General features: G+C 34.8%; 9 protein-coding genes and 2 long non-coding RNA genes across 65 annotated transcripts; 7 read left to right on the forward strand and 4 right to left on the reverse strand.

The window, feature by feature from the left end:
• Positions 1-25,826: 25,826 nt before the first annotated feature.
• On the forward strand, positions 25,827-34,318 carry LOC127874610 (uncharacterized). Its single transcript, XM_052419060.1, has 8 exons — positions 25,827-25,935; positions 26,398-26,556; positions 27,663-27,790; positions 28,054-28,153; positions 31,600-31,700; positions 32,404-32,564; positions 33,316-33,456; positions 33,813-34,318. The coding sequence occupies exons 1-8, from the start codon at positions 25,858-25,860 to the stop codon at positions 33,923-33,925; spliced, it is 981 nt and encodes a 326-aa protein (XP_052275020.1). The 5' UTR covers positions 25,827-25,857; the 3' UTR covers positions 33,926-34,318.
• Positions 34,319-49,651: 15,333 nt separating this feature from the next.
• Positions 49,652-61,926, reverse strand: LOC127874609 (uncharacterized). Of its 3 annotated transcripts, XM_052419059.1 has the most exons (11): positions 61,826-61,926; positions 61,155-61,318; positions 59,084-59,178; positions 57,821-57,934; positions 57,306-57,464; positions 55,177-55,304; positions 54,758-54,857; positions 53,310-53,410; positions 52,495-52,655; positions 52,163-52,303; positions 49,652-51,656 (listed from the first exon to the last, which is right to left on the reverse strand). In XM_052419059.1, exons 3-11 carry the CDS (start codon positions 59,168-59,170, stop codon positions 51,544-51,546), a joined length of 1,104 nt encoding a protein of 367 aa, XP_052275019.1. In that variant the 5' UTR covers positions 59,171-59,178; positions 61,155-61,318; positions 61,826-61,926; the 3' UTR covers positions 49,652-51,543. The 3 variants fall into 3 exon arrangements, with proteins under 3 accessions (XP_052275019.1, XP_052275017.1, XP_052275018.1); XM_052419057.1 differs by lacking the exons at positions 61,155-61,318; positions 61,826-61,926 and adding an exon at positions 59,533-59,680; XM_052419058.1 differs by lacking the exons at positions 61,155-61,318; positions 61,826-61,926 and adding an exon at positions 59,529-59,672.
• On the forward strand, positions 59,761-81,337 carry LOC127874611 (vesicle transport through interaction with t-SNAREs homolog 1B-like). 2 transcript variants are annotated; one of them, XM_052419062.1, is made up of 9 exons: positions 59,761-59,848; positions 63,304-63,440; positions 68,113-68,171; positions 68,556-68,666; positions 69,440-69,499; positions 70,380-70,553; positions 71,187-71,230; positions 76,693-76,754; positions 80,027-81,337. In XM_052419062.1, exons 2-8 carry the CDS (start codon positions 63,344-63,346, stop codon positions 76,736-76,738), a joined length of 591 nt encoding a protein of 196 aa, XP_052275022.1. In that variant the 5' UTR covers positions 59,761-59,848; positions 63,304-63,343; the 3' UTR covers positions 76,739-76,754; positions 80,027-81,337. The 2 variants fall into 2 exon arrangements, with proteins under 2 accessions (XP_052275022.1, XP_052275021.1); XM_052419061.1 differs by lacking the exon at positions 71,187-71,230.
• A 745-nt stretch (positions 81,338-82,082) lies between these two features.
• On the reverse strand, positions 82,083-110,537 carry LOC127874603 (zinc finger FYVE domain-containing protein 1-like). 50 transcript variants are annotated; one of them, XM_052419049.1, is made up of 15 exons: positions 109,758-110,537; positions 108,919-109,426; positions 107,631-107,836; positions 106,866-106,963; positions 104,158-104,272; positions 103,161-103,258; positions 101,495-101,609; positions 92,815-92,985; positions 91,438-91,606; positions 90,860-90,967; positions 85,221-90,332; positions 85,005-85,031; positions 84,762-84,788; positions 84,573-84,599; positions 82,083-84,464 (listed from the first exon to the last, which is right to left on the reverse strand). In XM_052419049.1, the coding sequence occupies exons 1-11, from the start codon at positions 110,445-110,447 to the stop codon at positions 90,100-90,102; spliced, it is 2,511 nt and encodes an 836-aa protein (XP_052275009.1). In that variant the 5' UTR covers positions 110,448-110,537; the 3' UTR covers positions 82,083-84,464; positions 84,573-84,599; positions 84,762-84,788; positions 85,005-85,031; positions 85,221-90,099. The 50 variants fall into 50 exon arrangements, with proteins under 50 accessions (XP_052275009.1, XP_052275011.1, XP_052275008.1 ...); XM_052419051.1 differs by lacking the exon at positions 84,762-84,788 and adding an exon at positions 84,816-84,842; XM_052419048.1 differs by lacking the exon at positions 85,005-85,031 and adding an exon at positions 85,113-85,139.
• An 81-nt stretch (positions 110,538-110,618) lies between these two features.
• LOC127874608 (RNA polymerase-associated protein RTF1 homolog) lies at positions 110,619-140,441 on the forward strand. The gene is made up of 17 exons (XM_052419056.1): positions 110,619-110,814; positions 114,684-114,794; positions 115,396-115,522; positions 116,513-116,684; positions 117,861-118,084; positions 120,259-120,475; positions 122,002-122,091; positions 122,758-122,848; positions 123,072-123,154; positions 127,594-127,789; positions 129,194-129,271; positions 130,665-130,786; positions 133,353-133,488; positions 135,187-135,303; positions 136,648-136,686; positions 137,986-138,085; positions 139,802-140,441. The coding sequence occupies exons 1-17, from the start codon at positions 110,737-110,739 to the stop codon at positions 139,906-139,908; spliced, it is 2,088 nt and encodes a 695-aa protein (XP_052275016.1). The 5' UTR covers positions 110,619-110,736; the 3' UTR covers positions 139,909-140,441.
• Positions 140,442-148,734: 8,293 nt separating this feature from the next.
• On the forward strand, positions 148,735-158,577 carry LOC127874613 (barrier-to-autointegration factor-like). Its single transcript, XM_052419064.1, has 3 exons — positions 148,735-148,875; positions 155,249-155,409; positions 156,454-158,577. Exons 2-3 carry the CDS (start codon positions 155,284-155,286, stop codon positions 156,598-156,600), a joined length of 273 nt encoding a protein of 90 aa, XP_052275024.1. The 5' UTR covers positions 148,735-148,875; positions 155,249-155,283; the 3' UTR covers positions 156,601-158,577.
• Positions 158,578-178,454: 19,877 nt separating this feature from the next.
• On the forward strand, positions 178,455-186,389 carry LOC127874615 (uncharacterized). Of its 3 annotated transcripts, XR_008047017.1 has the most exons (8): positions 178,455-178,575; positions 179,208-179,297; positions 179,430-179,549; positions 179,990-180,687; positions 183,386-183,507; positions 183,609-183,858; positions 184,097-184,251; positions 185,551-186,389. XR_008047017.1 is itself a non-coding variant. In XM_052419067.1 (4 exons), the coding sequence occupies exons 1-4, from the start codon at positions 178,755-178,757 to the stop codon at positions 180,319-180,321; spliced, it is 579 nt and encodes a 192-aa protein (XP_052275027.1). In that variant the 5' UTR covers positions 178,656-178,754; the 3' UTR covers positions 180,322-180,827. The 3 variants fall into 3 exon arrangements, 1 of the variants encoding a protein (XP_052275027.1); XR_008047016.1 differs by lacking the exon at positions 183,386-183,507; XM_052419067.1 differs by lacking the exons at positions 178,455-178,575; positions 183,386-183,507; positions 183,609-183,858; positions 184,097-184,251; positions 185,551-186,389 and adding an exon at positions 178,656-178,791 and having other exon boundaries at positions 179,990-180,827.
• Positions 186,390-237,954: 51,565 nt separating this feature from the next.
• Positions 237,955-244,314, reverse strand: LOC127874617 (uncharacterized). The gene is made up of 2 exons (XR_008047018.1): positions 243,769-244,314; positions 237,955-239,037 (listed from the first exon to the last, which is right to left on the reverse strand). It is a non-coding gene; the product is annotated as an uncharacterized LOC127874617 (long non-coding RNA).
• A 2,887-nt stretch (positions 244,315-247,201) lies between these two features.
• On the forward strand, positions 247,202-255,311 carry LOC127874479 (uncharacterized). The gene is made up of 3 exons (XR_008046939.1): positions 247,202-247,230; positions 254,311-254,391; positions 254,918-255,311. It is a non-coding gene; the product is annotated as an uncharacterized LOC127874479 (long non-coding RNA).
• Positions 255,312-268,381: 13,070 nt separating this feature from the next.
• LOC127871158 (rRNA-processing protein FCF1 homolog) lies at positions 268,382-272,859 on the forward strand. Its single transcript, XM_052413888.1, has 4 exons — positions 268,382-268,446; positions 268,829-268,916; positions 271,934-272,028; positions 272,811-272,859. The coding sequence occupies exons 1-4, from the start codon at positions 268,400-268,402 to the stop codon at positions 272,857-272,859; spliced, it is 279 nt and encodes a 92-aa protein (XP_052269848.1). The 5' UTR covers positions 268,382-268,399.
• Positions 272,860-273,239: 380 nt separating this feature from the next.
• On the reverse strand, positions 273,240-276,012 carry LOC127873636 (uncharacterized). The gene is made up of 5 exons (XM_052417524.1): positions 275,975-276,012; positions 275,459-275,548; positions 275,077-275,326; positions 274,669-274,823; positions 273,240-274,222 (listed from the first exon to the last, which is right to left on the reverse strand). The coding sequence occupies exons 1-5, from the start codon at positions 276,009-276,011 to the stop codon at positions 273,891-273,893; spliced, it is 864 nt and encodes a 287-aa protein (XP_052273484.1). The 5' UTR covers position 276,012; the 3' UTR covers positions 273,240-273,890.
• Between the last annotated feature and the right edge of the window lie 12,346 nt (positions 276,013-288,358).

The following is a 288,358-nucleotide window of genomic DNA, read 5'->3' on the forward strand; positions in this document are numbered from 1 at the left end:
GATCCCTCCGTTCACAAGTTATTGAACGGAAACGAACTAGTCTACCGACAGACAGACAGACCGCCCATACCGACAGACCGACCGACAGACCGACATCCAGCAAAGCAATATATCCCCTCTTCTTGGAAGGGGGCATGATAAACATGATTTAAATATATTGTGTATATATGAATTACCCAGGCAGACACTGGAAATTCTCAATAACAAAAGAAATGTGAAATAAAAATAATTCATTGAAGGCGTTTGATTAACGCGTATCGAGGTAATGTAGCATAAGATGTGCACTGAACTTTAAACAACTCATGTTGCCAATCTAATCGGCGCAGTTTTGAGTCGGGAGCAACTTGAAAGCACTTGCAGAACGCAAAAATCCACTTCAGGCAAACCACGAACTAAATGGATTATGATTGATTTACGCTTGACCTTCCCGGGCAAGGGCCGGCGTATAATTGTCGATTAAAAACACAGGTTAATCAAGGACGACACGTTTATAGAGTTTTTGTTTTAACTAAGTCTCTTATAAACGAATATCAAGTTAAAGCGGAAATTGTCGACCCTGATAAGCCTGTCCGGAATAAAACAATCCTGATTTTTGACGACACTTTAAGCACATGCATTTAGCCCGTGCCTTATCCAAGAATAATAAAACGTTTGCAGTTATAAATGGAGCCTTGCTCTGGAACCTCAGATAATATTTGTATCATGGCAATGGAGCAAAAATAAACAGAAACGAAATGTGTGGTATTGTCGCAGACTCGGACCTGGTCAATAAGCACAGCTATATCTTGAATAATAGGATCTGAGAAAATGCATCTGGCATATCCGCACATGCTGATCAGGATCGAAACGAGGTCTCTACTTATCAAAATCAGTAAAAACGAAAAGTTTTATCACAAACTTCTAAGACTAATCTGGGACAACACCTTACGCTTATGCATTTAGCCCAGTTATTGCAGAACGCAGCTTATATTTATGGAATAGGGACAGGCCATACACTGTGCATTACAAGTACAGCCACTGACACGTATGTACTACCTGGCCAATGAGCTCCTGGAAGAGCGAGATGAACGCGAACATTCCCGAGGCCGTGGCTCCCCCAACCGGGATACAGTAACACGGCTCCTGGTACTTGGCGCTGTTGTAGTACAGTTAATATAAAATTCATGACAGAACATTGATATACTGTGTGTGTATTCAAGAAACTAATCCACTGCAACTGTTTCGTTCACACACGTGTAACTTTCGTACCACTGTAACCGGCGGTCAGACTCACCCAGCCATTAACATATCAATCTCACGTTTGGACAACCATTCTAATTAGATGGTAACGTCACTGTGTTTTTAATACGTCAATAAGACCGGTGTGCACAACAACGTTGGAAAAAATGTTATTCTACGACTCTAAGGCCTAGGACAAAGCACGAGTACGGACCTGATATAACCTGCCATGCTGCACACTCTCTGTTTGAACGCCCCGTACGAGCACGGAGGTGACAGATACAATTCACTTCCTGCCATCCGAGACAGAAGGGTGTTGCCTTTAGCACCGAGTTCTTCTTTCTATGTCACATAAAACAAGATGCGTACTTGATTTTTGCAATAATGTTCACTAGTAGTAAAATATGGCAGTGAATAACTGAAAAAAATGCATAGAGCTTGTACGTTTAAATCAGTTTGGAACATTCATTGAAATATGACAATGAAATGAACAGCTACAAGACGTTTCATTTTAAAGTCTAAGACAAACTAAGTCTTAGTCTAAAAAAACTGTGTTATAACATGAGTCATTTTATGCGCTGATAATATTTTTGAAAAACTTAATTGAAAAAAAAAGAATGTTCTGATTCAGTCAACGATATTTATCATGAAAGATGCATTTGAACGGAATATATATAAGCACCATACTTAAAAATATAAGACGTTCCTAAAAAAGTTAATATCGACTTCGCACCTCTTATGTGACCTTTCCGGTAAAAAGTTCCTCGAACTTCGCGCAAAAAAACAACTCATACATTTATAAATTCTATGGTGTTTATCTCGTAAAATCGTCCATATTGAGTACAAGTATCAGAAACACTTAAAACCCACTGAAAACTATAGACTGAAGCAAAGTAGACCTCATTATTATAAAAGTATTGAATGTTGAATGAAAACTATAATAACCATAATAATACTATTATTTTCCTTCATACCTACCTGCGTTCAGCCAGCATGGTTCGCGAATGGTACACAATAGATATTTTATTTCTGGTATTATTGGCAACTGATGCTGTATACGGTGAAACGCTAACGCTCGATAAAATTTTACCTAAGGCAACGGCGAAAGGTTTTATGATCCAAATTTAAAGCATTGTTTTATTTTATTGATAAGAATGTCAGTTTCCCGTGTAATCTATTATTATATTAGATATAAATAAACAAAATATTGAGAAAGAATATTTATAAACATGAAAATATAGTAGTCTGTATTTATAGCCTTGTCCGCTATGCAATTATTTTCTTCAAAGGGTGTTATTCATACTAACTTACCTTTGAAACTCCGTCCACAACAACGTGGGGCGTCAAGCCCAGCTGGCGGCACGTGAGAGCGACTGCCCGGCAGTGACCCGACTGCGGACCGCCCCCAGTCACCACGTGACGAGCTCCTTGCCTCAGAGCCTCGGCGAACAGAATCTGTAGCATGCGGACCTATGTGGAATATGATTTTCTCGATATATTTCGACCAATCAGAGAAGTGTGTATAAATTGAGTGTCGATAACCATATTGAAGTATGCAAAGATATAAGCCTAAAATCACGGTGCCTACACCACGTCACTTTTTCGGACCTGTGTTGGGAGAATAAAGCGCGACCCAGTTTACATTTTTAAGGATGTCTTTTTCAATATTTCATCATTTTTGATGAAATACAGTGGACAGCCCGCTCATTCGTAAGCGTTTTCTATATGTATCATGATCTTTTAAAACAAATAAGTATTTTTTCAGTAAAGTGCAACCGCGCGTTTGAACGGTGAGAAAAATGCTGGATCAGTGTGGGGACTTCCTATTACAAACGCGTGGTGTCACTTTACTGAAAAAAATACTTATTTGTTTAAAAAGATCGTGATACCTATAGAAAACTCTCAAAAATGAGCGGGCTCTCCACTTTATCCCATTAAAAATGGTGAAATATTCAAAAAGACAGCATTAAAAAGGTTAACTGGGTCGCGCTTTATTCTCCCAACACAGATCTTAAAAAGTCACGTGGTATAGGCACCGTGGACATGAATAGGTAATGCCAGTAATAACGTGTTAACGAGGAACGAAACTGTATAACATTTGTTGACAAACTTAATTATGTTTTCATTAGAATCTCTAGGTGCTTAAGTTTACAGAATCTTTAATAGGGGTCGCGAAAAAAGTCTATATATGGTCGAATGTGTTCCAGAGTACGTAAGGACAGATGACAAATTGTCCAAAAAAAGCTAAGGTAGTGTCGTAATTGCACCCCAAAACAACACATTTGTGAAAAACGGGTAAGCAGATATTCAACAACGTTGAAGTTCGCTATCATAAAAGAATGACCGTATAAATGAAGGTGCACACATTTTTAATAACGTTGGTTCAATCAGGCATACCTTGTTGCCAGATAGTTCTGTTCCAGTCAGATCATCGCGTTTGATGAACACTTGGAAGCCTTCCGGTACTCCGGGCAGGCTCCAGCGATGTATCGGGGTGTTCAGGGTAGTCAACTACATGGTGATATACCAAGGGCAAAGAGACATTTGGAAATTCGTCTTCACATAATGAGACCTTCAAAACATTTTGTTGTATCTTGAAGTTGATGAGTTTTTGTATTTATCTAGAACCATTTATTGTGGTTAAAAAAGTAAAATAAAAAGCATGGGTCACCAGTGTTGTTAATTTTGTATTCTCACTTGAACAACACGCCTATTTCAGCAAAAAAATAAAATAAAATAATAAGGTAATAACATAAAAAAGTGAGTAAATTAAAAAGAAATTTGTTTAAAACAACCTCTGTTTCTCTCAAAATATATCATACCGATTCAATTTGACTGTAAATTCATTTTAAAAACAACATCAATCAAATGATAAATGTTATTTATTATTTTTTTACAACAACAAAAACAACCGAATTTTACGTATGAAAATTAATAAAATGCACACAAGTCATTTTCATTTGTACATGCCTTCCCATATCTTGATTTTCCGAATTCAACCAAATTTTTTATGAGTTATAACTTCGTAACAATATACAAAAAAACAACATAGGTCACCGAGGTCGTTTGTTCACAACTGCTGTGTTACTGCATGAATTAAAATACAATTTAACAAAAACATCATGTCAAAACACATACCAGTACATGTATTGCTATATACCAATAAAAAAGTAGATTTAAATGTAAATGAAATCACACATTATGTGTAGCACGATCGGTAAAAGTAGGTTAATAGAGTGTCGAACTGAAAACAAGATGTTAAATTTAATTCTTGACATGGCTTGAACAATATATTGCGGTATGCCAATGGAAAATTAGATTAAAATGTAAATGAAAACACAAATTATGTGTAGCAGAATCAGTAAAATTAGGATTATACAACCACCACCCCCTACCCCGAAAATAAGAAAAAAGATTTATATAATACATTTAAAGCGGCATATCAACGTTATTTAATTTTAATTCTTGAAAAGACTTGACCAATTCACGGCATTCCATTGATATGCATAAATATATTGATAAGAAGTAACATATTATTAAAATTGCAATGAATACATGTATGAACATATGTATACAAAACATTTCTATGTTCACAGTTCGTGAACGATAAAAACATAACCCAATACAAGTATTGCATTTTTATGAAAACTTTTATATGTTACAAAAATGTTTGCATGTGAAAAGAGATATTCGCCATGGCGCCAATGGCGCTTAATTTTTAAAAGTGGCTCCAATTTTTGGCGAATTTAAAAATCCGGTAAAATCCTATCCGAAAATGTACTGCGAATCGAAAGCACGCGACCGAGCATTAGCGGCCAGCGTCTGTCAGTTGTAAATATTGATTAACGACGATGTAAGCGACCTACAGTGCAGAGTGCAAATTGCATTCACTGAAGCGTGTAAGTATTACAAACGGTGTTTTTACTGCTATTGTCAAGTTTCAGGGGGGTTATTATCGGATTAAAGGCTCCTTATGATATTGAGCGATAAATTAAGTAACACGGGGACAAACTGTAACGACGATCAATTATTATAATGATAGTTAGGGTCGCTATTTCTTTAATCAAAACCCTAGGGCTGGCAAAAGCATTTAATTTCTCCACAAAAACAAATAAAAACTTGTTCCCACAGGTATTTGTGAGCATTTCTGTTTAATAGTTTCATTATTATAATGTTCTGGGAAGGATATAATTTGATTAAATTTAAGATACCAACAATTTCTGAAATAAAAAGTATATCATTCACTCGATGTACTATGTTTCAGAAATTCGGACATTTAAAGATTGGGACATTTATGTGTTGGTTTGTTGTTGATAGTTTGTAAAAATATGTTTTATGTTATTTCAGGCAACTAGAATGGATGGTGGTAATTATGTTGGCCATTTTGTCAGGAAATAGGCGTGAAAAAAATCATTTAATTGAACCTGGAAATCATCCACCACTTAAAGAAAACGTTTTAACAACAGAAGCTGATGTATATCATGTCCAAATGACCAAATATAACTGTGTAACAATTTGACGTGAGATGCTTTATTTTCTGATGTTTTATATTTCTTTTTACCTTTCAAATGATGTACATTGGTGTGATTCTATGTTTAAATAATTAATTTTGAAACATTTATGCAGCATACTGTTAAATACATTGATGTTAACATTAATATGTTATTTTTGTTATCTGCGTTGTACTGTATATCAAGTTGAAAAAAAAGTTATTTATATGCAAATAAAGCTTATTAGGACTTATGAAGGTATGACTTATAAAGGAACATATTGTTTTTTATGTGATAACATACTTTTTAAAGTTATAATATTGCCAATGACTTTATTGTAGTAAGTTTTTTTTTAAATGATTGTTCTTATTAATAAGATTGGAAGAACCGACAGTTTTCACGCCGCGAAAAAGTGGCGACAACTTTTTTTTTGACATTGGTATTGCTTTTTTTAATCTATATTGACTCACATTTTCTAAAGCAATAAGTACATTTGAAGGACGTGCGTGGAAGTTTACATTCTATTTATTTTACATAGAATATGTTTGATAGTTTGTTAGTGCACTAGAACCATCTTTTGCTGATATACAAATGAAATATAAAATCGTGGGTGACTGGTTTGACTGGTGTTGTAATTTTGTATATAATTTAATGGTGTTTCCAATTCCATAATACGGGCCTTATCCAGTTTCCGTATGCTATACGTGGTTGCATGTCGCGTCTTAAGAAGTTCAACGTGTCACAAAAATACAAAGAAACATTAGACAATATAAATGTTCCTTTAAATAAATTGCTAACAAAACATAAACGAAATGTTTTTTTCTTATCAAATTGGTCCGAGAGAAAATGTATGCACCTGCGACAAGATGCAACCCCACCCGCACATGGTCCAGACGTCGTGGATAAATTATTTTAGTTCATCAGGTATTCTATGTAGTATATGTTCTCAAACAACATTTCATGGAAGTTGATATCTTAAGCCGTTGTCTGAGAAATTAAAATTATATGTGTTCAAATTTATTTTTTCAAACATAACATTAAATGTATATGAAAATTTTGTTTATAATTTATATGTAATCAAATATATGGTTATGACATGCTTCAAACAAATAATGATTTAATACCAATTTGCTTAATTCTACGGAAAGCTATCCGTTTTAAACAAGTATTGATTGCAACACAAAGATTTTCAATGGTGAGGGTGAATCGACTTTTTTCCGTAACTTGACTCATGCTCCCCTTTAAAATCACACGATAAAAAGGTATGTGTGGTCTTAAGGATGATGGTTGATTCGTTTTGTGTAGTTTATGAGCAATACGTTGAGTGTCAATTGTCATTGCCTCATAATACTTTATTTCTTGATATTTTCCCTAATTTGGCATACATCTTGTTTAAACGACTATCCGAAAAAGCACACACATATTGCGCAACCATTGTTAGAGTAAACACAAATTGCGTGAAACTAAACTTCCACATACGTCCATAAAAGATCTGATTAATTAAAATACATCCCAAAAGTTTGGTGAAATTATACAAACATAGTTTTAATTCAAATCTCAAACTAAAGGCATTGAGACGTGCGGTGGCATAAAACCATGCAAGAATCGGGTTACGAATAACACTGTTAGATTCAACGTTCCTATGAATTATTGAAATGTATAGATACATGTGCACACGTTTATGTTCGTGAACCTACAAAAAATAGGTTGGCACACTTTTCTCTCTACTTCCTAAAGATCAAGAAGAACGTACGCAAATACTTTACATTAAAATTAAAACAAAAAGGTAAAATAATCAGGATGAAGAATCAACGGGTTTTTAGGTATTTACACACGGGCGGGATAGAATGTAAACAAACCGTTAAGAACTTTATTTTGCCAAATATCTCAAGTTATTGAAATACATTTGCAAACATCTTTAGTGCATAAAAGACAGTTTTTCTTGCAGTTTGTACCGATATCTTAACGTATAAGAATAAATACACCTGAAATCGGTGACAAAATTTAACGTTGCGTGAAGCATAACCGTGTAAATAAATGCAGCACAAATGGAATTGTTGAACAAGAACACAGGCTTATTAAAGAAGGTAATTCTGATATATCTCAGATTTCCATAAGCAGCATAAAACTCTGTATTTTATGCACTAGTTGAAATTCTCAAGATTGTTTTAAGTTATTTGAAAAAAGCACCACTTACCGCTGTGTTTATATCTATTAACGTTTAATTGTGAAACCCACAAAGTCACGTGATCCTGCACCCTGATAATTGTAACACGATCAGGTAAATCACTGCTTCTGACTGAGGTATTCAATAGTTAAGCAAACTGCTAAAGTGAAGTTAATTTTAATGAGAATTAGTTTAGACAAATCTTCTCGCATGCATCATGATTCTTCTTATGATCCCTACTTTATAGCGATTAAAGACTGTAACGTTTATTAGCAGAAGAGCAACTGAAATGTAGTGCTTCTTTTTACTCTGAACGGGGTTAAATTCTAAATTAAACAGAAAACATCGTATACAAGTAAATTAATACCAAGCCCCACACGATCAACATATAAAAATTGCTAAATGCCTATATTTTATAACTAAACGTGCAATTACCTTTATTATGTGCGACGGTATGCTGTTCAAGTGCTGTGCCCACGTAGGCACTTGGTACTCGTACATTTGAAAATACCCGTTATCCATGTTATATGCTGAAATGTGAAATAAATGCGCCTTATATATCGCTTTATTCCGTCTTCAGATAATCTTATTTGGATTAAGTTACACGCCTTTATTGTCAAATTCAGGTGTTGAAAATTAGTGCATATTGTAAACTTTATTAAAATTAAATCGACGATGTTCTGTACATGGTACTCAATTCAATCAGTAAAACATTCGGGTTTTGCACACGAACTTACAGCAAACTACCAACGGTGAACGTGAGTGTGAAAACAAGTATTTTAAATGAGTGTTAAACAACATATCTTTTATTCCAGTTATCTACTTACAATCTTTGTTGGTATTATAGCTGTCGTAACCACTGCACCAATGGATGAATGAATTTTGGAAAAATACACTTCCTTTAATTCATTATTTCGTAGAATTCCATTCTTTGTTTCATGTATTTAGCCATTTAACAAATCGGATGCGTATTGTAACTAATCATTTCATAGAACATGCTTAAATATATGGTTATGTACTTACCGAAAACGAAATCCCGAGTAGTATATTACGTTATTAACAAAGACCTATCACTATACAAAGATAAGCATTATCGGGTTATCGCGGATGTTCACCCGGCGGAGACGAGATATCAGTCACGAGACCAAAGGCTAGGTACAGTGTCGCACTTAAACGCTGACCAATGTGCGGACGATATAGATTATATAGTGATCCGTGTACCATATAGACACAGAAGGGTTATCGGAATCTTCGGATGATATGAACAAAGAAGGAAATGGGAGACGACATGGATTGTTATTGAACAATTGTTTTGTAATTGTTAACGCAAATGTTTTGGTACTGGAATATTTGAAAGTAAATATTCAGTTATTTTGCTATTATTTTAGACAATTCACATTTTCATAAATGGTTTAGTAACAATACATTAAAGAATTACAACCATATACATCATTAAAGAATTATAATGTACACAATGACAATCAGGCATATATTATTATAGAATTTAACGCATACATAATAGAAAGTTTGAATACGATAAATAATGTGTAATAGATACGAAAAGGTACTTACACAAATTCACAAGTTATTGCATGTTGAATTTTTGTAAACAATACAATACAGAATTACAATCATGTACATCATCAAAGTCAAGAATTATTATGTACACAATGACAAGCAAGCACATATTACTATCGAATATTAATGCATATATAATAGAAATTTTGAACTTCATTAATAATGTGTAACATATACGAAAATGTAATTTAGCACATTCACAAGTTATTGCATGTTGCAATGTGGGCAAACAAATTGCACATAAACATTAGAAATGTCTAATGGTGCATGGACACAGTCCTTGCGAAACCAGTTTTAGCATTTGTCGCATTGAACCTGATCTCCTAAACAGGATGGTAAATTACAAATACAATATAAATCAATTTTTATATGTACTTTGATTTATTTTTGCGTCGAACACTGATAGTTTTACTGGTTGTTGGAAATTCACGTATATGTTCGGATTCTTAACAAGACAAAAGATGTACTCTCAACCTTAAGGAATTAAATATCAAATCATTACAAGGTTTTTCATAATACACAAAGATTTGGCGTGCGCAATTGCATAAAGACCACGATAGACGGCATTATCTTGTTTTTGCACTGACGGAACTATGATATTAATGTTTTCTTCAGGGAACGGACATAATACCTTTAGATAGTTAGCACCTAGGACATAAGCCCCTAGGACAATAGCCCCCAGGACATTAGCCCCTTCAAAAAAGTGCACGCTAAGAAATTAGCCCCAATGTGTTTTAAAACGTTCACAACTTTTTTTAAGTAAGTATTTTTTTAATTTCATATGTAAATACATACACTTATTTATATGTTTAAGTCTAATATATGTTTGCAATATATAGCTTCTACCGCACACGTAAATGTTATGTTGTTTACAATTTCTTTTTTTCTTTGGACTCTATTTATTTTGCAAACATTTTGCTATCTGACACCAATCAGACGTATTAAATTACCTTACAATTAGATACATAAGTAACATATTGTGTTGTTGTTGTTTTAAAAAAATAACCCATTAATTCCATGTTTACATTTAAAAGCTGTTAACGTGTGTTAACTAATATCAGGGCCTTTACATTCTCTCATTTAAGTCAACACTTTTTACAGCTTTCTCCACAACAAATTTTTACAATTTATATATATAGTTATATAATATAGTACAGAAGATGCAATACTGTTGTTGTTTATCCAGTTGTTAAAAACTTTTAAAAAAAATTCTTAAGTTTTAATCACTCTTAAAATAAACACAAGTTTAAAGTAAAACATGGTTATATATACATATAATAAGTGCTCTGTTTGCTACTAAAAATCTTATAAAAATAAATTTTGTGTACCTAATTCTATTTTTTTTATATTGAAGGGGTAATCGTCCGGTGCATTTCAGTGAAGAAATTCTGTTTTTTGGTCATTAACCAGCCTTGCTCGAGGTATAACCAATATATTTTTTTTAAAGATATGTCATCTTGATTTTTATATCATTTTCTACCTTTTAATTGCATTTAATGTAAAAAAAATGACGAAATTAAATACCTAAAAATGAATTTAAAAATAGGTAGGGGCTATCGTCCTAAGGGGCAAATGTCCTAGGGGCTAACGTCCTAGGAGCTAATATCCCAGAGGGCTAATGTCCTACATTCGTTTCTTCGCCTTCACCAAATGTAAAATTTTACAGAGAATTTAACATGTGTGCGTAGGGCTAAACATTGCGTAAATAGCATAGGAAAACGGGGCTTAACAACGGTTTACGGAGGTTTCGTCACACTGCAGTAAAAAAAAACACATTGACTCATTCTTGAATGCAATCAAATGCAGCTGGGTTAAAAGATACCTAGATAATACCAATACGAGTACATGGAAACTATTCTACCAGAAAATCCTAAAAAAATATGGTGACTCTTTACTCTTTGAATGTAACATCAACAATACTATCCTACATGAAATTGCAAACGAAAACATATTTCTGTCTGATGTTCTATCAGCATGGAGTGATGTCACTCATAATCTAAAAACCCAAAACAGCAGTAAAACTATTTTATGGAACAATAAAGACATAACTTCAAACAATAAGACGTTTTTCTATAAAGATTGGTTTGAACGAAGCATAAAATATGTCGACCAATTATATGACTACAGAATTAAGGATTTCTACTCTTTTGATAATATATGCTACATATACGGAATACCTTCAAATAATTTTCTGAAATACTACACACTAATCAAAAGAATACCCATACATATTAAATCTGAAATCAATACAAATAATACACCATGTACTCAAACAACATTTGTAGAAAACATACTTGGAAGAAAAAACAAAACAAATAAAATATTTTACACACTACAAATTAAAAACCCTACAGAAAACTCCAAAATCCAAAATAAATGGCAAGTCCTTTTTGGAGAAAATGAACTTAATTGGAAACACATATTTACCATGCCATATAAAGCAACTATTGAAAGCACACTGAGAAATTTTCAATATAAATACATCCATAGAATTATAGCTACAAATAAATATCTCTTTAAATGCAAATTATCTAACTCAAATCTGTGTGACTTCTGCAGTGAAAACATTGAAACTATAGAACATCTTTTCTGGGAGTGCAAACACATCCAGCCTATTTGGAATCAATTAATATCTTTTCTTGAACAACATGAACTAAACGTTAAACTATCTTTATTAAATGTAAGTTTCGGAATTAACTCATTGAAATCAATAGACTGTAATAATATTGTGAATTTTATGGCTATATTGATGAAATATTTTATCTTAAACATGAAGTACAAAAAAACAAGTACCAAATTATAATTGTTTTGTCCATAGTCTTAAACTAAAAATCCAGATTGAGAAAGAAATAGCCCTCAGAAATGACACATTACAAATCTTTGAACAAAAATGGAATCGGATTAAATTCTCATAATGTTTTGTCCACTTATATACATTTCACTCTAATGCTAGTTTATCTCTCTAAAATAGTTTTGTTTATTTTTTTTATTATTATTATTTTTTCAATCTGACAAGACCATTGTGAATATACAACAAAACTCACAAGCCCAGTATGCTTTCTTCCGCCTTTACACAACTCATCATTTTTCATAACTATTCCTCTGTTGTTCTTTTCTTTTCTCTCTAAAAAAATATATATTATATTAGCATATCTTGTATAACATGTCTGAACTTTATTGCTTTGTACAATTACTATGTTGTATGATCATATACATGTTTACATTGTATGTATGATATTGAATAAAAAAAAACAAATAAAAAAAAAACAATATTACACAATACATTAAAATACAACTCTGAGTTGAATCGGCTCCAAGGCCTGTGATGAGGCTGCATCTCCTCAGTAGTTGCGTGGTGGTGATTTCATCGCCCTGATATTTGTCCCAGGTGTCGAATAGTTTTCCGTGGATTTCCTTGAATTTCCTTCTATGCACACGGGCAAGCGCGTGCTCCGACACTAGACGAATCGTCAAGTCCACTGTAGAAGTGGGACGAGCAAGTAGAAGCCTTGGTCGGCACGCCCTGCTCGCGTATTGATTCTTCGATGCCACCCTGAACTAATGAGCAAAGTTTGTGAACAATGATGTTAAGTATTTTAGGCAAAATAAAAATGTTATGAACACTGTTGTTTATTACGTTACGTTAAATATAAAAATCACAGAATAATATAAGCTGTTCTTTGAATAAAAACATACCTTCAACATCGTTGTTAGTCCTTACTGTTTGTCTATATACGCTCCAGTTCTCCGGCTTCCACATTGATCCCCGAATCCACGTGCCCACAATGTTATTATTTCGTACAGCACATTTTAGTTATTGTATTTTTATAATATATTAAGTTATTAAAAAGAGAAGACCATTGAAGTAATTAAGCGAAAAATACATGTATATATCACATATGTATAAGTAAAATACATGTATATATATCACATATGTATAAGTAAATAATAATGAGGTAAGTTCGAAGGCAGGAGTGATGTTCTCGCTTGGTAGATACGGCAAGGACATGAGTTTCCTCAAGAAGAGGAACTTGTCGCCCTTTGCCGCATAAGCTGTTGCGAGACCCTCATTTACCACCTTCATGTACACACGTTGATTCCAGTGGAAAAGACTGATTCCTGTGTCACAAGACAGATGTTGCCATCATTTGCATTGATAACACGCTATTGCGCGATCATCGTCATTAACGTTCCGTTCACAGTGTATACATGGATATTCTGAAGCCATGATTGGATTTGTGGTTTCAATGAAACATCTCCCTTATTACATACTCTTGTTTAACAGACGCTATTTACTCTATATGTATAAATACACACAGTTTGTATAATGTACGCTGCAAATTCAAGCCAACTTCTTAAAATATCTTATGATTGTAGATTGGTAGTCGATAGGGTGTGGACATGTTATCATTTGCTCTACAGATATGTGTTTTATTCATATATAACGCAACCAGAGAAAGTGGATATTGTGATAGAAAAAAAGGATAATATGCAAAGTTTTATGCAAGTGTAATATTTTTACGTTTAAAATCCACAGTAAAGACAGAAGGTACTTTTTAAAGAATCTTTATTAAAATCATATACATTATTGTCTATTACATGTGAATATATTTTTTCTTAAATATAAAATTACACTGACAACATTTTACAGTTTTAGGTGGTACTACTACTATTAAAACAAATACAATTCATTTATGACAAACAGAACGCTGTTTAATACAAGTCAAACATAAATCATTTAAATTATGTATACAATTAAAACCATCATTTGATACAATACTCAACTCAATAACACTCAAAAATAACGTAAAGAACCACATATCCCAATATATTTATTTAGAAAATCATATTCAATTACAATATCATTTTATTCTATATAATATATCAGTGTGACGAAACCTCCAATGCCCCCCTTCATAAAATCAGTGTGACGAAACTCCATTGTGACGAAACCTCCATCACCCTTAACAACTTATTTCGTTTTTTTTCCTATTTTAATGCAGCGCATCCGTTTTTCCTGTTTTCCTGTTTTCTTACTTTAAAGGTATATTTCTATTTTCCTAAAATAAGAAATATTTTTAATTACCGCTGTTTCGACTTATGAATTTCAAAGAGATACATGGAAACCAGTTATAGCGTACCTTTGAGAATTTTGTCATGCTTTTTCAAGACGTTACCCGGGAACCCAGAAATACTTTTATACTCCATTTTGCACTCTTGACAAATATAAATGTCCATTTGCTTCCCATTGAATTATTAAGAGCACCTTCGTCTGCTGTATATTCTCCTAAAGTTTCATCCAGGTCTAAATCATGATCCCTTGAAAAATAAAACTATTTTGATATACTTTTCCATGTTATTTTGTTGAAAATGAAAAAAAGATATGATATTCTTAAAAACCGGTTTGTCGGAACACAACCTTCGCACACAGTTACGTGTCGCGATGAATTGCATTTTGTTACGAAATGTTTCCATTTTCGTTTTTCTATGTAAGCTTATTTTCATTCGCAGTTTGTTGTTTTCGGGAGAAATCATAAGTTTAAGATTTATTTAATTGTATTTGGCGTTGGTAAATTGTTAAGAGGTGTTATTAAACCAATTAGCAGATATGTTAATCAATCCACACTTATATTAGTTTGATTACACAGTTTGATGACGGGATTTTATCTCTATTCATCTCTTTTACCAAACCAATTAGCGGATTAGACTAATTAGTTCAACAAGGTGCTGATGGGCTTTATCAATCGCCTTTAATCTGGTGCCGTTTGTCCGGGTATATTATTAAATCGGGTGCCGATTGTCCGGGTCGACAAATTAACAGGGTACCGACTAGCCTGCTGATTTCTCAAGATCTTCTTTGTTTAATCGCAGATCTTAAATAAACATGTTTATTAATAGATCGATGAATCATTACGAAAATATCCGATTACCGGAATAAACCCCCTTCGGAAGAAACCCCCTTCCCTAAAAACGGCATAGCGGAACAAACCCCTTTCATATTTTGCATACACGGAACAAACCCCCTTCCATAGCGGAAGAAACCCCCTTCCCTAAAAACGCCATAGCGGAACAAACCCCCTTCAAGTTTTTAGACAGGCGGAATAAACCCCCTTCCGAAGTGGTATCCAAAATCCATTATCAGTGTTCTGCGCATCTAGCAGCATATGTTATGTTTTAAGCTGTATGAGTGTGTATCTCAACCGTTGTTTATTTTTTGGTGTTTTCACTTCATATATACTAATTCTTGTAAATGCAGCATCAACAAATCAAAACAATATCCAGGAAAGAGAAAATAATGCATTGGAATATAAACCGTACTTTAGTTCTGACAATTGACGAAATGACTCGATGTACGACGTGAATCTTAATTTACTTTAAGTGCAGATTCATTCATACGACACACAGACACACTTTTGTTATACGGATAATTTCGGGACATTACGGCACAGTATATTGACATGTAATTCTTTTCTTTTCAGCTTCATTGATTCAACAGTGAAAAAAGCGCATGAAATCACTTTGAATGAATGTGCGAAAATCGGATGAAAGAAGTGTACCGGCCTTTTGTTCACAAGTTGTTAATGATACACATTAAATATTCAAGCTGTGAATCTCAATTCGACAGTGAAAAACGCGCATAATATCACTTTAAAAGAAGATGTGAAAACTGATTAAAGGAGTGTACCGGTCGTTAGTTCACAAGTTGTTAATTCGTCTGTTTAATTAAATTTATTTCCAAACTGCTTTGTGCTGATTAAAGAAGTGTACCGGCAGTTTGTTAACAACTTGACAATGTGTTTAGATGGTCGTGTGAATGTTACTTGCATTCGTTAAACTGAGATTATACGAGTTTTATATGTGTTAAATTGTACTATATAGATAAAATAGGTTACAATAACCCAAAATAGGCAAGACTTTTTTTACATTAAAGACGAATTTAATAAAATGCAGTAACGACAAATTAGCGCCCCGCGCCGATCGTGACGACGATATTACGTACATATTTTCCTACAATAACCGAAGCATTTGTCTTTTTATTAGGATCGGAGTTACTGTTCCTGTGTCGTAAGAATAGCTAGCGTATTTACAAAATATTTTACAAAAACGTGCATATTCTTTCTTTGTGGAAGGGGGTTTGTTCCGCTATGGAAGGGGGTTGATTCCGCTATGGAAGGGGGTTAATTCCGCATATGCAAAACTAGCGAGGGGGTTTATTCCGCGTATGCAAAATATGAAAGGAGGTTTGTTCCGCTATGCCGTTTTTCGGGAAGGGGGTTTCTTCCGAAGGGGGTTTCTTCCGTACACCAAATATCCTCCAATTAACATTGTTTTATGATAGATTTTTGCTACTAAAAACTACGACAAATTAACGTGTGTTATGAGGTTTTTCTTTTCAGCGTTAATACAATATTTCCTGCATGAATGATTGCAAAATTGTGCGCTTATTACACTTAAATTGTTGAATATATACATGTTTTAAGATATTTGATTTTAGCGTTGAATAAATGGCATTTCATGTAAGAATTTGATTACCATGAAGATTAGCTTTATTACATCGGTCATTTAATTATATAAAGCAGTACTCTGTACCACCAAAAACATAGTACACCAGCAAGTTACGTTCATTTGATCTGATAAGAGTAAATATTTTGCGAATCAATCGACACCTTACTGACGATCCCGATACAGACCAGGGACCTATACAAACAGTATAGGTCCCTGTACAGACGAACTATTCGTTGATGATGGCAATCGGTTTGTCACAACCTTATGACAAAAAAGTTTACAACTTAAAACAACTTAGGCGAAACAGTCGTACCAAAATAAATATTTAAAAATGCGGAACTAAAAAGGGAGGAAAAGGTGATGGCGATATTCAAGTCAATGCGGCTCCGGATTCTATAATTAAAATAGTTTTTAAAAAAGACATGCTAACGTCCCCCATTACATCTTATTATGCCGCAAAACGAATCGTTGATGTACGTGGATCGTCTCAACGCCAAATCAATCATTAAAACGCCATATTACACAACTGGAAAGAAAAAAAACTTGAGTTATCCCCTACAAAAGACCCGTGTATATTTAAGAAAATACCCGACCTGTCAACTATAGACGAAATAAATGAAATCATTGAATTGAGTGACCGTCAAAATGATAGCCTGATAGAATTTTGCAAAAAAGATGTTAAACTAGCAAATGATGATAAACATTTTTAAACAATTCACGAAATCCTCTTACACTGATAGAATCGGTTAACTTATGTATTGATGCATGATAGCAGTCCACATAAAATCATTTTATGGTGGAACGAAAACTTCCAATTAACAAACATGAAATTACAAACAACGAAAAACTACAGTCTCAGAATATAGAGGCAGTCAATAAGCTTTTAAGAAATCAATTCGGGAATGACATTGGCGGCCTTCAACTACCCGAGAAGGTCCAACGATTCGACAAAATAACAAAAATTGCAAACGCATATTCCCTTAAAACAAATTAATAAAATTAATTGTCGTGTCAGATCCATCACACCCACATCGATCATTGGGTAACATCTTTCCAACACAAACATAAATTTTATTTCATTGACAGTTTAGGCAATACAAGACCCGATGATGAGATAATTCCTGATGGTCTGAAAATACCATTGGCGCAAATTTATGGTAAAGGCGAAGACAGCATTATTATAATAATTCAGTGCAAAAACAAGATAATTCCGCCGATTGTGGTCTTTATGCAACTGCGCACGCCATATCTTTGTGTATTTGGAAAAATCTTGTTTTGATTTGATATTTGATTCCGAAAAGTTAAGAGAACATCTTTTGTCTTGTTTAGATTCCAAACATATAAGTGAATTTCCAACAAACCGTAAAACTATTAGTGTTCGACGCAAAAATAAATCAAAGTCAATATAAAAATGCTCAAACTCTTTTCACAAGCACCATCGGACATTTCTAATGTTGATGTGCAATTTGTTTACTCAAATTGCAACATGCAATAACTTGTGAATGTGCTAAATTACATATTCGTATCTGTTACACATTATTAATCATGTTCAAAATTTATATTATATATGCATTAATATTCGGTAGTAATATGTGCGTGCTTGATATTGTGTACATAATAATTCTTTGATGATGTACATTACTGTAATTCTGTACTGTATTGTTTGCACAAATTTCAACTTGCAATAACTTGTGAATGTGTTCAAGTACATTTTGCTATCTATTACACATGGTATATCATGTTTAAACTTTTTTATGTATGTATTAATATTCTATAGTAATATATGCCTGCTTGTCATTGTGTACAATATAATTCTTTAATGAGGTATATGATTGTAAATCTTTATTATTATTATTATTATTATTTTATTATTATAATTTATAATTATAATTATTATTATTATTATTATTATTATTATTATTATTATTATTATTATTATTATTATAATACTTCTACTACTACTTCTACTACTACAACTACTACTACTGCTGCTGCTGCTGCTGCTACTGCTGCTGCTGTTGCTGCTGCTGCTGCTGCTGCTACTACTACTACTACTACTACTTCTACTACTACTACTACTACTACTACTACTACTACTCCTACTACTACTACTACTACTACTACTACTACTACTACTACTACTACTACTACTACTACTACTACTACTACTACTACAACTACTACTACTACTACTACTACTACTACTACTACTACTACAACTACTACAACTACTACTACTACTACTACAACTACTACTACTACTACTTCTACTACTACTTCTACTACTACTAATAATAATAATAATAATAATAATAAAAATAATAATAATAATTATTATTATTATTATATAATAATAAGTTTATTTCATGAAGAATTCACATTAAGAAATAATTTCTTTTTTTACAATGTGGTCTTCAGTAGGATCACACAAGTATATATTTTGAAACATGCATAAGAACATACGAGGAAAAAAATTAACTATACAGTAAAATGTCATAATAACTTCCTTATCAATTCCGACGAGGTGGACGACGACGAAGACGACAACGACGACGATGATGATGATAACGTAATAACACAACTATAACAACTAATAAGTTTAGTTATAACGTAACAACTAATAACGTAATAAACTGCTTGTGATTTCGTTTTCAGTAAGTACATAACCATATATTTGAGCATATTCTATGAAATGGTTAGTTACGATACGCATCCGATTTGTTAAATGGCTAAATACATGAAAAAAAGAATGGAATTCTACGAAATAACGAATTAAAGGAGGTGTATTTTCCAAAAATCATTCATCCATTGGTGCAGTGGTTACGACAGCTTTAATACCAACAAAGATTGTAGAGAAACTGGAAGAAAAGTCATGTTGTTTAACATTCATTAAAAATACTTGTTTTCACACTCACTTTCACCGTTTGTAGTTTGCTGTAAGTTCGTGTGCAAAACCCGAATGTTTTTTTGTTGTACAGAACATCATCGATTTAATTTTAATAACGTTTACACTATGCACTAATTGTCAAGACCTGAAATTGGCAATAAAGGCGTTTACTTAATCTAGATGTGATTATCTGGTGACGGAATAAACCGATATAATACGCGCATTTGTTTCAAATTTCAGTATATAACATGGATAACGGGTATTTTCAAATGTGCGAGTACCACGTACCTGTGTGGGCACAGCACTTGAACCACATACCGTCGCATATTGTAAAGGTAAGCACACGTACAGTTATAACATATAAATATATAGCAATCTTTATATGTTAGTATTGTGAGGCTCGGTATTGATTTACATGTATACGATGTATTCCGTTGATTTTAAAATTTAATCCCGTCCACAGTAAAAAGAAGCACTAAATTTCAGTTGCTCTTTTGCTAATAAACGTCACAGTCTTTAATCGCTATTAAGTAGGGATCATATGAAGAATGAGGATGCATGCGAGAAGATTTGTCTAAACTAATTCTCATTAAAATTAACTTCACTTTAGCAGTTTGCTTAGCTATTGAATACCTCAGTCAGAAACAGTGCCTTAACTGATCGTGTTTCAGTTATCTGATCAAGTGACTTTGTGGGTTCCACAATTAAACGTTAATAGATGTTAACTCACCGGTAAGTGCTGCTTTTTTCAAATAATTTTTTAAAAATCTTAAGAATTTCAAATAGTGCAAAAATACAGATTTTTATGCTGCTTATGGAAATGTGAGCTATATCAGAATTACTTTATTTAATAAGCCTGTGTTCTTGTTCAACAATTCAATTTGTACTGCATTTATTTACACGGTTTTGCTTGACGCAACGTTTTATTTTGTCACCGATTTCAGGCGTATTTACACTTATACCTTAAGATATCGGCACAAACTGCAAGAAAATCTATCTTTTATGCACTAAAGATTTTTGCAAATGTATTTCAATAACTTAAGATATTTGCCAAAAATAAAGTTCTTAACGGTGTGTTCACATTTTATCAAGCCCGTGTGTACGCCATATCTTTGTGATATACGGATTTATTATGCAGTATTTTACCCCGTTACGTCCGGAATCTCGCGTTCCGGATCGGACGTAGATTTCGCGACACCGATCTGTGTATTTAGCTGTAATTATAGCTCGTTAATCCGGATGCTTCCCAACATGGGGGCTTAATCGCCCTACCGCCGTATAAACAAAAGCGCAATCACCGAGGCCTGAATATTGTTGTTTTAGGCTTAATGTTTAGGCGTGATAGCTAATAGGCGTTACTAAACATGATTCGACTCCGACTTTAAACTTAATTGATGTCGGCATTACACAATGCATCCTAAATGACACATTTGTTTAGATGTTTGATTTTCTTTAATTAGCTGAAAACGCGATTAATTAAGACGCAGAATGATGACTGTTCTTCAAGACCGATTCATCAAGGACTGTCGCCAAACAAAAGGGACTGATTTTTTCACGAAATGAACTCATGCGTGAAAAGTTGTGCTAGGATTATTTAAACAATCCATTTAAAACGCATCGAACGTAACATGTCGCTATTTTAATCATTTCAACTTTCTGTTGTATGAGACGGGTTATAAATAAAGATATTAAAACAGTATCGCAGTTTTATGTTTTATTTTCATTAGCCTTCAACACTCTTGATTTGTAATTCTGTGACATCCCCAGCTGCATGGCAACGTCTTTTCACTGCGGCAGTACCACACGAGATACACGCAGTTCTCATGGAAAGTGTATACAGCAACAACAAAATCGATTCAATACTTATCTATCAACGCTAACTGTGTGATTGTAACATTCACAAAGCTTTACGTCATGTGTATACATGTACTTAAATTCGGTTACGCGTTTTTGTATTTACATTGTTTAAACAAAACAAACAAACAAACACGTCTTAATGCCGAGCTAAGCCTTTATTTGTCAGTCAGCATTCCGCTGAAACATGACTGGCATGTATGTGCCCCGACCCGGGATCGAACCCGAGACCTCTGGATTTCAGCAAGCGCCTTATCCACTGAGCTATGGAGGCATTGTTTAACAACATTTGATTATTTACACTAAATAAATGTCTGCGTAACAAGAAAATATCATTCTTGATGCGAAATAAGTATGTAAATGTACATTTACATAAAGGATTATGTAATGAGTTAAATATCTAACTATTGAAACGGCACTGGTTCAATAATCCGGAAGTTTCGTTAATCCGGAAATTTCTGCCGGAACGGACGTGTCCGGATAAACGCGGGGTCACTGTAAATACCGGAAGGCTCCGTTGATTCTGCACCCTGATTATTTTACCTTTTTGTTTAAATGTTAATGTAAAGTATTTGCGTACATTCTTCTTGATCTTCGGGAAGTAGAGAGAAAAGTGTGCTAACCTATTTTTTTTGCAGGTTCACGAACATAAACGCGTACACTTGTATCTATACAGTTCATTAATTCATAGGAACGTTGAATCTAGCTGTGTTATTCTTAACACGATGTGTTGTATGGTTTCATAATTGCATAGTGTTATGCCACCGCACGCCTCAATGCCTTAAGTGTGAGATTTTAATTAAAACTATGTTTGTATAATTTCCCCAAACGTGTGGGATGTTTTTTAATTAATCAGATCTATTAAGGACAAACGCGGCAGTTTAGTTTCACATTAATATGTTTTTACTTCAACACCGGTTGCGCAATATGTGTATGCTTTTTCGGATAGTCGTTTAAACAGGATGTACGTCAAATAAAGGAAAATATTAAAAAATACAGTATTATGAAGCAATGACAATTAATATTCAATGTGTAGCCCATAAACTACATAATACGAATTAACCATCATCCCTTAGATCACACAGACCTTTTTTTATCGCGTGATTGTAACGGCGAGCATGAGTATGGTTACGGAAAAAAGTCGATACACCCTTACTTTTGAAAATCTTTGTGATGCAATCAATAATTGACCACTCGCCAGTTGTCAATCAAACTCACGTAATAATCAATCAGATTTCGTTTATTGCGGTCCATGGTCTGACAAACAAAGACTTTCGGAGTAATGGAATAAGCGTTTTATGAAAACACAACTTAGTGGGCGGAGCGATTGCGTATTTGGCGACTGGTAAATTGTTTAAAACGGATAGCTTTCTTCAGATTTAAGCAAATTGGTATAAAATTATCATAAATCATATATCAATTGGAACACTTATATCATTTTAATTTCTCAGACAACGGCTTAAGATATCAACTTCCATAAAGTGTTGTTTGAGTTAATTTACAACATAGAATACCTGATGAATTAAAATAATTTATCCATGTTTTCTGGACCATGTGCGGTTAGGGTTGCATCGTTCTGCACGTGCATACATTTTCTCTCGGACAAATTTGATAAGAAAAACCATTTCGGTTATTTTTCGTTCGCAACTGATTAAAAGAAACATTGATATTGTTTAAATGGATCTTTTCACGCTTTGATAAATTGACAAAATTGAAAAAAGTTGTTTCAGATTCGTAAGTTTTCGTTTTAGTTATGATATTTGTGAGGAAACAGTAATACTGAACATTAACCATGCTCTAATATAGCCATTATATGCATCTTTTGACGATTTTAAAACCTAAAAATTATAAAGCGTTGCAACGCGAAACGATTGAGTAATTTGGAGAGTTCTGTTTTTTTCGTTAAATTTTGTGAAACTACGAAGATTGCTTATATAATGTATAAAATACGTCAAGAATGTTTACTCGGCGGAATAGCTCAGTAGGCTAAAGCGTTTTTACTTCAGGACTCTGGCAGGACTTCAGGGGTCACTGGTTCGAAACCTGCTCCGGGCAATGTTCTTTTCCTTTTTTTATTTTTTTTTCTTGATTTTTTACTGGAGCTTTTATGATCCAATGTTTACATTTATCAATATAAAGCATTTAATGAATAAGTTAAAAAAATGCCAAAATCTGTGAAAAGGCCCCTTTAATGTTTCTTTGCATTGTTGTGAAACGTTGAACTTATTGAGACGCGACATGCAACCACATATAGTATACGGAAATTGGATAAGGCCCGTATTATGGAATTGGAAACAACATATAGTTATATACAAAATAACAACACCATTCAAACCAGTCACCCACGGTTTTTATTTCATTTGTATATCAGCAAAAGATGGTTCTAATACACTAACAAACTATCAAACATATTCCATGTGTAATAAATATAATGTAAACTTCCGCGCCGCACGTCCTTCAAATGTAGTCATTGCCTTATGTGAGTCAATGTATATTTAAAAAAAGCAAAACTAATGTCCGTGTTATTACATTACATGCAGTTAAAGACATTATATTATTATAATTTCAAAATCTTACTTTGATTATCTTATTAAATTCATGTAGGAAGCGAAGGATTTTTTAACACATACGTCATAATTGCCTTCTGTAATATCTCATTTCACATGCAAACATTTTTGTAACAAATAAAAGTTTTCATAAAAATGCAATACTTGTATTGGATTATGTTTTTATCGTACACGAACTGTGAACATAAAAATGTTTTGTATACATTTGTTCATACATATATTCATAGCAATTTCAATGATATGTTACTACTTATCTGTTTATTTATACATACCAAATAACCAATGGAATGCCGTGAATTGGTCAAGTCTTCCAACTAATACCGTTGATATTCCCCTTTAAGTGTATGTCTTGTTTTAAGTTGGAAACGTAATTAACCTAACTTTAATGGTACCGATGGATATTACTTATTATTTGTGTTTCCATTTAAATTTAAATCTATATTTGCATTTGCATCAATATGTTGATCGAGTCATGCCAAGAATTACAATTGAATAACGTTGATATGCCACTTTAAATGTATTCTATAAATATTTTTACTTTTTTTTTCTTTTCAAGGGTTGGGTGAGGGGGGGGGGGCTGAGGGTGGGGGTAGTTGGGGCTTGTATAATCCTAATTTTACTGATTTTGCTACACATAATTTGTGTTTTCATTTACATTTAAATATACTTTTGCATTGGCATACCGTAATATTTCGGTCAAGCCATGTCAAGAATTACAATTAGTATCGCCGATATGTCTCTTAAAACGTACGGTATACATCTTCTTTTCAGTTGGATGCTCTATTAACCTACTGTTTCTGATCGTGCTACACATAATGTGTGATTTCATTTACATTAAAATCTAATTATTCATTGGCATATAGCAATATATGTACTAGTAAGTGTTTCGACCTGATGCTTTTGTTGAATTGTATTTACTTCATGCAGTAACACTGCAGTTATGAACAAACGACCCTGGCAACCTATGTTTTTCTTTTTATATTTTTATTAACTTATTACTCATAAAACATTTCGTTAAATTTGGAAAAAAATCTAGATATGTGAAGGCATGTTAAAATTAAAATGAGTTTTTTATTAATTGTCATATGTAAAATTCTGTTGTTTTTGTTGTTGTTTAAAACTAATAAATACAATAAATCATTCGATTGATGTTGTTTTTTAAAATTAATTTGCAGTCAAATTGAATCAGTATGATATATTTTGAGAGAATTAGAGGTTGTTTTAGCCGTTTTCTCTTTAATTTAATCAAATTTTTATGTTTTTACATTATTTTTCTTGCTGAAATAGGCTTGTTGTGCAAGTGCGAATAAAAAAATAACAACACCGGTGCCACTTGATTTTTATTTTACTTTTCTATCCACAATAGATGGTTCTAGGTAAATACCAAAAATTATCGAAATCTAGTTATATCAAAATTTTCATTTAAACTGCAGCTTACGTCCTTAATGAACACTATAACATTGTAACTGGGCGCCCAACTAACTTTTGAAGGTTTCATAATGTGAAGACGAATTTCCCAATGTTTCCCTCTGCCCATGTTATATCACCATGTAGTTGACTACCCTGAACACCCCGATACATCGCTGCAGCATGCCCGGAGTACCGGAAGGCTTCCAAGTGTTCATCAAACGCGATGATCTTACTGGCACAGAACTATCTGGAAACAAGGTATGCCTGATTGAATCAACGTTATTAAAATGTGAGCACCTTCATTTATACGTTCATTATTTAAACGTTGTTGAGTATCTGCTACTCCGTTTTATATAAGTGTGCTGTTTATGGGTGCAATTACTACATTACCTAAGCTTTTTAGGATAATTTGTCTGTCCGTACGTACTCTGGGCCACACTTGACCATATATAGATTTTTTTTTTTGAGATCCCTAAGAACTATTAAAGGTACTGTAAACGTAAACACCTGGAGATTCTAATGAACACATATTTAAGTTTGTCAACAAATGTTTAACAGTTTCTTCCCTCGTTAACACATGTTATTACTGGAATAACATAAATATGTTAGGCTAAGGTCTCTGAATACTTCAATCAGGGTATCGACACTCAATTTGTTTAAACTGCTCTGATGTATATAATCATTGTTATAATAACATCGAGCGAATCATATTCCACATAGGTCCGCATGCTACAGATTCTGTTCGCCGAGGCCCTGAAGCAAGGAGCTCGTCACGTAGTTACTGGGGGCGGTCCGCAGTCGGGTCACTGCCGGGCAGTCGCTCTCACGTGCCGCCAGCTTGGGCTGACGCCCCACGTTGTTGTGTACGGGGTTTCGAAGGTAAGTTAGTATGCATGAACACCCTTTGAAATAAATAATTGCATAGCGGACTAGGCGCTGTAACTACTCAATTACGAAATTGAGCTGCGCTGTTATAAATACAGACTACTTTATTTTCATGTTTCTAAATATACTGTCTCAATATTTTGTTAATCGCGTCTATTTATACCTAAATAATAATAGATTACACGGAAAGTTCACATTCTTATAAATAAAATAAAACAACGCTTTAAATTTGGTTCATAAAACCTCTTGCCGCTGCCTTAGGTATAAATTTATCGAGCGTTTGAGTTTCACCTTATACACCTTGGCACTTCAGTTTCCAACAATACCAAAAATAAAATATCTTTTGTTTACCATTCGCGACCCATGCTGAATAAACGCAAGTAGGTATTAAGGGCAATGATATTATTATTTTTGGTTGATATAGTTTGCATTTTACATTTAATACTTGCATTTTAATGAGTATTAGTAAATGATTTAAATAAGTTCCTGCATGTTTTGCTTCAGTCTACAGTGTTAAAGTGCGTTTTAAGTGTCTCTAAGATTTTTACTCAATATAAACGATTTTTACGAGGTAAACACCATAGAATTTTTAAAAGTTTGAGCTGTTTTCGCGCGAGATCCGATGAACTTTTAACCGAAAAGGTCACATTAGAGGTGCGAAGTCAAAATAATCGTTTTTGTGAACGCCTTAGATTTTTAAGTATGGCGCTGATATATATATATATATATATATATATATATATATATATATATATATATATATATATATATATATATATATATATTCCGTTCAAATGCATCTTGCATGTGAAATATCGTTGACTAAATCAGAACATTCCTTTTTTCTAAATTAAATTCTTTAAAAATGATATTATCGGTGCATGAAAGGACTCATGTTATAACACCGTTTTTTTAGAAGCATACCGACTACAAAATGAAACGTATTTGGCTGTTCATTTCATTGTCAAAGTTCAATGAACGTGCCAATTTGATTTAAACGTACAAGCTATATACCTTTTTTCAGTTATTCACTGCCATATATTAATAATTTTGAAAATTATTGCAAAAAGCACGTACGCATTTTGTTTTATATGACGAAGAAAGCAGAACTCGGTGCTAAAGGCAACACCCTGCTGTATCGGATGGCGGGAAGTGAATTGTACCTGTCACCTCCGTGCTCGTACGGGGCGTTCAAACAGAGAGTGTGCAGCATGGCAGGGTATATCAGGTCCGTACTCATGCTTTGTCGTAGGGCTTAGAGTCGTAGTAAAACCAATTTTCCAACGTTATTGTGCACACCGGTCTTATTGACGTAGTTAAAACGCAGTCAAGTTACCATCTATTTATAGTATGGTTGTCCAAACGTGTGATTGATATTTTAATGGCTATAAGAGTCTGTTTGCCGGTCACAATGGTACGAATTTAACATGTGTGTGAACAAACAGCACAATATATCAAATTTCTGTCATTAATTGTATATAACTACAACAGCGCCAAGTACCAGGAGCCGTGTTACTGTATCCCGGTGGGGGGAGCCACGGCCTCGGGAATGTTCGCGTTCATCTCGCTCTTCCAGGAGCTCATTGACCAGGTACATACGTGTCAATGCTATGCTAGTACTGCACAGTGGGTTCCCTCTCCCTATTCTATAAATATAAACCGCGTTATGGAAGAACTTGGCTTAAAGCATTCGCGTAAAGTGCCCTCCTAGATTAGCCTAAGAAGTTCGCGCAGGCGTATCAGGGACAACACTTTCCGCCTACAATGGAATTTCAATAAGTTGAGACCTCATTTAAACGAAAATTCCATAAATCGGAATTGAGTGTTGGTCCTGGTCAGCATGTGCGGAATATATTCAGTTTTCCCAGATCATATTATCCAAGGTACATCTGAGCGCATTTACCATGCCAGAGTCTGCGCCAATAGCACACATTGTGATACTGTTTATATTTGCTCCATTGACATGATACACATATTATCTGAGGTCCGAGTCTGCGGCAATACCACTCACTGTGATACTGTTTATATTTGCTCCCTTGCCATGATACACACATTATCTGAGGTCCGAGTCTGCGCCAATACCACTCATTGTGATACTGTCTATATTTGCTCCCTTTCCATGCTACACATATTATCTGAGGTCCGAGTCTGCGACAATACCACTCATTGCGTTACTGTTTATATTTGCTCCCTTGCCATGATACAAATATTATCTGAGGTCCGAGTCTGCGGCAATACCTCACATTGTGATACTGTTTATATTTGCTCCATTGCCATGATACAAATATTATCTGAGGTCCGAGTCTGCGACAAAACCACACATTGTTTTACTGTTTATTTTTGTTCATTGCCATGATACAAATATTATCTGAGGTCCGAGTCTGCGACAATACCACACATTGTTTTACTGTTGATTTTTGCTCCCTTGCCATGATACACATATTATCTGAGGTCCGAGTCTGCGACAATACCACACATGCGTTACTGTTTATATTTGCTCCATTGCCATGATACACATATTATCTGAGGTCCGAGTCTGCGGCAATAGCACACATTGCGTTACTGTTTATATTTGCTCCCTTGCCATGATACACATATTATCTGAGGTCCGAGTCTGCGCCAATACCACACATTGTGTTTCTGTTAATATTTGCTCCCTTGCCATGATACACATATTATCTGAGGTCCGAGTCTTCGACAATACCACACATTGCGTTACTGTCTATATTTGCTCCCTTTCCATGCTACACATATTAACTGAGTTCCGAGTCTGCGCCAATAGAACACATTGTGTTACTGTTTGTATTTGCTCCCTTGCCATGATACACATATTATCTGAGGTCCGAGTCTGCGACAATACCACACATTGTGATACTGTTTATATTTGCTCCCTTGCCATGATACACATATTATCTGAGGTCCGAGTCTGCGGCAATAGCACACATTGCGTTACTGTTTATATTTGCTCCCTTGCCATGATACACATATTATCTGAGGTCCGAGTCTGCGGCAATACCACACATTGTGATACTGTTTATATTTGCTCCCTTGCCATGATACAAATATTATCTGAGGTCCGAGTCTGCGGCAATAGCACACATTGCGTTACTGTTTATATTTGCTCCCTTGCCATGCTACACATATTAATTAAGGTCCGAGTCTGCGCCAATAGAACACATTGTGTTACTGTTTGTATTTGCTCCCTTGCCATGATACACATATTATCTGAGGTCCGAGTCTGCGACAATACCACACATTGTGATACTGTTTATATTTGCTCCCTTGCCATGATACACATATTATCTGAGGTCCGAGTCTGCGGCAATAGCACACATTGCGTTACTGTTTATATTTGCTCCCTTGCCATGATACACATATTATCTGAGGTCCGAGTCTGCGGCAATACCACACATTGTGATACTGTTTATATTTGCTCCCTTGCCATGATACAAATATTATCTGAGGTCCGAGTCTGCGGCAATACCTCACATTGCGTTACTGTTTATATTTGCTCCCTTGCCATGATTCACATATTATCTGAGGTCCCAGAGGTTTATATTTGCTCCATTGCCATGATACACATATTATCTGAGGTCCCAGAGCAAGGCTCAATTGATAACTGCAAACGTTTTATTATTCTTGGATAAGGCACGGGCTTAATGCATGTGCTTAAAATGCCATCCAAGATCAGCCTTGTTTATTCCGGACAGGCTTATCAGGGACGACACTTTCCGCTTAAACTTGATATCCGTTAAAAAGAGACTTACTTAAAACGGAAAACTCTATAAAAGAGTCGTCCCTGATATCATTATTATTATTGTGTTATTTAATAGAAAATTATACACTGGCCTTTGTTCGGGAAGGTCAAGCGTAAATCAATCATAAAACATTAAGTTCGTTGTTTTCCTGAAATGGATTTTTGCGTTCTACAAGTGCTTTCAAGTTGCTCAAGACTCAAAACGGAGCCGATTGGCAACAAGAGTTGTTTACAGTTCAGTGTACATTTTATGCTTCATTACCTCGATGCGCGCTAATCAAACGCCTTCAATGAATATTTCAATTTCACATTTCCTTTGTTCTTGAGCATTTCCAGTGTCTGCCTGTATATATTTGACAATATATTTGAATCATGTTTATCATGCCCCTTTCAAAGAAGTGGGGATATATTGTTTTGCTGGATGTCGGTCGGTCTGTCGGTCGGGCGGTCTTTCTGTCTGTCAGTTGACCAGTTTGTTTCCGTTCAATAACTTGTGAACGGAGGGATCGAGTGGCTTGATACTTCACATGTCCATTGGCCTTGGACAGTAGATGACCGCTGCTGAAATTGGGGTCACTATGTCAAAGGTCAAGGTCAATATCACCATTAGTGTGAAAATAATTTCCGATCAATAATTCGTCAACGAATTGGCCGATTGGCTTGATACTCCCCATGTGCATTGTCCATGGACAGTAGATGGCCCCTATTGATATTGGTGTCACTAGGTCAAAGGTCACTGTCACAATAAGTGTAAAAATCGTTTCTGATCAATAACGCGTCAACGAATTGCCGAATTGGCTTGATACTTCACATGTACACTGGCATTGGACAGTAGATGACATCTAATGAAATTGGGGTCACTAGGCATTGGACAGTAGATGACCCCTAATGAAATTGGGGTCACTAGGTCAAAGGTCAAGGCCACTGTCACACTAAGTGTGCAAAATCGTTTCCGATCAATAATACGTCAACGAATTGACCGATTGGCTTGATATTTCCCATGTGCATTGGCTTTCGACAGTAGATGACCCCTATTGAAATTGGGGTCACTAGGTCAAATGTCACTGTCACAATAAGTGTGAAAATCGTTTCAGATAACTCGTCAACCAATTGACCGATAGGGTTGATACTTCACATGTACATTGGCCTTGGAAGGTAGATGACCCCTAATGAAATTGGGGTCACTAGTTCAAAGCCCTGTTTTTGGGGAGGACATATGTCTCCGACCGCGGAAATCTTGTCTATACTTCATGTTTTTTACCAACATTGACGTTTAACAGGGGCTTTATGAGAACTTTGATGACATTGTCGTGACTATAGCGACCGGCGGCACAGCAGCCGGCATTGCGATCGGTAATTATCTGACCGGATCCAAACTGAGGTAAATCAAATATTAAAAATGTATAAATTGATTGTTGTCCTTCTGTTATTTTTTCATTTCAAAGTATATTCTATACTTCGAATAAATATTACATAATACGTTTTTCAATATGTTCATGAAATTGTCAGGTGGCAACTTATTCTAATTTATATTTAACATAAAAACACGCGTATCAACATGTCTATCGCATTTTATCGAAAGCCATTCATACGGATGTTTATTAGCACACAATTTTGTATGAACAATAATACAATAGTGTTAATCATATTTGCCGAACATATACTACTAACCATTTTATACCAACTTAGACGATTTTTTTACTAGAGTTATCTAGGTTATGATACAGCGGATTAACTTTTTACTTGGTTATGATACAGCGGAGTATTAAAGTGTCTATTTCTTGCTGACTTCCGTCCCTTTAAAGCTTTTGGAATACGGGGTTTAATTCATGTGCGTTAAATGTCGTCCCAGATTAGCCTGTGAAGTCCGCACAGACTTAAAAGGGACGACACTTTGCGCATTTACTGGATTTTTGCTAAGGAGAGACTTTCTCTAAACGAACCACACAATAAAGGCCTGAAGTATCGTCCCTGGATAACCTGTGCGGACTGCCCAGGCTAATCTGCGACAACACTTTACGGACATGCATTAAACCCCGTTTTTACAGAGCGCATCTCATTTTATGTAAAATCATTTCTTTTAGAATCCACGCAGTTTCTATCTTTCTGAGTAAGGAGAAACTGACACCGTATGTCGACCGGATGTTGTCGGACATAGGGCTCTCCGTGGGAACTGACGATATCATGGACATCGTGGAGGGCTACATCGGAGAGGGATACGGGACCGCTTCGGACGAGCTTCTAGGTAATGGGCATGTTTGCCATTTTAGGGGTTGGATCATATGCCGTCTCCTGTCTATGTAATGACGTGTATTGTATAGGTCACTGGTTACCCGCCTTACATGAAACACAAGGGTACGGTAACACGAATGGCAATGCATTTTCCTAAACGTTTTAATGGACCACGGACCTATACAAACAAACAAATAAAGCCACAATCTATGTCATAACGTTAACTCAATGGCCAATCGCAAAAGGTACTTTTTAGCCGAGACAGTCTAGTGGTGTGCCGGTGCATGACTCCCCCCCCCCCCCCATCCGTGGATTTTTTGAAACCAAAAAACGTCTTTGCTGCATGCTGAATATCCCTTATCTCACGTTAAGCACACAATTATCTGCTCCTTGAAGTTGATTTATATTATTAATAACAATAAAGATGTGATTTTACAATGGACGTAAAACATTGTGATGAAATCTACAATTTCACAGAGTAGGATTTACATTTTACAAAAACTGAAATGCATGTTTAATATGACATTACTTACAGTCTAAAGCAATAGCATCAATGAAATTCTTTGCTGGGTCCTCTCCATTGTTTTATTTTTATTTTAGAAATATAAATAAAATCATAACAATCACCCGTTACTGGAGATACACGTTCAATGAAAGCTGTTTGTAACAGTAAAATCTACATGGCACATACTAGGGTGACATTGTGTTTGTCATTTGGAGTTAACGATATTTTGCAACTTGTAGAACCAGTCGGTTTATTTCAGAGACTATCACTAACGTTAGCGCTAGCACAGGCATACTTCTAGATCCCTGTTACACTGGAAAATGCGCGCAGGGGTTGCTCGAGGAGCTCAAGAAAAATCCGACACGATTTCAAGGGAAAAGAATCCTATTCATACACACCGGTATACACATATATGACCTGCGTCATGCGGAAATATGTCTTATGCCGTATGCGGCCAGCGTAGCTCCATTCAATTCTGCGCATTCGCACAGTCTGGTTTGGAGCTAAACTGTCCGCTAATAAGAGCACGAAACCTTGCCTGACTTAAATAGTTTATAACGGACATGGTAGCTCCTGACCAGACTGAGCGTCTGTCGCTACGAATGCCGCATGTGACATAAGACGCATTTTCGCCCGACGCTGCTTTGATGTAGTTTTACTGTAAAATACAAATGACTTTTATTATATATTATCTCCATGTATACGTGTAAAAATAAGTTATCTCCTTCTGTCGTTCATGAATAAATATTTTTTAAGGCGGTATATTCGGGTTGTTCAACGGTGAGATGGACCGCGTGGTGAACCTTCCGGGTAACCATGCCAACAACATCAATGAGTGGCCAGAGAGAGACATTCCTCTAGATCAATGAAATAAATGTTACACTGATCGACTTAATATTAAGTACCGTTTTAAACAGACAAACATATACATTTGTATTCATCATCTTCTGTAACCATGGGAACAATATCATTGTGTGGTAACGTGCCAGCGCAGGTCACATTCCGTGAGTTCTATTAAAGTCTGGAGGTTGCAGCTATATAATCCTATTTTAAAGCATTTAAATCTGACAAAGATAAGTTTGCCTTATCTCCGGTAACCACAACACCAACATCATTAAGGAGAGGCTTGAAGAGGACATTCCTGTACCCGCTATGAATTCACTGAGATCGAGAGACGAATATTGCAAAAGAACGCCTTCATGTCGCGTTTTGTTTATAAAATTATGGTAGCGAATGTATCAAGTGCATGCAGTTGGTTTAAAAAAAAAATTCTTAGTTTTCAAATATAAGAAGTTATATATTGTAATATTCTAAAAACTGTAAACACACTTAATATGTTGAGCAAAATGTTATGTTATTGTGGGTCGAAATCAATTTTCATGAACGTGTTTCATATAAGATGTAAGGAATGATGCTACAATTGGTTGTTAATAATACAGATATTAAACATAGACAATGGCATTTTTACATATGTACCTTCTGATTAATGTAATTTATCCAAGTTTCGATTTTGTTTTTACAAATGATCACCAAATATATATATATATATATATATATATATATATATATATATATATATATATATATATATATATATATATATATATATATATATTTTAAATTAATAAAAACAATATCTATACCTATATTATTAAATCCTGTATTTTCTTGATATCTATGCACGCACGATGCAATGGATAACTACGCTTACACATTTTAAATAATTATGACATTTATGAAATTGTCTGATGTATGTCATGCGTAAAAGATAGCATACATAAACACGAACAATTACCTTAAATGCATACAGGAGCATGCATAATACCCGTCAAAATCTATAAAAAATGTAAATGAATTATATTCTTAAAGTATTGTGAATAGTGAAGTGAATATAAGCATTTGCATGACGCAGAGAAGCTTAGCAATTGATTGGAATATCACAGAGTCTAGCTTATACTCAAACTATAAACATGCAACTATGGGATCATAAATATGATATACAACACGGCACCCAATACGTTTATTCACAGCAAAGGTTTACATTTTATATACATTGAACATTAAAACAAAACTTTTTCGAAGCCGATACTATTTGTTATTTCTTAGAATTCTCCCATGTATGTTTAAATTGTTAAACGTAAATGTTATCATAGATGTTATGCATTATTTAAAACGTACGTACACACGACCTTTCGTGCTCACTAATCGGTAATTTAAACTACCGGATGTTTTTCATATACATATACAGCATAACCAACCTCACTGTACATTGATGTATGCAAAATGTAATATAAGGCTATACATATAACATCTTAATAGATATTATAAACAGCTCCATAAGTCAATATTCAACACAACATCCCAATAATATCTAAGGTATTGTCTGCAGAACGTTCGCCATTCAGTTATTATACACATATGTTTTTTTCGTTGCAGCTGCTAGTGATTCTACATAAATGTATCTTCAGCATTGAATAAGTAAATATATGGCCAAACAACAACTATGTATATTAAGACAGACACGAATAAACATACATGTAAATATGTGAAAACATACCGATCAAAAATACAACGGTTTTCAATATTTTCCAAAGATTATAGTCTATGACCATGCAAAAGGCGGGGTAAGCGTTCAGAGTGGTGCATGTATGATGACATTCATAGTTTTACATATAAAGTGCATATACAATATGCAATATAAACACGTGGGCATGATTTCATAAAGTAAAAAAACATTAACAATATGTTCCCATTTCTATTAAAAATAGAAATAATTTAATATTGTTCTTTTAGTTCACAATTTGTAAGCATTCCATTTTATTACGCTATAAAATATTCGTTTGAAATTCAGAGCGGCCGTTATGTATTTTAACAGTAATATTAGCATTTATACGTATTTTATGCTCTTTAAAATAAAAACACAAACAATGACAACATTTTGTAATAAAACAAATTAAATAAATTGTAGCTTAATACAAACAAAACTAAAACTAAAATCTGCTGTGTGAACTACTAAACTACAATGATCATATCATATAATTAGCACAAACAATATACTTCTTTATCATAGGTCGTTGTGGGGCTATCTTCAATAATTAGCTCTGTGTTGTATCATTGTGTGCATCATGTATACCGGTGAAATGAAAACAACACAAAATAAAATATAAACAATATCCACATTAAATAACGTCACGTTTTTTAAAATGTACTTATATACATATTTATCCACAATTTCTTAAAACAAGGTTCGTATTTTGGTAATAGTGGGGTCGATGAAAACGGTACCTACTTTTATGTTTTGAAATTAATAAATGAATATGCAAACACTAAATTGAAATGGTTGTGCTTAAATGGTCCGCTAAATAAGAAACACGAAATTATTTTCAGATGAGTTAACTGTTTTTTATATCGAATATTGCGTCGTAAAAGGCTTTCAATCAGAATGAATGCTGACTTTATTAACGATGCCATCATCTTTCATAAGTAAAACATCTACATTAAACTTTGAAAATAAAGTATCAGTTACTGATGTAAAGATTGGTGCTTGTTAGTATGGACAAATTAACTAGATAGAATTAATAATAATGTTTTGTCAATTATATATAATTTGGAATTGAATGGACATCTCAAAAGGACATCAGCTCAAATGAAACTAAATCATGTTAAGTCAACTGAAATATTTTTCTTAGAAATCTCGTTAGTGTTTCAATCAGTCCTAGCCTTTTGTCGTAATCAAGCCTGATCGCCGAAGACACATCGGCAAAAAAAAGATGCGAACAATTGAAAGATATCAAAACATATCGACTAACATTACTATATAAACATCACTTAATCATATCATGAAAAGAATAATAATACAAACCAAGATTTGGCCTGTGCAACGTAGTCCTTGGCGTGTTTTTGCTCTGACTCTATCAATTTTTTAAGCAATCCTGGATCATAGTTTAGCTCTGAAAATATAGTGAATTTTAGATCGGTTTAAATTCGCCGACAGTATGTCAATTAAGAAGCGTTGGAACAGCTATCTCTCTAATTCAACGATCTCTTTCATAAGTAAAATCCGAATATACCGGTATCTAATTATCGTTTAATGCCAAGTTTATATACATACACACATTATATTAAAAAGTGAAGGACTAACGGATCGATACAGTTTTCAATCATGAGTTAAAATAGTTGGAATAGTTGAAAGAACAAAATGCGCGTGGATATCAAATATTACCTGCTGTTATTGATCCAAAACAGTAATGACCATTTAACTCACCATGAAGAGCATAATCGTTCGAAATACATAATTCGTCATATTGGTTTTATGTGTACAATTTAGTATTGTAAATATTTAGCAGCTGTTATTTTATATACAATGTAAATCCTTCACAATTAATTTGTTTGTTTTACGTGTAATGACTTATGTTAATAAGGTCGCATGCGCTGAAAAGAATATGCAGCTCTGTTTTGATCTAACAATATTTTGTCCTTTATAAAAAAAAACTTTATAGTTCATGTTTTATCGGGATAACGTAAAATCAGGGAATACAGACGGGTTACATTCGTATTTCATTGCTGCGTCTTGCAATTTACAGCTACATAAAGTACCAAAACTTTCTGATATCATCATTTGTAGATTTCCAGCCGTTCCACTCTTTTATTACATTACGTACAATTCCATAGAGCTGTACCAGTATAAAATTCGTATTTTAATAATGCATCTTGCAATTAAGAGCTACCGGTACCCAAAGTATCAAAACTTACTCAAATCAGCATTTGTAGAGTTCCAGTCGTTCTTCCATTTTATCACATTACGTACAATTCTATAGACATGTGCCAGTAGTATAAATGGAGAGGGGATAAATGGTCTGTCGTACCATTCCAGCATCATACTGTATAAATGGAACCTCCATATTCTCTCTGATTTCTGTTGAACCCTTTCAAACATGTAGCTACAATAAGTGAAAATGGTTTGGTTATTGACGCTGTATTTATTAATATATCTACACTTTTCTGTAGCGATGGTGTTTGGGGGATAACAAATCACAATTCATTCTGGATTGTGTCACTTGTATTGACCATTACGAATATTATGCAAGCCAGACCCTTAGCAACAGATCTAATAATTACTAGTTAAACCATATTCTAGTTTTGAAAGTTACCGGTAAAGCATGGCATATCGTTTTTGCACTTATAAAATGCTTTACAAGGATATTTGATTTACTCTTATTTGCATTGGTCACGACAGACTTTATCATGTGCATTTAAGCATAAATAATGTTTCCAACAAATAAAGTTGTGCAAAGTGAACATAACAAAATCTTGTTTCAGCCCACGTGGAATACACTACATCTGATACCAGAAATGGACTTACTGATACAATATAGGGAAAGTGACTTGAGAAAATATGTAAAGCTCGTATTTTACATGTATGTTTACATCCGAAAGTCCCTTATTTAAGACCAGTTACCAATACCTTAACAATCCATGATGAAACATACCAACAAACCATACAAATGAGCTGGTGCAACCACCATGGAACGGTCGATGCAAGGCATTCGGTATATGTGTATTACATTGACTTTCACCATCAGATAATGAAGCACAAATAATTGTCGAAAAAACAAATAATGAAACTTCTGTAGTTTAATTTGTAATATTGTTTTTAAAAAGATGAGACAATGTAATGACCGTGACAGTATCGCTTATACAATAAAGCGCTTAAACGTAAATATTCACATGTAATACAAGATTAAGAAAAATACTCTTTGTTCAAGTTTGCTTGCCAAGTTACAACGTTTTTTTTTAATCTTTAAATGAAAGACAAGTCAATGTTATAATCCAGACTTAGGCATTTATAGATTCTGCATTTGTGTTTGAGATCGGTTTTCACGCTTTCTTAAGCCTCATAATATCACAACACCCTACACGGTATTGTACATATATTTTACCCTGCATTTTTGCCATTAGTGTCATTTCTATATGTAAATTTTGGTTATGGTCTGCAATCTATAATACAATAAATTTTCTCTTTGCAATAACTGCTTTAATGCTTTTGAGTTCTAATTTATTCATTTCAATATTGGTCTAGCTAAATACAAACAAATTACACCTCTTTACATTGATTGATTGTCTTGGTTGACTTGGACTTGGTGCTAATCATGGCTAAAAACCATTCAAGAACCATCTTTGATTTTTTGGGCACAACTTGGGCTGTTGCTTGGAGTGTGGCAAGAAACAATATTCGCAGTAAATCATGCTAATATCATACGACCATTATACTAAGTTACACAATTCCATAACGAATAGTGCGATTACATTATATATACCCCGCAAGATTCTCACTTGCGTAGTCAAATATAGATTTCTTAAGTGTTTCAAACCTGATACTAAAAATACAATTGGTTAGATAAATATTCGACAACTGCCGTTTTTTGTAGAGACATTTCAAAAAGAAAAGCCAGAAAGTGTCCTATTTGGTATTGCTCATATTTAAAAGAATCACAATAGTGAAAATTTGATGTTTGTGTTATTGCGCTTTTAATCGTTTCAATGATTTCTTATAGTAACTAAATAATACATTTTACCTGAACATGGCAATCAACAGTTTGACCAGTAAGACATCGGTTAGTAGCATGTAGAACCTCCAATAAATAGAATCCAGTACTTAACTTCGGGACATCGCATGGCGCCACCAGCTGGACGCCAGATACTTTCATTTCTGGTACATCTTAATTCATTGCCTATTGAACATGATAACAAATATATAGATTAAGAACTGACTATATTAACCAGTGTCATACCAATTTGGCAATTGTTTCTTTCGATAGCCTTTTACTTGTGGCATTGTTGTGTTCCTCTAATACAATATAGAACGATGAATGCACAAACATAAAATAGCGATGAACATTTCTGCACAATATGAAAATGAGACAGCCTGATCATGTATACATTTATCTATGTGTATTATTAGTTACACGGCTTATTACGTACCCCATGCAGTGTTATAGAGGGTAATGAAATTAGTATTATGCGAGAGCGTAGATCGAGTTCAATATAAATGTTCTACGATGTATCACACCGTGCGGTGTAAGTTAGAAGCCGTGTAACAAATTTATTGCACACTTTTCTATTCTTTCTCCAGTATAAACATAATAACTGTTTTCTGGGGAACAGTAAGCTTGAACATACTATCTGTTAAAATAAAACAAAATGGACAATTTCTCCTTAAATCGTTCACGTTCAATAGTTTTCAGTTGAATTCTCTCTTGTGCAGTATAATATGATGTGTTACTCTTATTCCAACACAACGAAAATACCAGCTCAAAAGTAAGAAATACTTAAAACTACCACAGTGGTTTGTTGTTAATTGTAGATTTAGTGGTAAGGCTTTTATTGTATGCATTTAAACATGCACGTTATCTGTTCTTACAAAACACAGTTCAGGTGCTGATTGTTAAATTTAAAATTGTATTTACGTGATATTTTATTACAACGACATTTCCTAATTATCTCAGGTACTAAAGTTTGCGTTTGGACTATGTTCTCTTCCTACAAGTAATGTTAAAATCATCGTGTCCCTCGTTCATCAACGCTTTAAGCCTCAGAACCAGCGCAATGTTTGATTATTTTAGAAAGACATTCTTACCAGAGTAAGTATTAAGAAGTCATTACATATGACCATAAACAGAGAAGCATGTAATATTCTATTTGAACGGGGCTTAAATTGTGTCATTTGACAGTCAACTGAACTAACAGAAAGGCGGACAGTTACTTTGTGTTATCGGTCAGTGTCATAATAATTTATTTTTTCATCGCAAACAAATTAGACAAGTGTGACCATTGCATTTTGTTGTTCTTTTTTTACAAACATCGAAAACTGTAAAATCATTCGTGGCACAGACTTTGATATTAAAAACATGCATAAACAACCTAAAACATACAAGCAATCTGAATGAAAACAACCTTCAAAAAACTCCAAGTATGCTTCCCCAAAAATCTGCCAGTACGGCATGTACACTATTCTTTGTAGGAGTTTTACTGTTGCTGGAGAGTTTGGATAAAGGTTCGCGTAGTAAATGATGCCGAAGGATTGCATAAAAACCAAGAAAATCCCAAGGAAAACAACCAGGTCGAAGACCTGAAAATAAAAGAGAATACAGAAATATCATTCGGGTTGTGTGAATAGGTTAGCGCTATTAAATAAGGAAAACTTACCATTTTTTCAATCAAAATGACCTTGAGACCTATATGTTTCTCCACAAGATAGTTTTGAAGGAAGCGAATGTGAAACATTGCAACTGTGAAACTGAAAATAAGCATTGACAGAATCAGATATTGTTACTCACATCTGAATGCTGCACCTTGTTTTTTGCTTTCAATGAAATGCCGTTTATAATATTGTCATGTAGTGCAGGTTATAATAAAACAACATAATTAATATAATGAACACAAAACGACGAATTTATATTAACTTAAATATTGTTTCTGGCGATCAAGATGTGTTTTTACACTAATTGGAATGCGGGTCAGCGGTAAAAACATGACACATTACGTTAAACACCAATTAACATCGCATTATCAGAAAGGAGGCAAAACTGACATACAATAACGTTGCATGCTTTACAAAAAACGTTTTCATTTTCCGAGTGGCGAAAAATACAATTATGACTTATAATTGTATACGGATACAGATTTTGACGTGTCATTTTAAGGTATATTGGATAAATGAATGCAACCGAAATTAGTTTAACAAATATGATATCTTGCAAGATTAGAAAATCACCTGTAGAAGTAACCAACAGAGCTAAATTGATCCTCTCCTTCCAAGGTAAATCGTAAACAAAGGATTATGATGAAAATGATGTACATAGCAAGATAAAAACGGTTCCATCCAGAACTCAGCCAGTTGGGAAGGAATGCGAATTCAGTTTCTTGATTGGTCTTCATCTGTTTTGATTTCGTTTCCGCTATTTTACTCTTTGATTCATGAATGCATTTTGATATAACTGTTTATCATAATTGATAATGACCAAATGTCGTGTGCACAATCCAAAATCGACGCTCCTCGGTCATATATCAAGTTCTTAACTTAAGACGCCGCCATATACACACCGATAACTTGTAGCTTCTCATTGCCAGATTGATTTTCCCTTTTTCACACAAATAATTGTAATAAAGAACACAGAGAAGTGAATTAACAATGAAATGTAAGTCCAAGTACACCCCGTAAACCATTGCAATTGCAAGCATGGTATCGTTGTTGTAAGACACGCATGCGTAGTTATCGCTCATGTATATACTTTAACCCATTTATGCCTAGCGTCTAGAAAAAAGGCCTTGGCAAACAGCGTAGAAACAGATGAGACGCCGCATCATGCGGCGTCTCATCTGGGTCTGCGCTGTTTGCTTAAAGGAATTTCTGTAAGAAATATTCTAAATATAGAAATAAATACACTAGACATCCCTAATTTTGGAAATAAATTGATCCAATTAAAAAGGATGGGAGAGTTCACTAAGCATAAATGGGTTAATTGGAAAAGGTGACGTTTACCTGTTGATCTGATAGCTTTATATTTTGGGTAATCGAAGTTAGTAGATTCTATGCCATGTTTCTTTGAAGAACACGGTTTACATAAGGTTAAACTATTGTGTGTTTCTTATGAACGTCGGAAACAATAATTAAGAAAGTCCAGAGGCCACGGTGAAAGAAACGTCGTGGGTGGGGTATTAGGATGATGGATGCAAGTTGAAGGTTCTAAAGTTTATAGGAACTAAATACATTTAATCAGCATCAGGGATGTATCTGTATGATAACCAACATGTTATGTATATTTTGTTATTTTTATTAAGCTGATATTAACCTGGCTAATAAGTTATCACACGGGCGTGATATGCACTGTTAGGTTTTAAGAGTTATTGACGAATGGAGATTAAATCTCGGATCTCGTATACTATGACGAGGTATTTGCCATATGTTATCGCCAACAGTGATGACGTACGGATACACCCAAAGATCGGGTCGTACTAGTTATGAAACGTCTGTGACCAAATAATACTCATTGACAACTTGCCTGAATTACGGCCTACTCTCGTTGTTAATTAACATGAACGTGACAACGAAACGGAATGTATTGATGATATAATCGGGATGATAAATCAGGCTTCATTCATAGCATTTGATAAGCATATTTTAATCTTGTGATACTTTCTACCACTGTATAAATAATCTGTCATCTACAAACTTTGAAATAAATAAATGACAGAAGCCACATTGAGTTCGTGAGTGATAGGTCAGTTTTTGTCGAGCTACCGGTATCATGTATACATGTATTCGTGATTGCCTCCTGATTGGTTGGCTACACAGTTTGGGAAAAATCATGACGTTCCGGTGTATCTTTGCGTTAATCTTTGACCACTCCATGTGTCTGCTTTTAAAGCTTCTGTAACGTTTTGGAATATTCATTACCTGGTCGGACTCGAAAAAACAGCGTAATATACATATAGTTTTTTTCGGGTCGAGTCGGGATGCTTGGGAACCCTACGGCAATTGTTCGTATTGTGCAGGAACCCATCGCAATTGACTCGGTATCTTGTTACAGCCTTCTGCAAGGCTTCTTCAACTTTGTCCACCACGAGCAGGTCTTCGAGGAATTAACTCAGAGAGTTATACAAAAGTGACGAGCGGATTCGATCTTACTCAATCACACATTAAGAGTAGGTGTCGATTTTGAAAAGCAAGATTCAGAAGCCTTGCAGCAGTCACAAATTGTCAACTTAAGGAACGACAAGAACGTGTTGTAACTTATAGACGCAATCGGCATCAATTTTACCACTTTATATTGATACAGGGCAGGGATAGTCTACCGAAAACGATGTTCCGCGAGGCTATACAATAATAAAACATTCGAGTTCGAATGAAGTTTTAACTTTAAACTATCAACACCGAAGTTGGAACAAAACAAATAATCGCCATGTGAGAAAACCTGCCGGAATCTCATTTCAAACTAATATAGTGAAATCGAGTCATTCAGATGCAAAATGTACCAAATGTTCAATGTCTTCAATGTTTTCATATCCTCATAGAGTTTTTGTAACGTATAAATGAAGTTGAAGCCATTGGATATAACAGCAACACTTTTACATCGTCCGTACTCCACAGTGGCTTTTGCTATTCTTGCGGTATCTAACGTCTATGCATTTACTTTTGGGAATGTGTTTTTCAAAGATACATAAATTGTTAAACAGTACACAAATATAACACGATTCTATCGATATCTCTGTCCAACATAAAAGAAAAAAAACTATTTACTTGCTTATTTACTTGCTTATTTTGCTTATTTTACAATTGAAAAAAAACACACCAAACCAACATCGTTTATAAACTACAACTTATTTAACACCATCGTAAATCACTCAAAATCAACGAATATTTCGTACAATATTTAGGAAAATTTAACACATAAAAAAGCAGTGTTCCTTTTTACAATAGCCAAAATTTCAACGCAAGATGTGGTCTTGTAACGTATTGACTTTGAATCTAAGCATGATTTTGGTTCACTTTAGATTTACAATATATTTGCAGTGAAACAAGTATTAATCAATAAATGGTTTACAATATGATGAATATTTCAAAAAAACATCGATATCACGTCACGTCCGGATAAAAAAACTTTAAAAAAAGACGTTAAGTTAAAAATGGGAAATAATTAATATTTCGGTCATACATAAAGTAAATTAAACAAAAATAGTGTGGTAGAAAGCTTTAAACATTCTCTACATTTACATATTAAAAATATCATCGTTAGTTATTGTTGACGGCAAAAAATGGACAATGAAGATTCAGCGGTCGCGCAAGATCAACCGGAAGTTCTTTCAAAAATCAAAACATTTTACATTAACGAATCTCGCCTGTTGAAGAAAAAACTAAAAATGGAAGAGAAAGCAAGGAAAATAAATAATTATGAACTTGCGCCAATGAAAATCAATTCTAGCGGGGGCGAACAAGAAGAAGACGTGGAAGTCAGAAATTACAGTTTGAACGAAAATGTAAATATGAAGAAGAAATTGAGATCTAATGAAAAGGAACCGTTAGAGATTATAAAAACAAACGGAGGAACAAAACTCGTACTAAAGACAGGTACTTATAAACTGTTAAAATTTGCTAGCAAAAAGTATTTTTCAGACAATTCACTTTATTATAAGTACTTATGTAAACCAGCAAACGACAAAAAATCAAATGAAGGGGAGCTTAGTAATAAAGTCGCGGATGAGAAGAACCACTTGCACACGTTTAACATGTACCACACAACTTCCTCATGTTTGATAATTGGTAGAAACGTGGCTCACGTCTTTGACACAGATCTTCCAAATATTCTCCAAATAATGAAAACTGACATTCAGTCAAATAATACATCGATAAGTGAATAAAATGTATACGTGAAACAGCAAATACTGTCATATTTGGAGAGTAAAACGCCCGAGCTTCCATCACCGAAAATGTCTGTAACGTATGGAGTTGATGAACCTGACACGCTTCGAGACAGTAGTATTGCACAGGACTCCCGAAAAGAAGAGAATAACTCCCAAGTAGTAGAGAATGTCCCCCCTGTAGACGAGAATGCCACACTAGTAGTAGAGAAGGGCTCCCGAACAGTAGAGAATGCCTCCCCGAGTAGTAGACAATGACTCCCGAATACTAGAGAATAAAGTGGTCACGGATATCGAAATAGAGACAGAAGCTAAAGATGAATTGACTGACGATACAGAGACTGATTTAGAAGAAGAAAGTGAGGCTAGTTTTGATATTGACTGTGCCACCCAAACAGACTCGGTAGAAAATGCCATTCTAAAGGAAATGCAGATGATAAATGAACTACTGTTAGATACAAAATTCCGATTGAGTAATTTTCAACAGGAAAATAAATTGCAACTTTCACAATTAAGAGATGAAATTGCATGTGTTAAAAATACAATCTCATTAGCTAACCAGCAATCAACAGATAAAGTAGAAACAATAAGTGAGAGTACGGATAAACTCAGTAAAAACATGAAACAAGCCAACGACGCACTTCACAGGAAATTGCAATCAGTGCATGATAATATAACGAAGATAATCCCATCGACAGTGAATATGGTGGTACAAAATGAACACAGTGAAAGAGCTACAACGGAAAAACCTCAATCAGAAAAAAGTAATAATAACGGAAGCGGAAATGACACAAAAGAGAGAGAACAGTCTTCAACGGAAGAACAACTCAAAGTCAATACTGATATTGTGGACACGGCAGAGAGAACAGATAAAACTCTAATAATAAGTGACTCAATTCTAAGTGGTATTAACAGACGTGGATTAAATAGAAATACACACATTAAAACTCTACCAGGGCGGAAAATAAAAGACATTCGTTTGACACTGGATACCTTGGACATGACAAAATACGAAAATTTAATAATATATATTGGTGGTAATGACATGGCGGAAGGAGGCGACGCAAGAAAAGCATACCGTGAGATAAAGCAACTGCTAAATGAACTTAATGGACATAACTGCACTGTATACTTATGCACAGTTGCTCCAAGACGCGATGCAGATGTAGTTCCACTGAATGACATAATTAAACAAACATGCGAAGAAACAGATGCTCAATCTATTGATCTGTATACATCATTTATTTATGGAAATGGTAACATGGTTCAACATTTGTATGGCAGCGATGGGATACATCTGCACGCTAGAGGCTGCAGTACGCTAGTGGCTAACATAAACAAAGCCGTGAACATAATTAAGAAGAAGACGAGCGGGCAACAAGATCGACAAGCTAATCGTAGCGAAACCCCTCACTCTACTCAATCCGGAAGTAATGCAAACGTTAGTTGTACTCCTGACCAAGACAGTTCGAGAAACGGCGATTCACGTGACAATCAGTTCCGAACCGGAAATTATGTCTACAAAAATTATGCACCAGGACGAGGCTCTAGGAAGTGCTATTCACGTGATGTAAGAGGCAGTCTTCAGAAGCAAACCGGAAGTTACGGCTACGGAGATCATGCACCAGGTCATGACTTGCGGAATGGCGACGCACGAGACGGGCGAGATAACTATCAGACGCAACCAGGAAGTAACGGTTACCGCAGTTACGCATCTGATCGAGGCTCAAGGAATGGCGATTCGCGTAACGGTAGGGATGGTCAGAAGAACAATCTATACCGATATCAGAACAGTAGTAATTATGGACAGCAACAAAGACATTGTGAGTACTGTCATTACAAAAATCACTACACCAGTGAATGCAGACGATTGAGTTCTGCTCAGTAGGAACGCGTAGACAGACACAAACATGTTCTGATACACAACAAATTTAAATTACTAAACAAGGTTTGTGAAAATTGTATTTTTAAGATTTGTATATGTAATGAATCAGAAATAGTGCTAAAATATGGTGTTATAGACCGAGTCTTTAATGCCAGTATTAAAATTTCTGATTACACAGAACAATGTCATAATATGTCATGTAATAATAATAATGTTTCATTCTCAAGCCCTATTGCAAATGAAGGATTAAATTTTTGCGAGGATAAAGATGATTCAGCAGGGTCTACCTTAGAATTTTCAAAAAAGGGACTTCATATCGTATGTTTAAATATTCAACACTTTTTGCCAAAACTTGATGAAATTAAGTACGTTTTGTTGTCTGAAAAATGTAATGTGGATGTTATTGGTTTTTGTGAAACATTTTTGAACGAAAATGTGTCTGATGTAAATTTAAATATTCTCAATTTTACATACATTCGTAAAGACAGAAGTCAGAAAAAGGGGGGCGGAATCTTGCTTTATATAGGTAACCATGTACCATTTAAACATAGGCCAGACTTAGAGCCTGATGGGATTGAATCAGTTTGTATTGAGATATGCTTTAAAAACACAAAATCGTTTCTGTTAAATTTTATCTATCGTCCACCTAATGAGACGAAAAAAATAGATAGAAAAATTTGATGCATTACTTGATAATTTTGAGGGTTTAAACATTGAATATCACATATTAGGTGATTTCAATTTTAAATACATTGCCGAGAGCAAATCCTATGAATGCAAAATGTGGTAAAAAACTGTATTTAAGCATGGCCTCGTGCAACTGATAGACACACCAACTAGAGTCACAGATAAATCGTCTTCAATAATTGATCATATATATACTAATCGAACAGACAGAGTAAGTACTACTAATGTCCCACAGATATCTATAAGCGACCACTATCCGGTTTGCATAACAAGGAAAATTAACTTTAAAATCTCTAAACAATGCACTCACTCGAATATTAGATATAGATGCTTTAAAAAGTTTGTGATATCTGATTCCCAATTTGATCTATCGATTTCGCAACTAAATTTCATTGAAAATGTTCACGATCCAAATATGTCCCTGCAATCTTTATATAGAATTTTGAATAGCGTTTTAGAAAAGTATGCCCCTTACAGGCAAAAGAGAATAAAAAGCTCACATATGCCTAAATGGATAAACAAAGAAGTTATTAAAAGTATGCGCGATAGAGATCACTTCCGCAAAATTAATGACTGACACAATTATAAACTGTTACGAAATAAAACAACTGCACTAATATTTGGAAGAATTTAAAAATGATATCTAATAATGACAATGATCAAAACTGCGGGTGAATTTTCTAAATAAAATTTTAGTGAACGGTGTGTATGTTGAAGACAAAAGTAGGATCCTAATTGCCTTAAATGAGTATTTTACAAACATATCAAATATTGTTGATAAGCTGAAATTTCACGAAGAAAACTTTGCTTATTTGAAGTTATATCTCGACAAATCCTTAAAACAGCATAAATTTTCTATAAATTACATTACCCCTCTCGAAGTAAGTAAAATAATTGGCAATTTAAATGTAAACAAGGCTACGGGAATCGACGGGATCGGTGAAAATATTATAAAATACTGTACCAATTACCTCGATATTAAATAATAGTATTCGTACAGGAATATTCCCCAATTTGTTAAGCGTAGCGTATGTTCTACCAATATATAAAGGCTCAGACAGAGAGGACTGTAATAACTATCGTCCGATTTCAATTTTGCCAACCTTATCCAAAATATTCGAAAAACATCTATCAAATGAATTAAAAGAATTATTTTGTATAACAAATGTGTTGAATAAACATCAGTCAGGGTTTAGAGAAGATCATTCTTGCTAAACAGCACTAATTCGACTCATTGATGAGTGGCTAAAAGATGTAGATAATGGCAATTGTATTGGTTCTGTTTATATTGACATGAAAAAAGCTTTTGATTTAGTTGATAATGAAATGCTGGTAAACAAACTGAAACTTCATCACTTTTCGAATGGTACCTTGTCCCTTTTTCAATCTTATCTTAGTCAAAGACAACAATGCGTTAAATTAGGGACTAGTTTTTCTACCCTCTAACTATTAAGAGTGGTGTCCCTAAAGGTTCCATTTTGGGTCCGCTCTTGTTTCTAATTTATATAAAAGATATTGGGTTATTAGTAAACCAATCAGACATAGACTTGAATGCTGATGACTCGACACTATATGCTACATGGGCCAATTTTTCAGAAATTCAGACTAACTTACAAAATGATATTTATTCCATACAAAAATGTTGCACCCTCAATAACATGATGATAAACCCTAATAAATTAAAATGCATGCTTATTGACTCGAAACAAACAATTAAGAATATCAACCTTGATCTGAAAATAGATAACATAAGTATTAAAAATGTCACTAGCCATAAGATTTAAGAACTTTATATCGACAAACATCTGCAATTGAAAGTACACATTGATAAAACATGCTATAAAATAAGAAGTAAAATAAATCTGCTAAAAAAGATATCAAATTATCTCAATTTTGATATAGAGAAATTGTTTCATAATTCATATATTCTAAACACACATTCGATTACTGTTGTACGATCTGGGGCAACGCTAATAAAACCAATCTAACAAAAGTGAATGTTTTACAAAAACGCGCAGCGAAAGTCATTTTACAAAAGCCAACTAGAACACCATCCAAAGATTTGTTTTTACAGCTTAATTGGCTCTCCTTTAATAATAGATGTAAATACCACACGGCAATCTTGATATATAAATGTGTCAACAATCAGACTCCAGAAAATTTAAATGATATTATAACTTTTTCTCGAAATCACAAATATAACTTAAGATATGTAATTCATAACGATATTGTTAATACCAAAGCGAAAACAGGTTATAAGAAAAGAGCTTTTTCATACCATAGCATGGATATTTGGAACAGTATACCAATTGAAATAAGAATGGCATGCTCTATCTCTGCCTTTAAAAGGCAATATAAAGCACATTTATTTTCTAATCAATGATATGTCATGTTATTTTCTTAGCAATGCTATTTCGTGCATGTCTGTCTAAAAGGCAAAATGTGTGTTATGTATGGGTGAAAGAAAAAATATTGTTTGAATGTTTTATTGTTGTAGACCTATTTGTGAATGTTATTTCAAGAAGGCCACATTGTAAAAAAAGTATTGATTCATCTGCATAATATGTATAATGTGTCATTGTCTTTATGTGTTACCTTCTGTAAATGAAGCTATTATTATTATTATTATTATTATTATTATTATTATTATATGTCATTAAGTAGAAACTTTCTAAAGAAATAAATTCAGTAAACAAATAATGCGCTGTATACGTTCGCTATCTTTTTTTTTTTAAACAAAACGCAACATGCAAGCGTCCTTTTGTTATCTTCAACTCTCAATCTCGGTAAATTCATGGCGGCAAGAGAAATGTCATCTTCAAGCCGCTCATCAATTATGACTCGACTGGTCATTGTCGGCGCGAGTACTACTTAAATGTACCCCGCGTATGTCAAATACACTGAAATGTACCCGGGAGTTCGAACGCTAAATCGGTCGTTGTCGGCTATTATTTTTCAAATTAATTATGCTAATATGTATATCCATTTTTTGTAAAATAGCCTTTATATTATCGAAACTCCCACTTAAAAAAGCATTTTGAGGCAGGTTTTGTTCAAGGAGAATTGTGTTTCGTATTTCCTAGCGCGTTTAACGACATCGGATTTTGGGCGGGAATAAAACTCGGGTACAGTCTAAATTGGCCGGGTACGTGTAAGCATATTTTCCGTACCCGGGGTATATTAAATATACTTAATAGTATCGGTGTACATTTTAGTAGTACCCGAGCCGACCATGACCAATCGAGCTCAATTATGTTGTTGGGGTGGTTACTGGAGATAAGACAGTCTTAAATTTGTCAGGTGTAAATACTATACAAAAACAAGTCGACCGTTGTGACTACTCTACACTTTCCTATAACTCAATGAATGTGTGCTGCGCTGGGACGTGACCACACATTGATATTGTTCCCATGGTTACCATTGACGAGGAATACACATGTATATGTTTGTCTGATGAAAACCCTACTTAATATTAAATCGATCAGTGTAACATTTATTTCATTGAACTAGAGGAATGTCTCTCTCTGGCCACTCATTGATGTTGTTGGCATGGTTACCCGGAAGGTTCACGACGCGGTCCATCTCACCGTTGAATAACCCGAATATACCACCTGCAAAATAATAAAGTACTTGTTCATGAAAGACAGTAGGAGATTACTTGTGTTTACACATGCTAAATATATATTATAAAAGACGTTTGTATTTAACAGTAATACAACAACAACAATTAAACGTGTATATTGGTTCAATTATTTCAAGGTTTATCGAGAAAACTGCGTGTAAACCCTTTCAAAAGGCGTTCAACATTTTGACAAATTATTATATAAGCAGGGTTCCACATAAATGTTGACCAGAAAAATGTACATATAAGCAGCGTTATGAGAAAATGCGTCTTTTGCCATATGCGGCATTCGTAGCTCCAGACTAACCTGCGAAGTCGCGCAATCTGGTAGGAGCTACAATGTCCGCTATAAAGTCACGCAAGGTTTCGCGGTCTCATCAGCGGACAGCGTAGCTCCAAACCTGACTGTGCGAATGCGCAGACTGGCACGGAGCTACGCTGGCCGCATACGGCATAGACTCATTTCCACACGACACAGGTCACATATGTGTATACCGGTGTGTATGAATAGGATTCTTTTTCCTTGAAATCTTGTGGGATTTTTCTTGAGCTCCTCAAGCAACCCCTGCGCGCCCTTTCCAGTGTAATAAGGATCCAGAAGTATGCCTGTACTAGCGCTAACGTTAGTGATAGTCTCTGAAATAAACTGACTGGTTCTACAAGTTGCAAAATATCGTTGCAGAAAAATTATCTGGGAAGACTTTCGTGTTGCCGTACGCTAGTGGTTTACTTAAGGCGGATAACCAGTGACTTATACAATACACGTCAATACATAAACATGAGTCGGGATATGATCCAAAACGTAAAATGGAAAACATGCCCATTACCTAGAAGCTCGTCCGAAGCGGTCCCGTACCCCTCTCCGATGTAGCCCTCCACGATGTCCATGATGTCGTCGGTTCCCACGGAGAGCCCTATGTCCGACAACATCCGGTCGACAAACGGTGTCAGTTTCTCCTTAGTCATGGCGATAGAAACTGCGTGAATTCTAAAATAAATGAATTTACATAACAATGAGCCGCGCTCTGTAAAAACGGGGTTTAATGCATGTTCGTAAAGTGTTGTCACAAATTAGCCTGGGCAGTCCGCACAGGTTATCCAGGGACGATACTTCAGGCCTTTATTGTATTTTTCGTTTATAGAAAGTCTCTTCTTAGCAAAAATCCAGTTTATGCGCAAAGTGTCGTCCCTTATTGGTCTGTGCGAACTTCACAGGCTAATCTGGGACGGCACTTTACGCAAATGCTTAAAACCCCGTATTTTCAGAGCTCAAATGGTACGGAGGTCGGCAAGAAATTATCCGATGAATCAAAACCTTAACGCTAGAGAAAAATATTCTAAGTTGGTATAAATTATTTAGTAGCACATGTTTGGCAAATATGATGAACACAATTGTATTATTTCTCATACATAATTTTGTACTAATAACCATCCGTATGAATGGCTTTCGATAAAGTGTGATAAACAGGTTTATACGCGTTTTTCTGTTAAAATCAAACAGAGTAAGATGCCACCTGAAAATTTAATGAAAACATTGGAATACGCATTATGTAATATTAGTTCAAAGTATATAATATACTTTGCAATGAAAAAATAACAGACGGACAACAATCAATGTATACATTTTCAATATTTGATTTACCTCAGTTTGGATCCGGTCAGATAATTACCGACCGCAATGCCGGCTGCTGTGCCGCCTGTCGCTATAGTCACGACAATGTCATCAAAGTTCTCATAAAGTCCCTGTAAAACGTCAATGTTGGTAACAAACATTAAGTTGAAACAAGAATATTGCCAAGCAATATATGTCCCCTATCGGCTCCACCATTGTCAGATTATTTTTTGTTGTTGCCATAGCAACCAGAATTTTTGACGTAGGAACAAAATGAAATGACGTGCATCATGTCCATATTGCCATCTATCCATGTTTCAAGGTTTATGAAAAAATATCAATAACTTTTAAAGTTATCGCATGATCCAGAAAAGTGTGACAGACAGACAGACAGACAGACAGACAGACAGACAGACAGACAGACAGACAGACAGACAGACAGACAGACAGACAGACAGACAGACAGACAGACAGACAGACAGACAGACAGACAGACAGACAGACAGACAGACAGAGCGCAAACCATAAGTCCCCTCCGGTGAAACCGGTAGGGGACAATAAACATAAATCAAATATATTGTGTTTGCAGACACCGGAAATTCGCAAGAACTAAAAAATGTGAAATAAAAATAATCCGTTAAAGGCGTTTGATTAACGCGTATCGAGGTAATGTAGCATAAAATGTACACTGAACTTTTAACAACTCATGTTGTCAATCTACTCGGTTCAGTTTTGAGTCGCGTGCAACTTGAAAGCACTTGTCGAACGCAAAAATCCACTTCAGGAAAACCACTATCTAAAATATGTTTTGTGATTTATTTAAGATTGACCTTCCCGAATAAGGTACAGAGTATAATTTTCAATTTAAATAACACAGGTTAATCAGGGGCAACGCTTTTATAGAGTTTTCGTTTGAACTAAGTCTCTTTTTAACGGATATTAAGTTTAAGCGGAAAGTGTCGTCCCTGATAAGCCTGTCCGGAATAAACAAGGCTTATCTTGGATGGCATTTTAAGCACATGCATTAAGCCTGTGCCTTATCCAAGAATAATAAAACGTTTGCAGTTATCAATTGAGCCTTGCTCTGGGACCTCAGATAATATTTGTGGCATGGCAAGATAGCAAATATAAACAGTATCACAATGTGTGGTATTGCCGCAGACTCGGGCCTGGTCAATGATCTCAGCTCTACCTTGGATAATATGATTTACGAAAACTTGATTATATCCGCATATGCAGACCAGGACCGACACTTTCTGGCATTTTTCGTTTAAAGGAAGTCTCTACTTATCTAAATTCAATTTTGTAGGCGGAAAGTGTTGTCCCTGATAAGCCTGCGCGGACTTCTCATGCTAATCTAGGACGAAACTTTACGCTCATGCAATTAGCCACGTTTTTCCAAAACGCGGCTTATATTTATAGAATAGGGAGAGGGAACACACTGTGCGGTACTATAATAGCCACTGACACGTACGTACCTGGTCAATGAGCTCCTGGAAGAGCGAGATGAACGCGAACATTCCCGAGGCCGTGGCTCCCCCAACCGGGATACAATAACACGGCTCCTGGTACTTGGCGCTGTTGTAGTTACCGAATTACAGAAAAACTACATTTATGTAAAACTTATGACAAAACATTTGATATATTGTGTGCGTACTCAACAAACAAATCGACAGCAACTGTTTTGTTCACACACATGTTAAATTCGAACTATTGTAGCCGGCGAACAGGCTCAACTAGCCATTAAAATATCAATCACACGTTTGGACAACCATACTATAAATAGATGGTAACGTCACCGCGTTTTTACTGCGTCATTAAGACCGGTGTGCACAACAAAGTTGGATAATTGGTTATTCTACGACTCTAAGCCCTACGACAAAGCATGAGTACGGACCTGATATACCCTGCCATGCTGCACACTCTCTGTTTGAACGCCCCGTACGAGCACGAGGGTGACAGGTACAAATCACTTCCTGCCATCCGATACAGCAGGGTGTTGCCTTTAGCACCGAGTTCTTCTTTCTTCGCCAGATAAAACAAAATACGTATTTGTTTTTGTTTTTGCAAGAATTTTAGCTACCGGTATTATTAATATTTGGCAGCAAATAATTGAAAACAAAGCATGGAGCTTCAACGTTTTTATCAGTTGGGCACATGTATTGAACTATGAATTAAATGCGCAGCCAAAAGGCGTGTCAATTTAACGTCGGTATGATTCTAATTAATATGGTTTATAACATGTGATCTCTCCTGCGCTGATAATATTGCTGAAGAATTTAATTAAATAAACGAATTTTCTGAATCAGTCGACACTATTTCTCACGCAAGCAGCGATTTGTTTTCCTTCTTTATAAAGTACCGAAAAACAGCACTGTCCCAATTAGGAAAAAATATACTTCAGCATTTAGTTACTTTCCATACGCACCTCTATGGCTTCAACCTAAGTAAATATAATATTGACAACTTGATAACATTTAGTTATTGATTTTAAAGTATTTGGGAGCAAAACAATCAAATACACCAATTTCCCAATTATATTATGAAGACTTGACGACGCTTATTTTCCTAATTTCAGGGTTTTTCGCGCACATTTTTCACATTGGGCTGGTATCGGTACTTTTCCAAATCGGGAAAAAAATCGCAGGCAAGATGTACTTGCACTGATTATGGAAGAGGTTAATTTCGACTTTGAACCACCTCTAGGATATTTCCGTTAAGAAGTTCCTCCGACCTCGCGGGGAAACAAACAAATTATTCCTTAAAAAATTATCGGGTGTTATTTCGTAAAAAATCGTTAAAATTGAGTAAATATCTCAGAAACACTTGATTGATTGATTGATTTTATTTGGTAAACATATGAACATTACATAGTTACTACATAATGCAGACAATATAAAATATATTATCACAGCAATATACATAGCAAACCATGGAATGCACACACAATACCAAGGATAACACAAAAAAGAGAAAAATGATTTTCACTTATTTCCATTGTGGTCCTTGTTATTGGTGGCAGTAACCATGAAACAGTCATGTATTAGATTTTAATAATGTATATGTATCAAATATGTACTGTTTAATAAAGTATATTACTGATTAAGAATGAATAAATATAATCACATGTTCATTATTATCACAGAAGTTGCATAAGAAAGTTACACACTGCATAGGTAGTTAATAAACACACTTTGTAGCATACTATAAGTTAAAGAATAATTATGAGATCCTTGCATCTTATTGATCATAAGACTTAAAAATGTATCACAGTATTTTAACAGAACATAAAATTCATAATAAAAATTATACTATAAAAAGCTAAAAAGACTCTAAAAACTGTTTCTTGATGGCACCCTTGAAATTGTTAGGTTTAGTTACATCCCTGATGTTTTGAGGAAGATTGTTCCATAAACAGATACCATTATATGTAAATGTTTTAGAACCAAAACTTCCTACTCTTGGTTTTGAAAAACGACCAGAGTCTTCAAATGTAAAATTTTCAGCAAAATGATCAGATTCTGGCTGAGCTACCATATTAGACCTAGTACAACGATTATGTACGCCAGACACTGGCTTAAAATTCTCACCCATATACTCTGGTGCTACGCACTAAATATTGTAACTGTAATAAAAACAAGCAATAACTTTTTTAAGCACTAATTTATATTCATTATAATACAAGTAGTGAATATTACATGAAAATTACAACAATAATGATAAAATAATTTCCCATGGGTCGCGGGATGGCAAACCAAATATTTTTTAATTCTGGTATTGTTGACAACTTCAACGCTCGACAAAATGTTACATAATGCAGCAACATAAGTTTGTATGAACCAAGTTTAAAGTATTGTTTTATTTTATTTATAAGAGTAAAATATTAAGACAAAATATAATTCAATATACAAATAGAGTAGTCTGTATTTATCTTAAAGCACCTAAAATGCGAAATGTAAAAGTTACAACGCCTAGTGGGGTATGCGATTTATATGTTTTGAAGAGTGTTAATCCAAACTAACTAACCTTTGAAACCCCATCCACAACAACGTGGGGCGTCAGCCCCAGCTGGCGGCAAGTGAGAGCCACTGCCCGGCAGTGACCCGACTGCGGACCGCCCCCAGTCACCACGTGACGAGCTCCTTGCTTCAGGGCCTCGGCGAACAGAATCTGTAGAATGCGGACCTATGTGGAATATGACAATCTCGATATTATCGACCAATCAGAGCAGTGTTAATAAATTGAGTGTCGAAACCCTTCAGTATGTGTTGACAAACTTAATTCTGTGTTCATTAGAATCTCCATGTGCTTACGTTTACCGTACCTTTATCGCGAAAAAAGTCAATATATGGTCAAGTGTGCTCCAGAGTACGTACGGAACAAATTGTCAAAACAAAGCTAGGGCAGTGTAGCATAAACAGCACATTTATGACAAACGGACTAGTAGATACTCATAAATGTTGAAACTGGCTATCATGAAAGAATGAACGTATAAATAAAGGTTCACACATTTTTAATAACGTTTGTTTAATCAGGTATACCTTGTTTCCAGATAGTTCTGTGCCAGTCAGATCATCGCGTTTGATGAACACTTGGAAGCCTTCCGGTACTCCAGGCAGGCTCCAGCGATGTATCGGGGTGTTCAGTGTTGTCAACTACATGGTGATATAACATGACCAGAGAGAGACATATGGAACATCGTCTTCACATAAAGAGCACTTCGACAGTACTGTTAGTAGGGCCACTAGTAATAGCATTATAGTGTTCATTAATAGATCTAATTAATCAAAATACATCCCATAAGTTTGGAGATATTGTAAAAACATATTTTGTCATTAAAATCTCCAACTATAGGCATTGAGACATGCGTTGGCATAAAACCATTCAAAACTCAAACACACCGGGATAAGAATAACACTGTTAGATTCAACGCTCCTATGTATTAAACAATTGTTTAGAGTGTACACGTTTTTATTTGTGAACCTGCAAAAAATAGGTTGCACACTTTTCTCTCTACTTCCGAAAGATCAAGAAGCACGTACGCAAACACTTTACATTAATATTAAAACAAAAGGGTAAAATAATCAGGGTGCAGATTGAACGGGGTTTTCGGGTATTTACACACGGGCTGGACAGAATGTCAACACAGCGTTAAGAACTTTATTTTTGCAAATATAATAAGTTATTGAGATACATTTGCAAAAATCTTTAGTGCATAGAAGACATTTTTTGCAGTTTGTGTCGACATCTTGAGGTATAAGAATAAATACGCCTGAAATCGGTGACAGATTTCACGTTGCGTGCAGCATAACCGTGTACAAATGGAATTTTTTAATAAGAACAAAGGCTTAATAAATAAAGTAATTCTGATGTATCTCACATTGCCATAAGAAGCATAAACAATATTTAAGCGTGAAACCCACAAAGTCACGTGATCATGAACCCTAATTATTGTAACACGATCAGTTAAGAACTTAAGACTCTGTTTCTGAATGAGATATATTAATACAATAGTTAAGCAAACTGCTAAAGTGAAATTAATTTTTTTCTGAGAATTAGTCTAGATAAATGTTCTCACGTGCATCCTGATTCTAAAACGATCGCTATACACAATAGAGATAAAAGACTATGTCGTGTGTTAGCAGAGAAACAACTGGAATTTAGAGCTACTTTTTAATCTGTATGGTATTTAATCCTAAATTCGTCAGAAAACATCGTAAACACGTAAATCAATACCAAGCCTAACAAGACTAATATATCAAGATTGCTATATTGCTATATTTTATAACTATACGTGTGCTTACCTTTACAATATGCGACGGTATGTGGTTCAAGTGCTGTGCCCACGCCGGCACCTGGTACTCGTACATTTGAAAATACCCGTTATCCATGTTATATGCTGAAATGTGAAATAAACGTGCGTTATATATCGGTTTATTCCGTCACCAGATAACCACATTTGGATTAAGTTACACGCCTTTAATGCAAAGTACTGGTCTTGAAAATAAGTATGATAGATAGATAGACTTTTATTTCCCTCCATTCATGAAGAGCATAACATATAATACAGATTATAAGCAAGGATGTACAATCGAGTATATACACATACAAGAGATCAAAATGAAACTAAAATATCCGGGTTTTGCACATTATCTTACATCAAACTACAAACGGTGAACGTGAGCGTGAAAACAAGTATTTTAAATGAATGTTAAACAATATAAATTTCATTCGAGTTTCTCTACTTACTTACAGTTTTTATTGGTATGAAACCTGTCGTAACCACTGCACCAATGAATGAATGATTTTTGGAAAACAAACTTCCTTTAATTCGTTATTTCGTAGAATTTCATTCTTTGTTTCGTATATTTATCCATTTAATAAATCGAATGCGTTTTGTAAAAATAATCGTTCACTATCAAATGCTTTAATATATGGTTATGTTCCGAAAACAGTCCCTAGTTGTATATTACGTGATTAATTTGCACCGTTGTAAAACGAAACACGTTGATGTTATTTGGGGCAATGTAACCTATTAGTTCGTGTGGATTGTAACCACTTCTCCCCTTTTGAGGTTATATTACACTAATTCCGATTCCCATAGGGTCCCATTATAAAACTGACAACTTTCACAGCATTTTTCTTGCCTTTTCGACGTATCAATTTTTCCGAACCTGGTATCATTTTAAAGATGGATCTGTCATCTTCCAATAATTGCAATCAAAAACATACCGTCTCGCAACTTCTAAGAAAGTAAATCGCTGTCGAATGAACCCACCGTAGAAAAACGTGTTTCGGAATCCTAATTTCGACAAAAGCCCCACACAATAGAAAACACACCCTCAAAAGTTCATCTTTTAAGTTAGCTTCCAATCCAAGGCATCAAAGTACTCCAGACACATACAGGATATTACAAATAACCACAAAAGTCATGTCTCACATTGTTAAATGGCTTATATTCAAGAAGAGAAAAGGAACTCTTTAGAAATAGGCACTACTTTCGAATGGACCACGGAGGGATACACAATGATTTAGTGTAATGTAACCTTTAAGGGAACTCAACTTTGTCCTATCTTTTTCAAACTTTCTCCACATGAGATTTCAACTATTTCCACAATGAATATGCAATTTCAGTGCATTCGGATGGGGGTAAAGGCCTTAAAATGGCCATTTAAAGCGGTGACTAAATTGGCCGCAGTCAAGTCGGAATGCATGATTTTTAGTCTAAGTGACGACAGCTGATTTTGCGTCTCCAATTATTGTTACGCGTAACTTTCATGGCAAAAACTGGTATCATTGCATGCGAAATTCACCAATATATCAGCAAAAGGCCCAAATAAATGTATTGATTGTGAATCAGTGTACTTTTCTTGATGAAATAGGAGACTTTTTTTAAATTTTAAGCACTTTTTTCAATAAAAAACTCACTGACAGCATATAAAATCATGTTTTTTAAGAAAATTATTATTAAAAGCTTCACTTACAATCTAAACATACACATTGCAATTACAAAAATTAATGCTATTATGATGAGAGGCATAATTTTCAGCTTTCAAGCTGATACAAGCCGGCTACCCAAAATTAACACTTAAAAAGGCGCAAATCGCTCCTTCAACAGCTTACGACACAAAGTGACACTTAATGCGCATCCAGATAGTCTCTCTCATATAAATAAGTCCTGTTAGCGACATTTTATTAAGTATTCTCTTTAAAATCCAGTGTTGAAAGCATAAGTTTTGCAAAAATGTCCACAGTCACCATGCAAAAGAGCATGTTTGCTAAGGAATTCCTACGCGAGTGGCCACACTAATGTCGTGGCAGGAAAGTCATTTGGGTGTGATTCCTCTGTAGTTCAGTGAACATTCATTCCACTACCTGGGGATGACTATCAGGATCAATTTTCCCAGCTTAGTGTAGTGTTGACCTTTCAGGATGTTGATGGATCGTCCACAAGCGCTGCACCACTGCGGCCTCTGTTCAGGACACAGAGTCGGATTGAGGTGTACACAAACCCGCAGTCAGGCAAGGATCATCCAGACCTTTAATAAAATAAAATGTTTAGGCCCCTGAAACTGGCAATTATGTTCAACACTGAGATAAGGATACACATAGAGGAGACATCATGCCATGGCTTTCTCATTATTGACACGGCAAACTCGAGCAGCCGGGGACTTGGCTCTAAACAAAAACAGGTATGCTCCATCAATGTGAGCAAGATGGCATGTCAGAGTAAAAAAGGGCAAACAAACATACAAAAGAGATATGTAGGAAATTAGAAATTAAATGCCAGAAGTAATTTTAAGTATTGTTTTTCTGTCTGCAAGGGTTGCTGTGGAAAATAGTGCTTAACGCATAGTTTGGCCTGTAGGGGTTCTGCTAGCAAGAACAAATCGAAGTCATATCTGCCCGCGAACTGTAAGCTTGAGATAACCATATCTGATGAAGTACTGCTTTGAGAATGCATTCTTATTGTACTTGAACCAGATCGCATTGACAGCACAAGGCTTCAGACCCCCCAAAAGTGTGAGGCTTTCAATAATGCTTACCTGATACCAGACCGCATTGCCCGAGACAGTGACTTTCTCCCGGAACTGCACAGGCTGCATCCGCAGCACAATCCTTAAGCTCAATCATGGTCTGGCTGACTCTGAAATAGTGAAATCTGAATTTACAGATGCTCATTTGTCTAAAGGTTATGAGTTTATTGCCTATCTTATTAAAAGCAAACACAATGACATGCTTAAAAAGACATGTGCATTTCTGAAAAGACATACAGCTGCCCGATACTTGACTAGGAAAAGGCGCTATGGTCTTCACTCTGAAATTCATTACTCTAAGGGCTTAACAGAACAAAAGCCAGATCTTACAGCTAATTGGCCCCACCTACAGCTAAATATGCTTTATAGGTTGAAAATAAAGTTATTTGTCTGAAAAACTAGTGCTATTAACTCATCAGCTATGTTGCTCCACTGGCCGCAATTCTGTAAACATAGTGTATATATGGAAATACCTAGTCTACCACCTGCACCGCACCACTACGTCCACTGTAAAAATACACAGCTAAGTTAGTACTTTAACGAACAAACTGAAATTCATGTGTTAATTAAACAATCAGTATGATGACTCACATTGAAATCATGTCCAGTGCACCAGTCAGAGCAAGACAGCTAGCGGATTGTTGACCATCTACGGCTCAAGGACAAACGGTCAGGCCTACAAACAAAGAGAAAAATGGCATAAATGGGTTGCATGCATGTAATTTTGCATATTTTTCATCTTACTCTCCACCTGAAACTTCAATCTATGGACATAATAATATTTACATTTAAGATTTGTTGGAAATGTTACCCTTACTTGTCAATACCAGGTCCCCCACCCATACGGAACCGTCTAAAACCACCTAAAACATCCATTTGGACCAAAATATTGACACCTCTCATCTATTTTAGCACCCAAATCATCAAAACATTAATTAAAATTCATGTTCTACTTGTCTCGCTTGCAGACGAATCCATGTGACCTTGACATTGCAGTAAATGTGCTTTTTAAAGGTTATATTACACTAATTCCGATTCCCATAGGGTCCCATTATAAAACTGACAACTTTCACAGCATTTTTCTTGCCTTTTCGACGTATCAATTTTTCCGAACCTGGTATCATTTTAAAGATGGATCTGTCATCTTCCAATAATTGCAATCAAAAACATACCGTCTCGCAACTTCTAAGAAAGTAAATCGCTGTCGAATGAACCCACCGTAGAAAAACGTGTTTCGGAATCCTAATTTCGACAAAAGCCCCACACAATAGAAAACACACCCTCAAAAGTTCATCTTTTAAGTTAGCTTCCAATCCAAGGCATCAAAGTACTCCAGACACATACAGGATATTACAAATAACCACAAAAGTCATGTCTCACATTGTTAAATGGCTTATATTCAAGAAGAGAAAAGGAACTCTTTAGAAATAGGCACTACTTTCGAATGGACCACGGAGGGATACACAATGATTTAGTGTAATGTAACCTTGACAGTTCATCATATGACAACATTAATGTCAACAAATCATGTCTTCTGAGAAATTCGAGAATTTGGAAGATGATTTGTCAACAGCAATAGACAGACTACGACCAATAATAAGCGACATATCGAGCCAAACAGGGGGTAATTGTGATGTCTTGTAATTTTATTCCGTTGATAATGACAAGCTACCGAAATGGTTTATTTTCGGATAGATTGTGCGTTCGGATGAAAATCAGGAAATGATTTCCATCGTAAGATAATATGGTTTGACCAAATAATCCTTGCTAGAAATTCGTTAATGGTATTGAAAAAAACATATAGGGCATAAATCATTTTGAACAGTAAGTGTTTTATGATGAGTTGGTAACATTTCTAGTGGCTGCTTTTTTACAAAATTCTGTGAAGTCTCATATCACAGATGTTATGCTCCCCTGTCTTTATGTTCCAGAGTATATATTGAATCTGTTAATATTCTGTAAATGATCCATTATTGTATGTAAGTGTGAACTATTGATGCAATAGTTTGTGAGTTGATAAACATAAGAAAATATCAAATGTTTGTATAGAAATTAACACTTCAACAATTAACCAGTAGTAATATTATCAATATGCATAAAGAAATTATATACCATGATATTGCAACATATGAAATATAACAGCCCCAGGCTAGGCTTACTCCTGACTAGACTGCGCAATATATAAATTTCATCATGTTTTATTTCAATTCTTCATCACCGTATAACAGCATATTTAGCGTAAGCTTATATTTCATAAGTATATTTTTATTTCTATTCATCACTGTAAATGCACTTTATTTCTTTTTGGGCACTTATCATCTTTGATTACCATTTGAGATTTTTTCCAGACGAAGACAAACTTTTACACCTAATAATCATAGACTTATAATCAATCTGTAATGGCTTCACTGCCACTACGAACCTGTGACCAAGGGGGATAGGGCCATCTAGGGCTGTCATGATTCACCGGTATATCGGTATATCGCGGTGCATGTCGTGAAGAAAATCGCACCGCGGTACGGCGTTGCCGCACCGGTTTTTTTTAATATTACTATATTAGCACATATATAAATACATTACATAATTATTTTGATATAGATATCGTTTTGAAAAATGTAGAAGCGATTCAAAAGGACTAAATAAATAATCCGTTAATATCCAGGTCAAGCAAGCGCTTCCACTTGTAGATGTTTAACTTTCACGTTTAAAATACGGCGATGTATGGGTCCGTACCTTTTTTGGAATTAGGGACAGATTTCCTTTGCAAATAAGTTCATAATTATCCAAAAGATGTTTATTCTATTTCTTATTTTCTTTCTTTAGTATATCGGTCGTTCAAAGCATGGCACTTCCGAATCATGTTATCTTAAGATTCTGAATAAGTCGAGGAAGAGTCAGAACGCTACGGATTTTCAATAATGGGCCCGCTGACTCCGCTTTTTGAACATGCCCTTGAAGCGTTCGATTTACACAGATCGTAGTCACAGCTTTTGTAAACAACATGGCGGACGTTTTAGAAAAAGACGCGAACAATAACAATGACTACTTCTATCAAGTTTATTACAGTTCCTTTTACACTTTCTAGTCATACTATGATACCAGTGTTTTCTGATTATTGAGTTTAATAAAGTTTGTAAAACTTGTTATTTTGCTTTTTTCTTTACAGATACATATTCTGTAAAATATCGCGGTGCGTACCGCGATACAGTGTTGCCGTACCACGATATACCGCGGTACGCTCACGGCGTATCGTGACAGCCCTAGGGCCATCCTTAAAAATTCTTTTGTTTGGCATGACCCGACGGACCCACTAAAATCGGCCTGACTGAATTTTTTTTTGTCACTTTCCCAAAAATTGTTTTTTGCTCGCCGAAAATTCTATCCGCTAAATTTTTACTTTTGCTTTTTATCCTTTCCGGTTATTTGTGTCATTTAATTGAATGCTCTTTCAAGGATATCTAGAATAGCAATGAACAAAACGCATACCGGTATTTATTTGAGTCGCCTATTTATTTGACATATGCATATGCGATTAATTAGACTTTAAATACAATTAAACCGCTCCTGTTTTTCTCGTATCCCTTAAATTAAAATACGCTGCTGTCGTTCAGGATGTTTGGGAGTAAAAAACAAATTAATTAATTATCACTGTTCAATTTAATTCAGCAATCGGCAGAGATGTGTAATATTATCGCCATATAACTAATTATTTAAATATCACTCTTCAGATCGCCATGAGATCGGTAAATATTCGATAGAAAGATAAAAAGTGGTCAGCTTAGAAATATTTATTGACGGGTATTGTCACGTTTTTAATTCATTTGTTTATCTCTTTATACGACTTTGCGACCGGCCGCTATTTTGAAGGCAGACTGCGATATTAAATGTGTATTCAAATTATACAACATCTGCGCATGAATGACCGAATATTATCCGATAGCTCCACCCGTTCTCACGTTTCATTCCACAACGTCATGTCATGTGTAAGCGAGCTCAATGTTGATTGGCCAGCAACCATGTGCACTACAATAACAATAAGGTCAATCGATGTCTTATCGGGTACAGACCGGGTTTCGTTAACTGTTCGAATTGCAAACACTTTCATTGAAACAAAGAGACAAATATAGAAAACCAGTCCGGATTAAAATGGCGGATGTTTTCAACGAAATTTTACTAGATTTTCGCAATTTAGATTTTTCGTGAGCCAAATTCTCAATATTTTCGCAAATGGCTCAAATGGCGAACGACAGCGCGAGCATTGCGAACGTGTTATTATTGGAATAAATGCTCACTATTACAGGGCTCGCGCTGTCGTTTGCCATTTGCAAAAATATAGCGAATTTGGCTCAAGAAAAATATAATTTGCGAATGTGCTAAAATCTCGTTAAATTTCATTGAAAACATCCGCCATTTTAATCCGGATTGTTTGTATGTCCCCCACTATGGTAGTGGGGGACATATTGTTTTTGCCCTGTCTGTTGGTTGGTTGGTCTGTTGGTTGGTTGGTCTGTTGGTTGGTTTGCGCCAACTTTAACATTTTGCAATAACTTTTGCTATATTGAAGATAGCAACTTCATATTTGGCATGCATGTGTATCTCATGAAGCTGCACATTTTGAGTGGTGAAAGGTCAAGGTCAAAGCCATCCTTCAAGGTCAGAGGTCAAATATATGTGGCCAAAATCGCTCATTTTATGAATACTTTTGCAATATTGAAGATAGCAACTTGATATTTGGCATGCATGTGTATCTCATGGAGCTGCACATTTTGAGTGGTGAAAGGTCAAGGTCAAGGTCATCCTTCAAGGTTAGAGGTCAAATATATGTGGCCAAAATCGCTCATTTTATGAATACTTTTGCAATATTGAAGATAGCAACTTGATATTTGGCATGTATGTGTATCTCATGGAGCTGCACATTTTGAGTGGTGAAAGGTCAAGGTCAAGGTCATCCTTCAAGGTCAGAGGTCAAATGTATGTGGCCCAAATCGCTTATTTTATGAATACTTTTGCAATATTGAAGATAGCAACTTGATATTTGGCATGCATGTGTATCTCATGGAGCTGCACATTTTGAGTGGTGAAAGGTCAAGGTCAAGGTCATCCTTCAAGGTCAAATATATGGGTCAAAATTGCTCATGTAATGTCACTTATGCAATATTGAAGCTAGCAATTTTATATTTGAAATGCGTGTGTATCTCAAGGAGCTGCACATTTTGAGTGGTGAAGGGTCAAGGTCAAGGTCATCCTTCAAGGTCAAACGTCATATAGGGGGACATTGTGTTTCACAAACACATCTTGTTTTTAAACTATTTTTCTCTTTGTTTCCATGTACGTTTTGAAGGAAGCGCAAATGGTAGCTGGCCAATCAACATTGAGTTCGCTCTCGGGTAATATTGGGTCATTCATTCGCAGATAATGCACAGTTGATATTGTCGTCTGCCTGCAATATAACGGCCGATGGCAAAAGTCGTATAAAAAATAAGCAAATGAAAAGAAGCGTTACACTCAATAAATTATTTTTAAGCTGATCACTTTACAACTTTCTACCGTCTATCAATCTGAATTAAAGGATGATAATTAAATAAATAGTTACATGTCGAAGATGTTACACCTTTCTGTTCTTGATTAAAATTAAATTGTTATAATAACTTTGTTGTAATTTACCCACAAACTATGCTATTGTAAAGTAATATGTCAACCAAATAGTATATTAATTAGTATTTGCTAGGTTACTTGTTTTCATGTTCTGTAGTCAAACGATATGCACATTTTATTTCATGTGCAAAATGCGTACAATTTATCGGACTCTCGTTTTCGGATAAAGTATTTTTCGTCGATTATATTATATTTTCGATGTTCTTTATACAAAAAATAGATTTACGAATACACGTGCGGTGATATGGACGGTGCAGAAAAATCTTTACCAATTTCCTTTCATGAGGCAGAAGACTTGGAGCTTGATTTGATAATTACCTTTCAGTTTGGTATATGTCGGAGTTCAATGTCAGAAAAAAAATACAAAAAAAAAAATTTCCTACCTTCCTACCCACCCAAATTTACCTGGGTCGGGTTATGCCAAACAAACATTTTTTTAAGGATGGCCTAATGTCCTCAGCAACAGGGGAATACATACATAATTTTGTACAATTTTGTACATTATTATCATTCTAATATTCACTACCATGATTACTGATGGATGCAATCGGATAACATGTTTGTGAATTATAAAATGACTTTGTCTTTTGTAATGATACACATAGTGGTAACATTTCTTTTTATATTTATTTTTCTTTCAGAACAAAAGAAAAATGCTATTCGACAAGCAGAACGAAAGCTTGAGGAGGCCAATTTTCTTGTAAGAATACAGATATTCAACATATTTCATCTTGTTGGGATAATTTAGTTTAAGTTACTTTTAGTAACGTTATTTATGAATTGATGTATTATATTGACAGAAACTAGTTTAACCTGTTCTAAGAGTTTAATCTCTAAGATTACGATTAAATTATTTAAGGAATTTGTGTTGCACTCTGGAAAAACAGAGCTTAATGCATTTAAATATTGTTTTTTGTTTTTTAGAGACTTCCTTTTTATCCTTTTAATGAAAAATTCCATAAAAGCAGGAAAGTATCCTGCATGATAAGCTTGTGTGTACATGCATAAAGCCCTTTTTTTCAAGAGAGCAGCTAATTTATATTAGCATTATTGTTGATATTTATATAAGCATTATTGTTGATAGATGCATGAAATGGAGAATGAAGCGAAAATTGCGCCAGTGCAATACAGAACACAGATGTTGGGTCGACTAAGACAGTTCAAGAGAAACCTAGAGGACTTAACAAGGGATCTTGTAGGTTTTATTTGATAGTGGTGGTTGTTTTGATTTCATTTTAATGTAGTTGATTGGTCATTGTAGGCTCAGGTACTACATATATGTACCCTGGGTACTCTTAAGTATACTTACATGTACACTGTGTACGGTAAAAATACTTAAACGTACCCGGGAAATTTAACACTACATCGGTTGTTGTCAGCTTTTTTTTTTTTAATTAATTATATTCACATTTATGTCAATTTTCTGTAAAATGGCCTCTATATTATTGAAACTTATACTCAAAAAGCATGTTGGTGCAGTTTTTTTAAAGGAGAAGTTTGTTGAAGATAATTGGAAACGCCGTAACGCGTTTTACGACATCGGATTTTAGGCGGGAATACAACTCGGGTACATTCTTATATCGACCGGGTACGATTAAGTATATTTACTGTACCCGGGGTACATGTAAATATACTTAAGAGTACCAGGGGTACATGTAAGAAGTAACCGAGCCGACAGTGACCAATCGAGCTTTAATGGCAGGTAAAAAAAATCAGCGTTGAATGCAGATCGTCCCAGTAACTTTACAAAGCTGTGTAAATGACGAAATAAAAAACACACACTTTAATAACAAGACATCATCAAAATCAACAGAAGCCATTATGTCATATTTGTTTGCATTTGTTTTAGGAGTATTATAACTAAATCAATAATTAACATGATAGAATGTTGAAATGGTATATATATATATTATACTGGTTATGAAAGTATGTTTCTGGTTGAATATTGCTTTTGTGTTTAATTTTTAGAAACGAAAAAAGGAAGTTGGCTTCTCTTCTGCTGATAATTTGGGATTAGATAGAGATGATGTAAGTACTGTTTATTTCTATCAGGCATGTGTGTACTTCGAAGTTTTTAATGTCATTCCTTTCTTTAGGAAGAATTATATAGGAACCCAGAGTGTGCCCTTGCACTTATCTTTTTAACTGACTTGACACTTGAAATTTGGGATGAATTGTTCAATTATAGCTACAAGTTCTAGAAATGGCATATTAACTAAAACATACTCAAGGTTGATGTGGACTTCTGCTGTGAAGGAGAAGCCGCAGTAATAAAAGGTAACCCTGCCTGCCCAAAATGGTGACATCCAACCAAATTTATATAAGCTGCACTGGCTAATCAGGGACGACACTTAACGTTTCTATGTTTTTGTTTTGTCATTTGAAGGAAGTCTTTTTCCAGCAAACATCCAGTTTAGGTGTAAAGTGAGGTTCCTGATTAACCTTTGCACACTGCACAGGCTAATCTGGGACACCACTTTAGGCACATCATCAAGCCATGTTTTCCTAAAGTGCAGCTCATATTCACTTGAAGTGGGCATTGAAAGGGGGGTGATTAGAAGATTGTGTAACAACCTATGTGCTGCCTACATGTATGCACTCATGATGTCTGTAACTGTTATTGAAAAGATCAATCTTTATGTGCTGTCATAGGCATATTTACTGTGACATACAAAATTAAGTACTTTTCAATTACTAGTATTGGATGCAAGATATTGCTTACAAGTATAGCTTATCCATGATATTATTGTTTGTCAGAAAAGTAATTGAAAATATAATTCTAATTGTTTTAGAAGTGTTATGTTATTAACACACACATTTAATAGTTTCAGAATATTTCCATGATTTGATCAAGTGAAATACTAACAAACTCCTTAGATCATATAATGACTGTACCCTCCTGTTTCAGCGACTTGAGGCATCCCAAAGGAACCGGTTAATACAGGGCACTCAGTCGCTGAACCGGACCTCTGAGAGCATTGCAAGGTCACAGCAGATAGCCGCGGAGACTGACCAGGTCGGCGTGGAGATAATTGATGAGCTGGGCAGACAGAGGGAGGTCCTCACCAGGACTAAAGGGCGGGTAAGGAGATCACTTGGTGTGGGCTTTTACCTATACAGGGCACTTTGCCCTTTGCTTTTGCTGGGATGGGCTCTCACATTAATTGGGCACTGGAGGCTTTACTGCGTGTTTTTGGTCAAATCTGGCAACATTTCCAAAGTAAAAAAAAATAAATTTTACATTCCAACACTTTGTTCCTCTCCCTAGTCCCTATAAGTTTAACATTGGTAGTTTTAATATTTTTTATTATAAATTTTTATTTTAAATTAAAGTATTTGTATGCAAAAATAACCACACCAATTTCCCAATTTTTGTCTAAACAACACCATTTTTCCGCCACCCCCATTCCCAAAATGGTGAAAAAACACTGCTTTATTATGTTTTTCAAATCTATGGCAAAACTTTTAAAATGTATAACCTGTCTTGAGCATCGAGTGTACATAAAACACATGAAAAAAATATATATCAATAAAAACATACATTATGCATACACATGTATGTACATGCAGCCTTCACATCTAAAAATGTTCAGAAATGATTTTTTTAAAAGTAAAGCAAGTAAATGCAAATAAAATATTTCCCAAAATGTATGCAGAGAAAAAAACTACTTGAAAGAAACACCATATGTTAAATATTTTTAAAATTTATTTTAAGGCCAAGGTAGGATCATGCAGTATTTGTAATTTGACAAATTCAGGGTATGTATACCGTCTTGACTATATCTGTATTTGATGCTGCCTGCGTTGGTCTAGGCCAATGATACAATATCTCTCTTCTTCAGCTGTCATCATCAGAACACTCTTGGTAAAGTCTTGAAAAGCCCTTGTAAGCGTTTTCTTTTCAAGCCTTGATTTGATTCTTCTTCATTCAGGATTGAAGTGTTTAGTCATTCAATTGGGAACAAGTAAAGTTACGGGACACTTTTGCAGTAGCACGAAATGTATCAAAAGAAAGTAGCACTGTTGAATCTTTTATGGCAGAGATTTCAGTTCTTTACTTCAATAATTGACATACAAAGTTAATAATATGTTAAATAGAATGATTTTGAAAGGGTTCTAAATAAAAAATTATCAACAAACAATGGTTTATACTTGTGGCGCTAGAGTACTTTTACTCATAATTCAAATACATGTACTGCACTATGGTATGCACATGTAGTCATTAAGAATGTTAGGCTATAAATAGGTCAGGTTAAATCAAACTACTGTCAGCTGATTACTTCCCCTAACTGTTTATATTGAGATGTGCTTAAAAACAGCCAACTCTCTGTATGGATCTTAGTGGTTATTCTGAAATAATGATAGGCATTCCAAGCATGGGATAAGAACAAATAGTGGAGAATATACATTTTCCCTCTTTGTTAAAATCACATGCTTTATTACTCAACTTCACACGCCAAATCAATGTGCAAACAAATGCAACCTGATTAATTTCTAGCCCAAAAAATCAATATAACCATTCCAAAATCAATAAATCCATAATATTAACTTAAACTTAAAAATGTGATGTGTTGTGATTAATGCCGCTCTGTAGATAAACAATAGATCTATAAGATACAAACTTGAAAGTGTGTGTTCTTTGTTTTTGTTATAAATTCATTAATAATAATAAAATCATTCACTGTACTCTTTGAAAAATGAGAATGAGAAAAAAAAATAGGACCAGCCATGGCTGACAATTATGGGCTGAGTTTTACAAGAAATAGTGCAACAAATTAGGATAAAAAGTCAATACAAAGTTGTGTTTAAATCATAGTAATTTTTTATTTAATCAAGGCTGCACCAATTTCTTATAATATTCTATCAATATACCTCACACATTTTTCCATTTAATTTGTGTTGTTATTATTGAAAAAAAATACACACAATTACTGAACTTTTTTCTGTTGCACCATGCTTTTGTGTCAAGTCATAAATGGTGTTCAACTCACTTACATTATTAACTATGGAACGCACTTTGCTGTCAACCAGACTTTGGTATTGAATACAATGTGTTCTATGTTTGTTGTTAGTGATTATGACATTAAAGTGGATCACCATCATCAGCCACACATTTGTTTCCCATCATGATCAACAACAGCAATAACAACAAAAAACAACCACAACACAACCATCATGTTCTTTTATCATCGTCAATAACAACACTATACCACCAACACTGCAATTATCTCCATCGTCTTCATAAGGAAGATTTTTTCGTCTTTATAATATAATTTCGTCAGCATATTATTATTATTAGAAGTTATAGTATTTTCACCATTATTAGATTATTATAAATGATTTATTCATCAAAATCATGGGAGTATTAGTCACAAGTTTCAAAGCAAAAGTTTGTTAACCAGTATTACTGACATTTCCATATCAAAGTACATGGATATTGACCAATTATGCAATGTTGCTATCTGGTGATGAGTAAAATGCAGCTGATTATGCTGATGTTATGATAATTAAGGTGAAGCTGTGATATTAGGATGGTTCATTTGAGTATGATGATAATAATGATGATGGTGATTTTGATGATAAAGATGATGATGTTTAATAATGACAATGACGATGAACTGTTTAAATGACTAGGTACAATCAAATACAGTTTCACTATATATATGTTAACCCTTTCAGTGCAGGAACCGAATTTTGAAGGCCTTTGCAAACAATTTGGATCCAGATGAGAACGTGGCGTCTCATTAGGATCCAAACTGTTTGCTATTCTAATAGTATTCTTTGAAAAAAATCGAAGAAAATGCTATTTTTAAAAATTCAGCAGATTACATTTTAGCAGACGACAAATTTCCCAGCATGCAAAGGGTTAACATCATAAAGGCACTGCTGTTGTTATTTAATTTTTAAGACCAAAGTTGGGTTAACACCAAACTATGGTATTCCAGTCCCTCTTTTTACACAATAGCAAACTATTGCGGTGCCTTCAGTGTTTTGATTTTTATTATTTGCCTGGCTTTGTTTCTCTCAAACTTTCATATTCTGTGTGAGATGTTGATGTTGTCTTTCAGTTGTTCAATGCTCTGCATCTTCTCATTCACAGTTTTTAACACTATGTTTACTGAGTCTTTGATGTTTTCTTTTTCCTTATCTTTGCAACAAATCAGTCATATATTGCTGCATCTGCTATATTGGGAATAATGGCTTCAGCTCAATTATTTGTTTTAATTAAATGTTGTTTGATCATGTCCACTTTTAATTGCTGTTTCTCATCTTTTACATCTAACAGATTTACTCTTTATTGTTTAATTTCTCCTTCTAATTAGTTGTTTTCTGTCTGTTTCTGAAAAATTAAGCTCTCAAGCTTTTTATGCCCCCGGATTGAAAGATCGGGGGTAGATTGTTTTTAGCCTGTCTGTTATTGTATGTGTCTGTGTATGTCCCAAAACTTTAACCTTCTTCATAACTTTTGCAATATTGAACATAGCAACTAGATATTTGGCATGCATGTTTATCCCATTTTCACCGCGACATTGACGGTATAACACGTTGTGGAATATACTTGCTTGTATTCAACACTGTGGAATATACCTGTCGCGTGCACGGACTACTTTTTAAATGACGTCATGCGATATGCGCTAAAATTAGGTCGATATTGTTTGGTTCATTTATCGAATTTTAAGGACACCCATTAGAAGAAAATGTGCATATTTTGCAGAAAAAAATATATATGACACATTCACCAAAAAAATGTTGAAATAAAATAACAAATTACACGATTTTTGTTTTGTTAATTTTTTTATTTATATTTACTTTACCACTGAATGATTTTTCATAAGAAACAAAGTCGACAAAACTTAAGCTTCAAAATGATACGACCTTCAACCTTTAAATCTAGTCATATGTTATACTTTTTCGCCATCCGTTTAATGAATCAGTTGATTGATGGCGTCATAAAATGACATACTTATTGCGTCATTTTCCCCATTTTTTGACGATTTATTATAAACGCGACTTATTTCACATGTTTTCTACATGTACTGTATGTCGACATATCTGAATTGTCAATTGATCACATTTGACTAATTTCGTGTAATGTGCATTGTTTATAACCAAAGAATATAGATCTACTTTTGACATTTAACTTAAATATTAAGAATGTACAACAAGCCATACACATATCGCACAGTTCATGAATAATCTGCTATGTTTGCTTTCCTATTTAATTCACGTTAGGCATAGAGCTGTGTTAAGTATAAGATGGTAAAAATAGCACCACACTGGAATTGGGAACGTCCCATTTTGTACACGGGTATTTTTTACTCATTTATCTGTTGTGTACTGGAATGTTTTCCATTCTTTGTGTATTTATATATTAAATTATTTTTTCGTACAATAAGGGCATTTACCATAGATAAATAAAACATTGTGCAAGTTTAAACATAATTATGTTTGTATGCAGAAATCTGCAAATGCAACCGAGTTTACCAACGGCTATTATTAGATAAACTGCTCCGGTTCATTTGAACAGCAGTAATGTAGAGTACATGACGTAGCGTGTGACGAAGAAGAAAGTTTATCGCGTTCATAAACTCATTTGAATTTATAAAGTGATAGAATGGCATAAGGGTCTTTATAAAAGTATGCTAAAATAATTATTAAAGACCCTAGATGCAAAATCGTCAATTATTGAGTTAAATGGATAATAGATGGATTTTAAAGGATAATTAAAGGTAAGATACTAGTTCTTACGTGTTTTGATTTTTGTTTGTACTTGTGTCGTTCCCTGTTGTCGGGGAAATGATTTTAACATGGGCGCCATTGATGCATCGGATCACACACGGCATACCCATAACATTATATAAAAAACACGTTCTGCGCGTCCTTAAATTCGTCGTCCGAAGTCGGAAAACGTAACGTTATTGCCCTGTATATTTTGTCAAATAAAGTGTCAGTCGCTGCAATGGTCTGTTTACTCGTCAAAATTGTCAAGGTCGTCGATAGCTAAAGAAACTTCAGCGTACAGTTTATTTAGTATTGACAGAGCTGTACAAAGTCGCGCCAGTCAAAAATCATAAAAAGTTATGGTAGCCAGAACTAGGTCGTCGATGGTGTACATGTATGTTGACATCGACAGCATTTTGTCAGGAGCAATCGCCGCCATATTGGATTTTGATCATTTTCTTTCGAAAATAAAATGAATTATAGTAAAGTAAAATCAATCATCTTTTCGCGGTCGTATTAAAATTCGCATACTGCGTAAAATTGAATGTAGGCATATGATGATATTTTTACTTGTTTTACATTTTGTGTGTGAATTTTTTAAAGACTATTTTGCGTACCCTAACAAATACATGTATATCACTACGCATGGTTACATTTGTTAGATTTTAAGCGCTTTTATGACTGAATTAAAATTATTGTTAAGGTTATTAGATCTATTTATGTTAAATGTCACGTTGAAAAATCAAATGGGATAAATAGAATACTAGGATTAGCGTTGAATACAGAGAAGTTTATGTTGCTCGGCTCGAAATAGTATTCTCTATGTATCTCATGGAGCTGCTCATTTAGAGTGGTGAAAGGTCAAGGTCATCATTCAATGTCAAAGGTCAATTTTTTTTAATCAAAGCGGCGCATTAGGGGGCATTGTGTTTCTGACAAACACATCTCTTGTTTGATGTTATGAATGACTGATTGTAATATATAATATTTAATCTCATAATTTATTCTACATCATACTTTTCAGCCCGCTTTCATATTGCTTACTTTATCGTTTATTTCCTGCAATCTGTTCTACTCATTACATTCTTTCTGTCAACCACAGTATCACTCTGTTCAACTCTATAATGTTATTGTCTCATACCTTTTGTATTGTTTCTGTTACTTTCCTCTTTTTGTTGTACTATACTAATGTCAGCCTCACGTACGCTGCTTGAAATCACTGCTTTTCACTTACATTTAATTTCTTCTTTTTCCTTTGCACTTATCTTAAGATCGCAAACTGTTTTTAAAGTGTTCGCCATATTTTAATTTGGACACTGAAAACAGATTTTTATTGTTTATTGTGTAGATCAGTTTGATATCTTGATTTGAAAGAAGCATACCATTATTATCTTTTTTTATCCAATTATCTATTAAATAATCTCACTAAGTCACAGTTTTCAGACTTTAATGTGTATCATAGATATCAGATATCTTAAAGATTATCATTGATTCTTCAGCTTCAAGACACAGATGCAGAGCTTGGAAAAAGCAGAAAAATATTGAAGACCATGGCAATGAGGTTGGTATTTCATTAAAATTATTTTAATAAACTTTATATTGCAAGGAGTTCTGTACTGAAATCTAGAGTGTACCTTACCTCTGACAAGCATTTTAGCGGAATGCCATGCCATTTTCTGTACCGTAAAAAAGTGTTTAAGGGAAATGTTCAACTTCTACATATCACTGTTTTGATTACAGTTATGTAAAATTTCACACGTGTTTTGGTTTATTGTGTGAGGTAACTGACCAAGTTCCATAACTCAAGCATGAAATTTAGCTGTATTATGTGCCTTTTTTATGCCCCTGGATAGATAGATCGGGGGTATATTGTTTTTGTACTGTCATTCTGTCCAAAACTTTAACCTTGGTTAAAGTTTGATAACTTTTGCAATATTGAACTTACAAACTTGATATTTACCATGCATGTGTATCTCATGAAGCTGCTCATTTTGAGTGGTGAAAAGTCAAGGTCAAGGTCATCCTTCAAGGTCAAAGGTCAAATATCCTTGTATTTTTCTTTCCTAAAACTTTAACCTTTGTTAAAGTTTTATCATAACTTTTTGAATATTGAAAACAGCAACTTCATATTTGGCATGCATGTGTATCTCGTGGAGCTGCACATTTTGCGTGGTGAAAGGTCAAGGTCATCCTTCAAGGTCAAAGGTCAAAAATAAAAATAAAATAATTTTCATTTCTCCAATCAATCTCTTACTTACTTCTCGTGGAGCTGCACATATTGAGTGGTGAAAGGTCAAGGTCAACCTTCAAGGTCAAAGTTCAAAATATAAAAAACACATTTTCATAACTTGTTTAATATTGAACACGGCAACTTCATATTTGGCATGCATGTGTATCTCGTTGAGCTGCATATTTTGAGTGGTGAAAGGTCAAGGTCATCCTTCAAGGTCAAAGGTAAAAAAAAAAGCCGCACATAAGGGGGCATTGTGTTTCTGACAAACACATCTCTTGTTAACTTAGAAAATTTGTTAAGTTAATCATGCAATATCTCCATATTTTTGTTTATCCCCAAGGTATTCAACTTTACATGTGTTCTGGTCATTGGGTGAGGTCACTGATCAAGTTCACAAAACTATGAACTGCAACTGGGTATCATACAAGGTCACTAACCAGGTCCTCTGATAAATTTTACCAGAAATAAAGCAGAATTATGCCCCTTTTTTAACTCACCTGAGCACATCGTGCTCATGGTGAGCTTTTGTGATCGCCTTTTGTCCGTCGTGCATTATCGGTCGTGTATCGTGCACCGTCAACATTTGCCTTGTGAACACTCCAGAGGCCACATTTATTGAATGATCGTCATGAAACTTGGTCAGAACATTTGTCCCATTGATACCTCGACTGAGTTCGAAACTGGGTCATGCTGGGTCAAAATCTAGGTCACTAGGTAAAAAAAAAAGAAAAACCTTGTTAACACTGTAGAAGTCACATTTGATGCCCAATCTTCATGTAACTTTGTAAAAATGTTTGTCTAAATGATATGTTGGTTGAGTTAAAAAATGGTTCGGGTATGTTGAAAAACATGACTGCCAGGGGGCGGGGCAGTATTCCTTATATGGCTCTAGAGAAACCTTGTGAACACTCTAGAAGTCATAATTTTTGCCCAATCATCATGAAACTTGGTCAAAACATTGGTTTGATTGATATCTCGGACGAGTTCGAAAATGGTCATGAAGTTGTTATCATATCTTGATTAAGTTTACTAAATTAGTTTTAATAATATCATCTTCAAACATGGTGACAATCTTTATGAGCATAATATTTTTTGCTCATGGTGAACTTTTGTGATCACTTTGTGTCAATTGTCTGTCTTCCGTTGTGCATCATGAATATTTGCCTTGTTAACACTGTAGCGGCCACATTTATTGTCTGATCTTCATGAAACTTTTTCAGAAGATTTGTCCCAATGATATCTTGGATGAGTTAAAAAATGGTTCAGGTCTGTTGAAAAACATGGCAGCCAGGGGGCCATTTGTTGTTCATTCTTCATGAACATTGGTTAGAACATTTGTTCCATTGATATCTTGGGCTGCAAAAAACAGGTCATTTCTTTTTATCTCAGGTGAGCGACTTTGGGCCTTTCAAGCCCTCTTGTTTTAATATTCAGGTAAACCTTTGCCAGCAACACCTCCTGTCTCTAGCTGACATGTAGACTTAACATGGAGTACATTTTTGGCTAGTTGGGTCAAGGTCACTGTTGGTAACAATATATGTCAGTTTGCGTTTGAGTGACTACAGTTAGAATGAAGATACATGTATTTTGCTGAAATTAGATACATTTGTAACATGCTGATCTAGCAAAAGGATTGGATTTGGGACCCATGGGTTCAAGGGCACTGTTACTAAGATTTTTTGCTCAATAACTTAATTTTAAATGGAGGTATTTTTCTGTGCTTTTGTATGTAGGTTACTTATATGCGGATCTAGGTTGGGATCGATTTTAGGGTAAGTGAGATCACTGTTACAGGTAATATAGATGAACAGTTTTCACTCAATAAATTTAGTTTGGATAGAGATACTGTCCAGTAATTTCGTTTGTTGGTTGTGTACATGCAAACTTAGATTGGATTGTATTGTTTGCCAGTTGGTCAAGGTCACTCTTACTAAAAATAGAAATATAGTTTCTGCTCAGTAACTTTAGTCTGATGGGAGGTATGGCACTGTAATTTTCTGTTTGATAGCTTGTTTTGGTAAACATGTGAACATCACATTTCTTTGCATAGTAACACTTCTTGTTTTAATGTAGACACATTCATCTTTAAGTTTACTGTAACTTTGTAAATACTATGCATATTCATCTTCAAATACATCTTTGTGGTCATTATATTAGGAGGCTGACGGAAAATGTAAATGTTACCATACAATCTGAAGAATACTGGAGTGTCTTGGGGCAGTTCTTGTAGTTTGTGGTAACTTGTAAAAATTAAACGTAAATATATCCCACCCCCCACCCCACCCCCATAGCAGCATTATGAACTTGATAAACTTTACATCCTTGGACAAAAAACCTCAAAATTCAAAGGTAGGGTGATTGCTGTTCAAAGGTAGGGTGATTGCTGTTCAAAGGTAGGGTGATTGCTGTTCAAAGGTAGGGTGATTGCTGTTCAAAGGTAGGTGATTGCTGTTCAAAGGTAGGGTGATTGCTGTTCAAAGGTAGGGTGATTGCTGTTTTTGAAAGTGGTCAATTTAGCCAAAGTTTTGTAATACTTTTTATTTACCAATCGTTTTCTGCAATTTAATCTCCTATTTATTTCTATTCTTTTTCTTTTTCAGAATTATGACGAACAAAATGATTTTGATTGTGATTATACTTTTGGAACTTGGTATACTGGGACTCATAGTTTATTTGAGGTTCATCCGTAAAAAATAGTGGAACAGCGTACCAGCGTCTTGTGGATGTGATGATGTTATAAGTGAATTCTATGTAAATATGTGTGATGTACATGTAGAACAGCACATGATATATATGTGATAGAGAAAACTGAAGAACAAAGTAGTTGTGACAAAAACTATGAGTAACATTTACAGATAAATATAATTATTATTAACAACTGTGACAAGGGAAGTGTATGTTTATTTACTGCGTCCGATAGTGCAAACAGTACATCTCAGAACTGGTATTCACTACCAGCAGTAAGGCATTGGGGAGTGTGAACAGTTTTGCTGAACAGTGATTTTATCTACATATAATTACGATTAACTTTTACCATTAAGTGTTAATGAAGTGCAATATCATCAAAAAGCCACACATGTATATTCATGTGAAATATTCTGTGCAGTGAAGTCCTAATGTTAATGATAGAATATTAATGCTAATCAATGTTTTACAATTTTGTCTACATGTATTACATACGAAAGAGATACTTCTCACATAACTTGCTTGTGGGATAACCAAGTGTATGTTTTGGTACTGAGCCTGAACAATACTGAAACATTTAAATTTAGATATATGTTCAAGCATCTGGATTGAAATCCACTTGATTTTCATGGAAGTCTTATGGTTTAATTGATTGATTTTGGAAAGGAGAGTGATTTTGCCATAACCATGTGACTTTATGACTATTTCTACAACATGTGCAACAAAGATATTTTCGCCTGTGATTTCAATATAAACAAGATTCTTTTTTGGATAAATTGACATTAATTTTGAACATAAAAATATCCCATGTTTATTCATGATAGAATCGATTTAGTTTTGAATGTACAAACAGGCATTTCCTGTTATTCAACAATTAATTTGTGTGGATAACAACAGTTGAACTAAGTAAAAAGATCTTGCAGTGATTTATTAAGCAAACATTAACTGCATTTCTCCCTCTTGTGAAGTGCAGTTGTATTTATGTAATTTTTTTTAATTTATTTAGATCAATGTTGGCATGAACTGCCTACCCGTGGAAAAGCACAGTTTTTCTGTCTTAGGAAATGCTCTTAAATTGTGAAAAAGTGGGTGATACTATTTTTCAAACTATAAAACCCAGAGTTTTTGCCAACCATAATTAAGATGTATTCATTGTACAGATGCAAACAAATTGTATTTAACACAAAATATAAATATTTCAGTGATAATAAATTAGTTGTTGTTTACCACTTTCATTCAATACATGTATAAACTCTAAATATTTTTAAGATACCAGTACTGTTGTATAGGTTCATACATGGAACTGCTCCAATTCATTTTACTTGAACAAGCAAAGTTTGAAATGGGGTATAATGGAGTCACTCATTTGGTTTGTCGGTCCGTCAGTCATCTTAAAATATTTTAATTTTGTGGATAAAACCACTTCCACATTACTCAAGCTATTAAATTGAAACTTCAAATAATTCATCGCCAATAAGTGTAGATGTGCAAGACACTTTTAATGCCCATAATGATCCATGCATTCCAGAGTTATTTGCCATTGAACGTTGCTGACAAAGCCCCACAGGTTTTTCATCAGATTTGTGAAAAAGTTCTAGTTTCAAAATTTGTACAGAGTACATATTCACCAACCCATTCTTAGACTTATGAGAAAAGAAAAAAATAGACTTGGAATCAAGAAAAATGCGTTCAGTGTTTAAATATATACAGTCTTCCACTTGTGATTATGTCATAAACAAATTGTTTTACATGAAAGATAATGTAGATAGAGGTGTTTAATGCCAAGTTTGACTTAAAATTCAAATATATCAATTTAAAGAATATTCCTTATTCTTAGACTTAAGTCTAAGAATTGTTCTCTGCATATGGGCCCAGTTGTTGAGGAAAACACCCCCACATGTTCAAACTTCACAGAAGGGCAAAATAACTAGTTAACTGAGTTGATTAATTGGATTTGAGACCAAACAAAGATTTCATATTTTAATATTTTTATTTTCATTTATCAAAGGAAGAAATTATAAAAACAATCAAGCTAAAACTGTAAGTTATTGTTTGGCAAAACCACATACCACAGCCTTAGTATTTACTCAAATTTAAACAACAAATACACTACAACTTTAAGTAATCACTTACTTAAGACTTTTAGACACTGAACTGTTTACAGCATTTGTTTGATGTTTCCAAAACCATTTTTGAACTTGGCCAAGTTATTATGCAAACAAATTGTTAGAGTTTATGAATTGTTGTCACTATATACACGTGAGAGAAACATTTAAGTACCCACCACCACCTCCCTGGCAGGACCAGTTTTGACCACTGCATTATTTCAACAAATTTTGCAGTGCAATATGCAGGAAGCACACCTGCAAAAACAAGATAACCCCAGGGAGTGGGAACTTTTAAACCTATGGACATGATTTGAACAAACTTGCGAGAGGACCACTGTACGATGTTATATGCCAAATATTACACCTCTGGGCCTTGTCATGTTACAAGAGGTTTAAATCATTTTCTTATATAAATCTATATAAAACAAGTGACCCTGGGGCTTGACCAATTTGTACCCTTGAGCCATGACTGGAGCAACTTTAGAAGAGGACAATCTTGTTACCAAATATTAAAATATTATTAAGATATGATTTCATTTTCTTTTCTTTTTTTTTTAAATCTATTTTTAGCTCTGATGGCCTACAATTTTTTAATGAAAAATCTTTAGTTCATTTCCATTAATGTTCAGAAAACGCAGCAAACTTTGCTGGAATAAAAAAGTTTGATATGTACAATTACATGATTTTACTGTACCGGTATCCCCTTTAAAAGACTGCAAAGGAAAAACTAAACTCCAATGCCATGAAACATGGACAAACACAATTGGAAATTTACCAGTACCCATAATCATTTATATCTACAATGTATGTATACTGCTTTCAAGCACTGCAACCTGTTTACTTCATTTCAAATTTCAATAACAAAGGAAATATTTACTCTGTCCATTACAATGAAAACTACACTATATAATTGGACATACAATTGTTATTGCTACATAGAACAATTGTTTTCCTAATAATTACAAACAATTGCTACAAAGACAAATTTGTACTTGGTCTATGATAGGGAAATATATTGGAATGGAATTCGAGGTTTCTTTAAAAAGCTCTATGATATAGTGACTTATAATGGAGAATTTAGGTTGAGGTCAATAAATAATGTGCATCCACCAATATGACAGAAAGATGAAGATTATAAAATAGTAATATGTAACTTAATTTTTAAAGTAGTGTCACATGAAGATTAGAGATGCCCCTGATATTTTTAAGAACAAGACACTATAATAAATACATGTAGTGTTTCTAAACTGGATTACAATGTAATATTTACATGTACACTAACTAGCATGACCAAAACTTTCACTATAATGTTACACACTGTGATAGAAAGAAACGAAAGGTGATGCTTAAATCATGCTTTCAACTTGAGAAATAAAATTTCAACTTGTTGATTCCAATAGGCAGAGGATATTTAAGAAGAATTATGAGCACAATAGACCTATACACCATATTAAAAATAAAAGCTGACAATACACACATTGCAAAAGAGGATTTTGAATCGTATCTGCAGTTCTTGACAATAAAACTTAATTATGTTTTCCATTTTCTGCATCATGTAACAATTTTGATTTCTACTTGCTGGTAACATCATTTGTAAACAAATCAATAAAGGCAAAAAGTTGAGAAACAAACATTCAAGAGGTTTTCTCAAACAAAAGAAAAACATGCAAATCAAACAACAAAAAACAGCACAACATTATAATAACAACAAAATTGATGACTAACAGGTAAAAGAAAAAACAATCAAATGGTAAAATGAACTTAAGTGTTATTATTGCACTTTAATCACATGTTATGTCTCATAACATTTTGTATATTTCCACATACTTAAATTAGATACTGCCGGGTATGAACAAACACTTAACAAAATTCTTTAAAAAGAAATGAGGCAAGCTGTGGGAAAACTCTGCTTAACCCTTTCAGTGCGGGAACCGAATTTTAAAGGCCTTTGCAACAGTTTGGATCCAGATGAGACGCCACAGAACGTGGCGTCTCATCAGGATCCAAACTGTTTGCTATTCTGATAGTATTCTTTGAAAAAAATTCGAAGAAAATGCTAATTTTAGAAATTCAGCAGACGACATTTGAGCAGACGACAAATTTCCCAGCATGCAAAGGGTTAATAATTGTTAAGTGTTGTCTATGATTAGCCTGTACCTAGATTTTTGTTTCCATCAGACCTCTTCTAAACCAAACATTGCATAAGAGCAGAAAGTGTTGTTCCTGATAAGCCTGCGTGGGCTACCTTAGCACAGGCTTCTGCGTGGGCTACTTTAGCACAGGCTTCTGCATGGGCTACCTTAGCACAGGCTTCTGCATGGGGTACCTTAGCACAGGCTTCTGCGTGGGCTACCTTAGCACAGGCTTCTGCATGGGCTACCTTAGCACAGGCTTCTGCGTGGGCTACCTTAGCACAGGCTTCTGCGTGGGCTACCTTAGCACAGGCTTCTGCGTGGGCTACCTTAGCACAGGCTTCTGCGTGGGCTACCTTAGCACAGGCTTCTGCGTGGGCTACCTTAGCACAGGCTTCTGCGTGGGCTACCTTAGCACAGGCTTCTGCATGGGCTACCTTAGCACAGGCTTCTGCGTGGGCTACCTTAGCACAGGCTTCTGCATGGGCTACCTTAGCACAGGCTTCTGCGTGGGCTACCTTAGCACAGGCTTCTGCGTGGGCTACCTTAGCACAGGCTTCTGCGTGAGCTACCTTAGCACAGGCTTCTGCGTGGGCTACCTTAGCACAGGCTTCTGCGTGGGCTACCTTAGCACAGGCTTCTGCGTGGGCTACCTTAGCACAGGCTTCTGCATGGGCTACCTTAGCACAGGCTTCTGCGTGGGCTACCTTAGCACAGGCTTCTGCGTGGGCTACCTTAGCACAGGCTTCTGCGTGGGCTACCTTAGCACAGGCTTCTGCATGGGCTACCTTAGCACAGGCTTCTGCGTGGGCTACCTTAGCACAGGCTTCTGCGTGGGCTACCTTAGCACAGGCTTCTGCGTGGGCTACCTTAGCACAGGCTTCTGCGTGGGCTACCTTAGCACAGGCTTCTGCATGGGCTACCTTAGCACAGGCTTACCTGAGACAATGCTTTACTCACATGCATACAACCCAGTTTTTCCCAGAGCTCAATTGTTTATGGCACTTGTCTACCAGCATCGTTCATTAGGGGAAGTTTCGGGAAAACAAATTTTGCTTTTGAAAACCAAATAAGTTTACACGATGCATTCTGCATAATTAAGCATTTAAAGGAGATTATTAAAAAGTTCACATAGTTCAAAACACATTACATTAATACATTTAAATATACATAACTGCATGCATCTACCATGGCCTTGTTAAATGCCAACATTTCAGTACAAAACAAATATAACTGTACACAATTTATTTAACAAAATCACACTCTGAAAACGTATTTTCCCCACTGGCCTTGCTTCATACCATTACAATTTTTGTTTATTTTCGTAATGCCTCCATTCCATCAAAACTACTACCATTGTAGCAAAGTTAATAATTTGCAGTACAAACAAGATTGAGCAAATACATGTATCAAGAAATTTCAAACTGCTTATTGGGTTGTTTATTTGATTCTAAAATTCCGCTTATAACAGTATATCACAAACTTATCAGATTAAAAATTGTTCAACTAAAATCTTATCGTAAGTATATGAAGTAACTTAGAATCAAGTTTTTATGCCATGTTTGACATTTTATAAAGAATTGCAGAATTAAGCACTGTTGAGGCCCTTAAAAAGCGAAACTTTTAGGACCCAGGCCCCTCATAGGCCTAGTGCCTACTTTAACGCCAGTGCCAAGTCGATTCGCCTCGTTTAAATAAGCATTCCAGTGCCTAGGCTGGCAAGACATAAAATGTGAAAATGTCCTTTTATGGATATAAAATGTCATTATAATACCGCATTCATCAGGGACATGACCCAGAATGAAAGAGCACTGTGTGGAATTCTACTACAGTTTGAGCCCTCTAATGAACATCTCGAAAACCAAAACTAGCACACAAAAAACAATGCCATTGTGGAAATGATAAATTATTGTCTCTTGGTAAGACATGTCAAGCCTTTAGTCAGAACATAAAATTAATATAAAATAATTGGCTTTGTCAAGTCATTAGGTAAGGCTTAGTAAGAAAACAAAATATTTTGTCACTGTCTCATGGGGCCCCTAAAAAGTCGCGGGGCCCACAGGGTTCGACATTTTTTTTTACAGCAAAACCGTCGGACTAGCTCCTCTTAAAATGTACTAGCCCGAACCTGATGTCTAGTAGACCATAAATAACATAGCAAATGAACACAATTGTGTCATGTAACTGTTTAATCAGGATTTATCAGTAAATAATCAGTGAACACCAGATTTTTTTATGCATAGAGTAAAACAATAAAATAACCCTTTTTTTTGCTTTTCTTCGTCAAATTCAAGCCATGGGAACTGACTCGATTTTCCATCTAGGATAAAATTGACGTTTTCGTGTTTCTTCATATTTACGTTTCGTGTCAGTTAAGCGTCGGATTCTTTTTTATTAACTGATTTGTTGGACAAAAATACGAACTTGAACAAAGCCATTCTTTAAATTACATTATCTTGTCTGCTACGCAAAAATGTTTACATTGACGATACCGATTTTCGATAGAAGTCGTAAAATCATGCTCTTCAGTTTTACGACACTGCAGAAAATCATTAATATTCAGGACATCTTGACCAATTGAAACAAGCAATTTCTGCAGGAAGCTCTCCTTTGCGTCTAAAAATAGCGATGAATCATGTGAATGCTCCGCGTTTATTTAAATATACTAGTTTTGTTTTAATGTAAATAACGGATACTAGAGTAATTTTACACATTAAAAGTAAAGGTTTTCACAGCAGTTATTTATAGTTATATGAATCAGTATAGATTTTTTTTTAATTTATGTATGACCAGTCGGACAAGCTAGCCCGCAGTTTTACTAGCCCGACCACCGATATTACTAGACAATGTCTGTCGGACGTGCCTTAGTGTCGAACCCTGGGCCCATAGGCAGTTGCCTACTCTGCCTAATGGGTAATCAGGGGGAACTGCTATAAAGCAGAGAAAGTTTTATCAAAATAATGTCTTCATTACCAAATTGCAAAAGAAATAACAAGCTTTAAAAAGGCTTCAATAAAAAGGACTTTCAAATACAAACTAGTGTGTCACTAAAAAAGCAACTAACTCTGTAGGAGATAGTAACACACTAACAAGATTTCAAAGCATTAAACAAGTCTCCTAACACTCTTTTAACAATGGGTTTGGCAACTTTCATTTACATTGCAGCATAAAGACTCATTGTTAAACAATCAAATAACAATAGCAATACCACCTTTTAAAACTAAAACAATAGGTATGTTTTAAAATTCTTCATTTTGTCTACAATTTCATTTAAAAATCAGAGCTCCAGATAAGGGTCGTATTTTTGTAATTACGAATTATTTTCAAGTCCGTTACGTTTTTATTTTAAAATCTTGTCGTACCATTAAGAATTACAAAATCAAGTTACGAATATTATTTTTACATCGGTTCGTATCGATTTTTATTGAGTTCTTATATAGAATGGTTAACGGGTTTGTTTAACAAAGCGCATTTTTTCAAATAAAAGCGGCGTATACAGTCTATCTGTTAAACAAGGGACAAAATTGTCACAAAACCAGGTTTTCATTGTGAAAAAAAATCTGATAAAGGGAGACAACTCAAACTGAACTTTTGAAATGAACAAAGAAAATTAACCCCCTTTGTAAGTTTGTTTTAAAATAAATCTATTTTTAGTCGTGGCGACCTTGACATTGGAGATATGCACATGAATTATTTTTTTTTGACCTTTGACCATGAAGGATGACCTTGACCTTTCACCACTAAAAATGTGCAGCTTCATAAGATACACATGCATGGCAAATATCAAGTTGCTATCTTCAATATTGCAAAAGTTATGAGCAACGTTAAAGTTTTCGGACGGACACACGGACGGACGGACGGACGGTCAAAATTTGTGTGCGTATGGAAAGGCGTTGTCCATATACACATGCATACCAAATATGAAGGTTATATCTCAAGGGACATAGAAGTTAAGAGCATTTTTCAAAACCTAAACGCAGATTTTGAAACCTAAACGCAGACCCCTACTTCAAGGTCAAGGTCACAGGGGTCAAAATTGTTGTGCGTATGGAAAGGCCTTGTCCATATACACATGCATACCAAATATGAAGGTTATATCTCAAGGGACATTTATGGCCATTTTTGACCTTTGAACTCAAAGTGTGACCTTGACCTTGGAGATATCGACGTAATTATTTCGCGCGACACACCGTCCAATGATGGTGAACAAATGTGCCAAATGATTTTTAAATCTGACAATGAACGACATAGTTATGGCTCGGACAAGCTCATTTATGGCCATTTTTGACCTTTGAACTCAAAGTGTGACCTTGACCTTGGAGATATCGACGTAATTATTTCGCGCGACACACCGTCCAATGATGGTGAACAAATCTGCCAAATGATTTTAAAATCTGACAATGAACGACATAGTTATGGCCCGGACAAGCTTGTTCCGCCCGCCCGCCAGCCCGCCAGCCAGCCAGCCAGCCTGCCCGCATTCGCCAATCTAATAACCAGTTTTTTCCTTCGGAAAACCTGGTTAAAAACATTGGCGGCGCACAGAGAGCGTCCTAAAAAACTGCAAAGCGTCCAAAAACACGCTTTCAACATAGAGTTCGCAAAGTGAGCCGAAGTTAAATGTTTAGAAAGACATTATAGAAAAGATCTTATACGATGTTGTATGTTCAGTTGCCGACACAGTCGGAAAAGCTAAACAAAAACGCGACACAACGGGTCCAAACTTAAACACAAAAAAACAACAATGAACGAGTAGAAGGGACAAGTCCCGTGGCTAATCGGTGAAAAGATTGAAGGGGAGACCCGTTTTAAATGTGAAATATTTAAAAATTCATCTAAAGCATGCTTAGCACAGTTTGGGCATATGAAGGTATTGGAAAAATAAAATTGTATAATACTGAAAAAGGTCTGTTGAACTCGTATAAATAAAGTTGCTAGTATGTTTATTTTGATTTTTGTTGCATGAAAAAAAACATCTTTATTTATTATTAGGTCATTTAGAAAATAATAATTATTTTCCAAAACTTAGGAGTAACGTTAAGAATAAAATTTCAGAGTTAAGAATTCTTTTTGAAAATCTGGTAGTAATTTAAGAATTTCACAAAACCTTATCTGGAGTTCTGAAAATGCATACTTTTTATTTAAAAAAAAGCTAAATTACTATTACACAAAGTAATATTATTAAAATTGAAAGAATCGACTTGTTGAGAAAGTCATATTTTTAAATTGTAGGCACCTAAAGTTTGTGACATGTCAATTTTAATACATAAAAACAAAAATTGTTAAACTAACAATACATCTTTAACTATCTTCTTTCTTAGTAATGTCATTCTTTATTTTCTTTTTATCATTATAAAAACAGTATGTTGAAAAATAAAATGTAAAAGATCAATATTCAGACTTTTTCTCTTCATGAGTGTAATTTAACAATATATGTGCACTTTAAATAACTGTGCTAACAAGGTTCATATCACATTATTGTAACAAGTAAACAATTAACATTCACAGCTTTCATTGTCTATTTAGACTGTGCACTTTCACAATAAGAAACGAAACTTTATTAACAAATACTTCGTACAAACTAAAAAGATCCCATCCCAGTGCTGATCTTTTCTCATGCATTGCAATTTTTTTTGGGAAACCAATAAATAAATGCAAACTGCAAGACAAAAACAAACATCCATTTATTAATCTTAAACTATAAAAACCATATTTCATATCTTAATCTTAAACTATAAAAACCATATTTCATATCTTATCCTTTTTCTTCTCACAGTTCTTACAGACCCGCACTGGATAGTCCCAGCCCCGGAGTGGTACGGGTCGCTGACTCGGAGAGCACCCGGAGCACACTCCCTGCCCACACGCCCGACAGTGGTGGATGGGCAGCTTCAGTGAGAACGTCTCGGCACACACACAGCATTTCGTTATCTGGTCATCTGGCACCCAATATGCAGGCCGGGCAGAATCTTTCAACATACCTTAAATAAGAACGAAATTTCCTATTATTTCTACAATTAAACAGGTTATTAATTTGTTTCTAGCGTCATTGCTTGGCCCAGTATTAGAGGACAGCAGAATCTTTTTACATACCTGAATCTTATGAAACTTACTTAAAGTATGTCTATTACGTAAGTTTTATTAAATTCTTAACATAATTGCTGGGCCCAATAGTCAAGCAGGACAGAATTGTTCAACATACCGTAAATAAACGCCTAATGAGTATACAGGAACTAAATCCATAATATAGTTTTTCACAGTTTTTATTCTGATGACAGTCTAAAATATATATATATATTTAGTGCTTTCTATACCAATAACTGTATATGGCACAAAAATGTTTGTCCAAAAATGAATACATATAACATGAACCTACCAGCTCCTAAAAAAACGTATAACATGCACATAAAACAAACTGACAAATGTAACTACATGAGCACCGTCGTCTCTCATCACTTTAAAAAATGTATCTACTGGGTTATGCTAAGCTTTACTCAAGACCACTTACCTAAGGGGTAGCTGATAGCTGTAGAGACAATGTCGATAGCAGAGGTCAGTGATTCCCCCACCTTCCTTGCTGTAACCTGAGTATCACTGCCAGTGCTCGAGTTGGAATCTAAATTGGTAATAAAGAAAACTGTATAAGTATGCTGTAACTACAGTTCTCTGTTTGTACCAGGTCAAGAAACAGATGTATTCACCTGTGGACATTTGTCGTCACTAGTCTGAAAATCTCAAAAAAAATTGGCTCATTTTTCCTCAAATATTTCATGGCTAATGAAGACTATGCTTAAAAGACTTAATCACAAGTGTTTGGCTGATAAATTGCATGACTTAAACCTGTTATAACAAAATGTCAACACACTGGTATGACTTTTAACCCTACACCATTTTTGCATCACCCTGTACCTTTTGTTATCCTTGATCTTTCCTAGGTGTGTCCAAACATTCAGTAGTATCAAACTTATAAAATGTAAGCGGTTCGGTGATAGCATATGAATTCTTATAAATTCTTTCCATTTTTTGCAAACCATCTCCCTATTTTAAAACATTAATGAAACCCTCAACACATTAGATCAAGCCTACCCGTCATGTTGACATGGAAGCAGCTGTCACACACGCGGACTGGCATTGTCCAACCTCGATCTGGGACCGGCCTTTTCTTTGAGGAACACATGTCGCAAAATCCCTGGCCACAGGAACGACAGTGGTGCTTTTGCTCGTCCAACAGCCTTGCCTCACATTTGTAGCATTTCTGTCAAAGTTTTTTAAATGTAATGTTGTATGTGTTGTCCTGTATTTTATAGGCTATTGTTTGTTTGCCTTTTGAAACAGACTAGCAGGTGTCAACGAATATTTTTCTCCTTATCGTGCTTCTGTAATTTCATTAATCCTGTATATTTAAAATGTAATATTAGAACTTAATTATTTGGGGGGGGGGGGGGTGGGAAAGATTCTGAAAGCACAAACCATGTTTCATACTGGTCCTAGTTTTGTAAGTAAAGCTTCCATGAGAAAAATGTAGATTGGAACAGTTTGAATTATAAACAAAAAAAGCTTGGATTATTAACACATTCCTACCATTCAATAAAAGACAGATGATCTGAACAGAATTTCGTAACATAAATAGTCTTAGGAGTTATGGACCTTGTCATTATATAACATGAATAACCTTCAATCTGGAGTTTAAAATTCTATTGTTGCCATCAGAGCTATAGATAAAAGGGTCCATGTATACATTGCCTTTATTATACTGCTAATACCCTGGATGGCATAAGTGTGGTAAAACCAATATCATTTTTATCATTTAATCAATGCAAGCTTTACAACCATTGTATAAGGTTGCAGTGGCATAGTAGATATCATATGGTGTCCAGCTAACAATCAGAAGATCCCGGTCCCAGCCCCTCTCAGGGACAGTTCTTAGGGTCTACTCCTTAGACCTGATGTACTGCTTTTTCACAGCAATAGAAATTGAAAGTGTAATAAATCAAAGGCTTTAATACAATTGAGCTTAACTCTTTCAGTGCGGGAACCGAATTTTGAATGCCTGTGCAAACAGTTTGGATCCAGATGAGACGCCACAAAACGTGGCGTCTCATCAGGATCCAAACTGTTTGCTTTTCTGAAAGTATTCTTTGAAAAAATCGAAGAAAATGCTAATTTTAGAAATTAAGCAGACAACATTTTAGCAGACGACAAATTTTCCAGCATGCAAAGGGTTTAAAATAACAAGGTTTCACCTGAAGTAAAAAAAAAAGTCGCCATGGTGTAGTGGATATGGTGTCTGCCCTGCCTACAGATGGTCACAGGTTCGATCCATACTGTGAAAGCACTATTCAGATCTTCACCAAAGACTCTGGTTCAACCAATGAAATCGACTAGAGAGGGTTTGAATAAGCCTAAGGCTTTGATGCAACTGAGCGCAAAAAATGTTTTCAACCAAACCAGTGTATACCTCACCTTTATTTTGGAGTTAGGGACCCAGTACGAGGGCGCGATCTGGTCAGCCACCCAGTCACTGACAACCTTGGTGGGTACGGCGCTGACACTACCGATGCTACCAGCCACATAACTGAGCCCGTCTATCACCTTCCACGCTGCATTGTGTGTACCAATATGGAACTTCTCTCCCTGGTCAGCACACAATACGGTGAATATACCAATGGAATGATATTTTTTCTTATTTATACCAAACAAGAGGGCCTGAAAGGCCCAAAGTCGCTCACCTGAGATAAAAAGAAATGACCTGTTCTTTGCAGCCCAAGATATCAATGGAACAAATGTTCTAACCAAGTATCATGAAGAATGAACAACAAATGGCCCCTTGGCGGCCATGTTTTTTTAACAGACCTGAACTTTTTTTTTTACTCTTTCAAGATATGTCCAAATTTCATGAAGATTGGGAAAAAATGTGTCTTCTAGACTGTTCACATGTTGTCATTATATACATATAAAGAAAACTGCCCCACTCCCTGGCGGCCATGTTTTTTCACTGATCAGGACCATTATCAAACTCGTTCGAGACATCCACATAACTAATGTTTTGACAAAATTTTATGATGATAAGGAAAAACATGTGACTTCTAGAGTGTTAACAAGCTTTTTTACTATATAAATATAAGGAAAAAGACCCCCCTGGCAGCCATTTTTTTTTACCGATCCAAACCATTATCGAACCCAACTGTCCTATCCAGGTATGGTAGTGCGGTCTACTTCGCTTACGCAAATGAACCGGTCACAGGACGGTTACAGTTATGTAACTTTGTGAGCACTTATGTAATGCGGAAATATTTATTTGACAAACTCTTATTTGCGGTCAGGATGACTATACTGACTGGTTGTAATTCAATTAACTAAAGGTGTTCAGTCAGGGACGCCTAAATACACTCAAAGAATTTATTTATAAGTGAAAACCAAGGCAGCTTTAACAAAAATAACTTATTTTTATTCCAAGAACTCGGAAAATGAAGAACAATGACAGAAAATTAAGAACAGGTACAAGCCAAGTCTACGGAATCTAAGTATCGTTACAAAAATGAACAACATACAGTAAATACCTTAATGAATGTAAAAAAAAGTTCAAAATCTGTCAAAAAAACTGATATAAATATAAGTTACTGTAAGTCTAGAAAGTGCTTCAAAAATCTAGTTTACAAAATAGGTCTAATTTAATCTAAAGAACAATATTTATGGAGATTAGGAAACTTCAGTGAATCAAATGTAAAAATAAGAAAAATTTACTAAAGTTATTGAAAAAGAATAGAGTCTTTCTAATTTAGAAAATGCTAAATAAAAATAATCTAAATAATAAGAATAATTTAGAAAATAATGCCAAAATGTCTTGATGCTGGTGTTAAAAATAATTTAGAGTTTAATTATTTCAAAATTCCAACCTTTTTCAAGAGCTGTTAACTTTTCAAGAAAGCATCAAGAGGTGTTTTAATCAGCCAAAACAGCTTATTTTATACAGTTCAGAAGAGATCAATGGCAGAGTAGTCAATTTTTCCTCAGAACAGTGCATTTATCAATGATTAACATCTTCCCAAATTCCAGAGCAGAACTAAAAATAGATTACTGAACCAGGTTAAACAAGGGAGATAAATACTGCATAAATACTGCAAAATCATGTACATGTTGTCGTTCTTTCAGTTATCTATTAGTTGAAAGGCTTATCCAAAGACCTATAGATTACACAGATTGGAAACTTCGCGCCTTATCGGGCTATCTCGCGGCGGGGTCACGTGGTCGAGAAACTGATAAGAACACTTAGGATCAGCAGACGATTTATTCCATAAATCAGTCGGAGGGGTCCGGAGATTACCGGTGTATCACGATTGCGATAAGATAGCGACTCGTAAGGAGCAACGGCTACGATAATCGAGCAAAGTTATGCGAAAATGTTACGGCGCTATAGAAAGGCGGCTGTAACTTGGTCAATATTGATCCGATTTTTAGAAAATATAGTTTCTTAGAAACATGAGTAATTATGCTTATATAAAATCTCGATTTTATTTACCTACAATAAGAATTTATAATGCCGCGATTGTTGAAGGAATAGCGCTATAAGAATTTCCAAATCGCGGCGAGAATGCAGTTGAATATTTTATTTGAAAGGTTTTTTCTGATAAAATATTCTTGTAAACATTTTTTTTTTCAAACATTTGAAACCTTATTAATACTATTGTTTCAAAACGGATAGATAAATGTGAACGCATAGATCTAGTCCTCTGATAAAAACAACATTAAAGTATAATAAATGCTATGATCGTGCGATCCAAAAACGATTTCGGTTAGACTTATTTCAACATTGATTCTGTAGATTTTTTTCATTTTTTTTAATTCTCTATTTTTTATTTAGATCTTATTCATGAGTTATAGGTTATTAAAGTTTTGTGTGTAATCCAGTTTTTTTCTATTGGTAATTAATAAAAGCTTTAAGTGTCATGGACTAGATTTCACGAAAAGAAAAAAACAAACATTTCATGAGCGTGTTAATTGTCGGATCAATTAGCGAACTGAAGATGTTTTGTTTGTTTTTTCTTTTAATCTTGAGAATTTTAAAAGAAGGGATCCTTACTCTAAATATCAGTTTGCGTTGTTGATTGATTTTAATTTTGTGATCATCGGCTGCGGCCGGCGAATTCATTCTTTATATATCATTGTGATAACCAATTAAGATAAGTCTTTGTTGTGAATGTTTATGATTTTAATATACTTGTTTGTAATAGTTCGTTATAAACACGGCGAAACGCTGTATAAAACTGAACTGATTAAATAAAAGATTATTGTTTGTGCTTTTAATAGTTATCTCACAGCTATCTGTTATAATATGTTTGTATATTAACTTGCATGTGTAACATCGACAGGAAAACTGGTAATACTAAAAGAAGAAGATATGTAATGCGAATTAAAATCCATACTTTCATCTATTTTTTTTATTCATACCAAAATAAACATATTACCCAGAATAAAAATCTTATTTCTTCAATGTGAAGTGAAAAATGACAAAGTTTTTCACAATGAGCCAAAGAACGTTTGACGACAGGTGTGTACAATAGGGTAAAATAGCTTAAAATTGTACCAACTTTGTACAAGGCCAAAATCCTTTAAAATGAACATTTTCCTCAAGTTTAGTTAATTCATACCTAGATTAACATATCACCAAGCATAAAAACCTGACTTAATCTATTTGGGATGACAAGAGTTCCGCGGTCGGAGATGACCGCATTGAAGCCGGATTTTTTATTTAAATGACAGGAAAGTACCTTTCGTGTTTTTGTCAATGCAATACTTAAATTACTGAAATATTGTTCAAAGGTCAAAATGAAATGTAAGTACTTTTCAAGGCATGAGCAAACCTTGTGTTATGTTTTGAATGCATGCATATACATGAACAACAATAACATTTAAGGTCACAAATATGAACTTGAATTGACAATTAGGAAAGTTTGATCTCAATTTTTTTATTAGCAAATTAGTAACATATTGTTTGAAGTTTCCATCAATTTCATTATTAAATGTAAGAAAATAAACGTGGTGATCTTCTAGTACTGGCCAACCTTTATGTCAAGTTTGAAGACTCTAGGTACAAGCATACCAAAGTTATAACATGGAATAAGAACTTTAACATTTTTACCTACCAAAGTTATAAGAACTTTAACATTTTTACATTCAAGGTCACAGTGACCTTGACCTTAGAATGAATGACCTTGAAATGACCAGTGGTCATCTAAGTGTGCTTGCAAACCTTCATGTCAAGTTTGAAGACTCTATGTCCAAGCATACCAAAGTTATAACAATTTTAACATTTTAACATTTAAGGTCACAGTGACCTTGACCTTCAAATGAATGACATTGAAATGACCAGTGGTCATCTTCTAGTACTGGCCAATCTTTATTTCAAGTTTGAAGACTCTAGGTACAAGCATACCAAAGTTATAACATGAAATAAGAACTTTAACATTTTTACATTCAAGGTCACAGTGACCTTGACCATCAAATGAATGACCTTGAAATGTCCAGTGGTTACTTACTAGTTCTGGCCAACCTTCATGTCAAGTTTCAAGACTCTAGGTCCAAGCATACCAAAGTTATAACAACTTTAACATTTTTACATTCAAGGTCACAGTGACCTTGACCTTCAAATGAATGACCTTGAAATGTCCAGTGGTTACTTACTAGTTCTGGCCAACCTTCATGTCAAGTTTCAAGACTCTAGGTCCAAGCATACCAAAGTTATAACAACTTTAACATTTTTATATTGAAGGTCACAGTGACCTTCACCTTCAAATGAATGACCTTGAAATGACCAGTGGTCATCTGTTAATCCTGGCCAACCTTCATGTCAAGTTTGAAGACTCTAGGTCCAAGCATACCAAAGTTATACCATGAAATAAGAACTTTAACATTTTTACATTCAAGGTCACAGTGACCTTGACCTTCAAATGAATGACCTTGAAATGACCAGTGGTTACTAACTAGTTATGGCCAACCTTCATGTCAAGTTTCAAGACTCTAGGTCCAAGCATACCAAAGTTATAACAACTTTAACATTTTTTATATTGAAGGTCACAGTGACCTTGACCTTCAAATGAATGACCTTGAAATGACCAGTGTACATCTGTTAATCCTGGCCAACCTTCATGTCAAGTTTGAAGACTCTAGGTCCAAGCATACCAAAGTAATACCATGAAATAAGAACTTTAACATTTTCAAGCACGCCGCCACCCCGCCCGCCCGCCCGACAACATCAATCTATAAGCCGAGATTTTTTCGAAAAAAATCCGGCTAAAAAATGAAAAAGTTTATCCAAAAGAACCAAAACACGTTTGACAGCAATTGTGTACAACAGAAGAAAAGAGCTTAAAATTGTACCGACATTGTATAAGGCCAAATCCTTTAAATTGAATATTTTCTTCTAGGTTTTTTAAATCTTTACTTAGATTAACATCTCGCCTAGCATAATCATCTTACATCAACGATATGGGATGAGAAAAAGAAAAGTTTTTCAAAAAGAAACAAACCACTTTGGCGACAGGTGTGAAAAATGATTGAATGAAATAACAGTATAAAATTGTACAACGGCATAATCCTTTAAAATGCCTTATTTTCGTCTACTTTTTATCAATCATACCTAGATTAACATCTCACCTAACTTAACAGTCTTACTTTATCAATCTTTGATGAGAAATGAAGAAGTTTAAAAAAAAATCTTTGGGCCATTCAATTTTTCAGAAATTATCGAAAATGAACGAATCCAGTGTTCTCTTTCAAATTCCGATAAATTAATAATAAATTAGAATAATAACTACCAAAACCTAAAGCATTATAAACAAAGAAAATAAAAACTCATTTTTATTTACACAAAAAAATATTCAATATGTCAAATATTAACGATTAATTACGAAGAACAATTGATTGCTTTATAACAAAATGGCCGACAGTAGCTGGAACAGGGAAGAATTTACAGGTACACCGGCATTTCCAAAATCAATGTCACGTGACTCGCGTCCGCCGTTAGATTTTATCGCATATCGCTATCGCGAAGACGGGAGTTTCCAATCTGTGTAATCTATAGGTCTTTGGCTTATCATAAGTGTTTATGACTAAAACAGTTATGTTAACTATGAAAATTCTGTATTATGAAAAATACAGTTAAATTCACATAATATTGACATAATAAAACCAAACTTTACTACACAGGAAACAAATATTCTGACCAAATTTCATGAAGATTGAGCAAACTAGAAAGTTAACAAGATTTTACTATAGCCATACATGTATAAAGCCATAAAAGGAAAAATGCCCCGCCCCTTGGCAGCCATGTTTTTCAAGCCAAGGTTACCATTTGAGAACTCATCCAAGATATCATTGGGACAAATCATCTGAGCAAGTTTCATGAAGATCGGAAAATAAATGTGGCCTCTAGAGTGTTAACATGGTTTACTATAGCCATATAAGGAAAAATGCCCCGCCCCCTGGCGACCATGTTTTTCAGCCAACCGACATCATTTTTAAACTCGTCCAAGATATCATTGGGATGGATCTTCTGACCAAGTTTTATGAGGATCAGACAATAAATGTGGCCTCTAGAGTGTTAACAAGATTTTGCTATAGCCATATATAGCCATATAAGGAAAAATGCCCCGCCCCTTGGCAGCCATGTTTTTCAAGCAAACGTAACCATTTTCAAACTCATCCAAGATATCATTGGGACCAATCTTCTGACCACATTTCATGAAGATTGGACAATAAATGTGGCCTCTAGAGAGTGAACAAGGCAAATGTTGACGTCGCACAACAGACAACGCACGACGGACAAACGGCAATCACAAAAGCTCACCATGAGCACGTTGTGCTCAGGTGAGCTAAAAACACAAGAAGAGCACCGCCTTGCGGGTGCAGACCACTCATCTATTTTCTTTTGAAAGGTGAAGGGACTCTCATTTTCAATCACAAAGGAGGGAGGGGTGGAGTGCATTGTGTGGGGGTGTGGACATTTATTACATTATCTTCCAAAAATGCGAAAAAATGGGAAAAAAAATCGGGGGGGGGGGGGGGGGGGGGGGATTCTTGGGTGCGATGGTTGGACGGTATTTCAAACATAAAATAATAAAAATAAATATTTGTGTTTTTTAACCATTTCAAAAAAAAAATTAGGGGGGGGGGATTCGGGTAGGGGGAGGGGGGGTGGGGGTGTGGATGCTTGGGTGCGATGGTTGGACGGTATTTCAAACATAAAATAATCAAAATAAATAGTTTTGTTTTTTAACCGTTAAAAAAAATAAAATTTGGGAGGGGTGGGGTGGGGGGTATAGTGTGAGGGTGTGGTGGTCATTTGTGAGATGATCTTAAAAAAAAAAAAAAAAAAAAAAAAAAAAATAGGGGAGGGGATTGGGGGGGGGGAAGGGGGGGCACGGGCGATGGTTTGGGTGGAGTCTATTGTGGTATGTCAGGTAAGAGTAGTTTCTAATAATAAATAAAGAAGTTTTGGCAATTTTAGCAAAATTTAATAATTTGACCTTGAGAGTCAAGGTCATTCAAAGGTCAAGGTAAAATTCAACTTGCCAGGTACAGTAACCTCATGATAGCATGAAAGTATTTGAAGTTTGAAAGCAATAGCCTTGATACTTAAGAAGTAAAGTGGATCGAAACACAAAATTTAACCATATATTCAAAGTTACTAAGTCAAAAAAGGGCCATAATTCCGTAAAAATGACATCCAGAGTTATGCAACTTGTCCTTTTACTGTACCCTTATGATAGTTTGCGAGTGTTCCAAGTATGAAACCAATATCTATTACTTTAGGGGTAAAGTGGACCAAAACACAAAACTTAACCAAACTTTCAATTTTCTAAGTATAAAGGGCCCATAATTCCGTCCAAATGCCAGTCAGAGTTACATAACTTTGCCTGCACAGTCCCCTTACGATAGTTAATAAGTGTTGCAAGAATGAAAGCAATAGCTTTGATACTGTAGGAATAAAGAGGACCTAAACACAAAACATAACCAAATTTTCAATTTTCTAAGTATAAAAATGGCACATAATTCTGTCAAAATGCCAGTCAGAGTTACATTACTTTGCCTGCACAGTCCCCTTATGATAGTTAGTAAGTGTTGCAAGTATGAAAGCAATAGCTTTGATACTTAAGGAATAAAATGGACCTAAACACAAAACTTAACCAAAATTTTCAATTTTCTAAGCATAAAAAGGGCACATTATTCAGTCAAAATGCACGCCAGAGTTATCTAACTTATCCTGCTCAGTCCCCTCATGATAGTAAGTAAGTGTACCAAGTTTGAATGCAATAGCATTGATACTTTCTGAGAAAAGTGGACCTAAACGCAAAACTTAACCGGACGCCGACGCAGACGCCGACGCCGACGCCAAGGTGATGACAATAGCTCATAATTTTTTTTCAAAAAATAGATGAGCTAAAAATTATAGATTACAATAATAAGGTTAGCCCTCCTTTGACTGACTGAAATCTAGCTTTATTTGAATTACTTAATAACTTAATTCATACCACATTTTTTTACTGTTGCTATTTAAGGTGGATTTATGACATAACAACTGTTGTCAAATACGATTTTCATTAACCAAATGTGCTAACACATGTAGCTTTTGGCTAAATTGGCAAATGGCAAAGTAAGCACAGCACTCAAAACTTTATATAACTGCCTTAAGTAGATGTCCTTAACCCTTTGAGCGCTGGAACCGGAATTTGAAGGCCTTTGCAAACAGTTTGGATCCAGATGAGACGCCACAAAACGTGGCGTCTCATCAGGATCCAAACTGTTTGCTATTCTGATAGTATTCTTTGAAAAAAATCAAAGAAAATGCTTATTTTAGAAATTCAGCAGACGACATTTTTGCAGACGACAAATTTCCCAGCATGCAAAGGGTTAAACAAAAAAATGAGCCTAGCTCTGAGGAAATAGGTTTTAATGCATAATTATTCGTGAAGTGTCCTGCCAAATAAGCCTATGCAGTCTGCAAAGGCTAATCAGGGACTACACTTTCCACTTTTATGGTATTATTCGTTTTAAGGAAGTCCCAAATTATAGTAAGTGCTGAAAGTGTATGCACATGTATTTAGCCCCTTTTTCCCAAAGCGCGGCTCAAATACTTTTGTTTTACCTCTGGCCATACATGTGCCACCTCCTCATGTATGACAGATTCAACTTCTGGGTTTCCATACCAGAACTGACGGCTCCGATAGATGATCCCACAGTTACGACACTCGAGAATATCACTGGAAAATGGACAAATGGATGAGTTTTTTTATGAGTTTACAGGAGAATGTACAAATATTGATAATCATATGATAATCGGAATTATTTAAAGAAAGGATGGGAACGAATGTAAGAATAACCAATTAGAATCAGAAATTTTGATATGAATATTTAAAATAATTAACTCTTTCAGTGCTGGAACCGAATTTTAAAGGCCTTTGCAAACAGTTTGGATCCAGATGAGACGCCACAGAATGTGGCGTCTCATCAGGATCCAAACTGTTTGCTATTCTGATAGTATTCTTTGAAAAAAAAACACGAAGAAAATGCTAATTTTAGAAATTCTGCAGACGACATTTTAGCAGACGACAAATTTCCCAGCATGCAAAGGGTTAATAACTGCACATGGTCACATTAAGTTTCTTTTACATGTGTTAGTCATAGTTTTCATATCAGCCGTCATCAATTAACAAGATGATGTTTTGATGCAATTTTAAATTATTGAATCTATGAGTTTATCAATCAAATATTCGTATATCTTGGGATAAGACAAAACTACTATTCTTATATGATTTCAACATTCTTTCCCATCTCTCACTTAAACAACTGTTTGCCCATAAAATTGCGCAATGAAGACCAGTTTATGAATGTGGTAGATGAATGCACAGTTACCATACTAAATGAGTCAAAACAATTATGTTTCAATAGAAGTAATAATAATCATCGCATAGTCCTAATACTTTAATCAACCTAAAAAGGTTGATTAAAAGGGATTTTACCATTTACCTAAAAATAAAAGAAAATCTATTTATTGTCAGATTTTTAACAGTTCCCAGTTGGGATATTTACTCAAGTGCAGCTTCTCAGCAAACAAATATTGTTGAAAACGATGGATGCTCCCCTTGATTGACCTTGAGAAAATCTATTATTAGCCTTGTTGACTTTGACCCCAGTGACCTCAAACCTCATCAAAAGGTACCTACATTCCAAATATGTAAGAGATCGGTAAAATATTGAAGACGCTATGAAAAACTGTAACAAAAGTGTGACTGAAAATCTATTATTAGCCTCGGTGACCTTGACCTTGACCCCAGTGACCTCAAACCTCGTCAAAAGGTAGAGGTCCATGCAAGGTACCTACATGACAAATATGTAAGAGATCGGTATATAGGCGCTATGAGAAACTGTAACACAAGTGTGACGGAAGGAAGGACTAACTGTCTACAATATGCTCACCGAAAATTTTCGGGCAGCATAATAAAGTTCAATAAATACTAAACCTTTTCACTTGAAGATTGTATTTGACACATTTAATGCATCATTTTACAGGCTAACATCATAACAAATAGAATTGTGTGTTGATTTATATAGAGATATGCTTTTTTTTCACAACAAGTATTGTAGTTTTACTAGAAATAAATTAAAACATAATAAATTAACCAATCTATTGTATACAATATTGAATTAATAAAGAAGCAATAATCATGTGTAAGTGAAGAAAAGTTTTAGTTTCAATAACTTTTAAACATTTTTATTTATAGTCAGATCAACGTGTCAGTTAACACACTTACCCTGCCCATACATATTTTGCCACACCAACCCATGCACTGTCCTTTGATGAGGATGTCTTTGGAACAACCCTCACTGGTTTTCCGTCCCGGTAGCATTTCTAAAATGATTTTCAAACACCAGAATAAGCCCTAGTATGTGTTTTTTCAACTATCATCATATTTCATACACTCTTACACTGGCAACAGTACTGGATACATGCTAAAAAAACTTAATTGACCCTTAAAAAAATATTTTAAAGAAACAAGCTTAAATTCCAAAAGTTGAATATGTCACTTGATAGGGTAAAAATAAAGTACAAATTGACCATAATGTTGGAAACCAATTATTTGCCATTCATTTAAGCCTATCTCACCACTTCCCAAAAGTTTCATAATGGATTAATGACACTTTCAAAAAGGTTGATTCTGTCTTCAAAAAGTTAAATTCACATATATGTGAAGGTTGTAGTGTCAAACTGTTATAAATGTATCTGCTAAACATTTCACTTTTCCAGTACAATAGTTTCAATTTACAATAGACACGATACTTTCCATTAAACAATTCTTTGTAAACAATATCAATTCCAATGACATAGAGGGTATGGTGCCTGCCTGCGACAATGAGGTCAATGGTTTGATCCCCACTGAGGGAGCGTTCTTAAGATCTCCCCCAAAGATACTAATTACTTGTTCTACCCATTAAACGGGTTTGAGAGCATTTCAATAAGCCTAAGGCTATTGATGCAATTGACCAAATAAATAGGTTTAAACTTAACCCTTTGCATGCTGGGAAATTTGTTGTCTGCTAAAATGTCGTCTGCTGAATTTTTTAAATTAGCATTTTCTTTGATTTTTTTCATAGAATACTATCAGAATAGCAAACAGTTTGGATCCTGATGAGACGCCACTTTTTATGGCGTCTCATCTGGATCCAAACTGTTTGCAAAGGCCTTCAAAATTTGGTTCCAGCACTGTAAGAGTTAAGCGATATCACTGCTGAATAAAATGCACAGCATACCCTGCAGTAGTACACCTTGTTCTCGAACTGGTGCTGGTACTTGCACTTGGTTCCTTTGTCCGTTATATGGTCCTCTTCTGCGAGATTGTGGTTCATACTGCGCACACAACGCGCTCTGAACAAGCCAAAACAACGATTGCACTGTCTTTGTTTTATGAGCATATCAAGAAAGAACAACAAAAAATATGACAATCATTGTTTACTTTATTGCAGAATTACATTTACAATGCAGGAAGATTTGTAATGTACATCTTTATGCAAATTTAACTGACAAAGCCTGCAAATGTTAATGAAAGTCTGTGTTAATATATCTCTGTACATCATCATAATAACATATCAAGGCAAACTCTCAACATACAATGTGTTAGTAAAACCTCTTTTGCCAAGAGTTATTGTTAAACATGCTGTCAATTGTGACAGGTAATCATGAAAGCAAAATTTTCACAAGAAATGATAAGAGCACGTATTCAACAATCAATTCTTAAAATAAAGAATATTATTGAAACTGTTTCATTCTAATAATATAATACTGCTCAGTATGGCACACATTAAAATACCTTTAACACCACAATTCTTTATTTAGGACAAAAGCACAATTTATATCCTGTATATCAGGGTACAGGATCACATGACTTTATGGGGTTCACAAATGAATGTTCATGGATATAAACACACCAGTAAGGGGTGCTTTTTCTCAAATAACTTTATAAAACAATTTTTCTAAAGAATTTCAACTAGTGCATACAAGACAGTTTTTATGCGGCTTATGGCAATGTGAAAAACATCACAATTACTTAATTAAATAAGCCCGTGATTTTGGCCAGAAATTTTATGTTTACAACATTCATTTACATGGTTATGCTGCACGCAATGTGAAATTTTTGCGCCGATTTCAGATGTATTCAATAATGTAATCTTAAATCTTAAGATATCCTCACAAACTGCAAGAAAACTGTCTTTTATGCACTAAAGATTTTTGCATTGACATATTTAAATAACTTCAAATATTTTCAAAAATAAAGTTCTTAACGGTGTGTTTTCATTCTTTCCAGCCCGTGTGTACATGTAATCATCTGTGAACCCTGTTGATCCTGCACCCTTATATATTCAAATGCTGTGTGTATTTTCTTGGTTCTAATTAAATTTTTCATTCTTTATTGAAAAATGGCTTGATAACTAAATGCCCTGGTTTTCATACATAAAGCAGGGATTAGAAACAAAACGTAATCCAATCCTATGCAAACAAAGGTTCTGTTAAAAAATAACTCGTAATAAATTTGATATATTACATGTATCAATGACATTGACAAACTGGTAACAATACATTTTATCAATAAAGCAGTCTAGGATGCATTAAATGCACAGATGTTTGTAAAACCTTCACCATTTAATCCTCACTCTCAATACCTCAGATGGTATTTTACCTTGTGCAATAACAGGTATACATGTAAAATGCAGATATTAAGCAAAAATTATTTCATTTCCTTAAGCATTGTTTAAAGCAGTTTCTACGAGTATAGTTTTGATTTACTGACAGCACATGTAAATATACAAGTATATTTTGGACAAATGCTTTTCTGAATTCAGAAGACAAGTTTGTGCTTTGTTGTAAAATACTTCAGGGCCCTCAATCCATTTTAGGGGAAGCCGGCTGCTACCCTCATGAGGGGGAATTTTCGCGGCGGTTCGCTTTTGGGGGGATTTTTTTACTTACTCTCTCATTATTACATTTGTACATGTTTGCACTATATTCATTTCTTTTTTCATAATTTAGTATGTTTGACAAGATTAAATTGAAATAGAATTGAGATATAATAATCATGAGACACATCTTATTAAAAAAAACACTTTTTTTTCTTTAATTTCAGGGGGAATTTTTCCCCCCAAAAGGAGAAAAAAGTATGCTTTTCAGGTGGGGGGCTGCGGCCGAAATTCGGATTTGAAAAAATATTTATTTAGAAATACGACTCAATAATAGCTATAAAAAGAAACAAAAAAACACTAAAGGTGATAACTACAAAGTGGTATCAAACTTTAGGCCACGGTATGGCATAACTATTAATCTTGGCTTAAGATATAGTCCTATTTTAACATAAATGGTAACAAAATTGTCAGTTGGGATTAGGGCATGATCCAGCAGATTATTTTTGAATAGGTATACAGGTACATTTTAAGTTCATCCTTTGGACAATTGTAACAAAAAATGATATTATGATTGTGTCACAATATCTTACTTCATTCATTCCACAGGCTACTCTCTGTCTGCATGAATGCATCACTAAATTACAGGGCTTAATTTAAATTTAACAAATTGGAAGTCTTTATGCTTCGACAGTGCCTAATACTAATAATGAATGCATAAGAGTTAAAACAAATTATTTTTTCAACATATTCTTGTTTTTATGGTCAACACTTTTTCATTCAGTATTTATAATTAATATGCCAAATTATTCAGAGAAATAGGTGATTTCACCGAAAAATCACATATATTTTCTCCTTAATTGTTCACCTTTACATAATGGACCTTCTTCTACTACAAATGTGGACGTCAAGGAACTTCCATATGTGATAGCCACAAGTTTGGAAGATCTGTACACAAAATTATTCTTTCTTAATAATAGTTTTAAATATGCTCAGTATTTAAATGTACATGTTTGTATTGTTAATATCTGGTTGGTGTTTTGTATGAGGCAACGATGTTCACTTACCCGCAGGACTGGCACTTGGCACCACACGTGAAGTACTGGTCAGGAAATGTCTCATACACATGCTTCTCTATCTCTCCACTGAACTTGTCATTCAAAACCTGAAAATGCATCAACACTACCTTGTTGTTCACGGTGATTTCATTAAATTTAAAAGCCACAAGTCAATTAACCTCACCTTTGACATTACATGGGTGTAAAAATGAGTCTACAGTGGGGGGGTTTTACAATCTGTAAAAGTTTTTGCAAACAAAATGATAACCAGTAACAATTTAGGTTTAAATTAAAGCAATAAACCTCTTGACAAAACAGCTTCTAGATGTTACAAATAATTTAACCAATAAAACAATAATTTAAACAATGCAAAGCATTTTATTTGATTAACTGAGAAACAAGTAATTGCAATTCCCTTGTGTCAAATTGCTGGATACAAGGTGTACTGAAATCTAATGGAGCAAAACATACATTTATCTTTATATCTGTGGATTTAATAATTTGATAAATGTTTTCCCCTCATTCAAATTTGTTCACAAGGAAGTAACTACAAGCATTTAAATATAATGCCTAATTGTATTTCTCTCTCAAATAAAAAGTAAAACTATACACTGTAATTTGAAATCCAAAAGATTAACAAATAACTGACATTCATAAAATTAAATAAACACACAAGGTTCAAAACAAATAAGAGTAGTTGAATGTAAATGTGTAAGGTTTTACATATAAAAACTGAGCAGAGAACTTATTTCTGTTATTAGAAAAAACCACAACCTGGAATGTCTTGAACACAATTTCTGGTTTCCTTGGCGCTCGTATGGTGTTGTTGTGGAGCTGCTCCTGAACAGCTCTGCGCAGTTTTGAGAAATCAGTCAACTGGTCCCGTGCAGTTTTGGTCCCAACATACTTGAGATCACTGAAGTTCATTGTGCACTCTAACTCTTTGAATCTCTCCCGTAGGGTCGTCTCTGCACCTTCACCTGCATGTTGATAAATACACACTGTCATTTGAATAAACTGAAATTAACATTTGTAATACTGGTATCTTAAATAAAAACTTGCTGTTTTAATAACTTAATCAATAACACTTGAAAGAAAGCTGTTTTATTTATACAGCTCATCAAAATTCATACTGTCTTGTGTTTTTTTCCCAACATTTTGGGAATGGGGTCGGGTCCCTTTGCATTGGGAAAATTTGATGCTTTGGACTAAAATTGGGAAATTAGTATTGTTGTTGTTTTGCTAAAAATGCTTCAAAATTGAGAATACAATTAACACTGTATTATGTGAATTGGGAATAAGACATCAATTTGGGAATAAATTGTGTTTTATCAAATGTGCATAATATACAGTTTTATATGTTGCATTTATCTAGTTTTACAAATTATAATTAAAACATATACTTGCATATATAATAGCATCATTTAAATTGATTTTACTTCAAAACTGGATTCTTTATTAATTAAAAAAAAAATCCTCATGAAATGAAACTGTGTCCATGCCGCGCATGGACACGGTTTAAAAATTCACTTTAAATTATACAAATTCTATCACTGTTAATGAAAAAGTCATGGAAAATTTCTAATTAAGCTTAAATTATAGATAACATATTACAAAAATATATGTAGATCATGAAATGAATAGTTTTGTTAGAGAAAATCACTAAAATGATGTCCATTCCCAGTTTGATGTCTTATTCCCAATTCACATAATACAGTGTTAATTGTTTTCAGTATTATATTTAGTAAGGTTGAACTTATATTGATGGGAGTTGAACAAAATATTGAGATCTAAAAAAAAAACATTTTTTTTGGAAACCTTCCATCGGGAATTTTTAGCTTCCATTTTGAAAAAATATATTATCTTTTCCACTGGGAATGGGGCTGATTACCGGACCCGATTTTGAGTGAAAACAAACACACTGAGATACATGTATAGATATACTAACTTATTTGTTACCAGTTGTGACCACGACATGACCAGTTAAATTCTGTTTAAATATCTATTTTTTCCAAACAGAATAGCAAACATAGTAACAAACTTTACAATTAAAAGTGCTTACCTGCTTTTCCTAATACGTTTGTGTTTTGTGTCTCATGGAAGATAACCACAGAAGGACTCATATTCACAATGTCTAATGACATCTTGTTCCTCTTTGATACTGCCCTCAGTTCCTCAGTGAAATGCTTGGAATAGGCTTTCGATGCATCACCAAGGAAAAAGAACATATCGTTGTGAAGTCTTTCAGCTCTTGTTCTGTAAATAACAACATCTGACACAGCCAACAACTTCAGTAAGAGCCTTGTTCGCTGATTCTGATTGGTTGTCACACCGAGGAGTCCTTCTGTGTCTACAACTATTGCCGAGTTTTCCTGATCATATGAGGCCCAAACACCGACAGTACAAGATGCCTGGTGAGCGGAGGTCTTGAAGACTTCTTTGCCTCCGAAGAACGTATGATTTAAAGTGTGAGACTTCCCATCACCTGTATTACCAAATATGGACACCACTTTCACAAGTGAATCTTTATCACATTTAAGTTTGTTGGTAAAGTCTTCATTGTCTATCACCTGAAAATCAAAACACAATAACAAAAAGTCAATGACATCATATTGGACATTAATATGTTCACAATACTGCTTATAATATTGAATTAATTAACAGAAAACACAGCCATAATAAAAAATTGGCTTCCCATTATTAATGATTATGTTGTTAATTAGATGACATGTATATGATTTCCAGAAGTAGGTGTAAGAAAATTTAACTTGGTTTTAATTTAAGGTAGCAAAAGCAGTTGATATATGCTTGGTCTTACTAGACAAGTGGATTACCAACCTCATTTGTCTGAACGAAACCTATTATAATTCAACATTAATCAGAAAGAAATTACATATGCACCTGCAAAGTTTCTTGTTCATCAACAAGTAGAAAGCTGTCACAGTCAGCATACTGCTCATCAATCTGACTCTCTTCCAGTGCCTTTGTTAATGAATGCATGTCCTGTTTGTTGGAGTCAGTCAGCAGATCAGGTATGCTGTTTTGACTGATGTCTGAATGAACGCTATTATACATCATTCCACTGTCTTCTAAACTGTCAGAGATTTGAGGGCAAGACAGAAATGTCAGGGAATCGTCGAACTGGGAAACAGGCGACAATGGCTTTAGGGAACAAGCCTTGATGGCAGCTGCTTCTGCCTGCCTTTGTCGATACTCCTTGACTGAATACTTCCGATGTGTTTTGCGACTGTCTTTATTATGATACACGTCAAAACAGTACCTGCAGAAATTGCGCTCACAGTTGTCACAGTGCAAATCTGCAAAATTACTGTCTTCGCATTCAAGGTTGTTTAATAACGATGCAATCTGACACAAATCCTCATATGGGGGAGAATCTATGGACTGTCGATCATGAAAATCAAACTTAAGTTTCGATTTATGTATTTCAGACTCACAATTTTGACACTGATTTGTCTTACACTGGATGCAAAAGTAGAAAGCAACGGCACCTTCTGTCAGGCAACAGAACTTTTCCTCACAGTGTTTCTTAGACGATCGTGTTCTGTATTTTCGTTTGTTCAACGTAGCCATTGTAACATTGTTCTACATCTTTTCTCCGTCTTAGTTGTGATCCTGCCTCATTGTTGATGGTCATTTCCGTAAATAAACATAATTGTAACGGTAGGTTTAATTGGTTTAATTTCTGCATTCGACATGTAACGTCAAAGTTGATTGGTGTTGGACTCAGTGATTAATTCGCTGAGAGTAACCTCCCATGTAGAGTTTAAAGCATGCTGGGAAACTCTGTAGATTGATTGTTTTTGTTTGAAGAATTTCTTTCATATTTACGTGAATTTATTGATACATAACTTTGTGAAACATGTCAAAGCGAAAAAAGTCGGCTCCTATCATTGACTCAGACAGTGAGGCCAGTGATAGTGGCTCCAATCTAGATGAAGTAGGCATCTCTTTTCAAAAACAATTTCAACACATTTATTTTTAATATTTCCAAAATTTAGTTATGAGTTACGGTCTTATTAGACTATTACGGCGTGATTTAAATATTGCCTAGACAACGTGCGACTTTGAAAAGTCTCATTTGGATTAACATCACTGGTTTTATTATCTGAAACCAATAGTCCTAACTCGAGTCCAACAATATCCTTTCCCCAACCTAAATCCTGTGCAGGGTTTACAGATGCATTCATTGTCTCAAACAAAAATTCAGTTTTTTTTCAATAATCCACTCTATTTCGATTGGGATACGTAAAACTGCAATATTTGCAAAAATAGTACATTTGGCCAACAGTAATTGGTCTGCAAGTTAATAATAAAGTAACACAAATATTAGAAACTGTTGACAATGCAAAATACTTAGGTGTGGACATCTCAAAGGACCTTTCCTGGAACACCCATATAAACAGAATTACAAATAACGCTAATAAATTTCTTGGTTTTCTACGCAGGAACATGCAGACAAGATATTCCAACATTCGCCAGCTGGCATACAAGACAATAGTTAGACCACAGGTTGAATATGCTCTTCCGTATGGAGTCCTCACACATTACAAAATATACAAAAAATTGAAAATGTACAGCATCGAGCAGTCTGCTGGGTCAAGCATAATTATTCTCTATATGACAGTGTCACCTCCATGCAAAAGGAACTTGGTTGGCAGACCCTACAAGACAGACAAAATGACACTAAATTAATAATCTTTTTCAAAATTGTTCCAAGGTTTAGTGGCCGTGCCCCTACCATCATATATCGTGCGACCCACCAGATTCACTCATCACATGCACCCCCTCTCTTTCAGACAGATCCATACCACTGCAAATTACTATAAGTTTTCATTTTTCCCAATTGCTATTGTGATGTGGAACAACCTCCCTGCCACTACAGTGTTACATCCTGATCTTGAAGGGTTTAAGCGGTCCCTGCTTTCCCCTTCTGCCCCTTGAACTCCGAGACACATGTTTTTATCAGTTTTTTAACTTTAAATCACTTCACCATGCATGATAAATCTAACATACTTTTATCTTTCTCACTTTTAACACTTATCTTTGCACTGACTGCGCACCTGTCAATAATACCCACAAGGGGAGTTAGACAGTATAGATAGCAGTGTTTTTTTTATGGCAATTTCGGGGCCGATATTCGGCCTCATTCCCCTCAAAAAAGAGTATATATTTTTCCCCCATTTTGTAAAAAAATCCCCTCCAGAAGTTAAAAAAAAATATAATTATTTTTTTAGAAAGAACTGTCTCATAATCATGATAAATATATCTCAAATTTATTTCATAAACAACTAACAAAGTATATAACTATAATTTATATTATTTTGAACTATTTTAAAGAGTTATATTAAATAGTTTTTCCCAAATCAGTGGAAATTTCATATTAATTGCATTTTTCTCCCAAAATGGCCAAGAAAAGGTCTGATGTATCTATATTGTGTCAATATTTGTTGATAAAATCATTCGGATTTGGTCCATTTTATTGATAAAAAATGCTCAAATTTGCCATTTTATCGATTTAAAAGATCCCAATTAGACTCAAAATGGCTAAGAAAACTGAGACTGTGCATGAAGGCTGAACTGTCTGAAACTAAAGTTGAAAATATCATTGATATATATATTTTAATTTTAAGAAAAAGGACAAAGACATTCAGCTGTTAATATTATATTCATTCAAACATGTGTATTAATATAATAAATATCATTACATATAAAAAAGTGAATTTTTAATTTTGCCCTTTTCCTAAAAAACAACGCATTTTTTCCCCTTTGGACGGGCCCCGCCACCATTCCCCTATAAGTAAAAAAAATACTGGATAGATAGATAGACACTAAATTGATGAAATTAAAAAAAAGATAATTAAATTTTGATGTCAATGAATGTAGGACACACAAGATAAATGTTTTCACTGATATAAATGAGAGGCATTAAAAAAAAGTGAATAAAGAAGGGTAGAAGATCTAAATGATGTACATTCCTGATCAAGAAAATACATTTTTTTTAGATATAAAATGGTATTGTGTAAGTTTCTGCCACAAAACATTATGCCAGGGTTGAAATATTTATCATGGGTATATACCATCTCTACAGTGATAGAAAAAACACTTTGACCATGGTTGCCACCCTTTTTTCTTTCAATACCTTTTAGACAGTGGAAAAAAAAATAACAAGAAAATCTAGCGGCCATATGCAAATTTTAGGGGCCCTTGGCAAGTGGGCCCTTCGCTTACTTCCGCCTCTATCTATAATTAGGCATTTGTAACTGGGATATGCTCATTAGTCCCCTACTGGTTTCACTGGAGGGAACTTTTTTGGTTTTGTCTCCCTCCGTCCGTCCATCACACTTTTATGGATCCTGCGATAACTTTAAAAGTTCTTAATATTTTTTCATGAAACTTGGAACATGGATAGATGGCAATATGGACATTATGCACGTCATTTCATTTCGTTCCTACGTCAAAAATTATGGTTGCTATGGCAACAAATAGACTAGAAATACTGCTGAAAATGGTGGTTTTTCTGGATCCTGCGATAACTTTTAAAGTTCTTAATATTTTTTCATGAAAATTGAAACATGGATAGATGGCAATATGGACATTATGCACGTCATTTCATTTCGTTCAAAACAATTGCTTTCAACATAAGCCTAAAATTGCCTTATTTTGATTTCACTTAACCAAAGATGCATACACCACAAATAATATTTAGTTGTAATGCATATTAAATTATTTATTAATTCATGCATATGAATTTTAGTTGTGTGCAAAAAACATGCTCTAAATTTAATGCATGTTTTAGTAACAACTATAAACTTATATGGACATGCATGCTATTTTTTTTTTTACAAATACTAATATGATGAATTAGTTTTTAGTATTTCAGTATTTGGTTTAAACCTATTTTTGTCCCCCACCGGTGAAACCGGAGGGGACTTATGGTTTAAATTACGCTCTGTGTGTCCGTCAGTATGTCAGTCAGTCAGTCTTTCACACTTTTCTGGATCCTGCGATGATAGCTTTAAAAGTTCTTAATATTTTTTCATTAAACTTGAAACATAGATGGCAATATGGAGATTATGCACATCATTTCATTTTGTTCCTACCTCAAAAATTCTGGTTGCTATGGCAAAAAATATAGAGAAAAATATTCTGACAATGGTGGAGTTTCACCGGTAGGGGACCATATTGCTTGACAATAGTCTTGTTTTATCTCGATTGCATAGAAAGCTTATTTGAAACGCTTGAGTCTGTTTCCTGGGACTAGACTTCCTGGGATAGTACTTGGTGTCTATGGGGGAGTTCTAAAAAACGCTCCCACAATAGTGATCTAACCTTAGACCTGCGGACACCATATCCATTACGCAACAGCGACAGCAGTATTTGATGATAACTGATTTAATAAACAAAAGTTTAGTTGAGATTTTAAGTACATGTAACTTTGTTGGCCCAAAAGTATGTACATGTCTGTTAACACATATTAGTTATTTCTCCTCGATCAATGATTATTAAATTTCATTATAAAATTTTGAAGTGAAAATAGGTTAAACCCATTAATATTTTTTTTTAATACAACTGTATTATTAATGTATGTGGCACGTATTGTTTAGTGCACAATAAGTGGACTTGACATTCTTATTTTGGCTTTTTTGACTCAGGATTGAAGTAAGATATGTCGTAACCAGTCCTTCATGTGTGTTGGTTATTAATTACTTAAAAATAGACCACTCTTCTATTTAATGTATCTCCCAAAAAAAGCAAGTGCTGATCACTGGTAATTACACAATAGAAACCCATTTATTCTTTTACCAGGATTTAAAAGCTCTTGCAAAGAGGAAGAGGAAATCTCCATCTCAGTCCAAAGGGACCAGTCAGTCCAGTGGCGACAGCGACTCAGAATCTTCCTCAGGCAGTGATGGGGACGTGAGTAGTGCTTTACTTTAAACCTATTTATTTTAGCTCCATTGCATCCAAAATCCTAATGCTTATTGCAATGCTCTTGTGTTTATGTCCTGGGTAGAACCAGTACTTGGTGTCAAGGGGGTAAAGAACACTCGTTACAGTGGAGGTTGACTTTGCATTGTTGAGCATTTCAGTAAATACATTCCTTTAAATCTGTGTGGAAAACTTCTGTAAATACTCTCAAAATCTTATTCCTGAAATATATTACAGGGATAGAATTTTTTAAAATGTTTGGCCATAGTTGCATACCTTCGTTATTATAATACTTCTTGTTGTACTTGAATTTTCTTTGACAACCTAGGGGACAAATTGTTTAGGAACCATTAGCTAGTAGACCCCTGCTAAGTCCCATCCCTTCTATTCCGGACTTAGGTTAAGATCTTTTAGATTAAAATATTCAAAGAAGTTAATAATGCATACATTAAAAATTGATATTGTATCAATACATAAAGTTGCCCATAAAAAGGGTGTTGTACAGTTTATTACAGCATAAAAATAATTTAGAACCTTAAACATGTATTACCAGTTTTATTATAGGGTATTTTAATGAATGATGTTATAGTGGAGAATGGATGGCAAGAAAGGAAAGAAAAAGAAGAAAGGCAAAAAGTTGGCAAACCGGAAAACAGTTGTCAACTCCTCATCAGAAAGTGAAAGTGAAGGCGAAATCAAGTCAGAGCCAGAAGAAGGTTAATTATTTTAACCAAAATTACTTTTATAAAATAGTCTCTTAATTCCTGATAGTGTTGATGTATTTAATGAAATTCACTATATGTTATATAATGTTTTTGTTGGAAACAAGGTAAACATTAAAGTATTTAATCCAATGTTTAAATAACCATTTTACTTTAAAAAGAATGTAATAAAAGTGACATGATTTTTTTAGCATTTAAGTAATTTACTAAAGCTTCTGATATCTTTGTGAACAGGCTATGTGTGTACAGTGGCATGGCAAGATATAGGATTCCAAACGTAAAAGGAGGCTGCTAAAATGGGACAGTGGAAATGCGCACCAGTTTTTTTTAAATAACTTAATAAATCTCAGTAATTTTTAGTAAAACATTTGAATGTTTTTTTTTTTACTTTTTAGCAATAAAGGTATCAGATGCCATTTTTGCAAAAACAGATAAAATTTTAGATTTTCACACTTTTAACTGTGACCAGCCCAGATGGGCAAGTTGACAGCAAAAATGGGCATTGTGCTGCAGCCTGCTATTTTTCTCTAGATCTTTTCCTTAAAGTGTTCTTATTTAAGGTCTGAATGTTCCTGTTATAAGCTGCATTATATTGTCCCACTTTTTCACACTTTTTGAGCAGAGCATATCAACTGTTAAGATTTCTCATGATCATTTTATAAGCAGTGTCATTTGTCAAAGTCAATGATTTTACTGAGAAGTTTGGTAACAATATTGGTTCAGTTGATACGATTTTTAAAATTACAGAGGCATTTTTAGGTATCACTTTGGCTTTAGATGACATAGCAGGGAGGGTTGTTAACACTTTCTGACATAATGGTCCTTTTCTGTGTGAAGCCTTGCATTCTAGGTGAGGAGATAATGTCAAATGTTCCTTTGTTATAAACACTTTTAGAGCAAGGCACAGCACTTGGTAATTGTTTTCTAGGGCTTTCCATCAATATGACGAAATCTTCCTTTTCTGAAAGAAGCCTTGCCTTGCAGGTGAAGTGTCTGACTCCGGTGAGGACTCTGGGGACGAGCAGTTCCACGACGGCTACGACGAGAACCTGATAGGCGACGAGGAAGACAAGCAGCGCCTAGAGGACATGACAGAGAAGGAGCGGGAAACAGAGCTCTTCAATCGCATGGAGCGGAGAAACCTGCTGAAAACCAGGTGAGCTGGGCTTAAAGGGGCCTTTTCACAGTTTTTGCCATATTTTGAAGTTTGTCATTAAATGCTTTATATTGATAAATGTAAACATTGGATCTTAAAAGCTCCAGTAAAAAATCAAGAATATAATTAAAACAAGGAAAAAAAAGTAGCCGGTACCAGGGCTCGAACCAGTGACCCCCGGAGTCCTGGAGTTAGTCTGAAGTAAAAACGCATTAGCACTCTCGGCTATTCCACCGAGTATACACAGAACAAGTATTTTATACCTTATATAAGCAATCTTCGTAGCGTAGATTCGTAAATTTAAACGACAACAACAGAACTCTCCAAATTATTCAATCGTTTCGCGTTGCAACGCTTTATAATTTTTAGGTTTTCAAATCGTCAAAAGATACATATAAAGGCTATATTAGACTATGGTAAATGTTCAGTAATACTGTTTCCTCACAAATATCACAACTAAAACGAAAATTTGCGAATCTAAAACAACTTTTTTCAATTTTGTCAATTTACCAAACCGTGAAAAGATCCCTTTAATTGAGGAGCGTTGTGGGAAAACTGGGCTTAATACAGGGACAACACTTTCCTCTTTTTGTTTAAAGGGAGCCTATTCTAAAGAAAAATATAGTTCAAGGGGAAAGTGTTGTCCATGAATAGCCTGTGGGGACTGTTTTACAGAGACTGGCTTTATTCGGCTGTTCCTTTACTGTTAAAAGTGAATCCTAATGTTTTTAAAGTTTGAACCAGGCTTCCTCAGATCCTCAGAAAAATGTAAGATGGTTTTCTAACAAATTTCTCTGTGACAAGTTATGATATTAAAATTCAGGATTGCTTGATTGAAGTGCTAGTTTCCATGAATGGTGGGGAATTTGTTGTCAGGGCTAATTCATCCTTTCACCTTATTAGCTTATGGCTGAACATTTAACTATTTGGCGAAAGAAATTTTCATTTGGATATATTTTTACACAACATCATGAAGAACCTAAAATGACAATAGTTAATTAATTGTTTGGTCTGTTTGCCTAAACGGTTGTTTTTTTTTCTAGCAAAATGCATTAATAATCAGGATTTGCAACGTCTTTTTGTTTACAAGTCAGAAGAATGCCATTACCAGTAATCTATGGCTTATAATCTGTTACAAAATTAAAATATTGACAATTTCTAACAACATGATTTTAGATTCGAGATAGAAAAGAAGTTGAAGCATGCCAAGAAGCTGGAACAGAAGCGCAAGAAAGAAAAAGGCGGCACGTCAGACAGCGCTAGCCCCAAGGGGGTGGTGGGCATTGTGGCAAGCAAGCGCAGTCAGGAGCGCAGGAAGGATCTTGAGAACAAGAAGGACTCCAAAAAGCTCACCGCCATGCAGGAGCTCAAGGCTCGCAGAGAGGAGAAGAAAGTCAGAGGTTAGGATCAGTAAGCTTAATGCTTGGCTTAAAGTTTCGTCCCAGATTAGCCTGTGCAGTTCTCACAGGCGAATCAGAGGAACAACTTTCGGCTGTGATGGAATATTTTGTTTGAAGGAAGTCTCTTCAAACTATATATATAGTCCTGCCTTCCAGCTTACTTAGCCCTCTTTCACTCAGACACGCCTTAGTCCCTTAGAAAATAGAAAATAAAGAAATGTCTAAATATATTAAAGTTTTAAAGGCTTAGTTTTCAAACCTCAAATACTAATGAGCAGCAACACTGCATAAAACCTGAACAGCGAGCAAAGTACTCACAGGCTGTTCTGGTTTGATGCTGGTTGCATAGACTCGTTTGTACTGTGTTTCTGAGCAGAAAAGGGTATTAGAGTTGAAGGTTTAGTACCCATCGGCCAAGGCTTTGCGCTATAATTCACATGGATCAGAAAATCTGACCCATTCTCGATGCAAGAAATAGCTACGTATTCTGGCAATTTGTTTTTCCCAATTTAGAAAAGTACCCGTACCAGCCCAATTGAGAAAAATGTACGCAAAAAAAACATTACATTAGGAAAATTCGCTTTGTGAAGTGTTCACATTGGGAAATTGGAGTATTTGATTTTTTGCTCATAAATACTTTAAAATTGATAACTAAGTGTTGTCAAGTTTTCAATACTATATTTACTTAGGTTCAAGCCATAGAGCGTCATAGGCAAATTATTTTAATGTTGCATTTTATTTATTATTTTAGAAACCTTATTTTGGGAATTTTATGGACAGCAATTGGGAAATTTTTAGTCCAAATTTTAGTAAAAAAAAATGAAGAAATGCTTCTTTAATTATAAGGTTGTTATTGTAATGTGTAAGTGCATTACTGTTTAATGGATGTTTCTTTAATACTTATGTCAAATAAATTCCTTGTAAGAAAAATAATTAATTAATAATCTACTGTTTCATTATGTGGTATTTATTTACCCAATAAAAAAAATATCTGAATAACATATTTTCTATTGTAGCTTGTTAGTTTTTATGCCCCCGAAGGAGGGCATATAGTGATCGCACTGTCCGCCTGTCAGTCCGTCCATCTGTCCGTCACATTTGCATTTAGGTTTCGAAAAATGCTCATATTTTCTTTGTCCCTTCAGATGTAACATTCATATTTGGTATGCATGTGTATATGGACAAGGCTTTCCATACGCACACACATTTTAACCCCTTTGACCTCAGGGCCCTCAATCCATTTTAGGGGAAGCGGGTCGCTACCCATAGCAGGGGGAATTTTCGCGGCGTTTTCCCTTTTGGGGGGATTTTTTACTTACTATCTAATTATTACATTTGTACATGTTTGCACTATATTCATTGCTTATTTCATAATTTAGTATGTTTGACAAGATTAAATTAAAATAGAATTGAGATATAATAATCATGAGACATCTATCTATATAAAAAAATTTTTTTTTTTTTTTTAGGGGGAATTTTTCCCCCCAAAAGGGGAAAAAAGTATACTTTTCAGGGGGGGGGGGGGGGGGAATGCGGCCGAATTTCGGCCGTGGATTTGACAGATTGAGGGCCCTGGACCTTAACCTTGAACTTAAGGTCCTCGCTTAGGTTTCGTAAAATGCGTTTAGGTTTCGAAAAATGCTCATAATTTCTATCAAAGCGTTTATTGGGGGCATATGTCATCCTATGGAGACAGCCCTTGTTTTCCAAAATGATCTAAGATGTTGGAGCACTTTACTACCAATTATTACAACCATTAAATATTATCCACTGGTTGAAAGGCAAACATGTTTTTTTATGCGGATGAATATCAGATTTTATTGTTTGGTGCTATAGTCAATAGCTGTTTTATTATTTGACACCATTCATCATTTGTATGTATTTTTGGTTTGCAAAAAGTGAGCCAAACTTTAGTTATTATAAATGACATTATTTTTTTTTAAGTTAAATGATTGATAGACTGCTTTTGCATAACTTTTATCATGAGCATCTAGAAATGGGTATCGCCTGTCCTTTTTTTACTGAACATTTAACATGGGGATCAACTGGTCTTTTGAAAGTAGAAATTAGTTGATGTTATTTTCATTAGCCAACCACATTCTCAACCAATAAAATGTTGTTTATATATATGTATATAGATTGTATTATAAAACATATTTACTGCTTACCTTCAGAAGAACAAAAGGCCCAAGAAGAAGAAAAGAAGAAGCCTCTGCGAGCCAGTGACATTTACTCTGACGATGAATCTGATGAGGATGAAGGGGAGGAGAAAGACAAAGGGCGGCGAGACGATGATGACAATGTCAAGGAGGACTCGGACTCAGATGGAAGCTCGAGTTCAAGCAGTAGGAGTAGTCGGTCGTCATACAGATCAGAATCATCAGACACTGAGTAAATGTTTCACATCTGGAAATATATAAGCATTTACTACTTAGATACATATTTTCACGCATTTGTAGTTAAATTTAATTTAAGACCTTTTCTTACTAGATTCAAGTTGTTAAGGCTTCATCTCCATTCCTTAGATACTGATGAACAGCAAACAGCATACAACATGAACAGACTGCGTGTTTCTTGCAGGCTGTTCTTGTTTTATGCTTTTTGCGAATGCCACTTTCACTTTGCTTCTTATGGGGGAAAGGGATAAGCAGTGTTCTTGCCTAGGGAAAACATGCTTAGCACATACGTGGAAATTGTTGTTCCAGATTCCAAGGCTAATCAGGGACGACACTTTTCTCACTTTTATGATATTTTTGGTTGAAAGGAAGTCTCTTCTAAGCAAGAATCCATTCAGGGTAGAAAATGTCGTTTCTGATTAGCCTGCGTTTCTGATTAGCCTGCACCGATGGCCCAGGCTATTCTGGACAGACACTTGAGGCAAACGTCTCAGAGGGAGGCTGGTTTTTTGTTAGGAATTCACTTTTTGTACGAAGTGTGGGTATGACATGCTGGCAATTTGTGACAACCCCCCCACCCCCCCAAATTTATTTTTTTTTAAACTTGGTTAAAAAACACAAATATTTATTTTTATTATTAACCAGGTTTTCCGAAGGAAAAAACTGGTTATTAGATTGGCGAATGCGGGCTGGCTGGCTGGCTGGCGGGCGGGTGGAACAAGCTTGTCCGGGCCATAGCTATGTCGTTCATGGTCAGATTTTAAAATCATTTGGCACATTTGTTCACCATCATTGGACGGTGTGTCGCGCAAAATAATTACGTCGATATCTCCAAGGTCAAGGTCACACTTTGAGTTCAAAGGTCAAAAATGGCCATAAATGAGCTTGTCATGGCCATAACTATGTCATTCATTGTGAGATTTTAAAATCATTTGGCACATTTGTTCACCATCATGGGACGGTGTGTCGCACGAAAGAATCACGGCATTATCACCAATGTCAAGGTCGCCACGACTAAAAATAGATTTTTTTAAAAAACAAACTTACAAAGGGGGTTAATTTTGTTTGTTCATTTCAAAGTTCAGTTTGAGTTTTCTCCCTTTATCAGATTTTTTTTTCACAATGAAAACCTGGTTTTGTGACAATTTTGTCCCTTGTTTTATTTTTTAAATACCGTCCAAGAATACCCCCCCCCCCCCCCAAAAAAAAATTACAATTTTTTTTGGCATTTTTTGGAAGATAATGTAATAAATGACCACACCCCCACACTATACACCCCTCTCCACTTCCTCCTTTGGGATTAAAATTGAGAAAGGTCCCTTCACCTTTAAAAAGGAAAATAGATGAGCGGTCTGCACCCGCAAGGTGGTGCTCTTGTTCTCTTTTAGCATTTGATTAATTTTCTGTTAAAAAATCAAGTTGTACCTATACATAATTGGGTATTGTAAATAAGTTTTGAAGTTGAACTTTGTTTGTTTTCTGATATTTCATATCACTTGGTATCTGCTCTGTATTTTTCAGGTCACGCTCACGGCCAAAGAAAAAGTACACACCTGTAACAGCCAAAGAAGAATTATCAAAAATTCGGTTATCAAGGCACAAATTAGAAAAGTAAGTACTTACTTTTATAATTGCAGTGAATTTGTATGCTCTTACAGAGGGGCTGGTGGTATTTGCAAGCATGCATTATTAGGGTAGAGTTTGGTAATACCTGAACTACTGTATATCAAGTAATTTTTAGCTCGGCTGTTTTCGGAGGTATTGTCATAGCCAGCTCTTCGGTCCTAAAACCTTAAAATTTTGTTAACCTTTTGAACAATGGTTCTTAAATTAAAGTGCTTCCACCTACAACATTGAAACTTCATATGTAGCTGCACCTTGATGACACGCACACCCATTTTTGAGGTCACTAGGTCAAAGGTTAAGGTCACTGTGACCTCTAAAAAATAAATTCTGTCAAGCTTTCATTTATTCAAAACTGCACCCGCAGCCGAGCGTTGGCACCCGTTATGCGGTGCTCTTGTTTTTACCACTAATTTATATTAATATAAAACCTTCTTTAATATACAGGTAAACAAATCACTGTCACAAACACAAAATTGAAGGTTAATGGGTTTGAAAGTTGTATAGCTGTGTGTCTTTTAGATAGATTAGTTTTGGTGTTGGTTTGGGGGCTTTAATTGGTCTAAGTAACGATAAGACATTCGTGCTGGTATTAAGTATGCTTCACATTTATTTTGCGTATTGATTAACTAAATTGTTACAATTGTGTTTCAGATGGTGTCATATGCCTTTCTTCAAAGATACAGTAGCCGGATGTTTTGTAAGAATAGGTATTGGAAATCATGAAGCCAGGCCAGTGTATCGGGTATGTGCTTTTTAGGTTTATGACCATATTTTATCTATAATAATAATTTATACTTGTATTTAGGATATAATAAAATTGTTGAGGTTGTTTAAATATTTTTTAATAGATCGAATTTGCGATATTTTTATATTTAAAAAACAAGACTGTTATTATAGCTTTTAATGGTACGTAACAGGTACAGTATTTAAGAAAGTGATTGCATGAAACAAAAATGATATTTCAGGTTGCAGAAATAGTAGATGTGGTAGAAACAGCTAAAATTTATCAGCTTGGAAGCACAAGAACAAATAAAGGAATAAAACTGAGGTAAATTATTATGACATACAACCAGGGATCATATTTTCCCAGAACATCAATCGCTCTGGATATAAATGGGGAAAAAGTATCCGAAAATTTACATCCGAAATCGTGACAAATTACGTTAAATATATTATTGATTTTGCCATTCATGAAGGTGGTATAATAAATGTACAAACAATGTACAAGTAAAATTCCCTTAGGCATTTTTTTAAACGGAACATACGAGTTTTCTCAACTGGTTTTATCATTTGCTATTTCATTGTTGTTTTGTGTGCTGTTTTATCAGACTTTTTTTTCATTGTTGTCAATCTGTGTAAGTCTATACCGATGTTTTAAATCATTGTCGACTTGATAATAGCTTACAAACATGCACTGAGCAAAACTAATGTCTGTGCGTAGGTTGGCTACTGACAATTACAAAACCAAATAATTAAGAAATAATTCGTGTATGTTATAGTTTGTTGTCAAATAACCCACGTTCGATAGTTTAGATGCGTAGGGATTAAATCACGAGTGCGAAGTGTGATTTGGAACCACGCATCTAACTTTCCGGTTGTGGGTTATTCAACAACAAACTATAAAGTACAAGAATTATTTCCATTCTAACACGTTTTTTACTAAAGATTTATACAATGTATATTATTTTTCTTGTGTAATATTTTATGTGAAGTTCCGCCCATAAAAATAACTTTTGGCTGTTCTGTCAATCAGATCCGCAACTTACATTCATAATATATTATATTACCGGATTATTACGCTGGTGAAAAATGTATCAGCATGTTTTGTTTAGTTACAGCGCGTGCTTTCAGTGTATACGGTCCACCCATAATTATTGCAGAATAACCCATAGACAATTTTCTTCTTTGTTTATATGAAAGTTTTCACGTGCCGTGTTAGAATAATTTTTTACTTCTATCTCAGATATTATTAAATCCATTACAGTTTACAGTGATAACAATACATTACAATTGCAACACATTGTTTTGTAACACATGCTCGTCAATTAACATCGAAGACCGATTACAATTAAACCAGTGCGCGCAGTCACCTGAGCAGGCACCTTCATTAATTTCGGACGCGTCTTTAATCCGCTGTTCACAAGTTTTTTATTCTTGGTCTGTCGTGCAATAACCGGTCCTGACCGGTTAAGAGACTGCAGCGAATGGTTTATCTCGCCTTATCAAGATAAGAATGTCATTAGGGTGTGTCAGCATGTGCACTGTGTAATCAATTTCATGACATGGAAATTTTAGCAAACAGAATCGGACCGACTGTTTGGGATTTTCAATCGGTCTTTCATGACTCCAATTGGTCTAGGACCGACAAAACCGAAAAAAATATGATCCCTGCATACAACATATTCATTCCAGCTTGTGTGAAAGAATTGGTCATGTCTGGGAGATACCTTTTGTTGAATATTTGATCGTATAAAAAGTTCAAGGTCATGTTGGTGTGAAATTTCTTGATCAGGCTTATGCTTTAACCCTTTGCATGCTGGGAAATTTGTCGTCTGCTAAAATGTCGTCTGCTGAATTTCTAAAATTAGCATTTTCTTCATTTTTTTTCAAAGAATATTATCAGAATAGCAAACAGTTTGGATCCTGATGAGACGCCATGTACTGTGGCGTCTCATCTGGATCCAAACTGTTTGCAAAGGCCTTCAAAATTCGGTTCCCGCACTGAAAGGGTTAATCACCTTTTGCAGATTTCCTCCCTTTTAGTGCTGAATAGTTAGTTTTTCAGTAAATATAAACTTTGCTTGATCTAATTAGAAGTGGTTCTGGTGAACCCTTAAAGGTTGAGGGGGAAGAGTTTTTCATTATAAGAATATAAATTTGTTATAGTAGAAATTTCACCAAAGAAATATATGGCATTGATTTCTAGTATGACACATTAATCCAGCTGTAGATCTATGGTGACAGTGCGGATGGTAACTATGTCCTAGACTTGACTACTGCTATAGATGGATCATTGTTTTACCATGAATTTTTACTCATTCCCCCTGTTTGTTTAAGAATTAATTCCCATTGATCAAAAAAATCACCAAAAACTCGTTTTATAAATCAGGTATTCAATTGGTATGCTCTTTATAAAATCATCAAATTAAACTTACTCTTTCTAAACATTTGTTCAACACAAATGAAAATCCTGGTTGTTCGATTGGGGTATAGATCCTAGTTGTTACATTTGGGTAAAGGAGGCATGTGTGGAGGCAGATGTGAGTGAGTCTTCTGAACCTATCAGAACCACAAGCAATGATACACTGCGTCTAGTACGATTTCTGCCATCCACCACACTCCCACTGTGGACAATTTTTCGTGAGCGTGGAAAATCTCGCGATCTGAAGGTGTTTCCATCATGATAGATCGCGTCCACAGTGGCTGAACACCGCGGGCGTTATTGGGAAATCAATCTCGCGGTGGACCACCGCAGCCTCGGTGGTTCGCGGTGAAATACAGGTAAATGTGAATGAACATGTATATTTCGATATTTCAGACCGTATAATTTTTGCAAAGTTCTGGAATGTTTTGTTACATTTGTATGTACATTTGTATACATTGTAACTTGATTGTTAACAATCGTCATTATTTTCTATTGTTTACCCTCGTTCCAGAATCATTTGACATGTCGTACATCGAGTGTGATGTACTTTATGTTTTGTTTCTACAGTTTCTGTGTGAAGATTTACTTGTTGTTTATTTAAAGAATTGTTTGTTTTTGCTAAAATTTTGGAAATGCTTCCTCGTTTGTGTACGTATAGCTTGCCAATAATTACATATCAACATGTTACGTGTAATTTGATTCTGACTATTTTAGTGACTTCCTCCTGTTTATATTCTTACATGTATTGATTTGAATATAAATTCGAAACATCGGCAGTAAGTATTTAATTCAGTGATATTTTAAGAACATAAGCATGTGAAAAGATCAGTTGTTATGTTATCAAGTGACTATGATCTGTTTTGTTCAATAACAAGTTCATTTTGATACATATTTTAAAAACGTATACAAGGAAATATTGTGATTACATATTATTTTTTAAATATCACAATACATGTGTACATGTATATATATTAAGATTAGGCTAAATGTTAAATAATAACTAATTTACATCTTTAAACACGACATTCAAAATTAGTTTATACTGTCAATACCTTACAAGGCCAGCCCCAAACTGCATTAACAACACATTACATGTCAGTGCATGAAATGCACACCCGCTGATGATGTGATTGGCCAGAGGCAGATATCAACTCAATTGTGCTTTTTAAGCCTCTATAACGCTCAAAATCAACGGAAATTTTGTTAAATATTTCATAAAATAACACATAAACAATCAGTGTTTCTTATAGCAATAGCCAAAATATTATGTATTAAATATCATAATACATGTGTACATGTGTTAAGATTACTTCGTTCATGTTTGTTAAAATATGTATCGAAATCAGTTGGCGAGTGACCATTTGTATACACATTGTTTGTAATTACGATATAAATTAAAAAAATATTATTGTTATATGTACATGTTGTGTTTTACTTATAGTATTACACTATTATAATGCATTAGATTATGCAAAAATAAATATTTTATATGACGGCGCTGCAATAGATGCTTATCACTGCTCAATATAAATGTACATATAATTTATGCAAATTTGCAAAGGAAAACTAAGCTCATTCAGGTGAGATTTAATTGGTTGCATACATGTACGTCATGTATCAAAATTAAACACGGTAAAAAAAATTAACTTTATTAACACACAATTTACATACCAATACAAATAAGCATTTTCGCTTAACATTTTATTTCCGGCATTTTTTTATATTGATATGTATTTTTAATAAACATTTACATAAAAGACAAATGTATACATCACAAATACTTGTACTTATACAGTCTCACATTCACACAGACATACATACAGAAACAAACTACATGCAGGCCGCATATTTGTATAATGTTGTTGTTGCAATCGCGGTGGTCCACCGTGAGATCAATTTCCCGATAACGCCGAGACTGACACCGCCACGGCGAAATCATTGTGTTCAACGGTGTATCGTGGTGAGATAGTTATTGTCCACTCTGAGCTGAATCACGGTCATGAGTGGTGGATGGCAGAAATCGCGCTAGACGTAGTGTAAGCTCATATTTGTCTACCCTTTACTGCTCAAAAGCAAATAGTTAATAGCTATATGCATCCAGCATTAAAGCCAAAGAGCCTGCAAGTGACTCGCAGGCTGTTCCTGTATTATGCTGTTTGCTGCTCATTAGTACCTTAAGGTTGGAAATGAAGCCTTTCAAACTCAAATTTAGTAAGAATGGTCTTAAATCTAATTTGAATTCCTAAGGGATTACACATGCGTCTAAATGCGCATATAAGTGGTAAATGGTTAATGGGTAATAATGAATGATTGACAAGCGTGGCAGTGTGTATTGTTTTCAGACATGGAGGTTCAGAACGGGTATATCGTCTCGAGTTTGTCTCCAACCAGGACTTCACAGAGTCCGAGTTCTTCAAATGGAAAGAAGCCGTGATGCTTGCTGGTGAGCAACTCCCTTCCACCGAGGACATTGCCAGGAAACTGAAAGAAATCCAGTCCGCCCACCAGTACAAATACAACGAGGATGATATCGACAAGGTTAACATAATGTTTGTCTTTCATTTCAGCTCTTGAAAGCCTGATGGTTATTGCATAATTGTATCAGGGGTTTGATTTCTCTGCCTTTACAGCTGATTTCTTCATTTTTGAGTGCAAATATCTCTTTATGTTTAGTTCTTAACTTCTATTTATCTGTTACATAAAAGAGTGTTTTTATTGTTGTTGTTGTTTTCACCATTTTGGGAACAGGGTCAGGGCCGGTTGCATTAGGAACAGTTGGGATATTTAGTTTGTTTGTTTGGTTACTGCTTGCTAATACTATCAAATTGAGAATACAAAATGTTTGAACATTATAGCTGCTAAGGTTATACTCGCAGAGCTGGAGGGGGAGAAGAAGTGAACATTTTGATTAAAAAAAGTTGTTTTACAGTTCAGTTGTGAATTTTAGGCAGTTATTTGCAAATAATTAAAACTTTTTGGGATTGGGAATGTTCCAAAAATTTGACCAAAAAGGAACAACTATGGTAGACCCAATAATTGTGGTATCGTTTTTCCCCCCTTAGGTGGTATTGGAAAATATACCATATAGGGAAAGTTAATATATGTACACATTTACTGTTACTTTGTTCTTCTGCTTAACAGAGTGATAGTAATATGTATTGCAATTTTTACATTAGATTATAATAAATGTTATACCCCCACAAACAAAGTTTAGGGGGGTATATAGGAGTGAGCTTGTCTGTCGGTCGGTCTGTCGGTCCGTATTTAGTGTCTGCTCTCGATTTCAAGTTGTTTTCATCCGATCTTCATCAAACTTGGTCAGATGTTGTATCTATATGATGTCTAGGTCAAGTTCGAATATGGGTCATGCCGGATCAAAAATTAGGTCACGGGGTCACTTAGTGCGTTTTAATTATTAAGCATGGTGTCCGCTCTCTAATTCAAGTAGTTTTCATCCGAGCTTCACCAAACTTGGTCAGAATTTGTATCTAGATGATGTCTAGGCCAAGTTCAAACATGGGTCTTGGCAGGTCAAAAACTAGGTCACGGGGTCACTTAGTGCGTTTTAAACATTGAGCATGGTGTCCGCTCTCTAATTCAAGTAGTTTTCATCCGATCTTCACCACACTTTGTCAGAAGTTGTATCTAGATTATGTGTAGGTCAAGTTCGAACATGGGCCATGCCAGGTCAAAAACTAGGTCACGGGGTCACTATGTGCGTTTTAAACATTGAGTCGCTGTTTTTTGTGAAGACAACATGCAAAATATTCTGTGTCAATGCGGAATGTGGGGGTATTAGTCACGTCTGTGACAAAGCTCTAGTTTATATGTATGTTCAAGATTTCAAGGAGCAAACTTTTGAGTTTGGTTGAAATTATTCTGCAGTGATACGATAGTGTTGTCAACACAAATAGACTTGTTAATCTCTCTTGCTGATTTCAGATTGTTGCAGAAAAGAAAAGGTTTAAAAAGAATCCACATAATTATGCTTTAAAGAAGACAGATCTCTTGAAGCTGAGAGTAAGTATTCACACTGATTTAACCCTTCCCAGTCAGAGGCAAAGTGAAAATGGCTATGTGCAAACAGCATAAAACCAGAACAGCCTGGGTGTAACTCGCAGTCTGTTCAGGTTTTATGCTGTTTGCTGCTCATCAGTATCTAAGGGTTAGAATTTAAGTCTTTAAAATGGAAGCTAGTAAGAAAGGTATTAAATTAAATACAACTTTCTAAGGGACTACAAATGCGTCAAAATATGTATCCAAATGGTAAAGGCTTAAACAGTGTGTGGGAAGTTCTGTATATGTATGTGAACAATTAGCCTAGACATACAAAAAAACAGAGGTTAGATATATAAAGAGATTATTTGACACAAAATATGCCAGCTTTGAAATAACAGTATGAAATGTATCTTATTAATAAATAATAAGTGTATCATTATACATTACCAAAAAGGTCCTGGTCAGTGCCAAGTTGAACCAACTCATTATGAAAATAGCTCATTACATAACTTTTGTTACGATATCTGTGCTGATTTTGAAAATTATTATGGTTTATTCAAATTCAAAAACATGGCTGCCATGTATATGTCTTTTTATGCCCCTGAAGGAGGGCATATAGTGATCACACTGTCCGTCCATCTGTCCGTCTGTCCGTCCGTCTGTCCTGTACACTTTGCGTTTAGGTTTCGAAAAATGCTCATAACTTCTATGTCCCTTGAGGTATAACCTTCATACATGTATTTGGTATGCATGTGAATATGGACAAGGCCTTTCCATACGTACACAAATTTTTACCCCTGTCACATTGACCTTGAACTTAGGGTCAGCGTTTAGGTTTCGAAATCTGCGTTTAGGTTTTGAAAAATACTCATAACTTCTATGTCCCTTGAGATATAAACTTCATATTTGGTATGCATGTGTATATGAACAAGGCCTTTCCATACGCACACATTTTTTTTACCCCTGTGACCTTGAACTTTGGGTCCGCGTTTAGGTTTCGAAATCTTCGTTTAGGTTTCTAAAAATGCTCATAACTTCTATGTCCCTTCAGATATAACCTTCATATTGGGTATGCATGTGTATATGGCCAAGGCCTTTTCATACGCACAAACATTTTACCCCTCTTACCTTGACCTTGAACTTAAGGTCCGCGTTTAGGTTTCGAAATCTGCGTTTAGGTTTTGAAAAATGCTCATAACTTCTATCAAAGCGTTTATATAGGGCATATGTCATCCTGTGGCGACAGCTCTTGTTTCCTTATAAGTCTATAGGAAACTTTGTAAAATACTTCCTGATTAAAACAGTTTAGTTCCATGGAGTATCAGCTGAGCACCTATGGGCCATTGGCCCTCTTTGTTCTATAAATACAACTGGTGAGACAGCAATCACTGTTCCCCACTCTATAATTCTTCAGGATCAGGCCGAGTTGAATGGAGACTTGGAGCAGCAAATACAGTATCAACAGGATCTTGATGCCCTGGAGGAACGCGCCGAAGACCTTGACAAGATACGCTCCTCGACCATTAGTTCTATCAGGTGAGAATACTGATTTCTCCTCCTGTTGGCAGATTGCTTCCTTTGGATTGCCATGTTATCTTCACAAATAGTTCTTTAATGGATCTATTGACTAGTGTGTCATGAAGCCTTTAAAACTTAAATCTAGTAAGAAAAGGTCTTTAATTAAATTTAACTTTCTAAGGGACTACAAATGCGTCAAAATACGTACCTAAGTGGTAAAGGGTTAAGGAGCTTTGTGACTACATGCCCAGGACTACATAGCTGAAGATCAAGTGTTCATTTCTTGGCCCAGCCACATAAATTATCATGTGGGTATTGGTCATGAAACTATTCCTGCAGCCTGTGTATTATTCCTGCAGCCTGTGTATTTTTCCTGCAGCCTGTGTATTTTACCCCCTGTTCACACATAGACGCCGCTTCTACTACGATCTAAGTGTGGCCGATCGTGACAAATCGCTGGAGAAACGTAGTAGAGTCTTCATAAGGGCAGTATGATCGCGGTAGAGTCTTCATGATCCGAGAGCTCTACGCTCTCGCCACGCTTATTTTGAACATGCTCAAAACAAGCGTAACGGGATTGTGGCCAACAAGAATCCGTGTAGAGTCGTAAATAGAGCGCAGTAGAAGCGCCGTTATCGTAAAGGCAGCGCGGAAGCATCGTGGAGAAATCTTCATGATCGTAGTAAAAGCGCAGTAGAAGCGTCATAGCATGATCTTGAATGTCGCGTCAGTAAACGCAGTAAGCGTTTGATGTAGGGGCACCGTAGAATGCGAAATGAAGACCATAATTTTCCAAATTGCTCGATTAAGACTCCGATCGGCCTCGATCCTTTTATTCTGATCGTGACTTGATGGGGATTATCGTCGTAAAGTGGCAGCTATGTGTGAACGGGGGGTTACCTCTTACCTTTAATTGGGACAGTCAAATATTCAATAACGTTGTCAAATATTCAATAACTGTTTGTCTTATACTTTTGGCAGATCAGCTCACACAGGAAAAGTGTTGTTACTGAGATACTATTTAAACCAAAAATACAAATCAAAAAGCAAATTTGTTGAATTGATACCCCCCGCAAAAAATTAATTTTGTGACAGACGGACTGACAACGCCAATGCTATATTCCTCTGCCTTTGGCGGGGGCTAAAAAAAGCAAACTGACAGGGGGGCTTTCTCATCGTTAAGAAGATTTGTTATTCTTATATTTGAATGCTAATATTTTTTTATTACCAGTTTTTCTAGAAATTATTGGATCAATTTAAAAGTTTTGGTTTAACCAATAGATTTTTGTCAACTGAGTTGTTTTAAAAATCACACCCCTGGACTGAAATGTAGTTATAAATGTAGCTGACACCTTTAAGCTCAACTGTATTGAAAAAGCCTGTGACTAATAAAAGCATCGTCATAAATAAGAATTGGCGTAAGGACAACATTATTATGTCTGAATTTCTTATATTTTGTTTTCTTGCTTTGCACGTGTTGGTTGGTCGGGAGAGTCTGTTTTAGACCTTTTTAACCAGGTTTTTAACCAGGTTTTCCGAAGGAAAAAACTGGTTATTAGATTGGCGAATGCGGGCGGGCTGGCTGGCTGGCTGGCTGGCGGGCGGGTGGAACAAGCTTGTCCGGGCCATAACTATGTCGTTCATGGTCAGATTTTAAAATCATTTGGCACATTTGTTCACCATCATTGGACAGTGTGTCGCGGGAAATAATTACGTCGATATCTCCAAGGTCAAGGTCACACTTTGAGTTCAAAGGTCATAAATGAGCTTGTCCTGGCCATAACTATGTCATTCATTGTGAGATTTTAAAATCATTTGGCACATTTGTTCACCATCATGGGACGGTGTGTCGCACGAAAGAATCACGTCAATATCTCCAATGTCAAGGTCGCCATGACTAAAAATTTTTTTTTTTTAAAAACAAACTTACAAAGGGGGTTAATTTTGTTTGTTCATTTCAAAAGTTCAGTTTGAGTTTTCTCCCTTTATCAGATTTTTTTTTCACAATGAAAACCTGGTTTTGTGACAATTTTGTCCCTTGTCTTTTCCATGTGATATGAGGAGTTTGCTGTGACGTACATGTATGCAAATTAGTTTGTTGATTGCTTTGGGAAAAGGTAGACACATATTGATGTTGAGGTCAACATGTAAAAGCCTGCAAGTGGCGGGGGGGGGGCATAGATGTTTTACAAACATCTCACGTTTTTTGGTAATTTTTTAAAAACTAATGGTATATTGAGATGACTTCTTAAATCGTAATCACTGACATGATTACATGACAATGTAATTAAGCAGCACTCAGGGAAAGCGGGGCTTAATGCATGTGCGTAAAGTGACGTCCCAGATTAGCTTCTGCAGGTCGGCACAGGCTAGTCAGGGACAACACGTCGGCACAGGCTAGTAAGGGACAGCACTTTCGGCTTTTACGGTTTTCTTTGGTATTCTTATGTTGAAAGGAAGTCTCTTTTTAGAAAAAATCGAGCCAAGGCTGAAAGTGTGGTCCCAGATTAGCCGATTGCACAGGCTATTCCGGGACGACACTTTACACACAGGCATTTAGCGAGACTTATTTGTGTTTGTGTAGCTATATCAACCAGAGGAACCGCAAACAGAACGAGATAGAGAAGGAGGAGGCTATGAAACGAGAGTTTGAGGAGAGTAAAGGGGCCATGGCAGACCCCTTCACCCGTAGACATAGCAGACCCACACTGGTTACCAAGGTAACAATTGAAGCCTCGTTCTGGAAAAACTGGGCTTAATGCCTATAAGTAAGTGTTGTCCCAGTTTAGCCCGTGCAGTATTTCCTGGCTTATCAAGTACAACACTTTCTGCTGTTCTTGAATTTGTCTTTTTAGTGCCCTACCGGTTTCACTGGAGGGGACTTATGGTTTGCGCTCCGTCTGTCTGTCTGTTAGTCTGTCCGTCACACTTTTCTGGAACCTGCGATAATTTTTAAAAGTTCTTAATATTTTTCATGAAACTTGGAACATGAATAGATGGCAATATGGACATTATGAACGTCATTTCATTTCGTTCCTACGTCAAAAATTATTGTTGCTATGGCAACACATGGTTAAGAAATACTGCTGAAAATTGTGGTTTTCTGGATCCTGTGATAACTTTGTAAGTTCTTAATATTTTTTCATGAAACATAAAACATGGATAGATGGCAATATGGACATTATGCACGTCATTTCATTTTATTCCTACGTCAAAAATTCCGGTTGCTATGGCAACTAATATATGTAAAAAAAAAACTGGAATTTCTGACAATTGTGGAGCCTGTAGGGGACTTATATTGCTTGACAATAGTCTTGTTAAGTAAGCATTTTTAGCTCGGTGTTTTAGGAGAAAACCCAAGGTATTGTCGTGTCGTCCCCCGTCCGCCAGCGTCGTGCTAAAACTTGCACATTTTGCTCTAAAATCAAAGTGCTTCTACCTACAACATTGAAACTTCATAAGTAGATGCACCTTGATGATTTCTACACGCCACATCCATTTTTGGGTCACTAGGTCAAATGTCAAGGTCACTGTGACCTCTAAAAAACAAAAAACAAAAACATTCTGACAAGCTTTCATTTATTAAAAACTGCCCCCTGAGTCGAGGGTTGGCACCCATGATGCGGTGCTCTTGTTCTTAGCAAATATCCAGTTAAGACAGCACGTGTCGTCCCTGAATAGCCTCCCCAGACTGCAAAGGCTAATCTGGGATGACACTATAAGCCCAGTTTTCTCAGAACGCAGCTCATTTTATGTGATTACTTTTGTAATCTTTCTTGCTCAGCTTACTTCTCAGACATAATTATAACTGTTACAATCCTGTCATGACGGTGAAAGATTGTCTAAACATTGATATAGCTTGTGGTCATTCCCTATTTGGCAAGAAGGTAACATTTCAAAATTTCACCCAATGATTTCAATGCCCAATCAGATTCACTTTTGTAACTTTTTTCACTGCCCTCTTTTTAACCAGGTTCAGAAGGAAAAAACTGGTTATCAGATTGGTGAATGTCGGCGGGCGGGTGGAACAATTCTTTCATTTCTCAACAGATTTCAATGAAACTTTCACAAAATGATTGTCACCATGTGCCCTGGCGCATATTGTCAGGATTTTATTATTCTTACGAAATCAAGTGCGCCACGATTAAAAATGGATTGAATTTGACACAAGGCGGCTAACTAGGAACAAGCAGTAACAATTCACATTTTGAATTGTCTTTCTTTATCAGACTTATAAATCAAGGTCGCCACGACTAAAAATAGATCGAGTTTTACACAAGGGGGGTAGCTAGGAACAATCAGTTATAATGCACATTTTGAATGTCTCCCTTTATCAGACTTTTTTTCAAATTGAAAACCTGGTTTTTTGACAATTTTGTCCCTTGTTTTGCAATAAACTCAGCGATTGTTTGCCACAGGCCAGAGATCCAGCTACTGTAGTGGCGGCGGCCAATGCGGCGCTTGATGTCAAGAAGAAAAAGGAAGACGAAGAGAAGAGAAAGCGACTTGTTGAACAAAATATTGGACAAAACTTGGTAAGGCTTAAACAAATATAGTGGATTGTGGGCTATTCACTTAACAAAAAATATGCCCTTGTTTTATTGAGTTTTCCAAATAGTGGTTTTGAAGGGTTCGTTGATTTCAATAATAAAACATTTGTTTCGCTAAAAATAAGTGTTCTGTTTTGATGGTATTCGCTTATAAACAGTGTTGAGGTATATTACTTTGTTTATGCTCCCCCAAAAAATTTTGGGGGAGCATATAGTCGCTGCTTCGTCTGTCCGTCCGTGTGTCCGTCCGTCCCTGCACAATTTTTGTCCGGGCTATTTCTCAGCAATTAATGACCGGAATTCAATGAAACTTTATGGGAAGCTTCACTACCAAGAGGATATGCATATTATCAGCCGGTTCTGGTCGGATGTTTTTTTTTTCAGAGTTATGGCCCTTTGAAATCTTCCATTAACTGTACATATAGTGCAATTCTTGTCCGGGCTATTTCTCAGCAACTAATGACCGGAATTCAATGAAACTTTATGGGAAGCTTCACTACCAAGAGGAGATGTGCATATTATCAGCGGGTTCTTGTTGGATGATTTTTCACAGAGTTATGGCCCTTTGAAATTTTCTATAAAAAAAGACGTTTCCTTTTATCTGTATATATAGTGCAATATTGTGACAAAAAAAAACTTTGGGGAGCATCTCCCGTCTCTGACGGTTTCTTGTTTTAATAATGCAACCATTTTCAAATCTCGACAAAAGTTGCCATATTTATTGAATTAAATGTTTATAAAAATCCACTACCCTCCTATCTGTATTAGTTTGGTAATAAAGGCTGAAACATGTATTTCACGTCTTAGTAAAATACAAACAGAACTGGGACAGTTTACATAATTGGCATTTCATCTTAATCGGATTCAATACTTGCTAGTTGTTGGCTTTCATGCAGGTATTGTGTAGAACGAGATTCCTTAACCATACCGTTTATGATTACCATCCTTTAATTCATTATACTCATTTACCTGGGTTTGTACAACCTTTGCTATCCTTGCTTAAGAAGTATATGAAGGGTCCTTTATTATGTGTCTGAAAAACTAATAATAAAGAAAAAAAATGAAATGTATCACAGGAACTTTTGGTTATCTTTCTTGTGTATGAACATGAGAACAATGATAAAACTAGCCAACAAGAAAATAAAAACAACAGCCATCAAGGATGGTCATATCTGGGGTCAACTAAGTACAGAATAAATTACCACCTTAATAAAAAGTTCTGTCACAAAAGAAGATATGCTCCTTTATACTAAACTAGCAAACTGACTCCCATGTATTTTTATGTGAAAGACATTAATTAATATGCTTTATATACACTGTTGATTTAAGGCTTCGCTGAAAGCTGACAGTGGAGCCAATATGTTGCAAGTAAGTAAACGTCACTTATCTCACACTTCTTGTTATATAAATTAGTGAACATGATGTATATAAGTACATGCATTATTGAACAAGGACCATACTGAAAAGTTTAGACTACAGCTATTCTAGCTCTCATGGGCACAAAGTACTCATGTGGAGCTTTAGGATACTTTGTTTTCTGTTTTCTGTCATTTTTTGTGCATGTGTGTGTTAACTTTTCATTCTAATGACATCTTCTGAACCGCCTGTCAGATTTTAATGAAACATTGCAGGAATGATCCATGGGTGACCCTTTTTCAATGTTGTTCAATTATTCCGGTCTATTACATCTTAAAATTGTACTTAAAAAATAAAACCTTTGAAACAACAAGGGCCAGGGCTTTAATGTTTAGTGTGTACTACCTTGAACAAGTCATAACCTTGGGATCAGAAAAGACCTTGCCATTTGTTGACATGATTTATATAGACTTGATAGCATTACTTAAAAGTCTTCTTCACTAAAACGACAAGGCCCTTTAATTTTGGCATTTCACACTATGGTGGACCGTGGTCCATAACCACGTTTGTTAAAATCATGCCCCTGGGATAAAAATCCCCCGCCCTATGGATATCGTGTTTGTTATATGTATATAGTGAAGAACAGCCACCTGGTTGTGCAAATGTCCTCATATTTCTTTAGTGAAACTTTGTGAATCCTTAAAAAGTGGCATTTTTGACAAATCTTTATGAAGCTTGCACAGAGCATTTGGTCTAATGATATCTGAGCCAATTTCGAAAATTTGGAAACATCAAACGATTTGCTCAGAACTTTTCATTTGCCCAGTCTCAGGCGCGCAACCAAGGGCCTATGGGGCTTTTGTAAACTCATGTAATTGTACTAAAAAAAACCCGTCTGGATTAAAGTTTGTAATACTCAAAATACATCTTTACATGGACTTGCAATGAGGGATTTTTAAATAACTCAACAAAAAAATGTTTCCCTGTTTATACGCACAAGAACATTTTTGTTGGCTTCAAGGGCAATGTCAAAATACAGCTTCTGCTGTAAAAGATTATTTTAACATTTGTGCCAAACTGGTATGTAGGGTTATTAATCAACTTCAGTGACATCTGCAAAGCCTATTTATTTCTGCCTTAGTCTGATTACGACACTATTATGTCTGTTTTCTGGATAGAACCAGTACTTGGGAGTCTGAGCATTATTTAATTGGGCATAAAACATATATAAGACTCCAAATGTTTTATGCAAGTGATTGCGTAGGCATTTATTGTGTGTGTTACAGTGAATGTCTCATTCTTACATTTTAGCCCATATCCAAAGCCAAAACCTTGGACAAACAGATCTCTGTAGACCCATTTGCTGATCATGATTTTGAAATCAACTTAGACATGGATTTATCAACCACCAGTAAGTGAATACAAAGTCTATACTAATTTGGGCACTGGGAAAGTCTATCGAACAATATATAATCTATTTTTATTTAGTTTTAGCATCACACTTGTCTCTATTATTGTTTGATATGTTATAAGCTTTAAGAACAATTCTAATTGTATGTCCTGATATTTGATGATTTTTGGCTGCCTCAATTTTTATGCTCCCCATATATATATATATATATATATATATATATATATATATATATATATATATATATTGCCAGTTCGGGGTGCCTTACTTACTTCCGTACTTTCGTCACACTTTTGTTACAGTTTCTCATAGCGCCTTTAATACTTTAACGATCTCATATTTGGAATGTAGGTACCTTCCATGGACCTCTACCTTTTGATGAGGTTTTACGTCACTGGGGTGAAGGTCATCGAGGCTAATAATAGATTTTCCCTCACACTTTTGTTATAGTTTCTCATAGCGCCTTCAATATTTTACCTATCTCTTTCATATTTGGCATGTAGGTACCTTGCATGGACCTCTACCTTTTGATGGGGTTTGACGTCACTGGGGTCAAGGTCACTGAGGCTAATAATAGATTTTCCATCACACTGTTGTTACAGTTTCTCATAGCGCCTTCAATATTTTACCCATCTATTACATATTTGGCATGTACGTACCTTGCATGGACCTCTACCTTTTGATTAGGTTTGACATCACTGGGATCAAGGTCACCGAGGCTAATAATAGATTTTCCATCACACTTTTGTTACAGTTTCTCATAGCGCCTTCAATATTTTACCCATCTCTTACATATTTGGAATGTACGTACCTTGCATGGACCTCTACCTTTTGATGAGGTTTGACGTCACTGGGGTCAAGGTCACAGAGGCTAATAATAGATTTTCCCTCACACTTTTGTTACAGTTTCTCATAGTGCCATCAACATTTTACCGATGTAGGTACTTTGCATGGACCTCTACCTTTTGATGGGGTCAAGGTCAAGGTCACTGAGGCTAATAATAGATTTTCTCAGTCACGCTTTGGTTACAGTTTCTCATAGCACCTTCAATATTTGACAGATCTCTTATATATTTAGGATGTAGGTACCTTGCATGAACCTCTACCTGTTTGATGAGATTTTAGGTCACTGGGGTCAAGGTCACCAAGGCTAATAATATATTTTCTTATGGTAACACTTTTTTTTTCCACACAGTTAAACCATATATCAACAACATCGGGGAGCATCCATCAGTTTAACTGATATCCTTGTTTAAATAAATATGGCATTTTTATATTGTTTTTTTTTATAGCCAACTCATGAAATTTTGTTAACAAGGCACAAAACACATGGTTTATCATTTGAGATTGAGTATTTGTTGTACAGAAAAAGACCAAACTCCATTTACCGGTAACCCCTCCCCCCATAAGAAGCAAAGTAAAATGGATTGTGCAAATAGCATTAAACCAGAACAGCCTGCGAGTAACTCGCAGTCTGTTAAAATTTTAGGCTGTTGGCTGCTCATCAGTATTATATATTTGGAAATGAAGCCTTTACAACTTGAATCTAGTAAGAAAGGTCTTAAATTAAATATAACTTTTTAATGGACTACAACTGCGTGAAAATAATATCTATGTGGTAAAGGGTTAAAATTGCCACTATTTACTTTCAATAAATGTTTTATTATTTTGACACATTAATGCTCTCTTCTCCTCAAAGATGTCTGCTTATTTCAGACTCAGCAATCAGTGTGCAAAACCGGCAGCCACCACAGTTCAAGCAAGGTGCCCCGAAACGCTCCCTCAACCTTGACGATTACAAGAAGATGAAAGGACTCATCTAGTGTTGTGTTGTCATCAATTTGGTTGATAAAAACTTTCATACATCTGTCGCTATGTGACTTGAAGTGAGTCATTTCGTTGACTTCTTGAGGGGCCATTTTTACCCTGGCATTGTCAATGGTAGTGGAAGCAGTTGATTTTAGAACAAAACTTTTATATAGCCATGCGGCTTTAAGTTTGTAGGTTTGCCAGCTTGATTTGCAGTACAGGTGACGATTTAACTTGGAGATCATCATAAGACTGGAATTTATGTTTGCCCTGAATTACGGTTGACATTTTAACTTGGCAGCTGTTATTAAACTGAAGTCAGATCATAACTGTCGTGGCTCAGCACAAGCTGCGCTTCGAAAACAGATGCCTATTCACGTTTGCCCATACTGACATATGGCATGTCTGTTTAAATGCAGTGTTGATTGTCCAGAAATTTTGCTGATTTAATTTTTAAACATGACAGCCATGCCTAGGCAGTTCCTTTTACATGTTATTAGGCACTGCTACATGTTATAAGGCATTGTGTGACAATGTGTTTGTTTTTTTTTAATGTTATATTTAAGAAGCAGATGGAGTCGCATGTAGTTTGAACATTTCTTGGGCTGCACAGTTTAATGCACTTAAACCAGACTGAGCAAGTGCTGTTTTAATTGTATGTTGTTACATAAACAATAAGTATTTACATTATGGTAATTACCGGTAACTGTATTAATAAACATGCACATCGAAGTATGAACTTTAACAAGTACTGGCTGGGCATATTGTACAAAAGTCATTACAAACTACACATCGTAATTAATGTATTAAGACTGAACTGCTGACTTTCATGTCCCGTCTTTATTTTAAATCAACTACAGTATCAAAGGCATTTTTACAGTACCGGTATATGATGTGTGGTGTAGACATTGATTCTCTGTATTGTCTGGGTATTCAAAAGTATGCACCGACAATTAAATATTTGACAGAATAGCCCATGGTCAATTGGACTGGCATTTTCAAATACAGAGAAATATGCCCCACCCTTACTATAAATGAGTGGTTCACAAGCAATGAATATACCTTGAAATTAAATTTTCATCATAAGCAGCCAGATTTATACAATTTATTATATCCCCACAAACAAAGTTAAGGGGGGGTATATAGGAGTGAGCTTGTCTGTCTGTCGGTCGGTTGATCTGTCCGTATTAAGTGTCCGCTCTCTAATTCAAGTTGTTTTCATCCGATTTTCACCAAACCTGGTCAGATGTTGTATCTAGATGATGTCTAGGTCAAGTTCGAATATGGGTCATGGCAGGTCAAAAACTAGGTCACGGGGTCACTTAGTGCGTTTTAAACATTGAGCACGGTGTCCGCTGCTTTTGTGAAGACAACATGCAAAATATTCTGTGTCAATGCAGCATGTGGGGGTATTCGTCACGTCTGTGACAAAGCTCTAGTTTAAGATAATTAAGATTATTTCGTTTACCTCAAATTGATCAATGTAGTTTAATTGAATTTTTCTCTCTAGTGTCTTTAATATGTTAAACATGTCTTAAAACCATTTTTCAAAATACATGTATATTGATGTGAATAAAATGTAAAATGAACAAAGCGTGTTACCCAGTGTTTTTGATTACATTTAAATCTTTGCAAAAGTCAGTTTCTGTTAAATTTATCATGCCTTGGAAATGTGTGGTTCTGGTTTTCTGGTCAGTATATAACCATTGAGTAGTTAAATGGTAATTAAATTGAAATGCATTATATTTTATCGCTTTTTAAAAAGGTTTTCCGAAGGAAAAAACTGGTTATTAGATTTGCGCATGTCGGCAGGCGGGCGGAACAAGCTTGTCCGATCCATTAATATGTCGTTCATTGTGAGATTTTAAAATCATTTGGCAAATTTGTTCACCATCATTGGACGGTGTGTCATGCGAAAGAATTACGTCGATATCTGCAATGTCAAGGTCACACTTTGAGTTCAAAGGTTGAAAATGGCCATAAATGATCTTGTCCGGGCCATAACTATGTCATTCATTGTGAGATTTTATAATTACTCAGTACATTTGTTCCTAATCATGGGACGGTGTGTCATGGGAAAGAATTACGTCGATATCTCCATAGTCAAGGTCACACTTTGAGTTCAAAGGTCAAAAATGGCCATAAATGATCATGTCCGGGCCATAAATATGTCATTAATTGTGAGATTTTAAAATTACTCCGTTCATTTGTTCACAATCATTGGACAGTGTGTCATGCGAAAGAATTACGTCAATATCTCAAAGGTCAAGGTCACACTTGGAGTTCAAAAGAAAGTAAAAAATGGCCATAAATGATCTTGTTTGGGCCATAACTATGTCATTCATTGTGAGATTTTAAAATTACTCTGTACATCAATTTTGTTCACAGTCAAATTGATTTTACAACTAAGCAAGTTTGACAGTTCGAAGCAAGCGTTATATGAGTTGCACTGGTTGCCGATCAAAGCGAGGATAATCTTCAAACTACTTACATTCATGTACAAGTGCTCAAATGATGAGGCCACGACTTACCTCACTTTACTTCTCACGAAACATATTCCAAACAGACAAGGTCTGCGGTAATGTGGCTCTAACATGGTCCCATATGACGTTCCATTCAATAAGGGAAAGACTTTCAGTGACAGGAGCTTCAGTACCGCTGGGCCAACACTTTGGAATTCCTTGCCTCAGGATCTTAGACAATCGAATTCATTAGAATCTTTTAAGAAGAATTTAAAAACTTACCTTTTCTGTGATTTTTATGCACTTTTCTGAGATTATGTATTTTAATAGAAATACCGTATATGGTTCAATGTTTTAAATAACCCTGATTTTATCTCTTTTACCAGGTTTATCAATGGTTTATTATTTATATATTGTTTAACTTGTTTTATTTTCAGCTTATTGTAAAACGCCATTGAATATGCATTTTCATAGTAATTGGCGTTTCAGCAAATTACACGTTTCATGTTACAGTCATTGGACGGCGTGTCATGTGAAAGAATTCAAGAGTTCAAATTAAGTCAAAATGGCCAATGAAATGATAATGGCATAATAATTCTTAAAAATCGCCATAAATTAGCTTCTCTTGTTTTGTGAAGACAACATGCAAAATATTCTGTGTCAATGCAGCATGTGGGGGTATACGTTATGTCTGTGACAAAGCTCTAGTTCAAAGTGATGGTGATGGTAACAATGCCTGCTATGTAATCAAGAGGACGAGCGTGATAATTATGATAATAGTAGGGAGTAGACCTAAATGAAAAAATGAGGAGGAATAGAAAAAATGATAACTATTATAAACTTAATAAACAATTATACCAGAGTGGAATTCTATGGATGATACTAATCATTTTTATAATATTATTTGAGAGCCATTTACCTTATGATGATGATGATGTTGTAATTGTTGTAATGAACTTACGTGAACCTTGGAAGAAATGTATGCCCTGTGCTAGGATTGAACCTTCGAAAGTGCCAGAACACTAGCATGGCGCTCTGCCAGCTAAGCTACTGGTTCTAACCCAAATGCGGATTTCCGGGACTGACGTGTTCGCTGGAATAATGACGTAATTTCGTCAAAATGACGTCATTTTACATTTATATAACTAGTGTAATAACACCCGTGTAATAAACAAAATTAAGCATTACGTTATTTCACCCCTGTCATGTTATGGGTGAATATTTGATTAGGTTCCATTCTTAATAAAAAAATATTCAAAAACACAATTAGTAAAGCAGTGTCGACAGACCGTTTATCAGTTAGGTACATGTCAGACGGACGTCAACCTAAGCTGGGCACGACCTAGTGTGACCCAGATCGCGATTATGAAGGCTTATTTGACGCAAGTCAAAAGCTGTGAAGAGAACACCGTTACGGACATAAATACTTGTTTGCTAATATTATTTTATTTCAACTTAATTTAAATGAATTTTTTGGCGTTGTTTCATTGTATAAAGTGATCATGAGTGGCTATTACATCAATTCCAAATCGTCAGTGACTTTATCAGAACATTAAGTGCGTAACGGTGTAAATACACATTTTAATTACGTTTTACATCTTTAAGAATTTCTATAAAATGTTTGGGTACATGTTTATATACCAAATTCTTCTTTCATTGGACACCTTTTTGAAGACTTTATGATGTTAAAACACGTTTGCAGTTTTTGTTGAATCTCAATGTATAAAAAAGTCTTCTTTTTATGCGGCGTAACAGTGTTGTCACATTTGTAACGGTGTGGACAGATTATCTTATACTTTCATATTCTTGTTTATTCGCATCGTGTTTTTTACAAGAAAGTATGTCAGATAAGTTCCATGTAAAATGTGTGATGTTGTTTTAAAGACAATCGGCGATATGAATACGAACTTTATTCTCATCATATTGTTTGTATAAAATTGTCCACACCGTTACGATGATGTCAACACCGTTTCTCATTCAGCGTAACGGTGTGGAACGTTACGGTGATGACATTCGGGAATTCTGACAGAACTGATTCCAATTGTATTAATTCTCCATTTTTGTCTGATAAATTCCTGTAAAATTTGCGATGTTGTTTGAAAAACAATCGGCGATATGAAAACGAAGTTTATTCACACCATAATGTGTGTATATATTTGTGCACACCGTTACGATGTTGTCATCACCGTTACTCATTCAGCGTAACGGTGTGGACCGTAACGGTGATGACATTCAGGCATTTGATCATCCACAAACAGCATGCTACTTGTCTCAAAAACACATTACGCACACATTATTTTGTGGCATCTAAGAATACATAATATTTGAAAAACATATAAAGAACAGGAATTGGAAATAGCAAAGAAAATGGAAGAACGGTGTTGACCCTGAATAAAAGTACGTTCAATATTTTACTTACTTTTTGATGATTTTCACATTTTTCGCGCTCTGTTCATTGCTTAATTATGACGTAAAAGGTTGAAAGAATGTTTACTTTTCGGAAAAAAAGTTGTATCCCCGTATCATTCCGGCCCGTGCGGTAGATGAAATTTTCTTCGTAACGGTGTCGACTTGAAAAATTACGGACAGAGCCATAACTGACCATTAATAAATATTCTGCATATAAAGCTACTAAATGTAACTGTTATTAAGTTAAGTTTAAATATATTTAGCTCCATATGGTTTTTTTATATTTTCGTTTGACATTCTTTTATAAAACAATCAAGAAAATTACCATTACCCTTTAAGAATTCGGACAACACACCGTTACTAAAATACATGGGGGTATAGTTGCTTCGACAAAGCATAAACTGCTTAAGCGTGTGATCTGCTAAGAACTCTTATCTAATATTGTTAACATATTATTTAATATTGTAATTATGAAACTTACCTCTGTTAATGTCTACCATTTAGATAATTGTTGAATATGGACAGTAAATGGAACCTAATCAAATATTCACCCTTATAATTGTGAATATTTCAATTAAAAATACCTGTTGTACTTCTATGTATGTTTTTTTAATTCCTGAATAAATAATAATTTTACATATTATGCTGTGTTTATGTTTTTATGTTTAATCAATTTACGCCATGACCAATACTTTAAGGCAGCTTTAGGCTTACGCCTAGGCTTAAGCAAAATATCACTTCCAAGATAGATGCAAACACTTCGGGAATCATTGTTTTGTATAGTTTATTGACTTTAATTTATACAAATATTTTTCAATTCACTTATGCAGGCTTTTCAATTAGACCTGAGATGAAAAAAATGAGGTTCAACATCCTATTACTATTTAATACTTTTTTAAGCGTAGCTGTTTAATTCAGCTTTTCACCTTAAATGACCTATATTGATAGCTATGAAGTGCTGAGAAAATTTCCAGTAGACGCGAATGAATACATCCGAATATTTGTTGGCTGATTTGAGAGAAATCCCCCGAACATCGGCCACATCATTACGTCTGTTAGTCCATCAAATAGTATTTAACACTGTTCAGTGTATAGATATCCAACTATTCTCAGAAACTTCGAAAAGACTCATAGACATAGAATTAGGCTCAGTTACTATAACACATTAAATTTCACCTTGCAGAATTTCAGGGTCAGTAATCTGTCAATTAATCGTCAGGGGAATACATTATGGACTACCGTTGTTAAGGGCCTTATGATGATAACACAGTATTGCTTTCAAGATATACAATAACATGAATGATTGAGAAAGAAATGAATGAAACCCTATTGGTAAATGCCACTTATTTGCATTGTAAGAAAAAACCAAAACTACCAAAATACTAAAGGTGTCGTGATAAGGGGAAAGTCGTTTAATTATCCAAACACACATGTATGACGTTCATTTTTAATTACACGGGTGCGTTACAAATATGTTTTATGTGATAAACATCGCGAGATGTACCATGTTTAATGGTAGAAACTTTATAAACTGTTCATGCAATACACTTTTAAGTTTTAAAGTTGATAAAATAATTGATTTACGACGGATAAAGCTGGGTTCCCACTGCCGATCAGATCAACTCGATCAAGCCCGACCAAGCGGTCGGGTACTGGTCTGGTTCGGTCGGCATGAGTGATCGAGGGCGGTCGGGTAGGTCGGCATTGGTCGGGCTTCCTACCCGATATTTTTTGACATGTCAAAAAAGATCGAGTAGCGGTCGAGTAGGAAATGGATCGAGAAGCGCTCGGCAAATGGTCGTGTATAAGTCGAGTAGAAGATCGAGTTGATCGTGAAGCAATCGTGTGGCGATCGGATTGACATCTTTTACACGATCTCTACCCGATCCGCTCGACCTCTACCCGAGTTATTTTAGATCGCAACACGATCCACTCGACCTCTATTCGATTTGATGTACATATTTACTAGACTGCTACCCGACGATTACTCGACCGTACACGATCACTTCTCGATTGCTATTCGACCATACACGAGCTCATGTCACTAAAACAAAACTCACGTGCAAAACGTCGTGCTTGTCTCTCATAACCTTCTTAGAATCGGACGAGTATACATCCAAAGATGCCAAGAAATTGCAAAAATGCGACTGATACTGCTAAAACTAGTAAAAAAAAATCTATGATGATTAAATTGATTAGTGAACAGCAATGGTTGAAGTTTTTATTCTCAAAGTTTCAATACACGACCGTGCGCGACTTTGTACGACTGTAGTACGACCATCACGATCTGGTCGTGTGAAAATCTGGTGGCAATTGAGCTGAGGTCCACTTGGTCGAGCTGAGATCGTATAGGGCTCGCATATAAGGTCGAGATGATCGAGCGGAAATCGGAAAGATGGTTGAGTGGACGTCGTGTGGGGGTCGTGTGTTATCGACAAGAGGTCGAGAAGAAGTCGTGTATACCCTTTTTAGTCGAGCTTGGTCGGGTTTGGTCGGGAAATTTTGGTGATCGGGATGGTCGAGTTGATCGGATCGGCAGTGGGAACCCACCTTAAGGGATAAACAAGTGATGCACGTTTAGCAATATTTAGTTTTTTAATTAATCTATATGCAATAACCGGCGTATATAGAAGTGTTTATTTTCAACTATCATATTTGAAATTAACGCTGTATATCGTGTTTAATATATTTATTGTTTAAGCTGAAACTGAGTACGTTTTGTATATACGTTCTCATTACTTTTTAAAAGATATTAAACGTTGATTAATGAAAACTATAATACAACTTACAAGTTTAGAAGAATTAGCCCCAGAAAATAAAGGGAAAAAAAGTTGTATTTAAAAGTAAATATTTTTCTAATGAACAGCCAAAAACTCCTTCATGTACAAAAGATATGTACTCCGTTTAGAAATCCCAATCAGTCTGTGCAGATTCGTTCATTCCACACAAAAACACAATTACGAGTCTATGGGTCTGTATCGCTGTTATCTTGCTCATTATAAATTTCACTGAAGTAAACAATTATTGATTTAATGTACCATATAAACATTGTTGATTATTTTTTTAACATTCCACAGTCATATTCATGTGTTGGATTTACAATGATATAATATAATGTTGACATTGAAATCATAAATACTAGCTTTAAGAAAAATTAAGTCTTTATTTTATTTCCCTCTTCTACTTAATCTGTCATCTTATAAACATACTGACATCCCTGCATATTTTGACCATTTGGAAATTATTTCCTCTTTTCGCGAACCACAACTAAGCAGGAGTATGTTTGTCAAAAATATTGTTCACATGATTCAGTTATTTAATTCTCGCAGGACTAGACGAAAGCATTGGTGTCGCACCTCTGTAAATAGAAAATGTGAAGTTAGATAAAAGATATGATGTGAGGGCAGTGATTTAATGATACCAATAATGCATTATACATGTTCCCCTAAACAATTTTTTAATTATATATTCTTCAAATAACATCACTTTCTTCTATTAAATAGATTTTGAAATTTAAAATGTCTAATATTGTTCAATTAAAAAGAGAACAACAACCAAACTGAGTATTAAAGAGTTTGAAAACATGATTAATGGTTGTTTCATCTAAAGCCTAACTCTTACTCTTGTTTGTTTATTTGTCTAAAAAACATATTACATTTTATTAGTTTGTTCAGTTTACATATTTTTATGTCAAACATTTAAAGGTTTTGTTCCACAATAATGATTATGTTCAGACATTTACAACTTATGTTATCTAAAACTGACATCTTATTAGCTTTTGCCTGTAAATTAGGTAGCACCTATAATCATATTATTAATAATGAGGTGCGAGATGCAGAAGGAACGGAAGGAACGATGACGCAGACGGAAATATTCGATAAGGGAAAACTCCAATCTGAACGCATCGGACAGTGGGCTACACCACACCGTTATGGCGGAATTGTCCGAGGAGTCCCGATTGGGAAAACTCCTCAATCTGTTTACAGTTGTCGCCCTTGTGTGCGGTTTTCCAAAATATTGCGCGCAAATAGTCTTAAAATATCAATGACTTTTTGCTGACAAGTGAAAACGAAAACAATCTCAGCTGTGTCTTGGAAAGTTAATTATCGGGTAAATCGAACATTTTCTTTGATACGTATGTATGAAATTATTATATATCTACAATATACATGTATTATTTTGTAGATTATTTTTCTGTAGGCATTTCTATCTATCGATACTATTTCCAAACAATACAATAGACAACACAAGTTTTATCGTAAATATGTCATACGTTCTAAAATAAGCGGGTTCCAAATCTACAGGGAATTATTAAAAATACCTATGTCTGTTTCTTGACGTAACATATTTCCGGGTTTGGGGTGACTATGGACGTTTCGTGCCACTACCAGTTCGTGCCACTGATATTTGTGTTGAAAAGGGGTAGACGTTTCGTCCCACTGATAATATATAGGCGGATAGGTGTGAAAAATGCTGTATATGTGTGAATGATATTGGGGTGTTAATAAATGTAGAAAATTACAACAATTTTGACAATTATAATGATAAATAACAAACAAATAAAATGATTTATCGTTAGTATGGCTTGTTCTCATTGAGTCGTGGGTTCCCTTTGTGTCGTGGTTATAGAGATCGCGTGAAATCACTTGAAAGAACGTTCACAGGCGCTGCAGTTCGTTCCGGTAAAAAGTATGACAGAATCGGCGTTCATTTTACAGATCGAAAATGCGTCAAAAACAGGTAAATAATTCAATTAACCATAACCCGATGCATTTTTATACACAAATAAACACTATTTCTACCCTTATATTGTTTCTAAGTAACACAAAATCCCCTATTTATGAGTATTTCCCATGTTACATCGTCTGTTGACATTTTTACACAAATGACGGTCTGCGCATGCGCGAAGCACTTGCTGTAAACACACTAAAGTTTAGGTCACACTCAACAAATTGTTCCTTAATTGAATTGTTAAAATCAATTAAGAAACAATGGGTTCACTTTGAGAATTCCAATTAAACACATTTTGTTTTTATTTTTCAGAAACAACCTATCAGACTGATGAAATGCAAGGCATATTCTAGGGAAATGATGATGAGTGCATACAAGGCAGTGAAAGATGACCATTTGCCAGTTGATAGAGCAGCAATCATGTATGGTGTGCCAAAACAAACACTGAGGGACAGAGTGTTGAACAAAGTCAAGATCAGCTCAAGGTGGGGAAAAGATTCATTATTCACCTATGAAGAAGAAGAACTGCTTGTTAGCCATCTGGAAGGGTTGGCCCAGGTTGGTTATGGCATTAATCGCTCTCAGTTGAACATTCTTGCAGGTGATTTGGCTGTGAAACTGGGTAGACGTTTAACTGACTCCATACTAAGCAACAACTGGTATTATGCCTTCTTGAGACGATGGACACACAGGGTTCGCCAAAACCGTCGGTCCGCCGGTCCTGACCGGCAAATTTTTCTAAGGACCGACAAGTGATTTAAGATAATCGGTCCGACTGACCGACACAATCGGATGAAAAAATGTTTCAAAAAGATCACTCAAAGTGTATAATATGCTATTGGATTAATAGAAGGTAAATGCTTTTTGTTCAACTTCTGTCAAAATCCTTTTTTTCTTACCTTCATTTTGATGTTTTGATGTTTAAAGTTGGATTAGAATTGACTATCGCATGCGAGTTTAAAATCAACGGTCTTTGTTTAAAAAAGCAACCGAGTGCGTCTGCCATTTTATTTGTTCCATTTAATTTCTCCACAACAAAAACCGCATGAAAACTTGTTTCAACAGGCATTTGTGAGCATTTCTGTTAAATAGTTTCATTATTATATTGTTCTGGGAAGGATATATTTTAATTTACATACCAACAATTTCTGAAATCAAAATTAGATTTTTCACCCACCCGATGTACTTTATTTCGGATATTTTAAAATTCGGACAAAGGGATATTTATGTTTTGATTTGTTGTTGATAGTTTGTAGCAATATGTTTTGTGTTATTTCAGACAACAAGAATGGATGGTGGTAATTATCATGGGCCTTTCTATCAAGAAATAGGTGTGAAAGACATTCATTTAATTGAACCTGGAAATCAACCACCTCAGCTAAGAGAAAATATTTTAACGATAGGTGTTGTTTTAGAACTTGTGAAATTGGCTAATAAACAAAAACTGAAGTCATCCAAAGTAGTGTGAATGGGTGTGTGCAAATAAGTCAAACTTGATTGGATGTCACCCTAACTTTTCGAGAACACGGATTTGTAGAGCTGTGCAGGCTAAAAAACAGTTTGACAAAAAGAATTTTTAAAAGAAATACCTTTGGTTTATATGTGGTTTATTATTAATATAATAATTGTTTAATTATATCGACTTTTGACATGTTTTTATTGTATATTAATGTGATCAAAACCAATAAACATCAAAAAGGTACTCTCTTTTGATGTGTTTTGCTGTTATAGTTTAGTCGGACAGTGGGACTGACAGAAACTGATTCGGACTGACAAAAATTTCAAGTCTGTCAGTCCGAATAACTGACAGATTTTTCAAGTTTTGGCGAACCTTGGACACACAGGCTGAAAGTCATTAAACCAAGGGGTCTTTCATCAACAAGAGCAGCCGCTGTCACACAGGAGAATATTGACAGCTACTTCAGGGATTTGGAAGCTATTCTTACCAAGTACTCCCTGAAGTGTAAGCCACATCTAATTTATAATCTGGATGAGAATGGCATTCAGCCAGAGCATCGACCATCAAAGGTTATCACAGGAGTTTCATCAAGCAAAACTCAAGCTGTCACCTCTCCGAATACAGGCACCACAACCATTATAGCGTGCGTAATGGGGCCGGAACAGCACTACCCTCTTACTATGTGTTCAAGGGAAAACGGACAAACGATGACCTATTGAAAAATGCAGCAGTTGGTGCCAACTACGCCATGTCGGATTCTGGATGGGTGAACGGGGAGGTATTGATTAAGTACCTTGAAGAACACTTTCTGAAATTTGTTCAACGAGGATCAGGTGACATTTCCCAACCTATACTGCTCATATATGATGGCCATGCTTCACATGTCTCCATTGACATAGTCAACTGGGCAAGAGAGCACAATGTCATACTGTTTGTGCTACCCCCACACAGTTCTCATGCCCTCCAACCATTGGACATTACATGTTTTGGGCCGTTCAAGTCTATTTTCCACAATGAATGCCATCTATACATGGCTAAGCAGAGGGGAAGAGTCATTACAAAATATGACATAGCTGACTTGTCCGGGAAGGCATACTTAAAATCCATGACACCAGCAACAATCCAGTCTGGATTCCGGAAAGCTGGCATATTGCCATTTGATCCGACAAAAGTACCAGCAGAAATGATAGTGCCGTCTAAATCATTCCCCAAAATCATTCCAGAATTGCCGATTAGGACCATCAAAGAGCTCCTAGATGAAAAGTTAATGGAAACAGCTCCAAAAGCCAAACTTGAAAAACCAAAAGCTAATAAAAATAAGACACAGGACAAAAAGAAGAAACCAAAAATGGGTGGAAAGGCCATAACAGAAGACTCTACAGACTTTCAGCTGCTAGAATACCAACAACTGAGAGAAGAAAATAACACAAAAGAAAAAACAAATAGATCAAAACAAAATTTGCACAAATCACCCCAGCCAAGCACAAGCAAAGGAAATATTGTGGACTCTGACATTGAATGCGAAATTGAAGATGAAGATCCAGCTAACAACTGTTGTATATGCAAGAAGTTTTCACCGCCAGGATTGGATCAGTGTGATGAACTTGTGATCGTCAAATGGGCCCAGTGCACAGCGTGTGGTCATTGGTGCCATCTGCGATTTTGTTCACAGATCAGAGTAGTGCGCCGGCTATCTGATTTCTTCTGTCCGCATTGTGCTGAAAGAGAGTGTTAAATCTATTGACAGTTACTTCATCTGTTAGGTTGTTTAAATAGTATTTTTATTAAATTGTTATGGATCAGTTAATTTCATTCCATCAGTATGTAATGTTTATAATTGTTCTTGTTGTTGTGTAAATAGTAAGTGACTAACAAGTAATTATTGAGTTTATGCACAACAATGACTTTTGATATTTGTCAATAAAATCAATTGTGAAGATATTTTTCAATTACTGTTTATTGACTTTTCTTGCATTAGCTTTATTAACAGAATTTTGCTGTTTTAATTCTTAATTATTGATCAAATAATTTGTTTGTCATTTAAATTATTTGTTGTTATAGAAAATAAAATTGCATATGTATTTCAATAAAATTTTATGATTATTGTTTGAAATAAATTAGTTATAAAACACACACACACACACAATAAAACACTTACTTGGTTTGCATATTACATTCAATAAAGAATGTAACCTGCAGTTTATATTGCATTAGTGTGTTTACAGCATGACATATTTGCTTACATACAACAGCCAATCAGAATCCACGACTCAATGAGAACGTATTTCCAAGATGGCCGCTTGACATGATGTAAACAAAACAAATAGAAGTTTTTGTATTTGTTTAAATCAGCGAAAAGTATCCAAATTGATTAACAAAGGGTTATACTTGTGAAATTAAATCTTAATTGATTTGAACTCTTTAGTTAATAAAATATTTTACCGATTTTTACACAATTACCCACGACTTAACAAGGCAATAGTATATACTAATATTTGTAAATAGTGTAATATATGCGATAAACATAAAGCATAAAGTGTTTTATTTTTTATGAATCATGTGTATGTGCTTGTAATAATAAAATTTTGCATAGTTCATTATGTTTAATAAATATAAAACATGAAATGCTGTTATTTTCTATGCACACAGTATATAATACCGCCAGACGGTACGAACGAACAACAACGTTGAAGGTATTTTTTTTTACATATATAGAATAATAAAGCAATATATTATTTTCGATTGATAGTTATAATTTAAATATTATCTTATAAAAACGAATATATCATATTTTCGTTGGATAGTTATAATTTAAATATTATTATATACAAACTAATATACATCATAGTTCACAACATATTTCTATTTTCCAGGATAGCATCGCAGAATCAACGGTCGAGCAGGGCGTCCCGACCTAGAGTTTTACGTGCTCGTCCCCCTGTTGCGCCGTGAGGCAGAAACAGTGGATCTGACAATTTCTCTTGTGTCGGAGCACGCCCTGACTCGGGTACACCGGAAAATCTTCAAAGAAGTGCACGGGCGGCTCTTCGAGATCTGGGAGAAGTAAGAAGACGATGACCTGACAACTTCTCAACTGCTGAGAGCGTGTAGCCATATCATCGGGCTGGGACCGAGCACAACCCAGGATGACATCCATGATGAGGACTTCTGAAATGCAATACATTGTATATATGATTTGTGTATGTGTATGATATGATAGTATGCTGTTGTATTTGTGTTTCTATATTTGTGCACTTTTGTATATGTGTATTAAAACAATGTTTGAATATATTTATGTAATCAATCTAGATATTGTTAAAATGTATGCATGCATTCACTTCTGATGTTGTTAATGTCAATTTATTGCAAATGTTTGTATATATTTATGTAATCTCTGCCATTTTTTTAAATGTATGTATGCTTTCACTTCTGATGTTTTAATATATTTATGTAATGTATTGTGAATGTATTATATGAAGCATTTAAATTGACTCTAAAACAATCTTGAAATAAAACAATGTTGTTTTCCCTGACATTGAACAGATGTTACAATCAAAGGTGCGAAAGTTTGATTTCACACATATACGGTATTATTCACACCTATCCGCCTATATATTATAGTGGGACGAAACGTCCAATGCCCTCCTACACAAATATCAGTGGCACGAACTGGTAGTGGCACGAAACGTCCAGCACCCACTGTAAATGGCGTAACTTCTCTAAGTTTTCGGACACTTATATTTTCGGACGACCAGAATTGTACACAAAATAATTATTTTTCGTGATCCAAAATTTTCGGAAAAAACGGGGTTTCGTCAATAATTAATGACTACATTTCCGGACAGTTTATTTTAATTGATTTTTAGCAGAATTCTGCCCTGCTCCGCTTACTAGGTTACACTTCTATCTTGGATTAAGGTCATAAAACCTGGCTGACCAAGGCCTTAAGTTATTAGACCATTAAATTTTGCATTATTGGTTAAATAACTATGTATATTTGTAAAAGACAATTTTTCATCCGACAGTTTGAATTAAAGCATATATTATGAAAGGTAATTTATTCTCTACTGAGTCCAAAAACTTAGTGTGAATAGGGTTGTCAAAATTCATCAACCATCACACTTTTTTTCAATAACCACTCTGAAACTTATAATTAAATTATAATACTAATAACATTATTTATGAATTTGGTGTGTTTATTTTATTTGGAAATTTATATTGTTACTAATTAAATCAAGATTTAAAGACATCTTTACACCTAAGAGTAACAAATGTTTGCATTATGTGTTTCAGGTCATTTATAAAGAAAGTAGATAAGATTGCACAAAATGTCATCCACATCACAGAAGCACAAAAATTTTGTCTCTGAGCCGATGGGAGACAAGCCAGTCACAGAACTAGCTGGCATTGGTGACGTTCTGGGCGGCAAGCTGGAAGAAGCAGGCTTTGATAAGGTACTCATGACACTGACATTTCTCACATCTAGCCCTAGCCTGCAATTCCTATACATACGTTGATAACATTTTACATAGGGCAATAAGATTTTAAAATTTATATAGGCAGGCCAAGAACGTTTTTGAAGCACTGATATTAAAAATTTGTGCAATTTACTGAAGTGCTAGCTTTGATGAATTTTGCCATAATTGCTGTGTATGCCATAAGTGTGAGGTTATTACGCCCATTCAGGGAGGGTGATTATTGACCTCTTTGAGTCGGTCTGTTTGTCCACCTAAAATGTTAATAGGTTAGTATAAAGGGAACTACTTCCACATTTTATAACAGGGGTTTTTATCTGATTTTGTGGAAAGGGCCTGGCCTTTTTTGAGGGGAAAAAAATCGCACGAAACGCCGGATTTTGGGGGGAAAAATCACACGAAACGCCGGATTTGGGGGAAAATAAGGAAAGTCTTAAATAATCAAATAAGCATATTTTACTGATTTTAAAACAAATTCAATGAAACAGAAATTTATTATGCAATGTTTTTCTATTTTCTTCACTGGTTTAGGTTAACTTATATATTTAAAGGTTAAAAAAAATTAAAAAAATAATTTTTTTTTTTTTTTTTTTGAGGGGAAAATGAAATCTAGGGGAAAATTTACCAGCTGAGGGGAACAAAAAATCGGAGGGGAAAGGGACGATTTACGGCGGGTCAAAAAGAAGGAAAAAAAAACCTGTATAAGCTGTTTGATTTGAATCTTATTAAGTTTATTCCCCTGTGATCCACACTTTTTTAGTTATTGCCCTAAAATGTAGCTGACAAAACCTTGAAGAGGTGTTAGTCAAGATTTTTTCAAAGCTCTGGTTACCATGTTTTATACATGTATAACTCAAGCATCTGGTAAAATACCTTGCAGCATAGTGGGTATTAATTTTCACTTTCTGTGTTGAATATAAATGCTATCACATAATTAAACCTTGTGTTACCATTTGCCTTATTAGTCCTGTTAAATACTGTTATGGCGCTGAAACAACAATAAAACATACAATGATGTTCCAGGCTTATGTGGTGTTGGGCCAGTACCTAGTGTTCAGAAAGGACGAGGAGCTGTTCAAGGAATGGCTCAAAGATACGACAGGGGCCAACAAGAAACAGCAGAATGATTGCTTTGGATGCCTCAAGGAATGGTGCGACCAGTTCTTGTAGACATGAAGCTGGAAAATGGAATACGATTTCATTTCAGTGTTGTTCTTTTTTAAATGTAATTTATTGTTATTAGGATGTAATGTTTATCAGTAATCAGCTAATTTACGATGTAATTTATATAGCATTAGCTTGATAACTGCAACTTGGTTTGTCATGCACCTTATTCATGGTATTGTGCGCAGTACTCTTTTGTTTATGTCAGCTTGTATCAATACAGAATCTTTTAGATTGTCTATAAAGAGATTGCCAGTATTTGATTTTAACTAAACTAACTGTTCATATGTGCACATGACTTATTGAAATAAACCCTGTTTGGTTTGGTACTATTCAACAATGTTGCATTGTAAATGTTATAGCCTTAAAACATGGTAGAAGTTTGTTTTAATGTTAATGCTGGAGTACTTAGAACAATAAGGAGACTGAAATATGCGTGACACTTTTAAGTATATGCTTTATTCAGCACTTAATATTTAACACAAAAGCAATTTTTAACTACACTTGGAGACTTTTCTAACGCATCACTTAATCATATCAATATAGCTCCCTTATTTTTAAAATTCCTGAAAATTTAATTGAAATTGAAAAACAACAAAATATAAACTTTGACAAATTTAAAACGTCGCTTCAAAAGTCAAATTTGCAAACTCGTATAACGTTCAATAATAACAATGTGAAAAGTAAAAAGCATAAACCTACACGTCTTAATAACTTACTGACTTTGCAACATGCCGATTGAGCCGTTATGCTCCTGAATATTCATATGAGCCATATTGTTTTTCTTTAATTAATGTTATGTTTTTTTTGTATAAAAACTTACCTAGAATTATGAAATTGAAATTAAATTGGAATAACATGTATTTTGCCTTTTACTACAATTGGTGATTTTTCTAAAGCAACACTTTTAAAACTTACATATCTCAGTAATGAGTAAATATTTTTATTTAAAATTGCACATGTGATCATTTTACTACAATATGTGCAAGCTAACGATAAAATCATTCATCCGTGACGATCTGACGCTTTAGCAAGTGGGAAAGGTAGCCTGTAAAATGCAAAGTGCGCGATTGCGCTCCTGAATATTCACACAAGCTATATTGTTTTGTTAATTAATTTTATGTTTTCCTTGTGTAAGAACCCACCTCAAATAATTAAATTGCAATAAAACTAGTATTAAATCGCGTTTCACCATTTCCACGTTCAAAAATATGGAACCACACCTACCCCACGTAAAGCGTCCAATTGTCGTGGATGAATGATTTTCTCGTGAGCTTGCATAGAATGTAGTCAAAGGATGGTATGTAAAATTTTTAATCAATACCTTTACTCATAACTGAGATATTCAAAATTGTAATGTGATGCGCTAGAAAGTGTATTTTTGTAGTGAAAGATGAAGGCAAGCTTCTTGGTGAGCTTATATTGGATAAGGCTAAGAATGATGATATAAGAGGATAATTGATTTATTATATAGTTGGCTAAAAATTGCATTAAAGCAAAACACTTGGACTCAACAAGTTATAAGGCACTAAATGGACAATGTTGAAAATTTGGCTTGAAATGTTGACCATTTGTGTAGTGCTTGAGTGTGTTCATACCAAAATGTTGAAATAAATTGTAAGAAAATTGAGCTCATCTTTTAACAGCTGCAATATACACAAACAGGAAATTTACAATTGAACCATGTAGTACGTGTGGCCATGTGTATATGATGTTGATGTAGCTTTACGCACAATTTATTGCTGTTATTTTCAACACAGCTGTTCATTTGTATTTGCAATGGTCAATTTTTGTTTGTTCATGTAAAATATGGAGACCTATTGGTACATAAATTCTTTAATAAACAATTACCATAAAAAAAAATAATTTAGGATGTCCAATGTTGAATGTCTTATTGTTCAATTCTGAATACATATATGATAATTAGTTTGGCATCAGAAATATTTTAGTTTTTAAATGTCATTAAACTTATATTTAAAGCTATTTGTTTGTTCATGTCATTTTTTCAGCTTGTTGAAAGTTTTCCTCAATTATTTGAAAGTAAAGAATACAAGAATCAGAATTCTTTCTTCAGGATTTGGAGACTTAGTGCCGTTAAGTTAATTTTCATGTGCGAATAAAAACTTTCTTTGTATTTAAGTTATGTAAATAAAACTGTACATGAATACAGGAAATTGTGAGGGAGTGCAGAATAAACAAACCACATATGATATCTCTTATCATTTTTATGCTCCCCCAAAATTTTTTGGGGGGAGCATATAGTCGCCGCTTCGCCTGTCTGTCCGTCCGTGCACAATTTTTGTCCAGGCTATTTCTCAGCAACTCAGAAACTTTATGGGAAGCTTCACTACCAAGAGGAGATGTGCATATTATCAGCGCGTTTTGGTCGGATGATTTTTCACAGAGTTATGGCCCTTTGAAATTTTCCATTAACTGTACATATAGTGCAATTCTTGTCCGGGCTATTTCTCAGCAACTAATGACCGGAATTCTATGAAACTTTATGGGAAGCTTCACTACCAAGAGATGTGCATATCATCAGCGGGTTCTGGTCGGATGATTTTTCAGAGTTATGGCCCTTTGAAATTTTCTATAAAAAAATTATTGTCCCCCCAACTACTGTGCCCTCAAGATGTTTCCTTTTGTCTGAATATATAGTGCAATAATTTGACAAAAAAACACTTTGGGGAGCATCACCCGTCTCGGATGGTTTCTTGATGTTGATGAGTAATTGCGCGTATAATATTATTGTATTAGTCTTTTTCTTGTGTGGAGCTTAAATCTGCAAAAATTGATGATATTAAAATGAACCTTATTGTAATATTGGCATTAAGAGAAACTGTTGAGTTCACAGGCCATAACTCTCTTCAGTATATGCAGATATTTTCCTTTGTTAATATTTCTAGGCATTGTTCCTTGCGATGGGGCATAGTGTGAAAGTGTAGGGAACAAGGACCATAACTCTTTCTTAAATATTTTTGGAGTCATTGCCATTTGCAGAACATAGCTACAAATTGTAATTTTCATTATTCAATTACAAAGTTACTGCCCTTTATTTGATTGTTGCACACTTAAAAATCTTTTCAATTGACGATAAACATATTTAACTTTATAGATTAACAGAGAACATGTTGAATAGATAAATGATATTCAACTGTATACTTTAATTTTGTCAAAAAACAATGGCTTATTTTAATAAAACTGCACTGTATTCACCCTAAGTTTTATCACTTTATATGTTATATTAATCTTTCCAGCATGTTGCATAAGTCACTGGAGCCATACAAATAAGGAAATGTTCATTGCTGGGTGCAGATGGATGAACAGACCTTTAACAGTAAAATGACAAATTGTATGGTTAATTTTTGTATTCATTTCAATTCTACTGATTTATATATATACACTCAGGAAGTTTTATGTTTAAATCTAAATTGTAAATTATTTGAGATATAACCATGAAAACTTAAACAAAACAATCACAACAAAGGGCAAAACTATTACTTAAGTATTAAAAAGTGTTTGGTTTTGGTTCTTGTTCTTGGCACTTCATCTCATTGATATCTATACCAACAGGAAATTTCATGTTAAAAGCCTTTTTAGTTTCTGAGATGTAGCCCTGGAAAGTTTTTGAAAGATGGACATCATGTAGAATCAACACAAGGCGATAACTATTACTAAAAACAAACCTAGGGTCATGTTCTGAAATGTAGCCCTGAAAAGATTGTGACTGATGGTGAAAGATGGACATTATTTAAAATCAACAAAGGGTGATTACTCTTATTTATTAAAAAAAACATTGTTATGGTTCTGTGTATTGCACGTATTCTCATTGATATTTTTTCACCCATGGAGTTTTACGTTGAAATCTTATTTAGTTTTGGAGATATGACCTTGAAAAGTTTGATTATAATATAAAACAAAAAAGGGCAATGACAATTTTCCTAATTGATGTCTATACACCCATGAAGTTTCTTGTTGAATTACTCGCAGATGACCCCTATGGATTTTCAGGTCACAAGGTCAAAGGTCAAGGTCACAGTGACCCGAAATAGTAAAATGGTTTTCGGATGATAACTCAAGAACACTTATGCCTAGAATCATGAAACTTCATAGGTACATTGATCATGACTCGCAGATGACCCCTATTGATTTTTAGGTCACTAGGTAAAAGGTCAAGGTCACGGTGACTCAACTTAGAAAAATGTGGTTTCCGGATGATAACTCAAGAACGCTTATGCCTAGGATCATGAAACTTCATAGGTACATTGATCATGACTCGCAGATTACCCCTATTGACTTTCAGGTCACTAGGTTAAAGGTCAAGGGCATGGTGACTTGACACAGTAAAATGGTTTCCGGATGATAACTCAAGAAAGCTTACGCCTAGGATCATGAAACTGCATAGGTACATTGATCATGACTCACAGATGACCCCTATTGATTTTCAGGTCACTAGGTCAAAGGTCAAGGTCACAGTGCCAAAAAACGTATTCACACAATGGCTGCCACTACAACTGACAGCCCATATGGGGGAGGGGGCATGCATGTTTTACAAACATCCCTTGTTGTAAGCAAATTTTGATGTTTGGTAAGGGGGGTCAACTCAAAATATAGGTAACCAGGTCAAATCTTACAAAAACAAAAACACTCCATACGCCAGTGTTTTGGTTCAATAATGATGAAACTTGACCAGGGTGTTTGTCTGGACAATATCTAGGTAAAGTTTGACATTTGGTAAAGATTGAATAAACTGACTCCTCTCAGGTTAGTGAACTAGGGCCATCTTGGCCCTCTTGTTTATTTAAGTCTCATCCATTTCATATACATACTAATAACATTAAAACACATAAAAACATGATAATGGCCATTCTATATAAGAATTATAAGAGACTGCAGAGTTAAATATTGTATAATTTCCACATACTTGTTCTCTATGTACATATTTAAGTTAAAAAGTTAGGTTGCCATTGCTTATCCATAGTTAAAAACTGACATAAGATATATGTACGTAAAATACTGACACTGCGAAAAGAGGCACTAACGCGCATAATATAAAATGGTTTAAGAAATCAATTATCACCTTTGACCAGGTCAGAAATTAACTCATTAGCAATGGTTACCAACGCTTAGATTAAAACTAACAGACCCTAATAACAAAGACAATATTCACATAGCATACAATTGAAAACCATATCAGTTAAAAATTATAACTATGACAACCCCCCCCCCCCCCCAGAACAGTGACTCCAGAATAATTGAGACATACTTAGTAGAACAAAAATCCAGTTCATACTTCTACCGAGGAATAAGTAACCCTACCCAGTTTCCCATAGCAATCGGTGCGACTTTATACAGGATTTGGTCTCCTCATTTTGGGTGCACACCATTTAAGGAAGTTATTTTGCACTATCTAGCATGTTGCAATTGTGGATATAACAATCAAAAGGCTATAATACTCCAAAATATGTCCCATTACTAGTTTTAAACCTATTTTGAGTATATGTATTTTTTCCTTTCGTGAAGAATAGAATAGCAGGTTTTGGCTGATAAGTACATAACATTCTCTGTAGTAAATATGTATTTAAATTTTTCACAATCTGACCTGGCATGACTATCAGGATTTACACTTAAATTTTCCATTAGCATTTTCCTTGCATCAACATACAACGGACAGTGAAAGAGTACATGTATTTCATCTTCGATCTTATCTGTACAATGGAAACAAGTTCTACTACAAAGCTCAATATTTTCATATCGGCCGGTCTCTAGCCTAAGCGGCGCCACACCACACCTAAACTTAGTTAAAGCACTTCTATAATTGAATGGTATTTTACCGCTAATACATGTTTCAGTACCAAAATCTACTTTAAACAGTTTATAAGTCCTTAATTTATTTCTTCCTATGTCCATTTGTCCAGATTCTCTATTAATTGAATTTCTCTATTTAACAGTTTCCTTCTCTAATAACTTAGATTTTATATCATTTATAACATGTTTACTATTACCTAATGGTGTATCTACAATATCAGACATATTAAGATCATTCAAACACACATTTAATCTTGTGTACCCATTACGAACAGTGACTGATTTTGTCCAATTATACATTTTCTTGTCAATTATAGATTCATCCATATTCACATTTCTAAAATGCTGTCTACAAACAGATCCTTATTGTTTTACTATTAGTGGTGTCCAGCCCATTTCACCCCGAACAGCCGCATTTGGCGTGTATTTATCAACACTAAGATAGTACCGCATAGCTCTTTTCTGAACTGCGTTGATGCATGAGTAGGATTTATCTCCCCATATTGGCGCACTATAATTAATTATGGGCCATACCATGGAATCAAACAGTTTAGTAAAGGTTGAAAACTGGAAGCCACCAAAAGATTTACATTTAGAAATTACTAAACCCAGAGCTCTAGATGCAGACATAGCTACACTTTTTGCTATTTCATGGTAGTATAAGTACTCATTTAAGATAACACCAAGGTATTTATAACAATGTACAATTTCTAAGTTCATACCAGCAATGTTAAACACATGTTCAGTTTTAAAAACACTTTTTGGTCTAAATTGAACAATCTTTGATTTTTCACAGTTAACTTGCATTTTATTTCGTGAACACCAGGTAGGTAAAGAATCTAACAACAGCTGGAGGTCAACAGCATTTTCTGCGAGCAGAACTACATCATCAGCGACAAGGAGAATACATACTTTTTGATCATCTATGTCAATACCTACTCCTAAGTTACTCAAAAAGGATATCAAATCATTTATGTATAGATTGAAAAGCACAGGGGACAAAGGACAGCCCTGCTTAAGGCCGCATTTTACGTCGAACCACTCTGAATCGAACCCATTTATCCTTAGACAACATTTCACATCTCTGTATAAAGACTTCACGGCTTGAAACAGGCGGCCCTGTAGTCCCTCATGCCTTAATTTCTCAAATAAAAGAGCTCTATCAATCATGTCGTGCGCTTTCCGATAAAGGCGATAGTCAATAAAGGCTGTGAAAGTTGATAACTTTTTTAATTTTCTGGTTTCAATTACATTTGTCAAAGCATGGACATGATCAATAGTGCTTTTTCCCTTAATAAACCCATTTTGTTCATCATGAATAACATTTTCTATTGAACACCATTGTGCGATACGATTATTTAATACACTACAATAAATCTTATACATAGTAGGGGCGAGTGTTATTCCACGGTAAGACAAAGGATCTCTCGGATCTGCTGTTGACGACTTGGGAATAGGCGATATAATGCCTTTTGACCAAGCACTAGGCACTTTACCAGTAATAAAACATCTATTATATAAACTATTTAACATAACTAGAGCTCCATCATTCTTAAAACAACTCACTAGGTATTTGATCATAACCAGGAGCTTTTCCAGATTTTGCAGCTAAAATACATTTAAGAACCTCTTCAATATGTATCATTTTATAAAAAAACAGAGTCTTCATCTATATTGCCATCAGGAATTGAACAATCAACAGTATTATTATTACTATTACTATTATCGGTTGTGTCCTCTGGGTTAAGAAGCCTTCTGAAATCAGAACCCCATTTGTTAAGTACAGCATTTGGGTCATTACAGATATGGAGCCGTCGGCCAATTTTACCTCAAAGGGAATTTTCTTCAATCGTTCATTTCCTATCCCTATTTTCCCAATAGTTTTCCAAAAAGAACCTGACGAAGCATTTACTGTAGATTCCAAATCAAGCTGTGCCTGATATGCAAAATGCCTGTTAGCCCGTTAATTGAACACCACTATCAAAATGTTGTCTACTCTGAGCATATATATGTTTATAATGTGGTTTTTCATTTGTTTTACATTTTAACCAATGTTTTTTCTGCTTTACACATATTTGTCCATAACAGTGTTAAGTGATCAGACCACCAAGGTTATAAAGCCATATATTATAAATGGCATTATAACTCTACATCACTATAATCTAACTATATAACAATAGAACTTAATATAAATAATTTGCAGTATAAACAGAATATAACACTATCTTGTTAAATTAATTGGGCTGCACGAAATTGGCATTAAGTGTTTAGATGTATTGTTGTTTTTACTCCATGTACAAGATACCGGTAGCTCAGCACCCTCCTATTACGTCTTATTATTTGGACTTCCCATTATGTGCATCCTGCAACACACGTTTAAACATATTTTTAACCTGAAGGTTTTAATAACAATTTAAATACTTGGGTATTTCATATTTTTACTTAAGCTTAGGTAAAGGTTCATCATCAGTGTTATTCGCATAATAAACATTTTAATGAGTGTATGTTTCGACATTAATAAATCTTTACTTAATACATTGCAATAATACAAACTGTCTGATTTTGTTATCTCCATCAAGTTAGTCTCAAGAATACTAGGCATGTAAATGTATTGATGGATGAATCTTCAGCTGACCCTAATCGTAACATGTTAACTATTCCTGAGAAAGTTTTCTCAGTAAAAATAATCCCTGAACAGTCTTATTTCAAAGCATGAATTAATGATGTCACTCATTTAATTCCATGTGTACATTTTATTTGAAGTAGGTGTTATTATGAATTAAAGTGTTTGCAACAGATTGTATGTTTTGTGATGTAATATGTATGTTTTAGGATTGACAATTAGATTAACGCTTAATTATTGCTTCGGTAAGTTTGGCGGATTTTACCATGAATTTATTCGAGTCATTACATATTTACTGAACACATATTTATACATTTCCATGACGCATATAAGCATCGTATCGCGATGTATGAATTATGAGGTCAGGCACGTGATTGTACGACAAAAGAAATCCTAAGCCCAATTAAAATAATTATAAAATTATTTTACAAAAAAACGCCATTCTCCATCATTACGGAAGTCATTTGGACAATCGATCTGAGTAGCTTCAGAAGTATCATACCTGACCATATCATACTTACAAATAAATTTCGACGGAATCAGTGGATTCTGTGGTGTGCTTGGGTATGACTTAAGCTTTGTTATTTTCGCAGTATAAAGTGTTAATGGCAGTACGAATGTAATGCTAGCGTGGATTGGTCAGTAGCAGTTGACTCGTTCATTCGGTAGTTAGAAACCATTCTATCGTTCCAACGATTGCAGGATCATGCGTTTTGAGCGGTGCATATTCCCTTTAATAGAGTAACAGTAAGGGCAGGTTTTCTGTAGCATAGTAATTGTCCATGAAACTTATTTTTTTCGTAACCATAGTCTGAATATTAAAATGTTATTTGAAGGAATTTGGCCCCCGCAGATTGCGGCGAACTAAAGCAGCATGAGAAAAAAACAATGATTGATATACATCGTAAAAGTCCTCTTCATTGAAGCTGGCCCATTGCTTAGTGTTTTTATGAACTAATAATGAGTTGTGTTAAATTAGTTTCTGGTGTCACTCATCTGTGTTGAGCTAAGTGAATAGTTCAGTTATTGAACCATATTCTGTCATTTTATCAGCCGTATGAACTGGAGGTCAATCCTCAACATAACAAGCCGTCAAGCCAATCCTATTATCGTCAGCCTAGTCAATGAAATCACGGCTGTTTTATTATCATATATATCTATATGCCTGTTAAAAAACGGGACGTATTATGAAAAGACAAAAGACTTCAAGGAAAATAATGTTTAGTCAATATTGGAAAAGTAGGGCGGCGTTTTGAAAGTTATGAAACTTGGTGATACAGTTTGTGGACAATAAAGTTCAACAACCAGCTAGATCGCATGAAGCTTTTTCGAATTTTGGCCCTAGAGTTATTATACATTGGCCAAAATTTAACTTGTCCACTCTCGGACTCAAATAAATGTTATCTTATGATATCCAAAGTTGGTGACACAGTTTATGAGCGTAACATGTTGACCGACGTTGAAAACCAGCCAGAACGCCTTATTCGTTTCTAAATTGTTCCAAATTTGCGAATTTAATGTATATTCTATTTTTAATGATTCACGTTTAACTTTTGCTTTTAGATTTGCATTCAACCATCTTGATGATACTTTAGATATATTTTGCTTAAAATGAGGCTTAGAGCGGAATGACTTTGGGGTTTGTACGGTCATGGTCTAGGTCACTGTTAATAAAAAGAACAAGAGCACCGCCTTCCGGGTGCAGACCGCTCATCTATTTTTCTTTAAAGATACCTATCTCAATACTTCAATCACAAAGGAGGGACGGGTGGGGTGGAGAGGGGTGTAAAGTGTGGGTGTGTGGTCATGTATTACATTATCTTCCAAAAATAAGAAAAACAATGCAAACAAAAAACAATTTTTTTTGTGAGGGGGGGGGGGGGGAGGGTATTCTTGGGGTGGGATTGTTGGACGGTATTTCAAAAATAAAATTAAAAAAAATATTTTTGTTTTTTAACCATGTTTAAAAAAAAAAAATTGCGGGGGGGGGGGGCGGGGGGCGGTGGGGGGGGGGTATAGTGTGAGGGTGTAGTCATTCATAAGATGATGTTTAAAAAAAAAATTGGGGGGGGGGATTCAGGGGGGGGGGGGCGTGGGGGATGTTTTGGGTGGAGTCTATTGTGGTATGTAAGGTAAGAGTTGTTATGTCAAAGTATCAATCAAATCTAATCATGAATAAAGAAGTTATGGCAATTTTAGCAAAGGTACAGTACCCTCATGATATCCTGAAAGTATTTGAAGTTTGAAAGCAATAGCCTTGATACTTTAGAAGTAAAGTGGATCTAAACACAAAATTTAGCCATATATTCAAAGTTACTAAGTAAAAAAAGGGCCATAATTCCGTCAAAATGACAACCAGAGTTATGCAACTTGTCCTGTACTGTCCCCTTATGATAGTTTGTGAGTGTTCCAAGTATGAAAGCAATATCTATGATACTTAAGGAGTAAAGTGGACCAAAACACAAAACTTAATCAAATTTTCAATTTCTAAATATAAAGGGCTCAAAATTCTGTGAAAATGCCAGTCAGAGTTACATTACTTTGCCAGCACAGTCCCCTTAAGATAGTTAGTAAGTGTTGCAAGTATGAAAGCTATAGCTTTGATACTTTAGGAATAAAGTGGACCTAACACAAAACTTAACCAAATTTGCAATTTTCTAAGTATAAAAAGGGCACATAATTCTGTCAAAATGCCAGTCAGAGTTACATTACTTTGCCTGCACAGTCCCCTTATGATAGTTAGTAAGTGTTGCAAGTATGAAAGCAATAGCTTTGATGCTTAAGGAATAAAATGGACCTAAACACAAAATTTAACCAAAATTTCAATTTTCTAAGTATAAAAAGGGCACATAATTCTGTCAAAATGCACGCCAGAGTTATCTAACTTTGCCTGCCCAGTCCGCTCATGATAGTTAGTAAGTGTACCAAGTTTGAATGCAATAGCATTGATACTTTCTGAGAAAAGTGGACCTAAACACAAAACTTAACCGGACGCCGACGCAGACCGCGGACGCAAACGCCAAAGATGGTCTCTGCTCAATAACTTTAGTTCAGAGTTCAGATGGATATATATATTGCTTAGCAATTTGAGTTAAATTTTGTGTTTAAGTAGCTCTAATGGAACTAGTCTGGGAGTGCAGTCGAGTCAAGATCACTGTTACGCAAATTCAAAATCAGTTTCCGCTAATTAACTTTAGTTTGGAACATGGTGTTATATAAAAATGCCGGTTCCGCTCAGAAACGTAAGTTTGAAATGAGGAATTGCACTGACATTTTGTGCAAAGGTTGCTTTATAGCAGACCTAGCATTGGATTGCACATGGGCGAGCCGGACTAGGGACCATGTCACTGTTTCCAAGCATAGAAAATCAGCATCTGTTCAATAACTTGAGTTTGGATGTAGGTATAAATGCTAAAATTGTGTGTTTTTACATTTTGTAGCATACATGCATGACGATGTCGTTTTTCTTTGTTGTATCAATTATTTTCTGTGCGATCATAATACTAATACACCCTTCACAAATAAATGGTATGCATTCCTTTAAACGGGCGCATTAAGTGAAAAGTTGGCACTCTTGTTACTTTGTAACTTCAAATGCTTGTGCTCTTCGTGCATTGTTTATATGATCACTACCGCCTAACCGCTTTACCTGCTCGCCTCTTGAACCCATGTATGCGACATTTTATACTAAGAAGCAGTAGCCTTTATGTGAAATACATCTGCACATATGTTCAACAGGCTGATTCAGAACAATAAATTGGATTTGACATCTTATATATTAATAACGTATTTGTTCAAAAAGTTTTTAAAAAATCGTGTTGATTTTTATTTTATAAAATGAAGGCCAAAATAAATATCCAACCGAACATCATGAGGCACTTTGTAATTTTGACCCTTCATTATTGCCATTTAATGATTTTTACTTTTTTTGTTATTTTGCTCAAAGAAAAGTGTGTAGATCTCATTAAGTGGATGTGCGGTGCGGAAGAACCATAACTCACGCTCCCCAACATTTAGAGTTGCTGCCTTTTGTTATAAAATGTACTTAGGCTAGGTAGATTTCATTGATGGAAGGCGCAGTGTACTAGAACCATAACCATTGCTCCTCCTATGTTTAGAAAAAGAGCCGTATGTTCCAAGTTCTTTCATATTTTAAAGAAAATAATTCATTAACAAAGGTACTGTCAAAACAATCATTTATTTGTAAAACGTGCATCCTTAAATCTTTTTTATAATTTTATAATTAAGTGAATAATTTGTCTGAAACATGCATTTATTTTGTTTTGGGGTTGTTAAAGTTAGGGGCCGATAGTTGCATTTTTTGTTATACGGCCTGACATGTCAATATGGTTAGTATTACTCGTTTTAATTAAATGAAACATAATAAGTACCGGGTAATTGTACAAATTGAATTAAACTTGACAACTATATACACGAGTTAGCTACGGGTCCCATAACTGCACAGGCTTGAATATGTGTTATCTGCTCGATGGCACAGGTATCCTCGGCGCAACACCACTCTGTGCTGCCCTTATTACGTTCCTATTTTATAAACGTTATTTGTTTAATTAACACCTTTGAGTTTTGGTTGTCTAAGGCATCTAGGATGGATAGTTGTCTTTCTTGGGTTTTGTTGCCAGAATAATCCAGTGGTTTCCTTGGTTGTTGGTTTGCAGTCTCAAAAGCTCAGAGTTGGAAAGAGTTCGTACATAGAAATTGTTGTACTGAATTAACACTATACTTCCACAAAATTGTCCAGATCTCTTATACAAGGTTAATTCATAATTGCGAAATAGTAAATATGTGTTACATAAATACAAAAGTGCTGCGTTTAGTATTGATATTAGGTCTGTAATACCTAAATTTCCATCAATATTGTAAGACCAAAGGTCTCATTTGATAACAAAGTAATTTTACGAAGTATTTCATGAACGGATTTAAATATATTGAAAGTTCATACTTCCAATAAAGACAATGGCAAAAAGCATGTACACAATTTGACCATAATAACATGTTTATACAATCAATTTATTTTTTAATAATTTAACTAGCAAAATTGGAAGAGTTGTTTTATGCGAAACTAATATGGAAATCAACAAATAATAAATTAGTAAATTAACAACAATTTGGGTATTTAACTAGTTTAGTTGTTCAATAAATAATGAAAATAACCGTTCTGATACTTATTGTAAATGAATGTGAAGTTTGGGCATACATCACTTTCAGCATATTTGTCTGCTTTTGTTTACAAAAATGTTTGTCTGCTTACCAAACTTTAGTTATTCCTAAAAACTTACATGAATACATAATTTCATTTCTTTGAAAAAAAAATCTTTAGGCCAATGTATATTGTAGGAGAATATTAATTATGAATCTAGTTATAAATTTAACAAACATGCACAAGAAGATTTTATAATAATACAACAATTTGTTTATTCTAGACATAGCAAAGTCACTTGTTGTAAATGATGATGACGTAATGAACGCCCGTAAAACTGTTCATGGATGTCCATAGTGGTTTAGTGTTTGCATTTTTCATTGCATCGGTTATCTACATGGGCATTCGTTTAATGATTAACGTGATCGTATGTGTTATATATATTATCTCATCAATACATTGATGTTGTTTGTATGCTACTAAGTATATAATTTAAATGTGTCATTTTCATACACGGAGAAGAAGGGAGTACACTTTGTGCTGGAGCTGCGTTTGGTGCGCTGTGCGAACAGAGAATCATTTAGGTAACGGTAATCATCCCAGTAACTCTGATGCTTATTGAACATTGATATTGTCTTCAATAAATTAAAATAATGTTTATGCCAAATAAGTTTTTATACATCACTTTGTTATTCATAAATAAATATTCTTCAAAATTTTTACATTATGGTATAATAGAGAACAGGTATGTCAAAGGGTGACAGAACATTTTATAAACATTGCATTTTTGTATATATTATATTGATTTACAGTCCAGTTGTCAGTATTGTAATAAAAAGATAATGCATAAATAAATATGCATTTACTAGACGATTCACAATAATCAACATGTTTATAAAATTGCAAGTGGGTGTAGAAGTTATACATGTTTTTACACAGTTTTTACACAGTGCCTGTGGAAGAACACGTTGCTCCCATTGTAAATCCATACACGTTGGAGAAAAATTTAAAAGTACAGTAACAGGCGAGCAATTTAATTTACAGAAGAATATGAATTGTGCATCTAAAGATGTAATATACCTCATTACATGTAAACAGTGTAAGAAACACAGTACGTTGGACAAACCATGCAACCGGTGTCAAAAAGAATGAACAGTCATCGATTTGACATAAGAAACTTTTCTAACCCTGAATTTTCAACTTTGGTCGCATCACATTTTAATGAAGATCACCACAGCGCAAATGACTTTTCCTTTATGCTAATTGATATTGTTAGCAACAACATAGATCGTCTATGTAAAGAAACTTACTATATACATAGACTTAAAACATTACACCCTAATAGAATGAATAACAAAGTTCTTTTTAACATAAAAGACTAGCTCTTCAATTTAATTAAGCTTACTTTTGTTTTTTCCTATTAGTATTTTTATATATAATTTTATAGGAAATTGTGTATTCTTGAATCCGAAAGTTAAGCTTAATTTAATTAACGTTCATTTTATTGACGTACATTTTCCCGCATTTTAATGTACGTTAAGTCAATGACGTAACATCCGCTTTCTGTTATTATTTGTATTATCCTGATGAAGGCGTAAGCCGAAACGTTGATAAAAAAGGAAAGAAAAAATATGTGTTTTTGTTGGATTTATCATACTACACAGTTTATACAGAGACTTGTATGAAGCCTGGTGTTTACCAAATCATAAATATACTTTTTAATGGTTTTATTTGTTCTTTCATCGAAGCTTGGTTTGTGGATGATAGGCAGATCTTATACGAAGTTTCACATTTCACTCCTGGCAGATTTCCTCGTTCATATACAAAGACCAATGCTATTTTCTTCCATTTTTATTAAATTGTGCTCATACAAAACAATTTGTCATTCGCAAATTATTCTTCTCTATTTTTAGCACAACTATATGAGAAAAGACAAGCTATTTATCCGTCCCCAGTGACTGTTTCAGCGACCAAGCTAGGTTAACTTTTCTGGAAACCTCTTTATTCAGGAACGGCTTTAGGAATGTATTCCGCATATATAAATGAAAGCAAAGGCAAATATTTGTAACTATAGTTACCGAATATTATTGTCCATTTAACACGTTATATATGCAATATAGAGGCATATTTTGGTAAATTATTTCATTTTGTAGCGAGGCTTTCATTTTTTCTTGTATAATAAATGTTCGGACTGTATTTAATTTACTCGAATGTACATTTTTTAGTATTTTATTAAATTATTTTGCACAAGTCTCACAATATTGTCCAAATAAAACGGTTTTCACTTAAATACATCATATGTGTTCTTTTATTATTTATGGTCAAAATTAAAGTGAAATTTGGTGTCTATATTATTTCAAGGAGATACAGAATTGACATTTTCTCTGATAAACATTGGTGAAAGTTAAGGGATGTTAACCCGTAAACAAGGGAGCAAATTGATAGCTGCAATCAACCAAAGTTTATAAAACAGCATCAGGAGGTATCAGTGGTAAAGGTAATCGCATTTCGCGTTACTCCCACCGTAAGATCATACCAATATAATGAACCATACATGAATATATCATGAACACTCAGTTGCATGTTAACTCACAATCAGTAACTTCACCTATGCAAAATCACATTAATCATTAATCAATGCATTCTCAATACATGCATTTTTGTAAGTCAGTTTTTTTCATATTGCAATACATAGAAAGACCACCCAAGTCGAACCTGACAAACAAAGATAGTTTCTTATGAAAACTCGTTCAGTCTGTCCATAGCAGCGATAGAGGCAATTCGTTTTTGACGTTTTGTTGTTTTGAACTTGGTTGTTTTGCTTTCAAATTTACTGTTTTTCTCCACACTTGGGTTGTCACTAAACACCAACGATTACAAAAGGTTAAGCGGTCTTTTGATTGAAGTTCCCGACGGTAGTTTTACAACGTATTAGTCCTTCATGACTCAACTGTAGTCGCTTTATCGTCGCAATTTTCCATTGTCCTCTTTGTAGATCGTCCTTCACTCTAATGACACCTCATACGGAAGAAAAATGATTAGCTATCACACTATCACACGCGATGAATTTATCTCAGACGTGAACCTCTCTCGTAGAATCTGGATATATTGGGTTCTTTAAATGTTTCGAAACATTAATCAAAGTTTGCCCATTCTTCCACATTTGGAGTAGGTTATCAGTAGTTTATCAGTATTGAAGTACACATGTCCTTGTGATCCATTGATGTCCTTCTGATCCGGGTCAGAATCATTGTACTTATATCATGGAAACCCGTTTTATTGTTCATGGAAAGAAAATGTCCCGGAGTTATTTGAGTTAACATCATCGTCTAAATTCACTAGAGGCCCTGCATTCACAATTGCCACAGCTTCTTTTACAACTGTTTGAAATTCGGCAACTGGGAGAATTTTCGTCCAATCGATTAACCTTTATAAAAATTATATATTATTTTCAATAATTTACATGACTCACCCAGTCCGCTAGGACGAAATGATCCGTGAAACAAAATTGTGTCTTTGTGTCGTATGAACGAATCTGCGTGAAAACTACATTTAGACTCACATCGTACATCGAATCAATTCTGTCGTCAGTTGTCAAAACGAAAGTACGGTTGATATTCAAATGGATTATTTTATTTTTTCCGGGATATTGTTTTAGTATGTTGATACTGCATTAACAAATATAATTGTATATGAAGTGAAAGCCCCAACAATAAACAACGGTTGCGATAGACACCTAAATAGGTGTTAGATGCCCATAATATCACTTTAACACCTAGGGCATTATTTGTAAACGAAAGGATTCGGGCCCCAAATAATTCCAATTGATCAGTACATATTGCTAACGTGCGCATTTATCATAATCAAATCATATCGTTACAAACAATTTGTTAACATGGCATCTAGCCTCTTTTCCTGTATATTCATCCACTTAACACATTAACAGATTATATATTATAAATGCGCACAATTCAAACAAGAAGAATTACGCATTTTTCTTGAAGTTAAATGTGCTTCCTTATAAATTAAAGTCAGTAGATGCATATATAATAATTGTTTGTAGTTACAGGCAGATTTTAGGATGGTACCCTAGCAACAATAAATTTGTCAGATCTTTCTATCAATCTGTTTAGTCTCCATTTTGATAACATCTGAATTTTCATGCAATTTTGATATACTTCATTTGAAGCTTTCCTGACTTGGCAAACATACAACCGTTCATTATTCGAAATTAAGATTGTGCAATATCATTGGTTTTTACAAACTGTGTGTAGCAATTTACATAGAAATCCTTTTAATTTTTTCACACAAAATGTATTTCTCCTCATTATTGCGACAACAAAAGAAGATTTTTGTGAAAGAACTGCCCCAATACAGATAACTGACGTAAATTTAATAAGAATTCCTAATTTATTTCCAATATACAGGGGTAGATGAATCTATAAGAATGGATAAAACAATGGGAAAGAAGATTACATGCATAAAAACTACTCACCAAAACCTTGTATTTTAAAACACTTTTACTAAAAACGAATAAGACAAAGGGAATTTTAAAAACGAATAAGACAAAGGGAATTTTACAAATTAATAAGACAATTAGAATTTTAAAAACGAATACGACAAAGGGAATTTAAAAAACGAATAAGACAAAGGGAATTTTAAAAATGAATAAGACAAAAGGAATTCTAAAAACGAATAAGACAAAGGGAATTCTAAAAAAAGAATAAGACAAAGGAATTCTAAAAACGAATAAGACAAAGTGAATTCTAAAAACGAATAAGACAAAGGGAATTTTAAAAACAAATAAGACAAGGGAATTTAAAAAACGAATAAGACAAAGGGAATTTTAAAAACGAATAAGAAAAAGGGAATTTTAAAAACGAATAAGACAAAAGCAATTTTGGCTTCTGAATTAAAAATATTTAAACAATCTTAAATTGTTTACTATGTATTTGTTTACAACACTGTTTTATTTGGAATACTCAAAAATAAATAAAATAGCAAAAAATCCTGGATAAAATAGTTTTTCTCCCGCGGGAATTGAGCCCTTGACTTGTCGATATAAAAGCGTTTGCTTTAGCTTTACACCACAGTGGCTTTTGCAACGAGAGCTGAATATTAAAACAAATATATATATTTTTGTTTTAGACCACATTATCTTAGTTTAACACACATACTCGGAGACCATACAACCGGACATGTAGAAAATAAGGCAAAAATCCACGATGTTTATTATAGGTCTTGAACATTTATTTACTTGATATCTTATACTCATTGAGTTGCTGAATTTTTTAACTTAAACATCGAAATATGACGGATTAACGGGGCCAGGCTTACTGAAATTTACAGGTCCAATAAAAGGACATTACGGAAAGCGTAGATCACTGGAAAAAGAAATAGTGGGTACTTTCTTAAGGAATGGAAATGCCCTTTCTAGAAATGCAGCACGCACTATTAACCTTATTTCAAATTCATGTATGCTTTAAAAATGCATATTTGCTTAAATTAATATAGGAAATAAAGTTTAAACCACTAATCAAGAGTATATATATATATATATATATATATATATATATATATATATATATATATATATATATATATATATATATATATATATATATATATATATATATCCTTATATAATAATAATTATATTTATATAGTTATAGTTATTTACGTAAAATGCAATAATCCAGATTATGAATATTATATAATAAAAGTAAAAACACGTGTCTGGGATTTTAAATATATATTTATATATATATATAGCCAAAGCGTTTCGCACAGCTCATCAGGTCATAATACAATTATACAATATATTATATTATGCCCTGATGAGCTGTGTGTGATGTTAGGTTGCTCACAAGAATATGAAAGTATCAGGATATTTTTCTCCAACCCTGCATTACATGATGCTATTACAGAAAACCTGGAAAAAAGGTTAAAAAATAACAATATTTAGGACTTGATCAACGCTTTATAAGTTTCTAATACAAGCTGCATTGAATATATAGGCATATGCCATCACCCGATATTGTATATTGTAATGTTGCGAAAAGGCTAGTACTTAACCAGTCATTTTCATGTGGATTTAGAATTAGCTTGTATTTAAAACTTTAAAAGGTGTCGAGCAAGTCCTAAAATTGTTATTTTCAGCATTTTTTAAAAGCTTTTCTCTAACTAACATCATATTTTTAAGAGCACCCTAATATATATATATATATATATATATATATATATATATATATATATATATATATATATATATATATATATATAAACACCTAAATGGAATCCCAATGAAACTTGTGTAATAACTAACTTAAACAGGGAAAAAAATGGCCAACAAACAATGAAGTAATAAAATGAAGTCTTAAAAAACTAGAATAGCTGCTTTATTGGATCGTTGTTTGACAAATAAATTCTTAATATTATAGATCATTATCGTAACTACAATAAAATCGTTTTTACATAAAAAGACTGTAGCTTTCTAGATGCTTCCTTAGCTTCGATTTTATTTTGTTACAGAACAACCATATACACCTTTAAATGCTCGTTTGAACCGGCTTTAAAATGTAATGGTTAAAATAATATTGAGAAAAATGTCTATCCTTACATAACATTAGTTTATGATTAAAGAGGAGTAACAACAAAACCTTGTCTATTACTTGAATCATCACTGACTGTTTTTAGGATGTTGAGAGAATTTACTGACGAGAATGAGATTCGAGCTCACGCTGGGCGAAACCCAATGAATAAGAATTCCATCGTCCGAACCAATCGGGCTTCTAGTGTAACGGTGTAAACTATCACATTATCAACTTCACCACCTTATTATCTTTGTTCATTAATACACGGAAATAAGGTAAAATTTTGACGAAACTTCCGGTTTTGTAAAATTTTGAATACCAATTCAACCGCACAGATACATTTGATTTTGATGAATTGATTAAGATTTTATTGAAGAGCCGTTTGAATATATAAGAATAATAGAATTTCAAAAACGCTTGCATTTATTGAATGTTACGATGCAATAGAAACATATGTTTAACCTTTAAGATCGAAATGAAAATTAGAATTTCTTTGTCAAAACTCATGAATGAAGTATTTGGTAATGTGGCACTTGATGTTGTGGTTTATTTTAACTTTCAAGCGAAAAATTATTAAATTTTAAAATGTTTGAATAAAAACTCAATCTTAAGATTCAATGTCAATAGTTGGCATGTTTTTTCAAAATACATAATTTATTTTTCGGGAATGTTGCACTTGATTTTTGAAGTGATCATAAAGGTATATTGGAAGTATATATCATAGAAATATCTAATGAAGTTTAAAAGTAAAAGAATAATTTAAATATAACATTGAATATACATTTGCAAATAACGGGAATATTTTATTATCATGTAATATGCAAATGAGATACTTTAAAACAAAACACATTTATATGAGATGAAGATTTCACAGATTAAGGTTCTGTGTTTCGTCCTGAAGTTTAACAGAACAAGCTACGGGTAGTTTTGTGTTATCCATTTATATACATAATATAATAGATTGAATGCTTTACTGAACATTACATGTTACATGTATTCGATATATATAAAAAAAAATAGCCAGTGTTAAAATAGACGCTTTAAAGATAAAGTCCCCTTTAATATCCCCTACTACGTTGCGTTGCATGTCGGATTACGCAGCTCGTTTTGTAAATATCAATAAACAAATTCTAAGATGAAGAAAGGGGCGCGCCTTTGATTATTTATAGCGAAGGATAAGTCAAATTGCACGTGCACATCTTCATATTATAACGAACAATGTACTTCGTCGGACATTTGTACGTGTACGGACGGACGGACCGACAGACAGAAACACGTCCATTTTAATCTTCTACTTTGTGGCAACGGTACACATACATACATATACTATAATTACGGTCACTTGCAGTCCTTTACGGCATCTCATCCATTCCATGTAAACGATCCTTTTTGGAGCGGAAAACGCAAGTTCTGTTTTCCCGTCTTTTTTTGGAGACGGGAAAACAGAAAATGTGTTTTCCGCTCCAAAAAATGTCGGGAATACACAAGTTCTGTTTTCCCGAGTCCACAAAAATTAGCTCGTGAAAACAGACTCATTATGTGTTTTCCCGACTTTTTTTCTGGAGCGGTGATGTCACCTAAGTGCCATCGAAGTAATGGCCTGTAGATCTCTTCCTTGTTTACTTTAAACCTAAGTCTCAACTGACAGAATAACAATAATTTAACACTGCGTCGATTTATTTGAAACATGTAGTGTGTGACTCAACTTCGAACTCCCGATATAGATCTATACAAGTAAAGATCCAGTTCAATTTGTAACTCATAGCTTAATACAAGGATACCAACTGGGTCATAATAATGTGAGTACTTGAGCGATTTTCAAATCATTGACTTACATAAAATCCATGTAATTTGTTGTTGGTTATTTACATTCGCTGTTGTCATTTCATGACTTTAGTGTTAAACACATCTATAACAGATAGTTATAAATACGTGGAGCTATAATATTTAACAGTATTTGACGTTTAAGGTTCACAAGATGCGCATACTTGTTTCGATATTGTCAATTTTAATAGGTATCGACTTTGTGATTATTTGGAAAGTTATATAGTTAGCGACGTGACCAATTAAGCAAATTAATGTATATTCTCTTTATTTTAAAATCACACAAGCTATGGTTAAGCTTAAGCATTAGTTATCGGAAGCCAGCGTAGTTTTCATGAGCTGCCCGAAGCCGATCTCGCGTTCGCTTGTAAATGTTCGGATATCGTCGCGGAAAAGTAACATGAAATAGATTGACACTCAAAAACTAAAACCGAGAATTTTGTTTCTCAATAAATCTTTGTTACCATATCTATCGTTTACATTTTGCTATTGCTGTAAGGAACACTGATTATTATCGGTTAACTTTATTTTTACTATGATTTTGAGTATGAACATGTATGTGGCTTTAATAGTAATATTTCTTTGTGTAACGTTTTCATGTTATTAGGAGGCTGCAGCGCTGCCCGGTTCACATGCCGAGATGAGAAGACCGGACATATTGAACAATACGACAACGGCACTCACACATGTGTGAATGGTGGGTGTTCCGAACACGTGTGTGAATTTTGTGTCAATGCGATTGTCTCAAGTTTTTATACAGCAAGGCAGATAGCAATACATTTTGTATAATAAAACATAATTTTTACACTGTTTTAATTTTTGTTGACAGGTGTAGTTAAACAAATAGCAACAACGATCGCAACGACAACATTTCCCTCTTCAACAACTGAATCCACTCAATCTACCAGCACCATTATCTCGCCACTGTTGAAGCACATGTGCTCAATTGGTAAAGACAGGTTTGATTATTTGTATAGACTCTGTTCGTGTTGGTCAATGGGTTCATAGATGATCATGATATGTTCATGTTTCGTTGACATCGTGTTCTTCTTACTTTTAAAACTGGTATGTTTGTTTTTTGGAAAAAAAAAATTATGCTAACATTTCTGAGAGGATTTGCACGAACTTTTCTGACGTCTCAAGTGGCCAATTACAAATCATAACTTGGAAGTTGTGCTCAAGACTTCAGCATGAATTTATGATTGTAAAGTTAATTTTTATAGTATTGGAATGTATGAGATAGCCACATTGTTTTCTCTGAGTTGAATGTGTGAAAATAAGCTGCATTGGCAGAGGTAAGCCTTATGCTATCGGAGTGTTAAGTGTTATGGTGTATGTGAGTATAATGTTATAAACATACAATAAATACCATCACTCTCCTGATTTCAGTATATTTTGGCCGAGTTAAATACGTGAACCAACCCACACCTATTTACTCGGACTTGGAAATTTGCTTCAACAAGCTCGACTTGAAGTCTCCAACCTTGCAAGGGCGGGACGAAAAGGTAAACCTGGAAATTGAAAAGGATCGCCACAGACCAGAGCCACCGATACTTCACGGGAAATACTTTCTGAACATAACAGAAAATCCAAAGCCCACAGAAACATCCTCCTACATTAACGTCAAGAATGACGCTGTGTATAATTTAGCGAAATTACGTAAACGAGCTATTAATAAATTGCTCAAATTGCTAAAGTTGTGCAAGAGTCTGTCATGTTGAGCACTGGATCGCCGCTTACTAAGAGTAAGCTGCGTTTGCGTCCAGGGCGCGGCGTGTGTTAAATTGATGTCAGGAAAGCACCTGGCTATTTTTGTAGCGTTTTGTTTTAGTTATAATTTCCGATGAGTTAACGGATTTCGGTGTTTTACGTGGTTTGAACATACACTGTCTTATCTAGAAGTTGTTTACTCAAATATTGCCCACCGAAATTATCTTATACGTACATGAACGTGTACACATTTGTCTCGCTTATTGTGCTAAACCATAGAAATGGGAGTTCACTGTGCGGAGTTTCGTAAACAAGAAATAGCTGAAATCCTTGAGATGAAAAGACACCAAAGTCCGAAGGAATTAATGCAGATCAAGGTATTCAGAAACGCAAAATTGGATTTTTAACAATTAAGTACTGTCTGAACTAAATGAACTATAAAAATACTGTATTCCTGAATATTTTGTTGGTATATGATACAACAATTATTTGATCATAATAAATTGTTGAAGATTTATTTTATAAATTATTTGACAAAGACGCCTGTGTAAAAATTTATTCAATCTTGCTTGAAATACTACATTTTAAAGCACGTTAATAAATATTAAAATGCTCTATTTTAATATACGTTAACACAATAATTAAACACCCCCCAACACACCGAAACTGAAAGTAAATGACAGCATGTGTAACCAACAATTTTTGAACTTCGGTTTTATGTCAAAATAAAGAACTTTTTTTCATCTAGGTAAGCAAATGTTGTGGTACTTGTGCATTATTTAAGAGCTTTTTCTTAATTATTTGTTCTATGTTCTCAATTTATTTAAACATGTTCTTCACAAACAGTTTAGCTAACTTCCATGTTCCACTTCCACTTCGATTGGAATAGGAAGTCTATACTTAGGGTCTCTGCGTAGTATTTGTTAGGTTTTTTATTTTGAATAAAATTAAGGTCACCAGTAATAACATGTCCAACTGGACTATATACATATTTTGAACTAGATGAGCCACATGATGTAGGACAATGGCTTATTACATTAATATATGTGAAAATGGAATTATAATGAAACACGATACTTCTTACAGGTTTACTATATTTGTACCAAATAAGTGGTGATTCAGTATTGCGGAAATCCCGATATTGCATTTGAATTGTTGCGAAAAGGCTAGTACTTAAACAGTCATTTTCTTGTGGATTTAGAATCAGCTTGTATTTAAAACTTTAAAGTTGTCGAGCAAGTCCTAAATGCTGTTATTTTCAGCATTTTTTACAGCTTGTCTCAAACTAGCATGATGTAACGGAGGGTTGGAGAACAATATCCTGATACTATCATATTATTTAGAGCATCCTAATATAATATACAAATGTATATATATTTGCATACATATGTATAAATATGAATAAATGTATATTTTAAACAGACCACCGACTTTTACCCGAAAACTGTTTTACGTTTAAACACATAAGTGGGACCACAAACACCTTGTCTTGTAGTGGCTTTCCAATAATCCAAGAAAATTACATAAAATACGTGTGTACGTGAATATCACACAATATGAATTCTGATTATTATGAACCTTAAGTTACATCACTCTAGCAGCAATACCTATCGAGTTATATGCGATACAAGTACAATTTATTGTTTGCTAAAAGGGGGTCTGATGTGGGAACGAATACCCAGATGCAAAGCATATATAGTGATTGATATGTTTGTAAAGTTTCCTCGACCCTATCGTTTTAAGAGTTTAATATTTTGCGAAAAATGCCATGGCTCACCACTGTCAAAAAATTAAACAGGTGCGAATGCTTATTTATAATTCGTAACTTCAGCAATATTTTTGTCTAGATACACGCAAAGTTAAAAAATGTCATTTTTGTTAGAAAGGGTTTATGCTCTCGGCTTATACTAAAACAGCTTCACAATTTTGGGTATTTGTTTACATTTGAGATATGAGGATTATGCAACTTAAAGGTTGAATTGATCCAAAATACAAGTACATACGATGTGTAGTTTTCATGAAACAATCTGTAAAAATGAATCAAAACAGTCAGTTTTTGGATAATGTCTGTAGTCGTTAGAATACAAATGTTGTTGCTTTTAAGAAATAAACCATAGCAACGAGGTCCTACTCTGTTTTCTTCGAGACGTTCCCAACAACTTCCTACTTTCGTCGTTGATTGAAAGCAAATATACTAGCAGTATGTTCTGAACCCGGTTACTCTTTAAGAAAACATGGACACACCCACGCTTCTGTATATAAAACGTAATGACTTTTAGGTGTCTTCCTTGTTTACCTTAAACCTCAACTGACTGAATAACAAAAATTTAACTCTTCGTCGATAAATATCTTTGAAACATGTAGTGTGTGACTCAACTCAACTTCGAGCTCTCGATATCTACAAATCTGTAACTTTAATCTTAATACAAAGACAACACACGGGGATTACAATGTGAGTAAATGAGCGATTTTCAAATCTTTGACTGACGTAAAATCCATGTAATTTGTTGTGGTTATTTACATTCGCTGTTGAAATTTCCTTAATTAAGTATTAAACACATCAATAACATATAGTTATAAATACTTAGAGCTATAATATGTAACAGTATTTGACGTTTAAGGTCTACAAGATGCGCATACTTGTTTCGATATTGTAAATTTTTATAGGTATCGACTTTGTGGTTATTTGGAAAGTTATATACTTAGCGACGTGACCAATTAAGCAAATTAATGTATATTCTCTTTTATAATCATACAAAAGTTATGGTTAGGCTTAAGCATTAGTTAACGGAAGCACGACGTAGTTTTCATGAGCTTCCCGAAGCCAATCTCGCGTTTGCTTGTTAATGTCGCGGAAAAGTCACATGAAATAGATACACAAAAACTAAAAACGAGCCTTTTGTTTCTAGTTAAATCTTTGTTACTTGACCATATCTAGCGTTGAAAATTTTGCTATAGCTTTTAGGAACACTGATTATTATCGGTTAACTTTATTTTACGAAATATTCGTTGATTTTGAGTATGTATGTGGCTTTAATAGTAGCATTTGTATATGTTACGTTTCCTTGTTATTAGGCGGCTGCAGCGCTGCCTTGTTCTCATGTCGAGATGAGAAGACCGGACATATTGCACAATACGACAACGACACTGAGATATGTGTGAAGGGTGGGATTTTCGAACACGTGTGTCCATTTCGTGTCAGTACGATTGTCTCAAGTTTTTATACAGCAAGGTAGATAGCAACACATTTTTTATAATAAAACATAATTTATACATTTTTTTACATTTTTGTTGACAGGTGTAATTAAACAAAAAACGACAACGATCGCAACGACAACATTGCCTTCTTCAACAGCTGACTCCAATCAAACTACCAGCATCATTATGTCGCCTCTCTTGATGCACATGTGCTCGATTGGTAAAGACCTACAAGACAGATACAAGTGTTGTGGTGTGTACACCAATTACCAACCTGATTTTGAAACTTGCTGCAAGATTACGATGACGAAAACAAAAGTGCATTCAGGGAAACCGGACAAAGATTACACGTCAGTTTTTTTTTCTTAATTTGTTGAACGTAATATGCATGCAAGCATTAAGTTGACTAAATTACAAATAAACTCGAATATTAAATAACACATCCCTTTGCGCGTTTCAATATAATTACAAAAAGTGTTTAGACTAAAAGAAAAGCACTATGCGAAAAAACAGAATTTCGAGAAATTTGTTTTTTCTGAAAAAGCAAGATCTTGGTTAATTGTACTTTGTAAAATAAAATTGACACAGGTGTTGCCGAGACGACATTACTATAGCCTATAAACGAACGGATTTGCCGTGTTCCTACCACCAAGCGAACAACGACAAGTTCTGGAAGGCCCCTCAAGTTACCGCTCTCTTTAAGTCCCCTGAACTCCTGAATCAGGCCTGTCTAACAAAGAAAGGTTTGATTATTTTTATAGAATCTGTTCGTGTTGGTCAATGGGTTCATAGATAATCTATGTCTTAAAATGTGATGTTTTCCTGTTTCGCTGACATCGTGTTTTTCTTCTTTTTAAAAAGGGTTTGTTTGTTAGCAAATTTCTGTATGCTAACAGTTCTGAGAGGATTTGCACGAAATTGTCTTATGTCTCAAGTGGCTAATGACAAATCATTACATGGAAGTTGTGCTCAATACTTCAGCATGAATTTATGATTGTGAAGTTATTTTTATAGTATTGGAATGTAGGGGATATTGCCACATTGTTTTCTCTAACACAAGAACTGCATGTGTGAAATTAAGCTGCATTGGCAGAGGTAAACCCTCTGCTTTCGGAGTGTTAAGTGTTATGGTTTATGTGAGTATAATATTAGAAACATACATTTCATATTATTATACCTCACTTTTATTCACAATGCTTAACTCCCATAGGCCATTGTGACATAGAAATACTGTCAGACCCAGCGAGAATAAATTTACTGTCCAAAATATACTGTATCCCGCTGCCATAGCAATCACGTGCTACCAGCGGGAAAAAAATTACTGACAAAAAATACTGTATCCCGCTGCCTTAGCAATCACGTGCGGAATGTTCGAAAATTATACTGTCCCATTCGCGCATGCGCAGTACGCAGTTTTGCTTTTCCGTTGTATTTGGGTAATTAAAATATCGATTGCAGCTGAAACTGTGCGTAGAATAGATTACTGCCATTATTAAAGCTTTGACAGGAGTCATAAAAAATCAATTTAGTATAAACGACACGCTTACCTCAATGGCAACTTTAATCGCATGCTAATAACAATAAAGTTACAACGATATACACTTCCAGTGTCTGTTCTTATGCATGACAAACACACAATCCGAAATACGTTTTGGATTCGTTCGATGCTTTAAACTAATATTTTACTGTTCAAAAACTACCACGTCCATAGTGTTGTCCCAAAATGTTTCGTCACCGAAATGACGTCACACGAGTACGTCATAAATTGCGTAATCAGATGATAAAATAAGATACAGAAAGCTGGTTCGGTAATATATTTTTAAAGAATTAATTGACGACTAAGAAAATTGATGGGATAAATCGATTGCTAGGTTCCGAATAAAGCGAAGTTCATTTTGCTCGGCCCGAAAATGTGAACCACTCAACATATTAATGGTTGTTCATTGCTTCTCCTTGGTTTACAGTATTTCCTCAAGTTGACAAATTTACTCTCACCCTGTCAGACATGTAATATTTATATACCATCACTCTCCTGATTTCAGTATATTTGGGCAGAGTGAAATAAGTGAACAAACCCTCAGCTATTTACTCGGACCTGGAAATTCGCTTAAACAAGCTTGACTTGATGTCTCCAACCCTACAAGTGCGTGACGAAAAGGTAAACCTGTACATTGAAAAGGATCGCCACAGACCAAAGCCACCGATACCGCAAGGAAAATACTTTCTGATCATCACAGAAAATCAGCAGCCCACAGAAAGACCGTCATTCATTAACGTCAAGAATGACGCCGTGTATAAACTTGCGAAATCGCGTAAAAGTGCAAGTAATAAATTGCATGAATTGTTTAAGTTGTGCAAGAGTCTGTCAGGTTTAGCACTGGATCACCGCTTACTAAGAGTAAGCTGTGTTTGCTTCCAGGGAGCGGCGAGTGTTAAATTGATGTCAGGAAAGCACTTGGCTGTTTTTGTAGCGTTTTGTTTCAGTTATGAATGCCGATTAGTTAACGGATTTCGGAGTTTTTACGTGGATTGAACATACACTGTCTTATCTCGAAGTTGTTTTCTCAAATAGTGCCCACCGAAATTATCTTATACATACATGAAAGTGTACACATTTGTCTCGCTATGAGTGCTAATCCTTGGAAATGAGAGTTTACTGTGCAGAGTTTCGAAAACAAGAAATAGCTGAAATCCTTGAGATGAAGAGACACGAAAGTCCGAAGGAATTAATGCAGATAAGGTATTCAGACGTCGGTAAAACGGATTTTTAACAATGAAGAACTGTATGAACTATATGAACTATAAACATACTGTATTCCTGCATATTGTGTTGGTATATGATAAGAACGTTATTTGTTCATAATAAATTGTTGAACATTTATTTTAAAAATAATTTGACAAATACGCCTGTGTAAAAAATTACTCAATCTTGCTTGAAATACTACATTTTAAAGCACGTTAATACATGTTAAAATGCTGTATTTCAATCTGCATTAATACAATAAGGCAGCCCCCTCCACCGAAACTGAAAGTAAATGACTGAATGTGTAACCGACACTTTTTGAACTTCAGTGTACTTTTTTTTGTCAAAATAAAGAATTTTTTTTTCAACTAGGTAAGCAAATGTTTGGTACTTGTGCATTATTGAAGATCTTTGTTTCCTAATTTTTTGTTCTATTATCTCCATTTGTTCAAACACGTTCTTCACAAACAGTTTGGACAACATCCATATGATAAATTATGAGAGTAAATGTAATAACAAAACATCATGCGTTTTAACCAGGTTTTCCGAAGGAAGAAACTGCTTATTAGATTGGCGAATGTCGGCGGGCGGGCGGGCTGGCGAGCGGGCGGAACAAGCTTGTCCGGGACATAACTTTGTTGTTCATTGTGAGATTTTAAAATCATTTGGCACATTTGTTCACCATCATTAGATGGTGTGTCGCGCGAAGGAATTACGTCGATATCTCCAAGGTCAAGGTCACACTTTGAGTTCAAAGGAAAAAATGACCATAAATGAGCTTGTCCGGGCCATAACTATGTCATTCATTGTGAGATTTTAAAATCATTTGGCACATGTGTTCACCATCATTGGATGATGTGTCGCACGAAAGAAATACTGAATACAAGTAAACCTTTATATTAAAAACTGTACACAAACAAATTACTTGAGCTTGAAAAGAGAGTCGTAAAATAAAAGTGTATACATGATACGTTTACCTAAATTATAACTTCAATCCAATGTGTCTGAGAATAGCAATCCAACAATATGAACTTCATTTGCCTTTTATTGAATCTATAAATCTTAATTTAACGTACCTTACTTTGAAAAAGCGAGAAGCTCTTTCATATGCAATCAATTCTGACCAAAATCATGATTAACAATATCGAATGACTAATACGAGCGATGTAAAATACTCCTACAGAAGTTTCCAATTTTCCATGACAAACACTCAATCCGAAATATGTTTTGCATTCGTCGATGCGTATTTATTTAACGTGTTTCTAATATTGTTTCTAGTATTTTGCAGTCAAAAACCGTCTCCCAAAAATCCATACAGTCCGGATTTAATTAGTTGTTTTCATCACAGATAGTACGTAAACTCGAGATACGTCATTGCAAAAATTTTATTTGACTGAATCGAAAAGTACAGGAAAGCTGGTTGGTAGTAAATGTTAGCGAGGGAATATAATAATAAATATAATATTTGTCTTATAAACGATAACATGCGGCTAAGCTGGGACGGTAGATTACTGTAATCAATGTTAGCCGTAGAACGGCCCTCGGCACAGCTCTGCTTAATTTTATGTCTAAACCACGATCTACAATATAATACCACAGCCACTTTTTTCTTGTGTGCATTTTTGGTGCGGGATGCGGCGCTATATGATATGCCCGGAAAATGTTCTGACGGTTTAATAAGGGGGGTGGGGTTTTAAAAAAGACCCCCCCGCTAATTTTGCCGGGCGTTTTATTTTTCTGACAATAAGGCATTTGATCGCTACATGGATGGACATAAAATTTACATTACAATTTTTTGTATAAATAGCAGATGAATGCTTTACTGAGTCTAAAAACGTTCGTTCGCAAACATGTCGTTGTATCAGAGACTTCAATCGTTTAAAAACTGGCCTTCCCATTTCGGCGTGTCAAAGGAAGACCTGGCTAGCCAAGGGTTCATCTACGACACTTGTGTAATCTCCGAAAATATTGAGTGCGTTCGATGCGTGTTTTGCCATGTGCACATTTCCATTTGGAACATGGATAAAGAAGATGTAAAACTTAGGCATCGACAGCTGTGCCCCGTTTGCCCTTTTGTGTTCGATTGGGTCATGAACACAGAAGAAGAAGTGAAACTTAGTCAGCGACGGTTTAGCCGTGCTTGTCCTTTTGACAATGAATCATTCGGTCGGTACTTACAAAATGAGTTTTCCAAGCTATATCAAAAAGCAAACAATGGAATTGCGAAAACAGAAAGCAATAACCAACGATGTTCAACGAAATCGGTTGATATCCTTCAAACCAAAGATAACCAAAATGATGACGAATACGATAATTACAGTGATTTCGATGACCTGCTTACGGCGAAAATTGACAAGACTTGTACTCGTACCCGCTACAAATCTTATCAAAAACAAACTGAAAAGCAGCGTAAAAAGGCTGAAAACAGGCTGAAAAAGAAACGAAGAACAAAAATACGCAATGCAAAACGAGATCAAAAGCAAACATATTACCAGGACAGAATCGACGATGATAATTACATACCTCAAAAAGGTTCCAATGATCAAGATGTAAAGAAACATGATAGAAAAATGTGTTGGGTTTGCAGAACTAATGATGCTGGCGATATACTGGAAGAACAGGTTTTCGAATCTTACGAACAGTTTTATCAAAAGCAAAAATATTACCGGGGCGAAATCGACGATGATAATCACATATTTCAAAAGGGTTCCAATGATCAAGATGCAGAGATACATGATAGAAAAATGTGTTGGGTTTGCAGAAGCCGTGATATCGATGATATGATAGAAGATCAGTTTTTGCAATCTTACGAACGTTTTTTGGAGGAAAAATATAAAGAAGAATTCGACAATTGTTTTGCGGACGAAATCGGTGGCGTCGATGATGAAGAACAAAATAAAATTGAACATCTACCTTATGTTCAATCGCCATATGACTATTTGATTGACAAAAAGCTGGATGAAGAGGCCCACCATATTTATTTTTCTGATTACGAGGCATTCGCGCAATACATCGAAACGCGGGACGAAGAGGCCGACCATATTTATTTTTCTGACGATGATGCATCCGATGCGGCATTCGAGTGATACATGATATTAACACATAGATGTGTGACTCAATAATTAACATTTTATGCATGTTTGTTTTGTTGTGTTCGATTGTATATGTTAATAAAAAACCTTGAAACAATTGTGCGTGTTGTTTGTTATTTGAGTATGTTCTGAACAAATCACGAAAACACAAGCTATGATACAATACGTTTTATTGAGCAATCACGATGTGATACAATATTCGTGGTAATTTTATTGGTATATCTTGTCATCGCATGTGCGCTTAACATTTCAAAAACGTGCTCTGTTTCAAGAATATTTTTGGCAATATCTTTTGACTTTTCAACACCATGAAAATCAATTGCACCACATATCCAGTTTTCGACGTGAATGAAACTATACAATAAATCGAATCTACACAGATTTGCTTTCGTAGCAAGAACGTTCAGAGTTTCTTTTGTCACATCTTTGATCAGAAACGACCAAACTGAAAAAGTTTTCCTTGAAGTACAAAAGTCCATCAGCGCATGTTGAATCTTGATTTTGCTTATGTTTGTTTTGCTGCAAACGAATTCAACAATTTCATCAAATAGACACATTATCAACTTCGTTGGTTGTAGAGAAGCTTTGAGTCTTGCGTACGTTTCGAATCGATGTGCAAAATGTTCTCTTGTATTTATTTCTACATGCTGGAAATCTGTCCACAGACACATAGGAATGCTATTTGTGGTGTAATCCATGTGAATGACTGGAAGACAAATAACTTCAATTTGTTTGTAGAAAATACTTATATAGGAACTTTCCAAAATAACAATGCATCAAAAACTCGTCATGTATATGTTTGTGCATATAGTTGCCCTGTTTTTTCCCTTAGTTTTACAAACAAATGCGTTAGGACGTTCTAAACCAAATTTTTATGAACCGTCTTGTTTCAAGCATGTACAGAATACACCGATTGACGTTACGAATGGTTTATTTTATGTGTTGATAAACGTAACCTATGAGTATTTGTCATTATACGACGATGTCAAAGAAAATTTACAATTTTTCAACAAATGGATGAAAAACCCAGAGTTTAGTTTAGAAGGACATGAGCAACAATGCAAATCCATAGGTCTATCTAGATGTCCGAACAAGAAAAAAGCGTTTTCGAAACCGGTATACAGTGTAGTTGATGGTTTTGTAGCGGGATCAATGTTTATCACTTACGACTTACCCAGTCTTTTAGTTAGATTGCAAATTGAGCCGAAAACGTACTCTATCAGTGAGTTTGTGGAATCTGTGTTTACTGAGATTTACACACACGCTTGGATACCTTTGTTTCCGTACAATTTTTCATTGACCTATGATGGAAGTGAAATTTGTGCAAATGGGATGCACGGTCATGCCTTCATCAGATTTAATACTGAACTGTGTACAACGTTCGGAACATGGTGCGATGTGAATTTAGAAGGTGCTAGTCCCGAGAAACAGGATCATGCGTTAACACGAATCAAAAATGCGTTATTGAAGAGAAAAATGAATGATTTGTCAGTCGCCAAGTATATCAAAGAATATGATCTAGGTTTGGAAATAATCCCTTCTAAGTCCAAAGAATTGCGAGACACAATTACACAAATAGAGCAAGAAATGAGTGAGATCCGCTTAAAAATCGATGATAAGTTCGACTTTGACTATGATCAATCTGACGAGAATTACTCTGACGAGGATAACTTTGATGAGGATTACTCTGACGATAATTTGGATGAAAAGCAAAGCGCTGAAAATGTTCCAATTATCGATTTTTCTGACTTTTTTTTCAAAAACACTAAAGTTCTGTCAGTAACAAACAAACCTATCGTTGAACCTATCGTAAGCCAAAAAGTTCACGATATTCAAAATGCCAATACTTTCGTTAGCCAAAAATTTTACGATATTCAAACTTCTACCAACAAGCCAAAAAACAAGATAAGTCCAACAGTTAAAAAAAATACTGTTGATAACCAAACTTCTCACAAAATTCAAAATGCTCTTACCAAGCCAAAACTCAACGTTAGTCTGCCAGTTAAAAACGATAACATTGTTAACCAACAATTTCAAAATATGCAAGATGCTATCAACAAGCATAAAATGGGAATTAAGCACAACAAGCAGACCGTTGCAGAAGTATCTACGTATGGATTGCAAAATTGTTACTGCCTAACATGTAATCGTTCTACTACAATCGGTAAAGTACATAACAATCGTTGCTATTTCATCAACTTGGATTCATCATTCAAGATTTCCTCTAATACGCATTTTTCTCCGTTTCGTGAATACACACTCTTGATTATCAACGAACGTAATCATGCTTTACGTGCGATGCTAAGTCAAATAGTGAAACAAGTGAGTAACGAAGTTATTCTCGCGAAAAAGGCTTCATCATATCGACTTACTGTCTTCAGCACCAAAGATGGCACAACTGTTGATAAGATTTGTATGTCGTTATTCAGAAATACGTATCAAATTGAGAATTGTACCGAGAGCACGAATGCTGTGCTTATAGCGAGAAATGGTCATTTCATTCGCGTACCACAAATACAATTGGCTAATTTCACGTACTGCGATATTGGTGCTGTGAAAGCGGAAAATGGCAAATGTTTTCGGATTGATGCAAATTGTTCGCACTCAAGTATTGCTAGTGTTTACAATTTGGATAATACGGTTGTTTCATATTTGGTTAGCATTACTCAGAACACGGCACACAATATGAGTGAGGCAAAGTTTCAAATAAAAAATATAGATGAAACTTCTGTAACAAGCGATCACTTCATTGTGTACAACAAAAAAGCAATCAGTGAACACGAATGCACGTTTGTCAACATGCGATCAAAGACAATTTCATTCGAAAAATGCAAAAAAGGACTCACAATTTGCGAGGTATTGTTTGGTAAAAGTGCATCGAATGACGAACCGGGACTTAAAAAACTAACGTTGTGGGAAACTGTCGCTGTTAGCGTTGGTGGATTCATTGTGCTTGTGATAGCTGCTATTTGCTTCATAATTGTACTACACAGCATAGCTCGGCATAACGATACTGTTGTAAAGAGTTAACATATATCAAAGCGTTTGTATCCGCTATTGTCATAACTCACAATGACTTCGTATGACAACATGTATACCATTGAACGCGAGAGCATTGGTAACACTCAAGAATTTTCCATCCACGTTTTTAAATGCATCAGCGTTTTGATCAATGAACAAGAACTGCTCGAAAGCATTTTTGAAACCATACTAGACGATATTGGAGACGAAAACGTGTTCATATTCGACTTGACAATCGAGTTTTGTTTCACAAAAGTTAGTAAAACTCTACATATCAGTCAGCTAAATTCGCAAAACTGTTCGTGTTTTGACATTACTTGTGCTATGCAGGAACACGGAATCAATTTCACGGTACCAGCTGATCTTCACGTCTCAGTAACAAAAAGCGTATAAACACATTTTTATTCACAATCTCGAAATATCGAAATTTGTATGGATTACAAAGTTAAACCATGTAACGGTATGCGTTGCACTTTATGTTCTCAAATAAAGAGTGGAAATAGTTTTCAGTTCAATTGTGGTTTTGTATACATTGTTGAAGATGAAGAGAACTTGACTTGTAAATCAAAAGATGTTATATATGTTCTGAAGTGCAACACTTGCGGCGGTGAGTATATTGGCGAGACCGTTAATTTGAGAAAACGCATTCACACACACAACTCTCATATTCGAACAGAACAGCACTATTGTCGAGCTACTGATCATTTGATAGAATGTGGGAAACACTTGTGCGATGTAAAAGAACGTTACACTGTATTCGTTTTGGAGACAGAGCGAGACAAGCATGTGCGTAAAGCAAAAGAGGCGTACTACATTCGTTTATTCCAGCCAATGATGAACAAGTAAGGCGTGCATTATTTTTCAAGCGTATATATATAGCTGCAGTTAACAAAATAAGCACACTCGCAATCACTTTCTACGATGGCACAAGCAATGTTGACCTCGAGCTATGCTATAAAAACGAACAACCGAGAACGAATACAGCAGTTTGCGAACACTGTACTCAATCACGGCGTGAAAAGGAATTTGGTTTCTGAAGTCGAGTCAGGTGTCTTCTTGTCGCCTAACGATTATTTGAAGATAAAAGAACTTTCAGAAAAACTAAAACAGATTGATGCCAAACTAGCGCAGTACAAAAGCCTCAAAGTAAGAACGCAGAATCTGATAAAGGGCATCAAGAAAACAAAAAACCTGCAGGACGATGTTGTGAAGACTGTGAGCTCTAACGTTTTCGATCGAATTCCAATTGATGTGATTAACAAAATACTCGGTTCTGGGGAAGACGAAAACATGTTTGCGCTAATAGAGCGAATAAAATCTTCCAATGTTGAGGAAAAACGCAAATATGCCGATATCGACATCTCCGATACAGAAATCTCAGATACGCTAAACGATGATGAAAAGGAAATTATGAACGGTCTGGCTGTTAAAAGAATGCGCAAATCTGGTGAAACGAAAGCTGCAAAGAAACCGAAAAAGGAAAAGACTATACTCAGTGATCTAGAATTGAGCGATGATGACGAATGACTACGTTGTTGCAATATTGTATGATTATGTTGACTTGTGTGTGTTACATTTTTTGTATATGTTGTAAATAAATTGTATCAATGAACTGTAAATATTTGTTGCCTTATCAATGGATATTGACGAGGTTTTGATTGTTGACGAAGACGAACAGTTAGCACAAAACACCTACTTGCTTTCACCCATGTACTCTAGACATCACCACGAATGCTCGCTATGCATTTTTCAATACATAACAGAATATGAAGAACCAATACGAATATTCGAAAGCAAGCTAGTAGAAATGAACTCAAAACTCGGGTGTGGAATTCAAACGTGTGTCACAATGGTTCTCAATGAGTTCAAAGACGATGAACGCATGTCGTTGTTCAAAAAATTGACAACTAGCGAAATTACAAGCCATTTTGATTCAGTATTTGGCGATCCTATTTGTGGATACAACCGACTTAAAGCTTACAATTTTTTCTCATTGTTTGACGAAAGTACAGTTAACAATTCCACATACATCAAGTTTATTTACGATACATACAAACATTCGAGAAACACGTCACTATGTCCTTATTCGCTTCTAGGCGTTTATGTTTTTCTTGTCATGATCAACACTATAGGAGGTGATGCCCAGCTTAAGAAAAAACACGACTTTTTGTGGATGTTTAACTGTCTATGCAATCACAAATTACGGTTTGGAAAACTGCGATAAAAATCTATTTAAGGATAGTTTTTCTATAGAAACGCTAAACCCGCACACAACCAACAACCATGTCAACCATAAACATTAAAGATATTAATCGTGTCACTGACATCGAAGCCACTAATCGCTTGTTCACTAAACTGAAGTACGATATTGGTATTGAAATCTCTTCAAAGCTCATTCAGTCGCTTAAACAAAGCAAAGACAGGGTTGTATTTTATGTGGGCAAAGAACAAAAATCATACCCAGCAGCAATTGTGAAAATGTTCACTAACGTTAAGACAAATCATGTCAAGATTCAGCCGAAGTACAGTGTTCAAGAATTGATGAACGTGTTTGAAATTCTCATGAACCTGTCTGAGTACCAATGTAACGGTCTCACGCTAGATTACTCGGATTGGCAGTCAATCTCTAGTCTGGTAAACATGATCGAACTCGCTGAGCACCTAGGCATGACAGAAGTGGTGATGTTTCTTAAACGCATTCCACAACTTCTTACATTTCACAACAAAACCGCGTATGATAACGAATTGTTAAGACGAGAAAACGAGTCTAAGGAAAACCAAAAACCAATGTCTGTCAACGAACCTAGCGAAAACGATGAAAAGCGGTCGAGAACTAGAAAGAGAAGCTTTACAAAAGTGTTCAGTCGTAGTTTGAGCCGAAAGCGCAGAGAAGAAAATGTTATGAACTAAATGTCGTATTTTGTTTGTTGTATGTTGAAAATAAAGAGCAAAAACAGTAAACACGCGTGTTTGTTTTCTTCACGCAGCAAGATAAAACCCAAAACGTCAATATACTTGCATCTTCTCTACCAAACTAACAACCAAAACATAAAATGCATTTCAACATTTTATTTGACGATACTATTCAAACAAATACACACACAAGCATGCACTAAAAGTCATAACACTAATCAGTCCAATGAATCCGCTTCCAATCAAATATTTCAGATCTACAAACAGCGCATTTGTTCCCGTATATATGCATGTGCCAGCAACAGTGTACGCAGAAAAGGTGCATGCATGGTGCTACGGCAAAGGTTTTCTCTTCATTGCAGCAAATTATACAAGTACGCGAGTCTTTCACTGCTTGCTCTTTTTCCAGGTGAAGTTGAGCCATACGTTTTTTGCAGTCTTTGCAATCACAGCAACTATTTGCTTGAAAGCGTTCACGAAGTTCTTTCATAACCTGTATGCATTCTTTTCGTATTTTTCTAACAGAAAACCACCATCGTAAGTCTTGAATACAGATAATCGCAAGCATTGTAACACCGATCATGGCTTCTTGTTGTTGTCAAGTTTAGTCTTTTTGCGATCCCAAAAATCGGGGTTTCGTTCTTCGATGATGAATCGAATAAGCAAAATGCCAAGAAATATAGTCGCAAACATCAACAAATGAAGTTAACTCTGCGTAGCGCTAATATATATGCACATTTTGTAACGATTTCGATCACAAACCATTTAAGTGTCAGTTAATATCGGAAAGTGTTACATTTCAAAACATGTACTTTGGACGCAGATGGTCATCTTATGCTCGTCCGCAAATGTCGAAGTATGATCGCATTGAAAAAAGGAAAAGGAAAATCAAGTCACAAGCTGATGCAAAACAGTTGTGGGAAATAGTATCGAAGCATTTGAGCATCACATCAACTGAAAAGCCCAAAGTTAAGAGGTTCTATAAGTTTAAATCTGACACGTTTCAACCGGGTTGGTCAAATTCTTGTTTCGAGCCAAGACCTGAGTTCAAGTATGAAATTAAACTAACGTGCTTTGGAATCACAGTTCACCTTAGCGTGTACTTATATCTTGTTGAAGATGTTGTTGGAAACGTCGACGACGATAATTATGGCGATGTCGATCTAATAGTAAGGGATACACTAGATGAAACGAAACTGCTTTTCAGTATTGCTGATCGAGATGGCGAGACTGAAAAGAAATATGATTTACTGAAATCCAACGGCTGTGCTATGTGTAAGGAAATCATCGATATGATTGGTATCAAAGACATTTTCGATAAAAACAATTTGTTTGTAGAGTTGGAATCAAATTTATTGTTTAGTTTACAGAGCGACCGTGAATGTGATGATTGTATATATGAAATATATGAATAAAACAACCAAAAACGTATTTTTCTGTTTTCTACTTTTTATTCAACAAACATGCTTACAATAATCAACAAATGCATTCCATTTACCAGGTTGTTTTTCAACCCAGTCATTTAGTCTATACTTTCGAAAAACGTCTTGAATCTTGACCAGGTGGTAGAAGCCTTCAAGGTTGTATTTCGATCGTTCATGCACGACGGCAACAAACAAAACAAATGCAGTCACAAACACATCCCAGCTCAAACCACTGTTCAGCTTTTGTTCAAGCAATTCGGCGAAATAGTCTTTATCGACACAAGAGTTTATCAAGTCATATTTCGTAAGAACATGCATCGTTACCGTTCTATTTACAAGCAAAACCACACATTCAACAATGTCACAAAGAGTGTCATTTGAGTCCTCAAACTGCTTGCATTCCAAGTAATTTGCTACCATCGCAGCCACAAACTCACAGCTGAACATTTTTTTACGTTATGACAACTACTGACTTTGCGTGAATGGTTTTATACTCGAGTTAGGCGCTTGTTATTTGAACTGTTGTAGTAGTTTGTAAACGTCTAGATTGAAATCCTTGCAACACATACGCAATAACTATAACTATAACCAAAGAAACAACCACAAATGTTAGTGCAATAAATAAGACCCAAAAGCTGTTTATTTTGGAATCATCGTCACTCGGTGAATCCAGTCCCATACCAGGAATTCTAATCTGACACAGAGTTCGTTTTGTTGTACAATCTTCATACGAAATAGATTTTTCATTCACGTCGATATACAAGCACGTATTGTTCTCATCATATGACACTCGCGAATAGACTATCGCGTAATCGTTTAATTCGAGCGTTTCGTTCAGACTGTCAATTTTGAACATCAAATTTTGAGATATTGCATTCACCTTCGGGTCGTGCGTTCTGTTAATCAGATAGTCAAAAGCGTTTTGAAACTCTTCTTCTGTTTGCAGCACTGCTGGTAAGCACTGGCCATCTTCATTCACCACGAAACAAGTTTTAGGAGATGTGATCGACGCTGCTGCGTTTTCGTCAAATGAACATGTCTTGTACGCACGCGGATTGAAAGGTGACACAGTCACAAACTCTCCTCGATCCGCTTTTAACAGCGCTACGTTAGCCGTTTCGCATGAAATGCCCAAATATTTTCGTTTGAACAAATGAACGCATTGAGCAGGCCTATCTTTGTTGTTGAACAGCGCTATCTTGATAGAACCTTGAATGTTGTTCAAAATAAATTCGTTGCTTACTTGAGTGAAAACCGTTTTTAGATGAATGTTTTTTTGTCCAAAAATGACCACATCGTATGCATTATAGTCGGTACTGTTTACAGTTTTACGTACATTGACGTGCGTTGAAAACTGGTTTCCAACTTTGAACTGTTGCTCAATACTGATAAAGTAGCAAGATCCATCATATATTTTACCAATACTTTTAGTCGGATCACACACATTGCAATAACAGTTTTGTAAACCGTAAGAAGAAACGCTTTGAACTGTTGTGTTTGCGCGGACAACAATGAACAAACACAAAACGATAAACGACCGCATGCTTGGCTTAGAACATAACGAATGGCAAGATTCGTTTATATGAGTGTGTTTTATATTTATTTTAGTTCCTTTGTTTTTTTTATAACGTTATACACAAATCCTATAAGTCCAAGAACGATTGCAAACACGGCTAGAATGCAAAACACAACTTCGATTATAACAAGGACAGATCCTGTTTCGCTATTTTCGTTAGCCTTTGTGGTTGTTGAGCCATTATTTGTGATATTACCACTCGTTATGTTATGGATTTCACTGTAGTTTTGTTGTGTGCTAGTTTCGTTTGCAACTATCGATGTGCCAAGATCGCTATTTTCTTCAACCTTTGAGGTTGTTGAACCATCGCTAAGGGCATTGACAACTGATGTGTTATGTTTTTTACTTAATGTTTTAGTGGTATTTTCGTGTGCAACTCTCGGTGATGCTTGCGTGCTTTTTTTGTTAACCTTTGTGGTTGTCGAACCATTGTTGGGGATATAAGCAAGCGTTGTGTTTTCCATTTCGCTGTTTGTGTGTGTGTCAATTTCGTTTGAAACTGTCGATGTGACGAGCTCATTATCGGTACTGCGTTTTTCGATGTCTGCAACATGATTAGATGTATTGTCTGGTACCAAGAATCGCCATAGAGAATCAGTAGCTAGCATCCTGCCTATATTCTCGGTCAAAATCAAAAAGAGTTTGCCTTTGATTTGGAAACAAAACCTGTCCCTGTGATTATCAATGGTCAAATAATTGTCTTTCACGCCCAAATTTTGATTTATGACTTTTCGTATGGCCTCGAGAATATCATATTGCGTTGTGTACATTCTCTCAGGAATATATACAATTTTGCGTAACTTTTCTAGCGCATCATCATAGGAAACGATCGAGAATGCACCATTGTATATACCCAGATCGCGCTCTGGCGATTTCTTGAAGCAGTTATCGTTACAGCTACATAGAGACACAAACAAGACAAATAGTATGAAGCGCAACATAGCTGGTTTTTATTTCATTCATCTAACAAAACACATGTAATAGCTATATAACAAAAAATTTGCACACAACAGACTACAACACAAAATCTGCAGGAATGTACAAAACGAGGCCGTTTGTCAGCAATTCCTTCGACACACAAAATGCGACAAAGTTCGGTGGGATGTGAATGTTGGGAATGCATGTTCTAACCGCTTGAGAGAGCATATCTTCGTGTTCTTCGTTTTGACACTGATTGATGAAGTAAACTTTACATGGGTCTTCTTCGGGCAACATATCGCTTACGGGCATCGGGTTTTCTTGTACCTCTTGTTCTGGGGTGAACGTTTCCACGATTTCTTCTTTCACGACTGCCAAATCGACCGGCATACTGATTATCTCGTTTTGCTCCGAACACGCCTTCTTATCAGAACAAGGCAAGTCATTCCATGTTTGTTCTTGTGTTTTGCAAAGCATCTTTTTGGGGAGACTGGACTGATCCTTTGAATGTTCAGCAAATTTGCGTTTACGATTAGGAATAGCATTGGTTAGTCTTCCCTTTCCCCCATCAATCAGCTCCGTTTCAATTTGAAGACTCTTCCAATGCTTTATGTACAAAGGATGCATCACAAACAAAACCTCTAACGCCTGACACAAATTTGTATTTGGATATCCATATTTTGGTTGCAGTGAGTATACGTTAGCATTCATCTCTCTCATTTCGATGCCAGTTTGCAACGCTTCGTATATTTCACCACAGCTTCTCACAATTTTCAGACCTATTGTGAGCTCTTTCTGTGTACTGACAAGCTGAAAGTTTTTACTCGGTAGCACTCCTTTTTTCACCAATATTTCCACGATATCATTTTCCGAACAATCGAGTAATGTCATGACTGCTCGAAAGTAGGTGTTCAGCTTCAATCGTATCTGAGTCCTTTCCAAAGATAGGCAAGTGGATTTCACCGAATAGACTTTGCTAAACTCCTCGATTCCGTGCAACTCCAACACTGGTATTATGCATATCGGCAGTCTGTAGTTTAACGTGGGATTCGACTGCATGTATCTACCCTTCTTTATGCGCTCGGTTAGAGTTGCGAAATGTTCTGGTACTAATGTTTTCAATATTTTGAAGTAGCACATATCAATCTTTTCATCGGCAACAGAAAACATCAAGTCAACATATCGTTCAAACGCAGCTAGTGTCGGTTCATCGAGAAACACATGGTCCAGCGTTGGCTTGTAGTTCAAGTAGTCATACGGACTGTTAGTTATCGACGTAAAACGCAGTCCCTCGACATCTGTGAAAGGACATGTAACGCTGAACATGTACTTCTTCTGGTGACCATTCGCATTGAAATTTCTTTTCTCGCGAATGAATTTTTCGCACAATGTTTGGACGAACATGTTGTCGCTTCTGTTGTCAGATTGTAAATGAGACACATTCAGTTTTTGTTGCAGTATTTATACAAGTCGTCGTATTACAAATTCCATGATAAAAACCTAAATTGTTGAATTTGAATAACAGAAATGGCTCGTTGCAGCGAAAGGAAAGGCGAAAGCAAATTGAATACACTCATCAAAGCAAACCAACCCGAGTTGCTAGCTACACACATTAATCAAAACTTTGGTTTCGATTCATCGTGTTACATTGTTATCAAAGAAAAACATGTTTTGCCTGTTGATTTCACACAAACAGACCTAGAACAAGTTGTCATTCATATATCTAAACCTGAATACATACAGTTTGTGAAGCTCAGGTTTAGTGGTTCTCAAAGCAATGGGTCTGATTTTCTGCTTTGCGAACAAACCGATTACGAAGATAACTACGGCAATGAGGTTCATCAGTGTCACCTTTATTTTTCAAGAACATGTACCAAAGATATGGCAGCTACGAGCTATTACTTGACACAAGCCTTAAGTATGATTGGAGTACTAACATTTTCAAAGAATACGCATGACAAACTGGCTTCGTGTCTAATCAAACGTTATGGTCAAACACTCGTACCCAAATGCACTACTGATTTTTGGAACAAACAACTTGACTCATTTCGCATGAGAAGCATTCTTGAGGTCTCGCAGCAAGATGACTCAGCGACACTTCGTGAGGAAATTGAGCGTTTGATGCAATCAAAGTACAACTTCGTTTCTTGTGAATACAATACGGCCAACAAAAACCTAAATATTCTGTATACTGAAACAAGTAACAACAGCTTTGGGTTAGTGGTTGTCAAAGAGTCGCTGCAAATAAAAGGCGCTACATGACTGGTAGATCAAATCATTCTTGATCTAACCTTCAAAGCGATAACATGTCTGTGCCAGCAACTACATTCCGGGTTCCAAAAACTGAGGACTGGGATATGGAGATTAGGCTGTCTGAGATAAAAAGTATGTTGTTAAGAATTTCATATGTTAGTGTTGGAGGTTTGATTGTAAACGTTGAATGCTGTAACTAACTTTTGCTTGTTCTGTTTCAGAAACCGTCACTCCAAAAACTGAGGACTGGGATGCCGAAATTGCGGTGGCGAAACGTCCGACTTTCAACATCAGCGTGGGCAAAATGACGCAGAGACAAATTAACAGACTAAACCGATGCTGGACCTGTCGCTGCGTGCCTGTCAATTGTACATGTTCAAAGTATTGAATAAAATTGTTGAAACGTTCACAGGTGTTTGTTTGTTTTGTAGAAAAATGTTATATAGCAGTAATTTGACTTAGTACACTTCACACAAAACAATGCTAGCCGTCGAACTCAAAGATTTAGGTTTTTTTCGACACATGTTACGTTTAAACCTCGAAAAGTGGAACAAAGCTGTCGAAATGTACATCATGGATCTCTATCCAGATGTGAAGTTTACCTTTTCGACGCGAGATCAATGTTGGAAAGCGACAGATACGGAAATTGTGTACTATGTCGATATCGAGGTTATTCTGATCAATCCGAAATATGATTTGTGCTGGACACACCAAGATCCCACAAAACGACTTCAAACCATAAATGGGATTTTGTTGAGCTCAAAAGCCAAGAGAACAAAACTCGTAACGTTTGACCAAGAGTATTTTTGAGACAAAAAATGTATAAAGATGTTGAAATAACCAATTTCATGTGTAATATAATATCATATCATATCATGGATGATACCGACGCTTTCTGCACGTATCAAACAAGTATGTACATGGAAAACTATATCGATAGACTGAAAACGTTTGAGCATTGGTCTCCCCAAATACAACCAAACAAATACCAGCTTGCTTTTTGCGGGTTGTACTACTTGGGACAACACGACCGTTGCAAATGTTTTCGTTGTGGCATTGTGTTGTATCATTGGAAATCTACAGACGATGCGTTCTTGGAACACCATAAACATTCACCGAATTGCCAGTTTTTGCGAATGGTGGGTCCAGGAACAAGACTATTGATAGACACATGAGTAGGCTTTGTATGATCGTGTTGTAAATAAATATCATGAACCGTTCAATTCGTTTTGTTCTTATTCTTGTAGTAACATAAACTTATTCGTGCAACTACCAAACGCAGAGTTGAAAAACAAGTACTATTGTGTGCACGAATGTTTGATTTCGCTATTGCGTTAGTTATTGATATAACCCAGTGTCGTATGTTTTCTTAAACTATATTATCCAACTCTAATCAAAGCAAATACAAACAACTATGTATATGTAGTTTCAAACGATTTTATTCTGCAACAATCAATATTTCAAACATTCAATCTTTCGCAACAACAACGTACAACAGTTTACATAGTCCACTAGATCAGCCCACATAGTCCGCTCGATCACAGATGCAAAAGCCTCACTCCTCTGTTTTGGCCGTAACCCTGAATTTCGCCACACCATTCGCAGCGATCGTCGATCCGCGTACATGACACACAGCTGAGGGCCTCGCATCTACGGCAAAAGTTCACCATCGAAAACAAGTGTGTGCACCTATGACACACAATCACTAACGTAGTGTCATACACAGTTGGCAGCATTTCGCCCATGCTCTTAATCCATCTGTCACAAGCTGCTTTGTTGTTTCCAGCTAACGACTCATTCTCACGATGCTTATTCTGCCTCTCTAACCATGCCTGGAAACCTCCACTTTTCTCCACACCTGACATCCATTGCTCGCAAGCTTTTCTGTCACTCATTATGCGTGTTGTTCGTTCGGTTTCAAAAATCGAAATGATTCAAACACGATCAATTCGCCCTTTTATAGTATGCCGTTATTCAACTCAACAGCATAAAACTCGAAATGCATGTCCCTTCCCCAGAACATGAAATTTCACAAAGTCGACAAAAGCCCAAATTGTATGTAAACAAAGTGTTTTATGTTTTCATCGCCGAGTATTTTTATCAACAAGCCGAATTTTGCGGAATATGCGGTGTCATTAGTTCTAGAAAAGATAGTTTTAATTCATGCAGACAAAAAGTTTGTAGTTTACTTTGCCTTTTGGAAAAATACAACGTTCAAAGATATGAGTTTCATCCGAACCTCCGAAAAATGGGTGTTGTTCTATGTACAGTATCGATACATGTATGTGAGGCATGTTAAGGCTTTCTTTCTTGGATTGAGAGTTCAAGAAACGATGAATTCTGTCAAAACATGATTACGATTACAAGTAAGTACCACCAAAATATATTTTTTTGTTTCATGATAGACAAAACCGTGTATTGTTGAAATGTCAACACATCTCAAATGTAAACAAAGAAAAATGAAGTACATGATAAATCATATTGTGTAGATTTTTGTACCAAAGTTAAATGCTCTTAACAAAAGGCGTTTTGCAATTCAGATTATTGTGACCACTTCTGTTTTGTGTTTAAGAAGGCAGTTTGGAACTTGATATGTGTTGTTTTGTTTTTTATCTGCATCAGACCTTTTTGACTGTAGGTTATTTGTAAACATCAAACTCTGCCATACAAAGTTGATTTCTACAATGAATGAACACTTAGTATATACTTTTTACCGAGTGCTGCTAACACCGTGACTGAATATTTCATCTCATGTCATAGGTTGAACAATTTCTTACCAGAATTTACATTTGAGTATGACAGTTTATGTGAAGAAAACATGTGCACTGATTTGTTTTCATATTTCTATGTAGGCTCACTTTTCATATTTTATCCATAGAATGCATAATTGTCCATTTCAAAGTCTTCTTCACAAAAATATTTGATGTCTAAAACTGCAAAAAAATCTATATACACACCAAAATGCAAATTCTGCTTTTTGCCAACATGTGAATTTTTGGCCACAACAATCTTTCATTCAAGTTGACACAAATATGTGTATCAACAGCAAACCCCATAGGAAGTTTGTCTTGGTTAGAGTACCTATAGTATAGATATTTAAATATCAAGAAGCAAACCCTTCATAACAGGTTATGGTGTACAAAGTTCAAAAAAAGGTATTAACACAAAAAATGGAAAATTTGCATGTGTATCAGTACAGAAATTGTATTGCACTCACATATGTTATCATGTTGACTTAACAGTGTAGAATATTTCATCTTGAATCAGAATTTGAAATTGTGATACACTGTATGAATTACAAAAGAACATGTGTTCACTTTCTTTTTAAACATTTTTCTCTCTACAAAAAAACTAACTGCATATGTTATTCTGTTTCAGGTCTTTTTTCTGATCAGTTCCCATGTAAGGTATATTTTAGAATTTTGATATAAATCCCACATAACCGGCTATGGTTGAGAATGATGCAAAAAAGGTATTTACACAAAAAGTGGAAACTTTTGCTATTTTGCAGGCATGACAATGTCTGTTTACCAGATTTCATTCAAATACATTTTACAGTGTGTGTGAGCTAGCAAGCACAACCACAAGCCAATTCTTGGTTCAGATTCATAAGCATCTGCATTCTTGTTTCAGTGCAAATATGTGTGAAGGTAATTATGGGTATGAGCTAGCAAGCACAACCACAAGCCATGTCTTGCTTCAGATTTTATAACTATAGAAGAATATTTGACAATTTTAGTACACATCCAACATAACCGGTATGATGCAAATGCTGAGAAAAAAGTATATAAAGGCTATTTAGAAAAATATGGTTTTTTGTCAGCAAATTCATGTCTGGCCACAAAACTCATTGCGTTGTTTGTTATGCAGTGATGATCAGTATATATTATCAGATTGGTTTAGAAGGAGATCTATGTCATGCAAAACTAAATCTCTTCAGTCAATTTCTTCTGGGCATGATATTGAAACTGTGTGGATAGTATTTACAGTCAAGTATAAAATTTTGCATTTTGGTCTACACATTCATATTTGATCACAATAATCATTCTCTACCCAAGCTAATTTGTATGCAATGCAAATTGAAGCAACCAAAATGTATTAACACTGTGTGGGCTGGGATTGTACAACTGTTCTCTCAGCTTAGCATGTTTGAAATAAGAATTGGTTAACGACTTGTATGATACAGATATTTGAGGATTGCAAATCAAAACTGGCATATCATGTTTGCCTGAACGTATGTGAACAAATGTCATATACATGGTCAAACGGGGTATTTTAGTTGAAGAGAATATCTGATCACAATCATAATTGCTAGGTTTTGACTGCTATGCATAGTGACTATCCAGCATTGATCAGTTCAAACGCCAGAGTAGTAGAATGTATAACGCTTTCTCCAGTCCTGTGCTGGTTGAAAAAGATCCAGGTTCAAGTCCTGGCTTTGGCATGAACATGTGAAATGGCTGCATTAGTCAATATCTTAATTTCTGATCTATCACTATCAAAGAAACAGGATTAACGGTTATAGAGAGCATTAACTAGAACAACATGTTTTAAAAATGTATGTTTCCACATTGCAGTTTTTTTGTGAAAGTTGATATGTGTGTCTGACGTGTGTGAAATGGCAGTTTTCGGTATTTTCATATGGCAAAGCATTTGACAGTTCGTTCTTGGTGCAAATTCATAACGTCATTTCAATATTTATTTAATTTCATCCTACCAACTAAAGCGGCGTTAACATATCGATAATAGAAAATTGTGTTTCTTTGTAAGTGGTTTAAATGCAATATCTCTATAACCCGTTGTCCGAATTCAATAAAATTTTCACAAGATTAACAGAAATTTTTATGCGCTCATGCTGATACTATATGTTCATACAAAATCGAATGCGCGAGGTATGATATTTTGATCTTACTGCAGTTGAAAAAAGAACAGAGCTGTAGTCGCTTTAATAGTGCGGAATCATATCGAGCTGATTTCGTCAAACGAACGTCATGTAAACAATTGTTATGGGTCAAAATATTGTACAATAACGTGTGTTCATCTGAGTTTTCATTCCGCTATTTTTTAAGGCCAATATGAGCCTGAAGTCGTGTAAGCATATAACATCAAGCATGTGAAACAAAACACGTTGTAAGGTTCTATACATTTTATTCATTCTAAGTATCAACCAATAATGCCATAGCAAGCACCAAGTTGACATGTTGCATTCTTATCGTATGGATGTTTGCATTTCAGACAAATCAATTGCCCAGAATTTTTGTTGTAGACGTATTCCAAATACTTCACTATGCACTTCATACAGCAAAACCCGTGTCCGCACGTCTTGCTTATAATTGTTGGTGGATTGTCTTCATTTTTACAAATTCTGCAGGAGTCAACATCGCCACTGTTTTGTAGTTCGCTCGAAATGCTTTCTATAGCATGCGAAATATTTGAAGATGCCTCGGACAGAAAAGAGCAAACCGTTGGCTCATCGCTTTCTTTGGATTGTACATATTGTAATGATTTTTCAATAAACGCGATCCTAGTACGAGCATCAGCGTGCAGCGATTTTAGTCTCTGTTGTTTCTTCAGATACTGTTCTACAAAGTCAGTCTGCTTGTTTCCAGTTGAAATCGGGTCCTGTTTTGTATTTCGCGAACCTTTAGGTTTTTTGGCAGTTTGGCCGTTATTATTGGCAATAGCTTTGCGTTTATTCGAATCCTTTTTACTAGTCAAACCTGACGAGTCGTTGGAATTGTTATGTACAAGCTGCGCCAAAAAATCCGCAGCTTCTTCGTCTTCTCGCGATTTAAACTGATTGCCAGCTTCTTCGTCTGTCATTTGGAGAAGAGAGTGCACATTTTGACAAGTTTGGTCAAGGTCACTTGGAGTGAGATATAACGGATGACTTTCATCATCCAAACAAAAACCAACATCAGCAAGTTGTTTTGACGTCATTTCGCTTTGCTAACTCAAGAGTGAATGATTGAGTTTTAATAAAAAGACTGGCTTTTATAGAAGACGTTTGAGTTATCTTATTGTTTCTTTACTTCGGAGGATATTGCGAAAAATGTTCATACTACTAGATGTTATATACAATGACTCATATTTAGCATTCGATCCATCGCAATTCGATACGACATTGTTCGTAAGCTCAACGTTATTCTACTAAACAATCAAACTATATCTAACCTGCTCGACTAACAACCAACACATGATATGCATTTCAACATTTTATTTTACAACAAACATCAAACATATGAAAACAGTCAAAACATTTAATCCGTGAAAAGCATTCGCACCCAGCCAGTAACGTCAGCTCGACACATAGCGCAGTCTCCATCGAACATCATCAGGCAGCAGTTTTCACAAAAAGTGTGCCCACACCTTGTCAAGGTACTGTTTTTTTCCTCATCGTAGCATATGGTACACGTTTTCAATCCTCGAATAGCCTCATCTTTTTCTTCTTGAAGTTTTGTTCTAAGCGAATCCAAAGCCTGCTCTTTTTCAAATAGGAGCTGCGCTATTATCCTATCGGTTTCGAGTTCATGTTGGTCTTTTAGCGCGCGTTCGCGTTTAGACCACTCATCCTCGAAGAAACGCTCTTGATCATCAACCAAATGTTCGCTCGCTTCTCGCTGATAAGATGAAGCCTTTTGAATACACGATACCATTTTCTTGCAGACATCGCGACCTTCTTTAGACATAGCGAAGTCGCTGCTGTTAACGAACGCTGTAACCTGACTTCCAAGTCTGTTCAAATGATAGCCGAACGACTTTAGATCAATTGACGCCGATTGTTCTGGTCGAGTGTATGGCTTTGTAGCATGTCGCTTGCCCTTGCCAGTCGTTTCGCTACTACCACTAGCAGCGTCTGTGTCCTCGAACTTTGGCAGTCGGTTTGCGTATTTCGGCATGATTTCGAGTCAATGTTCTCTCTTGGAGTCTCAAATCAAGAATGATGACCATACCTGTCCGTGTCGCTTTATATACCCAACGGGCTGGTGCGTTTTCAGTATATAGACAAAGCATAGCGCTTACATACCAAAGTCCTTGATAAAGATGAATAGCAAATTTCTAACGCGTGGCAGATGTAGACATTCGTACTTAAGAAAAACGCTGAACAAAGTTGCATGTCTGAGGGATTTTGATAAAACGTACGTTAGCGAGTTGGGTCAGTACCTAAGAAAGACATTTCCCACACTCCGCGATGACTGTCGGTTGTACATAAAGCACGAAGTAACAATTCAGAACAGGCGACCCGATTTCGTTATTCATATACCAAATGTTACCCTAATACTACTCGAATACAAAACATCGAATGTTACAACAAAAGTACGCAGAGAATATCTAACTCAAGTACTCGATACGTATCACAAGTTTCGACAAAGCTTATGCGTTAGTGATAATTCCAGCCATATACGTTTACTTAGCATTTTGCTCATTCGCAATTCTTCATCTCGACAAAACAAAATTGTGTGTGTGAAAAATGAGTTAATACCTAACAGCTGTTATTTGATATGAACTTGTATGAATATTTTTGCGAAATGTACTATGATCAAATTTCAACGCAACAGTGCAGTGGAGTATTTTTCAAATCACAATATCTCGCTAGTACAACTTTTTTTCCAATCCAATACTTCATCAACGCATGAGAAATTACACCCAGTACAGCGAGGTCATCAAGTGCAAATAATATCGAACGTCATTTCACAGTAAAGTACACAGATAGATGAGTATTTGCGAGAAAGTTTAAATGTAAATTTATCAAAAACCACTGCAGATATTGGGATCAAATTTTGACTATGATATTCAACTTAGAGAGCCTTACATCGATTATTCCGAACGTTTTATTCTTTTGTTGATGCTTTTTTGACAAACATACTAGTTTTTGATCGAAAATAAAGCCTGTATGAAGAAATCTTTTTGCCTTTTCGTTTTGCGATACATTGTTCAAAATGTGTACCGTTGAATATGAAGTTTTTGTGTGGATTAAATAATCACACATTGAAACGCCGATTTATCAGCAGAAAACTGAACTCAACTCTGATATTGTTTTTCTACAACGCACTTTCAAGAATTCATGACGTGCAGTAGATCTACGTAATTTCGCTTCATGTAAACAACCTTGGTGCAATATCGTACAACGACGTTTAAGTCGATTTTTTACGAAACCACTCCAGATATCAATATGAAATTTTCAGTACATTAAACAGATGGCTATATGCTACAAATAAGTACTGATTGGTTTGTTCTGAAATATATGCCTCTATGTAAAATATCTGTCCGAAATCTTTAGTATGAAGAAAACTTTTTTGCCTTTTCGTTTTCATAAACACAATATGTACCGCTGAATAGGGAATTGTTTTCTGAAGAATTTGGTGTATAACACTTTGTATGTATGTGAATCATTTCGATTAAACACGAGTTAAACGCAACATTGATATTTTTCTTTAAATCGACATCGCGCAAAAATTCATTACATGTAGTACGTCATTTCGCTTTATGTAAACAACCTTGAGTAAAATATCGTACACCGAGGTTTAAGTCAAATTTCTCCGGAACTGTTCAAGTCATCACTATCAAATTTAAAGTACAATGCCCAGCTTATTGATAGCTACAACTTTTCTATTGATATTTTTGTTCCAACATACATGCTTATGTGATAAAAATCACTTTGAAAACGTTCGCAACAAGAAAACTTTTTCATTCTATCGCTTTTTGAAACAAAACTGATATCAAAATGAAGAGCATGTAATTCCACATATTTTGATATGACATGCTTGTATGTCTATTGTATCGCTTGATCAAGACTAGCCGAAAACCATTTTGCCTATAATCACGAATACACTTTTTAAAGCACGAAACATGTACTGTAGCTCGAACGTCATTTCTATCCATGTAAACAACCTTGGCTTGGGTGCAATATCTTACCAAGAGGTTTAACTCAATTCTTTCGAGAACGCCTCATGATTTCGAGATGAAAATTTCAAAACAATATTCAATCGCATGATAGCTACATTTTTTGTTTCGCCTATATTGTTCTCACACGACACATTGTGTCAGATATTCTACTTTGCAAAACTCGCTAACAAGAAAACTTTTTTGCGTTAAGAGCATTCATCTTTAGTTTGGTATGATTCTGTTGGAAATTCAATTCCACGCATTTTGATGTATAACACTTAAACGTCTGTCTAAACACACAAACAATACAGTGCAATAACGATTTCGTACTAAACGCATTTCTGTCTTTAACTTTAGATTTTTACAACGTCGTCTTTTATCCATGTAAACAAACGAAACAAGATGTTAAGTTACATCGGTTTAACTCAATTTGCTCGAAAACGTCTCATGATATTAAGATGAAATTTTCACCATAATATGTAATCCTATGATAGCTACATTTTTTGTTTCGCCTATATTGTTCTCACACGACTCATTGTGTCAGATATACTACTTTGCAAAACTCGCTAACAAGAAAACTTTTTTGCGTTAAGAGCATTCATCTTTAGTTTGGTATGATTCTGTTGGAAATTCAATTCCACGCATTTTGATGTATAACACTTAACTATATATCATAACACAACAATAAAACAGTCCGATAACGATTTCGTACAAAACGCATTTCTGTCTTTAACTTTTTTGACTCAACGTCATTGCATTTCTATCAATGTAAACAAGCGAGGGAAAAGTTTCAGTTACATCGGTTTAACTCAATTCTTTCGCAAACGTCTCATGATATTTAAATGATTTTTTCACCACAGTATTGTATCATATGATAGCTTCATTTTTTGTTTCGCATATATTGTTCTCACACGACTCATTGTGTCAGATATTCAATTTTGCAAAATTCGCTAACAAGAAAACTTTTTTGTGTAAAGAGCATTTATCGTTATTTTGGTACTAGTTTGTAGGAAATTCGATTCCACGCATTTTGATGTATTTTACTTAATCGTATGTCTAAACACACAAAAAATACAGCGATATAACGATTTTGTACTAAACGCATTTCTGTCTTTAACTTTAGATTTTTACAACGTTATTGCATTTCTATGCATGAAAACAAGCGAGGGAAAAGTTTCAGTTACATCGGTTTAACTCAATTCTTTCGAGAACGCCTCATGATATTCAGATGAAATTTTCACCACAATATGTAATCCTATGATAGCTACAATTTTTGTCTCGCCTATATTGTTCTCACACGACTCATTGCATAAGATATTCAACATTAAAAAATTCGCTAACAAGAAAACTTTTTCGTGTTAAGAGCATTTATCTTCATTTTGGTATTAGCTTGTAGGACATTCGATTCCACGCATTTTGATGTATTACACTTTACTGTAATTCTAAACACAACAAAAATACAGTGCGATAACGATTTCGTACTAAACGCATTTCTGTCTTTAACTTTACATTTTGACTCAACGTCGAAAACTCTCTGCGAATAGAACAGTGATTTCGTACAAAGTTTAAAGCGGGGGATCTTCCACACCACTTGAGATAACAACATGGGATTTTTATCATTTTGTTCAGTGCAATATTGGCTATAAATTATACGCTGATAAATTTTCCCTAGCATTTATGCGTGTGTGTTAAAATCGCAGATGTTTGATTTGAAAACGAGTCGCTGAATAGAAAACTTTTTTGTACTCATTGATATTGGGGTGATTTGAACATCTGCTTGTACAGACTTTAATTCTGCACATTTTGATACCACATACTTGATAGTGTGTTGAAAATTGGCTTCAATATTGACCGAAAACCATTTTGCTTGAAACACGCCTTTGATAAATTCTTCATAACATACAACGTCATCTCATTGAATCTGTTAAAGTGTAGATCTACAGCGAAATGCACTATACGAAAAAGTTGAGGTCGTGTTTTCTCTTCAAATAGTTGACCGATCTACCAAAAATTTTCGCATTAATATGAAACGTGTTAATAGCAACAAGTTTTGTGGGGATCATTTTTTGCTAACATATTCGCATTAAGTAGAAATTCTTAGTTTTTCGCATGAAAATCACTTCGCTGACAAGGAAAAAAATTCCCATTCAATACAAGTACATAACAATTGCTATCATTCTATAGGGAATTCTGTTCTGCACATTTTGATGTATGATACTGCACAATAGGTCTAATTACAAGAATACTGCTGAGAGAAAACGCATTCGCACTTATCGAAATTTTGAACTTTTCAGTAGAGTTAAACCGAACGTCGTTAGATAGCGAATAGTTGATAAAACTGTGTTTGTATCGAAGCGGTTTATTTTAACTGTCACAATAACGCGTGAACGCATTTCGATGAAATTTTCACAATCATAACCAGCAAATAAACAGGAACAATAAGAGTTTTAATATTTTGCTAGTAGATAAGTGGATATATGTTAAAATTTCTGTTTATTGGCCAAACTTGGGTTGATATGAAGAAAAAAGTAAATCGTTGACAATAGTACAATATTTGTTTTGTACCATTCGATAAGGAATTCGTTTCTGTGCATTTTGGTGTAACATACTTGATGTTTTTGTAAAACGCTGCAGTTATACGGGCATAAAACCATATCAAAACAAACACACATTTCATGAATCGTAATTTTGACCCTTCGTTGTCAGTGCAAATCGACGACGTCATTTCAATAAAACTCATCTTTCAACTTAAAGGGGTGTTGACATATCGATGATACAAAATTGTGTTTATTTGAAAGTGATTTAAGTGCAATATCTCTTGAACCCGTTGTCCGAATTCAATAAAATTTTCACCAGATGAACCGAAATTTCGATGCGCTCATACTGGTACTATTTGTGTATACAAAATCGAACGCGCGAGTTATGAAATTTTGATTTTAACGCAAATTTTCTCGATATTTCAAATTTTCAAGAACAATTGTACACATAACCATACTATTTGTATATCATTGTGTAGGCGCCAGTGTGCTGAACATTTTGATATATGTGGTTTGATATTTATTTTCTATATCTTCGTTGTACTAGTACAAATCACAAAACACAGTTGAAAAAATCACAGCGCGATAGTTGCTCTTTAATAAAGTTAGTGCGAAATCATATCGAGCTGCTTTCGTCAGTCGAACGTCATGAAAACATTTGAGTTCTCGGAATTGAAAATAAATATTGAATTGTTCAGGCTATGTAGAAAACTAAATGGGTATACGGGAATATTTTGTGCTGATGTTAAATGTTCAGTAATAAATATTTTGATGGATTACTCACATATTTGATATGATCTAGGATTATTTCAGAATGATAGGTTAGTAAATCTATGTTTGACTAGTTGTTTTTATATACACGCATTTTCTAGTTTTTACATTTACTCTAAAAATCTGCGTTGGGTACGCCTCATAACAAGATTTGAGACTAGAAGACCCTGGATTTGCTATAAATCGAAGGAAATACTGGATGGATTGTACGGACTCATGCTTATCAATTTTTATGCCCATTCAAGCTGTGAGTGTGAATATTTCGGCTTGTATGGTCATGAAAAAATATCATCACAAAGTCAATATTTGTAGGATTTTTGCATGGTAAGTATGATTTTTAGATTTGTCATCAAATACACATTCGATCGTAACTCAAATCATGAAGAATAAACATTTTCCATGTGCTTTTCTGTCATTCTTCGTTTGGTCGTTGAAGGGTTCGGACGTGTTTTTCGAAGCTCTCGACGTCGTACTCAGTATAAATTGAACTGGGCTGGCAAAGAACGCTCAGTTGCGACTTGGACATTGACCAATACGGACGTGTTTTTTTAAAGCGCTCTGAAAAAAGTTTTGACTTTTTAATTTTTTTTACTATGACAGAATCTTAGTTGACTGTTGGTCTTTGACAAAGACAGACTTGTTTTTGTGAGCTCTGAAAAAAATTTGACTTTGAAATATTTTTGCGATTAAAAAGTTTCAGTTGACTTTTGAACGTTGACGAAGACGGACGTACTTTCGTGAGCTCTGACTATTGATGAAAAGTTTTGAGTTTAACTGACTTGTACTTTGAGAGTTAAATTGACTTCGCGTTATAGAATAGCGACTTGGTAACGTTACTCGGGTTATGGAATTACTGGTGGACTGCAGTGTTAGGGTATTGTCATGAGATGACGGCTTGACTTTTACTTGCGTTGTGAAATGAAATCATGCTCTCATGCGACGATAACTTTTGAACGTTTAGTACTGACTGACAACGAATTTTTGTGAGCGTTATATATGAAATGTTTGACTTACATTAATTTTTTTGAACGAATTGACTTCACTTTAAGTTTTGACATCGGACTGATCGCACGTGTTTTTTTAAGCTCTGGCTTTGACTGTTGTGGAAAATTAAATTTATGTTGTGGGGTCAAGCGATTGACTGTCAGTTGAGGTTCAGATGTTGAGCTGTGCGGACGTGTTCATTGGAGCTGCTGTCTACAAAAACGTGAGTACAAACTTTTTCACGATATGTTGATGTGAATTTGTATATGATGATGTATGATGGTTTAAGTAGCTGGATTTCGATTGTTGAGTTGTTGTACTGTATAGAATTGAAATGCGTTGGTTAGAAATTACTCAGTACTGATACAGTGTCAATAATATGGAGTGATAAGCGATGATGGTGTTACAGAATATTGGGAAAAGATCAGATGATGTTAAAACATGGCAAACCTATTTTATGGAAATGTATTAAAGCGCTTGTGTTGATATGTACTAAATATGATATTGCTTTACTTGTATGTGCATGCTGTTAACATTTCTATTTTATTTCAGTGCGCTGTGGTGAGTATTGTAGAATAAATTTATTGTATTATGGAATAAATTAACGATGCTAAATGAAAACTGTTATTGTACACTTTGTATGGATAAACGTGTATGACCACTCTGTCGGTTGGTTTTCATGAAAGCATAAATTATGTGAATGATGATATGAAGGGTAGAATTCATCAGTGCTTGTGTCTAGAAATGCTGAATGTTTTTGAAAAGGCTAAATGCTAGCCAGTACTTACAGTTGAGCTACCGTGGGAATGTGAAACGAACTGATGGTGTAATATGATGGTGTATTGACATACTTTTCTTATATGTACTAAATATGATATTGCTTCACTTGTATTTGCATGCTGTTAACATTTCTATTTTGTTCCAGTGTGCTGTGGTGAGTACTGTAGATATTACTTGATTTTTAGTGTCTATGAATGCTGATGTATGATAGCTATAGCATGAGCTCAATGCTAACCAGTATTATGAGTTGATGTATTGTGGTGATGCTAATCGAACTGATGATGTAACATGATGGTGAACACTTACTGAATGCATAAAATTTATTGAATTGCGTTTGTTGATATGCACTATAATATGATAAATGTATTGCTTAACATGTATATTTCATGATGTTTAATTTCAGTGGGCTGTGGTGAGTACTGTAGATTGTATTGCCTATGTATAGAATTCAATAAAAGATTATGACTGAAAACTGCTTTTGATTCTTATTGTACAGTTTTAGGGATTATAAGTCTATAACAACTCTGTCGGTTGGTGTTCATGAGTGTGAGCTTAATACAGCAATGTTTGAGTAGTACAGAAATGTTTCTACTTTTGTGGTCGCCAGCTGTCTGTGACTTGTAAAGTGAACAATACACAGAGCTTTGAATGCAACAAACATTTACTGTTTTAACACAAATTGTATACTATGCATGTTTTGATTTAGTTCGTTTCAGATTTGACATGAGATGAAAACCTGACATGATTTGAACAGAGCTGGGAAACGAAAAGGTAAGTTTGTTTCATTTCACTATGAACACTTGTATTTTGACAAAAGAAGAGATAAAGTGAGTTACTTTATCATCATGGTTTCATTTAGTGTATAACACATGAACAGAGGTAAACCTAGCTAGCTTTTCGTGTACTCTATTTTGGATGATGAGTATGTCAGTAACTTTAATTGTACGGCTAGTAAAGTATGAACATGAATGCTTTGTTCAGATTTTCAGATGTGTGCTGGCAGTTCAAGTCTGGCAGCTGGAGTGAACAGTCGTGTTTTCTGGAGCTCCAACAATATGCTAGAAGGTAAGTAACTATGTTTGTTTTGCATTGCATGTTTTTATATTTTTCAGACTTTCAAGCAGAGATGTCATGCTGACTGGAGTTGAGCACAGGGCAGTGACAAAGTGAAAGGTAAGTACTTTTGACTGAATGTTTGTTCTATGCATGTTTTGGTTTAATTCATTTCAGGAGTGCTTATCCAGTGATGATATGACAGTTGGAGTGAACAGTGGAGCCAAGCAGTCTTGTTTTTGGAGCTACTCAACAAGCCTTGAAGGTAAGTTTAGAATTCCTCAATGTTAGTGAATTATTTAAAAAAAAATGCTGTCAGTAAAGTACTGTCAGTTGCTTTTGGACAGTCGAACAGAACAGACGTGGTTGCGAGAGCTCTCATATCTGTTGTGTTAAACTGTTTTTATGATATGTTATGTTTGTTTGTTTGTGTTGTACTATTTTTCAGATGCTGTTGGCAGTGATGGGTTTTCAAGCTGACCTGAACAGAAAAGCACTCATATGGTAAGTACAAAATAGTTGTTATATGGGATGTTTTGTGCATGCTTTTATGTTTCAGGTGTACTTGCTGACAGCGACGAAGACGAATCAAGAAGAGGAACATTGTTGAGAAAGTGATTGGGACTTGAAAACAGGGTAAGTGTAACACTTGTGTTTGTTTAATTTGTAACATGCGTGCTTTGCTCTGTTTCAGATTTCACATGCGGAAATTAAACAGGATTTCAACTGCTGAAACACAATTCATCAAAAGTAAGGTAAGTTTTAATTCATTGATTTGAGTTGTACAATGTGTTCTTTACTTTATTTCAGATTCGAGTCACTGGTTTACACATGGAAGAAGATTTCCACGTCTGTTACTCAACTCTACAGAAGCAAGGTAAGTCGATCAAATTTTTGTTTTCATTGACTGCTCATTGACAATGTGATGTTATGCTATTTTTCATTTGTGCTATGCAGAGATGGAGAATTCAATTTTAAGAAAGATTAACTGCTGCAGCTTAGCTCTGCTCTGTGTTGATTTTTGTTCAAAAACGTTTAAAATGTATGTGTGTTTTCAGATGTTTTGTTTCAGTTGATGTCCAGATGGCAAGCAGAACAGACGTGTTTCTTGGAGCTGCCAAACAGTGAGTACAAACGTTTTATATTTTTCAGTTGTTTACTCATAGAAGTCTGTGAAAGATGATAGCAAGGGTAGAATCTATCAGTACTTGTGTCTAAAAATGCTGATGTGTGACGGTTTACTGAAAAGGGTAAATGCTAGCCAGTACTTACACTTGAGCAACCGTGGGATGTCGAACTAACTGATGATGTACTATGATGGTTGATTGTTGATATTTACTATAGATGATTTGATATTGGTTAACATTTGTTTGCATGCTGTTAACATTTCTATTTCATTTCAGGGAGCTGTGGTAAGTATTGTAGTATTAATTTGTCTCAATAAACGATGATGAATGAAAACTGATGTCGATTCTTTTTGTACAGTTTTAGGTATTAGCACTCTATACAAAACTCTGTCGGTCGGTGTTTGTGAATGTGAGCTTAATGTTTGAGTAGAACAAAAATGTCTTTACTTTTGTGATCGCCAGTTGTCTGTGATGTAAAGTGGAAAAAACACAGAGCTAGAGCTATGAAGCATACAATTGTTTCAATATTTTATCAATGATAGTGTGCTATGCATGTTTTGATTTAGTTCGTTTCTGTTATGACATGACATGAAGAGTTGACAGTCGAACAGAGCTGAGCAACGCAGAAAGGTAAGTGTGTTTCATTTTAGTATGAACACTTGTATTTTGTTTTTATATGGTATGTTTTGTACATGCTATGTTTCAGGTGTACTTGTAGTCAGCGACGAAGACGATTCAAGAAGAGGAACATTGCTGAGAAAGTGAATGGGACTTGCAAACAGGGTAAGTGTTACAATTGTTTGTTTGATTTTTACCATGCATACTTTGCTTTGCTCTGTTTCAGATTTCACATGCAGAAATGGTCTCATAGCAGTGCCAACAGTGAATAAGGATTTCAGCTGCTGTGAAACAACTCAACAGAAAGTAGGTAAGCATTGAATGAATGCACTTGAGTTGTACAATTTGATGTGATGCTTTTTTCTGTTTCAGATTCAAGTTTCTGGTTTAGACAGAAAAATGTGTTTGAAGAAGGAATTCCACTACTGTGACTTAACTCTACAGAAGCAAGGTAAGTAGAAACAAAATTTTGGTTTAATTTAACTCATGTGTTTTGCACTGCATGCTATTTTTCAGGTCTCTCATGCAGTGAGGGAAAAGAAGAAGATTTCAAGAAAAAATCACTGCTGCAACTCAGGCCTATAACAAGGTAAGCGTTTACTATATTGTATACAAAATGTTTCTCTGTTTTACTCTGTTTCAGGTTTCAATTGCAGAGATGTTGCAGAGATGTTTTGACAGCTTTCGACAGAAAAGAAATTCACCAGCTGTGTCTCGACTCTAGCCACGAGGTAAGTCGAAACAAATATACTGGTTTGTATGTTATGTTGTTATGCCCTTCTATGTTTCAGACTTACATTGCTGTGACGGTTCCACAGTTGGTCAAAAAGAGACGAATACAGGTTTCATGAAGAAAATTGGCTGTTGAAAACCTGCACAAAATATGAGGCAAGTAAACTATTCTTTTGGTTTGTTTTGTGCTTTGTTATGCTTAACTATTTTTCAGATTGGAATGGTGGGTCGTTACAGAGCAGACTTTTGGACAACTGAGAAGTTGAGAAACAGAAAATGATTCAAGATCAGCTACGTAAGTCTTGATTATTATGCATTGCTAAATGTTTTTTTCATTTCAGTATCCTGTGGTAAGTACACTAACTTTCTATAATTTCATATTGAAATGTTTTGATGACTTGTATACTACTATGCAATGCTTAATGTTTTTTTTCATTTCAGTAGCCTGTTGGTAAGTACACTAACTTTCTATAATTTCATAGTGAACTGTTTTGATTATCTGTATTCTGCATTGTAAAATGTGTTTCTTTTTCATTTCAGTATAGCTGTGGTAAGTACACTAACTTTCTTTAATTTTCATATTGAACTGTTTTGATGACTTGTATTCTGCTATACAAAATGTGCTTTTTTCAATTTCAGGTCAGCAATGGTAAGTATAGTGTGTTTCTTTATGTATAATTTTGTATACATATTGTTTTTTTTCATCATATCATGTCTTTCATATTTATGCTTTGTGTAAGTAAAATGTTCATAAATCATTCTTATCTTCAAACTAAAAATGTATTGTGCTATGCAAAATGTCTGTATGATTTCAGTTGCCAGAGGTGAGTACCATAACAGTTGAAAAGTTAGTTTTGTTTAGTTCAAGTTTTGGTTCACAGTTCTGTTTGTTATTTGGCAAAATTTACATGTATGCATTGAGTCTTGATTTCAGCTCGATTGTGGACTGAAGAAGATTGCCCGCAGAGGGATTGGATACAAAATACAAAGTAAGTACTGAGTTTCTTACTAAAAGTTTTGAGTTGTATTCATTGTGTGTTAATATGCTATGATTGCTATGAACATGACTTTTGTATTTCAGCGAAGACAACATAGGTAAGTAAAATTGTTATCTGTTTCATGTTTACTGTTACAGTTCAATATTGTGTTTATAAATTGTAAGTTGTACAAACACATTCAAAAGTTTCTGATCATGCTTTCGATTTCATTTCAGCTTTACTGCTGGACGAGTGTTCTCTACTACTAGACGTGTCAGGTTTACTACCAGGCGAGCAGTGACAACGAGGCGCCTTTGTGGAAACAACACAACAAAAAAGTGAGTATTAGTTGAAATTGTTTTACTGTATGTTATACTTAAATGCAAAATTGTGCACATAAATTGTAAGTTGTACAAACACAGTGAAAGTTTCTTATCATGCTTTCTATTTCATTTCAGCTCTACTGCAAGACGAGCAGTGACAGCAAGGCGCCTGAACATGCAACACAATACAAAAAAGTAAGTATCAGTCAAACAGTTGGTAGAGTTGTGTGTTTTTTTTAGCAGTTTGTGTTTACTTTTTCATTTGATACATAGTATATTACACATGCATGCTTTTTATCATTTCAGGCTGTTTACTCTCATCGTTTACTGTTTAACACAATTTGCTTTTCTATTTTCAGTGCCAATATCCAAACCTTGATGTGGACACCGAGTAGTCAATACATACGTGTGGCGTACAGCTGCGACAAAACCGTGGGTCCATCGCACCGATAACTCGAACATTGGCCCGCGTATGGATATCAGTGCAACTTTGTGAATCCATGTAACTTTGTGAATCCATGTAACATTGCGAATATGTGTCGATCGAAAAATGTGAACATTATGCAATGAAACGAACTCGGTGTTGCAAGTGGCAAGTGTTGCCAGTTTGTATGTTTATGTTTATGTTTTTACATGAAAAAGGAGATTGATCTCCTACCTTTTTTTTCCTTGTTTTATTGTGCTGGCCAGCAATATTGATGTATTGATGTATGTGTTTGTGTATTAACAATGTATTAACTATGCAATACCAAAATCAAACAAAAAATAAACATTAACAGTCATTAACTGTGTTTGGGCGGCCGAGGGGTTTAAGACTCCACAAGTGTGAAGCGCACTGATAGCACTTGGGGGTAAACACCTCGGTATTTCGGTGCTAAAATGTTTTCACGGTGCTTATTTTGACGCACTGTTAGAACTACCAACCAGTAAATGATTGCTTGATTTATAAAACAAATATTCAGTCTCTACTTTGGCACAAGAGACTCTAAGTATCAAATACCAACAATTTAGACGCAGACAATCACATGGTGGTACACCAGTCCGAATATACTCATTGCTCTAGCCAGGATTGCAAATTACTTGTGTTGACTAGCAAGGCTCCCTAGTAACGGAGCAGTGTTACTGGCGTTTTTTGGGTCGATAGTGCTTAGGTGAGGTTTTGCTCGAATCGGGAGCGGGTCACTCGCTTTGGCGAGTTAGTTTTCGCTCGTAGTTTCCAATCTGGCTAGATCAATGTAAGGTTGTCGTTGACTGCTATTTGGCAAGCAGAAAGACAACAGCGGTTAATTAACTGAGTATGGGCGACCGAGGTATGTAGGTGTCAATAGACCGACTCCACAAGTTGCGAAGCGAACCGATAGCACTTGAGGGGAAACGCCTCGGTTTTCGGTTCTAACATGTGTTATCCATGCAGTCGTTATACTCTGGCAAGGCTCCTCAATCTATCGCGAGGGACACTCATTATTGCCCGCAAGCTTTAGAACCTGACGTGGGTCGATGCGTATGCGAGTCCGAGGACGCGATTGCATTTGATAAGGCTACCAACCAGTTAATGATTGCATGATCTTTAAAACCAATTTTAAGTCTACTTGGGCACAAGAGATTCCAAGTACCAAAATACCAACAATTAACAAGCAGACGCTTTTCAAAACTATGACCGCTGAGATTGATAGTCAGATGGAGTCCTGCCCATTTAGCTGTGTAGCGGTCTAGGGCGGGGTTGCAAGTCAATACGAAATGAGGCGCTATAAAGCAACTTGTCCCCGTTATGACCGTCAATACTTTCGACACTATCTGGGAATCCTTTCAACACCACATTGTTGCGCTGTTGGAAGGGTGGTAGGCACGCATGGTGACATGCCTGTGCTTTGCTATGCGACACCATGGTATTTTCGTACGGTGACACGAAATATCTTAATCTGGCTCTCTCAGAAACGCAGGCACGCGTTTACCGAACCTGACCGATGACCGAGCAATAACATTTCTATTAAGTGCTTCAATGCACAAAGTCTGCTAGGGCTGGGGTGGGAAGGCGACTTCTCTTGTACTCAGACAAGAGGAACGGTCACAAGTCCGTGAAAACGCCGAGTGACACCACTAGCTTTTAACCCATTTTATTCGGGATACGGTTTCATTCGTATCGCCCTGACATAAGTTTATCAAAAATAAATATATAAGCAAACAAATTCCTTTCCTGTTTTTTATTGTACAGCCATGAAACGCAAACGAGAGGATTTAACTTTATGGGATGCTGCACACGTCCACAAACACAAAAGTATGTGGTATTGGTGGGAGTACATAAGAAGAAAGGATATGGTTAATCACGAGAAAACTGATTGCGATGTGATTCAATTGTTACAGTCGGCTAGTGTCAAAAAGCAAAAGACACAATCAGATAAATTTCTTACATCATTCTCGGTTGGAATTCGTCCTACTAAACATCAAAAACGAGTCCTCAACGAAATGCTTCGCGTTTCAAATTATACGTATAATTGGTGCTTGTGGTTAGTAAACGAAAAAGGTATAGGACCACACCAATTTGAGCTACAGAAAATTGTTTGCAAAACAAATGCCAATGATGTAGACCCGCAGTACAGAATGGAAAACGATGACTGGTTCTTCAACAACAGAATGACTTCAGTAAAAACAACATCGTGCAAAAACTTTTATACATCTTACAAGGCAGCCAAATCACTCAAATCAAAACTGAAACGACCCATGTCTGTATCAAATATTGTTCAAGGATCGTTTTGTGTTCCAAAACTGTTCATACGAAATCTTTCAAGCAAAGACGTTTCTATCGATAATATCAATATGCTAAACCGATACATCTGTATGATACCCGAAAATTTTGAAAAGCGGTCTAAACCTAAAGAACGATTCCTAAAATTGGCTAAACCGATAACAAAAATACCTCCTTTTGATCATGATGTGAAAATAGTAAAACGAGCTAATGGGACTTTTGTCATGAACATTCCGTGTGATCCAAAGTATACACGAAGAAACGCATCAAACGATACAATAGATAAACGCGTGTGTGGTATAGATCCTGGCGGTAGAACGTTTGCTACAGTATATGACCCTATTGACTGTTGTGTTTTCCAAGTTGGTATTAAAGAAGACAAGCAGTATGTGATTAGCAAACTCCACAATAAAATAGATCATGCGCATATGCATTTGACAAAAGCGCAAAACAAAAAGCAACAACAAGCAGCTAGTGAACGAATTGTATCACTGAAGAAAACACATTTGAAACTAAAAACGTTTGTAGAAGATATTCACCTTAAGCTTTCTTCACATCTTGTCAAAGAGTATCAATATGTTGCACTGGGTAAAATCAATGTTGCGCCATTGGTAAAGAAAAAACATTTATCAAAGCGTGCTAAAAGGGATTTGCTATATTGGCAACATTACAGATTTCGCCAACGGCTAACTCACCGAACCACCAACACCGACTGCATATTTGAGGTTCAAAATGAAGCATACACTTCGATGACCTGTGGAGTGTGTGGAAAACTCAATAAAAATCTTGAAAAGAGTGAAACATTTTATTGTGATAGTTGTAACTATAACACGCACAGAGACGTTAATGGTGCTAGAAATATTTTGCTCAAATCATTGAACATGTTTCCGTTTGAAAAGAAACAACAATAACTCTGTAATAATTAGGTCGATCCATCCTAAGTTCGAAAGTTGATTGCTGGGCAATTTTCTGCCGAATGAAATGGGTCATGTATGTATGACAAAAGTTACTGCTATATTTGCTAGTATGCTAGTCCGTATTGCATATCGCAAGGTGGTAAAGCGGCTCTTTTCATTTCGCTGTGAAAAGAACGGTCACAAGCCCGTACAAACGCTGAGTGACACCTCTTGATCATGTAGCTTGTATGAAACGTGTTTATACAACCACAGTAGTTCAAAGCAGAACGCTTTTCCTTCTTCGAGGGAGAAGAAATCTGGGTGCAAGTCCCGGCTTTGGTTATAACACGAATACTACTCGCTGCTCAATAGCAATATTCATCATCCTATCCTTAACCATAATACCACTAGGCTCTATTAAGAGTAGCTTTGGAAAGGGAGTTAATAGCAGCTGCATGAGTGCTTTCATAAAATGTAAACGGTCGACCTTTACGGTTGCAAAATTGAAATACGATTTCAATGTTTTGAAGCATAATGTCTACATCGGGACCAAATGCCCATAGGTTCGATTTCGACTTGCTACACTCACGATTGAAATGAACCGTTTGAACATTCGCTGATAATAGGCATGCAATAACAATCCAACGCTGAAATGACTCACACTCCTACGCAATTAATTTTATCGCGGGACCAAATACCCATAGGCTCGATTTCGAGTTGCTATAATTTAAGTATAAATAGACCATAAAGCTACTTCATATTTTATGAAATGACTATGTTTAGATAATTGTTTTTATATTAGGTCTGCTTCTATTTCAGGTTGACAACAGCACCAAGATGCTTCACCGATATTATTTTAGGTACGATTCCTACCTTGTTGTAGATTAAAAATGTTGTAAGATGATTACATGGGGGGTAGTACAATTGTATATTGACAAAATGACATTGTTTGCCTGCGAAAAAAATGAGCATGTAAACGTGTTATTTTGTGTATGTTTCTATGTCATTTATTAAGGCGTATTCTAGTGTTTGAAGGCAGGTGTCCAATTGCCTATAGCATACATGACAATGTGTACAAACCATCATTAAATATTAAAACAATTGTCAAAATAAAAACAAACAAAAAATGAAATATATTCTTACAGACGAAGATGGCTGTAGAAACAAGACTTGTCTCAACAATGGGACTTGCTTGAACGTGTTTGGTTCTAATGAAACTTGCCGATGCACGCCCAAATACAGGTCCGCGGACTGCTCCAAAGGTTTCTAGAATGTAGTTCAGTTTTATAATAGCCGACTGTCACAAGAAGTCAGAATGTAGTAACGGTATTTTGTAAAAAAATGAAATACTTGAATAAGAATAATGCAACATCAGAAATATCACCATGAGATAAACCCTTACTACCATTGGCTGGTCTTTAATTGAAGACAAGTGAACAAGTTCCGTTTCAACACGGGTCAATAGATAACTCACAAAACAAAACTGGAATAATACCATTAAAAAGTACGTAAGGCTTTAAGACCAGTGAAGTGACTACAAAAAGCATAATGCAATTTTATTCGGATTGTCATTTATTTGAATTAAGTTTTAAGTTCTTCAAGCTCCAATTGCTCATTACATAAAAGACTGTTGTTTCTGCTTCATGTGTGTCTTAAACGTGTTAAAATGTTCGGTGATTGTCGTTAACGTGCATTTGTATTGTTATTTTAGAAATAGTGTGTGATGATGCACCGTGTTTTAACAAATCAACATGTGTGCCGACTTTGGACGGCTTTAAGTGCATTTGTCCGGCAGGTATATCTGAACTTTGCTCATCATTTAAGATTCAACAATAAATGTTTATAAACAAATGATATTTTGTGCACGAACTGCATGTCAGTGTAAAAATGAGCGCAAACTATACGTACTTATACAATTATTTGAGAAGTTGTTTAAATTTTCATAAACATCAGCATTTCGGTACACCTCCGTCAAAAGTAAAATTTCGATGTTACAGGATACACCGGTGTACATTGTGAGAATCCTATCACAAGGTGTTTGTCATCTCCCTGCGCAAATGGATCCACTTGTCTAGATTCCCCTGGCCGTGTTCAGTGTATTTTCCGCCTCGCATGGGTGGAATCAAGTGCGACGACAATGAAAGTAAGTGAACTGTAAAAATGTACACTATGTTATCAATATAGTATTACCTTACTAATGGTTTTCATTGCAATTCAAATCGGTATGTAACAGAAACTATGGAAAGCCATTACGCTAGGTTTAAATAGTGTATTTCACTGTAGATCAATGGCATCACGCTCTTCAAAAGTATAGCCAAATATATATTTCTCGAACTTCCTGCATACATACACGAAAGAGACGCGAAATGACACTTACACGATCAAGATTTGTAATTATAATGTAGTGTTTATTTCATTACTAGTGTTGTACATTTGGAAGGCTTATTTAATAAGACACTAATCTCTTTTGATCAAGACAGATTCTTGTTCCAGTTTCTGATAGAAAACTTAAATGCAAATGCTCTTCCGTTTGTAATCTGATGCTCGACAGTTCGAAACTTGCATACAATTGCACGTCCAGCTGCTTAGACCACCCTAACTTGCAGCAAAAGCAGATAGATGATATAATATCCAAACTGTCAGTGCATTAGCAATATTTTGCATGGTTTTTCCTCGCAATACTTTGCGTTTGAATGTTCTTAACTTGCTTATTCAATAGCAGGAGCAGAAACAACAACTACAACAACAACGCCGATGAGAACCCTTACAGATTCTCCTCGTAATACATTTGACTCATCCAGTGCAACAGTCGATAATTCATCTTTACAACAACACACCACCTCCGGAACATTGTTTACGGCAACCCATTTGACACAGATGAACATTGGGCAAAGTATTGCGAATGGTACAAATACCGTGCCGAGTAATCCGGGTATATCTGAGGTTTGAGTCTTAAATATATCGATATACATGTATAACATTATAGCATATGTATCCTCTAAATTTTAAGTTCAGAATGACTCTTTTGGGATATAAATTTGAATATTGCAGTATGTCATTTACAACGTCGTGTTTGTTTGCATTTTGCAATTCAGCTAATATCTAACAAATCAGTCAACCTAACCTGCTAACTATGTGCATTGCAGAAAACGTAAGTATTATACCTTACAAGACTTTCCCATGTTAAATTTCCGTGTACCGATCCCTGCATAATATTTTATTGCCATGAAGTTGGAATATAACAGATCCCGAGCGGGCTATATTTATTAATAGTACCCGCCTGATGGCTTAAAACAGTAGCGTCAGTTTTCAGAATATTCCATTCAAGCTTGTACTCCGTAGGTGCTTATTAAAATGTATCAATCAAATCAACTCTGATAAGCGCTTGAGCTTTATATAAAATATTCGCGTTCGATTTGTTTGTTTCTTGAAGTACATTCATGTTTATCGGTATAATAACATTAATATCATAGGCATCTTTAAATAATGTCCCGTTGCGTTTTTAAGTCCATTTCGGTCGACGACCTCGGTAGACACCATTCTATTTGAGGTGCATTGTTTGCCTCAATTTCTTATGATATTAAAAAACAATACTTACTATTTGTGATAGTAACGTCTATAATGCACAATCTTTCCAATACAAACAAGTTTGCAGAGAAGAAATTTCTTGTTATATACCGTATAAATAATGCATAATTTACATGGAGCATATAAACATGAACGCCATTTTTTTTCAGGGTGCTGACCTCGAACTTTTGATTGTTTTGGCAATAATTGGGGGCGTTCTGTTATTCATAGTTGTAATGATTATATCGGTCATCGGTGTAAAACAATATATGGATGGTATCAATGCACCACGCAACCGCTCAGCCAGACAGAAAAACCGCCGCAATTCCGGAGTGAATCCTACCAATGATTCCAGTCGCATTATATTATGAAGCTTAAGTCTGCAAGAACATATTCCAGAACAGACGACATATTAAGTTGTTATTATTTCTTATGGTTATAGATCTACTAGCTTATATCGTTGTTATTTATTCAGAAACATACGCGAGTTAATCAAATTTCAAAAAAAGTCTTACTACTGAAATCTTATTTAATTGGGCTAATTTAAGAATAGTTCGTTCGTTACAAAGTTACTAAAATAATTCGAAATTCCAAAACAGACTTTACCAGTAAAAGCATCGACAAAATAAATTCATCAAACACATATGCAAAACAGTGGATGAAGATTGCAAAACAACTCACCAAAATGCAAATGCAAATTATTTTCCCACACGATTTGACAACAATTCATCTGTATATCCTGATACACATTGAGCCGAAATGTTTAATAAATACTTCCCCAACAAATCTAGCCTTAATGATTGCAGTGATTTTCTTCCTTACTACGCACTATAACATACCTGTCCTGAACAGAATATAGCATATCGCTTAAAGATATCAAAGACGTAATAAATTCGGTTAAAAGCCAAAAGCATGTGGATCTGATTTGAAAGGACCTTGGAGGTACTAATGATTCCTCTAGCAACTTCTTCAGATCCGTAACTCAACGTTCTAAGAACCTTGACACAAAGCTAATACCACACATGCCATTGAAAAGTAAGACTCAATTCCTTCAATATACCGTCCCTAATCCCCTTACTTGGTTGCATTGGTAAACTTATTGAACGATGCTTTCATAAATATGTTCACAACTACTCACTCGATAAAAACATTCCAATTTGGATTCGTAAAAGGCCATTTTACGACGAACCAATGGCTATTTCTTTACGATTACATTCTCGAGTCATTTGACGTGTGAAAATGAAGTCAGTGTTTAGTTCAGTGATATCCCCAAGGCTTTGGACCGGGATTGTCACGTTAGCCTTCTGTTCAAACTGAAGGCCATTGGTATCAGTAATCCATTATTAGCCTGATTTCAATCTCATCCAACTGAAAAACCACAAATGGTCGCATTTGCTAACTCTTCATCAGAAAAGACGACTACTACTCCAGGTATCCCCTTAAAATGCATTCTTGGCCCAAGGCTTTTTCTTATTTTTATTTACGCCATTGTCTCTGCCAACACATCCAACATTCGTCTCTTTGCTGATGAAACCAGCTTATACATCATAGCCAACAATCAACGACTTCTTCGTTCTAAACAAAGATCGTTTGTCGAAGCATGTCTTGGTCTAGAAGATGGCTTGTGTCTTCTAATGCGAAAAAATAACGGAATCCGTGAAATTTTCAGTAAGCGAGTAAAACCGTTAAATCACAACATTATCATGAGCAATGTTCCCTTACCTCAGATGAATGTCCATAAGCACATATGTCTTTCCTTTTCTAAATGTTAGGCTAACATAACTTCAACAGTTGACAAAGCATGGCAAATGATTAAAATTCCGCAGTCTTTAAATATTCTTCTGTCACGGTCCAGTCTCGAAAAAAATGTACATTTCCTGCCGATGTCATGTGGACCAACTGTTCCCAAAAACTTGACATCGAGTCAGTCCAAATAGAAGCCGCTATTGTTGCAGTTGCAAGGAAGCTTTGCAATTCTACAAAACATTTTAACGAACTCCAGTGGGAAAACCTATCGTACCGAAGACGAAAACACTGATTAATCCTAAAATGTACCACAATATCTCTTAAATCCATTGCCAGAAAAAAATACGTACGCGTGACGCTCTTCTTCAAACGACATTTCTGTAATATTTACAAACACCGCACTTTTGATCTTCCTTTCTTACTAAAACTATTTGCGACTTGAACATGCTTCCAAACGAGTTTCCAAACTTGTCGTCATTTCAAAAGACGTCATTGCCACTAAATCTTCCTGTTTGTATAATATTGGCATCAGAAGACTTCAAATCTGTCACCTGTCACACACGGTTAAAAGTGCAGATGACTAAACTACTACTTATATCGTCGCAAGACTGTTCCATCCCTGTTGTGCACTGGTGGCGAAATTTAAAATTGCAACCCACTATTTTTCACAGTTTCAAACTGAAAGAAATGCTTACCTTTAAAGTAGTCCATGTTCCCCGTTGCTTAACTGTTTTATTTTTGGCGATGAACGATTTTGTTTAGAACGATTCGATGTCAAGAGATTTGAAAATGCAACAAATATATTCAGCCTCAGGTAGTTGAACTTAAGGTAGCGCACCTCTAATGATTTCCCGCGATTTCTTCGAAGGTTGAAGAGCCTACTATTAGGTGCCGTAGCCTAGTGGTTAAGGCGATAGACTAGAAATCTTTTGGGATATTCCCGCGCAGGTTCGAATCCTGCCGACGACGTATACTTTTTTGCGACGCGTTTTATTTATTTTCTAACGTAATTTGATTTAATATGGCATATAAGCTATATTTATTGTTAAATATGTTGCAATTTTTATGCACATTCTTCAATTATTAAAATTAAAACAACGTTATGGCGAAATTGGGTGATTTACTGTTGAAAATACGAACCATGCATTTTGCATTTTTATTTTTATTTCAAAAAGTAAACGGTAAATCTGTCAAGTTCTTGGTATTTTTGCTGTATATAGTGTTTCCATAAAAACTAAGTTTAAAATATGACTTAAATGATACTATTTTGAATTTTATGACACTTTGTTTTTAACCGACCCAATTTTTACTTGGCTGAAATCACTTACATTTCATGGCGCTCTTCCATAGATAAAAATTTGTAAAAAATAAATGTCTGTAAAAGAATACTTGTTTCATCTTGTTTAAACTTTAAACACCTTTACAGCATCTGTACACACCAACTGCATGCCCATATTTGGAAATTTGAATGAATTATGGAACTTTTATATACCCCAGGGGTGAAAATAAACTGGACAAAAGCCGAGCGTGGGGTAGGTTTTGAAAAATTCGGTATATTTTTTTAAAAAGCATGGAAAGCCTACCTACAAATTTGCATGTAGTTCAGTGAAATGATGCTGATTAAGAAAATAATTAATTAGATTATATTTGGATATGTGCCCATTAGAGGTGCGCTACCTTAAGCGGTCGTTTAGCAATAGGTACCCTTCGTGTCACACAACTCATTATTTGTTGTAGTTTTTTTCTTCTGTTTATGTTTATTGTTTTATTGTTTTAAAATTTCACTACTACTCCTTATTTTCTTATGCCTGAAAGAAGTGAAAACGTGATCACTGTTTACATTAAATAATTCCAAATAAATATTGTTATTGGATTATGTTAGATTATTTAATCAAAATTGTTACGTTTTTAAATTATAAAAAAAATAATTTTATTTGCAATAAAAATGGCTATTAAGGCAAATTAGGTTTTAGTAGTAGAAGTAAAATAATCAATAATGAAATGTACATTTAGTACTGCTATAAATTGTACATATCCAGTACTGTAAAGTAGAATTTGAATACTATCTAAACAGTGTGATGAAAAACATTTTTGTCATGTAGTTTTATCTTTACAATAGCATCATTCCATCATGATATTGCTACTAGATAACCATGTTCTGTATGTGAACATGTTTTATATGCAAAATCAGCATTACTGTAATATTTTAATTCTATTTAGTGGTAGTGTCACATATAATACTCCGATTTAACATCACATGTCTTCCATTTTGACAAATCAAAATATTATCAACCTTTCTAATTCACAGACACCTACCATTTCTTAGAACTTTCAATTTGCAATTCCTGATACGAGACAGTGAACTGAAATGTGGAGGCCGCCTTGCCCACTCTTTTAAGCCTCTTCCATACACTCATCTTTCTTCCACTTGAAGAGCTTAGTAAACTATGGGAGGTAATCCATCTCTAATATCCTGAAATAGAAAAAAACGGTTTATATTTTACTAATGGCTTCCAAGTGCAATTTTAAGTTGGTTTGTGCAATGTATAGACTGATGCAAGTTATCAATTTTATACTTTACATTATATTTGATATTACTTTTGTGTGCTAATATTCATAATAATAATAGTAATAATACTACTAATAACAATCATTATTATTATTAGTAGTATTATACTAATTATTATTATTATCGGTTTCTGAGGATCTTATGTTTGATCATCTGCCCCGTCACATAACTTGTGCGGGTACTGGTCATAAAATATGTTCTATGACCATTCTACTCATCCTATGATTTAAGATAGGCAGTTGTCATTTACTGTCATAAAAAATGTGCAATGGTGAACAAGCAGGAAAGTGTTAGTTAGTAAACTAACTGCCATGGTAAGACCTAAATCCTGCTGAAAAGTTCAAAATATTCAATAAAACAAACAAAATAAAAAAATAGCATAAATAAATTGACTAAATGTATTTACATGTCCCTTGGAGAGGAGTAGATGAAAAAAAATAAGACTGAAAAAAAAATTCCCAACAGGCAGTAGTTTTAAAAAGTGGGCGGTCAGAGGCAATGAAATTGGTTGGATGTAATTTTAGAACCTGGATGTAATTATCAGAACCTTGTTAATGAGTCATTTTATAGACAGAAAAAAGCATTGCTAACAAAAGGCTTTTCATCCTTCATTCCTAATTTATCCTTCACAGACACATTTTGTTGTCAAATTATATATGATAGCCCAACATTCTTGATCAGTTTTATTATTTATGTATCTAATATAAAGAAGTGAAACTCCAGCTGCTGGAGCAGTATTGAATTCTCATTATACACAATTAGTTGGTCCTTTATTTAAGGCAAGGCAAGTGACCAATTGCCCAAACAACACAAAACAGCACAAAACAGCACAATGCAAAACAACATACATAACACATAAATTAATAAAGCTGGGGTCACCGCCTTGGAACGGTCAATGCATAGCATTGGGGGTTTAAAACCGGTTTTAGAGCGCTCAACCTCACACTCGGCCCAGCAATATTCATGATACATTTAAGTGTAAATAAAATTTAACCTCATAACATTGAAACTCAAATTAAACCATAAATAAAAGGGAATAAAAACGCATTCAATTTAATTACCATTTAATTACTCAATGGTAGGAAAGAGACCAGAGCGACAGAGCTTCAGCTTTTTGAGGAACGATAAAATGAAACTACGAACAAGTGTCGACTACATTCCTTCTTTATAGAAACAGATTTAGGAATATAGCATCATAGAGTTAATAATTCAGATCATCATCGCGCAAATACAGGAAGAAGCAGCAATAATGGGTGTAAAAGTTCCATATTACATTGCTTGGTTGTTTATGTGACTGCAAAAAACAATAAATAAAACAAGAAACGCCTGTCAGAGAGAAAATAAAATGAAAATAGAACGCTATAAACCCAATGACCTATGCATGTAGATAACAACTGTGAAAGTTGGTCGTATGACTTCTTAAGGGGTGTATACAGATATGAGTTAAAGATATGGCATTCAAAAAGAATATAAGACTTGTTGGTCATTTGCTTAAATAACATTGACTCAGCCATGTGTTTGACACATCAATTATCGATAATACTTAGTAACCACTTTCACATTAAAGCCTATAATACTTGTATTTCAGTATGTCGCCCATACTGAAATGACACATTACAAGGATGTAGCAGTTGTGTCCCCACAATAAGAAATATGACATCTGATAAAAAAAGCTGATTAAAAGTTCTTTTATGCTAGCATTTCATCGAAGTGACCCCAATTTCATCCATGACGAAAAACCTTTTTTTAACTTTCACTTTGAAGTTTTGGTTTCCACATTTAGTAGTTGCATATGATAATCACATAAATATATATCAGCATATAAAAAATACGCATCACATACAATAAATTACGGCGCCATAAAGGGGACATAGGAAATATTTTATTTAACTATTTTCTATGACGTGCGCACGTCATATTTATGACGTGCGCACGTCAAGGCTATGACGTGCGCACGTCAAGGCTATGACGTGCGCACGTCGTAGCTATGACGTGCGCACGCGATATATATGACGTGCGCACGTCATAGTTATGACGTGCCCACGTCATAGCTTTGACGTGCGCACGTCATAGTTATGACGTGCGCACGCCATAGTTATGACGTGCGCACGCCATAGTTATGACGTGCGCACGTCATAGAAATAGTTAAATAAAATATTTCCTGTGTTATATTATTTAACTATTTCTATGACGTGCGCACGTCATAGTTATGACGTGCGCACGTTATAACTATGGCGTGCGCACGTCATAGCTATCGCGTGCGCACGTCATAGCCTTGACGTGCGCACGTCATAACTATGACGTGCGCACGTCATAACCATGACGTGCGCACGTCATATCTATCGCGTGCGCACGTCATAACTATGGCGTGCGCACGTCATAGCTATCGCGTGCGCACGTCAAAGCCTTGACGTGCGCACGTCATAACTATGACGTGCGCACGTCATAGCTACGACGTGCGCACGTCATAGAGACTGTCAAATAAAATATTGCCTATGCCCTCTTTATGCAACTGTATGACGTGCGCACGTCATAGCTACGTCATAGAGACTGTTAAATAAAATAATGCCTATGTCCCCTTTATGGGGACAATAATAATAAATCATTGTAGAATAACACTTTTCATAAGATTATTTCAGCAGTTACTTCACTGCCACCGAAATGCAACCAAACTTATCTGTTACTGAAGTAAAACTAAATTACTTGTTGAGCTTAACAAAAGTGAGATTTAACAATAGATCAGAAATCAAAATCTACAAATATTATCTTGTATGTTTCTATATAAATTTATTTATATGAAATGTACTTCTATCACTTTAAAACAATATTTTGATGTACTTATGTATTTTTCATGTTATTAACATAATTAATTATTATTTCAAGTCATGCACTTATATAGGGCAGATATAATAAACAAAATGATAGCAGACAGGCTGTTTTATTATTAATTAATAAAATGTTTAATGTACAGTCTCTGTCACACCATGTATTGTGCAGTGTGTAGCAATCACTCGAACCTTCTGCTTATGAATTTTGATTTAGGGTTCATTGGGCTTTTTCTTAGCTCTATAAAATGGTGCTAAGTTGGCATTCAAAAAGAATATAAGACTGTCATCACGAACAGTGAGTACTGAACAAGTCTAAACATTCCCTGATATGCAATAGTTATACTCATCCGGAGACTTTTGGCTTTTATTTTTCTAAAGTGTAATGACCCTATGTATTGATGAGATAATTGTACATATCGTCATGTTCAACAATTGGCCAGCTCTTCACATCATAACACCACCCATTCAACCTGTTCGAATAATAATCTGGGATAGGTTTGTCCGTTAAAATTTTATTTCTCGTCGTATCTCATAAGTGCAGTTGTATCTAAACATTTTGCGTCATCGTTCATTTTCTGCGTTGCTTTCCGCCATTGTTGGTCCTTTCTGCCTACCAGCCCATTGTACATGCACGAAAATTAATAATCAAAACAATAACATTAAAATCTTCCAAATTTCGCTTATTAAGACCTAAATTCAAATCACTTAAATTACTCCAAACAAATAGATTATTATATCACCTTCATAATTAAACTAAAAGTGTGAGTAATCGGTTTTAATGGAGTGTGCTATTAATAATCAGTTTAGCCATGATAAAGGAGGTATTACATGTGAACGAACGTAATAAATAATTTAATTTATAAACCAAAATCAATAGAAACCATATATTTAGACATATCTACTGTAAAACTGATTATTGTTTTCGCATAGATTACATTTTGTATTCCAAATAACAAATCCATTTCTTGCACAAGACTACCTCGTTATTTGCTTTAATTTATTTCCTTCATCATTGTATTATATACTTTTTAAGAATTAGTATATATAAAAAATATGCCAAAATGACAATGCGTCTGTACTAACTGTCTTGTAGCGGTTCTTCTTGAGAAACTTAAATTGGAAAAATGCAAGAAAATTAAACGAAGTTTATAACTCTAATGTTAAACTCCATCACATAATATGGATTTTGCATTTGATGTTTGACTCAAAACTGATTTTAAAAAATAAAAAAAGCAAGTATTACAATTACATATGTCACTTATGATCGAGCTAAAATAAATGGGTTTGAAATGTACACGTTGCTTCAAACTACCGAAAACTGTCATATATTTGTTTCTGGCCCGGCCGTACATGAAACTACCAACTTGCCGGCAACCAAACCTGATTTTTACCAACCGTCGCGCAGAGATTTGACTGGAACAAGCATAGATATATCAAACGCCTTCATTACCAACCACGTGACGATAGCCGAGCCACGTGGTACACTATATTACCCGTTGTTATCTTTACTTTTTTAATGTATGCTATTTATTGTTCTTATTATCAACCTAAACTTACACACTATTATCAAATATAAAAGAAAATGATATTATTTTTCATTTTATAATACTAAAACAAAAAATAAAATCCTACCAAATCTCGTAGGGTTTTCTTGCGACTGAATTGGAGCGCATGGAACGACAATTATTCTTGAAAATTAGAATTTGATCGAGCTATGCTGGTTCCAATCAAATCTCTGCGCGGAAGTTGTCAAGTCGATACAAGATATTCCCGGTCTTCAATCAAGAGTATGTAAGAAACTACAATCTACGAATGGTTTTGCATTTTGGTGGTTCGTATGAAAGAATGTTTTGATGAAACAATTATTTGTTGTTGTTATTTCGATTACTTTAATCATATGCAACGAACGTCCTTGTTTGTTCAATTATTTTCATAATTCAAGAAATGATGTGTAACCGGACTAGTAAATCAATTTCGGATGTAAGTATTGTTTGGTAGGATCTTGTTGAATCGTGGGATCATTTTGAGTCGTGTGTGTAGAGATCGCGTGAAATTCCTTGATAGAATTTTCGCACATCATGAAGTTTGTTACGGAAAATGTTTCGACACAGTCACCATCGTTTTGCTGATCATCTGCGATAAAACAGGTAAATATTTTAATTCGCCATAATTCGATACGTTCGTATAAGATATTTCCTCTCACATGTATTGTACGTATAACGTTTCTAAGTAATATTGATATATTTAGTATTTTCTATGCTACACGGTATGTTGACATTCTGTCACAAGATATTAACCTCCCTTAGATTCCACGGCTCAAGAAGAACCTTATTTATCAAGATGACTGTTTAACACTTTCAACTCAATCGATTATTTTCATGTTTACAGACAATACAAAATGGAGAAAGTTACAAATATACAGACCAATGTTAATAATTATGCTTACAAAGATTCATAGTAATATATTTATAAAAATATTTGTGATGAATTATCTTTTTTGAAAATTCCAAGAGTGAAAACAAAGTACTTGAGTGAAATTAAATATTATGGTCATTTTATTTTTCCCACAACTATTGACATTTCAAAATTAAGTATAGAATAAACTTTTGAAAAATTAACGAATATGGAACAAAACTTATGTATGTGTTTATAAAACACAGAAACAAAGAAGCCTCATAAACACGAATTGCAACACTGTCTGGAAAAGTTCCAATGACTTGTGTAATCTACTTTATATCATTTCGTGCAGATGGACCCTGAAAATACATGGACTGAAAACACCGCCACCTCATTCTTCAGGGGTGGATTCAGGCCAAATTCAACATTCTTGTGAATGATTAAAATGCTGCAAAGTCTGGTGTGCAGCTTACAATATTGTTAGCATTAATTAACAGTTTCTCTACACATTTATTTTAGAATTTACTAAGCAGCAGCATGTTTATGTATTGTTCTTTGTCTTACCCATCTACAAAATAATGGTGTTAATATATATTTTTTTACTGACAATCTTTTAAACATGTCTTTTGTTTAATGTGCTGCTCTGCTGTGGACATCACTAGAACAATTTTTAATCTCTATTATTTGGAATCATTGTACTTTAATTTCTTTATGCCAATGACTTTCTCAATAGCCATTATACTTGCCGCAAAATACTATTCATGCCTTTCTCAAATAGTGAAACATAACAGTAATGTTTTTAAAATTGTATGAAAAAAAATAGTTCTAGTTCTGCTGACCGTTCTCTTGGCTAGCTTAAAATGGTGAGTGTTACATTAAATAAAAGTCAGGAATTCTAATGAAAAAATGACACAAAACTATCATCAGTGCAGAAGGTTTCCAAATGAACAAACACAATTAACAAAATAAACATAAAAACAATAGAGTTTTATTATGTTCATGCCCTAGATTCGTAAATATTAAACTCAATATGCAGGCGTCACTTTTTTCGAGCATTATAAACACAAAACCAAAACGTTTGATCAAACTTTAGGAAAAGCGTTACACACGCTTTATTTTGCCGATATCACTAGATGATAATCCGTTGATAAACTAGTACTCTTTATTTCTAAGCAAGGAGTGTCAATTCGGTTGTTCAAGCATAATGTTAACTATTTTAAACGATGACAATTATATTAATTATCGTCATTTTACCAAAATGTGAACAATTCCCTTCATGAATATTGACGGCATAATCGTTACTTAACTGCGTCCATTATATGAACGGTTAATCAGTGTTTATACAAATTTCAAAGTATGGCCGCAGATGTTAACCACATTTTGTCCCCAATCGTCTCCACAGGATATTTGTTATACATTCGAATGCAAGAATAGTCATAACGAGAAACGCTTTGTTCCAGATACTTTGGCATTGGTTTTCCTTCATCTTTCTCAAAATGCACCAACCGATCTTCCGGTATATCTTTAAATAGCTCTCTTACAATTGCTTCAACAACGCTTTCATTATCTGCAAAGACGTTCTTTAAACCGTATTCTTGATGGGGCTTTTCATGAATGCTTCCATACCCCACTACCTGGTTACCACGCAACGCAACCACAGCCCGACACCCGTCCACGCAGAACCAGGCCCGCAGAATTCGCTCCCGATCAAGGGTTGGATACACTTGTCTGTCATACTTCATCACCATTGGCCAAAGATCTTGTGTTAAATCCCTGCACGTGTATTCAGACTGAATCGCTTTTTTCAGATCCTCATTAACGCAAATTTGGCAAAATGCTACTTTTGATGTACGAAATTTGAAGCCTTTCTTTTCGTACCAATCCACCATAAAAGATACGGCATCCAAAGCGATGTTTTTGTCCCCAGCTCGCTCAAACAATCAAACAAAGCTTGGCATATCAATTCTCCGATCCCTTTCTTTCTCAAGTCCTTCCGTACAATTAAGTTTCCAATATAATAAATATCTGGTGTGACGTGGGTAATTCCTCCGTATCCTTAAATATATACAAAGAATACAGTTAGTCTTTATGCACTGACAAGTCATTAATACATGTATTATCATGAATACGGCATACATATTTGTAAACGCGTGTATTCGTTCTTTGAAGATAAAAAATAAAATTCCAAGTTGATGACGCCTTACTTACTTATGCATCAAACTTATGTTGCGACCAAACCTAATATCAACCAAATGCTCTTTGTCTGATGTATATCCCGATGTAAACACGGCGAATGAGAAAACACCTACTTAGGCTAATCTTGGCGAGCTTCGTCTGTTTTTTTGAGTGTCTATTCGTCACGAAATTACCTGCCCCATGCCTTTTTTTATCCCTTTGAAAAATTAATTTCATACAAAGAATTGATCAGTAATAAATCAGTTAACATAATCAGTATTTTACAGCTCCATTTTAACTTGCCCGTTCGACATCCGTCGTTAATATGAAAATTGAATACGTCTTTTTCAGTGGCTGTTCATTCGAACGTATGATTATGTCCTTTTTCTTCGAACATTTTAATGACTTTTTGATTACAGTGATTAAGGAGGCATTATCCAAACGCATTTCATCATTTATTATAGGAATATGGAAACACCAAAAACAATATCTGGAGAGATATTTTGTGAACATCAATGGATACATAAATATTAGCTCTATATAAATGAAAGTTCTTCTGTAGAAATGATTTATGCTTGCATATAGAAAACTTTTATTTTCAAAATTAAAACCCATTTTCTGTAAAAGACTAGCTCGTTGACATTGCCTTTATTTCGTCACTTAATCATTAATTTATATAAATATAAATATATATATATATATATATATATATATATATATATATATATATATATATATATATATATATATATATATATATATATATATATCACAACAACAGCCTTTTTTTAAATATGAAAATGAAATTTCTCATGTAGCGACTCTATTGGAACGATTGTACATGTGTAATATCGGTTGGAAACAAATGCAAATGAATGAAAATTTGACCGTACTGTTTTATTCCATCGTTTTGTTTTAAATATGGTTATTGCATTTTAAATTTATTTTTGCACTGAAAAGATTTAACATCATAGAATTGTACAGTTATTATTCAAATTGCATTTGTCAATTAAACTTTGTTTATTAGCAGTCAGCATTACAAAGTAGGAACGGAACCAGTCCTACCCCGAATTCTTTAACACGATCGATAAATCTTTAGTAGAAACAAACAATTAGGTAAACTATTCCTCTTCCCCGCCGACCCCAACCCATGATATATGTATTGTTCTTTGTTCGGTACAATGCAGGACATTCATATAAGCAATACCAACGAGGAGTTCGTTTTCAAATATGTTATTTCCTTGCCAATATTATAATAGAACATTCGACCGAAAAAAAATTGTTACAATTCAGTCATCTAAGGGTCCTGAGGTTGGAGTTCGGTTTATGATACCAATATTTGTGGTATTTCAATTATGTAAGTAATTATTGCGGCTGAAAAGTCGTTTTTTCTAATGTTTATGAAATTGAACAGCATTGTTCTAGTAAAATTGGAAGAAACGCTTCTTATATTTGCGCCGCGCAAGTAAAGCTCTAGAACTTTATTTTTATCCAAACTCTTTTCATTTTTCTATGAGTTCTTATCAATAACGTCATCTTACCATAACTCGTCTTTAATAATTAGTTATTTCAGATTCATGATACATATATAATATTACATGAGTACAGAGTAACAGTGGGTTGCATAGCAATAATTTATTTTGTGATGCGGTATTTCGGGAACCCGCAGAGAAGTCGCAAATTAGCTGGGAACAATACACCGGAACACCACAGTCATGCAAATATTATTTATCCTGCTTCTGTTTCAAACATTGACCAAATAAAGCAGGGTCTGATAAACTAGTTGATATCCGGCAATACATCACGTGACCGTGATCTAACCGTAAGTATGTATTCCTACGCGCCGATTAACATGTTTTAATATTTGACCTTATGAATTTATTGGGACGCATCATGAATGTTATCGTTATATTATATATCATCGTTTTTTCTTCTTTAAAATATATTACCGAACCAGCGTTCCGTATTTATCATTTTCATTTACTTGATTAAGCAATTTATGACGTATCTAGTGTGACGTCATTTCTCATACAAAACATACTATTTAGTTTCTCTCAGGATTTTAGGGACAACAATTTTGACGTGGTGGTTTTAACAGTATTTTTTTTAAATATTTTAAAGCATCGAACGAATCATAAACGTATTTCGGATTGTGTGTTTGTCATTCATAAGTGTTAACTTCGATAGGAATACAATCATTCGCTACGACAGGATTACGATTTCGTAAATCGGGTTTTGGGTCAGAATGGTTAGCATTAGATACAATCGCTATCAAAAAATAGTATGGTTTAAAATACATTTCGATAATAGAGATGTAAAACAAAAATGGATTTCGACAAAGGGATGGAAGAACACAAAATGGATGTGTATATCGTTGTAAATGTATTCTTATAATGAATGGATTAAAGTTGTCATTAAGATAAATAAAATTAAGTTTTTGTTTTGCTGCTGCATTTTGCTTTCATTTTTTACCAAGAAAAATATCACATTCTCGATTCGTTTTTAATTTCTTCTCATATTAGCAATAGGAAAGTATTAAAAGGAACAGCAGGGCCCTCGTTTGGCCGTGTTTTTTTTAAATAAATTTTATACCTATGTTGCCAGCTGGTATGGTGCTACTAACCTTTGCTTAAATGTATATTTATCTAAATCACATTAAAATATAGTAATTTTAGGTGCTGAATGGTTGGTGAAAAGATCTTCTAAAATTCCTCTTTTCGCCCAAAACGACGCGAAATTCCGCCCTCTAAGGGCCCCGGCCCCAATCCCCCAAAGTGTAGAGAGGGCCCTGAACAGTTAAGTTTAATGTGGAACTATTTTTTACGTGACACAATCGGTAGTTATTCGGTCGTCAGGAATGTAGGAGGCCCGACAAGAATAATTGTATTGTTATGTCAATTAATCATTTGTCTTTGATAAAATGTGTCAACGGCATGAAGTAGGATAAATCGAATACATGGTTGGTGCCGAGATGGAGAAAGTTTATCCGGTTTGGCCCGAAAAAGAAAAATAGGGCTCGCTAAAGCTCGCCCTATTTTCTTTTTCTATGCCTCACCGGATAAACTTTCTCCATCTCGGCACCAACCATGTATTCTGTATATAACTTATATAAATAGCTAAAAAGGTATCATATCGAAATAAAAATATAATGGTGTAAGAAATCATTGCATTGTAAAACGCTGACTAAAATATGTATCTTTTATTATTTAAAAAAGTAGTTTGAGACACTTAAGGGAAAATATATTATTTCATTAATATAATTATAATCTTAATGAATAAAATCTACATAAAAATACCGCTTAATGCATGTGCACCATTAATAATATTACTGAAGTGTAAAACTCATATTGATATTGCACGTTTTCTATATCTGTCCCACTTCGAATCCCATTTCGATTCCACAGCTGTCAAGTGTATTATTTTCTCTATCCCATTTGATATGAAGCATGCCTTTATTAGTTGTTTAAGTAATCATCAAATAAGAAGACTGGCATTTGTGAATGGCAATGCCCCCTACTGCGCTTTGAAGCCGCACAGCAGCTATTTTAGATAAAATTTCGCCAAAAGCTATTTAGTATTAACCTAAACAAAACTCACACTTTATCTTTACGTCATGTAGGTAGACTCATATACCAAGCAGCTCAACATCTGAAAGCGTTACTTCAATCGATCGTAAGGTAACTCACACTTCATCTGTAAGTCATCTATGTAGACTCACATGCCAAAAAACAGCTCAACAGCTTTGCGTTCAAAACCCTCCGGAAAACGGATATTTTCTTAGTTAAAGGCCCATAACTACCCCCAAAATCAATGGACCGGAATTAATCTCACACTTCATCTGTAGCTCATGTGCGTAGGCTCATATACCATAAATCAGCTACATATCTAACAGCGCTTCGTAAAAAAACCTCCGGAAAACGGAAAATGACGGAGTCCAATGCCCATTACTTCGCCAAAACTCAATGCACTGGAACGAAACTCACACCTCATCTGAAGGTCATGTAAGTAGACTCACATATTTCGAATTAGCTAAATACTGGAAAGCTTTGCGTTGAAAACAACCCGAAAACGGGAAAACGGGATCATAGAGGAAAGTACAACACCCATTACTGCGCCATAAATTGATTGACCGAGAAGAAACCCCCACTTCATCTGTAGGTCATTAAGGAAGATAAACATAACACAAATCAGCTTAATATCTGAAAGCTTTTCGTAAAGTACCTTCGGAAAACGGAAATTACCAAGTATACGGCCTATAACTTCGTCAACAATCAATGGACAAGAACGAAATTCACTCTGTACCTGTAGGTCATGTAGGTAGACTCGCATACCTAAAATCAGCTCAATATCTGAAAGCGTTGCGTTCTTAGTCAAAGGCCCATAAAATTGCCAAAAATCAAAAGACCGCAACGAATCTCACACTTCATCTGTTAGTCATGTAGGTGCACTCACACAACGAATATCAGGTCAATGTGTTAAAGCGTTTGGGAAAAAGCGAATGATGAATAGCTGGACGGACAGTGCGACTGCTTTGTGACACACTACCGTGGGCATACAAATACTGTTTTTACACACACCTAACGTTTGTAGAAAAGTAAAGTAGGTGCATACCGACCGGTTCGTCATTCTCATCTACTGCGACCATCAGGTACTTTGGATCCAGCGCAACGTTGGCTTTATGGCGTGACATATCAAATCCAACCCAGTCTTCATAAATGAAATGTTCGTCTCCGACTTTCGCTGGTCTCAAGTGAACCGAACTTTCCATTTCGCAATTGTGGCAATGTATGTATGTATTTCAAAGTTTATTTACGGGTCCATTAGCCTATTCGTTAGAGCGGATCACTGTGCCAATTGACGGACAAGACCATAAGATACAATATAATACGTGACGTCACGCGCACCTGCGTGTTTACATCCCGTGTAGCGTGAACTGTTTGTAGACCGTGGTTATCTAAATGAATGCTATTTTTGTTCATTTATAAATGTGTTTATAACTGTAGCTCAATTGTGCAATATTTCAATTGCAACAAAATATGATGTACCTCTTCATATACGTTTGAATTCATGCTTACTAATTTATTTACACATGCTGAATTTTTAAATATATATGTATATATATCCAACTTCATATATGTCATATCACCCAACTTCACGCTGTTCTTGTCCTTGGTCATTGACTCTGGGTCATTGACACAGACTTTATGATAGCGCATACTAGATAAAAGGCCAATGCAGACTATCTTTAATTTTATAGTACGATCATGACCTGTACTGTATTATCATACAATCAACATCACGACCTGTCACAACAATTTAGTAAAATTTATATCAAATAGCGTGTGAATTTGTTGCATACATTCTTTCATGAATTAATGAGCCTCGCGAATTTCCTACCAATAATACGCATTAAGGAAATAAACAGAAAATATTGCCTTGTGGTACTAGATGTAAAAATAAACATGACATTAAAATACAAAGGGGGAGCTTCATGTAATTAATGCACTCTAATGCAGTGTTGCAGGTAATTAATAAATAATAATGTTTCATACAATAATCATTGACGTCCTAATAGAGTATTCCAAGATTGACAGTCTTAGAGCAATTTAAGCCCTATACGATCCAATAGTTATACCACATAAGCTAGGGGCGACAATTTCTTCTATGATTGAATCTTTCGTTTCAAAGAACTATATTCTTTAAGAAACTTTTGTCTCGGCGGAAAATGTCTTCGCATGTGTGGATAGCTTTCATAACTACTGCGCTAAAATGTCGATGTAAATTAAGTTTTAATTGTTTTTCTCAAATGATGTATCATCTGAAAATCAATTATTCCTTTTATCTAGTGAGAAGATCTTACTTCAAAGGTCCCATACAGTGTAACAAGGTTATCTACCAAGAAAGGTGGACTGGCAATATCCTATTGAGATATCTCTGCATATGTTATTTACTTTCTCACATAAGAGTTTCTGAGCGCTAAAATACACGAACACAATATTTCGGCTTACAATGGCATCGTTGCAAGTCTGTTTGCATGTGGACTAATTGGCGTCCGTCATTCCTATTGACTTCATCTCAAACCGCTTTCAGGCGGACTTTACAGGACAAGACAGAGGCTTTGTCCACTGTACCCAAATAATGTATAGACGAGGAGTTAAAATAGTCTACACATTATGCTTGGCAACGTGTCGAATAGTTAATTAGGAATGGTCACCGTGTCATCAAATGTTTATAATTACGTTAGTGTTCGTTTCACCAACAACGTGGCGAGTATTGTCATTCTAATTGATTGATTGATATACATGGAAGTAATGTTGGACAATAATTATTTTAGGATAACATGAGCATTAATTGATCAAGGTCAGCTATTTTCCTGATGCTATACCCAGCGTCCTTGTCGTGTGTGCCACGTTTTCGGAACCTTGATGAAACTTGGTTTATCTCGACAATATCTAAGCAAAGTTGAATTCTGGGTAACGTTTGTAGCTTGGCAACCACGTCAAATCTTAGTAAAAATTCCAGCTCATTATTAAAGGAACAACATTTTATCCCATCTTGATGAGCCTTAAACATCATGTTTATATTGACAATATAAAGGCGAAGTTTGAATCTGGGTCACAAACCTTGTTTTCACTCAAGACGAACATTTATGACCAACTCATTTACATGAACTTGGTTAGACTGTGTATGTTTACAATATCTCAATGCAAAGTTTAAGATTTATACACAAGTCCTTTGGTCATATAAAAGAAATAATACCGTGACATTGTGTAAACATGAGTAGCAATGTGGCTTAATTTGAACAACATATTTCGTTATCATATAGCATTTATCTGCTTAATTTAAATAAAATATCTTTATATTAATGTTCTAAATCGACGTTTGATTTAATGATGAACCATTTGTAGTGTGAATGTTAAGGGCAATATGGAGGGTAATAGACACATTAAAATAATAAAATGTAAGCTAAAGGATCTGCGATGATCAGGTATAGTACTAACTAACGCTGTACGCTCAAGCTAACCCCGCATCGTTAGTCTACCAGGGTCGTTATATACATATGTAACTCTAAATATCAATATTGTTTAACTGTATGAAGGAAATCAATATTTATCAAAGAAGGTAAATATAATTTTTGACACGCAGCGTGTTTAGCCATTCAAAATAGTCAACTGCATCGAACCATACCGGAACATTTCTTATAGACATACGATGAAGTATAAGGCCATCATCGTTGTTTGACCACGTAAAAATAACTTCTTTCGAATAATTTCGAATCTACTTTGACCGAGTGATCACAATGATCGACTCACCTTTTCATTTCCGTTTATAATGTTCAATAAGTCAATTCTGACCATCTTAATTTATTTCCTCTGGTGACCGCGTATCGATCAGTTAAAAAACGATTAACAATACAATAATAAACGATATACCCTCAAAGATTGTTCAATTGTCGTTAAATCCATTTCAAAATTGTTATGTACAGCGTGTTTAACCACGCAAAGCCGATAATTCCAGATAAACCTGCAATAACATGTACTACGCTTGATTACCTGGTATCGTGACGTCACACCGGAAAGGCTTAGTAGAAGATTGCAATATGGGTCAAGTAAACCTTAAACAAGTATTCACTGAACACATTTATATAAACTTTAACAGAAAGGAAACTTTTGTAAAACTTTTATTTACAACTAAACAAGTTTCTATCGGTTATTCTTCTTTTGAGCAAAATGGGCACAAAAAGGGCTGACGAATTTCATAAACACAAACGTTCGACATTTGTGCAAATAAATTTCGGCATATATGTTACTATTTAAAGATTTTCTTAAATAAACGTTATTTTGGAATCAATTTGCCAACTATTAAAACTAAAGTCGGTTCCGGTAACAGAACAGGTACGCTTATCAAATAACAAATTAAATTATTTTGTATTACAATATATAACTTTTAAGTGTAATTATCAGTATTCATGCTGATTTACAGATTTGTATTTTCAGTAACAAGCATATCAGGGTGCAGGAACACGTGACTTTGTTGGGTCCCAATTAAACGTTAATGGAAGTAAACACACCGGTACGTGCTGCTTTTTTCCAAATATTAAACTTTTTAAAACAGGTGTTCTTAAGAATTTCAACTAGTGCATACATACAGATTTTTAAGCTGCTTATGACCATGTAAAATACATCAGAAAAATTACTTTATTTAATAAGCATGTTCTTCTTTAAAACTTCCATGTATACTGCACAATTTTGCTGCACGCATTGTGATCTTTTGTCACCGATTTTAGACGTATTCTAGGATTTATTCTTATACTTTTAGATTTTGGCACAAACTGCAACGTATTTTATGCAGTAAAGATTCTTGCAAACGTATTTCAATTCAATAACTTGACATATTTGAAAAAGTAAAGTTATTTACGTTGTGTTTACATAATTGTCCAGTCCGTGTGTAAATCCCCGAAAACCCCGTTGACATCTGCACCCTGATATACTGTTTACAGTCTACTGAATAGTGGATTCGATGTGTCGACTAAGACAGCATTGTCAGTCTCTTCTTTTTCATTTAATCAGTTTGAAGTTTAATATTCCTTTCGTCTTTCGAATAAGAACTAATGGCCCCTAAGTTGAGTGTTTATCAAACTTTCCAACTAAGAGGATGTAAACGATTGGCAAGTCTTTTAATACAAAAGCAGTGTTGCTGTAAACAGATAGATGAAAGTTTACCTAAGTAACTGTAACGTTCACCTACTCAGTATGTCTATGATGTAAGCAAAGAATTAAACATGAATAATTTTAAGTCTACAATATTTATATAAAATTAAACACAGCAAAACATAGTGCATGTAACGTGACATGTGTTTTATGTATTATGTGAAACTAAACTTGTGATATAGTATTGCTGGTTTACATTTACAGGCGTCCATGACCAAAATAGGATTTCTTTGAGCCTAGAAAACAGTTGATTGTGATCAATCGAATAAATAATGATCAGAAAGAATACATGTGTTTATTCTCCGCAGTGAAACCACATTATTGATTATTTATTTTATGCTTTCTGGTGGTTTATAGAAAAATATCAGTGAATTAAAACTGATAATTTCACTGTTTCAAACAATGAAAATTATCAGTGAAAATTATCGATGATTTTCACTCTTTACTGTGAAATGACGTCATTTTTTGACGAAATGACGTCATTATCCCAGAAAATTCTTTAGTTTAACTCTTTAACAATGTATATAAACTGTGAAAAAAGGCATAAAATAAAAAGAAAATGTGTTGGATTCGGTGGATTATCAATTTTAATTTACTCGTGATCATAGAAAAAATATATTTTCTATGATCACTCGTGAATTAAAATCGATAATCCACCAAATCCAACAAATTCCGGATTTTCGAAACTAAGTAGCATTAGAGTAGTCTCCCATTCGGGTAGGTATCGCTCACTTTCAGTCTGTTAGAAGTACACGGCGCAAAAAGTACGCAATGGGAAAATTCTATTGTTGTATGCCTGAATGTCAAAATTGTTGGGGAAAAGTTGGCAGATATGGCAAGCCTTTAACGCTGCACAAATTGCCAAGTAATGCACTCTGGATCAGCAGACGATTTATTTCATAATCAATCTCTGGGTTAATGGTCGCCATCTTTCGAACTACTTTCAAAAGTACAACAACAACAATAACAGTAGGAGACAATTTTAATTGCGAAAAGTTCAAAAATTGAGTACATGTGTCACGGTTGTTGAGTGGAGTAGTGTTATTTTCAACTGTGTACGAAGCATTTGAACTGGTAGTGGAATAACCGAATTGTTGGTGGAAATGGAATTTATAAATATCATATATCTAGTAACTCATCATCGTCTAGAATTATCATCAGCATCATTTCTGTGGAACATTGCAATATTCATAATACAAGTGTTTCATAGCTATGGTGCTTTTGACATAGTTCACTAACCATCAAGACTGAAATGATTCATGCACACAGGTAAAGTAAATAATTGAATTTGTGCAGAATGTTTATTTTTTACAAATTATTATTTTATTTGACCAATTTATTTTAGATAGATTGCACTGAAACTCAAAGTCTAAAGCTTAGTAAGACACTTAAGCCAGTTTTCTGAGAAGAAACAATACTTGTTCAGAGTATAGCAGGCTCATGCGGCCTCTGGTTTATTTATTTTGCCTCGGCCTTTAACCTGGGTCGCTTTGATTTCAGGTGTTTAGCCCCCATATCAAAAAGGCTCTCGACCCTATATGTAGTTATTCATATTGTTTAAAGATTTTGAGAACCCTCACTCGGTGCCAGTGGGGATAAAACAGGGACCTTCTTATAGCTAGATGAATGCATCAAATATGCCAGCAACACTTTATAATCAATAACTTTATAATTGATGATTCTGTTCTTTTAACTACATGTTTGTACATTACTAACTTACCAAAACAATGTGAAACACATTTTTATGCCCCCAAAGGAGGGCATATAGTGATCACACTGTCCGTCTGTCTATCCGTCACACTTTGCATTTAGGTTTCGAAAAAATGCTCATAACTTCTATGTCGCTTCAGATGTAACATTCATATTTGATATGCAAATGTTTATGGACAAGGCCTTTCCATACACACACAAATTTTGACCCCTTTGACCTTGAACTTAGGGTCAGCGTTTAGGTTTTGAAAAATGCTCATAACTTCTATTAAAGCGTTTATCGGGGGCGTGTGTCCTCCTACGGAGACAGCTCTTGTTTTTGCTACTGTCCTCTGCACAAACCATGATATATCTGCATATATGCATCCAACCAAATCAGTAAAACTATTTGACACTTAATTACAGTAAACTTATTGCATGTTAACTTTTCAACAATATATATATATATATATATATATATATATATATATATATATATATATATATATATATATAATATATATAACAGATCTTGAAAAAAACACACATCAAACTTCAAATTGTTTTAGTAAATTATAGGCTTTAATTGGTATTGTGACATTGACACCACTCATGCATGCGACTATACAATTATACAACTATGGGACACATTATTTATGAGAAATTCCAATACATCAACATATCGTCTCAGATTTAAGGCAGATAATCTGGTGCTTTTTTGCTGCCATTTTTACTATTACACATTTTTTCATTTTATGTTATGATGCATTGATCTTGTTTCTAAATTAACCAAGCAATCATGTTAAACTTTTGAAGAAAGATGTTGTCTGATAAATATAGAAAATATAATCACTACAAAGTGAACAAAATTCAGTTGAATACTGTGACCAACGAAGATTTGCCAAAGAGCAATTCAGATCATTATTTAAATTAAATACAAGTAATATGAAAGTCTGCCTATTGGATCCCAGTTAAGACTTATTTGTCAAATCTTCACATTAATTTTCCCTTAGCCATTAATTTTCCGCTTATATCTTGCTTATTTTGTGAAAACTTTAAAAATATTCTTGTCCTTAACTCTAGGACATAGGGCTACCACATTTTGTATGTAGTGAGATATAGTAGTCCTCTACAAAGTTTGCTCAAATTATGCCCCTGGGGTTAAATTTGACCCAGCCCAGAAGGTCACAAAAGTGTACATGTGCTTAAATAGGGCCTATATTTAAGTATTTGCACATGCAGAGAAATTTGTTTCAGCCTTTTTTTTCAGCAGTGGAGCGATACAGGGCCATCATGGCCCTCTTGTTTAAATACTCAAAAAATAAAACCATGTTCATGCTTGCATGAAAACAGTTTATAAATGCTGTCAGAATTATAAAATATGCAATAACTATAAATACAAATGCCAGGGAAAAGTGCTTTTTGTACTAAAAAATTCGAATGAATATTACAATAATACATTCTGAATACTTTAGTATGTAATTAACAGTTTTGTCTGAGAAAATCACTAAATTTTATATATTTATTCAAATTCACACAAATCATATTTCAAAAACACATAATTACTTCAAATCCTTTCACACAATACTGAAAAAAATGCACAGTTTCTGATTGTTATTGATTCTTTATCAATTTATACATGTACCATTTTTTAATCTTGATGCATCCTCAATTGTATTATGCACATCTTAATCTGTTTTAACAATTATAATATAAAGATTAAGGCTGACTCAGTAAAATAATAATCCATGATTTCTGCAGTACTTGTAGACAAACTAGGAATACTGCTGTGATATTATCTATCTATCTAATGGGATATTAATTTGGCTTCAATAGAAAAAAATCAAAGCATACACATGTATATAATGTGTATGTATATATTAGTTAAACTTAAATTGATTGACCATCAATAAAAAGATATAATAATATATATATATATATATATATATATATATATATATATATATATATATATATCCTTGTAAAACTAAAAATTAAATAAGTAAATAAGTATGTTTCTATTACATCATTTAGGACTTTTATTTTCAGACAAAGTAGAGTGAAGCTTAAAACAGTATCCAATTGTAACAGTCAATTTTGGGAAAATCAACCTTATAATTATTTTCTGTGTTGGTCAATGTCATAATTGGTATAAAATGTATATTGAACTGGAAGTTTTCTTTATTTTAAATGATAACATTTGCTTGGTCAGCCATAATTGTCTGAATCAAGTGGTCTTTTTACACTGTAGTTTTCTCACTGACTATGGGTTTGTTCTGAGAATGAGCCACACAAAGTATCGTTGGGGAGATGAGTTGTCAATTTTATGTAAAAAGTCTTTCATAATCCAGTATACCTGTAAAAAGTGAATTTGTAACTAATAAGCACACAATATACACAATTAAAATTGTATGCATTTAGATTTATTTAGTACTGCACATTAATCATTTTCCAAAATTATGTAGCAACATTATATTATATAATGCTGCAATACTAAAGTAATTTACTAATTAAAGGTCGCTGATGTGTAATGGATGTGGTGCCCTCTAATGTTCTGGAGGTCACTGGTTTGATCCCCAGTGTGGGAGCATTATTAAGAAATCTCCAAGAGACACCCAAGTACTGGTTCTAGGCCCAGGAAACGAACTCAAGAGCATTTCACATACATGTATGTAGTTAGTACTTTAAATTTAATCGAACTAAAATTGGATAAAAATTAAAAACTGAAACCCTTATTAATACATTTTATTTTGAATCAAGCAAATGTGGAAATTCATTAAAAATAATGAGAAAAATTTTAATATTCTACTTTAAAGTAATCATGATAATTTAGATTATTTTCAGAATATTTAATGATGATAATGATACAATTATATATTACCTAAATGATAAAAATAAAACATGTTATGTTAATTTATGAAAAAAACGTTTTAATTTTATCAATATCATGGTAATTACAACTAGATACAGGCAATTAGATCAGAAACGTGCATTAATTATATTAATGATCAACCCAGACATTTGTAGTGATATATGGTCACTATTTTGATTTACGTTCTATACATGACCTGTCATAAAAGGTATTTTTTAGCCAGTACTACAATCGGCAATGATAGTCTGTATTGCATACATATTCCACCGTCTATTATCGATTCGCTTCCTCAAACTGAACAAATATTTAATGTTTACATCGCGAAACGTAATGCATCTAGTTTCACTTTCGGTTTGTTTGGTTTTGTAAACACCGTAATTTCATCTTAAAAATTGGATGATAGGGTGATTAAATAATAATGGAAAAGTAAATCCCTTGGATAATAGGTCAAAATGCAACACAAATGAACGTTAATAGTGCTCTTAATATCAAAGTTTCGGTAAAAAGTTTGGCGCTAGTTCAACGCGCATCGTATACAGCCTCATAACAATAGACTGACAACCTTTTGGGTAGTAAAGTAGTAATACAAGGCAATATGGCGACCGTTAGCCACGAGGCCTATCTTACGGAGGAATCCGAGATAGCCGATGTATCACGATTGCCAAGTAATCATGCTACGAAAACCTTATGGATTAAAGCTATAAGCAGGCGAGATTTATAAGCCAACCGGGTAGGTATTATTAGTGTACCGACATCTTATATGTCGATGTACATAAATATCGTATTTGTAGGAGTAGTACACCATGTACATGGCAAGCAAAATTATTACAAACATTTTGTTTAGTATTAATCGGGTTATAAACTAATTAGAAATTTGGTTTAATATGGCCTAATTGTTGACATTTTACACCATGGTTTGAATCTTAAATTTGAATGATTAATTTGAGCAGATTGACATTGAATAGTTATGTTACCGGACCACACCAATGTAAATATCAACAATCAGCTCCTCTATTCCGCGAATGCCTGAAATTGTAATCTAATTAACTTAAATGGCATTTATAATAAAACCGTTTTCTTATTATAACAACATAGGGCTATTTGTTCTATATTGATTGGTACAATTTCAGTGTATTAAACATCAACACCCTGCCCCACTGTGTATATTAAATTATTTGCCATGTTTCGCACAAACTAGCATTTTACATTTATCTCTGTGACAAATGTAAGGTGCTCTGACTGTTTATTAATTTTTTGTCAGTATTAAGTTAAACCCTTTTGTGTACATTAATGTTGCAAATACACCAAGGTATGCTCTAATCATTTGTGGATGGAATTTGTCCAAACTCCATGAACAGGAACAAGGTGCCAACAAAATACCTTGCGCACAAAATCCCTTCTACCAAGAAAGTATAGACATGTAAATCTCTAATAAAGGTGATTAATAGCTGTTTCAGCCTTTCAACCTATTTTAAATAATGTATGCATCTCATGCTTTTCACAGTATGTGAAGATTATAAAATGCATGCATAATACATGCATTCCAAATTAATTATAAACCACACCGTCTTTACTAAAACTTTGCAAATAATGCAAAACAACAACAGTTAAATTTATGTTATATGAAGACACTCAGATCCTACATATTTATGCATATACGTAGCAATATTATTCAATAACATTTCAAAACATCAAACCCTTATTTCTAGCTTATCACCTAGGCTTAATATACACTTGGTTATTTGAACTTTAGTATGAAGTACCTCCTGTGTATTTAAACTGAATTTTTATCTGCATTTAATCAGTATATTTGTTTGTTGTTGTTTTTACATAAAATGTACAGAAACATGCATTTATATATCTTACTATTACTTTTTAAAGGTGTTTGAAAGTGCTGATCAGTCCTGATGATTCTTCAAGTCCACAGAGTTAGAGTCATTCCTGGGATCAAACATTTCATGGGTAATGATATCAATATTTATTGTCTCCAAACATGTCAGGCTATTTATTCTTTAGGCCAGTTTAGGGTTTGGCATTTTTGTATCTATTAATGATAAATATAATTTTAACTTAACATGCCTTTAGTTAAAAGATTCTTAAGATTAACCATCACTTTTTTAATATGGAAGTGAATTGTTTTTGTCAGAACAAAACATAACATACTTTCTCTGGAAGGACTAGGCAATAAACATTAACTTAAATTGAAAACATTCAAATAAACATAAAGATTTATGTATTGATAATAATAAACTTATTTATTTTAGCTAGATTGCATCCAAAGCCTTAGGCTTATTAAGATACTCTCAAGTCTGTTTCCTGGGAAGAACCAGTACATGGTGTATTTGGAAAGATCATGAGAACGCTCCCCAAGTAGGGATCAAACCTGCGGCCTCCCAATGGCTAGGCAGGCACCATATCTACAATGCCACAGCAAAATTGTTAAAAGATACAATATATATATAATATACATACAATTTATGTATTTCAGCTATGCCAAATCACATGCTGATGACACCAGTGTCGGTGATGGCAGCTCTGAAAGTGTCGGTGTTCAGGAATCTCCTGACATGCATGAGATCTCCACATATACCGAAAGACCAGAAATAACCATCAAAGACATTAATGCCTCAGACAATAAAATCATGTTTCATACTGGCTAGGCAACTTTCTTTTTTTAAATTCTGTGTTTTTGACATTTATTGAATTTGGTACCGAAAAGTAATGTACTGAAAACTGAACACTGTTAAGATTGAGACAGGGCGTAAAAGAAAGTTAAGACATGTTGATGAGTTTCAATGACATGGTAAACAAATTATTTGATGCAACATAATAACTCTTCATTACCTGTACTGTATTGATAAATAAAACATTTTTTTTAATTTTGAATGAGTTGTATCTTTTCATTGTGTTTTGGTTACTTGAGTGCTATGTACATTCAAATGTTACAGTAAAATATACTTTCAAATCACATATATCACAGACCATATAAGTATATATTGATATATGTATCACAACAGTCTATCTTCATGTCCGATTTCATCAAAACTAAACAATTGCAATGTTAATAAATAATGAACCAACAAAGACTTAGAATAATAAGAAAATATTTTTCATTTTTATTGTGCCCAGATGAATGTATAAGTGTATTTCTTTAATGTCAAAATGAAACAGTTTTCAGGTAACTGTAAAAGAAAAGACATTTTTTGGTTCATTATAAATGTACATATGTCTTATTACATAATTTTGCAGACAATTCTAAAAATTATGGGATATTGCTAATTTTGAGAATTTTCCTTTTTTACCATAATTATTCCTACCATATGTATTATAAAGCTATTTCTCTTTTATATTGTTTAGTAAATAGTTGAAGAACATTATATAGACACCTTTTAACTCTGTTGTGCAGACATGATTTGAACCATATTGCTGAATGAAAAAATTAATCATATAAAGCAATTACTTCTTTTGTTACAATGTTTACAATACTAACAAAAGCTCAAATAGAATTGAAATAAATAAAACTTTCCCCAGATTTGAAATGTTAATGTAAAATGAAACAAATTTTTCGATGAAAAAGACAATATAATAGCAATTCTCTATTTAAGGTCACATTGTATATATGTCGAACAAAAATTTAGAAGACATTGTAAATATTCATAAAATAATATTGCAAGCAATTTAATTTCACGTGATTAAATCATTAACAGTAAGATGCCTTAATAATAACCGACTGGAAATGAAATCAGAATCGTAAAGCAAGCAACGATTCAGCAAGTGCTGTATCCGAAGAAGAACCCGGTCAATTAATTTTGTCAGTGGACAATGAAAATCAACAACACAACACTGAACTATTACCATTCACAACACTCTCACACAGTATTATAAAGAAAATATATTTAAATAAAAAAAAAACAGTTCAAAAACATCATAATTTGTTAATCGTAAGATCAAGAAATTTACTCTTAACTGGTATGAAATTGCGGTTAAAACAAATGTTTCCAGACTTTCAGTTTGGCAGAAACTGATAGTCAAGTGTGACAGTAACAGAAGAATATCAATCAATATTTAAGAATAAACCCACATTAATGAGGTGTATCAATCAATGAAATACCTTACAGAAACGTAATAAATGTTGGGTATCAATTGAATAATGCAACAGGCACAGTTTTAAAAGCGAAAAGCTATTATCGATGTTTCTAAACTTTTACTGATAAAAGATCGGTGTCGCGAAATTATATGACAATACAGCATTAAACTACTAATGTACACAAACTAGAACTATAACTATAACAATCTAAGAAGAAATAACTGTATACGTTAAATTTTAATTGAAATGAACAGTAAATATTACGATTTCAGAGATCTGAGATGCAGACCGTATTTTCGTTTGATTTGTTTACTTTTTACCCGATACCTACCCGAATGGGCGACAACTCGCCCTTAGTTTCGAAAAGACCGAATATCCTCTATTTATTTGTGAGAATGTGTTGCATGTTCCTTTTCATAAACTGTTACACAACTTTCAAAGGATATGCGCAGATGTTAACCACATTTTGTCTGCAATTGTCTCCACAGGATATTTTTTATAGATTCGGATGCCAGAAAAGTCACCAGAAACACTGTGTTCTAGATACTTTTGCATTGGTTTACCTTCATCTTTCATGAAATGCACGACATGAGCTTCCGGTACATCTTTAAAAAGCTCCCTTAAAATTGCTTCCACAACGCTGTCATCATCTGCAAAGACGTTCCTTAAACCGTATTCTTGACGGGGCTTTTCATGAATGCGTCCATACCCCACTACCTGGTTACAACGCAACGCAACCACAGCCCGACACCCGTCTACACCGAACCAGGCTCGCAGAAATCGCTCCCGATCTAGTGTTCGATACACCTGTCTGTCATACTTCATCACCATTGGCCAAAGATGGTGTTAAATCCCTGCATGTGTATAATGACTGAATCGCTTTTGTCATATCCTCATTAACGCAAACTTTGCAAAATTCTACTTTTGATGTACGAAATTTAAAGCCATTCCTTTCGTACCAATCCGCTATATAGGATACGGCATCCAAAGCGATATTTCTGTCCCCAGCTCGCTTAATCAAAGCTTGGCATATCAATTTTCCGATCCCTTTCCCTCTCAGGTCCTCACGTACAATAAAGTTTCCAAGATAACAAATATCTGGTGTGGCTAGGGTGATTCCCCCATATCCTTAAATAAAGACAAAGAATACAGTTATTCTTCATATACAGACAAGTAGTTAATTTATTATCACAAATATGGCACACATATTTGTAAACGCATTCATTCATTCGTGGAAAAAAGTTTCAAGTTGCGATATTGTTAATCCACGCATAAGTAAACGCCAATAGAGGCTAATTTTGGTGAGCATACGGTTCATCCGATTGTCTTAGTATCTGTTCGTTACAAAACTTTAATAACCTTTTTAAACGATAAAACATTATTTTCATAACTTATCAATCAGTTCACTGAATCCTGATTTTACAGCGCACTTAAAACATAGTTCGTCTAGCCGTCCGTCGTAACGTTGAGAATCAAATACGTCCGTTTAAATAGCTGTTTGTTCGAACGTTCGTTTGGGTGTTATCGTCATAACGCTTTCCTGCTCCTTACATTTTAATAAACGGTTTGAATCGGGTTTTAAGTTCAGTGATCAGTTAAGCCATGGTCAAAGAGACATTAAAGTTACGCATTTAAACATGCAATTTAGGAATGAGGAAATGATATCAACATCTACATAGAAGTTTTTGATAAAATCTATGATTGGGAATATACGCAAATATTAGATACATGTCGATGACTATTTCATCTGTAGAAATTACTTATGCTTGCGTATAAGTTCCATTTTATGTACCAAATTACAAATCCAATTCATGCAAAAAACTAGCTCGTGGACAAGTTTTCCTTATATTTCATTCCTTCATCATCATAGTTTTATTATGCTAATAAACAACAATGAGTTTATTTTCCAAATATGTGAAAATGGCGATTCTATTGTAGTTTCTCTATTGAAGCGATTCTACTTGGTAAAGGTCAATTGGAAAAATGCCAAAGAATGCTTCGAAGTTTACTGAAACCCGGTATTTACGCGTGTCGGCTATTTTCGCTGTAAATCGTTTAATTGATTTAAAAAACAAACATTGGACATTGCTTGAAAATAACTGCGATATTTATTTATGCATGTGTCTAACATTCAAATTATTAAAAAATAATATCAACTTAATTGATTGTTGCTTTTGATGGTATTGATGATCTTTGTTTATTAATGTTTTATTTAATTTTAGTGCTATATAACCTATTTACCGCGGAAATACCCGACATAATAGTAAATAAGAATGACGGACAGTGGTTTTGTTTTTGTTGTGACTACAGTTAAAATTTAGTTTTAAAAGGAAATTATGAAATTAATTCAAGTCAAATATTATTTGTTTTCAATCATTTATCCGATATATAAATACGGTATTAACAAGCGAATGAACATGCCTTTAGTACCGCGAGCATACCGTGTTAAAGCCGGTGTGTGTATTTTGAAGTTTATGAGGTCCTATCCGAGCCATAGGCTACATTATTTTGAGAAGGCCCGGAGTACCAGCCCTCCTAACTCAGGCTACCTGATTAACCTTCTAGACTCGCGAAAGTTGGGACGACTTGTTTATTGAAGCTGCAATTTCCAGACATTTAATTGTGACTTAACGATTATTTACGAAACCAACGGAATAAATGTACATATCGGCACTAAAGAGCTCCCGTATACAAAAAGAATAAAATTAAAGAACGAAAAAAGTTAAAATTTACACCTAGACACGGACCACTGACCCTTGGAATAAAAGTCTTATGCTTCAAGACCACTCAGCCATCTGTGATATATAAACTAACATATTTTATATATCCTCGTATTGTCACAAAATATAACGATAACAACAGAACTCTCCAAATAAATCAATCATTTCGCCTGTGAAACGCTGAATAATTTTCAGTATTTAATCGTTAAAAGATGCATAAAATTGATGTTTAGAGCATGGTTAGTATTCGGTATTACTGTTTCCTTGCAAATAACATACCTATTACGAAAATTTGCAAATCTGAAAGATTTTTTTTTCAATTTTTGCGTTATGTCCACAGCTGTCGATCACCAACTAAACTGTGATTTGTTTGCAGAATATCGCTGATAAAACTGTAAAAACAATCAAATCTCCTGCACGACGGTTATATTACATTTATTTTTATACGAGGTAATGCAGCGACAACGCTTTTAGCGGATTAATTATTTTCATTTTGCGCCAACATGTGCATGAGACGCTTATTGTAAACAAGAGGGCCATAATGGCCCTAACCAGTTCTCACCTGAGTCCATAGACACCAATTGTATAAGACTTGACCTGCTGATCTAGTTTTATAAACCTCTCGACCCTGATTCTTAAAAGTATATTTGAATTTGTAAAATACTGGATTTGAGCTAATTTTTATAAAAAGACACACAAATAACTGAACATATTACCCGTAGTATATTGATTTGAGTAAACTAGAGTGTTCACAAGCTTTTTTTACTATATAAATATAAGGAAATTGCGCCCCTCCCCCCTGGCAGCCATGTTTTTCAACAGACCGGAACCACTTTCGACCTCAACTCGCGTAACTAGGAAACAAATGTTCTGACCAAATTTCATGAAAATGTGGCAAAAAAGGTGACTTCAAGAGTGTTTGCATGTTTTTACCATATACATATAGAGAAAACTGCCCCGTCTATTGGCGGCTATGTTTTTTCACCGATCTGGACCATTTTCGTGCTCGTCCGAGATAACAATAAAACCAATGTTTTGACCAAGTTTCATGATGATTGGGCAAAAAGGTGACTTCTTGACTGTTCACAAGCCTTACCACAAGGAAAACTGCCCCGTCCCACTGGCAGCCATGTTTTTCAACGGACCGGATGATTTTTCGAACTTAACTCACGTATCTAGGAAACAAATGTTCTGACCAAATTTCATGAAGATTGGACCAAAAATGTGAATGTTCACATGTTTTCACTATATACATGTAGAGAAAACTACCCCGCCCCCTGGTGGCCATGTTTTGTCACCGATCTGGACCATTTTCGAACTCCTCCGATATATCAATAAAACAAATGTTTTGGCCAAGTTTCATGATGATTGGGCAAAATTGTGACTTCTAGAGTGTTTACAAGGTTTCTCTATAGCCAAAAAAGAAAAACTGCCCCGCCCACTGGCGGCCATGTTTTTCAACGGACCGGAACCACTTTTGACTCAACCAACGAATCATTAAGGCAAACATTTTGACAAAGTTACATGAAGATTGGGCGTGAAATGTGACATCTACAGTGTTTACAAGGTTTTTCTTTTTTTTACCTTTTGACCTAGTTTTTGACCCGACATGACCCAGTTTCGAATTCAATCGTGGTATCATTTGGACAAATCTTCTGACCAAGGTTCATTAAGTTTGGACAAGAAATGTTGCCTCTAGAGTGTTCACAAACCAAATGTGGACGGACGGACGGCGGACAGACGACGGACAAAGATCGATCCCAAAAGCTCACCTAAGCAATCAGGTGAGCTAAAAAAGCAGAAATCAACATACTGTATCAAATTGACGTGCTAGCATACGAATTCGGATGGAAAATTAGAAACTACATAAAAACGCAAAAACACGAATTTTGTTGCGCAAAGACGTATAAAAACACTTTTTAATGTTTGAAGTTCGTAAAAAGTGAAACGTTATCACTTTAAAATACGGTACGCGGACACGGAACGCGGGCGCGGAGCGCAGACACGGATGCATGCAAACCCGGCCTAAAAGGCCTTAGAACAACATAGTCAATTTCAAATGCAAACTTTAAAGTCTCTATAACGCTCAAAATCAACGAAAATTCCGTAAAGTATTTCGTAAAATAAAGTTAACACCTAAACAATCAGTGTTCCTTATAGCAATAGCCACATTGTCAACCCAAGATGTGGTATGATAACATAGATTTTTGTAGATACAAAATGCTCGTTTTTATTTTTTTTGTGACCACAATAAATTCCATGTTCATTTCCTGCGAATATACCTATTGATACGACACACGAACACTAAAATGGTACCATGTTAAAACCATTATAAAAACGAGCATTTTGTCTCCACAAACATCTATTTTACCAGACCACATATGGCGTTGAAATTTCGACAATGGCCATAAGGAACAATGATTTGTTTAGCTTTATTTTACGAAATATTATACGAAATGTTCGTTGATTTTGAGTAGTAATGTTACTTTAAATTCAAGAAGTGTAAAATGTGAAATATAACTGCCTCGATATTAAAGTATATTTATTCAGTATTCATTTAAACAACGCATGTAGAAGGACATCTGAAATGGAAAAAACACTGTTTCGAGTGTTCATCGTATATGACCACAATGAATGAATGTTTTTTATACGCTTGGGAGTTAATAAAGTTTCATGAATGGAAAAAATCATAACCACACTCTATACTTCGTTTAGTTTGTATTATGACGCTTATTATGTCCTCTCGCGACTGCGGCTTCAAAATGTGAAGACGATGAGTGAGTCTCCATCTAATTGATGAACTTAATTCACGAACGTTTGGAATAAAATTAAAGACTATTTCAAGTGTATGTCTTATTTATTTTATTGAAATAAAGTGAATGTTAATGAGGCCTTGTTTGGCTATCAGGGCGAGTGACAAAGTCCATGAACAGACAAGAACAGAACTTGATTTCACCCAAGTATATAACATATACAATATGGGCAATATAACAAAGTAAAATATTAAGTACAATATTGAGACTTCTGATAATGTTAACAAAAACAACAAATATTATACTGTGAGAATGTGGGGGGGGGGTGGTATGAACGGTAGAATGAATAAATATTTATGAAGATATTGAATTTGTAGGATTAAGCAACACCAATACTCAAACATAGTGTTTATTTCCTGCAAATTATGTAACGGTAGGTAATTAATTATGTAGCCCGATATGACGATGATTCTAGTATTATATTAGTGATCTTTAAAGGGGTCTTTTCACAAATTTTGGCATGTATTGAAGCTTGTCATTAAATGCTTTACATTGATAAATTTTATCATTTGACCTAAAAATCTCCAGTAAAAAAATAACAAGAATACAATTTAAAAGAAAAAAAAGTAACCCTCAACTGGGATCGAACCACTGACCCCTGGAGTCATGGAATAAAAAGTATCCCGCTTAGACCACTTGACCATCCGTGCTCATGCTATGAGTGGATGCATTGTACTTATATAAGCAATCCTCGTAGTTTCACAAAATATAACGACAGCAACAGAACTTTCCAAATTATTCAATCGTTTCGCGTTGCAACGCTTTATAATTTTCAGGTTTTCAAATCGTCAAAAGATGCAAATAATGGATATTTTAGAGCATGGTAAATGTTAAGTATTACTATTTTCTCACAAATATCATAACTGAAACGAAAATTTGCGAATCTGAAACAACTTTTTTTTTAATTTTGTCAATTTACCAAAACGTGAAAAGGCCCCTTTAACTTTAATAGTGCGGTGTTATCTTGTGCACACGTCGTTTGCATTAGCACGCGCTGATTCGGGAAGCATTTGCTGTTCAAAAGTAAATTATTTTAAATGTGCAAGTTAAATTAGTGAGATTAAAGCAATATTGCTACTTACTGTTGATAGATTCAGTTTCTAATGTTGGCATGGTTTAAGTCATTTTTACGTGATTTATTCGCTCGACTGCACATGTCAAGCCAAAATGAAGGTAATTCAATATTTGAGTAGATTTTTGCTTTTGATTTCAAGGAATAAAAAAATTATAATTCCCAATTGTAATATTTCACGCCGCGAATATTCCCAATTTAAAGTGATATTATGGGCATCTAACAGTATATAGGTGTCTATCGCAACTGTTGTTTATGTTTGGTGTTTTTACTTCATGTACACTTATATTTGTTAATGTAGCATCAACATACTAAAACAATATTCCGGAAAGAGAAAAATAATCCATTTGAATATTAACCGTATTTTCGTTTTGGCAACTGACGACAGAAATGATTCGATGTACGATGTGAGTCTAAATGTAGTTTTCATGCAGATTCGTTCATACGACACAAAGACACAATTTTGTTTTACGGATCATTTCGACTTAGAGGACTGGGTGAGTCATGTAAAATATCGAAAATAATATATATTTTTATAAACAACTGGTAGCAACATGAGATGTAGATAGTTTGTCAGTTACCACATTTTAACTAATTCTTTTGACCTGTTTTTTTTCAGCTCAATTCAACAGTGAAAAATGCCCATAATATCACTTTAAATGTTTTTGCGCTATTTTTTCCCAATTGGTATTGTACAGGTACTTTCCCCTATTGAGAAGAAAAATCGCTGTAAAGCAATGTTTAAGCAAAGCCGGATTTAAGTTTGAAATTAAGTTTGACATTAATTTGTTAATGTGAGTATTTAGTAAACATTTCCGTGTGTTAAAAATATTTTCACACTTCCAGGCTCTATATCACCTTTTAGTCCAATGAAACGGCCACCGTAGATTGTTAGCGGATCCGTGGTGTAGTGGAAACGCAATGGCTTCACAATCCAGATATCGCTGGTTCGATCCCTCGCTGCACCTACATACTTTAACATATTAACTCGTCTTTCGCATGAGACGTTAAACCGAGATGCAATTTTTAGGTGCCATACACCGGGCACTAAAAGATCCAGGGTCACCTCTGGAACGGGGTGTCTCCTGTATCTTGCGAATTTAAAGTGAAAGGGGCAGGTAATCCAGACTACACACTAACACCTCTGCAACGGGCTCGCAGCCATAGATTGCCAAGTATCTTGATGAGTATAAACATTACCACCACATGTGATTGTAGCGACCGGTCAACCTATGACCCTTTCATTGATAGTCATCTGATCTACATGTTACAGGAAATTCCTCTCTTCAGTTATTTTATTATGTTGTTCTTGTACTGAAATGTTTTATACTAGTAAATGTATATTTTTAATAAGAATTGTTCGAAGACTGTGATAAAAAACTCTTTTTTTCTTATTAGATTCCTGTAATTATATTGGTGTTTCAGTATTTTGATATTTCAATTGTTGAAGTCAAACAAAATTGACATTATTAAAAAACAAAAACATGAGAACAAGTTCCTTAAAATGGTGGCATATTTCTGGGATATTAATAATAAAAAAAAAACATACTATCTTGTTAGATTTTAATAACAGTATTTAACACATGTGTTTAGGAGATACCATTTAATAAGGATAAACACAATACTTGAAAATACATAAACAATGCAAAACACTGAAGTTCAGCTGTAATGTATGCAGATTCACAGATGTGTGTTATGTAAGAAAGATCCGGTGAAAAAATATCTTACGGAAAGTTTTACATTATACCACAGATATTTTTTTGAAGGTTTATGGTCTTTAAAATGCTGATTTTCCTCTAACATACCTTTGTATTTCAAAATAGAATACTTTCCTTGCCAGAGGAAAGAGGTCTGGGTTCAAATCCCAGCGGGGCTTCAGAGGAGATGCATTTTGGGACAAATTATTGTATTTGCTTTTATTGTATTTGCTTTAATTTATCATTAAACTCGACAAAATCAACATGCAAATGTATTGAAAATAATCTTTGTTTTTACATAAATGAAAAGACATCAATCTTATGAATGGACATCATTTTAATTCGTTTTAGTCACTTAAACTATCACGCAAAATTTAAATGCAAAAGAATAACATTTATGATTATAATAAACTCAATACAATACAAACATAGCATAATGCAAAAAAGGAGTGAACAAAATAAACTCAATAATTACATGTATATAACAATTTCACAATTTATATCAATTTAAATAACTTAAAAATAACTGGTGATAGTAATGTACAGGTATGTAAATACATCTAATTACTACAAACTTGACAAATGATGACGTTGCCTAAAATTCCTTTTTACCCATGACCACATTTGTGAATTTAAGGTTTGAAATTGTTGGTAAATAATGAGAATTGTGTATGTGTGCACATGAACCGCCTGAAAAGAGGCAAAAACAATTAACTGGGTTTATAACTGACTTCTGGATATCTTCTCATTGAACTCATGCATTATGTGGCTTGGAACTGGATTCCCATGTTGTTGAAAAGCCATTATTTTATGTCCTGAGTTTTTGAAAGCAGATCAGTGTAGGAATGCAGCTACTTAACTTTTTCTGTAAAATCTGAATGTTCCTTCATGATCACTTATTCCCTTTTTCACACTTGAACTCATTAACATTGAACAAGGGGGACTGAATTTCTTATATCTGATTTTGACACTTTTCTAAAAATTATGTTATTGGTGAACAAATGCCTTTTCTATTTATGGGGAATTGATGTTTTTTTCCATAAATACCCAGTGTATTTTTTTCCTTTAAGCAATACATAAATAATGGTGACATTATGTGTTTCATTATTGATATATTTTGCAGACAAAAATATAATACAAACCCATCTCATTAGAGTTGTTAAATGGCAAATTGACAGTATATCACTTGACTATTGCCTCATTTTGAAACAAGGCCATACAATTTAATTATATGTTTATCGTCTAAGGTGTGCCCAAACTTTTTTGATCAAGCGAAAAATTAACACCATCGGCACAAATAAGGCTGACTGATTTAATCAACCACTGATAGATTCATTAAAATAATAAGAATTTATATGGTAAGTGATTTTGAAAGCTTTGTACCCACAGCTTAGTAGTTTTTACAAAAATCTAGCCTTTATGGAGTAAGTCTGTACTTAAATAGCTCCAAGAGACTGCCAAACAAGTATTTTGTTTTGATTAAGAAATAAGCACGTCCAATATACATCGTTAAGAATGGTGATTTTTCTCCAATTATCAATAACTGCATAGATTGAACATTGTGAATTTGCTTTTTTGCCTCTTATACTACCTTTTTATATAGTATGTATTGCCCTTTTAAGATTAACTTTCAAATATATACCCAGTAATTGTAGGTCTTAAATATTCTGTGATACAAAAATGTAGGTTTGTTAACATTAAACAACCATATCCATATTATTATAATGAATTAAGACTTATATATGAAATATTATGGTATGAGATGGTTTTCTTTACAGCAGTGTTTGGCTAGTCATATTAAGTTAAATAACTTCTTTTAGTAACTAAGCAATACCGGTATGCTAAAACAATGTTTAGGATTACATGTATACAATAATAACTATGAAATTTATCGTAATCATGAAAATAATTGTTTTACTGTTTTACATATTATTTTTTTATATACTCATCTTTTTTTATTCCCGTCTTATTCTCTATTTCGAAAAGTCATGTGGACGCTAAACATAGAATCAAATTAGTATGGGCAATTTCATATAACATATACAACTTTTGGTTACTAAAGGGGCCTTTTTCACGTTTTGGTAAATTGACAAAATTAAAAACAATTTATTCAGATTCGCAAATTTTCATTGTAGTTATGAAATTTGTGAGGAAACAGTAAAACTGAAAATTTACCATGCTCTAAAATATCCATAATATGCATCTTTTGACATTTTAAAAAACTGAAAATTATAAAGCGTTGCAACGCAAAGCGATTGAATAATTTGGATAGTTCTGTTTTTTTCGTCATATTTTGTTTTTGTTTAGTTTGTGCACTAGGACAGGAACAGATTTTTCTAGCGCCTGCAGATGATCATGCCCTCGAAAACGTGTATTTTCGCTATTATTGCATACACAAATCACACATACCAAATAAATTAAAGCAACATTGAAAACAATATGTTTTGTTCATTCGACATCGACAAAATAATTCGATTATTTCATACGACGTCATATAGTTCAAGGTTGTGTTTCACATATGCCTCACTCGGTCATCATCAGAAATGACGAGGCACTTTTCGATTTAAAATGTGCTTAAACAGTGGATTAATGCAAATTTTTAATGAAGCCGCGCAAAGTAAGAAATGAGGAATTATTCGGGAATCTACTGGTCGTGACGAATAAATATATCGTCAGAATAAGTGATTGTTGTCATAGATGTTTCTTTCGTACAGGTCTATCTTAATTATTCTTATTTCGTTCCAACTAAATTATCTAGAAATTAATACTGCCAACATATTGTCACTGAAGTATTTCAAGCATACAGCATAAACAATTATATTTACAGCATAGTATTTTGAAAGTGTTGAGTAAATAACCTTAACTTCAATTTTCAATTTAGTCAATTTACCAAAACGTGAAAAGGCCCCTTTAAACGATTGTACTAAAGGTTATAAAAATTGGGTCACAAATATTAAGAACATGTTAAATAATTATGGATTCGGTAATGTATTTGGAAATCCAAACGTTGTTCAAGTAAAAAGTTTTGTTAGAGAGTTCAAACGTGGACTTATTGATAATTTTAAACAGAAGTAGTATGGTAAAATGAATAGCACTTCTGTACTAGATATGTATACAGTTTATTAATCATCTTTGGAATACGAAGAATATTTAGACTTACTTACTAGACGTTTGCGATTATTTGTTTGTTAAATTAAGAGTCTCTGCACATTCGTTGATCACCCCTCGATATACCTTATGTGTTTTCCATATACTGTTGTTTTTTGGCATTTGTAATTTGTATCTTACTTTTATGTTACATTATGTTATGTTGTTATTCGTATTCACGTGACAAAAAAATTATTTGCATGTTCTAGTATAAAGACGATGTACTATTGTATAAGTATGTCCGTCTGTCTGTCTGTCTGCCTGCCTGTCTGTCTGTCTGTCTGTCTGTGTGTCTGTCTGTCTGTCTGTCTGTCTGTCTGTCTGTCTGTCTGTCTGTCTGTCTGTCTGTCTGTCTGTCTGTCTGTCTGTCTGTCTGTCTGTCTGTCTGTCTGTCTGTCTGTCTGTCTGTCTGTCTGTCTGTCTGTCTGTCTTTAATGGCAGAAATGGAGAAGCTAGGCTCAAAATACCAAGTTGCAAGGAGGTAAAGCTAATTGCATACAGCATATGATTTATCTACTTACAGTATTTACTTGTTAGGAGTTGTGTATTTTAATTTAACATGTTTATTTCTGTCATTCGCCATATAAACAACTGGCAACAAGTTTGTGTTGTTGCCAATAGAAAACTTTGTAGCTAAAAAGTGTTCTTCATTTTACTTCATACAGTACCGGGCCAATGTGATAATGCTTATGCTGAACAAAACATTTTCCTAATGATAATTTTGAGCAAAACACTGCAAAGATTCCTTCTAGTAAATGATATCTTTATTAAATGGAATCCAAACGTTCGAATGTATTTTACATACCATGTTGATAGTTAGCCAGTTAGCACAATATTTCAAAGCATATCACTGGTAGATTCAGAATAGCCAAGGATGAGAGGTTCGTGAGGTTGCCATGTCTATACAAAGGAACATATGTGGATGACTGTATTGTTCAACGTGTAACTCAGGTAAGTTAAGAAATGTTTTAATTAACGTAATTGTTAGAGCTGAATTTTTTTTAAAGATAATTTAGTATTCTTAGAGCTGAAATATTTTATCCATGTTATTTAGTATTCTTAGAGCTGAAATGATTTTATTGATGTTATTTTGTATTCTTAGAGCTGAGTATTCTTAAAGAAGAAATAATTTTATGCATGTAATTGTGTTTTCTTAGAGTTGAAATGATTTTATTCATGTAATAAAGTATTCTAAGAGCTGAAATGATTTTATTCATGTAATTAAGTATTCTTAGAGCTGAAATGATTTTATTCGTGCAATTTGGTATTCTTAGAACTGAAATGATTTTTAGCTCTACTGGCCGAAGGCCTGAAGAGCTTATGTCATGGCGTGGTTTCCGTCGTCCGTGCGTGCTTGCGCGCGTGCGTGCGTTAGACTTTTTCTTGTGTACGCGACAAAGTCCACATTTTTCATCCGATTCTTTTCAAACTTGTTCAGTGTCTTAATATTAATGAGGACTCGAACCCTTTTGAAAATAGGTTACATCAGAGTAAAAAGTCCAGAATTATCTCCCCTTGAATTTGAGAAAATTGTGAAATAAGGCTTGTTTACGCAATTAAGTCCACAGTTTTCATCCAATTATTTTCCAACTTGCACAGTGTCTTTATCTGAATGATGAGTCAAACCTTATTGAAAATGAGCAATATCGGAGTTATAAGTCCAGAATTATCTCCCCTTGAATTTGAGAAAAAAATGAAAATTCAGTTTTTTTATGTGATAAAGTCCATAATATTCATCCAATTCTTGGCAAACTTGCACAGTGTCTTTGTATCAATGATGACTCAAACCCTTTTTATGCCCCCTTTCGAAGAAGAGGGGGTATATTGTTTTGCACATGTCGGTCCGTCGGTCCGTCCGTCCACCAGATGGTTTGTCCGTCCGTCCACCAGATGGTTTCCGGATGATAACTCAAGAACGCTTAGGCCTAGGATCTTGAAACTTCATAGGTACATTGATCATAAATGGCAGATGACCCTTATTGATTTTTCAGGTCACTAGGTCAAAGGTCAAGGTCACAGTGACTCTAAACCGTGAAACGGTTTCCGGATGATAACTCAAGAAAGCTTAAGCCTAGGATCATGAAACTTCATAGGTACATTGATCATGACTGGCAGATGACCCCTATTGATTTTCAGGTCACTAGGTCAAAGGTCAAGGTCACAGTGACTCGAAACAGTAACATGGTTTCCGGATGATAACTCAAGAATGCTTACGCCTAGGATCATGAAACTTCAAAGGAACATTGATCTTGACTGGCAGATCACCCCTATAGATTTTCTTTCCAGGTCACTAGGTCAAAGGTCAAGGTCACAGTGACTCGAAACAGTAAAATAGTTTCCATATGATAACTCAAGAATGCTTACGCCTAGGATCATAAAACTTCATAGGTACATTGATAATGACTGGCAGATGACCCATATTGATTTTCAGGTCACTAGGTCAAAGGTCAAGGTCAGAGTGACTCGAAACAGTAAAATGGTTTCCGGATAATAACTCAAGAATGCTTACGCCTTGGATCATGAAACTTCATAGGTACATTGATCATGACTGGCAGATGACCTTGATTAATTTTCAGGTCACTAGGTCAAAGGTCAAGGTCACAGTGACTCGAAACAGTAAAATTGTTTCCTGATGATAACTCAAGAATAATTAGGCCTAGCATCATGAAACTAAATAGGTAAATTGATCTTGACTGGCAGCTGACCCCTATTGATTTTCAGGTCACTAGGTCAAAGGTCAAGATCACAGTGACAAAAAACGTGTGCACACAATGGCTGCCACTACAAATGACAGCCCATATTTCATTCATTGTATGTGTGTGTTCAAAAACTTTAACCTTGGTTAACGTTCCTTGATTAAAGTTTGATAACATTTGAAATATTGAAGATAGCAACTTCATATTTGGCATGCATGTGAATCTCACTTAGCTGCACATTTTGAGTAGTAAAAAGACAAGGTCATCCTTCAAGGTCAAAGGTCAAATATCATTGTATTTTTCTTTCCTAAAACTTTAACCCATTTATGCCTCGTGGACTCTTACATCCAGCTAAATTGGAGCAATTTATCATGACTGGCAGATGACCCCTTTTGAGTTTCAGGTCACTAGGTCAAAGGTCAAGGTCACAGTGACAAAAAAACGTATTCACACAATGGCTTCCACTACAACTGACAGCCCATATGGGGGGACTGCATGTTTTACAAACAACCCTTGTTTAAAAAGAGCAATATCAAAGCAATAAGTCCAGAATTACTTCCCCTTGAATATGAGAAAATTTTGAAATCCCGCTTGTTTACGCAATTGATTCCACAGTTTTCAATTATTACCAAATTTGCACAGTATCTTTATATCAATGAGAACCTGAACCCTATTGACTATGAGCAGTATCGGAGAAATAATTACACAATAATCTCCCCTTGAATTTGAGAAAATTCTCCTTGTTTGCGCGATTAAGTACACAGTTTCCATCTTGTTCTTTCCGCATGTGCACAGTGTTTATAGCAGTAGAGCGATTCAGGTCCTCATGGGCCTCTTGTTGTTCATGTTATAAAGTTTTCTTAGAGATGAAATGATTTTATTATGTTATTTTGTATTCTTAAAGCTGAAATGTTTTTAGTCATGTAATTGAGTGTTCCTTGAGATGAAATGATTTTATTCATGTAATTGAGTATTCTTGGAGATGAAATGATTTTATTCGTGTCATTGAGTATTCTTAGAGCTGAAATGATTTTATAATAGTAGGACAGGGGAGCGAGGAGAAGAGTGTCAATACATAACCAGTGTACTTTGAAACTGTAAGGCCCTTATGTAGTATAATAATGAAGATATGATTTAAGAGCTTATTGCTGCAATTATTATACTATAGTGGTTTTTTCCCATCACATAGCTTTCATGTGCTATGAAAATATCATCAAAGTTCGTTCTTACAACTGGGGTACATGAATTGTTATACTCTGGCTGTTTTTCCAGCACAAGTGTTACATCGCTGCCACCTGTAATAAGGACCTCAAGAGACGCATACGGAAGGTGCCAGGTGTACCCATCATGTACTTACAGCAACACAGGTGGTGTGATACTCTATGTCCAGTATTAAATAAATTATAAAGTTGATGAATTAACAACATTTTACGGGTAGCTAATTTTGTTGTGAATTTGCATTATGTTCTTAATTTAGAATCCTTAAATCAAGTGTGTGATTTCTGCCTCTTTACAAATGAATTCCTCAATCTGAATGCAAAGCGTAATTTTTTTCGCTGGCTTTATTTTAAAATGAAGAGTAAGATTGACCATGTCATGGGAATTATGGTATTTTATGTTGCAAGATGTGTTTCTAAATGAACCTCATGGCGTTTGTAGTGCAATTAATTAATTAAGTTACCATATGTTGGTCATAACATATTTATATTAATCCAAATTTCCTTCAACTATGCTTCATCTATGAATATAATCATTCACTCAATGGATTTTGCATTTGGGTGTACTTTTTTATTTTATTGAATGCACCTTTTTGTAGTAAGATTTTCTTAAATACTAAGCATTAATCACTCCACAAACTATTCTCATAGTTTTGTTACCTCATTAAATCTAATATCAGTCGATAATTTGAACAGACTTGAAGAAGTTCAGCTCAAATTGTAACTTGTGCTTTAAAGATTTCAGAGCAATCCATTTGTAATCGAGAATGTGCCAACATTTTTACAAATCTTGTCAACAAGTAATGGCATGATTTCCAACCTTATAAATAACAGAATAACAGAAGCCTAACTATGTTAGATAATTGAAATGTCTGTTTACACTTGGCAGGAAATGAATCCAATCGCTATTCACATGTGTCGTTCTATTACAGATACTCGATTGAACGGATGCGAGATGCATATGGCGCCCATAAGACTTGATATGACGTGAGCATGTTTCTCATTGATATTGTTCGTTTGATCTGTGTCAATATAAAAAAAATAAATATAATTACGAGCACGTATTAGCTTATATATTAACTTCAGTCTTACTGTTTATACTGTCCATGAACTATGATGTTTTGTTATTACATTTACACTAATATTTTTTCACATGGAAGTTGGCTTAACTGTTTGTGAAGAACATGTTTAAATGAATGGAGAACATAGCACAAATAACTAGGAAAAAAGGTCTTTAATAATGCACAAGTACCACAACATGTGCTTACCTAGATGAACAAAGTTCATCATTTTGACAAAAAAATGTACACCGAAGTTAAAAAAGTGTTGGTAACACATGCAGCCATTTACTTTCAGTGCCGGTGTGTGTGGGGGGGATGCCTTATTGTGTTAATGTATATTGAAATACAGCATTTTAACATGTATTAACGTGCTTTAAAATGTAGTATTTCAAGCAAGATTTAGTAATTTTTTACACAGGCGTCTTTGTCCAATTATTTTTAAAATAAATGTTTAACAATTTATTATGAACAAATAACGTTCTTATCATTTACCAACAAAATATTCAGGAATACAGTAGTTTTATAGTTCGTATAGTTCATACAAATCTTGATTGTTAAAAATCCGTTTTATAGTGACTGAATACATTTATCTGCATTAATTCCTTCGAACTTTGGTGTCTCTTCATCTCAAGGATTTCAGCTATTTCTTGATTTCGAAACTCCGCACCGTAAACTCTAATTTCCAAGGATTAGCACACTAAGCGAGACAAATGTGTACACTTTCATGTATGTATAAGATAATGTCGGTGGAAACTATTTGAGAAAACAATTTCTAGATAGACAGTGTATGTTCAAACCACGTAAAACACCGAAATCCGTTAACTCATCGGCAATCATAACTGAAACAAAACGCTATAAAAAAATATCCAAGTGCTTTCCTGACATCAATTTAACACTCGCCGCTCCCTGGACGCAAACGCAGCTTACTCTTATTAAGCGGCAATCCAGGGCTCAACGTGACAGACTCTTGCACAACTTAAACAAATTATGCAGTTTATTAATTGCACGTTCACGCGATGTCGCAAGTTTATACACGGCGTCATTCTTGACGTTTATGAAGGACGGTGTTTCTGTGGGCTGCTGATTTTTTGTGATGATCAGAAAGTATTTTCCTTGAAGTATTGCTGGCTCTGGTCTGTGGCGATCCTTTTCAATGTACAGGTTGACCTTTTCGTCCAGCACTTGTAAGGTTGAAGACTTCAAGTCAAGCTTGTTTAAGAGAATTTCCAGGTCCGAGTAAATAGCTGAGGGTATGTTCACGTATTTCACTCGGCCAAAATATACTGAAATCAGGAGAGTGATGGCATTTATTGTATGTTTCTAACATTATACTCACAAACACCATAACACTTAACACTCCGAAAGCAGAGGGTTTACCTCTGCGAATGCAGCTTATTTTCACTCATGCAACTCTTGTGTTAGAGAAAACAATGTTGCAATATCCCTACATTCCAATACTATAAACAAGTATCCTCACAATCATAAATTCATGCTGAAGTATTGAGCACAACTTCCATGTAATGATTTGTCATTAGCCACTTGAGACATAAGAAAATTTCGTGCAAACCCTCTCAGAACTGTAAGCATACACAAACTTGCCAACAAACAAACCAGTTTATAAAGAAGAAAAACACGATGTAAGCGTATCATAAACACATCACGTTTTAAGACAAAGATAATCTATGAAACCATTGACCAACACAAACAGAGTCTATAAAAATAATCAAACCTTTCTTTGTTAGACAGGCCTGATTCAGGAGTTTAGGGGACTTAAAGAGAGCAGTAACTCGCAGGGCCTTCCAGAACTTGTCGTTGTTCGCTTGGTGGTAGGGACACGGCAGATCCGTTCGTTTATAGATTGTAGTAATGTCGTCTCGGCAACACCTGTGTCAATTTTACTTTACAGAGTACATTTAACCAAGATCTTGCATTTTCAGGAAAAAAAAACTATTGATATTCTTTTTTTCGCATAATGCTATTCTTTAAGTCTTAACACGTTTTGTAATTATATTGACACGCGCAAAGGTATGTTAAATTTAATGTACGAGTTGATTTGTAATTTTGTCAACTTGCATATTGCATATTGCATAACTTGCATGCATATTACGTTCAACAAATTCAGAAATAAAATACTGACGTGTAGTCTTTGTCCGGTTTCCCTGAATGCACTTTTGTTTTCGTCATCGTAATTTCGCAGCAAGTTTCAAACTCAGGTTGGTAATTGGTGTACACACCACAACACGTGTGCCCTTCTTGTAGGTCTTTACCAATTGAGCACATGTGCATCAAGAGTGGCGACAAAATGATGCTGGTAGTTTGATTGTAGTCAGTTGTTGCAGAGGGCAATGTTGTCGTTGCGATCGTTGTCGTTTTTTGTTTAACTACACCTGTCAACAAAAATTAAAACAGTGTATAAATTATGTTTTATTATACAAAAGGTGTTGCTATCTGCCTTGCTGAATAAAAACTTGAGACAATCGTACTGACACGAAATTCACACACGTGTTCGGAAAACCCACCCTTCACACATGTCTCATTGGCGTTGTCGTACTGTGCAATATGTCCGGTCTTCTCATCTTGGCATGAGAACAAGGCAGCGCTGCAGCCGCCTAATAACATGAAAACGTTACATCAAGAAATGCTACTATTAAAGCCACATACATGTACATACTCAAAATCAACGAATATTTCATAAAATAAAGTTAACCGATAATAATCAGTGTTCCTTACAACACTAGCCTAAATGTCAAAGTTAGATATGGTAACAAAGATTTAACGAGAAACAAAATGCTCGTTTTTAGTTTTTGGGTGTCAATATATTTCATGTGAATTTTCCGCGACGATATCCGAACATTTACGAGCGAACGCGAGATCGGCTTCGGGCAGCTAATGAAAACTACGTCGTGCTTCCAATAACTAATGCTTAAGCCTGACCATAGCTTGTATGATTTCAAGATAAAGAGAACATACATTAATTTGCTTAATTGGTCACGTCGCTTAGTATGTAACTTTCCAAATAATCACAAAGTCAATACCTATAAAAATGAACAATATCGAAACAAGCATGCTCATCTTGTAGACCTTAAACGCCAAATACTGTTACATATGATAGCGCTACGTATTTATTACTATCTGTTATTGGTATGTTGAACACTATAGTCAGGAAATTACAACAGCGAATTTAAATAACCAGCAACAAATTACATGGATTTTACGTCAGTCAAAAATGTGAAAATCGCTTATTTACTCACATTAAATTTCCCATGTGTTATCCTTGTATTAAACTCTACGTTAAAATTGAACTGGGTCGTTACTTGTATACTTGAAGTGTTAAATCATTGTTATTCAGTCAGTTGAGATTTAGGTTTAATTACCTTGTTTACTACAAGGAAAAAAACCTACAAGTCATTACGTTTTATATGTTGATATACAGAAGCGTGGGTGTGCCCATTGTTTTCTTAAACAGTAACCAGGTTCAGCACATACTACTAGTATATTTGCTTTCGCTCAAAGACGAGTGTAGGAAGTTGTTGGGAACGCCACGAAGAAAACAGAGCAGGACCTCGTTGCTATGGTTTATTTCTTATAGAAGTAAAAGCAACAACATTTGTATTCTTACGACTACAGACGTTATCCAAAAACTGACTATTTTGATTCATTTTTACAGATTGTTTCATGAAAGCTACACATCTTATGTACTTGTAATTTGGACCGATTCAACCATTAAAGTGATATTATGGGCATCTATGAGTTTATAGGTGTCTATCGCAACCGTTGTTTATTTTTGGTGTTTTCACTTCATATACACTTATATTTGTTAATGCAGCATCAACATACTAAAACAATATACCGGAAAGAGAAAAATAATGCATTTCAATATCAACCGTACTTTCGTTTGACAACTGATCATGCATGTACGATTTAAACCTAAATTTAGTTTTAGTGCAGATTCGTTCATACGACACAAAGACAAATTTTTGTTTTACGGATCATTTCGGCTTACAGGACTGGGTGGATCACGTAAGAATATCGAATATAAAATATATTTTTATACACAACTGGTAGCAAGATGAATTGCAGATAATTGATCAGTGACCACATTTTAACTAACTCTTTTGACCTGTTAATTCTTTTCAGCTCAATTCAACAGTGCAAAATGCCTATTTTATCACTTTAAGTTGCATAATCCTCATATCTCAAATTAAAATAAAATACCCGAAATTGTGGAGCTTTTTAGTTGTAAGCGTTAGCTCACAACTAATGTAGAGAGGCAGTTTTGCAAGTCAGTCTGCCGTTAGCTACGCTAGGAACGATAACTGCAAGTCAGTCTGCTGTTAGCTACGCAAGGAACGATAACCACTGCCTGTTTATACTTCACCACTGGTACTCTGCAGCAGACAGCCTGTATGTAAACAACAGGTTTAAGAGCTTGTGCGACGATATTGGCCAGTCTAGTGTTTATAACAGCTTGTGCGACGACATTGGCTAGTTTGTCATTGAAATCTGTACATATTGGCTGCTTTCAGGTAAAATGAGGCTTAATGCTGCATTAAAAGTCTTTCATGTGGGCAAAAGTGTTGCTAAATAATATAAAGAAAATAGATAAAGTATAACATACACATAACACAACATGTACATGATTATATGCTTGTTATTCTTTAGCAAGGCAACCAAAATTCTAAACATGGTTGCCAGTGCAGCAACCAATTGTGAAAAAAGAGACATATTGTTGTTATTTTGTCTAAGTTATCTCTATAACATAAATATGAGGATAAACAGTGCGCACACATCTCGACCTGTGCTTTAAGACACACTATTTATAAATTTGAATGGGTTGTGTTCATTTCAAACATGCGATATAAAATTTTATAACATAATTTTGAAAACTGAGTTGCGTCTAAGATTATGCAATAGCGAACAACTTCAGTGCCTTCAGCGCTTTGATTTAGTATAAGCCGTAAGCATAAACCCTTTCTAACAAAAATGACGTTTTTGAACTTCGCGTGTATCTAGAAAAAAATGTTGCTAAAGTTACGAATTATAAATAAGCATTCGAACTGTATTACCTGTTTTATGTTTTGACAGCGGTGAGCTATGACATTTTTTCGCAAAATATTTAACTCAAAAACTAGTTTTGCTTGGTCGAGGAAACTTTATAAACATATCAATCTGGGTATTCGTTCCCACATCAGACCCCATTTTATCAAACAATAACTTATGGCACTTGTAACGCATATAACTCGATAGGTATTGCTGCTAGAGTGATGAAACTTCAGGTTCAAAATAATCAGAATGAATATTGTGTGATATTCACGTGCATGCGTTTTTATTGTTATTTTCTTGGATTATTGGAAAGCCACTACAAAACAAGCTGTTTTTGATCCCACTTATGTGTTTGAACGAAACACAGTTTTAAGGTAAATTTAATAAGTGTTTCGGTTGAACGTTAAAATAAACACCAACATCAAGTGCCACATAACCAAATACTTCATGTATGAGTTTTGACAGAGAAATGCCAATTTTCACTTCGTTCTTGAAGGTTAAACATGCGTTTCTATTGCATCGTAGCATTTAATAAATGCAAGCGTATTTGAAATTTCATTACTCTTATATATTCAAACTGCTCTTCAATAAAATCTTAAAATTTTTACGAAACCGGAAGTTTCGTCAAAATTATACCTTATTTCCGTGTATTAATAAACAAAGATAATAAGGTGGTGAAGTTGAGAATGTGATGGTTTACACCAGTATACTAGGAGCTCGAGTGGTTGGTGAAGTTGATAATGTGATGGTTTACACCATTATACTAGGAGCTCGAGTGGTTAAGGCAATGAAATGCTTATTCATTGGGTTTCGCCCAGCGTGAGCTCGAATCTCATTCTTGTCAGTAAATAATTTCGATGTTCTTAATTCAGTCAATGAAGATTCAAGTTATAGACCAATCTAGCTTTTGTCATTACTCCTCTTTAATCATAAACTTATGTTTTGTTAGGATAGACATGTTTTCTCACTAGTATGTTAATCATTATATTTTAAAGCCGGTTCAAACGTTTTAAGGTGTATATGGTTGTTCTGTAACGAAATAAAATCGAAGCTAAGGAAGCATCTAGAAAGCCACAGTCTCGTGCAAGTTTTTATGGAAAAACGATTTTATGGTAGTTACGATAATGATGTATAATATTTAGAATTTATTTGCCATACAACGATCCAAAAAAGCAGCAATTCTAGTTTTTAAGACTTCATTTTATTACTTCATTGTCTGTTGGTCATTTATTTCCCTGTAAGTTAGTCATTACACAATTTTCATTGGGATCCCATTTAGGTTTATATATATATGTATATATACATACATACCTATATGCATACATACATACATACATACATACATACATACATACATATACGTACGTACGTGCGTGCGTGCGTGCGTGCGTGCGTGCCTGCGTGCGTGCGTGCGTGCGTGCGTGCGTGCGTGCGTGCGTGCGTACATACATACATACATACATACATACATACATACATACATACATACATACATACATACATACATACATACATACATAACATACATACATACATACATACATACATACATACATACATACATACATACATACATACATACATACATACATACATACATACATACATACATACATACATATATATATATATATATATATATATATATATATATATATATATATATATATATATATATATATATATATATATATATATATACATATATAATAAAAATTAAAACACGTGTCTGGGATTTTAAATATATATTGATTTAGCCAACGCGTTTCTCACAGCTCATCAGGGCATAATATAATAATCTGATGAGCTTTGCGAAACGCTGGCTATATCAATATATATTTAAAATTCTAGACACGTGTTTTTACTTTAATTATATAATATTCACAATATGGATAATTACATTTTACGTATATACGTATTTTACGTATTAATCTCAAGAACCAATAGTATCCAAATGTAACCTAGATGCGCCCTTTGTGGTTATATTATTGAAGGGAATTCTTTCCAACACAGAAAAACTAGAAAAAATACAGTTCAGAGCCCTTAGAATTGTTTTTAATGACTATGAATCTAGTTATGATACACTACTAAAAAAGGTTAACAGTACTACTCTTCACTTAAACAGGTTACGCCTCATTGCGTCAGAAACATTTAAATGTATACACACTCTTTCCCCAGAATATCTTCAATCCTTGGTTAAAGATAAATCCTCTACCTATAATTTCAGATATTCAAACATCCTTGAGACACCACAAGTAAGAACAACAAGGTATGGCAAAAATTCCTTTCGTTTTGAGGCTGTACAGGTGTGGAACAGCCTCCCAGAGGATATTCGCACAGTCGACAAATATAAAGACTTTGTACGGCTGATCCGCACCTGGACAGGCTCAAAATGTAAATGCGCCATGTGTGAGTAACCTGCTTCTCACATTTTTTGCTTGCTTGCTTGTTTTTTGCTGTCCTGCTTATATTATTTATTTATCTGTCAGTTAACCCCTTGTTAAATTATCCTTGTATATAGTGTATATGAGTTTCTTGTGTGTTTAAAAAAATAAAAATAAAATAAAAATAAACATGTATATATGTGTATATATGTGCTATGTAGATGTTTTTTTCATGTGATTAAATATGCTTTTTTATACTCCCTTCTTGTGTGTTTTAAAATGTTATAAACATGTATATATGCGTATATATGTGCTATTTATTTGTTGTACTATGTAGTTATTGTGCATGTGCTTATATGTGCTTTTAAACATGAATTGTGTGCTATACTTGTTTGAATATCTTAAATTTTAATATAGGTCTGCAATGCTTTGTTTGTACAAATTATAAGTGTATAACATATGTGTTAATTATGAACTGATGTAAAACAGCTCCAATATAGTTCTTAGGTATATTTCCCTTTGTCATATCTATGTGTAACTTACAAAATATTATGCTTTTAATGAACATTTTTTACTAAATTTTGTGTTTTATATGCTCTAATTATGTCCTTGTAGTATAAATGCTTATATAATATGCTTAATCTTTCTTTCTTTCAGCTCAATATACACTTGTTATATATATACAATTGTTTTGTCGGGAAATAGCTCATGAGCTAATGTTTATTGTTATTCACATCCGACGTTAAATAAAGATTCTTGTAGCTATAAAGATTCTTGTATAAGAGAACATTTATAGCATGCATCAATAAACGTAACGTCATTTAGTTTCTATGATTGTTGTTCACAATGAAAATGACGTCATTTGCAAAATATTATGAATGAAAACGACGTCATATGTTTGTGCCATTTAATGACGTCACTAAATAGTGAACTTTGTACTATGAAGGGCGGAGTATTGAACATTCTAACACGGCACGCGACTTGTTTTCTATAGACAACGACGGAAATCAAGTGTGGAATATTCTGCAATAAATTATGGGCGGAGCTTAATGTTTCGAAAATAGTTCCGAATAAATTAAGAAAATACTGCAGTTAGATCTAAATGCACGTGCAAAAACCCGCTCTAAAAGAAATGTAATAAATGTAGCATGTATATACAAATTGTATATTTGGTAATAAGTGGCATAACCACGCCTGCAAAGAATGCTATTTGTTAAGAAACGTAATTAAGAAAACATTTATAGCATGTCAGTTTTTCAGTAGAATCAATAAACGTGACGTCATTTAGTTTCTACGATTGTTGTTCTCAATGAAAGTCACGTCATTTGCAAAATATTTATGAATGAAAACGACGTCATATGTTTGTACAATTCAATGACGTCACTAAATAGTGAACTTTGTACTATGAAGGGCGGAGTATTGAAAAATATAGTTCACGTCCAAAAGCTTGAATAAATCAAACAGAATCGTGTTAGAATCGAAATAATATTTTTCTATGATGGTTTGTTGTCGAATAACCCACAGTAAGGAGTATAGATGCGTGTTATCAAATTACTCGTGCTCTCGTGCTTCGCACTCGTGATTTAATTCCTACGCATCTATACTCCTTACTGTGGGTTATTCGACAACAAACCATGATAAAAAAATATTATTTCTTAATTAAATTTCATTTAATATTTATTGACGTCATAACGTCATAATTGATATGACGTTATCCCCATCACATTTTGACGTTGTAATATATTGTATTATGCCCTGATGAGCTGTGCGAAACGCGTTGGCTATATCAATTTAGCCCATCTTCACCGCGGCATTGACGGTATAACACCCCCATTGAATAAACTAGCCTCTATCCCACATTGTTGAATAAACCTGTCGCGTGCACGGACTATTTTTTATTCTACAACTAAATTTTTTTTCATAAGAAATCTTTAGAGTCGAGAAAACTTTAGCTTTAAAACTATACGACCTTCAACACGAAACTAGATCTAGTATGCGATGTCTGGGAATAAAACATTAAAGACGCATATTTTTTTTTCGTGTTTATCAATAATGTATCCTGGATGTAATTATGAAAAAGTGCATATTCTATGGACTACTTATCTCGGATGGAACCGATGAGACGAAGGATTTAGATCTACATGTAGATCTAGCTTATTCGTGTTATTGATTTTCAGAATGTGTGTGCCTATTTTGATGTGAAAGTGTGTGTGTAGAACATACTGATGGGTGTGTATCTTGGTTCAGTAGTATATTCGAATTGTTTTGCGTTTGGATGTAAGTCAACGTAAGGGTATTTTCTTTGATGAATAAACTGTGTCTTTGTAATTTTATCAAAGAAAGTCTATTCAGTAAGAATAACCCGTTTGCAACAAGTATTCCAAAGCTTAATAGCATTATTACGGATTATCTTGTGTTTGGGTCACAAGATCTAGACGCCATCAAAATCTCCAGCGTCCATGGAAAAATAGGCGAGTATAGTTTTTTATATAATTTATGTTTAGAACTACTCTGTGTGTAAATCTAAATGTACATGATGTTGAAATCGACATCATTTTGTCAGGAGCAATCGCCGCCATATTAGATTTTGATCATTTTCTTTCGAAATTAAAATGAATTATATTAAATTAAAATATTCTTTCGCGGTCGTAATGTGTTACAATTTGCATGCTGCGTAAAATTGAATCGAGGCATATGCCCAGTGGGCATCCAACGTTGCTGCAACGTTGTATTTAGGTTGCATTCGAACGTTGCAGTTTGGTTGTACCAATGGTCTATATAAAAATTTATATATATATATATATATATATATATATATATATATATCTCTCATCCGCAGACACCTACACACGCTGCACACGTCTGATCGAATGAAGGAAATGTTCCCTGAGCCCCCATTAGTAGCCTCTATAAGGGATTGCAACTTTCAAGACATCCTAGTACACAAGAAACACAATATGATGTTCTTCCGGAAGCCCAACATGAGCGGGCCCTGTCATTTGCCCGTAAATGATGACGGCGTACTACTTCACAGATAACAGCGGCAGGAAGTACAGAGTGAGGAACAATGTGGATTGCAAATCACCCAATGTTGTGTACGCGGTCAACTGTCGTCGCTGTCGAAGGTACGTGTATGTGGGAGAGACCGGCGGAACTCTGTACCAGCGACATCTGTTGAATCTGTCGCGTATTCGCACACAACACAGTGACCCGGTAGCTGAACATGTCTATACGGACGGACACTCCATAGATGATTTACAAATAATGGGACTTGAAAAACTCAGCGGGTCGGACGAGTACCGCAAGACCATGGAGCAATTGTGGAAGACAAAACTAAGAACATACCCAGAGGGGGTTATCACGTGATAGTCAAGATGGCGACGTCCATACCGAGACAGTTATTTTTCGCCGTTTTATACCCTTTATTACTTCTGTTTATTTTTTAAATGACGCTCACTTTCCAGCCATATCAGTAAAAAGGTGATAAGCGTTTATTTCGTATTAAAATTCGCTGTATATCTCGACTTTACTCCCCGCAAATTTTCTTAGTGGAGCCCTAATTAGGTCATCCCGCTAAGAAATTTCGCACCGAGTAAAGTCGAGATATAGAGCGAATATTACTATGAAATAAAAGCCAGTAACTTTCTTCCTTATATGGCTGGAAAGTGAGCGGAATAAAGAATAATAATGCAAGTAATACAGGGTATAAAACGACGAAAAATACCTGCCTCGGCATGGACGTCGCCATCTTGTTTGTCACGTGATTACCCCCTCTGATACCGACCAAATGGCATCAATGAACAGGAATAAACATTCAACAAAGGGCGCGAAAACGACGTTGACGCCGAAAATGCATAACGTCATATCCGTTTATAATGAAACATCTTGAAATAAAACATGGCCGCTGATGAAGACCGTGAGGTCGAAAGCTTCGGCATAAAATAAATACAGCGTTTTTGTTTAAATAATACAAGGCTATATATATATATATATATATATATATATATATATATATATATATATATATATATCCCCTTGATGAGTGGTTTATACCTTATTACCTATATTCAGAGGGGGTAATCACGTGATGATCTTAAGGAAGTCAAGGTGGCGACGTCCGTGCCGAAACAGGAATTTTTCGCCGTTTTATACCATTTATTATTTTTATTTAATTATTTTATGCCGCTCACTTTCCAGCTATATCAGCAAGTAAGTGATTAGCGTTTATTTCGTAGTAATATTCGCTCTATATCTCGACTTTACCCTCCGCAAAATTTCTTAGCGGGAGCCTTTTGCCATGTAATTTGTGATCTTTTCTGGGTTTCACTTATTGAATTACTCCCCTGCATACAAAAAGATACATGTTTATATTTAAAATCCGTATACGAATATTCTTATTATGGTTATATAGCGGTCTGGTTTGGAGTAGACGTCTAAACCCAGTCGTGATATTTTAACCAATATAAACTAATAATCGTAAAATATACGGTATTTTACAACTTTTCTTTTCTTCATCGTCGTGGTTGACAGTCCCTATAAAACAAATGTGCATTTCTAAAAGCATACATGAATTTGAAATCATGTTAACATTGCGTGCTGCATTTTCTAGAAAGGGCATTTCCATTCCTTTAGAAATTACCCACATTTTTTCCCCAGTGATCTACGCTTTCCGTATCGCCTTTAATTGGACCTGCAAATTTCAGTTAACCTGGCCCCGTTAATCCGTCATAATTCGAGGTTTAAGTAAAAAAAATAAGCAATTCAAATGGTAGAAGATATCAAGTAAATGTTCAAGTCGGAAATAAATTAACCTTTTTTTAATAATACGCGATGTTTCTCATATTCTTTCTTTATTATAGTCTCAATTACATACAATACAACAATACAAACATTCACTTATATATATACAATAGACAATTGTATGTAACCTTTCTAAATAAGAAATATCAGAGACTTTTGCATTCTAATCATATAAAACCATATATATACATGTATAAAATCACCAGCGTTCCAACTCTGTACACAACAGTTCTATATTACATGATAAACCTAAGAGGCTGTTACTAATCCTAAACATCGAAAAAATAATTAATAAAAAAAAATAAAAATGAGTTCAAATACGAGCACTGCTGCGCAATAAAGAAATTGTTAGAAAATCGAGTACATGTATCACCCCGATCAGATCGTAGATGGCCTGATTAGTAACAACTTCTTAGAAGCCTCTAAAATACATTATTGTTACTTAAAAACAGCGAAAAGACATTATTTACAAGCATATAAAAGACGACGTTTTAAAATATCATAACAGGTTTTGGCACAACTTCTTATCATTAATGGGGTTGTGAAGAGAAAAACTAACTGATCGTTTTTAGACATAGATAGAAAGTTAGGATTTACACTTACAGTTTTGTCAAATAACATATGTCTTAAGTCATGATACAAGTAACAATCAAGAATAACATGGCTCTCATCCTCAACATTATCGCAAAAGGGGCACTTCCGGTCTAGTACGTCCAGCCGCTCATATCGCCCGGTTTCTATTCGCAGAGGTGCTACACCACAACGGAATTTACTAAATGCAGCCCGATTATACGGAGACATTATAAGCTGACAATAAGATTCCGTATTAAAACCGTCCTTAAATAGGCGATATGTACGCAACTTATTTCTGCCTCGACCGGAGGGACCCGTGACACTATTTAGAGATTGATACCAGTCTATCTTAAATTTATCAAATAAAACATTCATTATTCCATTCAATAAGGCATGTTTCGGTAAAGCTGACTCGATATTTATGTATTGTTGTAATCCATTTGTATTAAACATATCAGTGACAATATAATACCAATTTCTACAAGACCTTCCAGCTGAAGACTTAGCCCAGAGTGCAACACGCTTATTCATTCTAAAATCATGCATTGTTGATAGACGTGTCCAATACAAAGAAATTCGGAAAGTATGTTATATTGAATATAAATGCGAATGTTAACAATATGTACTGATTAATTGGAATTAATTGGGGCCCGATTCCTTTCGTTTACAAATAATGCCCTACATGTTAATTAAACGTGTGAGCAGTTTAGGATGGTTGTATGTAAATAAGATGCGTTTAATAAACATCTTAAAATCTCAATAGCAGCATGGTTGTGTCCTATTCTTTTGTGCAAACGTTTTACCTATGCAAGTGAAGCTGGTTATTGTCTGCTGTGAAACTAAACTATTTTGTTTTACTTTTCAATCATGGATACATCAGAGAAAATGCACATGCTCAACTTTTGTATTTCCCTTCTATCATTTTGTTTTTAAATATGTTTTAAATGACTAACGACCTGATTTTGGTATTTTTCTTGTTTTCTACTACATTTGCTTGCTTGTGTTTTCTTTATTTCACGTTTTTTTCACACAATTTACCATCATGAATACATATATAAAGCGTTTATAAGTCTTGCTGGATCAATGGTAAGGCTCATTAAAGTGAATCTCTTCATTAAATGGTTATGACAACAATGGGGAAAACAGATTTAGGGTTGGCAACTGTTAATCGGTAAAATATTCTTAAACTTTTTATTTTTTGATGTAAAATTACATGGTTATTATGAAATATGCATTTAAAGAAAATAAACGACTATTGATTGTTTAAAGGTTTTAAAGACATTGGTCGTTCAAAGTAAACGTCGTTAAGCCTAAACAAGTATTCCATTTTTTACAGTTACTTTTCACAAATTTGTGACGCCAAGAAATGGATTTTCTGATATCAAAAATCAATTCTTTACATCAAGAAATGAAATTATAAATATTAACACATTCCTTTAAATTATGAATGTACAATTCGTTTCTTGCTATAAAACTTGATCTTATCCAGTATATTATTTTACTTTTCTCTAATTCATAAGCTCAAGTGTTCATGTTGGACATCTATATATATTCTTTTCTTTTTACTGTATTGCTTACCAAATTCACAAATATAAAAGGATTACAAACTCTACTGTTATAGTGATTATCACTGTTTACATGACTTCCTTCATTGTGGTATCTGTCTATCTGTATGTATATGTTGTTAAATATGTATATTATCATGTCTGAAGTTTCTTTTTCTATAAGAATAGTAAGTTTGTAAAAAATGTCATCATATGTACCTGTTTGTAAATATATCATCTTGAATATAAGATTCGATATGTATATCTGTAAACTATGTATTTACTTTTGTGTTAATTTTGTGTTTCTTTAAACATATATTTAATGCACACACATACAATAATACAAGTAGGTAGGTGGTATTTTATTATTTTACTAATAATAAATAACTGTTATGTGCAAGTGGATATTAAATAAGGGACAAGTCGTTATGAAAACATAGGCGAGTAACGATATGTATATATTTGTAACAGTACGTATAATTTTATTTTGTGTGACGTTTGTGTTAACATAAAAAAACTCTTCAATATACTAAAATTAAACGGGTTTTTTTTACCTTATAAACATACACTTACACTAATATAACGTTATAGTGAGGGAAAGTAATTATGAAATTAAGGGCGAATTGTCATAAAAAAGGGGCGAGGCGTTTTTAAATTTCGGCGCAAACCAATTAGGGCGTGAGTCGTAATGCATTCTTTTTTAGTCACGCCAAACTAATATTGTAATTTGTGAATTACTCGAGGCATATACAATACAAAACTGTTTATTTTATTGTGATGGTGGCTCCAGTGATAGGTTATAAATTCAAGACGATATGCAGACTTAAAGGATATTTCGCAAAATTCGAGGACACGTAGAAACATTCTTGTTCATTGATAACTGCCCCTTCATACTTTAGTTCTGATGTAGGAAGATTTATATCAATTTCGGTAATTTGTGGTGGGAAGGTTCCTTTCTGTAGGGGGAAGGTGCCCATATAGGGACCCTTTAGTAATAAAAAATCCCGGCTTCAGCTGATATTTTAAGTCCATACATGCCTACATCCCAATACATTTTGGTGGAATAGTCCTGCTT

Source organism: Dreissena polymorpha, chromosome 3, assembly GCF_020536995.1.
Source record: "Dreissena polymorpha isolate Duluth1 chromosome 3, UMN_Dpol_1.0, whole genome shotgun sequence".
In the NCBI taxonomy this organism is placed as follows: Eukaryota; Metazoa; Mollusca; class Bivalvia; order Myida; family Dreissenidae; genus Dreissena; species Dreissena polymorpha.

Coding starts and splice junctions, on each gene's coding strand:
- LOC127874610 (XM_052419060.1), top strand. CDS start 25,858: ATGCCCGGAGTACCGGAAGGCTTCCAAGTGTTCATCAAACGCGATGAT. Junction 25,936..26,397: donor CAGAACTATCTGGAAACAAG/GTATGCCTGATT, acceptor TATTCCACATAG/GTCCGCATGCTACAGATTCT. Junction 26,557..27,662: donor TTGTGTACGGGGTTTCGAAG/GTAAGTTAGTAT, acceptor TATATGACGAAG/AAAGCAGAACTCGGTGCTAA.
- LOC127874609 (XM_052419059.1), bottom strand. CDS start 59,170: ATGGATAACGGGTATTTTCAAATGTACGAGTACCAGGTGCCGGCGTGG. Junction 52,656..53,309: donor CTGACCGGATCCAAACTGAG/GTAAATCAAATA, acceptor CATTTATTTTAG/AATTCACGCAGTTTCTATCG. Junction 52,304..52,494: donor CGCTTCGGACGAGCTTCTAG/GTAATGGGCATG, acceptor AGTTTATTTCAG/AGACTATCACTAACGTTAGC.
- LOC127874611 (XM_052419061.1), top strand. CDS start 63,344: ATGTCTTCTGAGAAATTCGAGAATTTGGAAGATGATTTGTCAACAGCA. Junction 63,441..68,112: donor CATATCGAGCCAAACAGGGG/GTAATTGTGATG, acceptor TTTTTCTTTCAG/AACAAAAGAAAAATGCTATT. Junction 70,554..76,692: donor TCACCAGGACTAAAGGGCGG/GTAAGGAGATCA, acceptor TTGATTCTTCAG/CTTCAAGACACAGATGCAGA.
- LOC127874603 (XM_052419049.1), bottom strand. CDS start 110,447: ATGGCTACGTTGAACAAACGAAAATACAGAACACGATCGTCTAAGAAA. Junction 103,259..104,157: donor ACAAGGTGTACTACTGCAGG/GTATGCTGTGCA, acceptor AAATCATTTTAG/AAATGCTACCGGGACGGAAA. Junction 91,607..92,814: donor TCCCTAACTCCAAAATAAAG/GTGAGGTATACA, acceptor AAACTTTGACAG/AAATGCTACAAATGTGAGGC.
- LOC127874608 (XM_052419056.1), top strand. CDS start 110,737: ATGTCAAAGCGAAAAAAGTCGGCTCCTATCATTGACTCAGACAGTGAG. Junction 115,523..116,512: donor CAAGTCAGAGCCAGAAGAAG/GTTAATTATTTT, acceptor CTTGCCTTGCAG/GTGAAGTGTCTGACTCCGGT. Junction 118,085..120,258: donor AGAGGAGAAGAAAGTCAGAG/GTTAGGATCAGT, acceptor GCTTACCTTCAG/AAGAACAAAAGGCCCAAGAA.
- LOC127874613 (XM_052419064.1), top strand. CDS start 155,284: ATGTCATCCACATCACAGAAGCACAAAAATTTTGTCTCTGAGCCGATG. Junction 155,410..156,453: donor AAGAAGCAGGCTTTGATAAG/GTACTCATGACA, acceptor ATGATGTTCCAG/GCTTATGTGGTGTTGGGCCA.
- LOC127874615 (XM_052419067.1), top strand. CDS start 178,755: ATGCGCATACTTGTTTCGATATTGTCAATTTTAATAG. Junction 178,792..179,207: donor GATATTGTCAATTTTAATAG/GTATCGACTTTG, acceptor TCATGTTATTAG/GAGGCTGCAGCGCTGCCCGG. Junction 179,550..179,989: donor GAAGCACATGTGCTCAATTG/GTAAAGACAGGT, acceptor TCCTGATTTCAG/TATATTTTGGCCGAGTTAAA.
- LOC127871158 (XM_052413888.1), top strand. CDS start 268,400: ATGGCAGAAATGGAGAAGCTAGGCTCAAAATACCAAGTTGCAAGGAG. Junction 268,447..268,828: donor AAATACCAAGTTGCAAGGAG/GTAAAGCTAATT, acceptor TGGTAGATTCAG/AATAGCCAAGGATGAGAGGT. Junction 268,917..271,933: donor TTGTTCAACGTGTAACTCAG/GTAAGTTAAGAA, acceptor CTGTTTTTCCAG/CACAAGTGTTACATCGCTGC.
- LOC127873636 (XM_052417524.1), bottom strand. CDS start 276,011: ATGAGCATGCTTGTTTCGATATTGTTCATTTTTATAG. Junction 275,327..275,458: donor CAATGAGACATGTGTGAAGG/GTGGGTTTTCCG, acceptor TTTTGTTGACAG/GTGTAGTTAAACAAAAAACG. Junction 274,223..274,668: donor GGCCTGTCTAACAAAGAAAG/GTTTGATTATTT, acceptor TCCTGATTTCAG/TATATTTTGGCCGAGTGAAA.